The sequence below is a fragment of the Pimephales promelas genome, chromosome 25 (assembly GCF_988280905.1).
Source record: "Pimephales promelas chromosome 25, fPimPro1.hap1.1, whole genome shotgun sequence".
Classification (NCBI taxonomy): Eukaryota; Metazoa; Chordata; class Actinopteri; order Cypriniformes; family Leuciscidae; genus Pimephales; species Pimephales promelas.
The window spans coordinates 10722065-11009038 of record NC_142793.1 but is presented as its reverse complement, the minus strand read 5'-3'; the positions used below and the strand labels follow the sequence as shown (position 1 = coordinate 11009038).

The window sequence follows — 286974 nt, the reverse complement described above, 5'->3', positions numbered from 1 at the left end:
TCAATGCCATTAGATCTTTATTATATGGTACAGCATTAGTAAAAACGAATACGCATTATCTAATCAAAAAAAATTGTGGCAACAGATTACAAGCAATATTATTAATTACATTTAACAAATTAGAATTGAGTATTAATGAATGAAATGAATTCCTTAAAAGTTAAAATGAGTAAAACTTACAACAACAACAAACAAAATACTTAAGTCACCATTATGGTGATCGGTGTTTGTTTTAGGATTGTTTTAAAATTACGGTTTTCTCCTTCAGTAATTCTGCTTGTTAACATCAGGTGTCTTCAATGTTGTAATAAAATATAAATAGTTCTTAATCAATCTTTGACGTTTGTCTGTTATTCAGATATTTATGTTAAATATTTGGGTGTAAACTTTACTCATTTTAAATGGTTAACTTTTAAGGAATTAATTTGATTAATTATTACTCAATTGTAATTTGTTCAATTTGCTTGTAATCTGTTGCCACAATTTTTATTTGATTAGATAAAGCGTATTAATTTTTACAGTGTATGTATATATATATGTACTGATGTTAAAACTGTAAATATTCCATATAGTCTCTGTTAATTATTTAAAATACATTAAAATGAATATATCCATCATGTTATTTTGTCTTTCAATAGACTACATCTTCAGTCACTACACTATTGGTGATCAGCTGGGGAAAGGTGGTTTTGGTGTGGTGTATGAAGGGAGACGTCTGGAGGATGATCTTAAAGTGAGTCAAAATAAATTAAACATGATCTTGTGAATTATCTTCTGATATATCACTCTAAGCCTTCTTAGTGTATCTTATGGCTTTTGCACACAAATTAATTGTTTGTTTTGTTCATCAGGTGGCCGTGAAATACGTCACAAAGACGGAACACACTGAATGTATATTCATTGTAAGTAGGCTGCACAATATAAAACATCTCAAATTAAAATTAACCACAGACAGATATTTGATTGTTTATTCAATTACCAAACTGGTCCAAGACTGAGCTAAATCTTTATTTCCAAACCAAATTCTTCTAGCCTGATCATCCAAAGCCCCTTCCTAAAGAGGTCGCCCTCACCATCCTGGCCAGTAAAGGTCCCCGTGTGCCTGAGATCATCCGGCTGCTGGACTGGCAGGACCGCCCTGACCACTTCGTCATGGTCCTCGAATGTCCCTCTCCATGTGAGGATCTGATCCGGTTCATGAAGCGTCACGGTGGAAGACTCGATGAGGAAAAGGTACGGCACATCATGAGGCAGACGGTTCACGCTGCCAACGTGTGCTGCGATCGCAGAGTTCTCCACCGTGACATCAAACTGGAAAATCTCCTCATCAACATGGAGACATCTGAAGTCAAGCTGATAGACTTCGGGTGTGGGGACATTCTGAGGAGTTCGGTGTACAGGTCATACTCCGGTATGTATTGTAACTCAAAGCTGCACTCAAAGATGTGGGAACGCATTACAAATTTACATCTCACACAAAATCTTTCCTCAGGCACATCAGCGTACTGTCCTCCCGAGTACCGTGCCAAGGGGAAGTACCACGGCAGGCAGGCGACGGCATGGTCACTAGGGATTCTGATGTTCGCCATGTTATGTGGACATTTCCCTAGTGACTATGACCTGATGCTCCTGAAACAGAAGCTCTGGTGCAAACCCGACCTGTCTCCAGGTGAGATCTAGAATTAATAGTTCACTATCATACAAAACATGATGTAAAGTTTGAGGTAATAATCAGACGTCTTCCTGCACAGAATGCTGTCGCCTCCTCGGGTCTTTGCTAAAGGAGAAGCCGAGCCAGCGACTCAGTCTGGGGATGATTCTGTCCCACAACTGGTTTAAGGTAGTGAAACTAAGATCGGCTAAAAATCATTTGATTTTCTCATAGGAAGAATTCGCTAAGTCAAATCTGTTCTTTTTTCTGTGTTGTTTCAGGTCGCCACATAAGAGCCCCTTTTTGTTTTCATTCCAATTGCAGGGCCTCGAAAGAGACCTTCATTGTTATTTTTCATCACTACCTCTCCGTGTCGGAAATGGGTAATTTGCGTGCCTGCTGCCTTCCTTGGATGTGGTAGCCGTTTCTCAGGCTCCCTCTCCGGAATCGAACCCTGAATGTACCATCGAAAGTTGATAGGGCAGACATTCGAATGAGTCGTCGCCGCCGCCGCCGCGGAGGGCGCGCGATAAGAGGTTTCATCATGGCTTCTCAATGCCAGAGCTTTCTGCCTCTCCGATGACAGAGCTCCCTCTCCTGGTCACAGCCGGTAACAAGGGTCCTGATACGACGGATCTATGATATATGTGACTGCCTCCTCAATACCAGTGCTCCCAGTCATGGCTGCCCCAGTGATTCCTGCCACAGGCACACCAGAGATTCCTGTTCTTGTCACAAGGTCAGCACTTATGATGACCATCTCAGCCACAACAGTATCCAAGCTCCTCGTTATTTCCGTCCGGTCCACCCTGTCCCAGAAGTTCCCATCATTAGTGCCTCACAGTCAGTTAATAATTCTCGCCACTGCCGGCCCAGAGGTTTGTGTGACGGGGTGCTGAATGATGGCACAATGGATAAGACACATGCCTTTGGTGTGAGAGACCCGTGTTGGAATCCACTGTGAGGCACCAATGTGAGTAAGACACTTAACCCTAGTTGCTCCAGAGCTGTGCGACCTCTGATATACAGTATATAGCAATTGTAAGTCGCTTTGAATAAAAGCGTCAGCTAAATGAATAAATGTAAATTATGTCTCTCTGTTTCAGTTTAAAGCTTCCTACCCTGTCTGTCCCGGACCAGTGGTTCCCGTCATGGCTGTTTGCTCCTAGAAGTTCTTGCCATGGACACTTCAGAGGTTCAAATGCCAGAAGTCATCCACCAGTGGCGCTTCCTGACGCCATTAAAACACTCTGGATGATGTTAATAAAAATAACTGTTTAATAACTGTATATGATCAGTGTGATTTATAATATTATTCTCAGACTCATGAGGAAGCAGGCTTATATCAAAGTCCATTCTGATGCTGTTGTTTGTCTTTTTCTTCACTGTATGAACGGCACGTGGATGTTGAATTACCGCCCCCTACAGGATTATACATTTAATAATAATCTGATAAACGGGTTCAAAAAGACATTTACCTTTAAAAACGGTGATTTACAAATATTTAAGTTATAGACAAACTGCTCTGTATGCTACACTTAAAATGATCTACCTGTGCATATCCGTCCGTATCTTTCTTACTGACCATTTGATTTGTTTTTTTTTGTTTTTGTAACTTGAGCAAGTCCAAAAACAAGTACTGTTTTAAATGTCAGCCTTGTATGGTTTTTATATTCACCAAATTTGGGTGTTTCTGCAACTGCGGCCACTTTTGATGGTGTGAGCTTTTCGAAAATGAACTCTCTTAAATGTACACTTTCAATAGTAACATTTGTTTACTAACAGTATCCGACAAAGTAGATGGATGCATCAAATGAAAAATTAATCAACTAAAATGTCACAACTTCCAACGCATCTCAAATCACGTGAATTTGAACAGTAACAATAATATGAAGGCAAAGTAAAAATAGGTTTCCAATGCTGTTTTTAATGCACATTATTTAATTTACACTCATATAACACTGTCACATGGCACCCGTTTATAGTCAGATAGACACTAGAGGACCTGAATGGCAAGACACAATGCAAGATCCTTTTTTCTGAAGACAGAAAAGCAGAAAGTAGGCTACCTATAATCTACAGCAGTCAACATTTGAAGTGGATCAAAACCTTTCATCAAATTTATACGTTAAATTTTTGAACAATACCCATTCTTGTCTTAGGATAACTTTGATTAACTTTTGAATTTGATTAACAGGCTGAATTTGAAGGCATTTAGTACTGTATATGTGCTGCTGTTTTAGGTGGTGGATGGCAGGATCAGGTCGGCGGGCTGTTTGGAGGAGTGAAGCTGGCTGGATCTGCCGCTCAGTTACCGCTGAGAGTGGAAGTAGAACAGCTCTCTCTTCCTCAACACTTCCTGTCTGTCCTGCAGCAGCATCTTCTTCTGGTTTACACTGGAAAGACGCGTTTAGCACGGAACCTTCTGCAGGTACGAGCGGCTGATGGTGACGCTCAGACTTCATGAACGCGGTGTAGTGTGTCACTGGATCTCTGCGTGTGTGTGTAGGACGTGGTGCGGAGCTGGTATGCGCGTTTACCCTCCATCGTACGGAACGCAGAGCAGCTGGTGACCAATGCAGAGGAGTGTGCTGAAGCCTGCAGAGAGGGTGAGACACACACACACACACACACACACACACACACACACACACACCAGATCCAGATGGAGGCTTTGATCTCTTTCTCTCAGGATCTCTCCTCAGGTTGGGGGAGTGTATGGACACATACTGGCAGCAGAAGAAGCTGATGGCTCCAGGCTGTGAGCCGGCGGCAGTGAGATCCATGATGAACGCTCTTCGGCCGCTGAGTTTAGGACAGAGTCTGGCAGGAGCAGGAGGAGGAGGATTCCTGTTCTTACTCACCCGTGAGCCTCAGCAGAAGACACCAGTGACCGAGATTCTCACAAACATACAGGTGAGCCTGAGAAACTGGTTCAACCACTACAGAATGAGAACATGTCAAGGGGAATGGTTGTTTTAACCCTTTCTAAACTGATATGTTTAGAAGCACTTCTCTCAGAATGATGTGCAATTTAAACTGGTTTTAGTGTCCTAGTAAAAACAGAAATGGTGAAAGTAAAATGTATTTTCTCAATAGTGTTGGTCCTGCTGTTGTTTTGACAGGGCATTAATTCCTTCAGTGTTCATTCAGTGGAGCTGGACATGGACGGGATCTCAGTCATTCAGAAGAGCTCTGAACATCCTGAACAACAGCAGACGACTTACATCTGACTGCCTAATAACAATTAAACTGATATTATTTATGTAAATATAACATTTATAAACATTTGTTTCATAAACACTCACCTAAAGGATTATTAGGAACACCTGTTGTTTTTAATTTCTCATTAATGTAATTATCTAATCAACCAATCACATGGCAGTTGCTTCAATGTATTTAGTGGTGTGGTCCTGGTCAAGACAATCTCCTGAACTCCAAACTGAATGTCAGAATAGGAAAGAAAGGTGATTTAAGCAATTTTGAGCGTGGCATGGTTGTTGGTGCCAGACGGGCCGGTCTGAGTATTTCACAATCTGCTCAGTTACTGGGATTCTCACAACAGCCATTTCTAGGGTTTATAAAGAATGGAGTGAAAAGGGAAAAACATCCAGTATGTGGCAGTCCTGTGGGCGAAAATGCCTTGATGATGCTAGAGGTCAGAGGAGAATGGGCCGACTGATTCAAGCTGATAGAAGAGCAACTTTGACTGAAATAACCACTCGTTACAACCGAGGTATGCAGCAAAGCATTTGTGAAGCCACAATGCGCACAACCTTGAGGCGGATGGGCTACAACAGGAGAAGACCCCACCGGGTACCACTCATCTCCACTACAAATAGGAAAAAGAGACTACAATTTGCAAGAGCTCACCAAAATTGGACAGTTGAAGACTGGAAACATGTTGCCTGGTCTGACGAGTCTCGATTTCTGTTGAGACATTCAGATGGTAGAGTCAATTTGGCGTAAACAGAATGAGAACATGGATCCATCATGCCTTGTTACCACTGTGCAGGCTGCTGGTGGTGGTGTAATGGTGTGCGGGATGTTTTCTTGGCACACTTTAGGCCTCTTAGTGCCAATTGGGCATCGTTTAAATGCCACGGCCTACCTGAGCATTGTTTCTGACCATGTCCATCCCTTTATGGCCACCATGTACACATCCTCTGATGGCTACTTCGAGCAGGATAATGCACCATGTCACAAAGCTCGAATCATTTCAAATTGGTTTCTTGAACATGTCAATGAGTTCACTGTACTAAAATGGCCCCACAGTCACCAGATCTCAACCCAATAGAGCATCTTTGGGATGTGGTGGAACGGGAGCTTCGTGTCCTGGATGTTCATCCCACAAATCTCCATCAACTGCAAGATGCTATCCTATCAATATGGGCCAACATTTCTAAAGAATGCTGTTGAATCAATGCCACGTAGAATTAAGGCAGTTCTGAAGGCGAAAGGGGGTCAAACACAGTATTAGTATGGTGTTCCTAATAATCCTTTAGGTGAGTGTGTGTGTATATATATATATATATATATATATATATATATATATGTAGTCTTAGTCTAATAAAATTAGGACATTTTTAAAATATATAGCACAGCTGTTTAATGAGGCAGCAATATATGATCGATGAGAATAAAAAAGGCTATTGATAATCTTTCATTGCGCAAAAGTATTATGATATGATGACGCTGAATGGAGAATGACAGCTGCAGCGGAGGGAAAAGTTTATGTGAACTTAAAGTAAAAATATATATATGTACGCACGTCAGCAAGATGTCCTCATATCCTTAGCTCTGATGATTCAGAATGTTTCAGGCAACCCACTGTAATTCTGTACATCCCAGGCACTTGGACATCTAACCAGTAGTTCAGATGCATGTTGTTACAGCGCTGACTGTAGATGTATATTGAAGTCCTATATGATGCTACTTCAACAGTAACAGCAGAGTGTCCTATAGTAGACAGACATGGTCAAAAACTTAAACTCAACATGATTCTATGGACTTAATTAATGCACATACCAGGGGCCTCATTTCTAAAGACGTGGATAGATTGATCCTCTAAATACATTCAGTATGATAGTTTCCAAAATCCTCAGTGTTGTTACGTGGTGCACACAGTAAAAATGATACGCCAATACACACTTCCTACAGACTTATATTTGGACTCAGGGATTCTCTGTCTTGCACCTCTGCCACAATCTCCTGCTCTCCGATCTTGGCACTGAAGTGGCAGACAGCAGCATCAGCCAATGAACAAGGCCTCCAGGTGGCGCTCTTCCTCATTCACATACAGCAGAGTGGAGGAGACTGTGGAGACATGATCCTGAACACGGACCTCCACTGAGATGCTCTTCAGAGGCACTGAGTCACACAAACCAACAGAACAAGAACAACATCACAAAACGTCCATTAGACTCTCTATATTAGCATCAGGCGCGTCGTTAGACATGGGCGTTCGGGGCTTCAGCCCCGGATGTTTTTTTATAGCCCCGGATCTCAAATAAATAAATGAATAAATAAATAAATAAATATATATATATATATATATTGATCATTATTATTAAATTGTAATAATTTTGTATTTATTTTTTTTAAAAATTAGCCGGTATTTTAATCTATCCTTGGGAATAATGTATTAAAGACGTTCAAGCAGATCAAATTTACTATGGTTACGGTTACACAGTACGCTTGAGTTTAGATTGCGCACCAGAGGAGAGAGAGAGTGCCTGAAAGAGCAATCGGTTAACTTACAGCTTTAGGGCTTGACTGCAATTGTTGTTTGTGCCTTCATTAGACACTTTTTAAAAAGTCAAATAAGGAGTCATGAAGAACGATACGAGGCCGATGAGGGGCAAGAAGAGTTATCTAATTTACTGGCGCCGTTCCCTCATCAAAGCTCAGGTCGGTGAACAAAACCATAAATAGGGCTATACTGCCTTCTTGTGTCAAATTATATTTCTAGATTAATTTTTCCAACAAATAAAACCAAACCCGCAATAAAAACCCATCCAATACACCTTTGAACTCAACAGACTCAGTGGCTCAGTTGATAAAGCATTGGGCTTTAATCAAGAAGACCTGAGTTCAAATCCCATTCTTGCTTACGTTAAATTGTTGTGATTATATCAAACAAAGTGGCCAAAACAACATTTCTCCAACCTGGTATCACGACAAGACGTGTAGATGTCACGGTTTAACCCCTTCAAACGTGAAACTTACACTAAACTGAAACTTAAACTTATCATAACGACCTATTGGTTTTCATTAAACCGAGAAAAATGGGATTTTGTTTTATTAACGATCACTGAGAAATGGTCTATTATTTAAAATGCAAAAAACATTTATTATTTTCAAGGTGAAAAGGATTAATTTGCCTCGATCCACGCAGAAAAAAAAGTCTAAATGTCACGTTTTTAATGAAGAAGCCTAAATGGTCCACTTTGGAAAACGTGTAGATGTCACGGTTTAACCCCCTCAAATGTGAAACTTACACGTTTGCCTTAACACGCTCCAGTGGAGAGATACCCATGTTGACCTATTCTACACGCAATCGCCTCTGCCATAACGACCTATTGGTTTTCATTAAACCAAGAAAAATGGAATTTTGTTTTATTTACGATCACTGAGAAATGTTCTATTATCCCTGCTGAAAAAAACAACAGAAACCATTACAGAAATGCACATTTTCCAAAGTGGACCAGCGTGATTAATTCACGTCTTGTCGTGATACCGGGTTGGAGAAATTTTGTTTTTGCCACTTTGTTTGATATAATCACAACAATTTAACGTAAGCAAGAATGGGATTTGAACTCAGGTCTCCTTGATTAAAGCCCAACGCTTTATCGCCACTGAGTCTTTTGAGTTCAAGAGTGTTTTGGATGGGTTTTTATTGCAGGTTTGGTTTTATTTGTTGGAAAAATAAATCTGGAAATATAATTTGACACAAGAGGGCAGTATAGCCCTATTTATGGTTTTGAGTTTAAACTATCACAATCAGTTAAACCGTGACATCTAGCCTACACGTTTTCCAAAGTGGACCATTTAGGCTGCTTCATTAAAAACGTGACATTTAGACGTTTTTTTTCGGCGTGGATCGAGGCAAATGAGTCCTTTTCACCTTGAAAATAATAATTTTGCATTTAAAAAAATAGACCATTTCTCAGTGATCGTCAAGAAAACAAAATCCCATTTTTCTCGGTTTAATGAAAACCAATAGGTCATTATGGTAAGTTTAAGGGGGGGAAGAGAAATTCAAGAAGTCATAGGTTCGAATCCACACGTCACATACAATTTCTTTTTCCGATTGTTTCGGTTCTAAGTTTGATTTAGAAAGTAGTGTGTGTGGATTTTTAGCGGTCGTTTTATTTCTGAGTTTATTTTTTCTTTTTAGAGTAAACCATTTGAATTCATTATAAAATTTCATCCATAATACTAAGATTTATTAAGTTAATGATTTCCTATATGGGCAAAATAACCCCCTTATTACTGCATTCACACTAGGCTATATTAATATACTATTTCATTGAGAGTGAAAAGGAACAGCAACTTGACACTGAATTTCATTAGATGCAATAAAACAAATAAATACAACACACCAGTATTCATAGAGAAACAAATTTATTAACTATATGAATATTAGAAAAATGTGGAAAAGTACTGAATTCACCATATGGAAAATAAGAACACAAACATAAAAATAAGTTTAAAACGAATATAATATTTCCATATGTGTTATTGTGTAAGTATACATCCTCATACATACCCACACATTTTTGTATTTTACATAATATTGTTTTCATAATAATAATAAAAATACAAGATAAAAAAGTGCACAGTATAATACTTTAAAATTAAATATGGCTGAAAGATAAAAAACAGAGCAGAGCCAACCAAAAGAGCAAAATGAATGAATCACACAGGCACACAAGCGTTATTTTCTTATATTTTGTAACCACTGCTCCTTAGTGATTGTTTCTTTATTCTATTAAGAATTTTATTTTCTGCCCTGACACCTAGGATAAAGAATCCAGTGTCCAAAAATGCTGGTACTGTTCTTTTTCTCTGATTTGTCAAAAATTACTTTATTTTTGTCCAGAAGCCTTGTAATTTTACCAAAAACATTGTGAACTGCATTCATCAAAATATATTTACCTGTGTATACTGCAGGTGGAGTGAAGCTAGGGATTAATTTCCTTCCATACAACTTATTGGGGTTCTCATTGACAGAGTAAACCAGCTCCCCTGTGTAAGTACGCAGGGTTGAACTTCCACCTGCAACAGCAGCTGCAGCCCGGTCCTGATTCCAGCGTAATAAACCTTCCAGGAGGTAAATCTGGAAGTTCAGGCTGTTTGTGCGGTTCCCTAGAAAAGGAAATAGAAACCCAAACATTGTTTTGAGAAACTTCAAAAGAGAAAATATTATCTGTTAACTGTAAATATCTAAATCAACAGGAATTAGTTACAAGATGTGGTATATTCTGTCAAGACAAACCTGGAATAAATCTGTTTAGGTGGCAGTGAAATGATTCCAGGGATGTGGACCCTCTGGCACACTGGTACGTTTTTAGAACCATCCCACCCTTGTTTATGGTTCCTGTTTCTGTGTAGAGTGGCACATCTGGAGGGTCCCGGATACAGGTGACGTGCCGTCTCTGGACACGCCAGATGTGTTCCATCCTTCCTCACACTGTCAAGGAGAGGAACACCAAGGGCATCATTCCCCTTGCCACCCATGAGCTCTCTGATGAGCGTATCAAGGAGACGGATAGTGGTTTCCTCTCCTCGTGTTCTCCTCCTGCAGTGTTGGGCACTCATCTTTGCTTATATGACGGTCAAGCTCTGCCACCGTCATTGCAGGCCAGCCCTGTTGGGTGAGTTGCTCCCTCTTGGCCCTTCTCAGCAGAGTGAGATCCCCTGCGTGCCACTCAAAAATACAGGATGACAACCTAGACATAAAAGTAGGGTACAACTGGTGGGCATCAGTGGTGCACCCTCCTGCCAGACGTCGCATAAAATGCCAAATGTCTAGGCGGACAATGACATTGGGCCAGCTGCAGAACCGCCTCTTCAGTTTAGTCTCTCCCACTTCCTTGCAACAGTCACAGTCCACATACAGGATAGTGGGAGGATCAGCACCCAGCCCCTTCATTCGCAGTCAGGACACTCATCAGCACCTGACCTACCTCATTGCCTACTGAGGTAAGCCACTGTGCTGTGCCTTTCGCAGGCCCACTCAACTTCTGATCTAAAAGAAAAAAAATAAACATAGCAAAAAATGCAACATACATCCAAATCAGTAACATCTAAAAAATAAAGCTATTTTGGTCTAACAATTCATTATAGATAGGAGTGCAGTCATTAAAGCAGCTCCTCTAACCTTCTTAATTGAATCCATTTTTAAAAAATTTATTTTTAAAACCTTGACTTTTCAAACTGAAAAGTTTTGTCATAGTCAGTGATAGCAAAACGTGCAACACTATAGGAAAATGTTGAGATGTTTCAATGTCTGCAGTGATACCTGCAGAAAGGTCTGCTTACCATTGACAATGTCAGTTTGGCTTTCTTTGCAGGATGTGAGACATCACTGATGGAGGGTGTGCTTTGGGCAGGGGTGCGCTGTGATGCGTACACTGTGACTGGTGGATTAACCTGTGATACATGCATTAAGATATATCAGACAAATGATATTATACACTCCTTAAAATGCCTAATTTTAGATATAAAGACACATTGATATTGCAAACACGTCTATCTAGTTATGCAACTTAAACTAGGCTAATTGTTTAAAAGTTACCTTGTGAAATCCACAAATACAGTTCTGAGCTTCCTTCAGAAGGGTGGTCTGGCCCCTCATTTGCAGAGGGCATTTTTCTATCTGTGAACATAAAGTGTAGCAATGACACTGTAGTCCATGTTATCTCAAAACAGGCATACGTCATCTTAATTATATCAATATTACAATGTATTTAGAACAACAAAAAACAGTGTTACCCCTTTCGTTTTTTTCCATTTTTGCACTCAAAAAACACTGGTAACACTGTCGTTTTTTTTTTTCGGGTCGAAATTTTGAATTTCGATATCTCAGCTCTGGAAGGGTCTAGAGCCTCCATTTTTGCACTCAGGTCAAAGTCTCGTGGCCCTTTATCAGAATCCAGAGTTTTAAGAAGATTGGAGAAACTTAATTTTTCGCCCAAAAATGAAAAAAAACGAAAGGGGTAACACTGTGGTTTTTTTTTTTCGGGTCGAAATTTTGAATTTCGATATCTCAGCTCTGGAAGGGTCTAGAGCCTCCATTTTTGCGCTCAGGTCAAAGTTTCGTGGCCCTTTATCAGAATCCAGAGTTTTAAGAAGATTGGAGAAACTTAATTTTTCACCCAAAAATGAAAAAAAAAAAACGAAAGGGGTAACACTGTTGTTTTTTTTCGGGTCGAAATTTTGAATTTCGATATCTCAGCTCTGGAAGGGTCTAGAGCCTCCATTTTTGCACTCAAGTCAAAGTCTCGTGGCCCTCTATCAGAATCCAGAGTTTTAAGAAGATTGGAGAAACTTAATTTTTCGCCCAAAAATGAAAAAAAAAAAAACGAAAGGGGTAACACTGTCGTTTTTTTTCGGGTCGAAATTTTGAATTTCGATATCTCAGCTCTGGAAGGGTCTAGAGCCTCAATTTTTGCACTCAGGTCAAAGTCGCGTGGCCCTTTATCAGAATCCAGAGTTTTAAGTAGATTGGAGAAACTTAATTTTTCACCCAAAAATGAAAAAAAAAAAAACGAAAGGGGTAACACTGTCGTTTTTTTTTTCGGGTCGAAATTTTGAATTTCGATATCTCAGCTCTGGAAGGGTCTAGAGCCTCCATTTTTGCACTCAAGTCAAAGTCTCGTGGCCCTCTATCAGAATCCAGAGTTTTAAGAAGATTGGAGAAACTTAATTTTTCGCCCAAAAATGAAAAAAAAAAAACGAAAGGGGTAACACTGTCGTTTTTTTTCGGGTCGAAATTTTGAATTTCGATATCTCAACTCTGGAAGGGTCTAGAGCCTCAATTTTTGTACTCAGGTCAAAGTCGCGTGGCCCTTTATCAGAATCCAGAGTTTTAAGTAGATTGGAGAAACTTAATTTTTCACCCAAAAATGAAAAAAAAAAAAAACGAAAGGGGTAACACTGTCGTTTTTTTTTTCGGGTCGAAATTTTGAATTTCGATATCTCAGCTCTGGAAGGGTCTAGAGCCTCCATTTTTGCACTCAGGTCAAAGTCTCGTGGCCCTTTATCAGAATCCAGAGTTTTGAGAAGATTGGAGAAACTTAATTTTTCGCCCAAAAATGAAAAAAAAAAAAACGAAAGGGGTAACACTGTCGTTTTTTTTCGGGTCGAAATTTTGAATTTCGATATCTCAGCTCTGGAAGGGTCTAGAGCCTCAATTTTTGCACTCAGGTCAAAGTCACGTGGCCCTTTATCAGAATCCAGAGTTTTAAGTAGATTGGAGAAACTTAATTTTTCACCCAAAAATGAAAAAAAAAAAACGAAAGGGGTAACACTGTCGTTTTTTTTTTCGGGTCGAAATTTTGAATTTCGATATCTCAGCTCTGGAAGGGTCTAGAGCCTCCATTTTTGCACTCAGGTCAAAGTCTCGTGGCCCTTTATCAGAATCCAGAGTTTTAAGAAGATTGGAGAAACTTAATTTTTCACCCAAAAATGAAAAAAAAACGAAAGGGGTAACACTGTCGTTTTTTTTTTTCGGGTCGAAATTTTGAATTTCGATATCTCAGCTCTGGAAGGGTCTAGAGCCTCCATTTTTGCACTCAGGTCAAAGTCTCGTGGCCCTTTATCAGAATCCAGAGTTTTAAGAAGATTGGAGAAACTTAATTTTTCACCCAAAAATGAAAAAAAAAAACGAAAGGGGTAACACTGTCGTTTTTTTTTTCGGGTCGAAATTTTGAATTTCGATATCTCAGCTCTGGAAGGGTCTAGAGCCTCCATTTTTGCACTCAGGTCAAAGTCTCGTGGCCCTCTATCAGAATCCAGAGTTTTAAGAAGATTGGAGAAACTTAATTTTTCGCCCAAAAATGAAAAAAAAAAAAAAAACGAAAGGGGTAACACTATCGTTTTTTTTCGGGTCGAAATTTTGAATTTCGATATCTCAGCTCTGGAAGGGTCTAGAGCCTCAATTTTTGCACTCAGGTCAAAGTCGCGTGGCCCTTTATCAGAATCCAGAGTTTTAAGTAGATTGGAGAAACTTAATTTTTCACCCAAAAATGAAAAAAAAAAGCGAAAGGGGTAACACTGTCGATTTTTTTTCGGGTCGAAATTTTGAATTTCGATATCTCAGCTCTGGAAGGGTCTAGAGCCTCCATTTTTGCACTCAGGTCAAAGTCTCGTGGCCCTTTATCAGAATCCAGAGTTTTAAGAAGATTGGAGAAACTTAATTTTTCACCCAAAAATGAAAAAAAAAACGAAAGGGGTAACACTGTCGTTTTTTTTTTTCGGGTCGAAATTTTGAATTTCGATATCTCAGCTCTGGAAGGGTCTAGAGCCTCCATTTTTGCACTCAGGTCAAAGTCTCGTGGCCCTTTATCAGAATCCAGAGTTTTAAGAAGATTGGAGAAACTTAATTTTTCACCCAAAAATGAAAAAAAAAACGAAAGGGGTAACACTGTCGTTTTTTTTTTCGGGTCGAAATTTTGAATTTCGATATCTCAGCTCTGGAAGGGTCTAGAGCCTCCATTTTTGCACTCAGGTCAAAGTCTCGTGGCCCTTTATCAGAATCCAGAGTTTTAAGAAGAATGGAGAAACTTAATTTTTCACCCAAAAATGAAAAAAAACCGAAAGGGGTAACACTGTCGTTTTTTTTTTTCGGGTCGAAATTTTGAATTTTGATATCTCAGCTCTGGAAGGGTCTAGAGCCTCCATTTTTGCACTCAGGTCAAAGTCTCGTGGCCCTTTATCAGAATCCAGAGTTTTAAGAAGATTGGAGAAACTTAATTTTTCGCCCAAAAATGAAAAAAAAACGAAAGGGGTAACACTGTCGTTTTTTTTTTCGGGTCGAAATTTTGAATTTCGATATCTCAGCTCTGGAAGGGTCTAGAGCCTCCATTTTTGCGCTCAGGTCAAAGTTTCGTGGCCTCTATCAGAATCCAGAGTTTTAAGAAGATTGGAGAAACTTAATTTTTCGCCCAAAAATGAAAAAAAACAAAAGGGGTAACACTGTCGTTTTTTTTTTCTGGTCGAAATTTTGAATTTCGATATCTCAGCTCTGGAAGGGTCTAGAGCCTCCATTTTTGCACTCAGGTCAAAGTCTCGTGGCCCTTTATCAGAATCTAGAGTTTTAAGAAGATTGGAGAAACTTAATTTTTCGCCCAAAAATGAAAAAAAACAAAAGGGGTAACACTGTCGTTTTTTTTTTTCGGGTCGAAAGTTTGAATTTCGATATCTCAGCTCTGGAAGGGTCTAGAGCCTCCATTTTTGCACTCAGGTCAAAGTCTCGTGGCCCTTTATCAGAATCCAGAGTTTTGAGAAGATTGGAGAAACTTACTTTTTCGCCCAAAAATGAAAAAAAACGAAAGGTGTAACACTGTCGTTTTTTTTTCGGGTCGAAATTTTGAATTTCGATTTCTCAGCTCTGGAAGGGTCTAGAGCCTCCATTTTTGCACTCACGTCAAAGTCTCGTGGCCCTTTATCAGAATCCAGAGTTTTAAGAAGATTGGAGAAACTTAATTTTTCGCCCAAAAATGAAAAAAAACAAAAGGGGTAACACTGTCGTTTTTTTTTTCGGGTCGAAATTTTAAATTTCGATATCTCAGCTCTGGAAGGGTCTAGAGCCTCCATTTTTGCACTCAGGTCAAAGTCTCGTGGCCCTTTATTAGAATCCAGAGTTTTGAGAAGATTGGAGAAACTTAATTTTTCGCCCAAAAATGAAAAAAAACGAAAGGGGTAACACTGTCGTTTTTTTTTCGGGTCGAAATTTTGAATTTCGATTTCTCAGCTCTGGAAGGGTCTAGAGCCTCCATTTTTGCACTCAGGTCAAAGTCTCGTGGCCCTTTATCAGAATCCAGAGTTTTAAGAAGATTGGAGAAACTTAATTTTTCGCCCAAAAATGAAAAAAAACGAAAGGGGTAACACTGTCGTTTTTTTTTTCGGGTCGAAATTTTGAATTTCGATATCTCAGCTCTGGAAGGGTCTAGAGCCTCCATTTTTGCACTCAGGTCAAAGTCTCGTGGCCCTTTATCAGAATCCAGAGTTTTAAGAAGATTGGAGAAACTTAATTTTTCGCCCAAAAATGAAAAAAAACGAAAGGGGTAACACTGTCGTTTTTTTTTTCTGGTCGAAATTTTGAATTTCGATATCTCAGCTCTGGAAGGGTCTAGAGCCTCCATTTTTGCACTCAGGTCAAAGTCTCGTGGCCCTTTATCAGAATCCAGAGTTTTAAGAAGATTGGAGAAACTTAATTTTTCGCCCAAAAATGAAAAAAAACAAAAGGGGTAACACTGTCGTTTTTTTTTTTCGGGTCGAAATTTTGAATTTCGATATCTCAGCTCTGGAAGGGTCTAGAGCCTCCATTTTTGCACTCAGGTCAAAGTCTCGTGGCCCTTTATCAGAATCCAGAGTTTTGAGAAGATTGGAGAAACTTAATTTTTAGCCCAAAAATGAAAAAAAACAAAAGGGGTAACACTGTCGTTTTTTTTTTCGGGTCGAAATTTTGAATTTCGATATCTCAGCTCTGGAAGGGTCTAGAGCCTCCATTTTTGCACTCAGGTCAAAGTCTCGTGGCCCTTTATCAGAATTCAGAGTTTTGAGAAGATTGGAGAAACTTAATTTTTCGCCCAAAAATGAAAAAAAACGAAAGGGGTAACACTGTCGTTTTTTTTTCGGGTCGAAATTTTGAATTTCGATTTCTCAGCTCTGGAAGGGTTTAGAGCCTCCATTTTTGCACTCAGGTCAAAGTCTCGTGGCCCTTTATCAGAATCCAGAGTTTTAAGAAGATTGGAGAAACTTAATTTTTCGCCCAAAAATGAAAAAAAAACGAAAGGGGTAACACTGTCGTTTTTTTTTCGGGTCGAAATTTTGAATTTCGATATCTCAGCTCTGGAAGGGTCTAGAGCCTCCATTTTTGCACTCAGGTCAAAGTCTCGTGGCCCTTTATCAGAATCCAGAGTTTTAAGAAGATTGGAGAAACTTAATTTTTCGCCCAAAAATGAAAAAAAACGAAAGGGGTAACACTGTCGTTTTTTTTTTCTGGTCGAAATTTTGAATTTCGATATCTCAGCTCTGGAAGGGTCTAGAGCCTCCATTTTTGCACTCAGGTCAAAGTCTCGTGGCCTTTATCAGAATCCAGAGTTTTAAGAAGATTGGAGAAACTTAATTTTTCGCCCAAAAATGAAAAAAAACGAAAGGGGTAACACTGTCGTTTTTTTTTTTCTGGTCGAAATTTTGAATTTCGATATCTCAGCTCTGGAAGGGTCTAGAGCCTCCATTTTTGCACTCAGGTCAAAGTCTCGTGGCCCTTTATCAGAATCCAGAGTTTTAAGAAGATTGGAGAAACTTAATTTTTCGCCCAAAAATGAAAAAAAAACAAAAGGGGTAACACTGTCGTTTTTTTTTTCTGGTCGAAATTTTGAATTTCGATATCTCAGCTCTGGAAGGGTCTAGAGCCTCCATTTTTGCACTCAGGTCAAAGTCTCTTGGCCCTTTATCAGAATCCAGAGTTTTAAGAAGATTGGAGAAACTTAATTTTTCGCCCAAAAATGAAAAAAAAAGAAAGGGGTAACACTGTCGTTTTTTTTTTTCGGGTCGAAATTTTCGAAATTTTGACAGTGTTACCCCTTTTGTTTTTTTTCATTTTTGGGCGAAAAATTAAGTTTCTCCAATCTTCTTAAAACTCTGGATTCTGATAAAGGGCCACGAGACTTTGACCTGAGTGCAAAAATGGAGGCTCTAGACCCTTCCAGAGCTGAGATATCGAAATTCAAAATTTCGACCAGAAAAAAAAAAACGACAGTGTTACCCCTTTTGTTTTTTTCATTTTTGGGCGAAAAATTAAGTTTCTCCAATCTTCTTAAAACTCTGGATTCTGATAAAGGGCCACGAGACTTTGACCTGAGTGCAAAAATGGAGGCTCTAGACCCTTCCAGAGCTGAGATATCGAAATTCAAAATTTCGACCCGAAAAAAAAAACGACAGTGTTACCCCTTTCGTTTTTTTTTTCATTTTTGGGTGAAAAATTAAGTTTCTCCAATCTTCTTAAAACTCTGGATTCTGATAAAGGCCACGAGACTTTGACCTGAGTGCAAAAATGGAGGCTCTAGACCCTTCCAGAGCTGAGATATCGAAATTCAAAATTTCGACCCGAAAAAAAAAAAAACGACAGTCTTACCCCTTTCGTTTTTTTTCATTTTTGGGCGAAAAATTAAGTTTCTCCAATCTTCTTAAAACTCTGGATTCTGATAAAGGGCCACGAGACTTTGATCTGAGTGCAAAAATGGAGGCTCTAGACCCTTCCAGAGCTGAGATATCGAAATTCAAAATTTCGACCAGAAAAAAAAAACGACAGTGTTACCCCTTTTGTTTTTTTTCATTTTTGGGCGAAAAATTAAGTTTCTCCAATCTTCTTAAAACTCTGGATTCTGATAAAGGGCCACGAGACTTTGACCTGAGTGCAAAAATGGAGGCTCTAGACCCTTCCAGAGCTGAGATATCGAAATTCAAAATTTCGACCAGAAAAAAAAAAACGACAGTGTTACCCCTTTTGTTTTTTTTCATTTTTGGGCGAAAAATTAAGTTTCTCCAATCTTCTTAAAACTCTGGATTCTGATAAAGGGCCACGAGACTTTGACCTGAGTGCAAAAATGGAGGCTCTAGACCCTTCCAGAGCTGAGATATCGAAATTCAAAATTTCGACCAGAAAAAAAAACGACAGTGTTACCCCTTTCGTTTTTTTTCATTTTTGGGTGAAAAATTAAGTTTCTCCAATCTTCTTAAAACTCTGGATTCTGATAAAGGCCACGAGACTTTGACCTGAGTGCAAAAATGGAGGCTCTAGACCCTTCCAGAGCTGAGATATCGAAATTCAAAATTTCGACCCGAAAAAAAAAAACGACAGTGTTACCCCTTTCGTTTTTTTTCATTTTTGGGCGAAAAATTAAGTTTCTCCAATCTTCTTAAAACTCTGGATTCTGATAAAGGGCCACGAGACTTTGACCTGAGTGCAAAAATGGAGGCTCTAGACCCTTCCAGAGCTGAGATATCGAAATTCAAAATTTCGACCCGAAAAAAAAACGACAGTGTTACCCCTTTCGTTTTTTTTCATTTTTGGGCGAAAAATTAAGTTTCTCCAATCTTCTTAAAACTCTGGATTCTGATAAAGGGCCACGAGACTTTGACCTGAGTGCAAAAATGGAGGCTCTAGACCCTTCCAGAGCTGAGAAATCGAAATTCAAAATTTCGACCCGAAAAAAAAACGACAGTGTTACCCCTTTCGTTTTTTTTCATTTTTGGGCGAAAAATTAAGTTTCTCCAATCTTCTCAAAACTCTGAATTCTGATAAAGGGCCACGAGACTTTGACCTGAGTGCAAAAATGGAGGCTCTAGACCCTTCCAGAGCTGAGATATCGAAATTCAAAATTTCGACCCGAAAAAAAAAACGACAGTGTTACCCCTTTTGTTTTTTTTCATTTTTGGGCTAAAAATTAAGTTTCTCCAATCTTCTCAAAACTCTGGATTCTGATAAAGGGCCACGAGACTTTGACCTGAGTGCAAAAATGGAGGCTCTAGACCCTTCCAGAGCTGAGATATCGAAATTCAAAATTTCGACCCGAAAAAAAAACCCGACAGTGTTACCCCTTTTGTTTTTTTTCATTTTTGGGCGAAAAATTAAGTTTCTCCAATCTTCTTAAAACTCTGGATTCTGATAAAGGGCCACGAGACTTTGACCTAAGTGCAAAAATGGAGGCTCTAGACCCTTCCAGAGCTGAGATATCGAAATTCAAAATTTCGACCAGAAAAAAAAAACGACAGTGTTACCCCTTTCATTTTTTTCATTTTTGGGCGAAAAATTAAGTTTCTCCAATCTTCTTAAAACTCTGGATTCTGATAAAGGGCCACGAGACTTTGACCTGAGTGCAAAAATGGAGGCTCTAGACCCTTCCAGAGCTGAGATATCGAAATTCAAAATTTCGACCCGAAAAAAAAACGACAGTGTTACCCCTTTCGTTTTTTTTTCATTTTTGGGCGAAAAATTAAGTTTCTCCAATCTTCTTAAAACTCTGGATTCTGATAAAGGGCCACGAGACTTTGACCTGAGTGCAAAAATGGAGGCTCTAGACCCTTCCAGAGCTGAGAAATCGAAATTCAAAATTTCGACCCGAAAAAAAAACGACAGTGTTACCCCTTTCGTTTTTTTTTCATTTTTGGGCGAAAAATTAAGTTTCTCCAATCTTCTCAAAACTCTGGATTCTGATAAAGGGCCACGAGACTTTGACCTGAGTGCAAAAATGGAGGCTCTAGACCCTTCCAGAGCTGAGATATCGAAATTCAAAATTTCGACCAGAAAAAAAAACGACAGTGTTACCCCTTTCGTTTTTTTTCATTTTTGGGTGAAAAATTAAGTTTCTCCAATCTTCTTAAAACTCTGGATTCTGATAAAGGCCACGAGACTTTGACCTGAGTGCAAAAATGGAGGCTCTAGACCCTTCCAGAGCTGAGATATCGAAATTCAAAATTTCGACCCGAAAAAAAAAAACGACAGTGTTACCCCTTTCGTTTTTTTTCATTTTTGGGCGAAAAATTAAGTTTCTCCAATCTTCTTAAAACTCTGGATTCTGATAAAGGGCCACGAGACTTTGACCTGAGTGCAAAAATGGAGGCTCTAGACCCTTCCAGAGCTGAGATATCGAAATTCAAAATTTCGACCCGAAAAAAAAACGACAGTGTTACCCCTTTCGTTTTTTTTCATTTTTGGGCGAAAAATTAAGTTTCTCCAATCTTCTTAAAACTCTGGATTCTGATAAAGGGCCACGAGACTTTGACCTGAGTGCAAAAATGGAGGCTCTAGACCCTTCCAGAGCTGAGAAATCGAAATTCAAAATTTCGACCCGAAAAAAAAACGACAGTGTTACCCCTTTCGTTTTTTTTCATTTTTGGGCGAAAAATTAAGTTTCTCCAATCTTCTCAAAACTCTGAATTCTGATAAAGGGCCACGAGACTTTGACCTGAGTGCAAAAATGGAGGCTCTAGACCCTTCCAGAGCTGAGATATCGAAATTCAAAATTTCGACCCGAAAAAAAAAACGACAGTGTTACCCCTTTTGTTTTTTTTCATTTTTGGGCTAAAAATTAAGTTTCTCCAATCTTCTCAAAACTCTGGATTCTGATAAAGGGCCACGAGACTTTGACCTGAGTGCAAAAATGGAGGCTCTAGACCCTTCCAGAGCTGAGATATCGAAATTCAAAATTTCGACCCGAAAAAAAAAAAACGACAGTGTTACCCCTTTTGTTTTTTTTCATTTTTGGGCGAAAAATTAAGTTTCTCCAATCTTCTTAAAACTCTGGATTCTGATAAAGGGCCACGAGACTTTGACCTAAGTGCAAAAATGGAGGCTCTAGACCCTTCCAGAGCTGAGATATCGAAATTCAAAATTTCGACCAGAAAAAAAAAACGACAGTGTTACCCCTTTCATTTTTTTCATTTTTGGGCGAAAAATTAAGTTTCTCCAATCTTCTTAAAACTCTGGATTCTGATAAAGGGCCACGAGACTTTGACCTGAGTGCAAAAATGGAGGCTCTAGACCCTTCCAGAGCTGAGATATCGAAATTCAAAATTTCGACCCGAAAAAAAAACGACAGTGTTACCCCTTTCGTTTTTTTTTCATTTTTGGGCGAAAAATTAAGTTTCTCCAATCTTCTTAAAACTCTGGATTCTGATAAAGGGCCACGAGACTTTGACCTGAGTGCAAAAATGGAGGCTCTAGACCCTTCCAGAGCTGAGAAATCGAAATTCTAAATTTCGACCCGAAAAAAAAACGACAGTGTTACCCCTTTCGTTTTTTTTTCATTTTTGGGCGAAAAATTAAGTTTCTCCAATCTTCTCAAAACTCTGGATTCTGATAAAGGGCCACGAGACTTTGACCTGAGTGCAAAAATGGAGGCTCTAGACCCTTCCAGAGCTGAGATATCGAAATTTAAAATTTCGACCCGAAAAAAAAAACGACAGTGTTACCCCTTTTGTTTTTTTTCATTTTTGGGCGAAAAATTAAGTTTCTCCAATCTTCTTAAAACTCTGGATTCTGATAAAGGGCCACGAGACTTTGACCTGAGTGCAAAAATGGAGGCTCTAGACCCTTCCAGAGCTGAGAAATCGAAATTCAAAATTTCGACCCGAAAAAAAACGACAGTGTTACCCCTTTCGTTTTTTTTCATTTTTGGGCGAAAAAGTAAGTTTCTCCAATCTTCTCAAAACTCTGGATTCTGATAAAGGGCCACGAGACTTTGACCTGAGTGCAAAAATGGAGGCTCTAGACCCTTCCAGAGCTGAGATATCGAAATTCAAACTTTCGACCCGAAAAAAAAAACGACAGTGTTACCCCTTTTGTTTTTTTTCATTTTTGGGCGAAAAATTAAGTTTCTCCAATCTTCTTAAAACTCTGGATTCTGATAAAGGAACACGAGACTTTGACCTGAGTGCAAAAATGGAGGCTCTAGACCCTTCCAGAGCTGAGATATCGAAATTCAAAATTTCGACCAGAAAAAAAAAAACGACAGTGTTACCCCTTTTGTTTTTTTTCATTTTTGGGCGAAAAATTAAGTTTCTCCAATCTTCTTAAAACTCTGGATTCTGATAAAGGGCCACGAGACTTTGACCTGAGTGCAAAAATGGAGGCTCTAGACCCTTCCAGAGCTGAGATATCGAAATTCAAAATTTCGACCCGAAAAAAAAACGACAGTGTTACCCCTTTCATTTTTTTTTCATTTTTGGGTGAAAAATTAAGTTTCTCCAATCTTCTTAAAACTCTGGATTCTGATAAAGGCCACGAGACTTTGACCTGAGTGCAAAAATGGAGGCTCTAGACCCTTCCAGAGCTGAGATATCGAAATTCAAAATTTCGACCCGAAAAAAAAAACGACAGTGTTACCCCTTTTGTTTTTTTTAATTTTTGGGCGAAAAATTAAGTTTCTCCAATCTTCTTAAAACTCTGGATTCTGATAAAGGGCCACGAGACTTTGACCTGAGTGCAAAAATGGAGGCTCTAGACCCTTCCAGAGCTGAGATATCGAAATTCAAAATTTCGACCAGAAAAAAAAAACGACAGTGTTACCCCTTTTGTTTTTTTTCATTTTTGGGCGAAAAATTAAGTTTCTCCAATCTTCTTAAAACTCTGGATTCTGATAAAGGGCCACGAGACTTTGACCTGAGTGCAAAAATGGAGGCTCTAGACCCTTCCAGAGCTGAGATATCGAAATTCAAAATTTCGACCAGAAAAAAAAAACGACAGTGTTACCCCTTTTGTTTTTTTTCATTTTTGGGCGAAAAATTAAGTTTCTCCAATCTTCTTAAAACTCTGGATTCTGATAAAGGGCCACAAGACTTTGACCTGAGTGCAAAAATTGAGGCTCTAGACCCTTCCAGAGCTGAGATATCGAAATTCAAAATTTCGACCCGAAAAAAAAACGACAGTGTTACCCCTTTCGTTTTTTTTCATTTTTGGGTGAAAAATTAAGTTTCTCCAATCTTCTTAAAACTCTGGATTCTGATAAAGGCCACGAGACTTTGACCTGAGTGCAAAAATGGAGACTCTAGACCCTTCCAGAGCTGAGATATCGAAATTCAAAATTTCGACCCGAAAAAAAAAAACGACAGTGTTACCCCTTTCGTTTTTTTTCATTTTTGGGCGAAAAATTAAGTTTCTCCAATCTTCTTAAAACTCTGGATTCTGATAAAGGGCCACGAGACTTTGACCTGAGTGCAAAAATGGAGGCTCTAGACCCTTCCAGAGCTGAGATATCGAAATTCAAAATTTCGACCAGAAAAAAAAAACGACAGTGTTACCCCTTTTGTTTTTTTTCATTTTTGGGCGAAAAATTAAGTTTCTCCAATCTTCTTAAAACTCTGGATTCTGATAAAGGGCCACGAGACTTTGACCTGAGTGCAAAAATGGAGGCTCTAGACCCTTCCAGAGCTGAGATATCGAAATTCAAAATTTCGACCAGAAAAAAAAAACGACAGTGTTACCCCTTTTGTTTTTTTTCATTTTTGGGCGAAAAATTAAGTTTCTCCAATCTTCTTAAAACTCTGGATTCTGATAAAGGGCCACAAGACTTTGACCTGAGTGCAAAAATTGAGGCTCTAGACCCTTCCAGAGCTGAGATATCGAAATTCAAAATTTCGACCCGAAAAAAAAACGACAGTGTTACCCCTTTCGTTTTTTTTCATTTTTGGGTGAAAAATTAAGTTTCTCCAATCTTCTTAAAACTCTGGATTCTGATAAAGGCCACGAGACTTTGACCTGAGTGCAAAAATGGAGACTCTAGACCCTTCCAGAGCTGAGATATCGAAATTCAAAATTTCGACCCGAAAAAAAAAAACGACAGTGTTACCCCTTTCGTTTTTTTTCATTTTTGGGCGAAAAATTAAGTTTCTCCAATCTTCTTAAAACTCTGGATTCTGATAAAGGGCCACGAGACTTTGACCTGAGTGCAAAAATGGAGGCTCTAGACCCTTCCAGAGCTGAGATATCGAAATTCAAAATTTCGACCCGAAAAAAAAACGACAGTGTTACCCCTTTCGTTTTTTTTCATTTTTGGGCGAAAAATTAAGTTTCTCCAATCTTCTTAAAACTCTGGATTCTGATAAAGGGCCACGAGACTTTGACCTGAGTGCAAAAATGGAGGCTCTAGACCCTTCCAGAGCTGAGAAATCGAAATTCAAAATTTCGACCCGAAAAAAAAACGACAGTGTTACCCCTTTCGTTTTTTTTCATTTTTGGGCGAAAAATTAAGTTTCTCCAATCTTCTCAAAACTCTGAATTCTGATAAAGGGCCACGAGACTTTGACCTGAGTGCAAAAATGGAGGCTCTAGACCCTTCCAGAGCTGAGATATCGAAATTCAAAATTTCGACCCGAAAAAAAAAAACGACAGTGTTACCCCTTTTGTTTTTTTTCATTTTTGGGCTAAAAATTAAGTTTCTCCAATCTTCTTAAAACTCTGGATTCTGATAAAGGGCCACGAGACTTTGACCTAAGTGCAAAAATGGAGGCTCTAGACCCTTCCAGAGCTGAGATATCGAAATTCAAAATTTCGACCAGAAAAAAAAAACGACAGTGTTACCCCTTTCATTTTTTTCATTTTTGGGCGAAAAATTAAGTTTCTCCAATCTTCTTAAAACTCTGGATTCTGATAAAGGGCCACGAGACTTTGACCTGAGTGCAAAAATGGAGGCTCTAGACCCTTCCAGAGCTGAGATATCGAAATTCAAAATTTCGACCCGAAAAAAAAACGACAGTGTTACCCCTTTCGTTTTTTTTTCATTTTTGGGCGAAAAATTAAGTTTCTCCAATCTTCTTAAAACTCTGGATTCTGATAAAGGGCCACGAGACTTTGACCTGAGTGCAAAAATGGAGGCTCTAGACCCTTCCAGAGCTGAGAAATCGAAATTCAAAATTTCGACCCGAAAAAAAAACGACAGTGTTACCCCTTTCGTTTTTTTTTCATTTTTGGGCGAAAAATTAAGTTTCTCCAATCTTCTCAAAACTCTGGATTCTGATAAAGGGCCACGAGACTTTGACCTGAGTGCAAAAATGGAGGCTCTAGACCCTTCCAGAGCTGAGATATCGAAATTTAAAATTTCGACCCGAAAAAAAAAACGACAGTGTTACCCCTTTTGTTTTTTTTCATTTTTGGGCGAAAAATTAAGTTTCTCCAATCTTCTTAAAACTCTGGATTCTGATAAAGGGCCACGAGACTTTGACCTGAGTGCAAAAATGGAGGCTCTAGACCCTTCCAGAGCTGAGAAATCGAAATTCAAAATTTCGACCCGAAAAAAAAAACGACAGTGTTACCCCTTTCGTTTTTTTTCATTTTTGGGCGAAAAAGTAAGTTTCTCCAATCTTCTCAAAACTCTGGATTCTGATAAAGGGCCACGAGACTTTGACCTGAGTGCAAAAATGGAGGCTCTAGACCCTTCCAGAGCTGAGATATCGAAATTCAAACTTTCGACCCGAAAAAAAAAACGACAGTGTTACCCCTTTTGTTTTTTTTTCATTTTTGGGCGAAAAATTAAGTTTCTCCAATCTTCTTAAAACTCTGGATTCTGATAAAGGAACACGAGACTTTGACCTGAGTGCAAAAATGGAGGCTCTAGACCCTTCCAGAGCTGAGATATCGAAATTCAAAATTTCGACCAGAAAAAAAAAAACGACAGTGTTACCCCTTTTGTTTTTTTTCATTTTTGGGCGAAAAATTAAGTTTCTCCAATCTTCTTAAAACTCTGGATTCTGATAAAGGGCCACGAGACTTTGACCTGAGTGCAAAAATGGAGGCTCTAGACCCTTCCAGAGCTGAGATATCGAAATTCAAAATTTCGACCCGAAAAAAAAAACGACAGTGTTACCCCTTTCATTTTTTTTTCATTTTTGGGTGAAAAATTAAGTTTCTCCAATCTTCTTAAAACTCTGGATTCTGATAAAGGCCACGAGACTTTGACCTGAGTGCAAAAATGGAGGCTCTAGACCCTTCCAGAGCTGAGATATCGAAATTCAAAATTTCGACCCGAAAAAAAAAACGACAGTGTTACCCCTTTTGTTTTTTTTAATTTTTGGGCGAAAAATTAAGTTTCTCCAATCTTCTTAAAACTCTGGATTCTGATAAAGGGCCACGAGACTTTGACCTGAGTGCAAAAATGGAGGCTCTAGACCCTTCCAGAGCTGAGATATCGAAATTCAAAATTTCGACCAGAAAAAAAAAACGACAGTGTTACCCCTTTTGTTTTTTTTCATTTTTGGGCGAAAAATTAAGTTTCTCCAATCTTCTTAAAACTCTGGATTCTGATAAAGGGCCACGAGACTTTGACCTGAGTGCAAAAATGGAGGCTCTAGACCCTTCCAGAGCTGAGATATCGAAATTCAAAATTTCGACCAGAAAAAAAAAAACGACAGTGTTACCCCTTTTGTTTTTTTTCATTTTTGGGCGAAAAATTAAGTTTCTCCAATCTTCTTAAAACTCTGGATTCTGATAAAGGGCCACGAGACTTTGACCTGAGTGCAAAAATGGAGGCTCTAGACCCTTCCAGAGCTGAGATATCGAAATTCAAAATTTCGACCAGAAAAAAAAACGACAGTGTTACCCCTTTCGTTTTTTTTCATTTTTGGGTGAAAAATTAAGTTTCTCCAATCTTCTTAAAACTCTGGATTCTGATAAAGGCCACGAGACTTTGACCTGAGTGCAAAAATGGAGGCTCTAGACCCTTCCAGAGCTGAGATATCGAAATTCAAAATTTCGACCCGAAAAAAAAAAAACGACAGTGTTACCCCTTTCGTTTTTTTTCATTTTTGGGCGAAAAATTAAGTTTCTCCAATCTTCTTAAAACTCTGGATTCTGATAAAGGGCCACGAGACTTTGACCTGAGTGCAAAAATGGAGGCTCTAGACCCTTCCAGAGCTGAGATATCGAAATTCAAAATTTCGACCCGAAAAAAAAACGACAGTGTTACCCCTTTCGTTTTTTTTCATTTTTGGGCGAAAAATTAAGTTTCTCCAATCTTCTTAAAACTCTGGATTCTGATAAAGGGCCACGAGACTTTGACCTGAGTGCAAAAATGGAGGCTCTAGACCCTTCCAGAGCTGAGAAATCGAAATTCAAAATTTCGACCCGAAAAAAAAACGACAGTGTTACCCCTTTCGTTTTTTTTCATTTTTGGGCGAAAAATTAAGTTTCTCCAATCTTCTCAAAACTCTGAATTCTGATAAAGGGCCACGAGACTTTGACCTGAGTGCAAAAATGGAGGCTCTAGACCCTTCCAGAGCTGAGATATCGAAATTCAAAATTTCGACCCGAAAAAAAAAAACGACAGTGTTACCCCTTTTGTTTTTTTTCATTTTTGGGCTAAAAATTAAGTTTCTCCAATCTTCTCAAAACTCTGGATTCTGATAAAGGGCCACGAGACTTTGACCTGAGTGCAAAAATGGAGGCTCTAGACCCTTCCAGAGCTGAGATATCGAAATTCAAAATTTCGACCCGAAAAAAAAAAAACGACAGTGTTACCCCTTTTGTTTTTTTTCATTTTTGGGCGAAAAATTAAGTTTCTCCAATCTTCTTAAAACTCTGGATTCTGATAAAGGGCCACGAGACTTTGACCTGAGTGCAAAAATGGAGGCTCTAGACCCTTCCAGAGCTGAGATATCGAAATTCAAAATTTCGACCCGAAAAAAAAACGACAGTGTTACCCCTTTCCTTTTTTTTTCATTTTGGGCGAAAAATTAAGTTTCTCCAATCTTCTCAAAACTCTGGATTCTGATAAAGGGCCACGAGACTTTGACCTGAGTGCAAAAATGGAGGCTCTAGACCCTTCCAGAGCTGAGATATCGAAATTTAAAATTTCGACCCGAAAAAAAAAACGACAGTGTTACCCCTTTTGTTTTTTTTCATTTTTGGGCGAAAAATTAAGTTTCTCCAATCTTCTTAAAACTCTGGATTCTGATAAAGGGCCACGAGACTTTGACCTGAGTGCAAAAATGGAGGCTCTAGACCCTTCCAGAGCTGAGAAATCGAAATTCAAAATTTCGACCCGAAAAAAAAACGACAGTGTTACCCCTTTCGTTTTTTTTCATTTTTGGGCGAAAAAGTAAGTTTCTCCAATCTTCTCAAAACTCTGGATTCTGATAAAGGGCCACGAGACTTTGACCTGAGTGCAAAAATGGAGGCTCTAGACCCTTCCAGAGCTGAGATATCGAAATTCAAACTTTCGACCCGAAAAAAAAAACGACAGTGTTACCCCTTTTGTTTTTTTTCATTTTTGGGCGAAAAATTAAGTTTCTCCAATCTTCTTAAAACTCTGGATTCTGATAAAGGGCCACGAGACTTTGACCTGAGTGCAAAAATGGAGGCTCTAGACCCTTCCAGAGCTGAAATATCGAAATTCAAAATTTCGACCCGAAAAAAAACCGACAGTGTTACCCCTTTCGTTTTTTTTTCATTTTTGGGTGAAAAATTAAGTTTCTCCAATCTTTTTAAAACTCTGGATTCTGATAAAGGCCACGAGACTTTGACCTGAGTGCAAAAATGGAGGCTCTAGACCCTTCCAGAGCTGAGATATCGAAATTCAAAATTTCGACCCGAAAAAAAAAAAAACGACAGTCTTACCCCTTTCGTTTTTTTTCATTTTTGGGCGAAAAATTAAGTTTCTCCAATCTTCTTAAAACTCTGGATTCTGATAAAGGGCCACGAGACTTTGATCTGAGTGCAAAAATGGAGGCTCTAGACCCTTCCAGAGCTGAGATATCGAAATTCAAAATTTCGACCAGAAAAAAAAAACGACAGTGTTACCCCTTTTGTTTTTTTTCATTTTTGGGCGAAAAATTAAGTTTCTCCAATCTTCTTAAAACTCTGGATTCTGATAAAGGGCCACGAGACTTTGACCTGAGTGCAAAAATGGAGGCTCTAGACCCTTCCAGAGCTGAGATATCGAAATTCAAAATTTCGACCCGAAAAAAAAACGACAGTGTTACCCCTTTCGTTTTTTTTCATTTTTGGGCGAAAAATTAAGTTTCTCCAATCTTCTCAAAACTCTGGATTCTGATAAAGGGCCACGAGACTTTGACCTGAGTGCAAAAATGGAGGCTCTAGACCCTTCCAGAGCTGAGATATCGAAATTCAAAATTTCGACCCGAAAAAAAAAAAACGACAGTGTTACCCCTTTTGTTTTTTTTCATTTTTGGGCGAAAAATTAAGTTTCTCCAATCTTCTTAAAACTCTGGATTCTGATAAAGGGCCACGAGACTTTGACCTGAGTGCAAAAATGGAGGCTCTAGACCCTTCCAGAGCTGAGATATCGAAATTCAAAATTTCGACCAGAAAAAAAAAACGACAGTGTTACCCCTTTTGTTTTTTTTCATTTTTGGGCGAAAAATTAAGTTTCTCCAATCTTCTTAAAACTCTGGATTCTGATAAAGGGCCACGAGACTTTGACCTGAGTGCAAAAATGGAGGCTCTAGACCCTTCCAGAGCTGAGATATCGAAATTCAAAGTTTCGACCCGAAAAAAAACGACAGTGTTACCCCTTTCGTTTTTTTTCCATTTTTGGGTGAAAAATTAAGTTTCTCCAATCTTCTTAAAACTCTGGATTCTGATAAAGGCCACGAGACTTTGACCTGAGTGCAAAAATGGAGGCTCTAGACCCTTCCAGAGCTGAGATATCGAAATTCAAAATTTCGACCCGAAAAAAAAAAACGACAGTGTTACCCCTTTCGTTTTTTTCATTTTTGGGCGAAAAATTAAGTTTCTCCAATCTTCTTAAAACTCTGGATTCTGATAAAGGGCCACGAGACTTTGACCTGAGTGCAAAAATGGAGGCTCTAGACCCTTCCAGAGCTGAGATATCGAAATTCCAAATTTTGACCAGAAAAAAAAAACGACAGTGTTACCCTTTTGTTTTTTTTTCATTTTTGGGCGAAAAATTAAGTTTCTCCAATCTTCTTAAAACTCTGGATTCTGATAAAGGGCCACGAGACTTTGACCTGAGTGCAAAAATGGAGGCTCTAGACCCTTCCAGAGATGAGATATCGAAATTCAAAATTTCGACCAGAAAAAAAAAACGACAGTGTTACCCCTTTTGTTTTTTTTCATTTTTGGGCGAAAAATTAAGTTTCTCCAATCTTCTTAAAACTCTGGATTCTGATAAAGGGCCACGAGACTTTGACCTGAGTGCAAAAATGGAGGCTCTAGACCCTTCCAGAGCTGAGATATCGAAATTCAAAATTTCGACCCGAAAAAAAAACGACAGTGTTACCCCTTTCGTTTTTTTTCATTTTTGGGTGAAAAAGTAAGTTTCTCCAATCTTTTTAAAACTCTGGATTCTGATAAAGGCCACGAGACTTTGACCTGAGTGCAAAAATGGAGGCTCTAGACCCTTCCAGAGCTGAGATATCGAAATTCAAAATTTCGACCTGAAAAAAAAAAAACGACAGTGTTACCCCTTTCGTTTTTTTTCATTTTTGGGCGAAAAATTAAGTTTCTCCAATATTCTTAAAACTCTGGATTCTGATAAAGGGCCACGAGACTTTGACCTGAGTGCAAAAATTGAGGCTCTAGACCCTTCCAGAGCTGAGATATCGAAATTCAAAATTTCGACCCGAAAAAAAAAACGACAGTGTTACCCCTTTTGTTTTTTTTCATTTTTGGGCGAAAAATTAAGTTTCTCCAATCTTCTTAAAACTCTGGATTCTGATAAAGGGCCACGAGACTTTGACCTGAGTGCAAAAATGGAGGCTCTAGACCCTTCCAGAGCTGAGATATCGAAATTCAAAATTTCGACCAGAAACAAAACGACAGTGTTACCCCTTTTGTTTTTTTTTCATTTTTGGGCGAAAAATTAAGTTTCTCCAATCTTCTTAAAACTCTGGATTCTGATAAAGGGCCACGAGACTTTGACCTGAGTGCAAAAATGGAGGCTCTAGACCCTTCCAGAGCTGAGATATCGAAATTCAAAATTTCGACCCGAAAAAAAAACGACAGTGTTACCCCTTTCGTTTTTTTTCCATTTTTGGGCGAAAAATTAAGTTTCTCCAATCTTCTCAAAACTCTGGATTCTGATAAAGGGCCACGAGACTTTGACCTGAGTGCAAAAATGGAGGCTCTAGACCCTTCCAGAGATGAGATATCGAAATTCAAAATTTCGACCCGAAAAAAAAAAACGACAGTGTTACCCCTTTTGTTTTTTTTCATTTTTGGGCGAAAAATTAAGTTTCTCCAATCTTCTTAAAACTCTGGATTCTGATAAAGGGCCACGAGACTTTGACCTGAGTGCAAAAATGGAGGCTCTAGACCCTTCCAGAGCTGAGAAATCGAAATTCAAAATTTCGACCCGAAAAAAAAAACGACAGTGTTACCCCTTTCGTTTTTTTTCATTTTTGGGCGAAAAATTAAGTTTCTCCAATCTTCTCAAAACTCTGGATTCTGATAAAGGGCCACGAGACTTTGACCTGAGTGCAAAAATGGAGGCTCTAGACCCTTCCAGAGCTGAGATATCGAAATTCTAAATTTCGACCCGAAAAAAAAAACGACAGTGTTACCCCTTTTGTTTTTTTTCATTTTTGGGCGAAAAATTAAGTTTCTCCAATCTTCTTAAAACTCTGGATTCTGATAAAGGGCCACGAGACTTTGACCTGAGTGCAAAAATGGAGGCTCTAGACCCTTCCAGAGCTGAGATATCGAAATTCAAAATTTCGACCAGAAAAAAAAAAACGACAGTGTTACCCCTTTTGTTTTTTTTCATTTTTGGGCGAAAAATTAAGTTTCTCCAATCTTCTTAAAACTCTGGATTCTGATAAAGGGCCACGAGACTTTGACCTGAGTGCAAAAATTTAGGCTCTAGACCCTTCCAGAGCTGAGATATCGAAATTCAAAATTTCGACCCGAAAAAAAAACGACAGTGTTACCCCTTTCGTTTTTTTTTCATTTTTGGGTGAAAAATTAAGTTTCTCCAATCTTCTTAAAACTCTGGATTCTGATAAAGGGCCATGAGACTTTGACCTGAGTGCAAAAATGGAGGCTCTAGACCCTTCCAGAGCTGAGATATCGAAATTCAAAATTTCGACCCGAAAAAAAAAAAACGACAGTGTTACCCCTTTCGTTTTTTTTCATTTTTGGGCAAAAAATTAAGTTTCTCCAATCTTCTTAAAACTCTGGATTCTGATAAAGGGCAACAAGACTTTGACCTGAGTGCAAAAATGGAGGCTCTAGACCCTTCCAGAGCTGAGATATCGAAATTCAAAATTTCGACCCGAAAAAAAACGACAGTGTTACCCCTTTCGTTTTTTTTCATTTTTGGGTGAAAAATTAAGTTTCTCCAATCTTCTTAAAACTCTGGATTCTGATAAAGGCCACGAGACTTTGACCTGAGTGCAAAAATGGAGGCTCTAGACCCTTCCAAAGCTGAGATATCGAAATTCAAAATTTCGACCCGAAAAAAAAAAACGACAGTGTTACCCCTTTCGTTTTTTTTCATTTTTGGGTGAAAAATTAAGTTTCTCCAATCTTCTTAAAACTCTGGATTCTGATAAAGGCCACGAGACTTTGACCTGAGTGCAAAAATGGAGGCTCTAGACCCTTCCAGAGCTGAGATATCGAAATTCAAAATTTCGACCCGAAAAAAAAAAAACGACAGTGTTACCCCTTTTGTTTTTTTTCATTTTTGGGCGAAAAATTAAGTTTCTCCAATCTTATTAAAACTCTGGAATCTGATAAAGGGCCACGAGACTTTGACCTGAGTGCAAAAATGGAGGCTCTAGACCCTTCCAGAGCTGAGATGTCGAAATTCAAAATTTCGACCCGAAAAAAAAACGACAGTGTTACCCCTTTCGTTTTTTTTCATTTTTGGGTGAAAAATTAAGTTTCTCCAATCTTCTTAAAACTCTGGATTCTGATAAAGGGCCACGAGACTTTGACCTGAGTGCAAAAATGGAGGCTCTAGACCCTTCCAGAGCGGAGATATCGAAATTCAAAATTTCGACCCGAAAAAAAAACCCGACAGTGTTACCCCTTTGTTTTTTTTTTCATTTTTGGGCGAAAAATTAAGTTTCTCCAATCTTCTTAAAACTCTGGATTCTGATAAAGGGCCACGAGACTTTGACCTGAGTGCAAAAATGGAGGCTCTAGACCCTTCCAGAGCTGAGATATCGAAATTCAAAATTTCGACCCGAAAAAAAAACGACAGTGTTACCCCTTTTGTTTTTTTTCATTTTTGGGCGAAAAATTAAGTTTCTCCAATCTTCTTAAAACTCTGGATTCTGATAAAGGGCCACGAGACTTTGACCTGAGTGCAAAAATGGAGGCTCTAGACCCTTCCAGAGCTGAGATATCGAAATTCAAAATTTCGACCCGAAAAAAAAACGACAGTGTTACCCCTTTCGTTTTTTTTCATTTTTGGGCGAAAAATTAAGTTTCTCCAATCTTCTTAAAACTCTGGATTCTGATAAAGGGCCACGAGACTTTGACCTGAGTGCAAAAATGGAGGCTCTAGACCCTTCCAGAGCTGAGATATCGAAATTCAAAATTTCGACCCGAAAAAAAAACGACAGTGTTACCCCTTTCGTTTTTTTTCATTTTTGGGCGAAAAATTAAGTTTCTCCAATCTTCTCAAAACTCTGGATTCTGATAAAGGGCCACGAGACTTTGACCTGAGTGCAAAAATGGAGGCTCTAGACCCTTCCAGAGCTGAGATATCGAAATTCAAAATTTCGACCCGAAAAAAAAAAAACGACAGTGTTACCCCTTTTGTTTTTTTTCATTTTTGGGCGAAAAATTAAGTTTCTCCAATCTTCTTAAAACTCTGGATTCTGATAAAGGGCCACGAGACTTTGACCTGAGTGCAAAAATGGAGGCTCTAGACCCTTCCAGAGCTGAGATATCGAAATTCAAAATTTCGACCAGAAAAAAAAAACGACAGTGTTACCCCTTTTGTTTTTTTTCATTTTTGGGCGAAAAATTAAGTTTCTCCAATCTTCTTAAAACTCTGGATTCTGATAAAGGGCCACGAGACTTTGACCTGAGTGCAAAAATGGAGGCTCTAGACCCTTCCAGAGCTGAGATATCGAAATTCAAAGTTTCGACCCGAAAAAAAAGGACAGTGTTACCCCTTTCGTTTTTTTTCCATTTTTGGGTGAAAAATTAAGTTTCTCCAATCTTCTTAAAACTCTGGATTCTGATAAAGGCCACGAGACTTTGACCTGAGTGCAAAAATGGAGGCTCTAGACCCTTCCAGAGCTGAGATATCGAAATTCAAAATTTCGACCCGAAAAAAAAAAACGACAGTGTTACCCCTTTCGTTTTTTTCATTTTTGGGCGAAAAATTAAGTTTCTCCAATCTTCTTAAAACTCTGGATTCTGATAAAGGGCCACGAGACTTTGACCTGAGTGCAAAAATGGAGGCTCTAGACCCTTCCAGAGCTGAGATATCGAAATTCCAAATTTTGACCAGAAAAAAAAAACGACAGTGTTACCCTTTTGTTTTTTTTTCATTTTTGGGCGAAAAATTAAGTTTCTCCAATCTTCTTAAAACTCTGGATTCTGATAAAGGGCCACGAGACTTTGACCTGAGTGCAAAAATGGAGGCTCTAGACCCTTCCAGAGATGAGATATCGAAATTCAAAATTTCGACCAGAAAAAAAAAAACGACAGTGTTACCCCTTTTGTTTTTTTTCATTTTTGGGCGAAAAATTAAGTTTCTCCAATCTTCTTAAAACTCTGGATTCTGATAAAGGGCCACGAGACTTTGACCTGAGTGCAAAAATGGAGGCTCTAGACCCTTCCAGAGCTGAGATATCGAAATTCAAAATTTCGACCAGAAACAAAACGACAGTGTTACCCCTTTTGTTTTTTTTTCATTTTTGGGCGAAAAATTAAGTTTCTCCAATCTTCTTAAAACTCTGGATTCTGATAAAGGGCCACGAGACTTTGACCTGAGTGCAAAAATGGAGGCTCTAGACCCTTCCAGAGCTGAAATATCGAAATTCAAAATTTCGACCCGAAAAAAAACCGACAGTGTTACCCCTTTCGTTTTTTTTCCATTTTTGGGCGAAAAATTAAGTTTCTCCAATCTTCTCAAAACTCTGGATTCTGATAAAGGGCCACGAGACTTTGACCTGAGTGCAAAAATGGAGGCTCTAGACCCTTCCAGAGATGAGATATCGAAATTCAAAATTTCGACCCGAAAAAAAAAAACGACAGTGTTACCCCTTTTGTTTTTTTTCATTTTTGGGCGAAAAATTAAGTTTCTCCAATCTTCTTAAAACTCTGGATTCTGATAAAGGGCCACGAGACTTTGACCTGAGTGCAAAAATGGAGGCTCTAGACCCTTCCAGAGCTGAGAAATCGAAATTCAAAATTTCGACCCGAAAAAAAAAACGACAGTGTTACCCCTTTCGTTTTTTTTCATTTTTGGGCGAAAAATTAAGTTTCTCCAATCTTCTCAAAACTCTGGATTCTGATAAAGGGCCACGAGACTTTGACCTGAGTGCAAAAATGGAGGCTCTAGACCCTTCCAGAGCTGAGATATCGAAATTCAAAATTTCGACCCGAAAAAAAAAACGACAGTGTTACCCCTTTTGTTTTTTTTCATTTTTGGGCGAAAAATTAAGTTTCTCCAATCTTCTTAAAACTCTGGATTCTGATAAAGGGCCACGAGACTTTGACCTGAGTGCAAAAATGGAGGCTCTAGACCCTTCCAGAGCTGAGATATCGAAATTCAAAATTTCGACCAGAAAAAAAAAAACGACAGTGTTACCCCTTTTGTTTTTTTTTCATTTTTGGGCGAAAAATTAAGTTTCTCCAATCTTCTTAAAACTCTGGATTCTGATAAAGGGCCACGAGACTTTGACCTGAGTGCAAAAATGGAGGCTCTAGACCCTTCCAGAGCTGAGATATCGAAATTCAAAATTTCGACCCGAAAAAAAAACGACAGTGTTACCCCTTTCGTTTTTTTTTCATTTTTGGGTGAAAAATTAAGTTTCTCCAATCTTCTTAAAACTCTGGATTCTGATAAAGGGCCATGAGACTTTGACCTGAGTGCAAAAATGGAGGCTCTAGACCCTTCCAGAGCTGAGATATCGAAATTCAAAATTTCGACCCGAAAAAAAAAAAACGACAGTGTTACCCCTTTCGTTTTTTTTCATTTTTGGGCAAAAAATTAAGTTTCTCCAATCTTCTTAAAACTCTGGATTCTGATAAAGGGCCACAAGACTTTGACCTGAGTGCAAAAATGGAGGCTCTAGACCCTTCCAGAGCTGAGATATCGAAATTCAAAATTTCGACCCGAAAAAAAACGACAGTGTTACCCCTTTCGTTTTTTTTCATTTTTGGGTGAAAAATTAAGTTTCTCCAATCTTCTTAAAACTCTGGATTCTGATAAAGGCCACGAGACTTTGACCTGAGTGCAAAAATGGAGGCTCTAGACCCTTCCAAAGCTGAGATATCGAAATTCAAAATTTCGACCCGAAAAAAAAAAACGACAGTGTTACCCCTTTCGTTTTTTTTCATTTTTGGGTGAAAAATTAAGTTTCTCCAATCTTCTTAAAACTCTGGATTCTGATAAAGGCCACGAGACTTTGACCTGAGTGCAAAAATGGAGGCTCTAGACCCTTCCAGAGCTGAGATATCGAAATTCAAAATTTCGACCCGAAAAAAAAAAAACGACAGTGTTACCCCTTTTGTTTTTTTTCATTTTTGGGCGAAAAATTAAGTTTCTCCAATCTTATTAAAACTCTGGAATCTGATAAAGGGCCACGAGACTTTGACCTGAGTGCAAAAATGGAGGCTCTAGACCCTTCCAGAGCTGAGATGTCGAAATTCAAAATTTCGACCCGAAAAAAAAACGACAGTGTTACCCCTTTCGTTTTTTTTCATTTTTGGGTGAAAAATTAAGTTTCTCCAATCTTCTTAAAACTCTGGATTCTGATAAAGGGCCACGAGACTTTGACCTGAGTGCAAAAATGGAGGCTCTAGACCCTTCCAGAGCGGAGATATCGAAATTCAAAATTTCGACCCGAAAAAAAAACCCGACAGTGTTACCCCTTTGTTTTTTTTTTCATTTTTGGGTGAAAAATTAAGTTTCTCCAATCTTCTTAAAACTCTGGATTCTGATAAAGGGCCACGAGACTTTGACCTGAGTGCAAAAATGGAGGCTCTAGACCCTTCCAGAGCTGAGATATCGAAATTCAAAATTTCGACCCGAAAAAAAAACGACAGTGTTACCCCTTTTGTTTTTTTTCATTTTTGGGCGAAAAATTAAGTTTCTCCAATCTTCTTAAAACTCTGGATTCTGATAAAGGGCCACGAGACTTTGACCTGAGTGCAAAAATGGAGGCTCTAGACCCTTCCAGAGCTGAGATATCGAAATTCAAAATTTCGACCCGAAAAAAAAACGACAGTGTTACCCCTTTCGTTTTTTTTCATTTTTGGGCGAAAAATTAAGTTTCTCCAATCTTCTTAAAACTCTGGATTCTGATAAAGGGCCACGAGACTTTGACCTGAGTGCAAAAATGGAGGCTCTAGACCCTTCCAGAGCTGAGATATCGAAATTCAAAATTTCGACCCGAAAAAAAAACGACAGTGTTACCCCTTTCGTTTTTTTTCATTTTTGGGCGAAAAATTAAGTTTCTCCAATCTTCTCAAAACTCTGGATTCTGATAAAGGGCCACGAGACTTTGACCTGAGTGCAAAAATGGAGGCTCTAGACCCTTCCAGAGCTGAGATATCGAAATTCAAAATTTCGACCCGAAAAAAAAAAACGACAGTGTTACCCCTTTTGTTTTTTTTCATTTTTGGGCGAAAAATTAAGTTTCTCCAATCTTCTTAAAACTCTGGATTCTGATAAAGGGCCACGAGACTTTGACCTGAGTGCAAAAATGGAGGCTCTAGACCCTTCCAGAGCTGAGATATCGAAATTCAAAATTTCGACCAGAAAAAAAAAAACGACAGTGTTACCCCTTTTGTTTTTTTTCATTTTTGGGCGAAAAATTAAGTTTCTCCAATCTTCTTAAAACTCTGGATTCTGATAAAGGGCCACGAGACTTTGACCTGAGTGCAAAAATGGAGGCTCTAGACCCTTCCAGAGCTGAGATATCGAAATTCAAAGTTTCGACCCGAAAAAAAACGACAGTGTTACCCCTTTCGTTTTTTTTCCATTTTTGGGTGAAAAATTAAGTTTCTCCATTCTTCTTAAAACTCTGGATTCTGATAAAGGCCACGAGACTTTGACCTGAGTGCAAAAATGGAGGCTCTAGACCCTTCCAGAGCTGAGATATCGAAATTCAAAATTTCGACCCGAAAAAAAAAAACGACAGTGTTACCCCTTTCGTTTTTTTCATTTTTGGGCGAAAAATTAAGTTTCTCCAATCTTCTTAAAACTCTGGATTCTGATAAAGGGCCACGAGACTTTGACCTGAGTGCAAAAATGGAGGCTCTAGACCCTTCCAGAGCTGAGATATCGAAATTCCAAATTTTGACCAGAAAAAAAAAACGACAGTGTTACCCTTTTGTTTTTTTTTCATTTTTGGGCGAAAAATTAAGTTTCTCCAATCTTCTTAAAACTCTGGATTCTGATAAAGGGCCACGAGACTTTGACCTGAGTGCAAAAATGGAGGCTCTAGACCCTTCCAGTGATGAGATATCGAAATTCAAAATTTCGACCAGAAAAAAAAAAACGACAGTGTTACCCCTTTTGTTTTTTTTCATTTTTGGGCGAAAAATTAAGTTTCTCCAATCTTCTTAAAACTCTGGATTCTGATAAAGGGCCACGAGACTTTGACCTGAGTGCAAAAATGGAGGCTCTAGACCCTTCCAGAGCTGAGATATCGAAATTCAAAATTTCGACCCGAAAAAAAACCGACAGTGTTACCCCTTTCGTTTTTTTTCATTTTTGGGTGAAAAATTAAGTTTCTCCAATCTTCTTAAAACTCTGGATTCTGATAAAGGCCACGAGACTTTGACCTGAGTGCAAAAATGGAGGCTCTAGACCCTTCCAGAGCTGAGATATCGAAATTCAAAACTTCGACCTGAAAAAAAAAAAACGACAGTGTTACCCCTTTCGTTTTTTTTCATTTTTGGGCGAAAAATTAAGTTTCTCCAATATTCTTAAAACTCTGGATTCTGATAAAGGGCCACGAGACTTTGACCTGAGTGCAAAAATGGAGGCTCTAGACCCTTCCAGAGCTGAGATATCGAAATTCAAAATTTCGACCCGAAAAAAAAAAACGACAGTGTTACCCCTTTTGTTTTTTTCATTTTTGGGCGAAAAATTAAGTTTCTCCAATCTTCTTAAAACTCTGGATTCTGATAAAGGGCCACGAGACTTTGACCTGAGTGCAAAAATGGAGGCTCTAGACCCTTCCAGAGCTGAGATATCGAAATTCAAAATTTCGACCAGAAACAAAACGACAGTGTTACCCCTTTTGTTTTTTTTCATTTTTGGGCGAAAAATTAAGTTTCTCCAATCTTCTTAAAACTCTGGATTCTGATAAAGGGCCACGAGACTTTGACCTGAGTGCAAAAATGGAGGCTCTAGACCCTTCCAGAGCTGAGATATCGAAATTCAAAATTTCGACCCGAAAAAAAAACGACAGTGTTACCCCTTTCGTTTTTTTTCATTTTTGGGTGAAAAATTAAGTTTCTCCAATCTTCTTAAAACTCTGGATTCTGATAAAGGCCACGAGACTTTGACCTGAGTGCAAAAATGGAGGCTCTAGACCCTTCCAGAGCTGAGATATCGAAATTCAAAATTTCGACCCGAAAAAAAAAAACGACAGTGTTACCCCTTTCGTTTTTTTTTCATTTTTGGGCGAAAAATTAAGTTTCTCCAATCTTCTTAAAACTCTGGATTCTGATAAAGGGCCACGAGACTTTGACCTGAGTGCAAAAATGGAGGCTCTAGACCCTTCCAGAGCTGCGATATCGAAATTCAAAATTTCGACCCGAAAAAAAAAAACGACAGTGTTACCCCTTTTGTTTTTTTTCATTTTTGGGCGAAAAATTAAGTTTCTCCAATCTTCTTAAAACTCTGGATTCTGATAAAGGGCCACGAGACTTTGACCTGAGTGCAAAAATGGAGGCTCTAGACCCTTCCAGAGCGGAGATATCGAAATTCAAAATTTCGACCCGAAAAAAAAAACGACAGTGTTACCCCTTTTGTTTTTTTTCATTTTTGGGCGAAAAATTTAGTTTCTCCAATCTTCTTAAAACCCTGGATTCTGATAAAGGGCCACGAGACTTTGACCTGAGTGCAAAAATGGAGGCTCTAGACCCTTCCAGAGCTGAGATATCGAAATTCAAAATTTCGACCCGAAAAAAAAACGACAGTGTTACCCCTTTCGTTTTTTTTCATTTTTGGGTGAAAAATTAAGTTTCTCCAATCTTCTTAAAACTCTGGATTCTGATAAAGGCCACGAGACTTTGACCTGAGTGCAAAAATGGAGGCTCTAGACCCTTCCAGAGCTGAGATATCGAAATTCAAAATTTTGACCCGAAAAAAAACAAACGACAGTGTTACCCCTTTCGTTTTTTTTTTCATTTTTGGGCGAAAAATTAAGTTTCTCCAATCTTCTTAAAACTCTGGATTCTGATAAAGGGCCACGAGACTTTGACCTGAGTGCAAAAATGGAGGCTCTAGACCCTTCCAGAGCTGCGATATCGAAATTCAAAATTTCGACCCGAAAAAAAAAAAACGACAGTGTTACCCCTTTTGTTTTTTTTCATTTTTGGGCGAAAAATTAAGTTTCTCCAATCTTCTTAAAACTCTGGATTCTGATAAAGGGCCACGAGACTTTGACCTGAGTGCAAAAATGGAGGCTCTAGACCCTTCCAGAGCGGAGATATCGAAATTCAAAATTTCGACCCGAAAAAAAAACCCGACAGTGTTACCCCTTTGGTTTTTTTTTCATTTTTGGGCGAAAAATTAAGTTTCTCCAATCTTCTTAAAACTCTGGATTCTGATAAAGGGCCACGAGACTTTGACCTGAGTGCAAAAATGGAGGCTCTAGACCCTTCCAGAGCTGAGATATCGAAATTCAAAATTTCGACCCGAAAAAAAAATGACAGTGTTACCCCTTTTCTTTTTTTTTTTATTTTTGGGCGAAAAATTAAGTTTCTCCAATCTTCTTAAAACTCTGGATTCTGATAAAGGGCCACGAGACTTTGACCTGAGTGCAAAAAAGGAGGCTCTAGACCCTTCCAGAGCTGAGATATCGAAATTCAAAATTTCGACCCGAAAAAAAAACGACAGTGTTACCCCTTTCGTTTTTTTTCATTTTTGGGTGAAAAATTAACTTTCTCCAATCTTCTTAAAACTCTGGATTCTGATAAAGGCCACGAGACTTTGACCTGAGTGCAAAAAAGGAGGCTCTAGACCCTTCCAGAGCTGAGATATCGAAATTCAAAATTTCGACCCGAGAAAAAAACGACAGTGTTACCCCTTTCGTTTTTTTTCATTTTTGGGCGAAAAATTAAGTTTCTCCAATCTTCTCAAAACTCTGGATTCTGATAAAGGGCCACGAGACTTTGACCTGAGTGCAAAAATGGAGGCTCTAGACCCTTCCAGAGCTGAGATATCGAAATTCAAAATTTCGACCCGAAAAAAAAAAACGACAGTGTTACCCCTTTTGTTTTTTTTCATTTTTGGGCGAAAAATTAAGTTTCTCCAATCTTCTTAAAACTCTGGATTCTGATAAAGGGCCACGAGACTTTGACCTGAGTGCAAAAATGGAGGCTCTAGACCCTTCCAGAGCTGAGAAATCGAAATTCTAAATTTCGACCCGAAAAAAAAACGACAGTGTTACCCCTTTCGTTTTTTTTCATTTTTGGGCGAAAAATTAAGTTTCTCCAATCTTCTCAAAACTCTGGATTCTGATAAAGGGCCACGAGACTTTGACCTGAGTGCAAAAATGGAGGCTCTAGACCCTTTCAGAGCTGAGATATCGAAATTCAAAATTTCGACCCGAAAAAAAAAACGACAGTGTTACCCCTTTTGTTTTTTTTGATTTTTCGGCGAAAAATTAAGTTTCTCCAATCTTCTTAAAACTCTGGATTCTGATAAAGGGCCACGAGACTTTGACCTGAGTGCAAAAATGGAGGCTCTAGACCCTTCCAGAGCTGAGATATCGAAATTCAAAATTTCGACCAGAAAAAAAAAACGACAGTGTTACCCCTTTTGTTTTTTTTCATTTTTGGGCGAAAAATTAAGTTTCTCCAATCTTCTTAAAACTCTGGATTCTGATAAAGGGCCACGAGACTTTGACCTGAGTGCAAAAATGGAGGCTCTAGACCCTTCCAGAGCTGAGATATCGAAATTCAAAATTTCGACCCGAAAAAAAAACGACAGTGTTACCCCTTTCGTTTTTTTTTCATTTTTGGGTGAAAAATTAAGTTTCTCCAATCTTCTTAAAACTCTGGATTCTGATAAAGGCCACGAGACTTTGACCTGAGTGCAAAAATGGAGGCTCTAGACCCTTCCAGAGCTGAGATATCGAAATTCAAAATTTCGACCCGAAAAAAAAAAAAACGACAGTGTTACCCCATTCGTTTTTTTCATTTTTGGGCGAAAAATTAAGTTTCTCCAATCTTCTTAAAACTCTGGATTCTGATAAAGGGCCACGAGACTTTGACCTGAGTGCAAAAATGGAGGCTCTAGACCCTTCCAGAGCTGAGATATCGAAATTCAAAATTTCGACCAGAAAAAAAAAACGACAGTGTTACCCCTTTTGTTTTTTTTCATTTTGGGCGAAAAATTAAGTTTCTCCAATCTTCTTAAAACTCTGGATTCTGATAAAGGGCCACGAGACTTTGACCTGAGTGCAAAAATGGAGGCTCTAGACCCTTCCAGAGCTGAGATATCGAAATTCAAAATTTCGACCCGAAAAAAAAACGACAGTGTTACCCCTTTCGTTTTTTTTCATTTTTGGGTGAAAAATTAAGTTTCTCCAATCTTCTTAAAACTCTGGATTCTGATAAAGGGCCACGAGACTTTGACCTGAGTGCAAAAATGGAGGCTCTAGACCCTTCCAGAGCTGAGATATCGAAATTCAAAATTTCGACCCGAAAAAAAAAACGACAGTGTTACCCCTTTTGTTTTTTTTCATTTTTGGGCGAAAAATTAAGTTTCTCCAATCTGCTTAAAACTCTGGATTCTGATAAAGGGCCACGAGACTTTGACCTGAGTGCAAAAATGGAGGCTCTAGACCCTTCCAGAGCGGAGATATCGAAATTCAAAATTTCGACCCGAAAAAAAACCCCGACAGTGTTACCCCTTTGGTTTTTTTTTCATTTTTGGGCGAAAAATTAAGTTTCTCCAATCTTCTTAAAACTCTGGATTCTGATAAAGGGCCACGAGACTTTGACCTGAGTGCAAAAATGGAGGCTCTAGACCCTTCCAGAGCTGAGATATCGAAATTCAAAATTTCGACCCGAAAAAAAAACGACAGTGTTACCCCTTTCGTTTTTTTTTTCATTTTTGGGCGAAAAATTAAGTTTCTCCAATCTACTTAAAACTCTGGATTCTGATAAAGGGCCACGAGACTTTGACCTGAGTGCAAAAATGGAGGCTCTAGACCCTTCCAGAGCTGAGATATCGAAATTCAAAATTTCGACCCGAAAAAAAAACGACAGTGTTACCCCTTTTGTTTTTTTTCATTTTTAGGCGAAAAATTAAGTTTCTCCAATCTTCTTAAAACTCTGGATTCTGATAAAGGGCCACGAGACTTTGACCTGAGTGCAAAAATGGAGGCTCTAGACCCTTCCAGAGCTGAGATATCGAAATTAACAATTTCGACCCGAAAAAAAAACGACAGTGTTACCCCTTTCGTTTTTTTTCATTTTTGGGCGAAAAATTAAGTTTCTCCAATCTTCTTAAAACTCTGGATTCTGATAAAGGGCCACGAGACTTTGACCTGAGTGCAAAAATGGAGGCTCTAGACCCTTCCAGAGCTGAGATATCGAAATTCAAAATTTCGACCCGAAAAAAAAAACGACAGTGTTACCCCTTTTGTTTTTTTTCATTTTTAGGCGAAAAATTAAGTTTCTCCAATCTTCTTAAAACTCTGGATTCTGATAAAGGGCCACGAGACTTTGACCTGAGTGCAAAAATGGAGGCTCTAGACCCTTCCAGAGCTGAGATATCGAAATTCAAAATTTCGACCCGAAAAAAAAACGACAGTGTTACCCCTTTCGTTTTTTTTCATTTTTGGGCGAAAAATTAAGTTTCTCCAATCTTCTTAAAACTCTGGATTCTGATAAAGGGCCACGAGACTTTGACCTGAGTGCAAAAATGGAGGCTCTAGACCCTTCCAGAGCTGAGAAATCGAAATTCAAAATTTCGACCCGAAAAAAAAACGACAGTGTTACCCCTTTCGTTTTTTTTTCATTTTTGGGCGAAAAATTAAGTTTCTCCAATCTTCTCAAAACTCTGGATTCTGATAAAGGGCCACGAGACTTTGACCTGAGTGCAAAAATGGAGGCTCTAGACCCTTCCAGAGCTGAGATATCGAAATTCAAAATTTCGACCCGAAAAAAAAAACGACAGTGTTACCCCTTTTGTTTTTTTTCATTTTTGGGCTAAAAATTAAGTTTCTCCAATCTTCTTAAAACTCTGGATTCTGATAAAGGGCCATGAGACTTTGACCTGAGTGCAAAAATGGAGGCTCTAGACCCTTCCAGAGCTGAGATATCGAAATTCAAAATTTCGACCAGAAAAAAAAAAACGACGGTGTTACCCCTTTTGTTTTTTTTCATTTTTGGGCGAAAAATTAAGTTTCTCCAATCTTCTTAAAACTCTGGATTCTGATAAAGGGCCACGAGACTTTGACCTGAGTGCAAAAATGGAGGCTCTAGACCCTTCCAGAGCTGAGATATCGAAATTCAAAATTTCGACCCGAAAAAAAAAACGACAGTGTTACCCCTTTTGTTTTTTTTCATTTTTGGGCGAAAAATTAAGTTTCTCCAATCTTCTTAAAACTCTGGATTCTGATAAAGGGCCACGAGACTTTGACCTGAGTGCAAAAATGGAGGCTCTAGACCCTTCCAGAGCTGAGATATCGAAATTCAAAATTTCGACCCGAAAAAAAAACGACAGTGTTACCCCTTTTGTTTTTTTTCATTTTTGGGCGAAAAATTAAGTTTCTCCAATCTTCTTAAAACTCTGGATTCTGATAAAGGGCCATGAGACTTTGACCTGAGTGCAAAAATGGAGGCTCTAGACCCTTCCAGAGCTGAGATATCGAAATTCAAAATTTCGACCAGAAAAAAAAAAACGACAGTGTTACCCCTTTTGTTTTTTTTCATTTTTGGGCGAAAAATTAAGTTTCTCCAATCTTCTTAAAACTCTGGATTCTGATAAAGGGCCACGAGACTTTGACCTGAGTGCAAAAATGGAGGCTCTAGACCCTTCCAGAGCTGAGATATCGAAATTCAAAATTTCGACCCGAAAAAAAAATGACAGTGTTACCCCTTTTGTTTTTTTTCATTTTGGGCGAAAAATTAAGTTTCTCCAATCTTCTTAAAACTCTGGATTCTGATAAAGGGCCACGAGACTTTGACTTGAGTGCAAAAATAGAGGCTCTAGACCCTTCCAGAGCTGAGATATCGAAATTCAAAATTTCGACCCGAAAAAAAAACGACAGTGTTACCCCTTTCGTTTTTTTTTCATTTTTGGGCGAAAAATTAAGTTTCTCCAATCTTCTTAAAACTCTGGATTCTGATAAAGGGCCACGAGACTTTGACCTGAGTGCAAAAATGGAGGCTCTAGACCCTTCCAGAGCTGAGATATCGATATTCAAAATTTCGACCAGAAAAAAAAAAACGACAGTGTTACCCCTTTTGTTTTTTTTCATTTTTGGGCGAAAAATTAAGTTTCTCCAATCTTCTTAAAAATCTGGATTCTGATAAAGGGCCATGAGACTTTGACCTGAGTGCAAAAATGGAGGCTCTAGACCCTTCCAGAGCTGAGATATCGAAATTCAAAATTTTCGACCCAAAAAAAAAACGACAGTGTTACCCCTTTCGTTTTTTTTCATTTTTGGGTGAAAAATTAAGTTTCTCCAATCTTCATAAAACTCTGGATTCTGATAAAGGGCCACGAGACTTTGACTTGAGTGCAAAAATGGAGGCTCTAGACCCTTCCAGAGCGGAGATATCGAAATTCAAAATTTCGACCCAAAAAAAAAACGACAGTGTTACCCCTTTCGTTTTTTTTAATTTTTGGGTGAAAAATTAAGTTTCTCCAATCTTCATAAAACTCTGGATTCTGATAAAGGGCCACGAGACTTTGACTTGAGTGCAAAAATGGAGGCTCTAGACCCTTCCAGAGCTGAGATATCGAAATTCAAAATTTCGACCCGAAAAAAAAACGACAGTGTTACCCCTTTCGTTTTTTTTTCATTTTTGGGTGAAAAATTAAGTTTCTCCAATCTTCTTAAAACTCTGGATTCTGATAAAGGCCACGAGACTTTGACCTGAGTGCAAAAATGGAGGCTCTAGACCCTTCCAGAGCTGAGATATCGAAATTCAAAATTTCGACCCGAAAAAAAAAAACGACAGTGTTACCCCTTTCGTTTTTTTTTCATTTTTGGGCGAAAAATTAAGTTTCTCCAATCTTCTTAAAACTCTGGATTCTGATAAAGGGCCACGAGACTTTGACCTGAGTGCAAAAATGGAGGCTCTAGACCCTTCCAGAGCTGAGATATCGAAATTCAAAATTTCGACCAGAAAAAAAAAACGACAGTGTTACCCCTTTTGTTTTTTTTCATTTTTGGGCGAAAAATTAAGTTTCTCCAATCTTCTTAAAAATCTGGATTCTGATAAAGGGCCACGAGACTTTGACCTGAGTGCAAAAACGGAGGCTCTAGACCCTTCCAGAGCTGAGATATCGAAATTCAAAATTTCGACCCAAAAAAAAAAAAAACGACAGTGTTACCCCTTTCGTTTTTTTCATTTTTGGGTGAAAAATTAAGTTTCTCCAATCTTCTTAAAACTCTGGATTCTGATAAAGGGCCACGAGACTTTGACTTGAGTGCAAAAATGGAGGCTCTAGACCCTTCCAGAGCGGAGATATCGAAATTCAAAATTTCGACCCAAAAAAACCCAGACAGTGTTACCCCTTTGGTTTTTTTTTCATTTTTGGGCGAAAAATTAAGTTTCTCCAATCTTCTTAAAACTCTGGATTCTGATAAAGGGCCACGAGACTTTGACTTGAGTGCAAAAATGGAGGCTCTAGACCCTTCCAGAGCTGAGATATCGAAATTCAAAATTTCGACCCGAAAAAAAAAACGACAGTGTTACCCCTTTCGTTTTTTTTTTCATTTTTGGGTGAAAAATTAAGTTTCTCCAATCTTCTTAAAACTCTGGATTCTGATAAAGGCCACGAGACTTTGACCTGAGTGCAAAAATGGAGGCTCTAGACCCTTCCAGAGCTGAGATATCGAAATTCAAAATTTCGACCCGAAAAAAAAAAAACGACAGTGTTACCCCTTTCGTTTTTTTTCCATTTTTGGGCGAAAAATTAAGTTTCTCCAATCTTCTTAAAACTCTGGATTCTGATAAAGGGCCACGAGACTTTGACCTGAGTGCAAAAATGGAGGCTCTAGACCCTTCCAGAGCTGAGATATCGATATTCAAAATTTCGACCAGAAAAAAAAAACGACAGTGTTACCCCTTTTGTTTTTTTTCATTTTTGGGCGAAAAATTAAGTTTCTCCAATCTTCTTAAAAATCTGGATTCTGATAAAGGGCCATGAGACTTTGACCTGAGTGCAAAAATGGAGGCTCTAGACCCTTCCAGAGCTGAGATATCGAAATTCAAAATTTCGACCCAAAAAAAAAAAACGACAGTGTTACCCCTTTCGTTTTTTTTCATTTTTGGGTGAAAAATTAAGTTTCTCCAATCTTCTTAAAACTCTGGATTCTGATAAAGGGCCACGAGACTTTGACTTGAGTGCAAAAATGGAGGCTCTAGACCCTTCCAGAGCGGAGATATCGAAATTCAAAATTTCGACCCAAAAAAACCCCGACAGTGTTACCCCTTTGTTTTTTTTTTCATTTTTGGGCGAAAAATTAAGTTTCTCCAATCTTCTTAAAACTCTGGATTCTGATAAAGGGCCACGAGACTTTGACCTGAGTGCAAAAATGGAGGCTCTAGACCCTTCCAGAGCTGAGATATCGAAATTCAAAATTTCGACCCGAAAAAAAAAACGACAGTGTTACCCCTTTCGTTTTTTTTCATTTTTGGGTGAAAAATTAAGTTTCTCCAATCTTCTTAAAACTCTGGATTCTGATAAAGGCCACGAGACTTTGACCTGAGTGCAAAAATGGAGGCTCTAGACCCTTCCAGAGCTGAGATATCGAAATTCAAAATTTCGACCCGAAAAAAAAAAAACGACAGTGTTACCCCTTTCGTTTTTTTTAATTTTTGGGCGAAAAATTAAGTTTCTCCAATATTCTTAAAACTCTGGATTCTGATAAAGGGCCACGAGACTTTGACCTGAGTGCAAAAATGGAGGCTCTAGACCCTTCCAGAGCTGAGATATCGAAATTCAAAATTTCGACCCGAAAAAAAAATGACAGTGTTACCCCTTTCGTTTTTTTTTCATTTTTGGGCGAAAAATTAAGTTTCTCCAATCTTCTTAAAACTCTGGATTCTGATAAAGGGCCACGAGACTTTGACCTGAGTGCAAAAATGGAGGCTCTAGACCCTTCCAGAGCTGAGAAATCGAAATTCAAAATTTCGACCCGAAAAAAAAACGACAGTGTTACCCCTTTCGTTTTTTTTTCATTTTTGGGCGAAAAATTAAGTTTCTCCAATCTTCTCAAAACTCTGGATTCTGATAAAGGGCCACGAGACTTTGACCTGAGTGCAAAAATGGAGGCTCTAGACCCTTCCAGAGCTGAGATATCGAAATTCAAAATTTCGACCCGAAAAAAAAAATGACAGTGTTACCCCTTTTGTTTTTTTTCATTTTTGGGCTAAAAATTAAGTTTCTCCAATCTTCTTAAAACTCTGGATTCTGATAAAGGGCCATGAGACTTTGACCTGAGTGCAAAAATGGAGGCTCTAGACCCTTCCAGAGCTGAGATATCGAAATTCAAAATTTCGACCAGAAAAAAAAAAACGACAGTGTTACCCCTTTTGTTTTTTTTCATTTTTGGGCGAAAAATTAAGTTTCTCCAATCTTCTTAAAACTCTGGATTCTGATAAAGGGCCACAAGACTTTGACCTGAGTGCAAAAATGGAGGCTCTAGACCCTTCCAGAGCTGAGATATCGAAATTCAAAATTTCGACCCGAAAAAAAAAAACAAGAGTGTTACCCCTTTTGTTTTTTTTTCATTTTTGGGCGAAAAATTAAGTTTCTCCAATCTTCTTAAAACTCTGGATTCTGATAAAGGGCCACGAGACTTTGACCTGAGTGCAAAAATGGAGGCTCTAGACCCTTCCAGAGCTGAGATATCGAAATTCAAAATTTCGACCCGAAAAAAAAAACGACAGTGTTACCCCTTTTGTTTTTATTCATTTTTGGGCGAAAAATTAAGTTTCTCCAATCTTCTTAAAACTCTGGATTCTGATAAAGGGCCACAAGACTTTGACCTGAGTGCAAAAATGGAGGCTCTAGACCCTTCCAGAGCTGAGATATCGAAATTCAAAATTTCGACCCGAAAAAAAAACGACAGTGTTACCCCTTTCGTTTTTTTTCATTTTTGGGCGAAAAATTAAGTTTCTCCAATCTTCTTAAAACTCTGGATTCTGATAAAGGGCCACGAGACTTTGACCTGAGTGCAAAAATGGAGGCTCTAGACCCTTCCAGAGCTGAGAAATCGAAATTCAAAATTTCGACCCGAAAAAAAACGACAGTGTTACCCCTTTCGTTTTTTTTTCATTTTTGGGCGAAAAATTAAGTTTCTCCAATCTTCTCGAAAATCTGGATTCTGATAAAGGGCCACGAGACTTTGACCTGAGTGCAAAAATGGAGGCTCTAGACCCTTCCAGAGCTGAGATATCGAAATTCAAAATTTCGACCCGAAAAAAAAAAAACGACAGTATTACCCCTTTTGTTTTTTTTTCATTTTTGGGCGAAAAATTAAGTTTCTCCAATCTTCTTAAAAATCTGGATTCTGATAAAGGGCCACGAGACTTTGACCTGAGTGCAAAAATGGAGGCTCTAGACCCTTCCAGAGCTGAGATATCGAAATTCAAAATTTCGACCCAAAAAAAAAAAAACGACAGTGTTACCCCTTTCGTTTTTTTCATTTTTGGGTGAAAAATTAAGTTTCTCCAATCTTCTTAAAACTCTGGATTCTGATAAAGGGCCACGAGACTTTGACTTGAGTGCAAAAATGGAGGCTCTAGACCCTTCCAGAGCGGAGATATCGAAATTCAAAATTTCGACCCAAAAAAACCCCGACAGTGTAACCCCTTTGGTTTTTTTTTCATTTTTGGGCGAAAAATTAAGTTTCTCCAATCTTCTTAAAACTCTGGATTCTGATAAAGGGCCACGAGACTTTGACCTGAGTGCAAAAATGGAGGCTCTAGACCCTTCCAGAGCTGAGATATCGAAATTCAAAATTTCGACCCGAAAAAAAAAACGACAGTGTTACCCCTTTCGTTTTTTTTCATTTTTGGGTGAAAAATTAAGTTTCTCCAATCTTCTTAAAACTCTGGATTCTGATAAAGGGCCACGAGACTTTGACCTGAGTGCAAAAATGGAGGCTCTAGACCCTTCCAGAGCTGAGATATCGAAATTCAAAATTTCGACCCAAAAAAAAAAAACGACAGTATTACCCCTTTTGTTTTTTTTTCATTTTTGGGCGAAAAATTAAGTTTCTCCAATCTTCTTAAAACTCTGGATTCTGATAAAGGGCCACGAGACTTTGACCTGAGTGCAAAAATGGAGGCTCTAGACCCTTCCAGAGCTGAGATATCGAAATTCAAAATTTCGACCCAAAAAAAAAAAAACGACAGTGTTACCCCTTTCGTTTTTTTTCATTTTTGGGTGAAAAATTAAGTTTCTCCAATCTTCTTAAAACTCTGGATTCTGATAAAGGGCCACGAGACTTTGACTTGAGTGCAAAAATGGAGGCACTAGACCCTTCCAGAGCGGAGATATCGAAATTCAAAATTTCGACCCAAAAAAACCCCGACAGTGTTACCCCTTTGGTTTTTTTTTCATTTTTGGGCGAAAAATTAAGTTTCTCCAATCTTCTTAAAACTCTGGATTCTGATAAAGGGCCACGAGACTTTGACCTGAGTGCAAAAATGGAGGCTCTAGACCCTTCCAGAGCTGAGATATCGAAATTCAAAATTTCGACCCGAAAAAAAAAAACGACAGTGTTACCCCTTTCGTTTTTTTTCATTTTTGGGTGAAAAATTAAGTTTCTCCAATCTTCTTAAAACTCTGGATTCTGATAAAGGCCACGAGACTTTGACCTGAGTGCAAAAATGGAGGCTCTAGACCCTTCCAGAGCTGAGATATCGAAATTCAAAATTTCGACCCGAAAAAAAAAAAACGACAGTGTTACCCCTTTCGTTTTTTTTCATTTTTGGGCGAAAAATTAAGTTTCTCCAATATTCTTAAAACTCTGGATTCTGATAAAGGGCCACGAGACTTTGACCTGAGTGCAAAAATGGAGGCTCTAGACCCTTCCAGAGCTGAGATATCGAAATTCAAAATTTCGACCCGAAAAAAAAATGACAGTGTTACCCCTTTCGTTTTTTTTCATTTTTGGGCGAAAAATTAAGTTTCTCCAATCTTCTTAAAACTCTGGATTCTGATAAAGGGCCACGAGACTTTGACCTGAGTGCAAAAATGGAGGCTCTAGACCCTTCCAGAGCTGAGATATCGAAATTCAAAATTTCGACCCGAAAAAAAAACGACAGTGTTACCCCTTTCGTTTTTTTTCATTTTTGGGTGAAAAATTAAGTTTCTCCAATCTTCTTAAAACTCTGGATTCTGATAAAGGGCCACAAGACTTTGACTTGAGTGCAAAAATGGAGGCTCTAGACCCTTCCAGAGCGGAGATATCGAAATTCAAAATTTCGACCCAAAAAAACCCAGACAGTGTTACCCCTTTGGTTTTTTTTTCATTTTTGGGCGAAAAATTAAGTTTCTCCAATCTTCTTAAAACTCTGGATTCTGATAAAGGGCCACGAGACTTTGACCTGAGTGCAAAAATGGAGGCTCTAGACCCTTCCAGAGCTGAAATATCGAAATTCAAAATTTCGACCAGAAAAAAAAAAACGACAGTGTTACCCCTTTTGTTTTTTTTCATTTTTGGGCGAAAAATTAAGTTTCTCCAATCTTCTTAAAACTCTGGATTCTGATAAAGGGCCACGAGACTTTGACCTGAGTGCAAAAATGGAGGCTCTAGACCCTTCCAGAGCTGAGATATCGAAATTCAAAATTTCGACCCGAAAAAAAAAACGACAGTGTTACCCCTTTTGTTTTTTTTCATTTTTGGGCGAAAAATTAAGTTTCTCCAATCTTCTTAAAACTCTGGATTCTGATAAAGGGCCACGAGACTTTGACCTGAGTGCAAAAATGGAGGCTCTAGACCCTTCCAGAGCTGAGATATCGAAATTCAAAATTTCGACCCGAAAAAAAAACGACAGTGTTACCCCTTTCGTTTTTTTTCATTTTTGGGCGAAAAATTAAGTTTCTCCAATCTTCTTAAAACTCTGGATTCTGATAAAGGGCCACGAGACTTTGACCTGAGTGCAAAAATGGAGGCTCTAGACCCTTCCAGAGCTGAGAAATCGAAATTCAAAATTTCGACCCGAAAAAAAAACGACAGTGTTACCCCTTTCGTTTTTTTTTCATTTTTGGGCGAAAAATTAAGTTTCTCCAATCTTCTCGAAACTCTGGATTCTGATAAAGGGTCACGAGACTTTGACCTGAGTGCAAAAATGGAGGCTCTAGACCCTTCCAGAGCTGAGATATCGAAATTCAAAATTTCGACCCGAAAAAAAAAAAACGACAGTATTACCCCTTTTGTTTTTTTTTCATTTTTGGGCGAAAAATTAAGTTTCTCCAATCTTCTTAAAACTCTGGATTCTGATAAAGGGCCACGAGACTTTGACTTGAGTGCAAAAATGGAGGCTCTAGACCCTTCCAGAGCTGAGATATCGAAATTCAAAATTTCGAACCGAAAAAAAAACGACAGTGTTACCCCTTTCGTTTTTTTTTTCATTTTTGGGTGAAAAATTAAGTTTCTCCAATCTTCTTAAAACTCTGGATTCTGATAAAGGCCACGAGACTTTGACCTGAGTGCAAAAATGGAGGCTCTAGACCCTTCCAGAGCTGAGATATCGAAATTCAAAATTTCGACCCGAAAAAAAAAAACGACAGTGTTACCCCTTTCGTTTTTTTTTCATTTTTGGGCGAAAAATTAAGTTTCTCCAATCTTCTTAAAACTCTGGATTCTGATAAAGGGCCACGAGACTTTGACCTGAGTGCAAAAATGGAGGCTCTAGACCCTTCCAGAGCTGAGATATCGAAATTCTAAATTTCGACCAGAAAAAAAAAACGACAGTGTTACCCCTTTTGTTTTTTTTTTCATTTTTGGGCGAAAAATTAAGTTTCTCCAATCTTCTTAAAAATCTGGATTCTGATAAAGGGCCACGAGACTTTGACCTGAGTGCAAAAATGGAGGCTCTAGACCCTTCCAGAGCTGAGATATCGAAATTCAAAATTTCGACCCAAAAAAAAAAAAACGACAGTGTTACCCCTTTCGTTTTTTTTCATTTTTGGGTGAAAAATTAAGTTTCTCCAATCTTCTTAAAACTCTGGATTCTGATAAAGGGCCACGAGACTTTGACTTGAGTGCAAAAATGGAGGCTCTAGACCCTTCCAGAGCGGAGATATCGAAATTCAAAATTTCGACCCAAAAAAACCCAGACAGTGTTACCCCTTTGGTTTTTTTTTCATTTTTGGGCGAAAAATTAAGTTTCTCCAATCTTCTTAAAACTCTGGATTCTGATAAAGGGCCACGAGACTTTGACCTGAGTGCAAAAATGGAGGCTCTAGACCCTTCCAGAGCTGAGAAATCGAAATTCAAAATTTCGACCCGAAAAAAAAAACGACAGTGTTACCCCTTTCGTTTTTTTTCATTTTTGGGCGAAAAATTAAGTTTCTCCAATCTTCTCAAAACTCTGGATTCTGATAAAGGGCCACGAGACTTTGACCTGAGTGCAAAAATGGAGGCTCTAGACCCTTCCAGAGCTGAGATATCGAAATTCAAAATTTCGACCCGAAAAAAAAAAACGACAGTGTTACCCCTTTTGTTTTTTTTCATTTTTGGGCTAAAAATTAAGTTTCTCCAATCTTCTTAAAACTCTGGATTCTGATAAAGGGCCACGAGACTTTGACCTGAGTGCAAAAATGGAGGCTCTAGACCCTTCCAGAGCTGAGATATCGAAATTCAAAATTTCGACCCGAAAAAAAAAACGACAGTGTTACCCCTTTTGTTTTTTTTCATTTTTGGGCGAAAAATTAAGTTTCTCCAATCTTCTTAAAACTCTGGATTCTGATAAAGGGCCACGAGACTTTGACCTGAGTGCAAAAATGGAGGCTCTAGACCCTTCCAGAGCTGAGATATCGAAATTCAAAATTTCGACCAGAAAAAAAAAACGACAGTGTTACCCCTTTTGTTTTTTTTTCATTTTTGGGCGAAAAATTAAGTTTCTCCAATCTTCTTAAAACTCTGGATTCTGATAAAGGCCACGAGACTTTGACCTGAGTGCAAAAATGGAGGCTCTAGACCCTTCCAGAGCTGAGATATCGAAATTCAAAATTTCGACCCGAAAAAAAAAAACGACAGTGTTACCCCTTTCGGTTTTTTTTCATTTTTGGGCGAAAAATTAAGTTTCTCCAATCTTCTTAAAACTCTGGATTCTGATAAAGGGCCACAAGACTTTGACCTGAGTGCAAAAATGGAGGCTCTAGACCCTTCCAGAGCTGAGATATCGAAATTCAAAATTTCGACCCGAAAAAAAAAACAACAGTGTTACCCCTTTCGTTTTTTTTCATTTTTGGGCGAAAAATTAAGTTTCTCCAATCTTCTTAAAACTCTGGATTCTGATAAAGGGCCACGAGACTTTGACCTGAGTGCAAAAATGGAGGCTCTAGACCCTTCCAGAGCTGAGAAATCGAAATTCAAAATATCGACCCGAAAAAAAAACGACAGTGTTACCCCTTTCGGTTTTTTTTCATTTTTGGGCGAAAAATTAAGTTTCTCCAATCTTCTCAAAACTCTGGATTCTGATAAAGGGCCACGATACTTTGACCTGAGTGCAAAAATGGAGGCTCTAGACCCTTCCAGAGCTGAGATATCGAAATTCAAAATTTCGACCCGAAAAAAAAAAACGACAGTGTTACCCCTTTTGTTTTTTTTCATTTTTGGGCTAAAAATTAAGTTTCTCCAATCTTCTTAAAACTCTGGATTCTGATAAAGGGCCATGAGACTTTGACCTGAGTGCAAAAATGGAGGCTCTAGACCCTTCCAGAGCTGAGATATCGAAATTCAAAATTTCGACCAGAAAAAAAAAACGACAGTGTTACCCCTTTTGTTTTTTTTCATTTTTGGGCGAAAAATTAAGTTTCTCCAATCTTCTTAAAACTCTGGATTCTGATAAAGGGCCACAAGACTTTGACCTGAGTGCAAAAATGGAGGCTCTAGACCCTTCCAGAGCTGAGATATTGAAATTCAAAATTTTGACCCGGAAAAAAAAAACAACAGTGTTACCCCTTTTGTTTTGTTTTCATTTTTGGGCGAAAAATTAAGTTTCTCCAATCTTCTTAAAACTCTGGATTCTGATAAAGGGCCACGAGACTTTGACCTGAGTGCAAAAATGGAGGCTCTAGACCCTTCCAGAGCTGAGATATCGAAATTCAAAATTTCGACCAGAAAAAAAAAACGACAGTGTTACCCCTTTTGTTTTTTTTTCATTTTTGGGCGAAAAATTAAGTTTCTCCAATCTTCTTAAAACTCTGGATTCTGATAAAGGGCCACGAGACTTTGACCTGAGTGCAAAAATGGAGGCTCTAGACCCTTCCAGAGCTGAGATATCGAAATTCAAAATTTCGACCCGAAAAAAAACGACAGTGTTACCCCTTTTGTTTTTTTTCATTTTTGGGCGAAAAATTAAGTTTCTCCAATCTTCTTAAAACTCTGGATTCTGATAAAGGGCCATGAGACTTTGACCTGAGTGCAAAAATGGAGGCTCTAGACCCTTCCAGAGCTGAGATATCGAAATTCAAAATTTCGACCAGAAAAAAAAAACGACAGTGTTACCCCTTTTGTTTTTTTTCATTTTTGGGCGAAAAATTAAGTTTCTCCAATCTTCTTAAAACTCTGGATTCTGATAAAGGGCCACGAGACTTTGACCTGAGTGCAAAAATGGAGGCTCTAGACCCTTCCAGAGCTGAGATATCGAAATTCAAAATTTTGACCCGAAAAAAAAACGACAGTGTTACCCCTTTCATTTTTTTTTCATTTTGGGCGAAAAATTAAGTTTCTCCAATCTTCTTAAAACTCTGGATTCTGATAAAGGGCCACGAGACTTTGACCTGAGTGCAAAAATGGAGGCTCTAGACCTTTCCAGAGCTGAGATATCGAAATTCAAAATTTTAACCCGAAAAAAAAAACGACAGTGTTACCCCTTTCGTTTTTTTTCATTTTTGGGCGAAAAATTAAGTTTCTCCAATCTTCTTAAAACTCTGGATTCTGATAAAGGGCCACGAGACTTTGACTTGAGTGCAAAAATGGAGGCTCTAGACCCTTCCAGAGCTGAGATATCGAAATTCAAAATTTCGACCCGAAAAAAAAAACGACAGTGTTACCCCTTTCGTTTTTTTTTCATTTTTGGGTGAAAAATTAAGTTTCTCCAATCTTCTTAAAACTCTGGATTCTGATAAAGGGCCACGAGACTTTGACCTGAGTGCAAAAATGGAGGCTCTAGACCCTTCCAGAGCTGAGATATCGAAATTCAAAATTTCGACCAGAAAAAAAAAAACGACAGTGTTACCCCTTTTGTTTTTTTTCATTTTTGGGCGAAAAATTAAGTTTCTCCAATCTTCTTAAAAATCTGGATTCTGATAAAGGGCCACGAGACTTTGACCTGAGTGCAAAAATGGAGGCTCTAGACCCTTCCAGAGCTGAGATATCGAAATTCAAAATTTCGACCAGAAAAAAAAAAACGACAGTGTTACCCCTTTTGTTTTTTTTCATTTTTGGGCGAAAAATTAAGTTTCTCCAATCTTCTTAAAAATCTGGATTCTGATAAAGGGCCACGAGACTTTGACCTGAGTGCAAAAACGGAGGCTCTAGACCCTTCCAGAGCTGAGATATCGAAATTCAAAATTTCGACCCAAAAAAAAAAAAAAACGACAGTGTTACCCCTTTCGTTTTTTTTCATTTTTGGGTGAAAAATTAAGTTTCTCCAATCTTCTTAAAACTCTGGATTCTGATAAAGGGCCACGAGACTTTGACTTGAGTGCAAAAATGGAGGCTCTAGACCCTTCCAGAGCGGAGATATCGAAATTCAAAATTTCGACCCAAAAAAACCCAGACAGTGTTACCCCTTTGGTTTTTTTTTCATTTTTGGGCGAAAAATTAAGTTTCTCCAATCTTCTTAAAACTCTGGATTCTGATAAAGGGCCACGAGACTTTGACCTGAGTGCAAAAATGGAGGCTCTAGACCCTTCCAGAGCTGAAATATCGAAATTCAAAATTTCGACCAGAAAAAAAAAACGACAGTGTTACCCCTTTTGTTTTTTTTCATTTTTGGGCGAAAAATTAAGTTTCTCCAATCTTCTTAAAACTCTGGATTCTGATAAAGGGCCACGAGACTTTGACCTGAGTGCAAAAATGGAGGCTCTAGACCCTTCCAGAGCTGAGATATCGAAATTCAAAATTTCGACCCGAAAAAAAAAACGACAGTGTTACCCCTTTTGTTTTTTTTCATTTTTGGGCGAAAAATTAAGTTTCTCCAATCTTCTTAAAACTCTGGATTCTGATAAAGGGCCACGAGACTTTGACCTGAGTGCAAAAATGGAGGCTCTAGACCCTTCCAGAGCGGAGATATCGAAATTCAAAATTTCGACCCAAAAAAACCCAGACAGTGTTACCCCTTTGGTTTTTTTTTCATTTTTGGGCGAAAAATTAAGTTTCTCCAATCTTCTTAAAACTCTGGATTCTGATAAAGGGCCACGAGACTTTGACCTGAGTGCAAAAATGGAGGCTCTAGACCCTTCCAGAGCTGAGAAATCGAAATTCAAAATTTCGACCCGAAAAAAAAAACGACAGTGTTACCCCTTTCGTTTTTTTTCATTTTTGGGCGAAAAATTAAGTTTCTCCAATCTTCTCAAAACTCTGGATTCTGATAAAGGGCCACGAGACTTTGACCTGAGTGCAAAAATGGAGGCTCTAGACCCTTCCAGAGCTGAGATATCGAAATTCAAAATTTCGACCCGAAAAAAAAAACGACAGTGTTACCCCTTTTGTTTTTTTTCATTTTTGGGCTAAAAATTAAGTTTCTCCAATCTTCTTAAAACTCTGGATTCTGATAAAGGGCCACGAGACTTTGACCTGAGTGCAAAAATGGAGGCTCTAGACCCTTCCAGAGCTGAGATATCGAAATTCAAAATTTCGACCCGAAAAAAAAAACGACAGTGTTACCCCTTTTGTTTTTTTTCATTTTTGGGCGAAAAATTAAGTTTCTCCAATCTTCTTAAAACTCTGGATTCTGATAAAGGGCCACGAGACTTTGACCTGAGTGCAAAAATGGAGGCTCTAGACCCTTCCAGAGCTGAGATATCGAAATTCAAAATTTCGACCAGAAAAAAAAAACGACAGTGTTACCCCTTTTGTTTTTTTTTCATTTTTGGGCGAAAAATTAAGTTTCTCCAATCTTCTTAAAACTCTGGATTCTGATAAAGGCCACGAGACTTTGACCTGAGTGCAAAAATGGAGGCTCTAGACCCTTCCAGAGCTGAGATATCGAAATTCAAAATTTCGACCCGAAAAAAAAAAACGACAGTGTTACCCCTTTCGTTTTTTTTTCATTTTTGGGCGAAAAATTAAGTTTCTCCAATCTTCTTAAAACTCTGGATTCTGATAAAGGGCCACAAGACTTTGACCTGAGTGCAAAAATGGAGGCTCTAGACCCTTCCAGAGCTGAGATATCGAAATTCAAAATTTCGACCCGAAAAAAACAACAACAGTGTTACCCCTTTCGTTTTTTTTCATTTTTGGGCGAAAAATTAAGTTTCTCCAATCTTCTTAAAACTCTGGATTCTGATAAAGGGCCACGAGACTTTGACCTGAGTGCAAAAATGGAGGCTCTAGACCCTTCCAGAGCTGAGAAATCGAAATTCAAAATATCGACCCGAAAAAAAAACGACAGTGTTACCCCTTTCGGTTTTTTTTCATTTTTGGGCGAAAAATTAAGTTTCTCCAATCTTCTCAAAACTCTGGATTCTGATAAAGGGCCACGATACTTTGACCTGAGTGCAAAAATGGAGGCTCTAGACCCTTCCAGAGCTGAGATATCGAAATTCAAAATTTCGACCCGAAAAAAAAAACGACAGTGTTACCCCTTTTGTTTTTTTTCATTTTTGGGCTAAAAATTAAGTTTCTCCAATCTTCTTAAAACTCTGGATTCTGATAAAGGGCCATGAGACTTTGACCTGAGTGCAAAAATGGAGGCTCTAGACCCTTCCAGAGCTGAGATATCGAAATTCAAAATTTCGACCAGAAAAAAAAAACGACAGTGTTACCCCTTTTGTTTTTTTTCATTTTTGGGCGAAAAATTAAGTTTCTCCAATCTTCTTAAAACTCTGGATTCTGATAAAGGGCCACAAGACTTTGACCTGAGTGCAAAAATGGAGGCTCTAGACCCTTCCAGAGCTGAGATATCGAAATTCAAAATTTTGACCCGGAAAAAAAAAACAACAGTGTTACCCCTTTTGTTTTTTTTTCATTTTTGGGCGAAAAATTAAGTTTCTCCAATCTTCTTAAAACTCTGGATTCTGATAAAGGGCCACGAGACTTTGACCTGAGTGCAAAAATGGAGGCTCTAGACCCTTCCAGAGCTGAGATATCGAAATTCAAAATTTCGACCAGAAAAAAAAAACGACAGTGTTACCCCTTTTGTTTTTTTTTCATTTTTGGGCGAAAAATTAAGTTTCTCCAATCTTCTTAAAACTCTGGATTCTGATAAAGGGCCACGAGACTTTGACCTGAGTGCAAAAATGGAGGCTCTAGACCCTTCCAGAGCTGAGATATCGAAATTCAAAATTTCGACCCGAAAAAAAACGACAGTGTTACCCCTTTTGTTTTTTTTCATTTTTGGGCGAAAAATTAAGTTTCTCCAATCTTCTTAAAACTCTGGATTCTGATAAAGGGCCATGAGACTTTGACCTGAGTGCAAAAATGGAGGCTCTAGACCCTTCCAGAGCTGAGATATCGAAATTCAAAATTTCGACCAGAAAAAAAAAACGACAGTGTTACCCCTTTTGTTTTTTTTCATTTTTGGGCGAAAAATTAAGTTTCTCCAATCTTCTTAAAACTCTGGATTCTGATAAAGGGCCACGAGACTTTGACCTGAGTGCAAAAATGGAGGCTCTAGACCCTTCCAGAGCTGAGATATCGAAATTCAAAATTTTGACCCGAAAAAAAAACGACAGTGTTACCCCTTTCATTTTTTTTTCATTTTGGGCGAAAAATTAAGTTTCTCCAATCTTCTTAAAACTCTGGATTCTGATAAAGGGCCACGAGACTTTGACCTGAGTGCAAAAATGGAGGCTCTAGACCTTTCCAGAGCTGAGATATCGAAATTCAAAATTTTAACCCGAAAAAAAAAACGACAGTGTTACCCCTTTCGTTTTTTTTCATTTTTGGGCGAAAAATTAAGTTTCTCCAATCTTCTTAAAACTCTGGATTCTGATAAAGGGCCACGAGACTTTGACTTGAGTGCAAAAATGGAGGCTCTAGACCCTTCCAGAGCTGAGATATCGAAATTCAAAATTTCGACCCGAAAAAAAAAACGACAGTGTTACCCCTTTCGTTTTTTTTTCATTTTTGGGCGAAAAATTAAGTTTCTCCAATCTTCTTAAAACTCTGGATTCTGATAAAGGGCCACGAGACTTTGACCTGAGTGCAAAAATGGAGGCTCTAGACCCTTCCAGAGCTGAGATATCGAAATTCAAAATTTCGACCAGAAAAAAAAAAACGACAGTGTTACCCCTTTTGTTTTTTTTCATTTTTGGGCGAAAAATTAAGTTTCTCCAATCTTCTTAAAAATCTGGATTCTGATAAAGGGCCACGAGACTTTGACCTGAGTGCAAAAATGGAGGCTCTAGACCCTTCCAGAGCTGAGATATCGAAATTCAAAATTTCGACCAGAAAAAAAAAACGACAGTGTTACCCCTTTTGTTTTTTTTCATTTTTGGGCGAAAAATTAAGTTTCTCCAATCTTCTTAAAAATCTGGATTCTGATAAAGGGCCACGAGACTTTGACCTGAGTGCAAAAACGGAGGCTCTAGACCCTTCCAGAGCTGAGATATCGAAATTCAAAATTTCGACCCAAAAAAAAAAAAACGACAGTGTTACCCCTTTCGTTTTTTTTCATTTTTGGGTGAAAAATTAAGTTTCTCCAATCTTCTTAAAACTCTGGATTCTGATAAAGGGCCACGAGACTTTGACTTGAGTGCAAAAATGGAGGCTCTAGACCCTTCCAGAGCGGAGATATCGAAATTCAAAATTTCGACCCAAAAAAACCCAGACAGTGTTACCCCTTTGGTTTTTTTTTCATTTTTGGGCGAAAAATTAAGTTTCTCCAATCGTCTTAAAACTCTGGATTCTGATAAAGGGCCACGAGACTTTGACCTGAGTGCAAAAATGGAGGCTCTAGACCCTTCCAGAGCTGAAATATCGAAATTCAAAATTTCGACCAGAAAAAAAAAACGACAGTGTTACCCCTTTTGTTTTTTTTCATTTTTGGGCGAAAAATTAAGTTTCTCCAATCTTCTTAAAACTCTGGATTCTGATAAAGGGCCACGAGACTTTGACCTGAGTGCAAAAATGGAGGCTCTAGACCCTTCCAGAGCTGAGATATCGAAATTCAAAATTTCGACCCGAAAAAAAAAACGACAGTGTTACCCCTTTTGTTTTTTTTCATTTTTGGGCGAAAAATTAAGTTTCTCCAATCTTCTTAAAACTCTGGATTCTGATAAAGGGCCACGAGACTTTGACCTGAGTGCAAAAATGGAGGCTCTAGACCCTTCCAGAGCTGAGATATCGAAATTCAAAATTTCGACCCGAAAAAAAAACGACAGTGTTACCCCTTTCGTTTTTTTTCATTTTTGGGCGAAAAATTAAGTTTCTCCAATCTTCTTAAAACTCTGGATTCTGATAAAGGGCCACGAGACTTTGACCTGAGTGCAAAAATGGAGGCTCTAGACCCTTCCAGAGCTGAGAAATCGAAATTCAAAATTTCGACCCGAAAAAAAAACGACAGTGTTACCCCTTTCGTTTTTTTTTTCATTTTTGGGCGAAAAATTAAGTTTCTCCAATCTTCTCGAAACTCTGGATTCTGATAAAGGGCCACAAGACTTTGACCTGAGTGCAAAAATGGAGGCTCTAGACCCTTCCAGAGCTGAGATATCGAAATTCAAAATTTCGACCCGAAAAAAAAAAACGACAGTATTACCCCTTTTGTTTTTTTTTCATTTTTGGGCGAAAAATTAAGTTTCTCCAATCTTCTTAAAACTCTGGATTCTGATAAAGGGCCACGAGACTTTGACTTGAGTGCAAAAATGGAGGCTCTAGACCCTTCCAGAGCTGAGATATCGAAATTCAAAATTTCGAACCGAAAAAAAAACGACAGTGTTACCCCTTTCGTTTTTTTTTTCATTTTTGGGTGAAAAATTAAGTTTCTCCAATCTTCTTAAAACTCTGGATTCTGATAAAGGCCACGAGACTTTGACCTGAGTGCAAAAATGGAGGCTCTAGACCCTTCCAGAGCTGAGATATCGAAATTCAAAATTTCGACCCGAAAAAAAAAACGACAGTGTTACCCCTTTCGTTTTTTTTTCATTTTTGGGCGAAAAATTAAGTTTCTCCAATCTTCTTAAAACTCTGGATTCTGATAAAGGGCCACGAGACTTTGACCTGAGTGCAAAAATGGAGGCTCTAGACCCTTCCAGAGCTGAGATATCGAAATTCTAAATTTCGACCAGAAAAAAAAAACGACAGTGTTACCCCTTTTGTTTTTTTTTCATTTTTGGGCGAAAAATTAAGTTTCTCCAATCTTCTTAAAAATCTGGATTCTGATAAAGGGCCACGAGACTTTGACCTGAGTGCAAAAACGGAGGCTCTAGACCCTTCCAGAGCTGAGATATCGAAATTCAAAATTTCGACCCAAAAAAAAAAAAAACGACAGTGTTACCCCTTTCGTTTTTTTTCATTTTTGGGTGAAAAATTAAGTTTCTCCAATCTTCTTAAAACTCTGGATTCTGATAAAGGGCCACGAGACTTTGACTTGAGTGCAAAAATGGAGGCTCTAGACCCTTCCAGAGCGGAGATATCGAAATTCAAAATTTCGACCCAAAAAAACCCAGACAGTGTTACCCCTTTGGTTTTTTTTTTCATTTTTGGGCGAAAAATTAAGTTTCTCCAATCTTCTTAAAACTCTGGATTCTGATAAAGGGCCACGAGACTTTGACCTGAGTGCAAAAATGGAGGCTCTAGACCCTTCCAGAGCTGAAATATCGAAATTCAAAATTTCGACCAGAAAAAAAAAACGACAGTGTTACCCCTTTTGTTTTTTTTCATTTTTGGGCGAAAAATTAAGTTTCTCCAATCTTCTTAAAACTCTGGATTCTGATAAAGGGCCACGAGACTTTGACCTGAGTGCAAAAATGGAGGCTCTAGACCCTTCCAGAGCTGAGATATCGAAATTCAAAATTTCGACCCGAAAAAAAAAACGACAGTGTTACCCCTTTTGTTTTTTTTCATTTTTGGGCGAAAAATTAAGTTTCTCCAATCTTCTTAAAACTCTGGATTCTGATAAAGGGCCACGAGACTTTGACCTGAGTGCAAAAATGGAGGCTCTAGACCCTTCCAGAGCTGAGATATCGAAATTCAAAATTTCGACCCGAAAAAAAAACGACAGTGTTACCCCTTTCGTTTTTTTTCATTTTTGGGCGAAAAATTAAGTTTCTCCAATCTTCTTAAAACTCTGGATTCTGATAAAGGGCCACGAGACTTTGACCTGAGTGCAAAAATGGAGGCTCTAGACCCTTCCAGAGCTGAGAAATCGAAATTCAAAATTTCGACCCGAAAAAAAAACGACAGTGTTACCCCTTTCGTTTTTTTTTCATTTTTGGGCGAAAAATTAAGTTTCTCCAATCTTCTCGAAACTCTGGATTCTGATAAAGGGCCACAAGACTTTGACCTGAGTGCAAAAATGGAGGCTCTAGACCCTTCCAGAGCTGAGATATCGAAATTCAAAATTTCGACCCGAAAAAAAAAAACGACAGTGTTACCCCTTTCGTTTTTTTTTCATTTTTGGGCGAAAAATTAAGTTTCTCCAATCTTCTTAAAACTCTGGATTCTGATAAAGGGCCACGAGACTTTGACCTGAGTGCAAAAATGGAGGCTCTAGACCCTTCCAGAGCTGAGATATCGAAATTCTAAATTTCGACCAGAAAAAAAAAACGACAGTGTTACCCCTTTTGTTTTTTTTTCATTTTTGGGCGAAAAATTAAGTTTCTCCAATCTTCTTAAAAATCTGGATTCTGATAAAGGGCCACGAGACTTTGACCTGAGTGCAAAAATGGAGGCTCTAGACCCTTCCAGAGCTGAGATATCGAAATTCAAAATTTCGACCCAAAAAAAAAAAAACGACAGTGTTACCCCTTTCGTTTTTTTTTCATTTTTGGGTGAAAAATTAAGTTTCTCCAATCTTCTTAAAACTCTGGATTCTGATAAAGGGCCACGAGACTTTGACTTGAGTGCAAAAATGGAGGCTCTAGACCCTTCCAGAGCGGAGATATCGAAATTCAAAATTTCGACCCAAAAAAACCCAGACAGTGTTACCCCTTTGGTTTTTTTTTCATTTTTGGGCGAAAAATTAAGTTTCTCCAATCTTCTTAAAACTCTGGATTCTGATAAAGGGCCACGAGACTTTGACCTGAGTGCAAAAATGGAGGCTCTAGACCCTTCCAGAGCTGAGAAATCGAAATTCAAAATTTCGACCCGAAAAAAAAAACGACAGTGTTACCCCTTTCGTTTTTTTTCATTTTTGGGCGAAAAATTAAGTTTCTCCAATCTTCTCAAAACTCTGGATTCTGATAAAGGGCCACGAGACTTTGACCTGAGTGCAAAAATGGAGGCTCTAGACCCTTCCAGAGCTGAGAAATCGAAATTCAAAATTTCGACCCGAAAAAAAAACGATAGTGTTACCCCTTTCGTTTTTTTTTTCATTTTTGGGCGAAAAATTAAGTTTCTCCAATATTCTCGAAACTCTGGATTCTGATAAAGGGCCACGAGACTTTGACCTGAGTGCAAAAATGGAGGCTCTAGACCCTTCCAGAGCTGAGATATCGAAATTCAAAATTTCGACCCGAAAAAAAAAAAACGACAGTATTACCCCTTTTGTTTTTTTTCATTTTTGGGCGAAAAATTAAGTTTCTCCAATCTTCTTAAAACTCTGGATTCTGATAAAGGGCCACGAGACTTTGACTTGAGTGCAAAAATGGAGGCTCTAGACCCTTCCAGAGCTGAGATATCGAAATTCAAAATTTCGAACCGAAAAAAAAACGACAGTGTTACCCCTTTCGTTTTTTTTTTCATTTTTGGGTGAAAAATTAAGTTTCTCCAATCTTCTTAAAACTCTGGATTCTGATAAAGGCCACGAGACTTTGACCTGAGTGCAAAAATGGAGGCTCTAGACCCTTCCAGAGCTGAGATATCGAAATTCAAAATTTCGACCCGAAAAAAAAAAACGACAGTGTTACCCCTTTCGTTTTTTTTTCATTTTTGGGCGAAAAATTAAGTTTCTCCAATCTTCTTAAAACTCTGGATTCTGATAAAGGGCCACGAGACTTTGACCTGAGTGCAAAAATGGAGGCTCTAGACCCTTCCAGAGCTGAGATATCGAAATTCTAAATTTCGACCAGAAAAAAAAAACGACAGTGTTACCCCTTTTGTTTTTTTTTCATTTTTGGGCGAAAAATTAAGTTTCTCCAATCTTCTTAAAAATCTGGATTCTGATAAAGGGCCACGAGACTTTGACCTGAGTGCAAAAATGGAGGCTCTAGACCCTTCCAGAGCTGAGATATCGAAATTCAAAATTTCGACCCAAAAAAAAAAAAACGACAGTGTTACCCCTTTCGTTTTTTTTCATTTTTGGGTGAAAAATTAAGTTTCTCCAATCTTCTTAAAACTCTGGATTCTGATAAAGGGCCACGAGACTTTGACCTGAGTGCAAAAATGGAGGCTCTAGACCCTTCCAGAGCTGAGATATCGAAATTCTAAATTTCGACCAGAAAAAAAAAACGACAGTGTTACCCCTTTTGTTTTTTTTTCATTTTTGGGCGAAAAATTAAGTTTCTCCAATCTTCTTAAAAATCTGGATTCTGATAAAGGGCCACGAGACTTTGACCTGAGTGCAAAAATGGAGGCTCTAGACCCTTCCAGAGCTGAGATATCGAAATTCAAAATTTCGACCCAAAAAAAAAAAAAACGACAGTGTTACCCCTTTCGTTTTTTTTCATTTTTGGGTGAAAAATTAAGTTTCTCCAATCTTCTTAAAACTCTGGATTCTGATAAAGGGCCACGAGACTTTGACTTGAGTGCAAAAATGGAGGCTCTAGACCCTTCCAGAGCTGAGAAATCGAAATTCAAAATTTCGACCCGAAAAAAAAAACGACAGTGTTACCCCTTTCGTTTTTTTTCATTTTTGGGCGAAAAATTAAGTTTCTCCAATCTTCTCAAAACTCTGGATTCTGATAAAGGGCCACGAGACTTTGACCTGAGTGCAAAAATGGAGGCTCTAGACCCTTCCAGAGCTGAGATATCGAAATTCAAAATTTCGACCCGAAAAAAAAAAACGACAGTGTTACCCCTTTTGTTTTTTTTCATTTTTGGGCTAAAAATTAAGTTTCTCCAATCTTCTTAAAACTCTGGATTCTGATAAAGGGCCACGAGACTTTGACCTGAGTGCAAAAATGGAGGCTCTAGACCCTTCCAGAGCTGAGATATCGAAATTCAAAATTTCGACCCGAAAAAAAAAAAGACAGTGTTACCCCTTTTGTTTTTTTTCATTTTTGGGCGAAAAATTAGGTTTCTCCAATCTTCTTAAAACTCTGGATTCTGATAAAGGGCCACGAGACTTTGACCTGAGTGCAAAAATGGAGGCTCTAGACCCTTCCAGAGCTGAGATATCGAAATTCAAAATTTCGACCAGAAAAAAAAAACGACAGTGTTACCCCTTTTGTTTTTTTTCATTTTTGGGCGAAAAATTAAGTTTCTCCAATCTTCTTAAAACTCTGGATTCTGATAAAGGCCACGAGACTTTGACCTGAGTGCAAAAATGGAGGCTCTAGACCCTTCCAGAGCTGAGATATCGAAATTCAAAATTTCGACCCGAAAAAAAAAAACGACAGTGTTACCCCTTTCGTTTTTTTTTCATTTTTGGGCGAAAAATTAAGTTTCTCCAATCTTCTTAAAACTCTGGATTCTGATAAAGGGCCACAAGACTTTGACCTGAGTGCAAAAATGGAGGCTCTAGACCCTTCCAGAGCTGAGATATCGAAATTCAAAATTTCGACCCGAAAAAAAAAAACAGTGTTACCCCTTTCGTTTTTTTTCATTTTTGGGCGAAAAATTAAGTTTCTCCAATCTTCTTAAAACTCTGGATTCTGATAAAGGGCCACGAGACTTTGACCTGAGTGCAAAAATGGAGGCTCTAGACCCTTCCAGAGCTGAGAAATCGAAATTCAAAATATCGACCCGAAAAAAAAACGACAGTGTTACCCCTTTCGGTTTTTTTTCATTTTTGGGCGAAAAATTAAGTTTCTCCAATCTTCTCAAAACTCTGGATTCTGATAAAGGGCCACGATACTTTGACCTGAGTGCAAAAATGGAGGCTCTAGACCCTTCCAGAGCTGAGATATCGAAATTCAAAATTTCGACCAGAAAAAAAAAACGACAGTGTTACCCCTTTTGTTTTTTTTCATTTTTGGGCGAAAAATTAAGTTTCTCCAATCTTCTTAAAACTCTGGATTCTGATAAAGGGCCACAAGACTTTGACCTGAGTGCAAAAATGGAGGCTCTAGACCCTTCCAGAGCTGAGATATCGAAATTCAAAATTTTGACCCGGAAAAAAACAACAACAGTGTTACCCCTTTTGTTTTTTTTTCATTTTTGGGCGAAAAATTAAGTTTCTCCAATCTTCTTAAAACTCTGGATTCTGATAAAGGGCCACGAGACTTTGACCTGAGTGCAAAAATGGAGGCTCTAGACCCTTCCAGAGCTGAGATATCGAAATTCAAAATTTCGACCAGAAAAAAAAAACGACAGTGTTACCCCTTTTGTTTTTTTTTCATTTTTGGGCGAAAAATTAAGTTTCTCCAATCTTCTTAAAACTCTGGATTCTGATAAAGGGCCACGAGACTTTGACCTGAGTGCAAAAATGGAGGCTCTAGACCCTTCCAGAGCTGAGATATCGAAATTCAAAATTTCGACCCGAAAAAAAACGACAGTGTTACCCCTTTTGTTTTTTTTCATTTTTGGGCGAAAAATTAAGTTTCTCCAATCTTCTTAAAACTCTGGATTCTGATAAAGGGCCATGAGACTTTGACCTGAGTGCAAAAATGGAGGCTCTAGACCCTTCCAGAGCTGAGATATCGAAATTCAAAATTTCGACCAGAAAAAAAAAACGACAGTGTTACCCCTTTTGTTTTTTTTCATTTTTGGGCGAAAAATTAAGTTTCTCCAATCTTCTTAAAACTCTGGATTCTGATAAAGGGCCACGAGACTTTGACCTGAGTGCAAAAATGGAGGCTCTAGACCCTTCCAGAGCTGAGATATCGAAATTCAAAATTTTGACCCGAAAAAAAAACGACAGTGTTACCCCTTTCATTTTTTTTTCATTTTGGGCGAAAAATTAAGTTTCTCCAATCTTCTTAAAACTCTGGATTCTGATAAAGGGCCACGAGACTTTGACCTGAGTGCAAAAATGGAGGCTCTAGACCTTTCCAGAGCTGAGATATCGAAATTCAAAATTTTAACCCGAAAAAAAAAACGACAGTGTTACCCCTTTCGTTTTTTTTCATTTTTGGGCGAAAAATTAAGTTTCTCCAATCTTCTTAAAACTCTGGATTCTGATAAAGGGCCACGAGACTTTGACTTGAGTGCAAAAATGGAGGCTCTAGACCCTTCCAGAGCTGAGATATCGAAATTCAAAATTTCGACCCGAAAAAAAAAACGACAGTGTTACCCCTTTCGTTTTTTTTTCATTTTTGGGCGAAAAATTAAGTTTCTCCAATCTTCTTAAAACTCTGGATTCTGATAAAGGGCCACGAGACTTTGACCTGAGTGCAAAAATGGAGGCTCTAGACCCTTCCAGAGCTGAGATATCGAAATTCAAAATTTCGACCAGAAAAAAAAAAACGACAGTGTTACCCCTTTTGTTTTTTTTCATTTTTGGGCGAAAAATTAAGTTTCTCCAATCTTCTTAAAAATCTGGATTCTGATAAAGGGCCACGAGACTTTGACCTGAGTGCAAAAATGGAGGCTCTAGACCCTTCCAGAGCTGAGATATCGAAATTCAAAATTTCGACCAGAAAAAAAAAAACGACAGTGTTACCCCTTTTGTTTTTTTTCATTTTTGGGCGAAAAATTAAGTTTCTCCAATCTTCTTAAAAATCTGGATTCTGATAAAGGGCCACGAGACTTTGACCTGAGTGCAAAAACGGAGGCTCTAGACCCTTCCAGAGCTGAGATATCGAAATTCAAAATTTCGACCCAAAAAAAAAAAAAACGACAGTGTTACCCCTTTCGTTTTTTTTCATTTTTGGGTGAAAAATTAAGTTTCTCCAATCTTCTTAAAACTCTGGATTCTGATAAAGGGCCACGAGACTTTGACTTGAGTGCAAAAATGGAGGCTCTAGACCCTTCCAGAGCGGAGATATCGAAATTCAAAATTTCGACCCAAAAAAACCCAGACAGTGTTACCCCTTTGGTTTTTTTTTCATTTTTGGGCGAAAAATTAAGTTTCTCCAATCTTCTTAAAACTCTGGATTCTGATAAAGGGCCACGAGACTTTGACCTGAGTGCAAAAATGGAGGCTCTAGACCCTTCCAGAGCTGAAATATCGAAATTCAAAATTTCGACCAGAAAAAAAAACGACAGTGTTACCCCTTTTGTTTTTTTTCATTTTTGGGCGAAAAATTAAGTTTCTCCAATCTTCTTAAAACTCTGGATTCTGATAAAGGGCCACGAGACTTTGACCTGAGTGCAAAAATGGAGGCTCTAGACCCTTCCAGAGCTGAGATATCGAAATTCAAAATTTCGACCCGAAAAAAAAACGACAGTGTTACCCCTTTTGTTTTTTTTCATTTTTGGGCGAAAAATTAAGTTTCTCCAATCTTCTTAAAACTCTGGATTCTGATAAAGGGCCACGAGACTTTGACCTGAGTGCAAAAATGGAGGCTCTAGACCCTTCCAGAGCTGAGATATCGAAATTCAAAATTTCGACCCGAAAAAAAAACGACAGTGTTACCCCTTTCGTTTTTTTTCATTTTTGGGCGAAAAATTAAGTTTCTCCAATCTTCTTAAAACTCTGGATTCTGATAAAGGGCCACGAGACTTTGACCTGAGTGCAAAAATGGAGGCTCTAGACCCTTCCAGAGCTGAGAAATCGAAATTCAAAATTTCGACCCGAAAAAAAAACGACAGTGTTACCCCTTTCGTTTTTTTTTCATTTTTGGGCGAAAAATTAAGTTTCTCCAATCTTCTCGAAACTCTGGATTCTGATAAAGGGCCACAAGACTTTGACCTGAGTGCAAAAATGGAGGCTCTAGACCCTTCCAGAGCTGAGATATCGAAATTCAAAATTTCGACCCGAAAAAAAAAAACCACAGTATTACCCCTTTTGTTTTTTTTTCATTTTTGGGCGAAAAATTAAGTTTCTCCAATCTTCTTAAAACTCTGGATTCTGATAAAGGGCCACGAGACTTTGACTTGAGTGCAAAAATGGAGGCTCTAGACCCTTCCAGAGCTGAGATATCGAAATTCAAAATTTCGAACCGAAAAAAAAACGACAGTGTTACCCCTTTCGTTTTTTTTTTCATTTTTGGGTGAAAAATTAAGTTTCTCCAATCTTCTTAAAACTCTGGATTCTGATAAAGGCCACGAGACTTTGACCTGAGTGCAAAAATGGAGGCTCTAGACCCTTCCAGAGCTGAGATATCGAAATTCAAAATTTCGACCCGAAAAAAAAAAACGACAGTGTTACCCCTTTCGTTTTTTTTTCATTTTTGGGCGAAAAATTAAGTTTCTCCAATCTTCTTAAAACTCTGGATTCTGATAAAGGGCCACGAGACTTTGACCTGAGTGCAAAAATGGAGGCGCTAGACCCTTCCAGAGCTGAGATATCGAAATTCTAAATTTCGACCAGAAAAAAAAAACGACAGTGTTACCCCTTTTGTTTTTTTTTTGTTTTTGGGCGAAAAATTAAGTTTCTCCAATCTTCTTAAAAATCTGGATTCTGATAAAGGGCCACGAGACTTTGACCTGAGTGCAAAAATGGAGGCTCTAGACCCTTCCAGAGCTGAGATATCGAAATTCAAAATTTCGACCCAAAAAAAAAAAAAACGACAGTGTTACCCCTTTCGTTTTTTTTCATTTTTGGGTGAAAAATTAAGTTTCTCCAATCTTCTTAAAACTCTGGATTCTGATAAAGGGCCACGAGACTTTGACTTGAGTGCAAAAATGGAGGCTCTAGACCCTTCCAGAGCGGAGATATCGAAATTCAAAATTTCGACCCAAAAAAACCCAGACAGTGTTACCCCTTTGGTTTTTTTTTCATTTTTGGGCGAAAAATTAAGTTTCTCCAATCTTCTTAAAACTCTGGATTCTGATAAAGGGCCACGAGACTTTGACCTGAGTGCAAAAATGGAGGCTCTAGACCCTTCCAGAGCTGAGAAATCGAAATTCAAAATTTCGACCCGAAAAAAAAAACGACAGTGTTACCCCTTTCGTTTTTTTTTCATTTTTGGGCGAAAAATTAAGTTTCTCCAATCTTCTCAAAACTCTGGATTCTGATAAAGGGCCACGAGACTTTGACCTGAGTGCAAAAATGGAGGCTCTAGACCCTTCCAGAGCTGAGATATCGAAATTCAAAATTTCGACCCGAAAAAAAAAAACGACAGTGTTACCCCCTTTTGTTTTTTTTCATTTTTGGGCTAAAAATTAAGTTTCTCCAATCTTCTTAAAACTCTGGATTCTGATAAAGGGCCACGAGACTTTGACCTGAGTGCAAAAATGGAGGCTCTAGACCCTTCCAGAGCTGAGATATCGAAATTCAAAATTTCGACCCGAAAAAAAAAACGACAGTGTTACCCCTTTTGTTTTTTTTTGTTTTTGGGCGAAAAATTAAGTTTCTCCAATCTTCTTAAAACTCTGGATTCTGATAAAGGGCCACGAGACTTTGACCTGAGTGCAAAAATGGAGGCTCTAGACCCTTCCAGAGCTGAGATATCGAAATTCAAAATTTCGACCAGAAAAAAAAAACGACAGTGTTACCCCTTTTGTTTTTTTTCATTTTTGGGCGAAAAATTAAGTTTCTCCAATCTTCTTAAAACTCTGGATTCTGATAAAGGGCCACGAGACTTTGACCTGAGTGCAAAAATGGAGGCTCTAGACCCTTCCAGAGCTGAGAAATCGAAATTCAAAATTTCGACCCGAAAAAAAAACGATAGTGTTACCCCTTTCGTTTTTTTTTCATTTTTGGGCGAAAAATTAAGTTTCTCCAATATTCTCGAAACTCTGGATTCTGATAAAGGGCCACGAGACTTTGACCTGAGTGCAAAAATGGAGGCTCTAGACCCTTCCAGAGCTGAGATATCGAAATTCAAAATTTCGACCCGAAAAAAAAAAAACGACAGTATTACCCCTTTTGTTTTTTTTTCATTTTTGGGCGAAAAATTAAGTTTCTCCAATCTTCTTAAAACTCTGGATTCTGATAAAGGGCCACGAGACTTTGACTTGAGTGCAAAAATGGAGGCTCTAGACCCTTCCAGAGCTGAGATATCGAAATTCAAAATTTCGAACCGAAAAAAAAAACGACAGTGTTACCCCTTTCGTTTTTTTTTTCATTTTTGGGTGAAAAATTAAGTTTCTCCAATCTTCTTAAAACTCTGGATTCTGATAAAGGCCACGAGACTTTGACCTGAGTGCAAAAATGGAGGCTCTAGACCCTTCCAGAGCTGAGATATCGAAATTCAAAATTTCGACCCGAAAAAAAAAAACGACAGTGTTACCCCTTTCGTTTTTTTTTTCATTTTTGGGCGAAAAATTAAGTTTCTCCAATCTTCTTAAAACTCTGGATTCTGATAAAGGGCCACGAGACTTTGACCTGAGTGCAAAAATGGAGGCTCTAGACCCTTCCAGAGCTGAGATATCGAAATTCTAAATTTCGACCAGAAAAAAAAAACGACAGTGTTACCCCTTTTGTTTTTTTTTCATTTTTGGGCGAAAAATTAAGTTTCTCCAATCTTCTTAAAAATCTGGATTCTGATAAAGGGCCACGAGACTTTGACCTGAGTGCAAAAATGGAGGCTCTAGACCCTTCCAGAGCTGAGATATCGAAATTCAAAATTTCGACCCAAAAAAAAAAAAACGACAGTGTTACCCCTTTCGTTTTTTTTCATTTTTGGGTGAAAAATTAAGTTTCTCCAATCTTCTTAAAACTCTGGATTCTGATAAAGGGCCACGAGACTTTGACTTGAGTGCAAAAATGGAGGCTCTAGACCCTTCCAGAGCGGAGATATCGAAATTCAAAATTTCGACCCAAAAAAACCCAGACAGTGTTACCCCTTTGGTTTTTTTTTCATTTTTGGGCGAAAAATTAAGTTTCTCCAATCTTCTTAAAACTCTGGATTCTGATAAAGGGCCATGAGACTTTGACCTGAGTGCAAAAATGGAGGCTCTAGACCCTTCCAGAGCTGAGAAATCGAAATTCAAAATTTCGACCCGAAAAAAAAAACGACAGTGTTACCCCTTTCGTTTTTTTTCATTTTTGGGCGAAAAATTAAGTTTCTCCAATCTTCTCAAAACTCTGGATTCTGATAAAGGGCCACGAGACTTTGACCTGAGTGCAAAAATGGAGGCTCTAGACCCTTCCAGAGCTGAGATATCGAAATTCAAAATTTCGACCCGAAAAAAAAAACGACAGTGTTACCCCTTTTGTTTTTTTTCATTTTTGGGCTAAAAATTAAGTTTCTCCAATCTTCTTAAAACTCTGGATTCTGATAAAGGGCCACGAGACTTTGACCTGAGTGCAAAAATGGAGGCTCTAGACCCTTCCAGAGCTGAGATATCGAAATTCAAAATTTCGACCCGAAAAAAAAAACGACAGTGTTACCCCTTTTGTTTTTTTTCATTTTTGGGCGAAAAATTAAGTTTCTCCAATCTTCTTAAAACTCTGGATTCTGATAAAGGGCCACGAGACTTTGACCTGAGTGCAAAAATGGAGGCTCTAGACCCTTCCAGAGCTGAGATATCGAAATTCAAAATTTCGACCAGAAAAAAAAAACGACAGTGTTACCCCTTTTGTTTTTTTTCATTTTTGGGCGAAAAATTAAGTTTCTCCAATCTTCTTAAAACTCTGGATTCTGATAAAGGGCCACGAGACTTTGACCTGAGTGCAAAAATGGAGGCTCTAGACCCTTCCAGAGCTGAGATATCGAAATTCAAAATTTCGACCCGAAAAAAAAAACGACAGTGTTACCCCTTTTGTTTTTTTTCATTTTTGGGCGAAAAATTAAGTTTCTCCAATCTTCTTAAAACTCTGGATTCTGATAAAGGGCCACGAGACTTTGACCTGAGTGCAAAAATGGAGGCTCTAGACCCTTCCAGAGCTGAGATATCGAAATTCAAAATTTCGATCCGAAAAAAAACGACAGTGTTACCCCTTTCGTTTTTTTTTCATTTTTGGGCGAAAAATTAAGTTTCTCCAATCTTCTTAAAACTCTGGATTCTGATAAAGGGCCACGAGACTTTGACCTGAGTGCAAGAATGGAGGCTCTAGACCCTTCCAGAGCTGAGAAATCGAAATTCAAAATTTCGACCCGAAAAAAAAACGACAGTGTTACCCCTTTCGTTTTTTTTCATTTTTGGGCGAAAAATTAAGTTTCTCCAATCTTCTCGAAACTCTGGATTCTGATAAAGGGCCACGAGACTTTGACCTGAGTGCAAAAATGGAGGCTCTAGACCCTTCCAGAGCTGAGATATCGAAATTCAAAATTTCGACCCGAAAAAAAAAAAACGACAGTATTACCCCTTTTGTTTTTTTTTCATTTTTGGGCGAAAAATTAAGTTTCTCCAATCTTCTTAAAACTCTGGATTCTGATAAAGGGCCACGAGACTTTGACCTGAGTGCAAAAATGGAGGCTCTAGACCCTTCCAGAGCTGAGATATCGAAATTCAAAATTTCGACCCGAAAAAAAAACGACAGTGTTACCCCTTTTGTTTTTTTTCATTTTTGGGCGAAAAATTAAGTTTCTCCAATCTTCTTAAAACTCTGGATTCTGATAAAGGGCCACGAGACTTTGACCTGAGTGCAAAAATGGAGGCTCTAGACCCTTCCAGAGCTGAGATATCGAAATTCAAAATTTCGACCCGAAAAAAAAACGACAGTGTTACCCCTTTCGTTTTTTTTCATTTTTGGGCGAAAAATTAAGTTTCTCCAATCTTCTTAAAACTCTGGATTCTGATAAAGGGCCACGAGACTTTGACCTGAGTGCAAAAATGGAGGCTCTAGACCCTTCCAGAGCTGAGAAATCGAAATTCAAAATTTCGACCCGAAAAAAAAACGACAGTGTTACCCCTTTCGTTTTTTTTTCATTTTTGGGCGAAAAATTAAGATTCTCCAATCTTCTCGAAACTCTGGATTCTGATAAAGGGCCACAAGACTTTGACCTGAGTGCAAAAATGGAGGCTCTAGACCCTTCCAGAGCTGAGATATCGAAATTCAAAATTTCGACCCGAAAAAAAAAAACCACAGTATTACCCCTTTTGTTTTTTTTTCATTTTTGGGCGAAAAATTAAGTTTCTCCAATCTTCTTAAAACTCTGGATTCTGATAAAGGGCCACGAGACTTTGACTTGAGTGCAAAAATGGAGGCTCTAGACCCTTCCAGAGCTGAGATATCGAAATTCAAAATTTCGAACCGAAAAAAAAACGACAGTGTTACCCCTTTCGTTTTTTTTTTCATTTTTGGGTGAAAAATTAAGTTTCTCCAATCTTCTTAAAACTCTGGATTCTGATAAAGGCCACGAGACTTTGACCTGAGTGCAAAAATGGAGGCTCTAGACCCTTCCAGAGCTGAGATATCGAAATTCAAAATTTCGACCCGAAAAAAAAAAACGACAGTGTTACCCCTTTCGTTTTTTTTTCATTTTTGGGCGAAAAATTAAGTTTCTCCAATCTTCTTAAAACTCTGGATTCTGATAAAGGGCCACGAGACTTTGACCTGAGTGCAAAAATGGAGGCGCTAGACCCTTCCAGAGCTGAGATATCGAAATTCTAAATTTCGACCAGAAAAAAAAAACGACAGTGTTACCCCTTTTGTTTTTTTTTTGTTTTTGGGCGAAAAATTAAGTTTCTCCAATCTTCTTAAAAATCTGGATTCTGATAAAGGGCCACGAGACTTTGACCTGAGTGCAAAAATGGAGGCTCTAGACCCTTCCAGAGCTGAGATATCGAAATTCAAAATTTCGACCCAAAAAAAAAAAAAACGACAGTGTTACCCCTTTCGTTTTTTTTCATTTTTGGGTGAAAAATTAAGTTTCTCCAATCTTCTTAAAACTCTGGATTCTGATAAAGGGCCACGAGACTTTGACTTGAGTGCAAAAATGGAGGCTCTAGACCCTTCCAGAGCGGAGATATCGAAATTCAAAATTTCGACCCAAAAAAACCCAGACAGTGTTACCCCTTTGGTTTTTTTTTCATTTTTGGGCGAAAAATTAAGTTTCTCCAATCTTCTTAAAACTCTGGATTCTGATAAAGGGCCACGAGACTTTGACCTGAGTGCAAAAATGGAGGCTCTAGACCCTTCCAGAGCTGAGAAATCGAAATTCAAAATTTCGACCCGAAAAAAAAAACGACAGTGTTACCCCTTTCGTTTTTTTTCATTTTTGGGCGAAAAATTAAGTTTCTCCAATCTTCTCAAAACTCTGGATTCTGATAAAGGGCCACGAGACTTTGACCTGAGTGCAAAAATGGAGGCTCTAGACCCTTCCAGAGCTGAGATATCGAAATTCAAAATTTCGACCCGAAAAAAAAAACGACAGTGTTACCCCCTTTTGTTTTTTTTCATTTTTGGGCTAAAAATTAAGTTTCTCCAATCTTCTTAAAACTCTGGATTCTGATAAAGGGCCACGAGACTTTGACCTGAGTGCAAAAATGGAGGCTCTAGACCCTTCCAGAGCTGAGATATCGAAATTCAAAATTTCGACCCGAAAAAAAAAACGACAGTGTTACCCCTTTTGTTTTTTTTTGTTTTTGGGCGAAAAATTAAGTTTCTCCAATCTTCTTAAAACTCTGGATTCTGATAAAGGGCCACGAGACTTTGACCTGAGTGCAAAAATGGAGGCTCTAGACCCTTCCAGAGCTGAGATATCGAAATTCAAAATTTCGACCAGAAAAAAAAAACGACAGTGTTACCCCTTTTGTTTTTTTTCATTTTTGGGCGAAAAATTAAGTTTCTCCAATCTTCTTAAAACTCTGGATTCTGATAAAGGGCCACGAGACTTTGACCTGAGTGCAAAAATGGAGGCTCTAGACCCTTCCAGAGCTGAGAAATCGAAATTCAAAATTTCGACCCGAAAAAAAAACGATAGTGTTACCCCTTTCGTTTTTTTTTCATTTTTGGGCGAAAAATTAAGTTTCTCCAATATTCTCGAAACTCTGGATTCTGATAAAGGGCCACGAGACTTTGACCTGAGTGCAAAAATGGAGGCTCTAGACCCTTCCAGAGCTGAGATATCGAAATTCAAAATTTCGACCCGAAAAAAAAAAAACGACAGTATTACCCCTTTTGTTTTTTTTTCATTTTTGGGCGAAAAATTAAGTTTCTCCAATCTTCTTAAAACTCTGGATTCTGATAAAGGGCCACGAGACTTTGACTTGAGTGCAAAAATGGAGGCTCTAGACCCTTCCAGAGCTGAGATATCGAAATTCAAAATTTCGAACCGAAAAAAAAAACGACAGTGTTACCCCTTTCGTTTTTTTTTTCATTTTTGGGTGAAAAATTAAGTTTCTCCAATCTTCTTAAAACTCTGGATTCTGATAAAGGCCACGAGACTTTGACCTGAGTGCAAAAATGGAGGCTCTAGACCCTTCCAGAGCTGAGATATCGAAATTCAAAATTTCGACCCGAAAAAAAAAAACGACAGTGTTACCCCTTTCGTTTTTTTTTTCATTTTTGGGCGAAAAATTAAGTTTCTCCAATCTTCTTAAAACTCTGGATTCTGATAAAGGGCCACGAGACTTTGACCTGAGTGCAAAAATGGAGGCTCTAGACCCTTCCAGAGCTGAGATATCGAAATTCTAAATTTCGACCAGAAAAAAAAAACGACAGTGTTACCCCTTTTGTTTTTTTTTCATTTTTGGGCGAAAAATTAAGTTTCTCCAATCTTCTTAAAAATCTGGATTCTGATAAAGGGCCACGAGACTTTGACCTGAGTGCAAAAATGGAGGCTCTAGACCCTTCCAGAGCTGAGATATCGAAATTCAAAATTTCGACCCAAAAAAAAAAAAAACGACAGTGTTACCCCTTTCGTTTTTTTTCATTTTTGGGTGAAAAATTAAGTTTCTCCAATCTTCTTAAAACTCTGGATTCTGATAAAGGGCCACGAGACTTTGACTTGAGTGCAAAAATGGAGGCTCTAGACCCTTCCAGAGCGGAGATATCGAAATTCAAAATTTCGACCCAAAAAAACCCAGACAGTGTTACCCCTTTGGTTATTTTTTCATTTTTGGGCGAAAAATTAAGTTTCTCCAATCTTCTTAAAACTCTGGATTCTGATAAAGGGCCATGAGACTTTGACCTGAGTGCAAAAATGGAGGCTCTAGACCCTTCCAGAGCTGAGAAATCGAAATTCAAAATTTCGACCCGAAAAAAAAAACGACAGTGTTACCCCTTTCGTTTTTTTTCATTTTTGGGCGAAAAATTAAGTTTCTCCAATCTTCTCAAAACTCTGGATTCTGATAAAGGGCCACGAGACTTTGACCTGAGTGCAAAAATGGAGGCTCTAGACCCTTCCAGAGCTGAGATATCGAAATTCAAAATTTCGACCCGAAAAAAAAAACGACAGTGTTACCCCTTTTGTTTTTTTTCATTTTTGGGCTAAAAATTAAGTTTCTCCAATCTTCTTAAAACTCTGGATTCTGATAAAGGGCCACGAGACTTTGACCTGAGTGCAAAAATGGAGGCTCTAGACCCTTCCAGAGCTGAGATATCGAAATTCAAAATTTCGACCCGAAAAAAAAAACGACAGTGTTACCCCTTTTGTTTTTTTTCATTTTTGGGCGAAAAATTAAGTTTCTCCAATCTTCTTAAAACTCTGGATTCTGATAAAGGGCCACGAGACTTTGACCTGAGTGCAAAAATGGAGGCTCTAGACCCTTCCAGAGCTGAGATATCGAAATTCAAAATTTCGACCAGAAAAAAAAAACGACAGTGTTACCCCTTTTGTTTTTTTTCATTTTTGGGCGAAAAATTAAGTTTCTCCAATCTTCTTAAAACTCTGGATTCTGATAAAGGGCCACGAGACTTTGACCTGAGTGCAAAAATGGAGGCTCTAGACCCTTCCAGAGCTGAGATATCGAAATTCAAAATTTCGACCCGAAAAAAAAAACGACAGTGTTACCCCTTTTGTTTTTTTTCATTTTTGGGCGAAAAATTAAGTTTCTCCAATCTTCTTAAAACTCTGGATTCTGATAAAGGGCCACGAGACTTTGACCTGAGTGCAAAAATGGAGGCTCTAGACCCTTCCAGAGCTGAGATATCGAAATTCAAAATTTCGATCCGAAAAAAAACGACAGTGTTACCCCTTTCGTTTTTTTTTCATTTTTGGGCGAAAAATTAAGTTTCTCCAATCTTCTTAAAACTCTGGATTCTGATAAAGGGCCACGAGACTTTGACCTGAGTGCAAGAATGGAGGCTCTAGACCCTTCCAGAGCTGAGAAATCGAAATTCAAAATTTCGACCCGAAAAAAAAACGACAGTGTTACCCCTTTCGTTTTTTTTCATTTTTGGGCGAAAAATTAAGTTTCTCCAATCTTCTCGAAACTCTGGATTCTGATAAAGGGCCACGAGACTTTGACCTGAGTGCAAAAATGGAGGCTCTAGACCCTTCCAGAGCTGAGATATCGAAATTCAAAATTTCGACCCGAAAAAAAAAAACGACAGTATTACCCCTTTTGTTTTTTTTTCATTTTTGGGCGAAAAATTAAGTTTCTCCAATCTTCTTAAAACTCTGGATTCTGATAAAGGGCCACGAGACTTTGACCTGAGTGCAAAAATGGAGGCTCTAGACCCTTCCAGAGCTGAGAAATCGAAATTCAAAATTTCGACCCGAAAAAAAAACGACAGTGTTACCCCTTTCGTTTTTTTTCATTTTTGGGCGAAAAATTAAGTTTCTCCAATCTTCTCAAAACTCTGGATTCTGATAAAGGGCCACGAGACTTTGACCTGAGTGCAAAAATGGAGGCTCTAGACCCTTCCAGAGCTGAGATATCGAAATTCAAAATTTCGACCCGAAAAAAAAAACGACAGTGTTACCCCTTTTGTTTTTTTTTCATTTTTGGGCGAAAAATTAAGTTTCTCCAATCTTCTTAAAACTCTGGATTCTGATAAAGGGCCACGAGACTTTGACCTGAGTGCAAAAATGGAGGCTCTAGACCCTTCCAGAGCTGAGATATCGAAATTCAAAATTTCGACCAGAAAAAAAAAAACGACAGTGTTACCCCTTTTGTTTTTTTTCATTTTTGGGCGAAAAATTAAGTTTCTCCAATCTTCTTAAAACTCTGGATTCTGATAAAGGGCCACGAGACTTTGACCTGAGTGCAAAAATGGAGGCTCTAGACCCTTCCAGAGCTGAGATATCGAAATTCAAAATTTCGATCCGAAAAAAAAACGACAGTGTTACCCCTTTCGTTTTTTTTTTCATTTTTGGGCGAAAAATTAAGTTTCTCCAATCTTCTTAAAACTCTGGATTCTGATAAAGGGCCACGAGACTTTGACCTGAGTGCAAGAATGGAGGCTCTAGACCCTTCCAGAGCTGAGAAATCGAAATTCAAAATTTCGACCCGAAAAAAAAACGACAGTGTTACCCCTTTCGTTTTTTTTTCATTTTTGGGCGAAAAATTAAGTTTCTCCAATCTTCTCGAAACTCTGGATTCTGATAAAGGGCCACGAGACTTTGACCTGAGTGCAAAAATGGAGGCTCTAGACCCTTCCAGAGCTGAGATATCGAAATTCAAAATTTCGACCCGAAAAAAAAAAAACGACAGTATTACCCCTTTTGTTTTTTTTTCATTTTTGGGCGAAAAATTAAGTTTCTCCAATCTTCTTAAAACTCTGGATTCTGATAAAGGGCCACGAGACTTTGACCTGAGTGCAAAAATGGAGGCTCTAGACCCTTCCAGAGCTGAGAAATCGAAATTCAAAATTTCGACCCGAAAAAAAAACGACAGTGTTACCCCTTTCGTTTTTTTTCATTTTTGGGCGAAAAATTAAGTTTCTCCAATCTTCTCAAAACTCTGGATTCTGATAAAGGGCCACGAGACTTTGACCTGAGTGCAAAAATGGAGGCTCTAGACCCTTCCAGAGCTGAGATATCGAAATTCAAAATTTCGACCCGAAAAAAAAAACGACAGTGTTACCCCTTTTGTTTTTTTTTCATTTTTGGGCGAAAAATTAAGTTTCTCCAATCTTCTTAAAACTCTGGATTCTGATAAAGGGCCACGAGACTTTGACCTGAGTGCAAAAATGGAGGCTCTAGACCCTTCCAGAGCTGAGATATCGAAATTCAAAATTTCGACCAGAAAAAAAAAAACGACAGTGTTACCCCTTTTGTTTTTTTTTCATTTTTGGGCGAAAAATTAAGTTTCTCCAATCTTCTTAAAACTCTGGATTCTGATAAAGGGCCACGAGACTTTGACCTGAGTGCAAAAATGGAGGCTCTAGACCCTTCCAGAGCTGAGATATCGAAATTCAAAATTTCGACCAGAAAAAAAAAAACGACAGTGTTACCCCTTTTGTTTTTTTTCATTTTTGGGCTAAAAATTAAGTTTCTCCAATCTTCTTAAAACTCTGGATTCTGATAAAGGGCCACGAGACTTTGACCTGAGTGCAAAAATGGAGGCTCTAGACCCTTCCAGAGCTGAGATATCGAAATTCAAAATTTCGACCCGAAAAAAAAAACGACAGTGTTACCCCTTTTGGTTTTTTTCATTTTTGGGCGAAAAATTAAGTTTCTCCAATCTTCTTAAAACTCTGGATTCTGATAAAGGGCCACGAGACTTTGACCTGAGTGCAAAAATGGAGGCTCTAGACCCTTCCAGAGCTGAGATATCGAAATTCAAAATTTCTACCAGAAAAAAAAACGACAGTGTTACCCCTTTTGTTTTTTTTCATTTTTGGGCGAAAAATTAAGTTTCTCCAATCTTCTTAAAACTCTGGATTCTGATAAAGGGCCACGAGACTTTGACCTGAGTGCAAAAATGGAGGCTCTAGACCCTTCCAGAGCTGAGATATCGAAATTCAAAATTTCGACCCGAAAAAAAAAACGACAGTGTTACCCCTTTTGTTTTTTTTCATTTTTGGGCGAAAAATTAAGTTTCTCCAATCTTCTTAAAACTCTGGATTCTGATAAAGGGCCACGAGACTTTGACCTGAGTGCAAAAATGGAGGCTCTAGACCCTTCCAGAGCTGAGATATCGAAATTCAAAATTTCGACCCGAAAAAAAAACGACAGTGTTACCCCTTTCGTTTTTTTTCATTTTTGGGCGAAAAATTAAGTTTCTCCAATCTTCTTAAAACTCTGGATTCTGATAAAGGGCCACGAGACTTTGACCTGAGTGCAAAAATGGAGGCTCTAGACCCTTCCAGAGCTGAGAAATCGAAATTCAAAATTTCGACCCGAAAAAAAAACGACAGTGTTACCCCTTTCGTTTTTTTTCATTTTTGGGCGAAAAATTAAGTTTCTCCAATCTTCTCAAAACTCTGGATTCTGATAAAGGGCCACGAGACTTTGACCTGAGTGCAAAAATGGAGGCTCTAGACCCTTCCAGAGCTGAGATATCGAAATTCAAAATTTCGACCCGAAAAAAAAAACGACAGTATTACCCCTTTTGTTTTTTTTTTTCATTTTTGGGCGAAAAATTAAGTTTCTCCAATCTTCTTAAAACTCTGGATTCTGATAAAGGGCCACGAGACTTTGACCTGAGTGCAAAAATGGAGGCTCTAGACCCTTCCAAAGCTGAGAAATCGAAATTCAAAATTTCGACCCGAAAAAAAAACGACAGTGTTACCCCTTTCGTTTTTTTTCATTTTTGGGCGAAAAATTAAGTTTCTCCAATCTTCTCAAAACTCTGGATTCTGATAAAGGGCAACGAAACTTTGACCTGAGTGCAAAAATGGAGGCTCTAGACCCTTCCAGAGCTGAGATATCGAAATTCAAAATTTCGACCCGAAAAAAAAAAACGACAGTGTTACCCCTTTTGTTTTTTTTCATTTTTGGGCGAAAAATTAAGTTTATCCAATCTTCTTAAAACTCTGGATTCTGATAAAGGGCCACGAGACTTTGACCTGAGTGCAAAAATGGAGGCTCTAGACCCTTCCAGAGCTGAGATATCGAAATTCAAAATTTCGACCAGAAAAAAAAAAAACGACAGTGTTACCCCTTTTGTTTTTTTTCATTTTTGGGCGAAAAATTAAGTTTCTCCAATCTTCTTAAAACTCTGGATTCTGATAAAGGGCCACGAGACTTTGACCTGAGTGCAAAAATGGAGGCTCTAGACCCTTCCAGAGCTGAGATATCGAAATTCAAAATTTCGACCCGAAAAAAAAAAACGACAGTGTTACCCCTTTCGTTTTTTTTCAGTTTTGGGCGAAAAATTAAGTTTCTCCAATCTTCTTAAAACTCTGGATTCTGATAAAGGGCCACGAGACTTTGACCTGAGTGCAAAAATGGAGGCTCTAGACCCTTCCAGAGCTGAGATATCGAAATTCAAAATTTCGACCAGAAAAAAAAAACGACAGTGTTACCCCTTTTGTTTTTTTTCATTTTTGGGCGAAAAATTAAGTTTCTCCAATCTTCTTAAAACTCTGGATTCTGATAAAGGGCCACGAGACTTTGACCTGAGTGCAAAAATGGAGGCTCTAGACCCTTCCAGAGCTGAGATATCGAAATTCAAAATTTCGACCAGAAAAAAAAAAACGACAGTGTTACCCCTTTTGTTTTTTTTCATTTTTGGGCGAAAAATTAAGTTTCTCCAATCGTCTTAAAACTCTGGATTCTGATAAAGGGCCACGAGACTTTGACCTGAGTGCAAAAATGGAGGCTCTAGACCCTTCCAGAGCTGAGATATCGAAATTCAAAATTTCGACCCGAAAAAAAAACGACAGTGTTACCCCTTTCGTTTTTTTTCATTTTTGGGTGAAAAATTAAGTTTCTCCAATCTTCTTAAAACTCTGGATTCTGATAAAGGCCACGAGACTTTGACCTGAGTGCAAAAATGGAGGCTCTAGACCCTTCCAGAGCTGAGATATCGAAATTCAAAATTTCGACCCGAAAAAAAAAAACGACAGTGTTACCCCTTTTGTTTTTTTTCATTTTTGGGCTAAAAATTAAGTTTCTCCAATCTTCTTAAAACTCTGGATTCTGATAAAGGGCCACAAAACTTTGACCTGAGTGCAAAAATGGAGGCTCTAGACCCTTCCAGAGCTGAGATATCGAAATTCAAAATTTCGACCCGAAAAAAAAAAACGACAGTGTTACCCCTTTTGTTTTTTTTCATTTTTGGGCGAAAAATTAAGTTTCTCCAATCTTCTTAAAACTCTGGATTCTGATAGAGGGCCACGAGACTTTGACCTGAGTGCAAAAAGGGAGGCTCTAGACCCTTCCAGAGCTGAGATATCGAAATTCAAAATTTCGACCCGAAAAAAAAAAACCGACAGTGTTACCCCTTTTGTTTTTTTTTCATTTTTGGGCGAAAAATTAAGTTTCTCCAATCTTATTAAAACTCTGGAAAAAATGGGGGCTCTAGACCCTCCCAGAGCTGAGATATCGAAACTCAAAATTTCGACCCGAAAAAAAACGACAGTGGTACCCCTTTCGTTTTCGTTTTTTTTTTTTTTTTGGGCGAAAAATTAAGTTTCTCCAATCTTCTCAAAACTCTGGATTCTGATAGAGGGCAATGAGACTTAAACCTGAGTGCAAAAATGGAGGCTCTAGACCCTTCCAGAGCTGAGATATCGAAACTCAAAAATTCGACCCGAAAAAAAACGACAGTGGTACCCCTTTGTTTTGTTTTTTTTGTTTTTTTTGGGCGAAAAATTAAGTTTCTCCAATCTTCTCAAAATTCTGGATTCTGATAGAGGGCCATGAGACTTAAACCTGAGTGCAAAAATGGAGGCTCTAGACCCTTCCAGCGCTGAGATATTTTCGTTTTTTTTTTTTTTGAGGGGCGAAAAATTAAGTTTCTCCAATCTTCTCAAAACTCTGGATTCTGATAGAGGGCAATGAGACTTAAACCTGAGTGCAAAAATTGAGGCTCTAGACCTTTCCAGAGCTGAGATATCGAAACTCAAAAATTCGACCCGAAAAAAAAAACGACACTGGTACCCCTTTCGTTTTCGTTTTTTGTTTTTTTTTGGGCGAAAAATTAAGTTTCTCCAATCTTCTCAAAACTCTGGATTCTTATAGAGGGCCATGAGACTTAAACCTGAGTGCAAAAATGGAGGCTCTAGAGTCTAGTCCCTTCCAGAGCTGAGATATTGAAACTCAAAAATTCGACCAAAAAAAAAAAACGACAGTGGTACCCCTTTCGTTTTTTTTTTCGGGCGAAAAATTAAGTTTCTCCAATCTTCTCAAAACTCTGGATTCTGATAGAGGGCCATGAGACTTAAACCTGAGTGCAAAAATGGAGGCTGTAGACCCTTCCAGAGCTAAGATATCGAAACTCAAAATTTCGACCCGAAAGTTTCTCCAATCTTCTCAAAACTCTGGATTCTGATAGAGTGCCATGAGACTTAGACTTGGGTGCAAAAATGGGCGCTCTAGACCAGAGGTCTCACACTTGCGGCCAGCGGGGTGATATTTTGTGGCCCCCCCACTTGACATTAAAGTTTAATATGAGTGCGGCCCGCCGTTGCGTTTGCCGCGTTTCGTGAACTGAACGTAGCCTACTGTATTACTGCCTGATGAACGTTACAGTGAACTCGTTCATTCTAGTGTCTGTGAACCGAGGAGCGAGGAGGCGTCGTAAGATCATTTAAAAGGGTTTTATGAGGTCGGTGAGGATGTGAAAATCTTACATGTCTGTGCAAACTCTGCCCGTCGACAAAATAATTATTATCTGTGGTTGTATATGGGCTGTGGCAATAATAATAGCCTACTAATAAAAAAGAAGTTTCTCCAATCTTCTCAAAACTCTGGATTCTGATAGAGGGCCATGAGACTTAAACCTGAGTGCAAAAATGGAGGCTTTAGACCCTTCCAGAGCTGAGATATCGAAACTCGAAATTTCGACCCGAAAAAAAAACGACAGTGGTACCCCTTTCGGTTTTTTTTCGAGCGAAAAATGAAGTTTCTCCAATCTTCTCAAAACTCTGGATTCTGATAGAGGGCCATGAGACTTAAACCTGAGTGCAAAAATGGAGGCTCTAGACCCTTCCAGAGCTGAGATATCGAAACTCAAAATTTCGACCCGAAAAAAAAAAAACGACAGTGGTACCCCTTTCGCTTTCGTTTTTTTTTTTTGGGGCGAAGAATTACGTTTCTCCAATCTTCTCAAAACTCTGGATTCTGATAGAGGGCCATGAGACTTAAACCTGAGTGCAAAAATGGAGGCTCTTGACCCTTCCAGAGCTGAGATATCGAAACTCAAAGTTTCGACCCGAAAAAAAAAACGACAGTGGTACCCCTTTCGTTTTTTTTTTTCGGGCGAAAAATGAAGTTTCTCCAATCTTCTCAAAACTCTGGATTCTGATAGAGGGCCATGAGATTTAAACCTGAGTGCAAAAATGGAGGCTCTAGACCCTTCCAGAGCTGAGATATCGAAACTCAAAAATTCGACCCCAAAAAAAAACGACAGTGGTACCCCTTTCGTTTTTGTTTTTTTTTCGGGTGAAAAATTGAGTTTCTCCAATCTTCTCAAAACTCTGGATTCTGATAGAGGGCCATGAGACTTAAACCTGAGTGCAAAAATGGAGGCTGTAGACCCTTCCAGAGCTAAGATATCGAAACTCAAAATTTCGAGCCGAAAAAAAACAACACCCCTTTCGCAAAAATGGAGGCTCTAGACCCTTCCAGAGCTGAGATATCGAAACTCAAAATTTCGACCCGAAAAAAAAAACGACAGTGGTACCCCTTTCGGTTTTTTTTCGAGCGAAAAATGAAGTTTCTCCAATCTTCTCAAAACTCTGGATTCTGATAGAGGGCCATGAGACTTAAACCTGAGTGCAAAAATGGAGGCTCTAGACCCTTCCAGAGCTGAGATATCGAAACTCAAAATTTCGACCCGAAAAAAAAAAACGACAGTGGTACCCCTTTCGTTTTCGTTTTTTTTTTTGGGGCGAAGAATTACGTTTCTCCAATCTTCTCAAAACTCTGGATTCTGATAGAGGGCCATGAGACTTAAACCTGAGTGCAAAAATGGAGGCTCTAGACCCTTCCAGAGCTGAGATATCGAAACTCAAAGTTTCGACCCGAAAAAAAAAAACGACATTGGTACCCCTTTAGTTTTTTTTTTTTCGGGCGAAAAATGAAGTTTCTCCAATCTTCTCAAAACTCTGGATTCTGATAGAGGGCCATGAGATTTAAACCTGAGTGCAAAAATGGAGGCTCTAGACCCTTCCAGAGCTGAGATATCGAAACTCAAAAATTCGACCCCAAAAAAAAAACGACAGTGGTACCCCTTTCGTTTTTTTTTTTTTTCGGGTGAAAAATTGAGTTTCTCCAATCTTCTCAAAACTCTGGATTCTGATAGAGGGCCATGAGACTTAAACCTGAGTGCAAAAATGGAGGCTGTAGACCCTTCCAGAGCTAAGATATCGAAACTCAAAATTTCGAGCCGAAAAAAAACAACACCCCTTTCGCAAAAATGGAGGCTCTAGACCCTTCCAGAGCTGAGATATCGAAACTCAAAATTTCGACCTGAAAAAAAAAAACGACAGTGGTACCCCTTTCGGGTTTTTTTCGAGCGAAAAATGAAGTTTCTCCAATCTTCTCAAAACTCTGGATTCTGATAGAGGGCCATGAGACTTAAACCTGAGTGCAAAAATTGAGGCTCTAGACCCTTCCAGAGCTGAGATATCGAAACTCAAAATTTCGACCCGAAAAAAAAAAACGACAGTGGTACCCCTTTCGTTTTCGTTTTTTTTTTTTGGGCGAAGAATTACGTTTCTCCAATCTTCTCAAAACTCTGGATTCTGATAGAGGGCCATGAGATTTAAACCTGAGTGCAAAAATGGAGGCTCTAGACCCTTCCAGAGCTGAGATATCGAAACTCAAAAATTCGACCCCCAAAAAAAACGACAGTGGTACCCCTTTCGTTTTTTTTTTTTCGGGCGAAAAATTGAGTTTCTCCAATCTTCTCAAAACTCTGGATTCTGATAGAGTGCCATGAGACTTAGACTTGAGTGCAAAAATGGGCGCTCTAGACCAGAGGTCTCACACTTGCGGCCAGCGGGGTGATATTTTGTGGCCCCCCCACTTGACATTAAAGTTTAATATGAGTGCGGCCCGCCGTTGCGTTTGCCGCGTTTCGTGAACTTAACGTAGCCTACTGTATTACTGCCTGATGAATGTTACAGTGAACTCGTTCATTCTAGTGTCTGTGAACCGAGGAGCGAGGAGGCGTCGTAAGATCATTTAAAAGGGTTTTATGAGGTCGGTGAGGATGGGAAAATCTTACATGTCTGTGCAAACTCTGCCCGTCGACAAAATAATTATTATCTGTGGTTGTATATGGGCTGTGGCAATAATAATAGCCTACTAATAAAAAAGAAGCTCCAGGCAACATATGGAAAAAAATAAATATGAACTAGTTAATTTTTTGAAGTATGAAATATGAAGTGAACTAGTTCATTTTAAAATTTGTGAACTGAACTTTGATCCAACAGGTTGATTAGAAGTTTTGCTTTGATATGTGCAAAGTCAGTAATTTGTCTGAGACACTATACATGTGTAGAAAGAATTATTTGTATTTTAAAAGCAATAATTGTTTTTCTAAGTATAATAAAAAAATGCCTTCCGAAAAAAGAAAAAAAAACATTCAATATAATAGTGTTGTATAAAGAAAATAAAAAGCAAATATGACTATCACAAAGATGTTGTGTATAAGAAAAAGACAAAGAACGTTTGTAAAATTAACTTCAACTGTCAGAAGGACAGCTCATGAAGAACCAATCATGTACAGAAAGGAATGATCAAATTCAGAGGAACAGTTCAGAAGAAACGTTAATAATAAAGAATGAGAAGAATGGAACATTTTTGGAATACTTAAATACATTTTTTTTTTTGAATACTTGATGCGGCCCGGCCTGACCCAGACTCTATCTCCAGCTGCCCCCAGTTAATTTGAGTTTGAGTCCCCTGCTCTAAACCCTTCCAGAGCTGAGATATTGAGATATTTATAATGGCATTTAAATGCTATGTGGGATCTCAATATCTCAGCTCTGGAATGGTCTAGAGCTTCCATTTTTGCACTCAGGTCTAAGTCTCATGGCCCTCTATCAGAATCCAGAGTTTCAAGAAGATCAGAGAAACTCAATATTTCGACCCCCCCCCCCCCCCCAAAAAAAAAACGACAGTGGTACCCCTTTCGTTTTTTTTTCGGGCGAAAAATTAAGTTTCTCCAATCTTCTTGAAACTCTGGATTCTGATAGAGGGCCATGAGACTTTGACCTGAGTGCAAAAATGGAGGCCCTAGACCCTTCCAGAGCTGAGATATTTATATATTTATATTTATATATTCCAGTAACATTTATAAACACATGGTATATGATGTTAACTAATTTCCAATTGCCTAATGAATGTATCAACTAGCCGGTTGTTTGTCTGTGTGTGTGTTTGTGTGTGTCAGGAATTGAGGACTCCAAAAACTGGCTCAGGGACAGACCCGGGTGAGGTCAGTGTTGCTACATGGCAGTACTATGGCAGTACATGCACAAGGTTTTGGGTGGCCGGCCTGCGATGGACCCCCCTGTGGTGGTGGTGGCATCATTCCAACCAGAAGCAGAGGATCACATGACAATCCTCATGGTGAGGCTAATCATTTATGTAATTAAGCACTTTCATGAATTCCACTAACATCAAATTCGTAAACATTCTTTTTAAATTTCTTGAGGAGATATTTGCAGAAAGTTTCTAAAATGTAACATTTACCTTGTTTTTTTTAGGATATTGTGGAGCCCTCCACCTCAGAGGCATCCTGGACACCTGACACAGGAACCAGTAGAATGCTAACCAGTACCCCAGTAGCAACAAGTGGCATCACATCTAGGAGGAGGTCCAATCCTATTATGGAGTTCCTGATCGAGGACAACGCATTCTCACCCCAAGGCGTCACCTTTGACCATGCTTCAATATTTGACGTTTTAGGCGCCCTTTAGCGTCACTTACATGACGCGATCCTACGGCGTCATCTAACTGACGCTAAAGGAAAGCGTCAGTTAGAGAACGCGGTTAGGTTTAGGTGTGGGGTGGGGGTAGGGTACACGCGATCCTAGGGCGTCATCTAACTGACGCTAAAGGGCGCCTAAAGCGTCAGATATTGAAGCATGTCCAAATTCTTCCCAAGGCGTCAGTTGAGTGACGCCTTGGGGGTGAGAATGGGCTGTCGAGGAAGCCCTTCAGGAGCAAAGGCGACATGAAGAGAGTGGACCTCTTTGAAAGAATGATTGATAAGATGTGAAAATAATTACCCGTTAAATTGCAAAAACTGTTTACATATTAATTAAATATATTTGTTTTTAGAGTTTATATGGTTTACGTTTGAATATGTATTATTGTTCTAAAAATGACCTGTTCAATTGCACAACTGTTGACATAGGCCCGAATAATTTCATATATTCATGTTTTAAGAGTTTATATAATTTATATTTGAATATGTATTATTGCTATATTTAAATGTTGTAATATTTACTGCTGTTGAGCAATAACTGTGGTTCTTATAAAAAGGCTTTTCTAGATGTGGATTTATTTTACAGTAATACGAAGCATAGTCACCATATGTAGTGTTTTTTAAAAGATTTATTGCAAACGATTGTAGAAATCCCACTACACCCCACTCCACTCCACTCCTGGAACAATTTTTTTTTTTTTTACCAAGGTAAGAACATGCCTAAAAACTTCGCTTCTTAGTACTCAGGCTATTGTTTAAAAAAAAGTGCAAAAAAAAATGTAACAATAACACTCATACGATAACACAAACACATGAATGCTAAGACAGAAGAACAATATTAAAATACTATGAAATTCTTAAATATATCACATTACACATATACAATTCTCATGAAAATCAACAGTGCAACATGTCTGTTCATGTGGCCTGCACACATCCCCGGAAACTTGGGCAGCCAGTGGGTGTCATGCAGCATTCCCTGAGGCTTCGTTGAATGCCATTGGTTCATGGGGAGGATGGGGGTCAAGATCGTCCCTGGCAATATCCTCATGACGATCCAGTGTGTCCCCATTGTCCAAGCACACATTGTGTAAGAATGCACATAAAGCGATAACCTGAGGTGCAAAGGTAGGTTTGACTTCCAGTGACCTCCACCTTGGTTTCATTACTCCAAAGGCGCACTCAATTATGCTGCATGCCTTTGATTGGCGGTAATTGAAGCATTGCTGCACTCGTCCACGTACTGGCTCTTTGTATGGTGTGAGCAGGCATATTGGGGTCTGGAGGCACGGGTACCCACCATCACCCAGAATAATGTATCCTGGTGGGGGGTAATGTTCTGATGTGTAAAAGGAGCTGTTTTTCATCACACACGTGTCATGAACTGACCCTGGGTAACCCACGAAGATGTCCAGGAACCTTCCGTCTGCATCACATATGGCCTGCATACTGATGGAGTAAAAGCCTTTGTAGTTAAAGGTCCCCTGATATGTTTTTTTATTATTATTTTATAATGTTTTCTGGGTTGCCCTTATAATGTTAGTATGTTTTTTAGATCAAAAATAGTCATAATTTAGAAATAAAAGGCATTTTTCCTAGCCTGATTTTTGCCTCTGCTTAGAACGCTCTGTTTGAAGGGGCGTGTCTGCTGTAGGATTCAATGTAACCGCCCTCTGCTGTGATTGGCTGACATGCTTGCATATGAAATAGCTACATATTACATGTGACACTCTCTTGAATACGTACTACAGCTATTATACGTTTTTAATATTACAGATAACGAGATTTTTGAAGTATTTACAGTAGACTCTCATCACATAAAATGTTGCTGTGATGAGCAGAGGATGACAGTCTGTCGATCGCGAGGATGAAGATTGCATAACGCAGTTTCTGCACTCTCTGCTTTCACCAATGCAGACACGATGATGTACATACAGTAAGAGCTTCGTATAATGGCAAAAATGCTACGTGGGATCTCAATATCTCAGCTCTGGAAGGGGCTAGAGTCTCCATTTTTGCACTCAGGTCTAAGTCTCATGGCCCTCTATCAGAATCCAGAGTTTCAAGTGTTACCCCTGTCGTTTTATATTTGGGGCGAAAAAAAATAAGTTTCTCCAATCTTCTTGAAACTCTGGACTCTGATAGAGGGCCACGAGACTTAGACCTGAGTGCAAAAATGGAGGCTCTAAACCCTTCCAGAGCTGAGATATTGAGATATTTATAATGGCATAAATGCTAAGTGGGATCTCAATATCTCAGCTCTGGAAGGGTCTAGAGCCTCCATTTTTGCACTCAGGTCTAAATCTCATGGCCCTCTATCAGAATCCAGAGTTTCAAGAAGATCAGAGCAACTCAAAATTTCGACCCCCCAAAAAAACGACAGTGTTACCCCTGTCTTTTTTTTTGGGGGGGGGGGGGGGGGATAAGTTTTTCGCCCCCCAAAAAAAAAAAAACGAGACCTTTCGGCGAGGCCTGGGGGTGCCGTCTGCCGGTCCCCCAAAAATTTCGGGGGGCCGGCACGTTCGTCCGCCAACCCACGTCCGTTTGCCTACAGCCCAAGGACAGAATGGACCTTTTTTTCGGCCTTGGACTAGCTAGAGTTACTGGAAATCAAAATACAGTGACTTGCTGGCAACCGTCCTGCCAGTACTGTAAAAATACAAGAAAACACAGGATGCACACAGGAAATGACTCTAACAGGAATGCATTGATTGATTTCTTGGTTTATTTTGTTATGAATAAACAAATGTGCAATATAAAGAAAAACCATACGATTGAAGTTGTAATGTTATAATGTTCAAGTTTTTGTTCTAAATAAAGAAAGATGCACACAGAAAATGACTCTAATATGACCAGATTGATTGATTCGAAGATATTTAGTTTGTTACAAACAATGTGCAATCTGTAAAACAAAAACCTCAAAATTATAGTTGAAATGGTATACTGCTGGAATTTTTTTGACCTTGAGAAAAAGCTTAAGACCAAAAAGTATAGACCAACAAATTTTATGTTTATTAATTTATTTCATGTTGGTACATTTTTGGGAAGTACACCTGTTTTGAGCTGATGTCCATTGGAATGGACAAAAAAAAATTACAATGAAAGCAATTATATAATTTTTTTTTCATTTGTTTTCATTTATAGAAACCTCATGAGCTGGGAAAATGTAGGCTACTTTTATATTTTTCAGAAACTTGAAACATAATTCAGGTCTGAGGGGGTTAAGCAAAAGGTACGCTACAACAACGTATTACATCGACGTTAAACCACATTAACCATAACCTTTTAAATACTCGACCTAGTTCCGTTGCTTAGCAACGGGAAGAAACTCCTGTAACTTCAGTGCCCAACCCGGTATCACGACAAGACGTGAAATAATCACTTTGGTCCACTTTGGAAAACGTGTAGATGTCACGGTTTAACCCCCTCAGACGTGAAACTTACACTGAAACTTAACTTTGTTTTATTGACGATCCCTGAGAAATGTTCTATTATTTAGAAAAAAAAAACAAACAAAAAAACATTTATTATTTTCAAGGTGAAAAGGATTCATTTGCCTCGATCCACGCCGAAAAAAAAAAACGTCTAAATGTCACGTTTTTAATGAAGCAGCCTAAATGGTCCAATTTGGAAAACGTGTAGATGTCACGGTTTAACCCAGAAGCGCAGCCATCTGCGCTCTCTGCCTCGGACTGGAGCACGCAGAGCTCGCCCTCGCCAACGGAGGATGCGACCACTGCGAGGACCTGCCTTTGTCTTCCCTGTGGGCACGACTTCAGGCTGTCAAGACCGCTCCCGCGCCGCCTCTCACTTCGCCACGGAAGAAAAAACGCTGCTCCCAGAGGCCGCCGGAGCCCCCTGCGGATCTATGCGGGCCGCCGTTGCCGCCCACCGACTGCTCTCCCTCTCTGCCCCAGCCGGACATGCAGTTGCCGCCGAGTGGCCGCTCTGACGCCTCCGACGACACCGCGGAAAAGAAGGACTCTTGTTCGCTGCACGCTTCTGATAGCGAGGAATGGTCTTCAATTGGTTCTTCAGCGAGAGAGTCTGCAGGGACCCGCGCTGGGATTGAGGAGGAATTAATGCGTCTCCTCTCACAGCCTCCCCCCGAGCAACCACCGAACCGCATGGATGGAAAATTCCTGCACCGGCGCCCGGCCCCCGCCTGTCAGAGCTTCATAATGTGCTGATGAAGTCCTGGAATGCCCCCTTTCGGCGCAAAACCGCTCCGACGTGTCCGCCTCGCTGCGCTCGGTGGACGGAGCCGCCGAGAGAGGATATACAGCTATGCCGCCCGTCGAGGACCTGGTGGCCGCTCACCTTTGCCCGCCCTCTGCTAGATGGCGTTCTTCCCCTACGCTTCCTTCGAAAGCGTGCAGAGCGACCTCCACTTTTCACACTCGCGCTTACGCCGCCGCCGGACAGGCCGCCTCAGCGCTGCACTCCATGTCTGTCCTCCAAGTGCTACAGAGCGACATCTTGTGCGAGATGGCGAAGAGCGGTAGGAACCCGCCCAGCTTCTCGGATTTAAGGAGCGCAACGGACCTCTCCCTTCGCGCTACCAAAGCCGCCGCACAAGCCCTGGGGAGATGTATGGCCGCCCTCTGTGTTGCTGAGAGACACTTATGGCTCACGCTCGCCGACATGGGAGACTCAGAACGCGCCGCTTTCCTCAACGCGCCTATCTCCCCGACCGGCCTCTTCGGATCTGCCGGCAGCTTCTCCGAGGTACAGAAAGCCACCCAGGCCATGAACTTGTTCCTGCCCCGCCGCGATCAGGGCAATATTGCTATCCAGCCGCTAGTCACATGCTTCAAAGCGTGGGAAGCCTACCACGGCATTTCCCCGTGGGTTCTAAGCATCATAAAGAACTTTCTAATAGCATCCTCAATTAACGAGTAAATACGTGTTTCTGGGAGTTTCTAGCACGCCCGAAAGTTTGGAGAATGTATTGTTCAGGCAACAATAATAAAGATAAGAGAAATGACTGGTACAGGCGTCTTTATTCCACGTTGTTGTACACACAGCATATCTCCATTACCACACCACTCTTTAGCCTATGCACTTCATCTTATATAAACACATTACTGCCATCTGCTGGAATCAATCATATACAGCTGTACTCATTACATCTCTTCTTTCTTTTCTTTTTTTTTATGTTACATGTTACATGAACTTTCACATAATTACCAACACTTAACTATATAACACTCAATTCATTTTTTACCAATTACAAGTCCATTCGAACAAGTGGTTTTCGAACTCGATTAGATCTCCGTAAGACAGGAATGTCAGTTTTTGGTACAGATGAATCAAGTTCAGAGTCAGGATCAAGCTGCTGATCAACAGAGGGCATTGAGGGCATTTCACAAGACTGCATTTCAGGGGACATCAGCTCCACAGTTGGCTCATCCAAAGGACATTTCTCTGCAGTCTTAAGCAAACTCTGTCGATTTCTCCGTAAGGTCTGCCCATCTTCTGTATGAACAAGATATGATCTCGGGTTTATCTCTTTTAGGACTGTAGCTTTCTTTCTCCATCCTGTAGGCTCCGCAACTCTAACGACATCTCGTTCAGAAAGAGGTTTTAGTTGCCGACTTCCCTTGTCATAATATTCTTTCTGCTTCTCTTTTATATGTTGCATCTGTTTCAATGACAAATCGTTGATTTCTTTTTTCAGAGATAATTTTGAGACAGATTTTCATCCGAATTACTTGCCGCTGCTTTTTTCAAAAGTCTTTTTACCCCTTTTTCTGCTTTACCATTTGCCTTTGGATAAAGAGGGCTTGAAGTAGTATGCTTAAAGCCATACTGCTCTGCAAACAGCCTGAATTCATGACTATTATACTGGGGACCATTGTCACTTTGCACACAATGAGGAATTCCATGCCTTGCAAAAATGCATTTCATGCGTTGAATCATCTCGTTCGATGTTGTGTGACGGAGCTGTTCAACTTCAGGATAATTGGAATAGTAATCAATAACCACCAAATAATCCTTACCATTCAACTGGAAAAGATCAGTGCCTACTTTTTGCCACGGCTCAGTAGGAAGAGCAGCTATCATCATGGGTTCTTTAGCCAGTTTATAATGATGAATCAAACAGACCGCACACTGACTGATGAATTTCTCAATGTGCACGTTAATTCCTGGCCAAAAACAGCTTGTCTAGCTCTTCTCTTGCATTTTTCAATGCCAAGATGCCCTTCATGGATTCGACGAAGCATGTCTTGGCGCATTGATACTGGAATGACAATTCTGTTATTTCTCATCAGCATGCCCTCAACCACACTCAATTCTGCCCTTAATGGAAAATACTGTGGACACTTGCCTTTGGGCCATCCATGATGAAGATGTGCAATAACCCTCTGCAGTTCAGAATCTTTGCAGTTTCCTCCGCAATGAGTCTTAACATCTCATCTGAGACTGGTAGAGATGAAACCACCATACTCACATGTCTCTCAACTTCGTCCATATTGCTGATCTCTGAGGCGGCTGGTGCTCGAGACAGTGCATCAGCTACAATGATATACTTTCCAGGGGTATAAACTAAATTCAGATCATATCTTTGTAACTTCATCATCATGCGTTGAATTCTAGGTGACATGTCATTTAAGTTCTTTTGAATGATCGATATTAATGGTTTATGATCCGTCTCTACTGTAAAAGTAGGTAATCCATAAACAAATCCATGGAATTTATCACAGCCAAATACTAACCACAAGGTCTCTTTTTCTATTTGAGAATAGCATCTTTCAGTCTCTGTCAGAGATCGAGAAGCATAGGCCACAGGTCTCCAGGAATCCCCAATGGCCTGAAGAAGCACCGCCCCCAATCCATCCTGAGAGGCATCTGTAGAGATCTTAGTTGGACGTGTGTGATAAAAAAAAACAAGGACACGTTCAGTGGTAAGAATCCCCTTTAACCTCTTCCATTCTTGATCATGAACTGATGACCACACAAACTCTTGATCATTTTGTAACAACTTTCTCATATGTGTGGTTCTCGCTGAAAGATTTGGCAGAAATTAATTTTCCAAGGAAGTTTACCATTCCCAAAGCACGCAGAATTCCCTTCTTGTCACTAGGTGGAGGCATATCAAGGAGGGCTTGTACTTTTGCTGGGTGTGGCTCCACACCTTTTGCTGACAGCTTGTCACCCAAGAATGTTATCTCTGTGACTCCAAATTGACACTTTTTCTGATTGAGCTTTAAATCATGTGCACAAACTCTTTCCATCACTTTTACCAGTCGTTGATTATGCTGTCTCTTCACGGGTGGGAATCTGGTAATGTTCTCTTTTGATACAATCATTGAGATCTTTAGGGTCTAAGCATACTCTCAACTCACCATTTGGCTTTTTCACACAAGTTATGGAATTCACCCAATCTGTAGGTTGTTCAATCCGCTGTATAACTCCTGATTGAGTCATGCGATCCAATTCCTGCTTCAAGAGATCTCGCAGAGGTGCAGGAACCCGCCGAGGAGCATGTATGACTGGTGTGGCATCATCTTTCAGTTGTATTTTATAGGTAAATGGCAATGTGCCTTGACCTTCAAAAACATCTGGAAATTGTTTGACAATGTCAGTTACATCATCACAGACAGTCTGTAAGACTACAGTTTCCCTGTTGACTTGATACACTCTTTTAACCAAATGAAGGTCTTCACAAGCTTTATCTCCTAGAAGAGATTCATGGCCGTTGGGAACTACAATAAACATCAAACTTTGCATCTTTCCTTTGACTTGTAATGTTAATCGACATACTCCTTTTGTTTCAATTGGTTGTCCATTATAAGCTTTAAGGGGAACTGTACGTTTTTTAATGAGAGGTTTTTCTTTCAATGCTTTCACATCTCTAATGTTAATCAAATTAACTTTTGCACCCGTGTCTCATTTAAAAGGCACAATGGTCCCATTAACCACAAGAGGAACAATCCATTTCGAAGACGAAAACTTCACTGAATCCTCTCTGGATACACATGTTGCAGCATCCTGATTTATATTCTCTTCGGAAACCATGTTGACATAAAACGAATCACTCAAGGAGTCACTGTCATCTGCCTCCTCCACAACATGCACTTTATTTTCCCTCTTCATGTCTTTTGAAAAACACATTTTTGCAAAGTGGTTCAGGCTATTACATTTCGAACATCTTTTTCCGAAAGCCGGACACTGTCTGAACTTATGTTTGGTCCCACAGCGCTCACAAGAGAAAGTTTCATTGTCTTTTTCTCTAAAATTTCTTGAGTTTCCTCTTTTCCTCTCTCTGTATGATATGGCATCTACTGCTGCGCTCTGAAATGACATCGCTGACGAATTAGCCCCATCAAATTGCTTCACTTGTTGTCTTGCTACTTCACTGGACTGGCACAATTGAACAGCATAATCCAAGGTGAGCTCTGATTCTCGTAACAATCTTTCTCTCAGTTTCTTATCATAGATACCGAAAACAATCTGATCACGAATCATTGAATCTCTCAATTCTTTAAAATTACAAGTCTTTGCCTTTATTTTGAGGTCTGTAAGAAAGTAATCAAAAGCCTCTCCTTCATGCTGCATTCGCGTTCTGAATACATATCGTTCATATGTCTCGTTCCTCTTTGACAAACTTGAGCATCAAATTTTTCCAATACCTTATCCAGTTTCTTCTTGTTTGCCTCTTCCTCAAATTGAAAGGTGTTATAGACCTCCACGGCATCAGCTCCAGCAATGGTAACAGAGCAATCTTTCTTTCGTCCACAGCAGCTGCTTGTCCAATAGCGACTTCATTCAACTCGAACTGTTGTTTGAAAGTCCTCCAATTTGCATCCACATTTCTACACGACTTCAACGGCCCCGGTGGTTTAATGGCATCCATTGCTCTTTTCTACTGACCCCACTCCTGGTAGGGGAGAGCGGGGCAATGTGAGACATCGGGTAATGTGAGACACCCCCTGTATCTAGTCAACAAAACACATTTGTGGTTGTGTGACCATTATGTTTTTAAGCCCATTCCATTTCCCCTTGGCCATAAAGGAGAGGAGCTCATGGTGCTGTTATAAACATGTTTTTTTCACAAAAATATGTTTTTTGCATGTAAAAGTAAATTTTCTTGCTGTCAACTTAATCAACTGTTGTGGTAAAGCAAATTGATTCAGGTAGAAAAATGTATATCATACATGTTGATGAACTATTAACATATGAATCCATGTGATGATGATAGCTGAAGAGTATCCTGAATTACTAAGAGAGATCGTTTTTTGCTAAAATGTGGCAGTGGGGTAAAGTGAGACAAATACTATGGGGTAAAGTGAGACATGAGGCACAAGTTAAGTTTAGTCTTAAAAATATTTTAATGTAATATTACATTACATATGTTTTATTTTTTAATGTCATTGACATTGTAGAAAAGCCATCATGCCAAGATAATACACCAGGAAGACAACCTGGGGCAAAACACCCCTTGAGGAGATGGAGAGTGCAGCCGCTGAGGTCAAGGAAGGAAATATGTCTATAAGAGCAGCTGCAAGGGACAGAATTATTGACAAGCCTGACAAGATATTGAGAAGAGGAGGTCTGTTTTAAAAATGTGGAGTATTGAAGCCAAAATCGTTCAAACGCTGAGCAGCTGTAGCAGACACAGATGAACGGCTAGTGCGGACATTGGATGTGCTGTGGCAACTTGCATGAACCTGTGGAGAGGCGGCTCAGACGAAAGAACCAATCAGGCTGCTTCGTGCCTTGGCATATCAGAGCCATCCAAAATGGGTGTGGCCTAAGCCTTTTTATTGGCCAGTTCAGCCAAAGGTAGTCAGGTTAAGTCGACTGAAGCGATCCCCTGATCAAAGCCACATACATTTTGAATGTGGAGGGGGTACGACCCACGTCCATACTCCCTTGTAAGAAGGCGAGTATACTCGATACTTCGCACAAATAGGGGTCCAGGCTCCGTGCAGCGCACCAGCCAGAAATTACCACCCATTTCTGAGCGTAGAGGCATCTAGTTGATAGCGCTCTTGCCTCATGGGGATGGCAAATTAATCGGTTTGCCTGCATGAGGAGGTTTCTCCTCAGCACCACCGCAGCTGTACCAGCATGGAGAACCATAACTGGGTCTTCTAGAGAGGGGTTATTAGTAGCACTACACACTTGCTCTCCCTGATCCATTCGATGACCTGTGGTAACATCGTGACTGGAAGGAATGCATTCAGTGGACGGCTCGGCCAATCATGGGCAAGCACACCCCTGCTCTTCTGAGGCGAAGAGGTCTACCTCTTCCTCGCCGAAGATGCTCTATATTAGCTGAACCATCTGTTGGGTGAAGAGACCATTCTCCTGGGGGAACATTGTCTCTAGATAACATATCCGCACCCTGGTTCAGGATGCATGGCACATGCTCCGCCCTTAGGGAGCACAGGTTGTGCTGAGCCCATAAAATTCGTTTTTTGGCCATGGTGTGCAGGTTGCTTGACCTGAGAATGCCCTGGTGATTTATATAGGACACCACTGCCATGCTGTCTGTCCGGACCAGGACATGGTGGCCTTTCAAGTCCGAGAGAAAGGCTTTCAGCGATAGAGCGACTGCTCTCATCTCTAGACAGTTTATATGTAGCCGTTTCTCCAGGCTTTACTATGAGACGAGCCTGCCCTCGTAAAGGGCCCTCCAACCTAGGCTGGATGTATTTGTCAAGATCACTTTTCTCCTTTTAAACACACCCATACTCACTCCTGACTGATACCAGTCGTCCACTTTCCAGGGAGCTAGGGCTCTGATAAAAAGTAAGTGGATCAGTTTACCCCCAGCTGGTTCACTTTACCCCCTTGATTTCTCTGGTCTGTCTCAGTTTACCCCTGGGCTGGGGTAAAGTGAGACACAAGACCACTTTTTTAAAAACAATCATATTTTCACTGCCCTTCGTCCTGAATACATTCAGATAATTTCCATTGGTAGAAAACATCCTGAATTAATGGGAAATGTATAAATCTTACTAATATATCATTTTAGCTCACTTAGAGGAGAGCAAATGTAAAAAATGTCTCACTTTACCCCACTCTCCCCTACCATGTATTGTTCAGGCAACAATAATAAAGATAGAGAAATGACTGGTACAGGCGTCTTTATTCCACGTTGTTGTACACACAGCATATCTCCATTACCACACCACTCTTTAGCCAATGCACTTCATCTTATACAACACATTACTGCCATCTGCTGGAATCAATCATATACAGCTGTACTCATTACAGAGAAGACAAGAGATGATTTCTGGAAGTCGTTGAAACGATCCGTAGTTTCAGTCAGAGTCAGAAGACCGTTAAAGACCATTAAACTGCGCTGAGATCAGAGATCCTGCTATTTAAACTGAGGCGTGGGTTTGGCTCATGAATATTAATTTACTGCAGAAGAGACGTAAAGCTGAGATTTTTTTATTCCAAACGAATTTTCTTTACAGTTTATAAACATATGGCTGATTCTTATACATCAGGGGAGATAATCACAGATACTTTAATAACTTTTTACTCATTTAAGAGTTTCTTCCGCACGCGAAGTGGAGATTTACGATTGAAAGCTTCTTCAACTTCCAAGAAAAATCTACATTAGTTAGGCTAGACGTCATTTTCTTGTTGGCAATATTTTGTAACAACCCCATGTAGGAATATCACAGCAAACATATTTATTGAATTAGCCTATTAGTTTCAACAGACAAAAACAACAGCTATCAATACTAAAAATATCACATACATGTCACATCATGTACAATAGTCTGTATTAGAGAGATGTTTAGAAAAATACAAATTGCTTATATTTTAAAGTTATTAAAAAAGAAAGCATTTAGATAAAGCAGATCTCAGATTAGCTTCATTGTGTTAGTGTATGTTTGACTCATGACGTCATAAAGAAAGTTAGTAGAATCGAACGAATGGAACGCGTGGGTTTACTATATAAGCGCTTCACAGCTTGACACAATTTGTGGATTTGTTGTAGTGGTCGAGAGAGAGTGACAGTGGTTTTTCACAGCGATGGGTCAGCGAGTTAGTAAAGTGAGTCCGATGATTGGCGAGGTGTGCGATCAACATCAAAGCACACCCCCAAAACCCAGCATTAACACGGCGGTTCAGCATCCTCGTCCTCGCGATGAGACTGAGACTCCTGTTGATGCTGCTGGTGTGGGAAAGAGCCAAGAGAGGAGAGGAGGAGGAGGAGGAGGAGGAGGAGGAGGAGAAGGAGGAGGAGGAGAGGAAGAAAGTGAGGTGAAGTTGAGGAGGTTGATGGAGAGAGGAGAAGGAGACGGAGGCGAGGAGAGGAAGGAGTCAGGGAGAGTGCTGAAGAGAAGAAAGAGGAAGTGGTGGAGGAGGATGGTCTCTTTCTTCAGAGCTGACAGTAAACAGGGAGAGGAGAAGCAGAGGGATGAGGGAGAGGAGAGGAAGGTAGCATGGGCAGGAAGAAGTAGTGATGGTAAATTTCACCAAATATCTTATGAGAATATAAATGACTAGATCTCTGATTTGACCTCGTAAAAACTTATACTGTATCACACACAATGAAAAAATCAAATACACATCAGTGCAAATTATACCAAAATACACATCAATGCCATTAGATCTTTATTATATGGTACAGCATTAGTAAAAACGAATACGCATTATCTAATCAAAAAAAATTGTGGCAACAGATTACAAGCAATATTATTAATTACATTTAACAAATTAGAATTGAGTAATAATGAATGAAATGAATTCCTTAAAAGTTAACCATTTAAAATGAGTAAAACTTACAACATCAAACAAAATACTTAAGTCACCATTATGGTGATCGGTGTTTGTTTTAGGATTGTTTTAAAATTACGGTTTTCTCCTTCAGTAATTCTGCTTGTTAACATCAGGTGTCTTCAATGTTGTAATAAAATATAAATAGTTCTTAATCAATCTTTGACGTTTGTCTGTTATTCAGATATGTATGTTAAATATTTGGGTGTAAACTTTACTCATTTTAAATGGTTAACTTTTAAGGATTTAATTTGATTAATTATTACTCAATTCTAATTTGTTCAATTTAATTAATAATATTGCTTGTAATCTGTTGCCACATTTTTTTTTGATTAGATAAAGCGTATTAATTTTTACAGTGTATGTATATATACATGTACTGATGTTAAAACTGTAAATATTCCATATAGTCTCTGTTAATTATTTAAAATACATTAAAATGAATATATCCATCATGTTGTTTTGTCTTTTAATAGACTACATCTTTAGTCACTACACTATTGGTGATCAGCTGGGGAAAGGTGGTTTTGGTGTGGTGTATGAAGGGAGACGTCTGGAGGATGATCTTAAAGTGAGTCAAAATAAATTAAACATGATCTTGTGAATTATCTTCTGATATATGATATCACTCTAAGCCTTCTTAGTGTATCTTATGGCTTTTGCACACAAATTAATTGTTTGTTTTGTTCATCAGGTGGCCGTGAAATACGTCACAAAGACGGAAAAGACTGAATGTATATTCATTGTAAGTAGGCTGCACAATATAAAACATCTCATATTAAAATTAACCACAGACAGATATTTGATTGTTTATTCAATTAACAAACTGATCCAAGACTGAGCTAAATCTTTATTTCCAAACCAAATTCTTCTAGCCTGATCATCCAAAGCCTCTTCCTAAAGAGGTCGCCCTCACCATCCTGGCCAGTAAAGGTCCCCGTGTGCCTGAGATCATCCGGCTGCTGGACTGGCAGGACCGCCCTGACCACTTCGTCATGGTCCTCGAATGTCCCTCTCCATGTGAGGATCTGATCCGGTTCATGAAGCGTCACGGTGGAAGACTCGATGAGGAAAAGGTACGGCACATCATGAGGCAGACGGTTCACGCTGCCAACGTGTGCTGCGATCGCAGAGTTCTCCACCGTGACATCAAACTGGAAAATCTCCTCATCAACATGGAGACGTCTGAAGTCAAGCTGATAGACTTCGGGTGTGGGGACATTCTGAGGAGTTCGGTGTACAGGTCATACTCCGGTATGTATTGTAACTCAAAGCTGCACTCAAAGATGTGGAACACATTACAAATTTACATCTCACACAAAATCTTTCCTCAGGCACATCAGCGTACTGTCCTCCCGAGTACCGTGCCAAGGGGAAGTACCACGGCAGGCAGGCGACGGCATGGTCACTAGGGATTCTGATGTTCGCCATGTTATGTGGACATTTCCCTAGTGACTATGATCTGATGCTCCTGAAACAGAAGCTCTGGTGCAAACCCAACCTGTCTCCAGGTGAGATCTAGAATTAATAGTTCACTATCATACAAAACATGATGTAAAGTTTGAGGTAATAATCAGACGTCTTCCTGCACAGAATGCTGTCGCCTCCTCGGGTCTTTGCTAAAGGAGAAGCCGAGCCAGCGACTCAGTCTGGGGATGATTCTGTCCCACAACTGGTTTAAGGTAGTGAAACTAAGATCGGCTAAAAATCATTTGATTTTCTCATAGGAAGAATTCGCTCAGTCAAATCTGTTCTTTTTTCTGTGTTGTTTCAGGTCGCCACATAAGAGCCCCTTTTTGTTTTCAATCCAATTGCAGGGCCTCGAAAGAGACCTTCATTGTTATTTTTCGTCACTACCTCTCCGTGTCGGAAATGGGTAATTTGCGCACCTGCTGCCTTCCTTGGATGTGGTAGCCGTTTCTCAGGCTCCCTCTCCGGAATCGAACCCTGATTCCCCGTTACCCGTGGTCACCATGGTAGGCGCCGAATGTACCATCGAAAGTTGATAGGGCAGACATTCGAATGAGTCGTCGCCGCCGCTGCCGCAGAGGGCGCGCGATAAGAGGTTTCATCATGGCTTCTGAATGCCAGAGCTTTCTGCCTCTCCGATGACAGAGCTCCCTCTCCTGGTCACAGCCGGTAACAAGGGTCCTGATACGACTGATCTATGATATATGTGACTGCCTCCTCAATACCAGTGCTCCCAGTCATGGCTGCCCCAGTGATTCCTGCCACAGGCACACCAGAGATTCCTGTTCTTGTCACAAGGTCAGCACTCATGATGACCATCTCAGCCACAACAGTATCCAAGCTCCTCGTTATTTCCGTCCGGTCCACCCTGTCCCAGAAGTTCCCATCATTAGCGCCTCACAGTCAGTTAATAAATCTTGCCACTGCCGGGCCCGGGGGTTTGTGTGACGGGGTGCTGAATGATGGCACAATGGATAGGACACATGCCTTTGGTGTGAGAGACCCGTGTTGGAATCCACTGTGAGGCACCAATGTGAGTAAGACACTTAACCCCTAGTTGCTCCAGAGGTGTGCGACCTCTGATATACAGTATATAGCAATTGTAAGTCGCTTTGAATAAAAGCGTCAGCTAAATGAATAAATGTAAATTATGTCTCTCTGTTTCAGTTTAAAGCTTCCTACCCTGTCTGTCCCGGACCAGGGGTTCCCGTCATGGCTGTTTGGTCCTAGAAGTTCTTGCTCAGAGGTTCAAATGCCAGAAGTCATCCACCAGTGGCGCTTCCTGACACCATTAAAACGCTCTGGATGATGTTAATAAAAATAACTGTTTAATAACTGTATATGATCAGTGTGATTTATAATATTATTCTCAGACTCATGAGGAAGCAGGCGTACTTATATCAAAGTCCATTCTGATGCTGTTGTGTCTTTTTCTTCACTGTATGAACGGCACGTGGATGTTGAATTACCGCCCCCTACAGGATTATACATTTAATAATAATCTGATAAACGGGTTCAAAAAGACATTTACCTTTAAAAACAGTGATTTACAAATATTTAAGTTATAGACAAACTGCTCTGTATGTTACACTTAAAATGATCTACCTGTGCATATCCGTCCGTATCTTTCTTACTGACCATTTGATTTGGGTTTTTTTTGTAACTTGAGCAAGTCCAAAAACAAGGCTACTGTTTTAAATGTCAGCCTTGTATGGTTTTTATATTCACTAAATTTGGGTGTTTCTGCAACTGCGGCCACTTTTGATGGTGTGAGCTTTTCGAAAATGAACTCTCTTAAATGTACACTTTCAATAGTAACATTTGTTTATTAACAGTATCCGACAAAGTAGATGGATGCATCAAATGAAAAATTAATCAACTAAAATGTCACAACTTCCAACGCATCTCAAATCAATTTGAACAGTAACAATAATATGAAGGCAAAGTACAGATAGGTTTCCAATGCTGTTTTTAATGCACATTATTTAATTAACACTCATATAATACTGTCACATGACACCCGTTACATTTATAGTCAGATAGACACTAGAGGACCTGAATGGCAAGACACAATGCAAGATCCTTTTTTTCTGAAGACAGAAAAGCAGAAAGTACCTATAATCTACAGCAGTCAACATTTGAAGTGGATCAAAACCTTTCATCAAATTTATACGTTAAATTTTTGAACAATACCCATTCTTGTCTTAGGATAACTTTGATTAACTTTTTTAATCCACTTCAAATGTTGACTACTGTATGTATACACACACACGCACACACTAAAACAGTTTGATTTAGTCGACAAAGTAGAGATAAGTACAGGTAAGTGCAAATGTATAGTATTAGTAACAACGATTAATAACAGGATGTTTAAAATAAAGATGATCACAAATGCAAAAAGTGCAATACGTGATAATTGATGCAATAATAAAGTGCAAAAATCTCCATTAAGGCCATTTTTAAATCATTTTGGTTGATTTAGCTGCATTTTACATTCATTTATCGGATCATAAATATTTAAAGCTATTACACTGATGAATCTATGCTGTCAACTTGTTAGTTGTCTTACTGTTAGTTAGTGTTAGTTTTGTTTTTTAGCACAGGAAGTAGAAACACTGACATCTTCAGATTCCCATAGTCTCTTTGGTCACCTGACATCCGAGCAGGGCATTACCCACACACACACACTCAGACAGATCGCCCACTGAAACACACACACTCGAATCATCAAGAACTGCAGATATTTGATGAACGCTGACTGAGTGAATGTGGTCTGGAATGGAGATCTCACCTTTCTGAGAGCCGATCCATGACGCTGCCTTCATGGCCACAAACTGCCACTCGACCCGCTGGTCTATTTTACAGCCGTATAACCAGATTAGAGCCAGGAGAGTGGCCCATACTGACCCCTCCACCTGTGTACAAACATCATACACTGCATTAGTTACTGGACACAATCATCTCTGTCTTATTATTCATCATCTCTCACCTGTGCTGGTTTCTGATTGGTCAGCTCATCCTCCGTCTTCCTAAACGCATCAGCCAGTGTGACATCCAGATCCCAGCAGCCTGACGCCTTTTGGAGAGAAACCAGCTGGAGTAACGGGTCTGCAGTTGTAGTTGCAGTTATATGTGCATTCAGTAACAAGTCTTTCTGGGGATCAGGAGCAGATGAACACAAAATTATATTGTTGATAATATGTGCATAAAGTATTTTTAAATAAATCAAATAAAATCTAATGAATTTTTTAATGAATAAAATCTACATTTGTCAAAATGTTCATTATAAAACAGAGCACACGTGCAATGTTGTATCATGCAATGTGTTCCATACCATTTCCACTGACATTTGTGAGTGTGAGTGTGTGTGTGTGTGTGTGTACTGTATATACCATGACTTTGCGAGTCAGTCAGGGCGGCTGCAGACTTCGAACCATGGCGGAAGAAATTCCGAACCTCTGCAAATGACAAACAATGATCATTTACCATAAGGTGACGCTGCATTTTTGTTTCACATTTAGTGACACTGTGCGTTCATGGTATTACTTGTCAAAAATCCTTTTGCAAGTTTGTTTGCAGACCCTGAAAAAAAGAGAACAAGAACTTTTTACCCTCAAGTGAAGAACCAAAAAGAACTTTCCCATGAGTGCATTGGGGCTTTTACCTGTTGATATGTCACGGTGAGAGACCTCCATTATGCCTGACACACAACCTAAATCAGGGTGATAAGCGCCAAAAAAGAACAGACAACACACACAAATTTATGATATATTATTAAATGATTTGTTTAAATAAAATCTCATTCTTTATTTGGGCTGGGTGCGATTACCTTTTATTGCAATTCCAAAACCGGAATCTGAAAAACAGTTGATTTTGCATATTATTGAATCTCAAAAATAAATTTTATGATAATAATATTTCTTTACCAAATTAAAACGTGACAAATTCAGTCAAGTGCGGTTAAAGTTCAAGTTTAGTCAACTTTTCATTACATGCAAATGAAACTCTGAAATGGTAAAGTTACAGTAAAAGCGATTTATACACACACAATAGCTGTTTCCACTGACACTTCCAGGGCTTGATTGGGCCAACGGCTTGGCGAATACCTTGTCCAAAACGGGCCAACTGGGGTTTGAGGAGCGATCATGAATAAAGTTTATTTGAGTCAGGTGACGGTCAACACCGCTGCTCATTTCTCATTTTATTATATCAGGCAACCAGCTAACTTCAACATTTAAGACAGTTTGAAATCTTTTCAGCTCAAAACTCACTTTCAGACACCAACGAGTGTTTGAAATGACTTACGATCTGATGGGGATTCATGCTTTATTTGAATCTTCCCTGTGCCTTGTTGATACTGGAATAAAATTTCTTAAAGGGCACCTATTATGCCCCTTTTTACAAGATGTATTATTGATCTCGGGTGTCCCCAGAATGTACTTGTGAAGTTTCAGCTCAAAATACCCCACAGTTAATTTATTATAACCATTTGAAAATGTCATTTATGGGGCCTGTTTTAAAATGAGCTGTTTTGATGTATACGACCTTAAATGCAAATGAGCTGCATATGCCCGCCCTGCCTTTGGATGCGGGAGTCACTTGCATACTTATGGCAGTCGGTAAGCAGACGGGCTGAGAGAGTGAGAGACCCATTCAGCCGTAACGTTACATGTTTGAATCGGAATATATAAATAGTCTCTGATCAGACCCAGATGACGAAGAGACTCCGGCAGAATAAACACAAATGAGAATGGACCAGTACGTCTCGGTATGGTTATTTGATACATTTATGTACTTACAGAGTTGTAATCGCGCCCCCTTTGCAATTATGGATGTGCAACACACACACACACACAAACACTAACATACACAAATGTGTATGAAGATGAATGTGAGAAGATGGCTAACGTCCTCGGGTTACGACTGTAACCCTTGTTCCCTGAGAAGGGAACGAGAACTGCGTCAAAGGACACTTTGGGGGAACGCCCGTCAGCGTAGCGCCTCCGAAGCATGAATGAAACTAAGCCAATCTCCGATTGGATCAACGTGATGACGTGATGTGTGACGACACATAGGCGGAAGCATATATAAGGAACCGGCACACAAAACATGTCAGCTTCTGTGATGAAGCAAGCGCTCCCAGGCAGGGGAAGGCATGGCCACGAGACGCAGTTCTCGTTCCCTTCTCAGGGAACAAGGGTTACAGTCATAACCCGAGGACGTTCCCTATCGAGGGAACTCAAACTGCGTCAAATGACACTTTGGGGGAACGAGTACCCTCTACGACACAACGCGCCCTGCCTGTCCTGGTGTGAAGCTGCTCACAGGCACACTCAGGACGCGAGCACAAGAGAGCCTGGTGTCGACGGAATGTCTAAGCTATAAAATCTAATGAAGGTATGTGGGGTGGCCCATCCAGCTGCATCGCAGACTTCCTGGATGGGTGCCCCTGCGAGAAGGGCCCTAGAGGACGCTATGCCTCTAGTGGAATGAGCCCTCACAGCCAAAGGTGAAGGCATACCATGCACCTGATAAGCTGTGGAAATCACATTGACAATCCAGCTGATGGTTTGCTGATGGTTTGTTTTGAGGCCGGAAGCCCCTTTTTGGGCGACCCGAAACACACCAGCAACTGGTCTGCCTTCCGCCATGAAGAGGACCTCTGAATATATATTCTTAGTGCTCTGACAGGGCAGAGCCTATGAAGTCTCTCCTCATCCGTCGTCAGGTGAGGTGGAGAATGAAATGCCTGCAGAACCATAGGCAGTGCCGCATTAGACGGCACCTTAGGCAGATAGCCAGGCCTAGGGTGAAGGATAGCGTTAATGTCGCCTGGAGCAAACTCCAGGCACTCGTTTGATAGAGAGAGTGCCTGAAGATGTCCCACCCTCCTCAGAGAAGTGATGGCTAACAGAAAAGCGACCTTCAGCGTTAGGTGCTTGGCCTCAGCCGACTCCAGTGGCTCGAAGGGGGCCTCAGCCAACCCTTTGAGAACTACTGCCAGGTCCCATGAGGGAACCCTGGTAGGAGCTGCAGGCCTCATCCTCCAAGCCCCACGGAGGAAACGTATGATCAATTGGTGTCTCCCCAGAGGCCCATCACTCAACGGAGCGTGGAAAGCCGCAATGGCAGCCACTTATACCATGAGCGTGGACGGGGTAAGATTAGAGGAGAAGCGATCTTGGAGGAACTCCAGCACTGAAGCCACTGGGCAGTTAACTGGGTCAACCTCACGCCCCCTACACCAATTAATAAATACATTCCACTTTAAGCCATACAGTTTCCTTGTGGAGAGAGCTCTAGAGCTGAGTATGGTCTCCACTACTCCAGCTGATAGGCCGGCCTCTAGGTACTGTGCCCCCTCAGGGGCCAGACCCACAGTTTCCATAGCTCTGGCCGAGGGTGAAATATTGAGCTGTCCTCCTGTGTCAGCAGGTCCCTCCTGAGGGGAATCTCCCACCGAGGGCTGTCTAGGAGCAATATTATGTCTGAGAACCATACTCGGGCCGGCCACAATGGGGCTACCTGCAGTAAACTGATCCCGTCGTGACGGACCCTCTCTAGAACTCCCGGGAGCAGAGTGTTCGGGGGAAATGCATACAGACGCAGCCTCGGCCACGTCTGTACCATAGCATCCAGCCCCAGCGGGGCTGGAGGGGTGAGGGAAAACCACAGTGGACAGTGGGTCGTCTCTCGAGACGCAAACAGGTCAACTTCCACTGGGCCCAACCTCTGACATGTTGACTCGACCACCTCGGGGTGAAGTCTCCATTCCCGGGCCTCAGCCCCTCTCTCGACAGGATGTCTGCTCCCTGATTTAGACTTCCTGGGATGTATGTTGCTCTCAGAGACAACAATTTCCCCTGGGACCACAGGAGGATCTGATGCGCCAGTCTGCATAGAGGGCGAGACCTCAGGTCCCCCTGATGGTTTATATAGGCCACGACTGACATGCTTTCTGAGAGAGCTAGGCCGAACGGAAGAACCCGATATTGGTACGCTTCGCCCCCGAAAGCGAACCTCAGGAACCTTCTGTGGGATGGAAGGATGGATATATGGAAGTATACGTCCTTTAGATCTATCGTGACGAACCAATCCTCGGATTGAATCTGACTCACGATCATGGGAATAGTGAGCATCTCCTCAGAGAGCGGTTCAGATATCTGAGATCTATGATCGGACGCAACCCCCCATCTTTTTTTGGGAACTATAAAGTAGCGGCTGTAAAACCCGGACTCCCTGTCTAGTGGAGGAATATGTTCTATAGCCCCCTTTGCCAGCAGGGAGTTTACTTCCTGTTCCAATACCCGACCCTGCGCCAGTTCGACTACAGTCCAGACCACCCCGTTGAATCTGGGAGGGTGAAACCCGAACTGCAGCATGTACCCATACTGTATCGTACGCAGTGCCCACGGGGAAATATTTGCTCGATTTTTCCATGTATCGAAATGTTTTACCAAGGGAACCACCTCGAGCCTGGTTTAGGGTATAAATCGGGATTCGTTCTCGACCTCCTGAAACGGATTTCCGGCAGGACAGGACCGAAAACGATTCTCGATGGGCGAACGCAATCGCTGCCCGGCCGCAGGCTCGTGGGGCGGACAAAGCAGCTTGCGATCGCTGGAAACCGATGTGTCCTGAAACGTACTCGACGGTGGGAGAACAGCATCGATTTCTTGCGGGCTCTGCGAGGGAGACGACCTCCGTCATGGGTGGGGCTGCCCGCAGAGATCCTAGCACAGCTAGGACCTCTTAGAGGTTTTCTTAGCCTGCCGGACGGCCCTCAGGTCGCCCTGCTTGGCTTGTGGTTTAGATTGAGAGCGCCGTCTATGCCCCCAAGCTCCTTGAGGGGGGGCTCTAGACGCGACGCTCTCTCTCTGAACCTGCCTGTAAGTGGAGGAGCTGGTAGGTGGCTGAGGTTTCGGCTGCCCACTGGGGGCAGACTTCTTGGACACTGAGCTGCAAGGGAGAAATTTTTTGAAGGCCGCTGATTGTTTTTTCGCCTCCTGAAACCTGTCGACAACGGTATTAACGGCGTCGCCGAACAGGCCAGAAGGCGAAATCGGGGCATCAAGGAGGAAAGCCCTGTCTTTCTCCTTGATGCCCGTCAGATTTAACCATAAATGTTTCTCCGAGACCACCATTGCCGCCATGGAGCGACCGACAGCGCTCATATTACTGTACGCTCCTAAGATCACAGAAACTGTTTTCAGTAACGTTTATGTTTCAGCGTCGAATGAAGTTAAGCTTCTTTTCTAATAACTGTTTGTGTATGCTCAATAGTGTCGTAATTTAATTATTACCTCGTTTGTAAATGAGCCAACAGCCAAATAGTTTTGTTTTAATTACTTGTTTTGCTTTGATCTTTTAAAATGTAATTTGATACATTTCTTGAATGTATTTGTGGTGGCATAATAAAGTTTCAGTGGGGATTATTTTGTCATTCCCCATTTGGTAGGCCGGAGTAACTTCAACCAGACATTACTATTATATCACAATGAGAAATGTTTGTCTTTGACATGCATGAATTATTTTATGTAAACCTTCATCTTTTTCCGCAAAACACACAATTCTCTGTATGGCTGGAAACATGGGGATTTGATGAAATAAGCAACTCTGCAGCATCTTTACAAGTTTACCACGAATACTAAAATGTTAAAACCGAATTACAAGTGGTTAAATCGAACAACATGCAAACGAGTAAAACTGAAAATATCAGTGCATGCTCCTCAAATCGCAACTGTTTGATGGATTATTTTGAAATGGTAATAAAAGTGTCAATGTTAAGCGTAAGCAGCAACCTTTTATATGTTTAAAACAATGCATTGTTTGTGTTATATGATAAATAGTCTCTTCTGTTTTGCCTGATTACAGGCATTCAGATAAATAAATAACAGCAGAGTAAACATGAGCAATAAACCTATGCTATTACTACACTATTACTTGGCTAATACACTAAGAGTGTTGAAATGATGAAAACCAAACAGAACCAACAGGACTCGTCTTTTTTAAACACTTTTTTTAATCTGATTCAAATAATTTTCAAATTCAAAACCGCAAAAACACAGAACAGAACAGTTTTTATGTGTGACCTGATCCATTTAAATGATTGTATCTTGGGGGGAAAATTATATAAGAAAGCCAAAACTCCTTTTACTTCGGTAAATAAAACTCAAATGATCTTGCAGGTCACTCACATATTTTTACAAATCGGTGTTGATTTGAACAAATTAAACTGATTAAACCTTAAAGAAACAAGTAAAGGAAAAACAGTAAATGAAACTGTAACAGTTGTTTCGTCTTCTGACGGCACAGGAAGTAGAAACACTGATGTCTTTAGATTCCCATAGTCTCTTTGGTCACCTGACATCCGAGCAGGACATTACCCACACACACACACTCAGACAGATCGCCCACTGAAACACACACACTCGAATCATCAAGAACTGCAGATATTTGAGGAACGCTGACTGAGTGAATGTGGTCTGGAATGGAGATCTCACCTTTCTGAGAGCCGATCCATGACGCTGCCTTCATGGCCACAAACTGCCACTCGACCCGCTGGTCTATTTTACAGCCGTATAACCAGATCAGAGCCAGGAGAGTGGCCCATACTGACCCCTCCATCTGTGTACAAACATCATACACTGCATTAGTTACTGGACACAATCATCTCTGTCTTATTATTCATCACATCTCACCTGTGCTGATTTCTGATTGGTCAGCTCATCCTCCGTCTTCCCAAACGCATCAGCCAGTGTGACGTCCAGATCCCAGCAGCCTGACGCCTTTTGGAGAGAAACCAGCTGGAGTAACGGGTCTGCAGTTCAACACACATTTAAAGAAAGAGAAGTTATATGTCCATTCAGTAACAAGTCCTTCTGGGGATCAGGGTCTAATAAATTAATAAAATTAATATATAAATTATACAAATATTTATATAAAACACACGTTCTTACCCAAGTTGTGAGACCAACGTCGCTTCCCTAAAAGACAACACATTTCAAGATGCATATACTGAATATATACGACGGAAACATTCTGACATTATAATTTTAATAAGTTTATATTACATGTTCTAAACTAATGTAAGTGCTGCTTGGCATGAAAATGTGTAGCCACAATGCTAACATACTGTGGGTGGTTTCTTACCAGCTCCCAGACGAACACCCTACATCTGATAGCTTAGAAAATAACAGCACACCTCACCTCAACAAGCCACATGAGTTTAAAGGTCCCGTTCGTCATGCTTTTTTGAAGCTTTGATTGTGTTTACAGTGTGCAAAATAACATGTTTCACGTGTAAAAAAAACAGTATTTTTCACACAATTTACTTGTCTGTAAACGGCTGTTTTCACTGTCCAAAAAAACAGCCCGATGACTTCCTTGTTCTATGAGGTCCCATCCTTCAGAAATATGTAACGAGTTCTGATTGTGCCAGCGGTTCCTGTGTTGTGATTGGACAGCAGCTTATTGCACGTTGCCCGGAAAGGTCACGCCTCTTACCATAAATTGGAGATGCATGCGCATCTGAAGTGCTTCTTCTCCGTGGGAGCGCAACAAGACCATGCCCCCTTTTAATGCATATTCCACAGGGAGGAGATTAGTCAAAAAACTGTTCTAGTTACGACATTAAAAAAGGAAGTAGAGGGATGTAGTCCAAACAGGCCGATCGCTGTATGCTTTGAAGGGGGACTTCTGTTAAATATCGCAGTAGGCATTGAACTTTGAGCTTTATAATTTTACAGGTATTATTTATGTACTGACAGCAACATTACACACAAACTAAAGTCTGAAAAATGGAATCGCGAAGAATGGGACCTTTAAGGGTTCATACCTGTGGCACAAATGGTTCGACACTAGCTTTACTACGTCAGAATTCGTACTTCTGCTCTATTTATTTTTGCTTCTGTATAGAGTCTGAGACAGCGACATGTCTCTTTGTTTTCCTCCGGCCTGAAAACAGCCGGCCAATCAGCGAACAGAGGGCGGGCTGAGAGCTGTGACGTAGACGCTAAGCGGCGAGTTTAAGATTGGGGAAATCGAAAACGACCGCGGATATGGAGACACGGGATGCAATTCGCTCTGTTGTGGAGAATATTCCCGGCATTTGCAAACTGGAGCCCGACCAAGAAGAGTGTTTGTTAAACATTTTGAACGTGATGTGGCTCTACTCCTGACAGAGAGAGTATCTTGGTCTCTTTTATCTGTTGTGCTCAAACTAGCTCCCTTTTGACAGGTCAGTGTCTCCTTTCTTTTCCAGTTCATAAATATTCCCATGTCATGCTGTAATCTTACAATTAAGTTGCAGCATTTCCGACAGACTCGAAATGAACAAAGAGCTGTGTTTAACAGAACTAATCCTAACTTTAACAGTTGGCTACAAATATTTTCCTGTTTCCCTCTACTGTCAAATATTAGTTAAGAGGCCCCGATTGTGCCGTGGATGCGCAGATGTACTTCACATAATCTACAAAAGACGTTCACAGCCATGTGCACTTCGGTATTTCGCTCGATGGTTTCGTTTTCGCATCACATAACTTATGTGTTTACAGGTTTAGTTCGATCGCATAACCAAAGCACCCCCTCGCGATAAAGAAAACACTTTTCAATGATGCCACTCCAGACTCTGTCTACGAAGCAAAGCCAAGTAGCGGAGTTTGGTATTACCAGGCCAGTTCGACACAAGCGTTCTGTGCTCTTGTTGAGTGTGCTTCAATCTCGTTCTTCTATTCACTGTGTCTCATTAGGTATTTTTAATAAATTAACATATTAAATGTACAGTCTTGATAATTTGAAGAACTAAATTACTCAAATAAAATAATTCAATTAAATAAAGCAATAATTAAATAAAAGATTTCACAAAACTAATACGACATTGGGGTGCCATTTACCCAGCAGTGACGTAGACTTGACCCGTGACTGTGCGTCTGCTGGAAGAGAAACCAAAAGTCAGAACAGATTCAGATCTGGAGAAACATCTAAGAACAGACACATACCAAAGTACTAACAAACAAGAAAAGCCTTCGCAATAGGGATGGATTGATATGGTCATTTTGACTGAAATGTTTCTTAGTATAATCCTAAAGGCCGAGGTCAGTATTTGTTTTCAAATGTCAATGAATCCATAAAAAAGCTGTTTTCACACTTCCGTCATTTACGGTAAATGTTACAAAATGGATGCAAGTAGGGCTGCACGATATTGGTAAAAAATGGCATTGCGATATTTTATATTTCCGCGATATATATTGCGATATTACAACACTTTCCCCAGATGACTTGAATAGCTCTATTTGGAAAGAATGAATCATTCTAGAATGACTGGGGTGGTTTTGTCATGGAGTAAATCAGCATAGAAACTAATATTAATTGAATGTTTACTAATGTTGTTAATGTTATGTTAACAGGATGCAGCACATTAGTGGTGGTTGAGGAGAGTCCCCTTCCCCCTTTATAAAGCACTTTGAGTGCAGAGAAAAGTGCTATATAAATGTAATGAATTATTATTATTAATGTAGTTTACTAGACTTTAATAAATGGAACCTTAAGTGTTCCCGATTTATGTATCTTGAGTTCAGTGTCGAATAGATCAGTTGTTTTAACCATTCATTAAAGTGAATCGGTTCAAATGAGTCATTAGTTCGCGAATCAGACGTGTCATTAACGGACCACGCCACACGTTGTGTGATTATCCAGGCAGGTTAGAACATCACACAAGATTTGTGTCAACACAGAAAACATTTCATCACTCGATAGCATTTTTTTAAATCAAAGTGTGGTTTATGTAATGTCATCTGAATGTGTGGAACGGCAATTCACAACCAGCGGTAGTTTAGAAAAAAGAAAAAACATGTCTTCTGACCTTTTACCGTCATGTATTCTCAAAGATATTCAGTCAACTCAAATCATTGATTTGCGCGAGGGCGGGAGAGAGATCAAGACAGTTTGAAGACGGTGACGCTGCCTTCACACTGGCAGTTGAAATCAGCTCCGTAATACGCAATACGTTCCCAACGGACGTCGTACTACACAGTGAAAAGCGTCGGACGCGGGTAGAACAAAAATGGCGGGGAGATTAAAGTTTGATTCTGTCAGTTCTGTATGATCTCTCTGATGAGGGTTATGCTGCGTGAGGAAAGTTGCTCAGGACGTTGACATGTCAGGTCGGCTAAAAAATGTGATATAGTGGTCAATAGTTCAATGTCTACCTTCAATTTAATTGTATTAACTGCCCTTATAAACGTTAGAAAGTCATGAAAATAAAAAATGACATCACAACTTATCGTTATAAAATCAATATTTATTTTATTAAAAGTTAATAATTCAGGTTTGTTTATCAGTACCATAGCAACGGTCAACTTCCGCTGGAATTGTCGGATAGGAACCGTCCGTAGCTTTTCGCAAGAGTTCAAATTTTTGAACGCATCCGGATGACCAACGGACACGATTTTCTTCGCACCGCACTCGGTCGGACCCGTTTCGGACCCATTCGCATGCGGTCTGCGAATCTCCATAGGAAATGAATGACTTCCGGTCGTTTCGCAGCCGCATCGGAGCTGATTTCAACTGCCAGTGTGAAGGCGGCGTGAGACTGCACGCGCGACCGGGACATTCACTCTCTCATTTAAACGAGCGCAGAAGTCAATCATCGTCATCTGCATCACACATCTACATCATTCACCGGTCAAGCTTTGGCGGGACAAAAATGCGCTTTAGTAAGACTGACAGAAAACAGCGCGCAAGCTCCAGTCTTCTTGCACTTGATGTTTAAACTGACAGGACTTGCAAATTGATAAACTCTCACACTATGATGGTTAAACTTTGCATTTAATCTGTGAATCACAAGCCTTACGGGGCAGGGAGCTGCTGGCACGTAGCCTACTGATCACGAATCACAGATTAAAGGCCATTGCACACCGAGTCCGAAATTCGCATCCGAAATTTTCGCACGTTAAAAAAAAAATTCGACCTCACGTTATGTCAGTCACGCTTGCACACCGCCTCCGAAACTTTCGTCCGTCATAAAATTAATCGGATCGGGTTCGATTTTCTGCGTTTTTCACATCCAGAGCCAGCATTTTGAGAGGTCTTTTGACAATTCAGGGCCGGGGGGAGCTCGTCCTCAAATCATTGCACATATGCACCGTGCTTTCAGTTTCGGTTTTCAATTCGATCAAGTGTTTATGTTCTCTTCTCTATATTGGATTATGAAATTAATAAACCTCCCCTTTCAATCCGATTGAAATTTAGGATCGAATAAGGTGTGATTGAGCAGCCTATTCGATAACTAATGTATTATTTGGGCACAATATACACAATAACAGCCTAGCTGTTCTGTCTGCCCAGCGCTTCCACCGGGCCGCGCGCGGGTGTGTGTGTGTCCATACCTGGTCCATTTCAGACACACTGCCAGTCTCCGTTCAGAATCGATTGGTTCACGGAAATTGGTGGTCTTGTTTTTAATATGTGGCTCCAGAATCGCTAGCAAAGCATCAAACTGTCCCACTGACATTATGAGGTAATAATTTTGAATCGCTCAGGATAAATTCGCAACTCCTTGATAAGGAACTCTCCTTCCTCTCGGCGCAATTTCAGGATTGGATGGACACAATATTTTCTCTTTCTTCCCTTTTCAATAAGAGAGAGGGCAAAAATCATCCTCACTGCTTGACGAATCCATTTGGTATTTTTGCGTTTTTTCCCGCAAAGGTTTAAGAAATACGCAACGGACTCGGTGTGCAAGGTTTCTATGCGTGACGAATTTTTAAGCTGACGAACACGAAAATACGCATACGAATATTTCGTGCTCGGTGTGCAATGGCCTTAACTACGATCCCTATAGTGACATCGCACATCCTTGCGATGTGACTATCGTGGATTCGCACATCGCAATATCGATGTTAAAGTGATACATCGTGCAGCCCTAGATGCAAGTAGAAAGTTGTGACTCTTGTTTTAGCACACAACACAAATACATTCTTACAGGCACAAAAAGATTGAAGAGAATCACTTACCGCATCCTCCCTAAAACAGAAAAATAAAAATAAAATACATTTTACATTGCAAACTGAGAATTGAAAAGTTTTTAAAATCCTTGCTGTCATTCAAACACACACACACACAAAAAAAGACCAATACACATTCAGAGCAGAAAACCATGAGATATGATTTATCTTACCACGGAAGGCTCCTCGTCGTATTCCTAATAAACACATTTATTTCACATATTTAAGGCAAAATTGAACTTTCTAAATACATTTCCAAAACTTAATTTGACATTAATAAAGAAGAAACATCACATGTACTATAGTAAATAGTCAACAGGCTGTAAAAATGATTCATACTCACACAATCAGAGCCGGGACCTCCGCCTCTTAACAATGGTCTGTTTGGAAAATGTCGAAACCCTAAAACAGAAATTGATTGTGATTATCATATGAAATGTATAAGGGAACATTGGATTTACAGACACAGACATTCTCACATGTTCGGACTAACCGTATGTCAGCACTCTTCTCTTTAACAGGGGTCCTTTCACAGTCTCTCTGCTGTCTTTATTAACGGCAATGAAGGATGTATGAACACTGCTCACTCCTGCCTGAACACTGAGCTCCACTATCTTTCTCCTGATGCTATTTAGCCTCGCACTACTATCCCTTTCTTTCTGCTCCAGAATACGGATCCGGGTCTGAGCCGCCAGCCGGTGGACGGCCAACCTGCAACAACATGGAGGAAATTTGTTAGATTTGAAAAGCAAAGTGTATGTCAGTCCAATTGAATGGGCTGCTATGCATGTTTGTGTGTGTTACCCAGTTTCCTCAGTTGGTTTGAGGCAGAAGCGGAGCTGGTTTGTAACCGGTCGATCTTTAAGCCTGTATTTGACTGTCACCATTCCCTCAGAGCCTCCTGAACTCTATGAGACAGTAAAAGTATAAAGATTGATTAATAGCAAATAAAGCTCTAAAATATATGAGCTTTCTGGCTTCTTTTCTAAGTATTTAAGTTAGAGCCCGACTGATAAAGGATTTTGAAGGCCGATACCGATACAAATATTTGTTGGTTTTAAAATCCGATATTCCGATATATCGGCCGATATTTTTTTTATTCAGAAACAAAACATTAACAGATTTCCCTAACATTAGTTATTTGTAGTTAATCATGAGTTTTAACTAAAATAATATGATAATGCATTTTAAAAAGAAACTTGTTTCTTTTATTGTCACAACAGAACAGACTGATGATAGTGACATTAGCTAGCTTTGTGGTCAGCTAGTCTATGATGAGCCATAATTTAGCAATGGATAACGTCATACTAGTGTTGCACGGTGCACCGATACTTCAAAAGTATCGCGATACTCGGAAATTAAAAACCTCACGATACTTAAATTTATTAGTATCGATACTTTTCTGAATGACCGCGACCCAGATTTGTAAGAGACGTATTTCATGTTGGTGTGTGCAACGCACGCTTCCAGTCTCTCCCTATAAACGTCTGTGTTTTTCCTCACGCACGCAGCAAAGAAGCTGCAGCTGTCATGAGACAAAAGGTGTGTTCGACATTGCCTGCGGCTGGATGCAACCGATCGGCGAGAAAAGCCGCGTGCAGGCGGGGAGGAGCTGCAAACGGAGACGTGAAGTCGGACAATTTCTGGTTCCCGTAGTGACGGCTCACGTGGTGTTTGCATGCTTATACCACAGCCGAAGTGAAATAAACGCAACATTTGCCAAATAAACAGATATTTCAGACACATTTTCATTCAATACTTTACTGCTTCATACAGCATCTGTTTGAACTAGAATAAAGTTCAAAATAAGCCTATAATCAATGACGTGGAATCCACGTTTTTTTAATCAGTTTTATTTTGATAAACATGACACAATATAACATCGAAACTACATGAAAAGACTATTAACTGTTATAGAAAACTGATTTGTGAGCTTTAGTGGAAATAAATGTGCGAGAACAAACACGAAACGCACATGATCGTTGTCATGCATTGAATCCGGCGAATCGTGGAACAGCTGTGACATCATCAGAGCTCGTGCAGCCGCTCTTGAGAAGCTGCGCTGGCTGAGTCCTGCGGCTCGTATCGCTCTCGCGGTACTTTGATGGCATACGTCACAGTCACGTGGAGTCAGTGCTGCATCAAGTCGGACAACATTTCTAACCGGCATGCACTGTTTCAAGTCAGCCGCTGATCGGTCTGCGCAGAGCTGCATGAAGTCGAACAAGCCTAATCACTACCGCGAGACGGCTGCACGCGCGAGCACACGTGATACAGTGGCCGCCTGTCAGTAGCGGAGTGGCAATCAGGAGAGTCGGATCTTTTCCCGGTGGGCCGGTGGTGTTTCGAGGCCGCGAGGGCCGGTCTGATAGTTATACAGTACATTGCAAGTTATTAGCAACACAATCCAGAGGTCTCTGCAAGGGCGATAGTTTGAAGCGCGCGTCCATGTGAAGACGGTGCGCGACTGCGCGAGCCGCAAAAGACACTGTATCCAACTGAGAGCAGCGAAAAAGAGCGGTGCTTGATTTAAAAAAAACAACAACAACAACAACAGATTTTAGCGCTAGATCTCTTATTTAATAGCGAACCAAATGAATTATCTGCTAGTTAACTGGAGATGTTTCATTTATTTTTGTATTAGGTGTACAACTTTCCCCCCAACTTTCATAGATAGCATAAATAATTTGCAAGCTGCTAAAATAAAGGATACAAAACATCAGCAAAATGATCTATCGGCTATATGATTATAATCAGAGCATGTGCATGTCAGTGATTTATTTATATTAGGTTATTACAGCATTAAAGAGCACAGACCCATGCAAAGGAAGTGCATATGAAACGCCTTGTAAGAAATACTTTCCTTTTCAGGAAAAGACAAGTATCGAAAAAGTATCGAAATCGCAATACTTGACTTGGTATCGGTATTGAAACAATAATTTTGGTATCATGACAACACTACGTCATACTGCAAACTGTAAAACATACATTTTCAATATAACAGGCCAAGGAGAGATGATCCGTCTCATTGCTATAACTGTCACGCGCTATTAAAGAAATACTTTAAAGATAGAAATGCTTTCGATACCGATAGTTTGGAAAATGCCTAATATCGGCCTGCCGATATATCAGTCTGGCTCTAATTTAAGTATAATAGGTAGTTAAACCTTCAGGCTTTAAAAAGGATCACAAAAGCACTATAAACACACCGTGGTTGAAAAGACTCATGAACTGTATTATAGGTCTCCTCTAGGGTTGGGTTTGGTTTGAACTATAACAAATCCAATTCTGCTTATCGATTTTCCTAATTTTGGTTCCAAAAAGGTTATAAAAAAACCTTGGATGTCATTCACATTAATTCTTATTAAGTCTTATTGCAAAACCTTTCATTGTCGCTGAATACCATTAACAAAAATTAACAAGCTAATAATAATACAAGGAACTATTGCCTATGGTTTAAAAATATCACAGCAAAAAAAAAAAAAATGGCCTAACTAATATAAATTTCAAGCAATTTTAAAGACAAGTAAACACTCAGTAATTAAAAAAGCACAAATAAAACAAATTAGCAATCACACAAATAAAAACAACTGAACCAAGATAAAACTGAAGAAAAAAAACTGTAAAATAACTTTGCATATATAAAATATACATTAAAAATATAGTTACAAAAGTTATTCATTCAAGAACAGTGAGTGCATTTTCACTCTCTTTTGTTGTATGATTAATGCCATTATAGAGATGGCAGCAAGAATTTTAGGCTGCTGTCCCTTTAAAAGCTGGACAAAGCCAACATATTAATTAATAGGTTATTGAGTATTGAGACAAATTTCACAATTCGATTCGTTTTCGATTCACAAGCTTGCAATTCGATTCGATTTCGATTACGATTCGATTCAATATCGATTATTTGGGATATCAGTTACAATAAATGGCCATTTTTCTCAAGGGAATCAAATCTCTTAAATGCTGTAAACTATGGGAGTCTAGTTGTAGCCTACAGACTTCATTAGCCTAATATGAAGGTAATAATGTAGCTATACAAACACTTAATTACACTTTTATTTATTTTTATAAGAAGAAGATTATATGAAATACAAACATTTAAATGGTGGCTGTCATAAAAACTTGCCAGATTTATTCAAATATGCATTAAATATTGAAGAACATTAAGATTATAATGCATGTAATATGGTGTTTATATTTAGCAAAATGCTCCTCTCTGGAGTTATTTTTTTCTAGCTGACTAACGAGTTTATGTGAGTCTTCTGAGGTAAATATGACGTTACATGACATTGATTACAAGCTGTTTAACTGACATCTTTCCACGGTTGAAACGCTGATTGAGCGAATCAATGTAACATGATACAAATTTCGATAAGTTGTACTCTATCTTTTAACACACTTTCAGATGCTCATTCATGTTTATTTCCCGCTGTAACTGGTATTATTAAGCCGGAAGAGAGATCAGCGCTGCTGCTTCTCTAGAGCTGCGCCAGAGCGATCTCACGCCACAGCGCCAAAACGTTATTTATGTTTTTGAATTTCTAAAGAAAATGGACGTAATTTGAAATTTGAGACTTTGTTTCATATCAATAGTAACAAAGGACAAAGATTATTGCGATTTTTTTGGATGCGCGCAGCCGCAATACAATGTTCCATTCATTCAAATGAAACAGGATGACTAATCGATTCTTGAGATTTAAGAATCGATATCGGTTCGTAAAAATGAGAATCGATTTATATCGAGAAATCGATATTTATTACCCAGACCTATTAATGAACATGTTTTATTGTAATATTTTGTGTGTATTTATCCATTCAAATTTAAAAAGACGTGGAAGGAACTCATGCAACATTCAGTGAGAGAGGCGGCTTCTATGCGCACACTTTGGATAAACAGTGCACGGGTCTTCTTGCAATTCAATCACATTAAAATGCTCACAAAGGAACCGATAAGCAGAATTAAAATGCATTCTTATCGAATGTAAATTTAAAACCGGTTCTCCATACCCATCCCTTGTCTCAAGTTGAAAAATAGCTTTGTTTGTGAAAAAGACTAATGTTTACGTTCTTTCTTATTCTTGTTAGTCTGCCACAACACCAATTAATCAGTAAAAAATAAGCATATGATTAATTCAGAAATGATTCTAATTCATTCATTCTAATTCATGTATATTTGTAATTAATACATGAAAAATACATGCAATGCCATCCTACCTCTCCTTTAAGTTGTGCGTAAATAAGCGCCCGTTGACCCTGGAAGAGCACTTTGATGGGTTGAGACAGTTTTTCAACCTTAACGCCATCTGGAAGGGTCCAGCGCATAGACATTTTAAACACAGGGGGCTGCAGCGCAAACCTGAGGGACTGCATCACCTGATATAGTTTGAAGAGAAAGAAAAAAACATTGAGACATTTGACTAGGGAACATTTGTGGCTGTGAAATCCAGTGGAGAGCTTTACTTTGGGCTGCATGCGGTCGGTGCCTGTGATGAACTGAGCGTGACCAGATCCTTCCCTGGCCATTCCTGTGATGAGGGCGCTACTTGCACCCTCACCAATCCCGAATGAGAAACACCTGAACACACAATAAACTCTGTTACAGTAAATGATGAAGAGATGAATGATGGGAAGATGAAACCCAGCAGACCTTTACCTGTGAGAGTGAACATGATGTTTGACCAGGTCCAGCACCTCTTTAGTGTTTCCCACCTCTCCATCAGTGAAGATGAACAGCTGATGAGAGAACAAATTATATCAGACATGGAAAATCCTTTGGCAGCACCTTTGGACAAAATTTGCAAAGCAGAAAAAATGTTAACCAATATCTTGTAATAGCAGCTCATTGGGGAGGTTAGGAAGGCACAGCTTAATTAAAATCGAGGAGAACAATCAAACAATTTACTGTTAATAAAATCCACAGTAATTAATTTCATGACTTCAGTGTATTTCACGATTGTACTCCATGAAATACTACAGTCATCAGAAGCCCCAGTGGTAATGCAGCTCATCCGTGTAAACGTGCCGAATGTGTTATGTATACATGTAATGTGATATAATTTTTCCTCTCAAAAAAGCAATTTTATATGGTTATATAACCTATTTTTTTAAGTATACAGCAAACATTTAAAAAAATATTTCCGTTGAATATATTTGGACATCTTGGTATACAAGCTGATGTTGTATTGACTATGACTAGATGGTAAAAACAAGAACCTCTTCATGTTTTTTATTTGCCCCCGTTTTAACATAATTTTGTACCCTAGTCAGTGTCTTAAAAACAGCAATGTTACATTGCAAAATACAGTTTGAATAATTATGACAATTATCCTACCGAAAAAATCTTATAGTTCAAAAATATTACTTTCTAGCTTAGTGTTATAGCTAAGTGTTATAATATATCAATTTAAAAAGAAAAAACTCTGGATCTTTATGAAGGCTTACATTTGTAAATTGTCTCAGAGGGGTTAAATAAAGTGTCCATGACAGATTTAATATAAAATTACTGCACTTCCTTTATCTGTCACTACATCTTTTTAACACATACAATGGAGCATTGATATTCAAAGGAAGAAAATCCTTTTAAATTTTGAGCTGTATCACTTCAAAACTCATAAATGTACATACAGTGATTTTATCAATTCATTCACTCATGCATGTTGAGGTGTTGCTGTACCTGTCTGGGGTGGTTGGGCTTACAGCGCTGACTGTAGATGTATTTTAGAGGCTGTAAAATCTCTGTGCCGCCCAGGTCTGCTTTCATTCTCCTCACACTCCTCATCGCCCGATCCATTGTGTCCTGATTGTACTCGACACTCTCACTGCAGTGAAACACACACACATCTCATCTCCTGGCAGTTTTAAAAACTGAATATCTGAATATATATATGAATGGAGATATAGTTACTAGAGAGAGAAGGCCTCAAAACGAGAGCCAAATCCAAAGATATTGAAATAACATCCCATGGGCAGACTCTTCAACAGTAACAGCAGAGTGTCCTATAATAGAGAGACATGGAAAGGCTTTCTAGTGTGTCTCATCTGAATACGTGTCAACACACCCAAATGCACATTTAAATCTTACCTTTGCACTTTCTATGCGCGTCTGTGCTCCTTTCCCATGATGCATCACATCACTCATACTGCCCGATCTGTCCATCACGAAAATAAACTCTCCTTGTGTTGCCAGTGATGACATCACTTCCTCTAGGAATTCTGGGTACAAACTTATCATGACCACTGGGTCCCTCATCAGAGAGCCTGAAAGAGAGAGAGAGAGTCAGTGAAACCTTGATCACTCAATCCCATAATGCCAGTGATCTGCAGGTCCGACCTGATGGGGCAGTGGCCACTCCTGCCTCCACTACAGCAGAGGGCTGATGGGTATCCTGATAGTACAGAAACAGCTCAACGTCCTTATCAAACATGTGACCAGGACTCAGATTCACCTACACACATAAAAACACATGAATAACACTACTGTGCTCACACATCCAGATAAACACATGAAGACACACACAGTACCGTAGCCTGAGTGTGATCCGAGCGGAGGAACACTAGAGGATCCAGAGTGCAGTTGGACTCTAGTTTGGAGATGGGCTTTGGAGAGCTCACATGGACACTGAGTGTCAGCGTGTAGGGAGCAGCTGCACATACTGATGAAATCTCTGAGACTATACCAGCTCCTGAACCTGACACACACACACACACACACACACACACAGAGATAGAGAGTGAGTGGTCTGAAACTAATAAAGTGTGTGTCAGACGTTATCGGTTCTGCTGTCGGTACTGGAGAAATTAAGAAAATACACGTAGGCTACTATTTATTATTCCTATAAAGACGTTATCTTGAACAGGTTTATCTCGCCAGACATTTCTATATATAAACTATATTTTAATTAAACCATTTATCTGTGTGGCAAATTTGCTATTCGCAGTTCAGAAGAGAGAGAGAGATCTCTCACGCGGAGCCACAGCACGCACAACACGACAGCTTGCTTAATGAGTGACAATGAGGACAGAACTAAACATTCAAACGTGGTTACACTTTAGATCTGGGATATTATTCTAATTTTATTTTAGATTTCGGCTTCCAAAGATTGTAAAAAGAAGATATTTGAGATAAAACCGTTAAAAACGAGACGCATGATCTATCCAGCGCAAGTCCCTTCACTTCACAGCGCTTTCAGTTCTTCCTAAAACCCAAACGTACCGTCAGAATCAGCACGATAGGCGATTGTTGAAAAATGCTGTCTCTACTGTTGCTAGTTAAAAAAAGGCTATTAAAAACACAAAAACTTGCGCAAAGACATGCTGTTCACAGGCGGTGCCCGCGCTCCAAAACAGACTGCAATGAGACAAGAAAAGTATAGCCTACTTTGGGCTTTGTGAGTCCTAAACTGTCAAATATACATAAAAATGACAAAATGACCAGCTCTGAGACTTACTAAACACAGTTTATTCACTTAAACACAATTATGTCTTAAATGGACGTAAATAGTAGGGAGAAAATCAGTCACCTATAATAGATCTGCACTCGGTCTTAAAGGGGCAGTAGACTAATAAACCTGCTGACGATTGAGCCATTAATGCAAATCAAACAACAAAAGGTAGAGAAAATCACTCTCAGCTCTTGAATGAGTAATTTTAGATTTAATAAGCATTAATCTATCCATGATAAACTATCCAGTGCTATTTTACATTTGATCACTAAATTAGTTTTTTCTTCATTTTGTTAAAGTATTGCTTTTTCTATTTTACATTTCAAAATATAAAGTTAATTATGTTCTTAATAGACCCCTTTTCAGTTGGTAAACATGGTGACGTTTTTATGTGGGCGGAGCTTAGGTGGAGGCAGAGCGATCCCTCTGGCCACTTCACTAACGCTAGTTAGCAAGTTTTATTAGCTTGTTTTTTAACAATGACTGGAGAAAACCAGATTTTATCTTAATGTGTAAGGACACTTACTGTCCAGGATCGCGATTGTTATTTCCAAAAGTTATTTTTAACGGACAGAACCAGATTGGCCGACCCGTAGCCGCCTACACACTCACTCAATGCATGGACGATCTGACAGGATTAACGTTACGTTACCTAGGCTGAGTGGCCTGACTTCTACACCTACCTTATAGAGAAACAGATCGTAAAGAGGAACTGAGGGCATATAAATCTTTAGATGCCTATAACTATGTGCTGAATGGACCTGTACAAGACTTGTGTGTATGATCCGTAGTTCTGCAGAGCCAGCGCCGAGATGACGACAATGTAAAGAGTGACATTACGGTGCGATTTTAATCATGTGAATATTTTCTAGAAATAAAAAATCCAGATACAGCATATTCATTTTTCATTGATACTTGCACCAAACAACACAATAAGATGACATTTAAAAATAATAAGTAATTTAAGCTCTTTATTATGTAGGCCGCCTCCAGTTTTCACTTTGTTTTGCCTCCAGCTAGCGCCGTGACGTAACTGTGACGTTGGCGCAAAAGGGGTCTATTCTTAAAAAAAAAAAGTACCGTTAAAGTACCGGATCGATAAGCAGTATCGGTAAGAGTAGTAATACCGATAAAACCTTAAAGATACCCATCCCTAGTGTCTGCAGCTGCTGTACCTGCTGGTGTGTATCGGGGGTTGAGCACAGCCGGCAGACAGAAGCGCAGCGAGTGGTCGGCCTGCACATCGAGCTCGGTGATGTAGATGATGGTGACGGCAGCGTTCTGACCCGGCAACAGACACCCGACACTCAGTCCGAACACATCAGGACTCTCTGCGCTCTCTTCCAGCAGAAACGCCTGCTGACCCGAACTCAAAGCGTCATCATACCGATCCCTCGCCTGCAAGACACAAATATATTACGTGCTGCACACAGTGAAAAATACGCTTCCTACAGACTTATAATTGGACTCACGGTTTCTCTCTCTTGCACCTCTCCCACAATCTCCTGCTCTCCGATCTTGGCACTGAAGTGGCAGACAGCAGCATCAGCGGGCAGAGGGAACACGAACAAGGCCTCCAGGGGGCGCTCTTCCTCATTCACATACAGCAGAGTGGAGGAGACTGTGGAGACATGATCCTGAACACAGACCTCCACTGAGATGCTCTTCAGAGGCACTGAGTCACACAAACCAACAGAACAACACAAATAACGTTACACCTTATACAGCTCTCTAAGAGATAATGAAAAATGTATATATTGAACATTAGCTAATAGAAATGAGAACGCAACATGTGACAACAGGCAGGCCCCAGGCAGTAGCTACCATTTTGAACTTGTCCCAGTTGACCGTTATATATATAACGTTATATCTGTCGGGTTTAAATCTAAAAATGCATCCAATATTATAGTAACACTTAACGTTAAATAAGTTACACAGTAAACAGAATTCATAACTTAACGTACCTGGCACATTTTTCTGAGTCACAAGACCGCAGTTCACCATTTCGACGCTCCGTTTTACTTCAAATCGAAGGAGAAACTCAAACACCTACTTTTAAATGTGCCTGAAATCGTCATAGATCTACTCATTCAATGAGTAAATCTGTGGTTCTGAACGTTTCTAAAGCGGCCAAACTTTTTGGGGAAAGTGAATTGATTTCACAGACTAACCGCTGTTTTGCTCATGAATATTAATTAGGCACGTCGTTGGGAGGCAGAAGTGATATCACGTGCCCGTTTAACTCTCCTCGGGTCATTTTGACCCGAAACTCAATTTTATTTTATCTTTAAAATGAGTTCATGGGAGTGCTTGGCACTTTTGTCACACTTGAACTTGAAAACGTTTTTCACAAATAATGCAGACCACAGAGATATGAAATGGTAGACACATAAATGCAAAATAAATGGTAAAGTTATAACATAGACAGTATAAGAGTTATAACAGCAGATTAAAATCATCATTTTCAAATAAATATTCTTCAAAGTTGTACTTTAAGCATTAATAACTTGAAGTATTACAATATTTGGCACTTCATTATAAACAGAAAAAACACTAGAAAAAAACAACAGCAAAAATTGCTCAAAATTAAAACTTTAAAAGCTAAAACGTTACCAAAAACAATATGTTATAATGTCTATAGACCTGAAGAACTACCTGAAGAAATACTGAAGAGAAAAGTAGTAACTGACTTTAAGCCCCAAAGGAACAGTTCATTAGTAGGCTATTTGCTCCATCTCATGGCAAGAGGAAATATCATTCATGTTATATATATTTTTTTCCTCATACGAGGTCTGCAGAGATAAGATATTGAGCTGATATAACAGAGGAATGCATGTATTGGGAACATCATTTTGTATTTATGTTGAAAGAATTTGCTTAAATTATATTAGTTATTGATAAAATCTAGTAATTTTAAGGTAAACAAAATAAACTTACAAAAAAATCTCCAAAGAATTGCATTAAAAATTGCTCATCATGAATATTATTTAGGTTGTATTCAAAAACGCCTCCCCCTCAAACTTCTGAGCCAAGTGGAAGGGTGATTTATCAGTTATTTGTACTTTACAAATACAATTTGTCCTTTAGAATTTTTTTTAATTGTAGCCCTTTAGCTTTTCGTAATTTTAGGGGTGTTTTCATTTTAATTAAAGTTTAATTAAAAATTAATAATTTTATAAAGACAGTTTTGGTTATAGAATGCAATTGTGACTATTTGTCTTAACCAATTTGTGTTTAAACATAATAAGTCTGTTGCTGTGTGAAAGTATCCTCAGTGATTGAGGTCTGGTCCAACGGCTTTAGTCAATCACTGACAGACCTTTTGATCAGATGTCCATTTAAATGATTGTATATTGAAAAGATAATTATATTATTAAAAACCTGAGGCTTTATGTTTTATTATCAAACTAAAAATGTGTTTCTAAGGCCAAAGTGACTCAAAAATATAGCGCAGGTCACATGGTCACAGTTTGTTTATTAAGTGTATGGGGTAACCACCCAGTAGAGCATTACAATAATCTAGCTTTGAGCTCATGAACGCATGAAATAACTTTTCTGCATTTGTCATTGAGAGCATGTCGTAATTTAGATATATTTTTAAGATGGAAAAATAGGTCAGCCATACCTGGCTGATTTATCTGAGCCACGAGAACTTATCAAGCTCTTTTAAAGGAAATGACATTTTACTGTGAGGGTTTGTGCTGTTGACACATTTACAGTCGCTGTATCAAGTTACATAAGCAATACATTGACAACTAATAACAAATAATAAACTATGGACAGGGGGGGGGGGGGGGGCTGTGAAATGACATCAAATGTATCAGAATTACTTCCAATTCTTATATTTACTTGCATAGTGAGATTGATAGTCAAGATGGAGTCAAAAAAGCCTTTTGGTCGTCCTCAATAGTAGTGTTTTGTGATTCATCTCAGTCAGTCAAATGATTTTAATCTGTTTATTAAAAATAATCATTAATGTTCTTTCAGTAGTTAATTTTGTCAATAACTTTTGTCAAAGTGTGTACGAGGCAACAACACTAGCCTAAATAAATGACAGTTCTGATGTCACAGCTCCATTTGTTTCATTCTGGGTGCCCATCCAGCCAGTGAAAGCAAATCTGAATTAAAAATAAAGTCTGAAATCAATAATTACATTTAGTAATTTATCAGATGCTTTAATCCAAAGATAGAAGTAGTAACTTCTATGTAAGTACATAGTACCAAAGATAGAAGTAGTAACTTCTATGTAAGTACATAGTACTTAAAGTCACTTAATATAAAGTGGGACCAAATAAATTATTTATTGAAGTGACTTTGTATCTTATTGTGAAGAAACCACCAGATGCTGCTCGCTCATGAACCATCGAGGACTGGAGAGAACATTATATCAAATTTGTGCTCTACAAGCTGTGAAATGAAATGTATGTTGAAATGAAGGGACTTCATGTGTGGAATTCAAACATAGTAACGTATTAAATGGCTTCAATGAACTGTATGAACTATTTCATGGTGTTTTTTTACTTTCATTACATGAAAAAGAATGACAGGTATTATTAAAATATTGTATTACTTTAATAGTATTCTTTGCTGCCATAATACAACATTAACATGTTTGTGTGAACATAATCATTTTAGTACCTAAACACGATTCTGTTGCTTTGTATATACTCATTGATTGAGGACTCATCCAATGAATCTGATTAAAATTATATTCAATTTCAAAACAGTAAAAACATTATCATGAGAGTTTTAAAACATTTCACATAAAAATATGCTGTTGATTTAAGCGAAGAACTAAATTCTAATGAAACACTAACATAAAGAGTAAATTAAACTGTAACAGTTGTTTCGTCTTCTGACGGCACAGGAAGTAGAAACACTGACGTCTTCAGATTCCCATAGTCTCTTTGGTCACCTGACATCCGAGCAGGGCATTACCCACACACACACACTCAGACAGATCGCCCACTGAAACACACACTCGAATCATCAAGAACTGCAGATATTTGATGAACGCTGACTGAGTGAATGTGGTCTGGAATGGAGATCTCACCTTTCTGAGAGCCGATCCATGACGCTGCCTTCATGGCCACAAACTGCCACTCGACCCGCTGGTCTATTTTACAGCCGTATAACCAGATCAGAGCCAGGAGAGTGGCCCATACTGACCCCTCCACCTGTGTACAAACATCATACACTGCATTAGTTACTGGACACAATCATCTCTGTCTTATTATTCATCATCTCTCACCTGTGCTGGTTTCTGATTGGTCAGCTCATCCTCCGTCTTCCCAAACGCATCAGCCAGTGTGACGTCCAGATCCCAGCAGCCTGACGCCTTTTGGAGAGAAACCAGCTGGAGTAACGGGTCTGCAGTTCAACACGCATTTAGAGAAAGAGAGAAAAAGAAGTTATTTGTGCAATCATGGAAAATCTGTTCAACAAAAATCTGGAAGTTTCTTGCCTCTTTGTCCTTGTTGGTTGTTTTGGCCTCCATATTGGACTATGTTAGGAATTACATAATAGCATAACATTCTTGATCGGTTGTTTGACTCGTTTAATCATACTAACAAAAGTTGAGGCCATTATAGACAAACTTGAAGAAGGGAAAATAAAATTTATTTCCAAGATTATAAAAAGACTCATCTCTTGTTTCATCTATATGTATAGAAATCTTCATTTCAATGCTATATTTTATTCTATATATTTTTTTTTTGCTATATTGTCATTTGTTAATAAACAAGTATTCATTACTCATTGTTTCTGCATTAAATTTTACATTGTTTAAATTAATTAATTTTTTGCTAACTGTGACTTTGTGTATGTACATTTCTGAAATGCATAACTTAGACGTAGATTTGTGTAAATCTGCTTTGAAATCATGTGTATTGTGAAAAGTGCTGTGGATATAAACGTAAACTGAATTGAACTGTTTAGCAGTTAGTGTGTGGTAAACCCAAAAAAGGGGACCAAATGTCACAGTAACCTTTTTTATAGTCCTTTTTGACATTGTGGGGACACACTTTTAGGTCCCCATGAGAAAACAATCTTATATATATATATACCATAAAAATAAATATTTTTTTCTGTTATGGTTGCGTTTAGGGGTGTAGAATTTATTGTTCTGCAGTATAAATATAATTATATCTATGGAAAGTCCCCATAAAACATCAAACCCCAATGTGTGTGTGTGTGTGTGTGTTAGTATACCACTTTGTTTGCCAAGAGAGTCGAAAAGAAAACTGCACCTGACAACAACAATAAATGACCATAAGGAGACTTTGCATTAGAGGTTCACATAAAGTTTGAAATAAACTCACATACACATATCACAAAAACATGTTAATCACTGTGGATTCATTGTCTTACTTTTCAAAAGACAGAGGTATCATCTCTGAAAAGAAAGAAAACAAGATAATTAATGTCATTAGTAAATCGGAAGAAATATTTTTTCACTAACAATTAACAAGTTCTCTAAAATGACTGTGTGTTTCTCTCGTTTCAGCAGAAAATTCAAAGTAACAGATTAAAAAATGAGGCATGAACACATTTATGATCAGCACAAATTCAACACATTTGTTTAGTAATCTCTAAATGATAAATGATGATGTACATCACAATGTCTGAGCCCTGACAGAAGTTTGTGAAATGGCCTTTGATGTGTGTGTTCACTTACTAGTAGAAATTAGTGAAGAACAAATCAGTCTCTCCTTTAACAGTATTTCCGGCTGGGAATCTGCTATGCCAACACATTCAAACGAAGGCGAACACCTCGGTGAAACACCTCGACGAGGTGAACAACGACTGCCAGTGCTATGCATCCGTAACTGTCTTTCCTGCCGGGAATCTGCCAACACATTCAGACAAATGTGAACAACCAGGAACAATAAATAAAGATTTATTTTTCTTGCAGAACCACATTAGGATCTGGCCATCTCTATAGAAAAACAAACATGCACAAACACCATATGTAAAGCTATTTATTTGAATGAATGCAACGCTAATATCTTGGTCTAACACTCTGCGTGAGCCACCTCAACAAAAACAAGTCAAAACTGAATCAGCAATAATAATAAAAATCTGTCCTCAGATGCAGTCTTATGTACAAACATATAGGCCTCTAACTGTGTTTGCATCAACAAATTTTACACTGTTAAAATAGATGCATTTAGAGGTTTACTTTAATAGCCCAAATATTTATATACTAGTCAAAAGTTTGAACATCTCCTCATTCTTTATTATGACTATTTACACAATTGAGATTAATAGTAAAGTCATCAGGCCATGGCGTGACTAGTGATGAGCAACAACTGTGTGTGTGTGTGTGTGTGTTTGTTATAAAGCACCATTCTTACCATAAACATACTGTATATATTTATGTAAAGCTGTATAACAAATACAGAAAACACCTAAACCCAAAACCACGAGAGAAGATTAGTCAAATATGATTTTTCTTACCATTTCTTTCAAACGCGTCTTTAGGAGCTGGAAAACAAATTAATTTTACACGTTATTAACTGTTAAGTGACGGGGAATCATTTAGTGCTCTCTGTTTAGTGCTGTGGTTTGGTGAGGCTTATAACCCAATCATTTGAATGCAAGTTTCTTTAAACATTGCATACTCCACTCTATCATAAAAATAATATCACAGTAAAGTGCATTTACCCCGCAGTATCTTAGACTTAGGCCGAGCAAGTTGTTTACCTACAGGCAGAGAAAACAAAGGTCAGAACAGATTCAGATCTGGAGAAACATCTAAGAACAGACACATCCAAACGAACTAACGAACAAGAAAAGATGTGATATAGGGATAGATTGATTTGGACATTTCTAGCCCAAAATAATCTTGCAATAACCCTTTGTATTGTTTTGTTTGTCAATGAACCCATAAAAACAGGTACAATACAAGAGCCATTTTTTTTGCACTCATCATTTCCAGAGAATGTTTGTCTTAGCACATACCACAAACACATTCTTGCAACCACAAGAAACACACACACTTAAAAAGAACCACTGATACAGATCTAAAACAGAACATTTTATATCTTGAGTAAACTCAACTGCTCAAATGTATTGAACTGTGAAGGGACAAAAAAAACAAAAACATATGAAATCCTTGCTGTCAGGGAAACATAAAACACACACATCCATATAGACAAAATCAGAGCTTTTAAAGGATAATTCCGGTATTTAACACCTTGAGTCTATTTTGTAGTTTGTTTTGAATGAAATAGAGTGGTGGACTTAGAAATTTTGACAATGGGTCCTGTCTCGACTTTTTGACTTTTTTAGAATCGCCTGTGACAGCTTTAGACTGGCTGTCTATGGGCATGCACAAACATGTCCTTAAAACAACCCTTAACGTTCATTTTCAAAACTGTGCAACTCACCGAGTGGTTGGTGGTGTTTGTTGATGATTAAAAACAAATATATCGGTGCAATGTATGCTTTCAATCCGTGTTGTTTGCTATTGAGAATGAGGAGTCACGTGCCTATTTGGGAGGGGTCTGAGCCATTCGGCCATGATGGTAGGTGACGCTATCGGTTACCAGGGTTTTTATCGGTTTTTAACGCAGCGGTTACTTTCAGGCATGGTAAAACAGTGCGGTATTGCGAGAAACTCCTCTACTACAGAGCTAAAAACACACGTAATCAATACTGTTTTGTCGTGGGAAACCTACCAACATGGCGGAAAGGGGAGGGGCACTGTAAAATGACGTCAACTCATTCTCAATAGTGGAACTATTTATTCAGATACCTCCCAACCGCGTATAAACTTCCGCTCGATATTTGAGTCTGAAGCGTTAGCACACTCCCAACCACTTGATGGCGACAACCAGGACGCTGTACAGAACACGGTGTCTAGCGCACCGTAAAAAAAGTCCGGGAGCACAGTTGCTCTGCTCACGCTAGCCTTCTGAGAGACGGAGAACCGAGCGAAAAGACTACAACCAAATGTAAACAGACCCCTTTCCTTTTCCGGTAGCTAGCGCAGTAATATCAACGAGCACTGAGTCCTCCAGACGACATCAATGCGATTTAAAAAATGACAAATAAAACACGACAGAAACGGTATTTCGCTACGCTACTTGTTTCAGAACATCAACGAACACCACCAACCACTCGGTGAGTTGCACAGTTTTGAAAATGAACGTTAAGGGTTGTTCCCGTTCAGGGAACTCGAGCTGCGTGTAATCGCAATGGGGGAACGCCTCTGCGTGTGTGCGTATGAAGCACGTATGAAATCAGTCCAATGGCGAGACGGAACGTCATAGGCGGGGTGACGTATCGACCAGGAACCTATAAAGCACACCAAAAACACAAGCGCGACAGCTTCTGAAGTCTTCAGCAAGAGCTCTCTGTGTGAATATATGTCAGTCTGTGTCTCAAGTGTGTTTTTGTCTATCCTTAGTATCTGCTAGGCATGAGTTTCACATATTTAAAAAAAAAAAAAACTGGAAAGAGATATTATGGCGAGTGAACAGCAATTCAGAAAGTGTGTTCATCCCTGCCCTCGCTACATCACGGGTGGGGATACACACGATCTGTGTGTTGTTTGCATGGGAGCGCAGCATGCTCAGTCAGCCCTCGAGGGGGCTGGATGTGAGCACTGCGAGCGTCTGCCCATGAAGACACTCCGCTCCCGCCGTGCCCTCTTTGAGGAGAGTGGCGCGGTTCGCGCTCCCCGCGGTTCGGGTCCCGCCGTTGCCGAGGCACGGCGAAGGCTTGCATCGTGGGGATCGCAAATGGACCTATCAGCGGGGATGGAGACGGGTTCCGATGGAACCCTTTCTCTGCCCTTACCTGATGGATCCAGTGCCTCTGATCGAGCGGGGGTCCGCGTTGCGGTTTCTCCCGTTCGTGATGAGGCGCCGTCTCTTCAGCTATCCAGTTCCGAGGAACTGGATGTTGAGAGTATTGATGTTGATATTGTGGAGACTGGGGACTCGCCAGCCCAGTCTCCCGCACAGCAAGAGCTTATGGAGGTATTGACTCGTGCTGTACAAAAATTAAGCATTGACTGGCCCTTAGAGAAAAAAGAGTCTAGGGTGAAAAGTAAACTCGATGAAAGATTTCTGCCTTCGCACTCTCTACCTCCGCGCCGGTTTCTGCCGTTCTTTCCCGATCTCCACACCGAGGTGGCGAGATCGTGGAATAAACCTGTTTCGGCCAGAATTTTTACCCATCAGACTTCTATGTACTCAAACATTGCGGGGTCTAAAAGTCATGGTTATGGGGCGATGCCGAAGATGGAGGAAGTTTTGGCGAGCCATCTTTCTCCTGATACGGCATCGTCCTTTAAGACACCGGCGTTGCCCACCAGGCCACTCAGAAATACATCGGCTTTGGTGGGCAAAGCTTACTCGGCGGCGGGACAAGCAGCTTCGTGTTTACACACTATGTCCATTCTCCAAGCCTATCAGGCAGATTTGTTGAAAGATGTCAGTGAGGGGGATATTGTGGGCGCTGATACGATTAAAGAGCTGCGTCAGGCGGCAGATATTTCTCTCCGTGCCACCAAGGAGACGGCCAGAGCAGTTGGCCGTTCTGTGGCAGCCCTGGTGGCCACGGAGAGACATCTCTGGTTAAATCTATCCAATATGAAGGAGAAGGATAAAGCATTCCTGTTGGATGCGCCGCTGTCGACAGTTGGGCTTTTCGGTGATTCGGTAAACTCTGTCATCGAAAAGTTCCAGGAAGAGAAAAAGCAAGCAGCGGCGCTCCACAAATATCTCCTCATTAAAGTGCATGTCCCCGGGGCTGCTGGGCGGGAGCAGCCCCGCCCGTCGGGTAGCTCATCACACAGGGCGCAGCAGAAAAAGAGCGTCGCGTCTCGCGCTCCTCCCCAGCAAAACCGGGCTGAGACGCGGCGCTCTCAGGCGAGGTCTTCCCGGGACAAAACTGATCTGAGGACGGTTATTGTCGCCAGGAAGGCCTCGTCGAAGAGGCCCTGACGCCGAGGGTGTCAGGGCGCTGAGGGTGGTCCCCACCGAGAGAGGAAGGTGCTCACCGCTGTATACGGTGCCCGCTCTGTCTCGGTCCCCTCAGCGGCTCAGCCTATTATCCCAGCCTGCGGGTCGGGACATAGGCGGTGCCAGCGAGTGTTTTCCCGAGGGACGCTCGCTGGCACGGAGGAGCGATATACAGTCAGAACAGTTGTCCCCTGTCGTTGCGCTATTACAGGGCACTGTGTCTGTCTCTCAAAGTATTCCAGAGGCCAGTCTCGAGAGACTGGTACCCTTAGTAGAATTTTTGGTGGAATGGAAAAATCTTCCAAATGTATCTCAATGGGTCCTGCAGAATATCGAGCTCGGGTACGCGATCCAGTTCAGGTCACGCCCGCCTCGTTTTCGGGGGATTTTACCCACTACGGTGGCCCCCGAGCAGGCTCTGGTCATGGAACAGGAGGTGAAAACGTTGCTGCTGAAGGGGGCGATAGAACGAGTTCTTCCTCCCGACAGAGAGTCAGGTTATTACAGCCGATATTTCATCGTTCCAAAAAAAGATGGGGGGTTACGTCCGATTTTAGATCTGCGCCTGTTAAATCGTTCTGTGGGGAAACTCAAGTTCAAAATGCTCACTCTCAAGCAGATCGTGTCGCAAATCAGGTCCGAGGACTGGTTTGTCACGATAGATCTAAAGGACGCGTATTTCCACATTTCCATCCTTCCACAAGATCGGAAGTTCCTGAGGTTCGTTTTTGGGGGCGAAGCGTACCAATATCGGGTTCTTCCGTTTGGCCAAGCGCTGTCTCCTCGAACCTTCACGAAATGCATGGACGCGGCTCTGGCTCCGCTGCGGCTCCAGGGCATTCGCATCCTGAATTACATCGACGATTGGTTGATTCTGGCTCAATCGGAGCATCAGGCGGTTCGGCATCGAGATGTCGTCCTCGCCCACATAAGGAGGTTGGGGCTGAGACTCAATGCCAAGAAAAGTGTGCTTTCTCCAGTACAGAGGACCACTTTTTTGGGTGTTGTATGGGACTTGACGACGATGCAGGCTCGTCTGTCTCCTGCCCGTATAGCGGCGATTCTCGCAGTTGTCAGGCAAGCGAAGCTAGGCCATTCACTCACTTTGTCAAGGATTTTCAGAGAATTCTGGGTCTACTGGCGGCAGCGTCCAACGTCATTCCCTGCGGCCTGCTGCACATGAGACCGCTACAGTGGTGGCTCAGAACCAAGGGGTTCTCCCCGAGGGGAAACCCGTTTCTCACAATCAGGGTCACGCGACGTTGTCTCCGTGCCCTGGCCATGTGGAAAGAAACTTGGTTCCTATCCATGGGACCCACACTGGGAGCTCCGTGCCGCCGTGTTACCATAACGACGGATGCCTCCCTCACAGGCTGGGGGGCGATCATGAGTGGTCGCTCAGCCCAGGGTCGGTGGCAGGTCCATCATCGTCATCTGCACATAAACTGTTTAGAGATGTTGGCAGTGTTTCAGGCTCTGAAACACTTCCTGTCAGACCTAAGGGGCCACCATGTGCTAGTCAGGTCAGACAACACATCGGTGGTCTCTTACATAAACCATCAAGGGGGCGTGCGCTCTCGTCTTCTGTACAAACTGACTCGCCAGATCCTTCTGTGGGCCCAAGGGAAACTCCTTTCCTTGAGGGCGATTTATATCCCGGGATATTTGAATCGGGGAGCAGACATCCTGTCAAGGCAGGGGCCGAGGCCCGGGGAGTGGAGACTCCACCCCGAGGTGGTGGAGCTCCTGTGGGAACATTTCGGTCGTGCCGAGGTAGACCTATTTGCATCCAGCGAAACATCACATTGCCCGCTGTGGTTCGCTCTAAGTCCACCAACCCCCATTGGGGGTGGATGCGATGGTGCAGGAGTGGCCGAGGTCACCCCTGTACGCTTTTCCCCCGATTGCTCTGCTCCCAGGAGTTCTGGAGAGGGTTCGCCGGGATGGGGTCAGTCTGCTGCTGATAGCCCCGTACTGGCCGGCCCGAGTATGGTTCTCGGACCTGGTTTCTCTCCTGGACGGGTCTCCGTTGGAGATCCCGGTCAGGGGAGATCTTCTGTCACAGGCATGCGGGTCGATCCTTCACCCCCGCCCAGATCTCTGGAGGCTGTGGGCTTGGCCTCTGAGGGGGCCCAGCTCATAGAATCGGGTCTCTCGACCGTGGTCGTGGAGACCATCCTCCAATCCAGAGCTCCGTCCACGAGGAAGCTATATGCCTTGAGGTGGAAGATTTTCACCTCTTGGTGTGGAGAGCACCAGTTGGATCCAGTTAACTGCCCGGTGCTGGAGTTCCTTCAGGAGCGTTTCTCCACAGGGTTATCCCACTCCACACTGAAGGTGTACGTGGCGGCGTTGTCAGCTTACCATGTCCCTTTGAGTGGAGCCTCTCTCGGGAGACACCCACTGGTGATTCGTTTCCTACGTGGCATTTTGAGGCTGAGGCCAGCAGTGCGCACGAGGGTACCGTCCTGGGACCTTGCGGTTGTCCTGGAGGGGCTCTGCCGAGCCCCGTTTGAACCCATAGAAGAGGTCTCTGAAAAGTTTGTCACCCTAAAGACTATCTTCCTTCTAGCCATTTCTTCCCTGAAGAGAATTGGGGATATTCAGGCTCTGTCGGTTTCTCCCTCGTGCCTTGAGTTTGCGCCTGGTATGGCGAAGGCGTTTCTCCTCCCCAGACCAGGTTATGTCCCTAAGGTTCCGACAAACATTGTCAGGCCTATTGTTCTGCAGGCCTTCTGTCCTCCTCCTTTCCGGACTTCAGACCAGGTGAAGTTAAATCTGCTTTGCCCTGTGAGGGCCTTAGATGCTTACGTCCACAGAACTGCCCTGTGGAGGAAATCTGAGCAGTTGTTCGTCTGCTATGGCCCTCCTAATAGAGGTTCTCCGGCATCCAAGCAGAGATTGAGTAAGTGGGTGGTCGAGGCCATCTCGCTTGCTTATGAATCGGCGGGACAGCCTTCCCCTCTGGCTGTCCGTGCTCATTCGACTCAGGGTATGGCTGGTAAGGCATTTGTGTCAGGAGTTCCTATCAGTGACATTTGTGATGCAGCAGGATGGTCTTCCCCGCATACATTTGTGAAATTCTACCATCTTGATTTTAGCTCCACGCCAGGGGCGCAGGTGCTTTCGTCAGAATGTTCTCTCTGATTTCACACAACAGACACTGGCTCGCATGGCGGCGTTGGTATTAGCGTTCCCATTGCGATTACACGCAGCTTGAGTTCCCTGAACGGGAACGTCTCTGGTTACGTATGTAACCTTAGTTCCCTGAAGGGAACGAGACGCTGCGTGTCTACGTCATACTCCCGGCATGCCCGTGAGCACTTGCTTCAGTCTTGTCAGAAGCTGTCGCGCTTGTGTTTTTGGTGTGCTTTATAGGTTCCTGGTCGATACGTCACCCCGCCTATGACGTTCCGTCTCGCCATTGGACTGATTTCATACGTGCTTCATACGCACACACGCAGAGGCGTTCCCCCATTGCGATTACACGCAGCGTCTCGTTCCCTTCAGGGAACTAAGGTTACATACGTAACCAGAGACGTTTTATGGACATGTTTGTGCATGCCCATAGACAGCCAGTCTAGAGCTGTCAAAGGCGATTCTAAAAAAGTCAAAAAGTCGAGACAGGACCCATCAGAGCCCACTGCCTATTGGTTTCATAGACTCAGGAAGTCAACCGGTCGTTCAAATGACAGAGGAGAGCACGGCTTACAATAAAGGTGAAATTTATGAAAAATAAGACTTCTAAAAAAAAGAAAACCACGAATACATGTTATATTGCACCCCATAAACAAAATCATGCAAAGAAAAAAAGCAGTAAACCCCCCCCCTTTAAATCACAATTTTAACTAGAAAAATGTGAGTGGAGCTTAGCATTTATTTTAAAAAGTTGAGATTTTTGACTAATTCATTCGTACTGACAAAGGATGAGACATTTTTTACATTAAAAAAGCCAAACTAATATTTTTGGTTCCAATATGGTAACTACACGCCCTTCACATGCAGCCTGAGGAAAAGTTATATACAGGGTACATGCAGATACAGTTCTGACATACCGTGACTGTGTGTTTGCACTCTTCTCTGCAGCAGGGGTCCTTTCACGGTCTGTCTGCTGTCTCTATTAACAGCAATGAAGGCTGTATGAACACTGCTCACTCCTGCCTGAACACTGAGCTCCACTATCTTTCTCCTGATGCCCTTAACATCCGCACCACGTGACCTTCCCTCTTGCTCCAGAGAACGGATCCGGGTCCGAGCCGCCAGCCGGTGGACGGACAACCTGCAAAAACATGAAGGAAATTTGTTGGATTTAAAAAGCTGAGTTTATGTCATCCAATTCAATGTCTTTCTGCGTGTTTGTGTGTGTTACCCTGTTTCCCCAGCTGGTTTGAGGCAAAAGTGGAGCTGGTTTGTAACTGGATGATCTTTAAGCCTGTATTTGACTGTCACTTTTCCCTCAAAACCTCCTGAACTCTATAAAAGAGGGGCAGATATTTTATCATCTAAACAAATGAGAGACACCGGTTTCCTATTCTCATTAAAGAAACACATGCTAAATCATCCCACCTCTCCTTTAAGTTGTGCATAAATGAGTGCCCTTTGACCCTGGAAGAGCACTTTGATGGGTTGAGACAGTGTGTCAACAGTAACGCCATCTGGAAGGGTCCAATCCACAGAGATATTAAACACATGGGGCTGCAGCGCAAACCTGAGGGACTGCATCACCTGATATAGTTTGAAGAGAAAGATAAAAACATTGAGACATTTGACTAGGAAACATTTGTGGCTGTGAAATCCAGTGGAGAGCTTTACTTTGGGCTGCATGCGGTCGGTGCCTGTGATGAACTGAGCGTGACCTGATCCTTCCTTGGCCATTCCTGTGATGAGGGCGCTACTTGCACCCTCACCAATCCCGAATGAGAAACACCTGAACACAATAAACTCTGTTACAGTAAGTGATGAAGAGATGAATGATGGGAAGATGAAACCCAGCAGACGTTTACCTGTGAGAGTGAACATGATGTTTGACCAGGTCCAGCACCTCTTTAGTGTTTCCCACCTCTCCATCAGTGAAGATGAACAGCTGAAAAGAGAAAAACATCTTAGTATTAAAGGGGGAGTTCACGCGAAAATTATTTGTTTATATTTGAAGCACAAAATGAAAGTATTTTTTATGAAATTTGAAATTATGAAAAAGTAGATTTATGTAAAATTTTGACACTTAAAAAAGTTCATAAAACATAAGTATGTGTAATCCATATGAATCGAGCAGTTTAATCCAAGTCTTCTGAAGAGACACGATTGCTGTGTATTATAAACAGATTCAATTTAGGATTTGATCTAAACTTGGTAAACACAGAGATTCAAAGGTGTGTGCTTAATACCAATGAGGTTTGTTCTGCTGCTGTCATGAGCTGGGTTTGTTCTCACTCTCTCTTTATCTTTGTCTCTCTCTTTGTCTTTTTTTCTCTCTCGCTCTGGCCCTGTCTGTTTATTTTTCCAACTGTTCATCTTTGCTATTGACCTTTGCCCTGCTTCTCTGTGACACCTGTTCTCATTTTAGTCTCAATACTTCCTCTCTACCTCTAGCGATTGTTCCTCTTGTGAGTGAGTCATGCCTGTGTGATACAGTATGTTATCGCCATGAAGATTTACCTTTTATTATCTTGTCTAACTGTTTTGCTGCCCCGTGAATTAACAGCTCTGCAAACTATTACAAAGAATGGAGTCTTTTATTTTTGCTGATCTTCTGTAAAGAACACTATCTTTAAAGTTTATTCCAGTTCTGTGTCATTGCTCGACAGACCGTCCAATTAAAATCAAGGTTAGGACGTTTGGTGTACGTTTGAATTCTGTACACAATTATGCTATGTAACTATGTAGCTGACTCACAGCATTGCTCTGATTAGTTGCAGGTCTATCCAATTGAGTGTAGAGGTTTTTTTTTTCCTGGTTCGGTTAAGACATGCCTCATAATCAAAGCCCTATGGAGCAGTATCAGACTCACATTTTGACTAGAATATGAGTATGATGAAGTCAGGCTACAATCAAAGCGTTAAATAGAGATAAAATACTGTGAATTGCCATTGTGTCATTACATGTATTTTAACTGTGTTTTGTATCATTTCACGTGTTTCTATGGACGCTACGAGTTGTTTATGGAGGAGATGATCAAGATCTTCGATCATTCTGTGCTGCACCAGGGAGAGAGATCTGTTTCAGGTCTCGCAATCGAGTTCTGGACTCTGGCTACCACTTGTGAGTTCAACATGTGCGTCGCGTGCAGCAACGTTTGTTAAGGCTGAGAAGTGTACGTTCCACTCCACATGACTGGTAACCTTCCTCGAATCTGTTGTGTTGGCAGATGGGATCAGCATAGACCCCGACAAGGTTTGTGTGGTCATAGAATGGTCCGCTCTGGACTCTCGCGTTGCACTCCAACAATTTTTGGGGGTTCACTGATTTATACCGTCAGTTTATCCGCAATTTTAGCCAGGTTGCCACCCCGCTGACAGCGCACACCTCGACCAGGTCTCACTTTACCTGGTTCGAGGTGGTTCAGAATGCGTTCGATCCCCTCAAGAGCTTGTTAACCTCCCTTTTGAAGCCTCCCTCTTAACCTCCCTAAGCTCCCTTTTAAATCTTCCGGATCCCACGAGAGATCATTGTCTAGGTCGATGCCTCTGAAGTAGGGGTGGGGGCAATACTTTTCCCAACACTCCTCGCGGGATGACAAGGTTCATCCATGTGGGGTTTTTCCATATTGCCTCTTTTCTCATCAAACTTCGATCCGTTTAGCTTTGGGGGAGTGGTGTAACTGGTTGGAGGGTGCCAGTGTTCCCTTCATTGTTTGGCGCGATCACCATAATTTAGAGTACATAATAATAATAATTCATTACATTTATTTAGCGCTTTTCTCGGCACTCAAATCGCTTTACATAGAGAGGGGAATCTCCTCAACCACCAGTGTGCAGCATCCACCTGGATGATGCGACGGCAGCCATAGTGCGCCAGAACGCTCACCACACACCAGCTTACTGGTGGAGAGGAGATGGTGATGAAGCCAATTTGTATGTATATATGGGGATGATTAGGAGGTCATGATGGACAGAGGCCACTGGGCAAATTTGGCCAGGATGACGGGGTTACACCCCTACTCTTTCGAAAGACATCCTGGGATTTTTAATGACCGCAGAGAGTCAGGACCTCGGTTTAAAGTCTTGTCTGAAGGACGGTGCTCTTTGACAGTATAGTATCTCCATCACTATACTGGGGCGTTAAAACCCACACAGACTACAGGGTGAGCACCCCTTGCTGGCCTCACTAACACCTCTTCCAGCAGCAACCTGGTTTTCTCAGGTCTCCCATTCAGGTACTAACCAGGCTCAGCCCTGCTTAGCTTCAGTGGGCAACCAGTCTTGGGCTACAGGGTGATATGGCTGCTGACATTCGTTCTGCAAAGAGGTTGAACGCTCGACAAGCCCGCTGGGTGCTATTCTTTGGTTGATTCAAGTTCTCCATCTTCTACAAACCCGGTTCAAAGAATAGTAAGCCTGATGCTCTGTCATGTCAGTTTGGCTCATCTGAAGAGGCTTCTTCCAAGGAGGGTATCTAATGGCGCTTTTCCATTACCAGTACCAGCTCGACTCGACTCGTCTCAACTCGGCTTGCTTTTCTCTCCATTTTTCATTGCAGACAGTACCGCCACAAATAGTACCCGGGCATCATAGCGACCCCTTTCATTCCTCGTTGCCCCATCAAGCTCTCGCTGGATCCTCTCTTCGGCAACCAAACAAAGGGAAGTCTGCACCTCCTCGTTTGACCACGGCGTATTCTTCCGAGTTGCCATAATAATAATAGTAGTAAGTTTAGTATCTCTGGCCAAACTATTTAAAAATAGCGGGATATTCTGGATACTCCATCTGGCGCGTGCAATGATGACGCAGTGAATGGTGACGATTCTCTCTGACCAATCAGCAGTCGGCATTGTTTTCACTTCACATTTTAGAACCGGCTTAGCTCGTCTTAGGTGATATTAAAAAAAGTACCCGAAAGCAGCTACAGGTACAACTTTTACACAGTGGAAAACCGAACAAAGGTGAGCCGAGCCGAGTCGAGCTGGTACTGTGTATTGGAAAAGCGCCGTGACACACCATTATGTGGTCGGGGCTGCTGTCTGGGGAGTCAAACAGACTGTGAAAAGAGCTCTTTCACACATCACAAGATCACCTGAAGTTCCTGAGGGAGCTTTATTTGATTCCGGAAGCCGCTTGTTCGGCCCTTCTCCGGTGGGATCATTCCTCCAAATTAGCCGTCAATCCCGGTGTAAGAGGAACGCTGGCCATTCGCCAAAGATTTTGATGGTCTACTAGAGAGCACGACATAAGTCATTTTGTAGATTCATGTCCTGTCTGAGCCCAGACTAAGAAGATTAATTTTCCACCCGTGGGTCTCCTTAGACCACTTCCCATTCCTTCTCGTCCGTGGTCGCACATCGCTCTGGACTTTGTAATGGGTCTTCCTCCGTCAGCGGGGAACACGGTAATCTTGACAGTGGTAGATCAATTTTCTAAGGCGGCTCATTTTATCTCGCTTCCCAAATTACCGTCAGGTGAAGGTCAAACACGTTTTTAAAGATCCATGGGCTTCCGACAGACATCATTTCGAAAGGGCCACAGTTTGCCTCCCAATTCTGGGGGGAATTCCGTCAACTGATTTGGACGTCCTCCAGTATGTGGTCAGGGCTCCTTCCCCAGACCAACGGGCAAGCTGAGCATACCAACCAGATTCTTGGTCGCATGTTACTTAGTCTGACTTCTCACGAGTCCTGCTTCCTGGTGCAACCAAATTTCCTAGGCTGAATATGCTAACAATTCGTTACCGTTGTCCGCCACGGGATTATCCCCATTCCATGCTTGCCTCAGTTACCAGTTCCCGTTATTCACTTCCCAAGAGTCCGAGTCCTCCTTAAGTGTTATTTTATGTTTTTCAGTAAAGGGAAATAGCTCAGTCAGTTGTGTTTTTTTCACCTTGATGCAAGTTAATGTGTTTAATGATTCGAAATCACATTTTTGAACTAATTGAAGTAGGTTATTATTACAATAACAAAATTAGAACTTTGGTAGAATCAGGTGGAAATACATCATTAAAGCAACAACTGAAAATGTTCACTTTTAGAGTGTATGTCTGTTTATAAGTTTGAAAAAATCTTTTGAAATTTTAGATTTAACTGCTTGATTCACATGTATCATGTTCACTTTTTGAATTTTTTGAAGCATCAAAGTATTAGGTGAATGGACTTACAATGGAGGAACAGAAACTTCTCAGATTTCATTAAAAAAAAGTCTTATGGGTTTGGAACGACATGAGGGTGAGAAATAAAAGTGGCAGAAACGTAATTTTTTTGGTGAACTTTTTTAGCCTTGTTGACACTTTCACATGACTGTCAGTTTGTCAATCAGATGCATGTTGAAGTGTTGTTGTACCTGTCTGGGATGGTCAGGGTTGCAGGGCTGGCTGTAGATGTGTTTTAGAGGCTGTAAAATCTCTGTGCCGCCCAGGTCTGCTTTCATTTCCTTCACTCTTTTTAGAGCCTGATCCATCGTGTCCTGACTGTACTCGACACTCTGACTGCAAAGGCACACAAAAACATCTCATCTCCTCTCTGACAGATTTCAAAACTGAATATCAATGAATGAAGATCTAGTTACTAACGGGAAGAAAGACTCAAAACGAGAGCCAAATCCATAGATATTGAAGTAGCATCCCATTGGCAGACTCTTCAACAGTAACAGCAGAGTGTCCTATAGTAGAGAGACATGGACAGATATTTAAACTCAACATGACATCAAAACTGATTCTATTTGTGATGCGCACCATCAGAATGAGCAGAAATCAAAATGAGCAGTTTTTGGAAAAACATAAATTTTGGTCAAACACTGAAATGTTTTAAAATATTGTAAAAGTCCAACTAAAAATTCAGAAAATTTAACAAATCAGTGTATTTTGAACAAAGAGTTCTTGTTCACTTTCATATACTGACTGTTATTTATTGTACACTGAAGTACCTCTGTTTTGAAATCAGGAGAGAGAAAATCTGTTTTGAACCGTGCGGTGTGATTATAGCCAACTGTATTCGAGTGGGTTGTGAAGGAGCATTCGACCTACTGAACCCCTTTCCTGAACGAGAGTCATTGATTTGAGTCTGAACAAGAGACAATCTGTTCATGAATCGAATTATTGAACAAAATGAGGGATTTTTCATCAAAGCGACTGCAATGCAAAAAAAGTGTAGCAATATTATAACTACTGTATGCACAAAATGTACAAATTAAATTTGACCTCCACTTAAAAAGCAAAATCTTAAATCTTACCTTTGCTCTTTCTATGGGCATCCCATCCATACTGCCAGATCTGTCCATCACAAAAATAAACTCTCCTCGTGTTGCCAGTGATGACATCACTTCTTCTGGGAATTCTGGGTACAAACTTATCATGACCACTGGGTCCCTCATCAAAGAGCCTGAAAGAGAGAGAGAGAGTCAGTGAAACCTTGATCACTCAATCCCATAATGCCAGTGATCTGCAGGTCCGACCTGATGGGGCAGTGGCCACTCCTGCCTCCACTACAGCAGAGGGCTGATGGGTATCCTGATAGTACAGAAACAGCTCAACGTCCTTATCAAACATGTGACCAGGACTCAGATTCACCTACACACATAAAAACACATGAATAACACTACTGTGCTCACACATCCAGATAAACACATGAAGACACACACAGTACCGTAGCCTGAGTGTGATCCGAGCGGAGGAACACTAGAGGATCCAGAGTGCAGTTGGACTCTAGTTTGGAGATGGGCTTTGGAGAGCTCACATGGACACTGAGTGTCAGCGTGTAGGGAGCAGCTGCACATACTGATGAAATCTCTGAGACTATACCAGCTCCTGAACCTGACACACACACACACACACACACACACACACACACACACACACACACACAGAGAGAGAGAGAGTGTGTTAGAATCACCTTGTCTCCACTAATAAAGTGTGTGTCAGCAGCTGCTGTACCTGCTGGTGTGTATCGGGGGTTGAGCACAGCCGGCAGACAGAAGCGCAGCGAGTGGTCGGCCTGCACATCGAGCTCGGTGACGTAGATGATGGTGACGGCAGCGTTCTGACCCGGCGACAGACACCCGACACTCAGTCTGAACACATCAGGACTCTCTGCGCTCTCTTCCAGCAGAAACGCCTGCTGACCCGAACTCACAGCATCATCATACCGATCCCTCGCCTGCAAAACACAAATATATTACGTGCTGCACACAGTAAAAAATAGGCATCCTACAGACTTATATTTGGACTCACGGTTTCTCTCTCTTGCACCTCTGCCACAATCTCCTGCTCTCCGATCTTGGCACTGAAGTGGCAGACAGCAGCATCAGCGGGCAGAGGGAACACGAACAAGGCCTCCAGGGGGCGCTCTTCCTCATTCACATACAGCAGAGTGGAGGAGACTGTGGAGACATGATCCTGAACACGGACCTCCACTGAGATGCTCTTCAGAGGCACTGAGTCACACAAACCAACAGAACAAGAACAACATCACAAAACGTCTATTAGACTCTCTATAAAAACAAACGAAAAAATAGTTCAGTTAAATTCTACCTTCAGTATAAATAAAATAATACTAGCAAGCAACTTTATTTATATAGCACATTTTTAAACAACAGACGTTGCCCCAAAGTGCTTTACAAAAATTATAACATTAAAATCGTGCAACAAAACAAAACATAACTTATTCAAAAGCTAAAGAAAATAAATGTGTTTTTTAAATAAGAATTAAAAGTGGCAATTGATGGAGCTGACCTCACGTGGAATGGTAAATTATTGCAAAGTTCGGGACCTACCACAGAAAAAGCACAATCTCCTTTTGATTTTAAATGACAACGAGGGATCTTTATAGCATTTTTTTGTTCGGAGAACGTATGAACTCTAGAAGGAGAGTAGGGAATAATAAGATCACTGATGTTCGAGGCCAAGGCCTGATAGGCAGACAAGAGGACTTTAAAATCAATCCTGAATTTAACCGGAAGCCAATGTAAGGATTGAGTAATACAGTCTCTTCATCACGCCTGTTAAAAGCCTTGCCACTGCATTTTGCACTAACTGTAGGCGGACTAGCATAGTCTAGGGAGACCAATAAAGAATTGCAATAGTCAAACTTTGATGAAATAAAAGAGTGCACCACAATCCAAATGCTTTACTTTAGCAATTGATCGCAGCTTAAAAAAGCTACCTTTAACGATCTGTCCATGATCACCCCTAAACTCTTTACATGATCTTCAATCTTTAGGTAGGTGAGATGAGATGGGAGAGCCTACAGTTTTACTCTCATTTAATTGGAGAAAGTTGCTAGAAAGCCACAGTTTTATGTCGCTGTAACATTCTTGTGCTTTGTCCAGTGAACATGTTTTATTTAAGCTCACAGGAAAGTAAAACTGGAGATCGTCGGCATAACAGTATGATATAGCCTACAATACTTCTGAAAAATAGTGCTAAGAGGAAGTAACTTTAGCTGCTACAGAGAGAACAGCAATAGTCCCAAAGTCCACACTGAGATAAAGCCCTCCTCGCGACAAACTTCATTGATTGAAAAACACACAAACTCTAAATATTAATGATAGGCTAAATACATTTAGAAACTGTAAAGTAAACAGGTGAATTCATACCCAGATCATTTTTCTCAGTCACAAGACCGCAGTTCATCATTCTCACGCTGCGTTTAGGAAATAAGATGACCTACTTTAAAAGTGAGCGAAAGTGAAAATCAAAAACTGAAAATACGCCTTTTAAATGTGCCTAAATCCTTACAGAAGACTCAGTTAATAAAAATAGTAAATAACGTTACGTGTTTAGAGTTTATAGCGTGACCGAGTGTTTTGGAGAAGAAGAGATGATTTCTGGAAGTCGTTGAAACGCTCCGTAGTTTCAGTCAGAGTCAGAAGACCGTTAAAGACCATTAAACTGCGCTGAGATCAGAGATCCGGCTATTTAAACTGAGGCGTGGGTTTGGCTCATGAATATTAATTTACTGCAGAAGAGACGTAAACGTGAGATTTTTATTCCAAACGAATTTTCTATAGAGGAGTTTATAAACATATGGCTGAGAGGAAACAATAGTTTGTAGAATTTAATGTTTTACTCTGTACAATGTAAGATCTGTTATGTCTTTTCTCCATTATGTGTCTTATATATTTGTTGTAAAATGTCATTAAAAGTTGAATAAAAAACAAACAAACAAACAAAAACATATGGCTGAGTATTATACATCAGGGATGATATTACAGATACTTTAATAACTTTTTTCCTAATTTAAGAGTCCGCTTCTTCAACTACCAAGAAACTGCTATCAAATCTGAACATATTACACATTAGTTAGGCTAGACGTCATCTATTTCTTGTTGACAATATTTTGTAACAACCCCATGTAGGAATATCACTGCAAACATAATAGATTTGGCCTTAGTTTCAACAGACAAAAACAACAGATTTCAATACTAAAAATATCACATACAGCAATTCATGTAAAATAGTCTGTATTAGAGAGATGTTTAGAAAAATACAAATTTGCTTATATTTTAAAGTTATTAAAAAAAGAAAGCATTTAGATAAAGCAGATCTCAGATCTCAGATTAGCTTCATTGTGTTAGTGTATGTTTGACTCATGACGTCATAAAGAAAGTTAGTAGAATCGAACGAATGGAACGCGTGGGTTTACTATATAAGCGCTTCACAGCCTGACACAATTTGTGGGTTTGTTGTAGTGGTCGAGAGAGAGTGACAGTGGTTTTTCACAGCGATGGGTCAGCGAGTTAGTAAAGTGAGTCCGATGATTGGCGAGGTGTGCGATCAACATCAAAGCACACCCCCAAAACCCAGCATTAACACGGCGGTTCAGCATCCTCGTCCTCGCGATGAGACTGAGACTCCTGTTGATGCTGCTGGTGTGGGAAAGAGCCAAGAGAGGAGAGGAGGAGGAGGAGGAGGAGGAGGAGAAGGAGGAGGAGGAGGAGGAGGAGGAGGAGAGGAAAGTGAGGTGAAGTTGAGGAGGTTCATGGAGAGAGGAGAAGGAGACGGAGGCGAGGAGAGGAAGGAGTCAGGGAGAGTGCTGAAGAGAAGAAAGAGGAAGTGGTGGAGGAGGATGGTCTCTTTCTTCAGAGCTGACAGTAAACAGGGAGAGGAGAAGCAGAGGGATGAGGGAGAGGAGAGGAAGGTAGCATGGGCAGGAAGAAGTAGTGATGGTAAATTTCACCAGATATCTTATGAGAATATAAATGACTAGATCTCTGATTTGACCTCGTAAAAACTCATACTGTATCACACACAATGACAATATCAAATACACATCAGTGCAAATTATACCAACACATCAATGCCATTAGATCTTTATTATATGGTACAACATTAGTAAAAACGAATACGCATTATCTAATCAAAAAAAATTGTGGCAACAGATTACAAGCAATATTATTAATTAAATTTAACAAATTAGAATTGAGTAATAATGAATGAAATTAATTCCTTAAAAGTTAACCACTTAAAATGAGTAAAACTTACAACAACAACAAACAAAATACTTAAGTCACCATTATGGTGATCAGTGTTTGTTTTAGGATTGTTTTAAAATTACGGTTTTCTCCTTCAGTAATTCTGCTTGTTAACATCAGGTGTCTTCAATGTTGTAATAAAATATAAATAGTTCTTAATCAATCTTTGACGTTTGTCTGTTATTCAGATATTTATGTTAAATATTTGGGTGTAAACTTTACTTATTTTAAATGGTTAACTTTTAAGGAATAAATTAATTTGATTAATTATTACTCAATTCTAATTTGTTCAATTTAATTAATAATATTGCTTGTAATCTGTTGCCACATTTTTTTGATTAGATAAAGCGTATTAATTTTTACAGTGTATGTCAGCCCATTCTCACCCCCAAGGCGTCACTTAACATTTGGACATGCTTCAATATCTGACGCTTTAGGCGCCCTTTAGCGTCAGTTAGATGACGTCCGGATCGCGTGTACCCTACCCCACACCTAAACCTAACCGCGTCCTCTAACTGACGCTTTCCTTTAGCGTCAGTAAGATGACGCCGTAGGATCGCGTCATGTAGGTGACGCTAAAGGGCGCCTAAAACGTCAAATATTGAAGCATGGTCAAAGGTGACGCCTTGGGGTGAGAATGCGTTGTGTATGTATATATATGTACTGATGTTAAAACTGTAAATATTCCATATAGTCTCTGTTAATTATTTAAAAAACATTAAAATAAATATATCCATCATGTTATTTTGTCTTTTAATAGACTACATCTTCAGTCACTACACTATTGGTGATCAGCTGGGGAAAGGTGGTTTTGGTGTGGTGTATGAAGGGAGACGTCTGGAGGATGATCTTAAAGTGAGTCAAAATAAATTAAACATGATCTTGTGAATTATCTTCTGATGTATCACTCTAAGCCTTCTTAGTGTATCTTATGGCTTTTGCACACAAATTAATTGTTTGTTTTGTTCATCAGGTGGCCGTGAAATACGTCACAAAGACGGAACACACTGAATGTATATTGATTGTAAGTAGGCTGCACAATATAAAACATCTCATATTAAAATTAACCACAGACAGATATTTGATTGTTTATTCAATTAACAAACTGATCCAAGACTGAGCTAAATCTTTATTTCCAAACCAAATTCTTCTAGCCTGATCATCCAAAGCCCCTTCCTAAAGAGGTCGCCCTCACCATCCTGGCCAGTAAAGGTCCCCGTGTGCCTGAGATCATCCGGCTGCTGGACTGGCAGGACCGCCCTGACCACTTCGTCATGGTCCTCGAATGTCCCTCTCCATGTGAGGATCTGATCCGGTTCATGAAGCGTCACGGTGGAAGACTCAATGAGGAAAAGGTACGGCACATCATGAGGCAGACGGTTCACGCTGCCAACGTGTGCTGCGATCGCAGAGTTCTCCACCGTGACATCAAACTGGAAAATCTCCTCATCAACATGGAGACGTCTGAAGTCAAGCTGATAGACTTCGGGTGTGGGGACATTCTGAGGAGTTCGGTGTACAGGTCATACTCCGGTATGTATTGTAACTCAAAGCTGCACTCAAAGATGTGGGAACGCATTACAAATTTACATCTCACACAAAATCTTTCCTCAGGCACATCAGCGTACTGTCCTCCCGAGTACCGTGCCAAGGGGAAGTACCACGGCAGGCAGGCGACGGCATGGTCACTAGGGATTCTGATGTTCGCCATGTTATGTGGACATTTCCCTAGTGACTATGACCTGATGCTCCTGAAACAGAAGCTCTGGTGCAAACCCAACCTGTCTCCAGGTGAGATCTAGAATTAATAATTCACAATCATACAAAACATGATGTAAAGTTTGAGGTAATAATCAGACGTCTTCCTTCACAGAATGCTGTCGCCTCCTCGGGTCTTTGCTAAAGGAGAAGCCGAGCCAGCGACTCAGTCTGGGGATGATTCTGTCCCACAACTGGTTTAAGGTAGTGAAACTAAGATCGGCTAAAAATCATTTGATTTTCTCATAGGAAGAATTCGCTAAGTCAAATCTGTTCTTTTTTCTGTGTTGTTTCAGGTCGCCACATAAGAGCCCCTTTTTATTTTCAATCCAATTGCAGGGCCTCGAAAGAGACCTTCATTGTTATTTTTCATCACTACCTCTCCGTGTCGGAAATGGGTAATTTGCGCGCCTGCTGCCTTCCTTGGATGTGGTAGCCGTTTCTCAGGCTCCCTCTCCGGAATCGAACCCTGATTCCCCGTTACCCGTGGTCACCATGGTAGGCGCCGAATGTACCATCGAAAGTTGATAGGGCAGACATTCGAATGAGTCGTCGTCGCCGCCGCCGCGAAGGGGCACGCGATAAAAGGTTTCATCATGGCTTCTGAATGCCAGAGCTTTCTGCCTCTCCGATGACAGAGCTCCCTCTCCTGGTCACAGCCGGTAACAAGGGTCCTGATACGACTGATCTATGATATATGTGACTGCCTCCTCAATACCAGTGCTCCCAGTCATGGCTGCCCCAGTGATTCCTGCCACAGGCACACCAGAGATTCCTGTTCTTGTCACAAGGTCAGCACTTATGATGACCATCTCAGCCACAACAGTATCCAAGCTCCTCGTTATTTCCGTCCGGTCCACCCTGTCCCAGAAGTTCCCATCATTAGCGCCTCACAGTCAGTTAATAAATCTCGCCACTGCCGGCCCGGAGGTTTGTGTGACGGGGTGGTGAATGATGGCACAATGGATAAGACACATGCCTTTGGTGTGAGAGACCCGTGTTGGAATCCACTGTGAGGCACCAATGTGAGTAAGACACTTAACCCTAGTTGCTCCAGAGGTGTGCGACCTCTGATATACAGTATATAGCAATTGTAAGTCGCTTTGAATAAAAGCGTCAGCTAAATGAATAAATGTAAATTATGTCTCTCTGTTTCAGTTTAAAGCTTCCTACCCTGTCTGTCCCGGACCAGTGGTTCCCGTCATGGCTGTTTGGTCCTAGAAGTTCTTGCCATGGACGCCTCAGAGGTTCAAATGCCAGAAGTCATCCACCAGTGGCGCTTCCTGACGGCATTAAAACGCTCTGGATGATGTTAATAAAAATAACTGTTTAATAACTGTATATGATCAGTGTGATTTATAATATTATTCTCAGACTCATGAGGAGGCAGGCGTACTTATATCAAAGTCCATTCTGATGCTGTTGTTTGTCTTTTTCTTCACTGTATGAACGGCACGTGGATGTTGAATTACCGCCCCCTACAGGATTATACATTTAATAATAATCTGATAAAGGGTTCAAAAAGACAATTACCTTTAAAAACGGTGATTTACAAATATTTAAGTTATAGACAAACTGCTCTGTATGTTACACTTAAAATGATCTACATGTGCATATCCGTCCGTATCTTTCTTACTGACCATTTGATTTGGTTTTTTTGTAACTACTTGAGCAAGTCCAAAAACAAGTACTGTTTTAAATGTCAGCCTTGTGTGGTTTTTATATTCACCAAATTTCTGCAACTGCGGCCACTTTTGATGGTGTGAGCTTTTCGAAAATGAACTCTCTTAAATGAACACTTTCAATGGTAACATTTGTTTATTAACAGTATCCGACAAAGTAGATGGATGCATCAAATGAAAAATTAATCAACTAAAATGTCACAACTTCCAACGCATCTCAAATCACGTGAATTTGAACAGTAACAATAATATGAAGGCAAAGTAAAAATAGGTTTCCAATGCTGTTTTTAATGCACATTATTTAATTAACACTCATATAATACTGTCACATGGCACCCGTTTATAGTCAGATAGACACTAGAGGACCTGAATGGCAAGACACAATGCAAGATCCTTTTTTCTGAAGACAGAAAAGCAGAAAGTACCTATAATCTACAGCAGTCAACATTTGAAGTGGATCAAAACCTTTCATCAAATTTATACGAAAATTTTTTGAACAATACCCGTTCTTGTCTTAGGATAACTTTGATTAACTTTTTTAATCCACTTCAAATGTTGACTACTGTATGTACACACACACACACACACACACACACACACACACACACACACACACAAAGAGAGAGAGTGTGTTAGAATCAGCTTGTCTCCACTAATAAAGTGTGTCTGCAGCTGCTGTACCTGCTGGTGTGTATCGGGGGTTGAGCACAGCCGGCAGACAGAAGCGCAGCGAGTGGTCGGCCTGCACATCGAGCTCGGTGACGTAGATGATGGTGACGGCAGCGTTCTGACCCGGCGACCGACACCCGACACTCAGTCTGAACACATCAGGACTCTCTGCGCTCTCTTCCAGCAGAAACGCCTGCTGACCCGAACTCACAGCATCATCATACCGATCCCTCGCCTGCAAGACACAAATATATTACGTGCTGCACACAGTAAAAAATACGCGTCCTACAGACTTATATTTGGACTCACGGTTTCTCTCTCTTGCACCTCTGCCACAATCTCCTGCTCTCTGATCTTGGCACTGAAGTGGCAGACAGCAGCATCAGCGAGCAGAGGGAAGACGAATCCGACGAGCGTACTTGTGTAGGCTGCCATCTTGTGGCGACGCCATTACTGAGCTGTTACACCGGCATAGACATATGCACCGTATGTAAACAAACCTCGGAGATAAGGTGATATCGCACCCTTGATGACAGCTACAGCCAGGCAGACTTGATGGGTTGATGATGTTAGACATTGGCCTCCAGTCACAGATGAAGGTACAAACGATCTTACAGATTATTTATGAAAATAGCTTGGCAAGCTAGCTAGGCTAACGTTTGCTACCGAGGAAACTAAAAAAAGATCTGTCCATTTGGCAACAATAAATAAATAAATGAAATCAAATAAACAATTTCATGTTTTTCATTTGTGTCCATTATTTATCTCATTTTTACATTGCAACGGGCATGGGTAAGGTAACGTTACAGCTAGAAAGTATACATAATATCGACCAACTACTGTTTTTAAACCATGGAAAGAGGTCAATATAACAGCAGGAGAACAATTATGTCACATAACATTGACATAACGTTACATTCAGCTCAGGAAAGCCATTTAATGACCATAGCATGTAAATTGAACAGAAAAAATAACAAGAGAGGAGATTTTGCTGATCACTATATCACACATTTATTATATTTTTTTACTTATGTCATTAAATAATTGTTATTATACGCGAATGTCCGCGTCTTGTACTCGCCCAGGAAATCTTTGTAAACCGTACGGCTCCAGACAGGGGCAGTCGACCCGGGGTATTCACAATGTTTTCTCTTCAAAATTGAAATTTTACTGCCACCATTAAAACAATTTATAACGGAAACTGTTTACCCACTCGACATTATACAAGGGGTAGCGTTGTAACGTTAGTGACAGTCGTAAATCGCGAGCTGTTTATTCCAGTGGACGCAAGTTGCAACTAAAACAATAGAAGGCAATGGCGCAACGCTACCCAGCAACAGCTCAGTAATGGCGCCCGCTTACTTCCGGTAGTTTCGCCGGATTCGTCTATAGTAGAGGGAACACGAACAAGGCCTCCAGGGGGCGCTCTTCCTCATTCACATACAGCAGTGGAGGAGACTGTGGAGACATGATCCTGAACACGGACCTCCACTGAGATGATCGGAGGCACTGAGTCACACCAACAGAACAACAACACAAATACAACAGAGCATCACAAATACACCTCAAATTCAGCAGAACAACATCACAAATAAACATTTGAAGCAGAACATAAATCTAAAATAAAACAGAGCATCTCAAATAAACCTAAAACATCGTCACATCTCTCTGAAAGATAAACATAATATGTCTGTCTTTGATATTTGTGAAAGATTGAAATCTTGACCGTTTGATTTGTGTTTTTTTTTTTTTTTTCCACAGCAAAGCTTTTGTCCGTTAAACCCACTAACGTTTTAGTCAGGATTCAGGGAAAAAAAAGGCGTTTTTTCATTTGCATAATTTAACTCCAATACACACGCAGACCGCGTTAAAACAAAAACCACAGCAACATAACGTTAAGTGTAATGTTAGGAAACATTTAGCAGTAAAAAAAGTAAACAGGTGAATTAATTCACAAGACCGCAGTTCACCATTCTCACGCTGGGTTAGAGAGGAAATGACGATTTTACTTCCAATGGAAAGTGAAACTAAAACAATGAACCTAATGCTTTTAAATCTTCACAGACCGACTTATTTATGAGTAAATCTGTTTTTGAACGTTTCCAATGACGCCAAATCTGTTCGTGGATGGGTCGAGACAGCGAACTGATCCGACTGTAAACAAGTTGGACGACTTCGCCCTTTTCCATCGGAGAGAACTGAAGTCGTCACCAATGTCCCGATATGGCGCTGACCATAGACTAAAAAAAAGGACATGATCACACAGCGAGATGGGCCAAGCTGACATCCAACCATAGCATGCAACCATTGAAACAATGTTGAGTCAGTGTTGATGAGTCAATGCTGAATACATTGAAATATGACGTTAGAAAGTGATGTTGATGAATTAGCATCACTCTTGCACCCTTAGTTAATATTGAAATAATGTTCAGATTTCAACCACAAATCAATAGAGTAGGCTATTAATATTGCTTCAACATTACAAATTCATATTGTTGCAACGTCACTTGCACGACCGGTTAATGGTGAAGCAATGTTGAGATTTCAACCAAAAATCAACAGTAGCCCAATTGTATTGAATTAACATTACAAAGTGATATTTAATCAACATCATTTTTGCACCCTCAGTTAATGGTGAAACTATGTTGAAAAAAACAACAAAAAAATAACAACAACAACAACAACAACAACAAAACAATGGTAATGCTATTGAATCAATGTTACAATATGATTGATTCTACATCACTAATGCTGAATCAATATTGAAATTAACAAAAATAATCAATAGTAATATTGTTCAATCAACATTACACTATGATGTTAAATCTACATCACTGCTGTTGAATCAGTTCTTAAATTAACAAGAAATATTTTTTGGTAATGGTTTGATCAATGTTACAATGTCAATTTATTTTATTCAATCAATGACAAAAATATATTAAAAGATTATTATTTAAAAAAAGAAAGCAGTAGAAATAGGACAACATCTCAGTTCATTTTCTGTCAAAATACTTTTCAAGTAACAAGTTTATCTTGTAGAATAAAAGAGCTTAGGTTTTTTCAATGAACATTTCTTTAAAGGGATAGTTCAGCCCTTAATGAACATTCTGCCATAATTTTCTCACCCTTGTGGATTTAATGGATTATTTTGAAATGGTAATAAAAGTGTCAATGTTAAGCATAAACAGCAACCGTTTAGATGTTTAAAACAATGCATTGTTTGTGTTATATGATAAATAGTCTCTTCTGTTTTGCCTGATTACAGGCATTCAGATAAATAAATAACAGCAAAGCAAACATGAGCAAATAACCTATGCTATTACTACACTATTACTTGGCTAATACACTAAGAGAGTTGAAATGATCATACAGAACCAACAGGACTCGTCTTTTTAAAACACTTTTTTAAATCTGATTCAAATTATTTTCATTTTCAAAACCGCAAAAACACAGAACAGAACCGTTTTTATGTGTGACCTGATTAGGGTTGCCAACTTAAAAAGAAAAATGCGAGACAATCGTGGTTCTTTACAGGAAAATAAGGGACACTCAAAATATTTGTAGGCCACTGAAGCCTATCACACAGTATGTCATTTCAGGTTGTGCTTAAAAGGTTCTCAGTTCTCGCTTGCTTAAACTATTTATGTACAATTTAATTCTAAAACTAATTTTAAGGTCACACAAAAAAGTCACATTAGACACAAAAAATAGTTCAAAATAATAGCATTTGTCAGAAATGGAAATCTTTTGAAACATTATACATGCACTACATACAAAGAAATTAAAGAAAGTAATAGCCTACTTTTATTCAGCAAGGACACATTAAAGTAGCTAGCCTAATTAAAAAGTGACAGTAAAGACATTTATAATGTTACAAAAGTGTTTTTTATTGTTTTTTTTTTATTTTGGGTAAATTTACTCTGAACCTTCTATTCATCATAGAATTTAAAAAACAAACAACAAAAAAAAACAAACATTAATAATATTCAGAAATGTTTAATGGGCAGCAAATCACATCAGCATATTATTTCCTCAGGAAGATTTCATGTTTTCTTGCATGGCTGGATGTTGAACTCATGAACAATAATCACGTTGTCTGATTTCACCAAAACTGATTTGAAATCAAAACCCAGCCGAATAGTAGAAGGGATTTGCCGTTAACGTGAGTCCGGATTGAACCGGGAGCGACTAGACAGCAGATGCTTCTGTTCGCAAATCAAACAATGATTTGTCCCACAAGAATAATTAATTCTCAATTTAGAGTTTGATATTATTTGTTTGGTCTGAAGCGCGTGAGAGTGGCCTGTGATTGGATGATAAATGGAGTCGTAATCATTCTCAAGTGCCGTGTTGCTGTTGTATCAGTCAGTGGTTAGATCAGCGTAGCAGTCTATTTAATCGGGGTCCCATACAAGACAAATAAATTAGGCCCAAAACACGGTACGCCTAATTCGGGACAGTAGGTAACCCTAGACCTGATCCATTTAAATGACTGTATCTTGGGGGGAAAATTATATAAGAAAGCCACAACTACTTTTACTTTGGTACATAAAACTCAAGCAGGTCACTCACATATTTTTACAAATCGGTGTTGATTTGAACAAATTAAATTGATTAAACCTTAAAGAAACAAGTAAAGGAAAAACAGTAAATGAAACTGTAACAGTTGTTTCGTCTACTGACGGCACAGGAAGTAGAAACACTGATGTCTTTAGATTCCCAGAGTCTCTTTGGTCACCTGACATCCGAGCAGGGCATTACCCACACACACACACTCAGACAGATCGCCCACTGAAACACACACACACTCGAATCATCAAGAACTGCAGATATTTGATGAACGCTGACTGAGTGAATGTGGTCTGGAATGGAGATCTCACCTTTCTGAGAGCCGATCCATGACGCTGCCTTCATGGCCACAAACTGCCACTCGACCCGCTGGTCTATTTTACAGCCGTATAACCAGATCAGAGCCAGGAGAGTGGCCCATACTGACCCCTCCACCTGTGTACAAACCATCATACACTGCATTAGTTACTGGACACAATCATCTCTGTCTTATTATTCATCATCTCTCACCTGTGCTGGTTTCTGATTGGTCAGCTCATCCTCCGTCTTCCCAAACGCATCAGCCAGTGTGACGTCCAGATCCCAGCAGCCTGACGCCTTTTGGAGAGAAACCAGCTGGAGTAACGGGTCTGCAGTTGTAGTTGCAGTTGTATGTGCATTCAGTAACAAGTCTTTCTGGGGATCAGGAGCAGCTGAACACACAAAATTATATTGTTGATAATATGTGCATACATTTTTTTTTAAATAAATCAAATAAAATCTAATGAATTTTATTACGTACTACATTTGTCAAAATGTTCATTATAAAACAGAGCACACGTGCAATGGTGTATCATGCAATGTGTTCCATTCCATTTGCACTGACATTTGTGAGTGTGTGTGTGTGTGTGTGTACTGTATATACCATGACTTTGCGAGTCAGTCAGGGCGGCTGCAGACTTCGAACCATGGCGGAAGAAATTCCGAACCTCTGCAAATGACAAACAATGATCATTTACCATAAGGTGACGCTGCATTTTTGTTTCACATTTAGTGACACTGTGCGTTCATGGTATTACTTGTCAAAAATCCTTTTGCAGGTGTGTTTTCAGTCACTGAAAAAAAAAAACAAGAACTTTTTAACCTCAAGTGAAGAACCAAAAAGAACTTTGCCATGAGTGCATTGGGGCTTTTACCTGTTGATATGTCACGGTGAGAGAAGTCGTCCAGCAACGCACAAGCTAAATCAGTGTAATTCGCACCCAAAAAGAACAGACAAAACACACAAATTATGATATATTATAAATGATTTGTTTTGAAAAAATTGTATACTTTAGTTTGGGTTGGGTGGGTCTGCAGTTCAACACACATCTAGAGAAAGAAAAGTTATATGTGCAATCTGGAAGTTTCTTGCCTCTTTGTCCTTGTTGGTTGTTTTGGCCTCCATATTGGACTATGTTAGGAATTACATAATAGCTTAACATTCTTGATCGGTTCTTTGACTCGTTTAATCATACTAACAAAAGTTGAGGCCATTATAGACAAACTTGAAGAGGCAAAAAAAGGGAAAATAACATTTATTTCCAAGATGATAAAGAGACTCGTTTAGCAGTTAAGCCCGTAAAGGGGACTTTATTTTTAATAGTCATTATTTACCTTGTTGGGGCATTTTTATCTCTCCAAGAAGAACAGTGCCTATAAATCATAGTAAATGAAGTTTTCTGTGATGGTTACATTTAGGGGATAGAATAGATATAGTTTTTGCAGTATAAATATCATTATGTCTATGGAAAGACCCCATAAACCATCAAAACTGTGTGTGTGTGTGTGTTTGTATACCCCTTATTTTGCCAAGAGATTTTTCTTGATGAGACAGTGGAATATGATCTCTGTAACAACAACAATAATCGACCATAAGGAGACTTTGCATTAGAGTTTCACATGTAGTTTGAAATAAACTCACACACACTCATATCACAAAAACATGTCAATCACTGTGGATTCATTGTCTTACGTTTTGTTATGCCGAAGTGTTCCTGTTCAAATGGAAAATTCATGTCTTTAGTAAATCTGAAGAAACATTTTTTCACTAACAATCAACAAGTTCTCTAAAATGACTGTGTGTTTCTCTCGTTTCAGCAGAAAATTCAAAGTAAAAGACTAAAAAAATTAAGAAGTTTGTGAAATGGCCTTCGATGTATGTGTTCACTTACTCGTAGAAAGTGTTGAATATAAATCGCCCATCCTCTCTAAGGATTGAAACATCTGGGAATCTTCTACAACTGTCAATATGCCAGCACATTCAGATAATAAATAAAAGTGAACAAACGAAACGGGAATATGTAAACATTGATTTTTCTTGCAGAAACACAAAAGGACACAAAACCAACATGCACAAACACCATATGTGAAGCTATATATTTGAATGAATGCAACGCAAATTTCTTGGTCTAACACACACACACACACCATCACAAAAATCAACTCTTAAAAAAAAAAAAAAAAACTGCATCAGCAATAATTAAAAATATTTCCTCACATTCAGTCTCATGTACTGTACAAACATGTTAAACAGTTTAATCGCATGAATTAAATGTTTCATTTGACAGCCCAAATATTTATACACTCTTAGTTACCAGTTTGAACATCTCCTCATTCTTTATTATGACTATTTTACACGATTGAGATTAATAGTAAAGTAATTAGGTAGCTGGTGTGATTACTGATTGGGGATGCACACCAGTCTCTCATCTCTCACAGAGGAGCTTCGGAAGCATAAAAGGAGGAGTGACGACAGTAAAAGACGAGAGGGAAATAAGTAAATATGTTATAAAATAAGTATAACAACACTTAATGTTGAGACGTGTGTGTGTACGTGTCTGTGCGTGTGTGTGTGTGCCTCCTTGGGGCCCTAAGCAAAATTAAAGGGTTAGTTCACCCAAAAATGAAAATTAAGTAATTAATTACTCACCCCCATGCTGTTCCAACCCCGTAAGACCTTCGTTCATCTTCGGAACACAAATAAAGATATTTTTGATTGAATCTGAGAGCTGGATCAGTCCTGCATAGACTGCCTAAGGGACTGGCTCTTGACGGCCCATAAAGTCATTAAAGAAAAGGTTTAAATATTCCATGTGCCTACAGCGGCTCAATTATAAGTTTATCAAGCGACGAGACTACTTTTTGTGAGAAAAAAACATAAATAACGACTTTATTCCACTATTCTATTACTTCCTTATGGGCGCATGCGCGAGAACTGAGACGAGGACGTTCTCATTCGTCTACTTCTTGTTACCGGCTGCTCACCGCTTAGGAGTTTTACCGCCACCTACCGTATAAGATGATGATCCATATATAAGGCGCTCCGGATTATAAGGAACACTGTCGTTTTTTGAGAAGATTAAAGGCTTTTAAGTGCACCTTATAGTGCGGAAAATACGCTAATTGAAAAGCGTTTGTACAGCGCGCGTCTTCCTCTGCTTGTAAACAGAAAGTTTTGCGCTTCCAGCTATATCAGCACATCATCTTATACGGTAGGGGGCGGTAAAACTCCTAAGCGGAGCAGCCGGTAACAAGAAGTAGACGAATGAGAACGTCCTCGTCTCAGTTCTCGCGCATGCGGCCATAAGGAAGTAATAGAATAGTCGAATAAAGTCGTTATTTATTATTTTGCATTAGAATTTATTAAAAAATTTATTATTTTTTTCTCACAAAAAGTAGTCTCGTCGCTTGATAAACTTATAATTGAGCCACTGTAGGCACATGGAATATTTAAACATTTTCTTTAATGACTTTATGGGCCGTCAAGAGCCAGTCCCTTAGGCAGTCTATGTAGGACTGATCCAGCTCTCAGATTCAATCAAAAATATCTTTATTTGTGTTCCGAAGATGAACGAAGGTCTTACGGGGTTGGAACAGCATGGGGGTGAGTAATTAATGACTTAATTTTCATTTTTGGGTGAACTAACCCTTTAAGGGCTCTAAGCCCTGACCCATGAGCCATGTAAACCATTTGCCATTGCCACAGTCACACCTGACTCCTTCCTTCTTTAACTAGTACTAAAGAAAATGTAAATCTCTGACATCAGAAATAAACATTGTTACTAGAAAAAGTGCATAATTCCTAACAACAATTCACATTTTAAATGGTAAAAATGTAATTATCGATATCACAAATGCATCCTGTGAATGAACATAAGCTAAAATGGCTTGCCATAGCATGTCACTGTGTTTAAATGATATAAGCAATACTTGATACTTAATGGTTATTATTTACTGAGGGATGTGCATATTGACCAATATGTTAGCCAATCAACATTTTAAATGCAATATAGCCTATAAATCAATAGTCAATTTCAATATATTGCTTTCCATCTTGCTTTAGAGTTGACACTAAACTGACTTAGAGAGAAAAGATAATCATTGTCTTGTTTTAAAAGTATGTGCGCCCATATTGTACTGGTCCCCACAGAAGTTTCTGCTGGAAAGTGAAAAGTTTTATTTTGTGCACGGGCATATAAATGCATGTAAACGCACGGTTATCTTTTCTGAGATGAAGTTTATAAACAAACACTGTTGCATTTGTCGTTTATCAAACGTTATAAATGGTTGTATTTCACTCAAACTTTTTTTTTGTCAGGCACAAAGTCACACAGTCCTGGAAGTGACCGCCATTAGCAAAGACACAGAAAAACCAAAAGATGCACTTCCCAGCTAGGTTAGACAGACAGACAGACAGACAGACTAGAGAGAGATGCACATCAACTTAACTGTACTGTTCTTGCTGACATCAAACTTGGAAAGGAGAGAACACAAGTCTGCCTGATTGCTGTTGCCACAATTCTCATTTTGTGACCAGAAGGATAGATCCGCCTAATGTTGTAAACTTTGATTGACATGCTTTGAAACGAGGGAGGGGCGGGGGGTAACAGTGCTGAGCGTCTCTGTGTATGTGTGTGTGTTTGCGTTTGAGTGTGTGTCTGTGTGTACTGTGGCACCATTCTTCCCATAAAACATGATTTTTTTTTTTAAATGTTCACATGCAAACCCGCATAACAAAAAACACCTAACCCCTAACCATAAAACCACAACAGAAGATTACCGGTAGTCAATGTGATTTATCTTACCTTGATTTTTAAACAGGTTGTGCGATGGTCTCCCTGAAAACAAATTAATTTTACATCTTGGTAACTGTTATGTGACAGGGAATCATTTAGTGCTCTCCTTTTTGTGGTGTGGTTTGGTGAGGCTTATAAACCAGTGATTAAATGCAACGGTTTCTTCAATATTTCTTCCGTAAAATTTTCATTGAAGTGCACTTACCCAGCCGTGACTTAGGAGGCCCACATTCAAAGGTCCGTGACTGAGCACGGTTAGCTACAGGCAGCGAAAACTTCATATCTGGAAGAAACAGCCAAAAACAGGACTAACAAACAAGAAAAGCGTTGGAATAGGGATTGAATTAGACATTTCTGGCCCAAAACAATTTTGCAATTACCCTTTGCGTTGTTTTGTTTGTCAATGAACCCATAAAAACAGGTACAAGAGCGATTTTTTAGCACTCAGTCTTTTGATGTTATGTTGGGAAGGTTGTCTTAGCAAATACCACAAACACATTCTTGCAAGTACAAGAAACCCCCACAGACTGAAAAGAACCACTGACCACATCCTCCCTAAAACTGTACATTTTATATCTTATAATTTGAAGAAAATATGATTTGTGCTTTCCATGCAAAAGCCACTGTCACATACTGGCATCCTGGGACTTTCTATATGCAGTACATTTCTAAAACATTTGTTTTCACATCCTAATGAGATTAACACATCAAAATGTACTTTAGTATGTAGTCAAGTCACTTTTACACATACAATCAAAGCAGTTTGATTTGACATTCAGTATTGGCCATAAATTCCACTCCTGTGACCCTAAAATAGCATTTGATTTCAATTACTTTAACACACCAAATGTAAAATATGTAACAAGAACATGATTTTTGTTAATAGTAATAAAAGATTCACAAACATCCTTCACAATCGTCGCACTAACCGTATGTCTGCACTCTTCTCTGCAGCAGGGGTCCTTTCACAGTCTTTCTGCTGTTTTTATTAACAGCAATGAAGGCTGTATGAACACTGCTCACTCCTGCCTGAACACTGAGCTCCACTATCTTTCTCCTGATGCCCTTAACATCTGCACCACGTGTCCTTTCCTCTTGCTCCAGAGAACGGATCCGGGTCCGAGCTGCCAGCCGGTGGATGGCCAACCTGCAAAAACATGAAGGAAATTTGTTGGATTTAAAAAGCTGAGTTTATGTCATCCAATTCAATGTCTTTCTGCGTGTTTGTGTGTGTTACCCTGTTTCCCCAGCTGGTTTGAGGCAAAAGTGGAGCTGGTTTGTAACTGGATGATCTTTAAGCCTGTATTTGACTGTCACGTTTCCCTCGAAACCTCCTGAACTCTATAAAAGAGGGGCAGATATTTTATCATCTAAACAAATGAGAGACACCGGTCTCCTATTCTCTTTAAAGAAACACATGCTAAATCATCCTACCTTTCCTTTAAGTTGTGCGTAAATGAGTGCCCTTTGACCCTGGAAGAGGACGTTGATGGGTTGAGACAGTGTGTCAACAGTAACGCCATCTGGAAGGGTCCAATCCACAGAGATATTAAACACATGGGGCTGCAGCGCAAACCTGAGGGACTGCATCACCTGATATAGTTTGAAGAGAAAGAAAAAAACATTGAGACATTTGACTAGGAAACATTTGTGGCTGTGAAATCCAGTGGAGAGCTTTACTTTGGGCTGCATGCGGTCGGTGCCTGTGATGAACTGAGCGTGACCAGATCCTTCCCTGGCCATTCCTGTGATGAGGGCGCTACTTGCACCCTCACCAATCCCGAATGAGAAACACCTGAACACACAATAAACTCTGTTACAGTAAGTGATGAAGAGAATAATGATGGGAAGATGAAACCCAGCAGACGTTTACCTGTGAGAGTGAACATGATGTTTGACCAGGTCCAGCACCTCTTTAGTGTTTCCCACCTCTCCATCAGTGAAGATGAACAGCTGAAGAGAGAAAAACATCTTAGTATTAAAGGGGGAGTTCACGCAAAAATGATTTGTTTATCTTTGATGAAAAAAATGAAAATATGAATTGAGCAGTTTAAAAAATTGAAGGGTTAGTTAGAGAAAGGAGACAGCTGAGGATGCAAAGGAAAAGAGCAGAACAAAGTCAGAAGGAGGGACTCAATCTCTTACAAAGGGCCATAAAATTTAAGAGTTGAGCGCCTACGGACACGCTACAAAAAGAAGGAACGTGCGAGGGCTAATTTCTATAAAGACCCAAGTTATTCACCAGGGAGAAGAATGGCACTTTAAAAGCATCTAGGGTTGAGCTAGAGAGATATTTGGAGGAAACGCATACAGATGCAAAAAGGCTTGTGTCAATTCCATCAGACATCCCACCTATCAATCCACCAGAACACCAAATGGAGGTCTGTGCAACCAAAGTGGAAAGAGGTAAAGCAGCTGTGAGAAAGGCAAGGGCTTCATCATCTCCAGGGCCTAATGGAGTTCCGTACAGAGTGTACAAGAGTGCTTCAGGAGTTCTGCGAATTCTGTGGAAATTGATAAAAGTGGCATGGGAAAAACAGGTTGTGCCTAGAGCATGGCGCTAGTCTTTATTCCTAAAGAAAGAGATGCTACAAGGATCAGTCAGTTTCGTCCTATTTCAGTATTAAATGTTGAAGGTAAGATTTTCTTCAGCATTATTGCCCTGAGATTGTCCACCTACCTATTAAAGAATGGCTTCATTGACACTTCAGTTCACTTCAGCGGGCATTCCAGGGTTCTCATGATGCTTAGAGCATATCAATGTTATCTGGCAACAAATTCAGTCAGCTAAAAAGGAGAGGAAGGAGCTCCATGTGACATTCCTCGATTTGGCTAATGCGTATGGTTCAGTGCCACATGAGCTTCTTTTGGCAGCATTCGATTTTTTCAGTACCAATGTCAATAACAAATTTAGTGAAAGCCTATTTTGGAGATTTGCATTTTAGTTTCTCAACTCCAAAATTCAGCACTGCATGGCAATGCTTAGAGGATGGAATAATGGCAGGATGCACCATTTCTCCACTGGCTTTTACCATAATGGAAGTAATCATTAGGTCATCAAGATGGGTAGTAGGAGGAGAGCGCTTGGCTTCTGGTATGCTACTATCACCAATCAGAGCATACATGGATGACATGACAACCATGACTACAACAGTAGCCTGCACTATCCGGTTATTGGGGAAGTTAACAGATAATATTGAATGGGCACGAATGCAATTTAAGCCCTCTAAATCAAGGAGTATCTCGATAGTTAAAGGAAAGGTAGTAGATAAAACATTCTTCATTAATGGTGAGGTAATACCAACAGTTTCTGAGAAGCCAGTGAAGAGTCTTGGGAGATGGTATGATGGACTTTATAGTAAAGGAATATTGCAGCTGCCAGTCTCTGCTTTAACCGAAGAGTTTAAGTGTGCCAAGGTCAGGCTGGAAATGACCTTAGTAGAGTCACACAACAAATGTGTGAGGGAGGCAGCCTCTGTGTTAAAAACTGTTAGGAAGTGGTCAGCAAAGAAATCTGTAGTAGAGACAAAGGCTGCCCTTCAAATTGGGGATATTGTGGGACAGGTAAAGCATGGAAGAGGGGGTTTTTGGCTTAGTTTAGCTCCTCCTAAATAGCACAAGGCAGGCCCAGCTCAAATTAAGAAGCTGGTAGTCAAGGAGGTGCGAAAGCAGGAGGAGAGGATGAGGTGTATAAAGGCCATTTCCCAGGCCAAGCAGGGAGAGTGGATGAGATGGGAGAGTGTGGAACAATGCAAGTTGGGCTTTAGCATTGGAGGGCAAGCGTAGTACAGTATGACCAATAAATTGCCGCCTGCAAAACATTCCACGCAGAAGACAATATTCCTCCGCCCAAGAAAACCACCAAGAAAAGGTGTTAACACCAATTCTTGCCCAGGACAACTGGAAGTTGCTAGGGACTGGAAGATGCTGGCTGATATTGATCAACGGCTTATTTTTTTCACCTGAGATTGCCACCACTAACTTATGGCCAGATATTGTTTTGTGGTCTGGATCAGCACGCATTGTTCAGCTGATAGAGCTAACAGTGCCATGGGAGGATGAGGTAGATGAGGCATATGAGAGGAAGAAACTGCGGTATGCTTATCTGGCCACTGACGCAGAACAGCGAGGATGGAGAGTCCAGGTTTATCCAGTGGAAGTGGGTTGTCGAGGATTTGTGGCACACTCTACAACCCGGTTCCTCAGCTGGCCATTCGCCAAAGATTTTGGTGGTCTAATAGAGAGTGCGACACGAGTCATTTTGTAGATTCATGTCCTGTCTGAGCCCAAACTAAGAAGATTAATTTTCCATCCGTGGGTCTCCTTAGACCACTTCCCATTCCTTCTCGTCCGTGGTCGCACAAACCTCTGGACTTTGTAATGGGTCTTCCTCCGTCAGCGGGGAACACGGTAATCTTGACAGTGGTAGATCAATTTTCTAATTTTCCCAGCTAGAAAAACCGCACAGGTGAAGGTCAAACACGTTTTTAAAGATTCATGGGCTTCCGACAGACTTTTCCGTCTGTCTAAGTGCACGATGTAACTTTAGAAGAGTCAAGTTTTAAATAGGAAAAATATCGAAACACTTTGGTAATTTTTTTAAGAGAAATGCTACTGGTCTTGTGCACTTCAGTGATGTATGCTAAGCTATGCTAAAAGTGGTACCGCCAGAACCGGAGATCGGCTGAATGGATTCAAAAAAGGTAAAACTCAACAGTTTAACTCTGGGGGAGTTGTAAAATGAGCGTATTTCCAAAAAAAAGTGGAGTATCCCTTTAAAGCAACAACTGAAAATGTTCACTTTTAGAGTGTATGTCTGTTTGAAGAAATCTTTTGAAATTTTAGATTAAACTGCTTGATTCACATGTATCATGTTCAATGAAAGCTTTAGCTTAAAGTTCTGTCAGGAAGACTCAATCAGCGCGTCATGTATTACCTTCATTCCTATCCAATCAGGTGTTAACAATCACAGTAAAAAAGATTGGTACTTACACTTGTCTGAGTTCGCAGATGCTGACGCTGCCATTCACCTCCATCCTCCCCAACCACCACCAAGATGGTACCTTCCCCTCCATCCTCCCCACCACCACCACCACCACCACCACCAGGATGGTCCCTTCCTTACCTCCAGGGGGTCGGCTGTGCCCCCGCCTTCATCTCAGGCGGGACATGCAGATTCGGCTAACCTCGCTATGCTCGCTAAGGACGGAGCCTACGCCAAAGAACTCATAAATTTATGCTTGCTGAGCTGTCAATAAATGTATACTGCTTTTCAATTTATCTCCCGAGTCTTTCTGGTAGAACTTGTGTTCTATAAACTTTTTGAAGCATCAAAGTATTAGGCGAATGGACTTAAAATGGAGGAACAGAAACCTCTCAGATTTCATTAAAAAAGTCTTATGGGTTTGGAACGACATGAGGTTGAGAAAAAAATGTAATTTTTTGGTGAACTAACTTTTTTAGCCTTGTTGACACTTTCACATGACTGTCAGTCTGTCATTCAGTTGCATGTTGAAGTGTTGTTGTACCTGTCTGGGATGGTCAGGGTTGCAGGGCTGGCTGTAGATGTGTTTTAGAGGCTGTAAAATCTCTGTGCCGCCCAGGTCTGCTTTCATTTCCTTCACTCTTTTTAGAGCCTGATCCATCGTGTCCTGACTGTACTCGACACTCTGACTGCAAAGGCACACAAAAACATCTCATCTCCTCTCTGACAGATTTCAAAACTGAATATCAATGAATGAAGATCTAGTTACTAACGGGAAGAAAGACTTAAAACGAGAGCCAAATCCATAGATATTGAAGTAGCATCCCATGGGCAGACTCTTCAACAGTAACAGCAGAGTGTCCTATAGTAGAGAGACATGGACAGATATTTAAACTCAACATGACATCAAAACTGATTCTATTTGTGATGCGCACCATCAGAATGAGCAGAAATCAAAATGAGCAGTTTTTGGAAAAACATAAATTTTGGTCAAACACTGAAATGTTTTAAAATGTTGTAAAATTCCAACTAAAAATTCTGAAAATTTAACAAATCAGTGTATTTTGAACAAAGAGTTCTTGTTCACTTTCATATACTGACTGTTATTTATTGTACACTGAAGTACCTCTGTTTTGAAATCAGGAGAGAAAAAATCTGTTTTGAACCGTGCGGTGTGATTATAGCCAACTGTATTCGAGTGGGTTGTGAAGGAGCATTCGACCTACTGAACCCCTTTACTGAACGAGAGTCATTGATTTGAGTCTGAACAAGAGACAATCTGTTCATGAATCCAATTATTGAACAAAATGAGGGATTTTTCATCAAAGCGACTGCAATGCAAAAAAAGTGTAGCAATATTATAACTACTGTATGCACAAAATGTACTAATTAAATTTGACCTCCACTTAAAAAGCAAAATCTTAAATCTTACCTTTGCTCTTTCTATGGGCATCCCATCCATACTGCCTGATCTGTCCATCACAAAAATAAACTCTCCTTGTGTTGCCAGTGATGACATCACTTCTTCTGGGAATTCTGGGTACAAACTTATCATGATCACTGGGTCCCTCATCAAAGAGCCTGAAATAGAGAGAGAGAGTCAGTGAAACCTTGATCACTCAATCCCATAATGCCAGTGATCTGCAGGTCCGACCTGATGGGGCAGTGGCCACTCCTGCCTCCACTACAGCAGAGGGCTGATGGGTATCCTGATAGTACAGAAACAGCTCAACGTCCTTATCAAACATGTGACCAGGACTCAGATTCACCTACACACATAAAAACACATGAATAACACTACTGTGCTCACACATCCAGATAAACACATGAAGACACACACAGTACCGTAGCCTGAGTGTGATCCGAGCGGAGGAACACTAGAGGATCCAGAGTGCAGTTGGACTCTAGTTTGGAGATGGGCTTTGGAGAGCTCACATGGACACTGAGTGTCAGCGTGTAGGGAGCAGCTCCACACACTGATGAAATCTCTGAGACTATACCAGCTCCTGAACCTGACACACACACACACACACACACACAGAGAGAGAGTGTGTTAGAATCAGCTTGTCTCCACTAATAAAGTGTGTCTGCAGCTGCTGTACCTGCTGGTGTGTATCGGGGGTTGAGCACAGCCGGCAAACAGAAGCGCAGCGAGTGGTCGGCCTGCACATCGAGCTCGGTGACGTAGATGATGGTGACGGCAGCGTTCTGACCCGGCGACAGACACCCGACACTCAGTCTGAACACATCAGGACTCTCTGCGCTCTCTTCCAGCAGAAACGCCTGCTGACCCGAACTCAAAGCGTCATCGTACCGATCCCTCGCCTACAAGACACAAATATATTACGTGCTGCACACAGTGAAAAATACGCGTCCTACAGACTTATATTTGGACTCACGGTTTCTCTGTCTTGCACCTCTGCCACAATCTCCTGCTCTCCGATCTTGGCACTGAAGTGGCAGACAGCAGCATCAGCGGGCAGAGGGAACACGAACAAGGCCTCCAGGGGGCGCTCTTCCTCATTCACATACAGCAGAGTGGAGGAGACTGTGGAGACATGATCCTGAACACGGACCTCCACTGAGATGCTCTTCAGAGGCACTGAGTCACACAAACCAACAGAACAAGAACAACATCACAAAACGTCTATTAGACTCTCTATGAAAACAAACGAAAAAATAGTTCAGTTAAATTCTACCTTCAGTATAAATAAAATAATACTAGCAAGCAACTTTATTTATATAGCACATTTTTAAACAACAGACGTTGCCCCAAAGTGCTTTACAAAAATTATAACATTAAAATCGTGCAACAAAACAAAACATAACTTATTCAAAAGCTAAAGAAAATAAATGTGTTTTTTTAAATAAGAACTAAAAGTGGCAATTGATGGAGCTGACCTCACGTGGAATGGTAAATTATTGCAAAGTTTGGGACCCACCACAGAAAAAGCACAATCTCCTTTTTATTTTAAATGACAAGGACCTTTAAAGCCTTTGATCGGAGAACCAGAAGGAGAGTAGGGAATAATAAGATCACTGATGTACTGGGGCCAAGGCCTGATAGGCAGACAAGAGGACTTTAAAATCAATCCTGAATTTAACCGGAAGCCAATGTAAGGATTGCAATGTAATACTCTCATTTAATTGGAGAAAGTTGCTAGAAAGCCACAGTTTTATGTCGCTGTAACATTCTTGTGCTTTGTCCAGTGAACATGTTTTATTTAAGCTCACAGGAAAGTAAAACTGGAGATCGTCGGCATAACAGTATGATATAGCCTACAATACTTCTGAAAAATAGTGCTAAGAGGAAGTACAGAGAGAACAGCAATACTCCCAAAGTCCACACTGAGATAAAGCCCTCCTCGCGACAAACTTCATTGTTTGAAAAACACACAAACTCTACATATTAATGATAGGCTAAATACATTTAGAAACTGTAAAGTAAACAGATGAATTCATACCCAGATCATTTTTCTCAGTCACAAGACCGCAGTTCATCATTCTCACGCTGCGTTTAGGAAATAAGATGACCTACTTTAAAAGTGAGCGAAAGTGAAAATCAAAAACTGAAAATACGCCTTTTAAATGTGCCTTAAATCCTTACAGAAGACTCAGTTAATAAAAATAGTAAATAACGTTACGTGTTTAGAGTTTATAGCGTGACCGAGTGTTTTGGAGAAGAAGAGATTTCTGGAAGTCGTTGAAACGCTCCGTAGTTTCAGTCAGAGTCAGAAGACCGTTAAAGACCATTAAACTGCGCTGAGATCAGAGATCCTGCTATTTAAACTGAGGCGTGGGTTTGGCTCATGAATATTAATTTACTGCAGAAGAGACGTAAACGTGAGATTTTTATTCCAAACGAATTTTCTACAGAGGAGTTTATAAACATATGGCTGAGAGGAAAAAATAGTTTGTAGAATTTAATGTTTTACTCTGTACAATGTAAGATCTGTTATGTGTTTTCTCCATTATGTGTCTTATTTGTTGTAAAATGTCATTATAAGCTTGTAAAAGTTGAATAAAAAACAAACAAAAACATATGGCTGAGTCTTATACATCAGGGATGATATTACAGATACTTTAATAACTTTTTTCCTAATTTAAGAGTCCGCACGTTTCTTCAACTACCAAGAAACTGCTATCAAATCTGAACATATTACACATTAGTTAGGCTAGACGTCATCTATTTCTTGTTGACAATATTTTGTAACAACCCCATGTAGGAATATCACTGCAAACATATTTATAGATTTGGCCTTAGTTTCAACAGACAAAAACATATTTCAATACTAAAAATATCACATACAGCAATTCATGTACAATAGTCTGTATTAGAGAGATGTTTAGAAAAATACAAATTTTTTCTTATATTTTAAAGTTATTAAAAAAAGAAAGCATTTAGATAAAGCAGATCTCAGATTAGCTTCATTGTGTTAGTGTATGTTTGACTCATGACGTCATAAAGAAAGTTAGTAGAATCGAACGAATGGAACGCGTGGGTTTACTATATAAGCGCTTCACAGCCTGACACAATTTGTGGGTTTGTTGTAGTGGTCGAGAGAGAGTGACAGTGGTTTTTCACAGCGATGGGTCAGCGAGTTAGTAAAGTGAGTCCGATGATTGGCGAGGTGTGCGATCAACATCAAAGCACACCCCCAAAACCCAGCATTAACACGGCGGTTCAGCATCCTCGTCCTCGCGATGAGACTGAGACTCCTGTTGATGCTGCTGGTGTGGGAAAGAGCCAAGAGAGGAGAGGAGGAGGAGGAGGAGGAGGAGGAGGAGGAGAAGGATTAGGAGGAGGAGGAGGAGAAGGAGGAGGAGGAGAGGAAGAAAGTGAGGTGAAGTTGAGGAGGTTGATGGAGAGAGGAGAAGGAGACGGAGGCGAGGAGAGGAAGGAGTCAGGGAGAGTGCTGAAGAGAAGAAAGAGGAAGTGGTGGAGGAGGATGGTCTCTTTCTTCAGAGCTGACAGTAAACAGGGAGAGGAGAAGCAGAGGGATGAGGGAGAGGAGAGGAAGGTAGCATGGGCAGGAAGAAGTAGTGATGGTAAATTTCACCAGATATCTTATGAGAATATAAATGACTAGATCTCTGATTTGACCTTGTAAAAACTTATACTGTATCACACAATGACAATATCAAATACACATCAGTGCAAATTTACCAAAATACACATCAATGCCATTAGATCTTTATTATATGGTACAACATTAAATATATATATATATATATATATATATATATATATATATATATATATATATATATATGTACTGATGTTAAAACTGTAAATATTCCATATAGTCTCTGTTAATTATTTAAAATACATTAAAATAAATATATCCATCATGTTATTTTGTCTTTTAATAGACTACATCTTCAGTCACTACACTATTGGTGATCAGCTGGGGAAAGGTGGTTTTGGTGTGGTGTATGAAGGGAGACGTCTGGAGGATGATCTTAAAGTGAGTCGAAATAAATTAAACATGATCTTGTGAATTATCTTCTGATATATCACTCTAAGCCTTCTTAGTGTATCTTATGGCTTTTGCACACATTAATTGTTTGTTTTGTTTATCAGGTGGCCGTGAAATACGTCACAAAGACGGAAAAGACTGAATGTATATTCATTGTAAGTAGGCTGTACAATATAAAACATCTCATATTAAAATTAACCACAGACAGATATTTGATTGTTTATTCAATTAACAAACTGGTCCAAGACTGAGCTAAATCTTTATTTCCAAACCAAATTCTTCTAGCCTGATCATCCAAAGCCCCTTCCTAAAGAGGTCGCCCTCACCATCCTGGCCAGTAAAGGTCCCCGTGTGCCTGAGATCATCCGGCTGCTGGACTGGCAGGACCGCCCTGACCACTTCGTCATGGTCCTCGAATGTCCCTCTCCATGTGAGGATCTGATCCGGTTCATGAAGCGTCACGGTGGAAGACTCGATGAGGAAAAGGTACGGCACATCATGAGGCAGACGGTTCACGCTGCCAACGTGTGCTGCGATCGCAGAGTTCTCCACCGTGACATCAAACTGGAAAATCTCCTCATCAACATGGAGACATCTGAAGTCAAGCTGATAGACTTCGGGTGTGGGGACATTCTGAGGAGTTCGGTGTACAGGTCATACTCCGGTATGTATTGTAACTCAAAGCTGCACTCAAAGATGTGGGAACGCATTACAAATTTACATCTCACACAAAATCTTTCCTCAGGCACATCAGCGTACTGTCCTCCCGAGTACCGTGCCAAGGGGAAGTACCACGGCAGGCAGGCGACGGCATGGTCACTAGGGATTCTGATGTTCGCCATGTTATGTGGACATTTCCCTAGTGACTATGACCTGATGCTCCTGAAACAGAAGCTCTGGTGCAAACCCAACCTGTCTCCAGGTGAGATCTAGAATTAATAGTTCACTATCATACAAAACATGATGTAAAGTTTGAGGTAATAATCAGACGTCTTCCTTCACAGAATGCTGTCGCCTCCTCGGGTCTTTGCTAAAGGAGAAGCCGAGCCAGCGACTCAGTCTGGGGATGATTCTGTCCCACAACTGGTTTAAGGTAGTGAAACTAAGATCGGCTAAAAATCATTTGATTTTCTCATGGGAAGAATTCGCTAAGTCAAATCTGTTCTTTTTTCTGTGTTGTTTCAGGTCGTCACATAAGAGCCCCTTTTTGTTTTCAATCCAATTGCAGGGCCTCGAAAGAGACCTTCATTGTTATTTTTCATCACTACCTCTCCGTGTCGGAAATGGGTAATTTGCGCGCCTGCTGCCTTCCTTGGATGTGGTAGCCGTTTCTCAGGCTCCCTCTCCGGAATCGAACCCTGAATGTACCATCGAAAGTTGATAGGGCAGACATTCGAATGAGTCGTCGTCGCCGCCGCCGCGGAGGGCGCGTGATAAGAGGTTTCATCATGGCTTCTGAATGCCAGAGCTTTCTGCCTCTCCGATGACAGAGCTCCCTCTCCTGGTCACAGCCGGTAACAAGGGTCCTGATACGACTGATGTATGATATATGTGACTGCCTCCTCAATACCAGTGCTCCCAGTCATGGCTGCCCCAGTGATTCCTGCCACAGGCACACCAGAGATTCCTGTTCTTGTCACAAGGTCAGCACTTATGATGACCATCTCAGCCACAACAGTATCCAAGCTCCTCGTTATTTCCGTCCGGTCCACCCTGTCCCAGAAGTTCCCATCATTAGCGCCTCACAGTCAGTTAATAATTCTTGCCACTGCCGGCCCGGAGGTTTGTGGCGTTATGGAGAAAAGGGCGAAAACTAATGTGGAAATGGAAGATAAAAGAGAGCTAGAAACGGAAGTGAGGGGTGGAAAGAGAACGGAAGTGAGAGAACGGAAAAGAGGAAACACACGCGTAGGTGATTGAAGTGAGACACAAGCTACCTGAAGGACGTTGCTGTTATTGTCTGCTGGAAATTCTGTATATGCGCTGCTGGGTGTGACAGAGAAAAAGTGACGGAGAAATACCGCTCTTCCTGGTTCGTCGCGTTGCCTGGAGCAACACTATCCAGTTAGATTCACCTGCTTCAGGTACTGATCTTGGTCTCCATCACTTTTTAACCTCACGTCAAAGCCTTCGAATTCTCCTCCCCACTTATTAGCCTCACGTAAAAGTCAAAACTCTTTTCCTGGCCAAGGATTCCCAACCTATCCAGCATATATTTTGTTTTATCTTATTTGAAAACCCATTCTGGTTTGGTAAAGCCACCGTTACAGGTTTATGTCTCTCTGTTTCAGTTTAAAGCTCCCTACCCCGTCTGTCCCGGACCAGGGGTTCCTGTCATGGCTGTTTGGTCCTAGGACTTCTTGTCATGGACGCCTCAGAGGTTCAAATGCCAGACCTCATTCACCAGTGCCAGAGATGTCCTGGTCTTCAGACTTCCCATCATGTCTTCATTATGGGAGTCCATCCAGCCATTAAAGGGTAACTTAGTTTTTTAGTTAAGGATCTGTAAGACTGGGGCTGTTTTCAGTGATTCGAGTACAATTTTTTTTTTTATACATTTGGGTATAAAGTGTTTTAATTCTTCAATATATGGTGTAAAAACTAGTACTGCCCTCTTCAGGTTGAACGGTGGCTATGCTGCAGATTATTTTCCTATTGGATACTGCGTGACGAAAGCAGGCACCAGCTCACCACGCCCTTGAGAGAGTCGTTGAAGAGCCGTTGAAGTCGTTGACAGAGTCTCTCCTCCTACAGAGAGACGCGGGTCTCAGGTGCACCTCAAATATTGCCAGTGGGTGGAGTCCGGCTCTGACCATGGGTTGAGTTCCCTTTAAAAGCAAATCTGAAATTCAATAAAAAAAGTCTAAAATTAATATTTGCATTTAGTCATTTATCAGATGCTTTAACCAAAAAGCAACTCACTGTACAAATGGGGAAAATCACAAGCAATTTTTCCATACAACTCTCAATAATACTCTAAAAAGTATCACACAATTTCAAACTTTTGATGATCAGAGTAGATCATCATCATCAACATAATCATCATCATTCATCACCTTGAAATCAGAATATTTTTAAGGAAAGAAAACTACAATGTGCAAGTCAATGTATAATTTTTATAAGCATCAGCAATGTAATATGTGAAAATTCACTGCATGAAATTTACTGATTTTTGTCATCTTGTTTTTTACATTTCTTTTTAATTTGTAATGTTTGTTTTTACAGTTGTAATTAGTTTAGATTTTCAAATACCCTCCACACCCGGTGGTGCGTAATCAACGTCATCATCATCCATCAAACAGCAATACAATTCATTTTAAGGAAAGAAAACTAAATAAGTCATTGGCATATGATTTTGAGGGATCTGCAGTTTTTTTGGCGGATCCGACACATCAAAAAATGTAATTAACTGTAATGCTAATTGATAGGTTTCACACACAAAAAACAACAGACACTAACATGTTAATAAAACAACTTTCCTCATACATTTGGACACAATATAACATACGTATATGGATTCTTCCGCTTGTACTTGTATTAACAATTCTGTGAATATTTCTCCAAGTTACTTCACTGGTTTCTGATTCTTATTAAAGAAACACGTTAAATTATCCCACCTCTCCTTTAAGTTGTGTGTAAATGAGTGCCCTTTGACCCTGGAAGAGCACTTTGATGGGTTGAGACAGTGTGTCAACAACAGTAACGCCATCTGGAAGGGTCCAATCCACAGAGATATTAAACACAGGGGGCTGCAGCGCAAACCTGAGGGACTGCATCACCTGATATAGTTTGAAGAGAAAGAAAAAAACATTGAGACATTTGACTAGGGAACATGAAATCCAGTGGAGAGCTTTACTTTGGGCTGCATTTACTTTGAACTGAACAACATCACGACACGAATAGACCTCAAATATAGTAGCAGAACGTCACCTCTACATCCTCATAAAAAGAATAACGTTTAGGTGCAGTAGTTATATTTGTAATTTCGTTTATTTACTCTGTCCCTTCATCCCAATGGATCGCGATGGAAGAAGACCAAGTCAGTCGGCTTACGCATCATTTTCTACTTCTTCAAGCTGCTTCTCGGGGGGAGTTAAGGAGGGGCTAAAATTAAGATTTCCGAAATCAAGAAGAACAGAGGAGAATGGGACATGACACCTTGACCAAGATTTCGATTCAAATCTATCTTCATTACATAGGCTCTACTACTGTATAAGGCCCTCACGGCGACTTGAGTGAAAAACAGCTCTCCTACAAACTACAAATGTTTTAAGGAAACAGTGAACAGGTGAATTGGCTTTATGCACAGCTGCACTACTTCCTGAACTTAAGCCAGCTCCTTGTTTCCTGTCTGCCATTATTGGACAAATTGATTAGTTCAGGTGTGCCTGACCTCAGTAGTCACGGCAACAATAATCAGAGACACCTGAATTAATCAAGCTTGGCCAATCCACAAGTTTCCTACGCCCCATGAGGCCTTGCGTCAAAAGTGAGCTCGACTTCCGGTTGGAAGTAAACAAAGCGGGACTTGACATGCTTGACACTCATTCAAGAGTTGACAGTCATTCAAGTTATAGCGATCCAAACTAGCTAACGATGTGGGAACACAACCTCAACGAAATTCAAAAGGGTGAAATAACAGTACCTTTACCCTCCGCAGTAGTTGATTGGGAGTATTATAATAACATTATTAATAATCAATACTCATCAAGGCATGGTGACAGACAGTTGTGCGAGCTGACAAACAATTAAAATAAAAAATACACACTAGTCATTGTGCTTTGGAGTTCAAAATTATAAATGAATGTGCTACTTGAATACATTAACTGGCACATTTGGTATTCTGTCAACACAGGCTTTGATCCAGAGTTTAGGTGTAACATCAGTGGCGAACAGCCAATCACATGCTGAGAGAGTTTATAGAATATTAAGAATTTAAACAAATGTACACAGGAAGATTCGTCGTCTTTTGGGAGGTGATGGAAACTACAGTCGTTGGCAGGATCACTCTGATTTCGTTTTCAGCTTATGTTCATAACAATCCCGTTTAAGCCACTAAATTAGTTTAGTCCGGTTATACATACAACCGCGAACAGCACATGTTGTCCCTGAGCTCCGTAACGACATCTCTCATAAAGATTTGCGTCTTTAAAGGGTAACTAAACACCAAAACAACTTTTTTTAGTTAATGATCTGTAAGAATGGAGCTTCATAAATGCTGTTCATTGATTCGAGTACATTTTTTGACAATTGAGTATAAAGTGTTTTGATTTTCAAATATATGGTGTAAAAACGTCTGAGTGCTGCCCTCTTCAGGTTAAACGGAAAGCTCCTGCAGTAGGGGTACTTGCTGACGTAGTGAACTCTCAGACGCCACTCTGTCACGCCCTTGGTGCGAGCTCACCACGCCCTTGGCAGCCCCTGGTATAAAAGCATCTGGTTCCGTCAAAACTACTGTAGCGAGTCAGGAGTTGGATTTATGAGTATTGAAAACGATCAGGATAGCATATATTAGCATCTAGTTAGCATAGCATTTATATAGTTATTTATGAAAACAATCAGGATAGAGTATTGTTGCATCTATTTAGCATAGCATTATATAGATAATTTAGATTATTTTGTGTAGCTAGTAGCATAGTATGGTTAGGATAGCTTCAAGTTATTTATCAGTGTTTAGTACAGTGATCAGGATAGTAACAGAATAGAGGTGGACATGGGCTTCTCCACACGCAGTGCCAAACACTGCTCGTTCTGCATGGACTCCTCCACCGCAGCGGCGTCTTGATGTGAGTGATCATGGATATTTTAATCACAATTTATGGTTAGGATAAAGTTAATCCTCTGGGGTCGACAAACGAGCCGGTGCATTTTGCTGGATTTTTTCACATAGCGGCAGAATATAAATATGAATACATGCCCACAGAGCGTGCGTTATTGAGATCAACTCGACGACAAAACTCATCAGATGCCGGTCGCGATGCGGGAGTTAAGACCGCAGTTTGAGCCAGCGGCTCGAATGGATTTGGCCCTGTGTCTACATACAATTCACCCTCATCCACTTCAGGTGAAGGTGAAGGTGAGGGAGAAAAGTCCTCGACTTCAAATGGCCGCTCTGTTGCAAAGGCAGTTACTTGCGTCACTCCAGTCTCGCTCTATTTTAGAGTCTGACAGCAGCTCTCACTCACGGCGGGTCTCAGGTGCACGCCCCCTAGCCCCGCTGGGGTCTGCCCATTTTTTCAGCATTTTTCAAATATTGCTAGTGGGTGGAGTCAGGCTCTGACCAGGGGTTTAGTTACTCTTTAAATAGTAAAATAATTCTCTGAAAAACAGCTAGCCTCTTCGCTAACTAACACACAAAATACCATTGAAATGCTACTTCCGCCGCCTCACCAGAAGTTTCACCCACTTTATTTTTTACAGGAGCGCCCCTCGGAAACTTGTGGATAATGGCAGACAGGAAACAAGGAGCTGGCTTAAGTTCAGGAAGTAGTGCAGCTGTGCATAAAGTCAATTCATACCTGGCTCATTCTGACGCTCTATTAGACGAAAAAACTGTTTACTTCGAAAGTGAAACTGCAGCCTCATTTAATGAATAGGCTACATCAGTGGTTTCTATCAGATTTTGATCAGTGGTTTCTGATGCGGTCAAATATTTAGGGAAGTGCTGAGATGGTTTCCGAGGGCGTTGTATCACCACTGCTGGATGAGTCAGAAGAATAGCCTATAGATGTTGAAGTCATGGCTCATGAATATTAATTAGATGAAATTCAGTAATGTATTCAGTAATGTAATTTTATGTTTCCCCTGCCGTTAAAACCAACAATAATTTTTGTAGTTAATAATCCTATCCCTTAAAACTCTTTGATCACCAAAACATATTTAAACATTTTTTTTCCTGTGAATATATATATATATATATATATATATATATATATATATATATATATATATATGAAGAGTTGAGATGCAAAAGCCTCTAAATGCCATTTGAAATTTTCTTCTTTAATGATGATTTTTGTCAAACTTGTATATTTAAGTTCAGTAATTTCACTTAAATAACAATTAATAGGTAATTATCATTGCCATTTAAGTGAAATCACTGAACTTAAATATACAAGCTTGATAAAAATAATCATTCTAGAAGAAAATTTCAAATGGCACTTAGAGGCTTTTGCATCTGAACTCTTCATTTTTATGCCAGAAGCCATATATCACCCTGTAGCCCAAGACTTGTCACCCAATGAAGCAGCGAAGTAGGGCTGTGAGCGTACCTGGAGAGGGAGGGAGGAAAACAAGGTTACTGCTGGAAGAGGTGTTGAGGCCAGCAGGGGGCGCTCACGCTGTGGTCTGTGTGGGTCCTTACGCCCCAGTGTAGTGATGGGGACACATAACTGTCAAAGAGCACTGTCCTTTAGATGAGATGTTAAACTGAGGTCCTCTCTGTGGTCACAAAAAAAGATCCCAGGATGCCTTTAGAAAGAGTAGATTGGGGCGAGCCTTGGTGACAGTGTAGCCTAGACGTTGTAAGTACCATCCCTCAAAGTTTCAAGTCTCTACGACTTACAGTTTGGTCTGCCCGATCAATTTAAGGGGAGATTACTGATCCTTGGGAATTTAAACAATTACAATATTGTTTCTACCACTTCAACCCCTAAAAAATCGTTTGCTCAGGAGTTGCCTTGTTAAAAAAAAAAAAAAAAAAAAAAAGTTTAATTTAAATTCAATTTTGAATCAGGGTAACTGTATTGTTATTGTTTACAGATTTACACAGGACCAAAGCCGGTAACACTTTACAATAGGGGTGCACTAATAAGCATTAATTAATGCTTAACTTATGCACAGATAACACTGAATTAATGTGTAACTGATGATTATCTAAGCTATTCATTAATGATTACCACATTAGGAACTAGTAAGGTTAATGTATTAGTTCATAGATGAATTGTTTTTCATTAAATACGTGGATTAATTCCATAATAACTCATTTTTTTAACTAATAGTGTTAATTAATATGTTAATTACCAGAATGAGCCAAATTCTTATTTCAACTTCCAGATAATATGACAGGTACACTAATATGCATTAATACATAATTAATTACTTCATTGGTTGTGCAAATTCATGTGCAAATTACTACAATTACTACATGACTAATGATGTGCCCCAACAAGTTAAGTCATAACATAACCTTTGCAAATCATTAGCTAATGATTAATTAAAGCAGACAACTGGAAGTTTAAGTGCATAACTTTGACTAATTGTGGTAATTAACACATTAATTTACACTATTAGTTAATCAAATATGTTATTAAGGAATTAATACACAATGACACATTGAATTAATAGCAATTTGTGTATTACTTAATCTAGATATATATAATAATAGACTCTTTATTATTATTAATCAATAGACTCTTTATTAGTTGCTGATGCAGTTATCATTAATTAATGGTTTAGTATTAGTTATACATTAACTCATGATTATCTGTGCATTAGTTAAGCGTGAATTAATGCATATTAGTGCACCCATGTTACCCCAAAGCCTATATGCTTAAATCATTTCAGCTATTTTTTTTTAAATTGACAAACTATTTTTGTTTTAGTTGCCAACTACTAATTAATTATTTTTTAGATTATTAATTAGAATTTTTCTAGCACTATAAAGTCGAACTGGTATTACCTGATCTTACTCATCTGATCTCGATGATCAAATGCAACAGGTTTCACTTTTGACAGCATTGCATTTTATCTGCCATAACATGCTAAACAAATTGCCAAGACTTTCTATATATTGTCACAGTATGCATTGATTCCATATTAATTTGATAAACGTAGATTAAGAACAATGTTTGTGCTTCCCCAAAATGCAGTAGTAATAATAATAAATGAACACTGATTAACCTGATAATTTTGATCATTCCACTGTCTCGCTTTTGTATTTCAATCTGTCTGCACTAAGCCAAGAGAAAACTAGTCTTCGTGTCCAAACACCTGATCACATGTCTGCATACTTGTGCAGTCACTGATTGAGTGAGTGAGTAAGAGCAGTATCCTGTTCCTTTGGTGTCAAATCCTTGTTCAAATGAACACACCCCTACGGTAAGCACAGCGTCACGAGACTCGCTCGCGCGCAATAGTAAACAGTGAGTTCGCGAAACCCGAACCGCACTATGGAGAAGGATTATGTCATGAATATTAAATAGTTTTTTTTTACATATACAATAATATTTATATAAATATATGCTATTCCTAGTTATATTACAGGGCGTGCGCCACTGTGGTTTAACAACATTTCTATTTGTTTATTCACTAGTCTATATGTTTTCACCAGTAGTAGGCCCTATGTTATAATATTTTACCTACCTTATTTTATTGATTTTTAACTCTATTTTACTATGCAGTAATTAAATCTAAAGTGCAATCTCAGGATGTAGCTGTAGTAACACTTTAAGTTTATTTAGACAAATGAACGTATTTATGAACTTTTAAACTTTACGTTTCGAATTCATATGAAATGAATATTTATAACCGGTCTGTGCCTCTCATTAAGCAGCCCAAGCCTTCGCTATAGTAGGACTCGTAGTTTAGCCGGCGGTCGCAGGTGAGCGAGGAAGTTCCCCGCGTCATTTCCAGACTTTTAGCAGGTGTCATGACTAAAAAGTTAGTCGTATGAATATTAGTTTCACTTGTAATTTTAATCATGAGAAAGTGGTTTAATGTGAAATAAATCGGAAGAGACTCCTGTTGCCATGGCTCTGTCGGAGTTGTATACAAAGGTATGAGGAACAAATCACTTTTCAGAAGTGTTTAGTTTAGTAACATGATATTTTAGTCTAGCATGTGTGCATTTGAGAAGATAATGATCTTGTCAAAGACTTTATATACGAAATGATTGAGTCAAACTTTAAAAATTATAGTTGTGACATATGGTCAGTTGTTATTTTTGAAAGCGCACGCACACAAGCCATACAAAATCTCTACCAAAGCACAGTCTTATTAAATCGCCATGTAATGCGAGTTTTCTGTTGTAGTATAACAGGGTGTGGATCCCCGACCCTGAACATGTTTGGAAATCTGCGGAGATTCTGACAGATTTCAATCCTGGAGAAACTGAGCTGGAACTACAGCTGGAGGATGGGACGGTAAGACAAAAACTCTTTTCTAAAGCTTTAAATCTGAAAACTGAGCAGCTGTTTATATAATTATTTTCATAATTTAATAAATTAGCATTTACACCAATAATAGTTTGCACTGTAAAGGTTCTTAATGGGTTAGCACCTTCAATGTTCAAGAATAGAGTTTTTGAGTTTTCCTTATGGTTTTATGGATTTTTAAATTTTTTTAAGGTTAAAGAAAGGGTTAGTTCACCCCAAAAATTAAAATAATTTACTCACCCTCAAGTCATCCTGCGTTTATTTGAATTTCTTCTTTCAGCCAAACACAATCAGAGTTATATTAAAGCCGGGTATTAAAAGAAAATAATATTTTCCCCCTCTGTTTTTAATAATAACATCGTGCACACAACATTTACATCAGCCCGCATAAATACGCAGTCGAGCGCCAGTGTAGGGAGAAGGATAAAGCCATGCAAGCCACTCAGAATCCTCAGAATAGACAACAACGAATAACACTTCCTGTTCCTTTCAAAGTCCTTTCAGCTGTATTTGTAAATGCAAACAGGCCAAAAGTGTTAACAGCTTTAAAGGGTTAGTTCACCCAAAAATGAAAATTCTGTTAGTTACTCACCCTCATGTTGTTCCAACCCCGTAAGACCTTCGTTCATCTTCAAAACACAAATTAAGATATTTTTGATGAAATCTGAGAACTAGATCACTCCTCCATACTAGTCCATAGGCTTCTTGAGGAATTGAAACTTGCCGGCCTCGAAAAGTTATTAAAGACATCGTAAAAATAGTCCAAGTGACTACAGTGGCTCAATCTTAACTTAATCAAGCGACGAGAACACTTTTTGTGCGCAAAAAACAACAAAAATAACGACTTTATTTCAACTATTCACTTCCTTCTCTATGGGCCTCTAGTCAGTTAAACTAGTGTAATTGTGTAGAGCTACGTCACACGTAGGCTCACTATTGGCCAACGCTGGTCACGTGTGTGATGCGTGTGACGTACAACAACAGATCATACGCTGTTAAACTAGTAACCTGACTCGAGGCAGAGAGAGAAGTAAATGAATAGTAGAAATAAAGTCGTTATTTATGTTTGTTTTTGGGCACAAAAAGTGTTCTCGTCGCTTCATAAACTTAAGATTGACTATCAATTGGACTATTTTAACGATGTCTTTAATAACTTTTCGAGGCCGCCAAGTTTCAATCCCTCAAGAAGCCTATGGACTAGTATGGAGGACTGATCCAGCTCTCAGATTTCATCAAAAATATCTTAATTTGTGTTCCGAAGATGAACGAAGGTCTTACAGGGTTTGGAACAAAATGAGGGTGAGTAAATACTGACAGAATTTTCATTTTTGGGTGAACTAACCCTTTAACAGCATCCATGATCAGCAGCCAAACAAACTGTAAAAATTGGGCGCTCGCATGACGTTAAGCCTTTTCTGGCGCATAATGTGACGTTTGAGATCCTAAAACCCTGTTTACCAGTTGACACGGCAACACATAACCAGCGTTTTCAGAAATCTCCACTTTGAATGCAGCCGACAGAAATAATCGTTTTCTGTGATAAAAACGGGGTTTTCGTGTAAATGAGAGGCCAAACCGCAGGTTTTTACACGCTTCATGTAAACAGGCCATAAATCATATCCTGGTTCTTTCAAGCTTTTATAATGGGAGCAAATGGTACCTGAGGGTAAAAATTCTCCTTGATGTTCATAAAGAAGGTCTTTATAAATTTTTTGTTTAATCACCCTATTAGAAACTTTGACTTGTGAGTTGTGAATCTCTCTTGCAGGAGTTGCAGTATCCTCTGGAAGGCGGTGAGAAGTTGCCACCCCTACGTAACCCAGATATCCTGGTGGGAGAGAATGACCTCACAGCCCTCAGCTACCTTCACGAGCCGGCCGTGCTACACAACCTCAAAGTCCGATTCGTCGAGTCCAAAATCATCTATACGTACTGTGGTAGGTTGGCTGTAGAATGGCTTTCTTGATGTGAACCCTTTTCTTTAATGTGAGATCATCACCATGATTTTTACCATCTCAGGAATTATCCTGGTGGCAGTCAATCCATATAAACAGCTTCCCATCTATGGAGATGCAGTCATCCATGCGTACTCTGGCCAAAACATGGGTGACCTGGACCCTCATATATTTGCTGTGGCTGAAGAAGCCTACAAACAAATGGCCAGGTGAAGCGCCATGTCTTAAACTATCCCTTTAATCCGTGGTTGATTTAGGAAGACTTTGTGTTTTGGATTGTGCAGGTTTTACAGGTTGAACTCGAAATGAGATATTTTTTTCTTCAAACTGCAGGAATAACAAGAATCAGTCCATCATTGTGAGCGGTGAGTCCGGGGCCGGAAAGACCGTATCAGCTCGGTATGCTATGAGATACTTTGCTATGGTTAGCAAGTCTGGTAGTAAAACTCGGGTGGAAGACAAAGTTTTGGCATCCAACCCGATCACTGAGGTAAAACTGTGTTTTTTAACTAAACCAACACTTTTCTACGAGCAGGATCCGATCACAAAATAATCTGATGTGTCTACAGGCCATTGGAAATGCAAAAACAACCAGAAATGACAACAGCAGTCGATTCGGGAAGTACACTGAGATCAGCTTCGACAAAAGATACCAGATCATTGGTGCCAACATGAGGACGTACCTTCTGGAAAAGTCAAGGGTTGTGTTTCAGGTGAGAGGAGCTTTTCACTTCTGTGGACTTTTTAGCAACAGATTAACTAAATGATAAAGGCGCAAAACTCACAATGTGTCATTTGTCCCCCTTCAGTCAGAGAATGAGAGAAATTATCACATCTTCTACCAAATGTGTGCTTGTGCAAATCAACCGGAGTTCAAAGGCTTGAAACTCTGTGAGTGTTTCTGTACTTGTCATATGATTGTGATTGTGACAAAGACTATAATCATGATTGTACTATTTTTTGCGGTTTACGCAAATAGCATCTTATATACTCTTGACTTCAATGTCTGATTTTACTGCCAAAAAGTAAGATGTTTTTTTTTTCTTGTGTTGAACACAAAAGAAGGTATTTTGAAGAATCTGTTAATAATGTATCATATGTCTAGAATGTATAATCCATTAAAGTCCCAAAAAAAAGTCAGTGGGGTCCTTCAACTGTTTGGTTACCGACATTCCTCATAATTAGGGCTGTCAAATGATCACGATTAATCGCATCTAAAATAAAAGTTTGTGTTTACATAATATATGTGGGTGCACTGTATAATTATTTTGTATATATATACAGTATATAAATACACACACATGCATGTATATTTAAGAAAAAATATTATTTATATATAAAATATTAATATTTATTAAGGCTGTCAAACGATTAATCGCGATTAATCGCATCCAAAATAAGTTTGTGTTTGCATAATAAATGTGGGTGCACTGTGTATAATTAATATATATATATATATATATAAATACACACACATGCTTGTATATATTTAAGAAATATTTTCATGTATATACTGTATATAGATTTATATATAATTTATATTATAAATATAAATGTTTTATTTATAAATAATATTTTTTTCTTAAATATACATGCTTGTGTGTGTATTTATATATACAAAATAATTATACACACTGACCCCACATATATTATGTAAACACACACTTTTATTTTGAATGCGATTAATCGCGATTAATCGTTTGACAGCCCTACTCAAAGTATTTCTTTTGTGTAATAGAAAGTATCCTGTATTTGTAACTTGAGGGTGAGAATGGCAGAATTTTCATTTTTTGGGTGAACTATACCTTTAAGTTAATATTTTACTCTTTAAATATATGTAAAGGACAGCTTTCAGTTCTTATGCCAGGAATTTCCACTGTACATTATTAATCTCATTTTGCTTATGTTCTTCATCTGTTGATTTAGTGGGTGCAGAGAAGTTTAATTACACTCGTTTGGGTGGTGAGACTGAGATCGAAGGCGTGGACGACCGGGCTGAAATGGCAGAAACACTCAGAACCTTTAATCTACTGGGTATTTACAAAAACATCTAACATCTGATTCATTTCAGCAATTTATCAAGAACGTGGCTGTCAATCCATCTTATCTTCCTCTCCCTGCCTTGTTTCTCTACAGGGCTCAAGGACAGTTTTCAGGCGGATGTGTTTAAGGTGCTCGCTGCAATTCTGCATTTAGGAAACGTAGTCATCAAGGCGAACAGTCCTGAGAAATCATCCATCGGTGTAATAATCTTTTTTCTGTGGTATTAGACAATCTTTATGTTTTTCTTAATTGATAATTGCCATTTTGTGATACTTTCCGCTTTCTCTCCAGTCCAGAGACCCTCACTTGGCCATATTCTGTGACCTGATGAGCGTCAGCATGGACAATATGAGCCGCTGGCTGTGTCACAGACGGATAGTCTTGTCTGCAGAGACGGTGGTGAAACCGCAGCCCAAGGAACGTGCCGTCAACGCCCGCGATGCCCTGGCCAAACACATCTACGCCCATCTTTTCGACTTTGTCATCCACAAGATCAACCAGGCACTAATGGTCCCTGGGAAACAACATTCATTTATTGGGGTGTTGGATATTTATGGGTACGTTGAATTCACGATACCAGCTGCTCTTTTTCTCATCTCTCCGTCAGCGAGTGACACAAACCCGCCTCCTTTCACTCACTCGTTTCATTTGCTCCGGATGAATATTGTTGGTGTTGAATTTCAGCGTGGGATTGCATTGCACATACTGCACATGATCTTACTCATCATTTTGTGTTCACACCCAAAGTGTGGCACATAAAGCACTAAATTGAGTTCTTTTTTGCTGCTTATTGCACTTAAACAGTCAAATACACACAAAATAATGTCAAAACACAGTCAGTTAATGTGTTTTAAGTGAACGTAAACAATTGAGAGACAACTTTTACACATGTAACAGTATAATGGACCTGTGCCTCAGATGTTAGAGGGTTAGTTCACCCAGTCATTAATTACTCACCCCCATGCTGTACCAACCCCGTAAGACCTTCGTTCGTCTTCGGAACACAAATGAAGATATTTTTTATTAAATTTGAGAGCTGTATAACTACCACATTGGCTGCCTAAGGGACTGCCTCTTGACGGCCCAGAAAGTCAATGAAGAAAATGTTTAAATATCCCAAGTGACTACCGTGGCTCAACTATAAGTTTATCAAGCGACGAGAATACTTTTTGTACGAAAAAACAAACAAAAATAACGACTTTATTCGACTATTCCTTTTCTTCCTTGCTGGCCTGAAACGAGACTTCCATAGATTTCCACGACGCATGCGCGAGATTTGCGATCTTCTTCAACTACTTCAGTTCAGTTCTCGCGCATGCGTCGTGGAAATCGTACTGAAGTCTCGTTTCAGGCCAACAAGGAAGAAAAGGAATAGTCGAATAAAGTCGTTATTTTTGTTTGTTTTTTCGCACAAAAAGTATTCTCGTCGCTTGATAAAATTATAGTTGAGCCACGGTAGTCACTTGGGATATTTAAACATTTTCTTCATTTACTTTCTGGGCCGTCAAGAGCCAGTCCCTTAGGCAGTCAATGTGGTAGTTATACAGCTCTCAAATTTAATCAAAAATATCGTGTTCCGAAGATGAACGAAGGTCTTACGGGGTTGGAACAGCATGGGGGTGAGTAATTAATGACTTAATTTTCATTTTTGGGTGAACTAACCCTTTAAAGTGACAGCAGCCTAATATACCTGCTGCATCTATGAAATAATATTAAAATCTAGAAACTAGAAATCTAGAAACTTTGGAAAACTACTGGCTACAGTGACTGGTGAGCAAAAAATGTCAAGTCTTATTGCATTTCTATGATTTTACAAAAGAGGAAATGAAGTCTGGAGAGTTTCAGATGTTGGTCAGAAAAAGTGAAAGGTGTTAAATTCATGAGATGATGTCACTCGCATAGCAGTAGTCCTGTAATTTAAATTTGGCATGAAACAGTGTGACGTATATCTGTGTAAAACGGTTTCTTGAACAAGAAAATGCAGTATGTAGGGCGGGACTTGATTTTATCCACGGGGAATTGATCGAATGGTTGTGGTACGAGAGACACGTTGCCCCGGCCTCATGACAGTAAACGCATCATCATAGAAGAGGTGTCGCTAAAAAGGAGAGGGGAAGTTAGTTTGATTAAAGATTATGAGGCACATGATTTTCAAAAATACTGATATGCACAGATAAATCTTTTATAATGAATTATTGCAATTATTTATGCAATATTGATAATTTTATAATAATTTTTATTACAAAATACTTTGCTAAATTACAACGTTAATAACTTGAAATCTGTGTCATCACTGTCTGAAAACTAAGGGTCCATTAGTGTAGCTTTTTTCTAATGTTGTTCTGTCTTTCGGCCTGTAGATTTGAGACCTTTGAAGTGAACAGTTTCGAGCAGTTCTGCATCAACTACGCCAACGAGAAGCTGCAACAGCAGTTCAACCTGGTGCGTTCCTTTTTATTTATTTAGCAAGAAATCAGTTTGATTTGAAGTGGAACTATTGATAAAACACATCTCTGATGATCCCATCAGCACGTGTTTAAACTGGAGCAGGAGGAGTACATGAAAGAGGACATCCCGTGGACGCTGATCGATTTCTACGACAATCAGCCCGTTATTGATCTCATCGAGTCTAAGATGGGCATCCTGGACCTTTTGGATGAGGAGTGTCTGGTGAGAATAACACGGACGTGAACGTTTTACTGTCCTGACCAGCGTAAATAGCAGCATGCTACAAGAAAGTGTCCATTTTTATTTCTTATGCGGCTTGCTGTGGAGCGCCGCCCATACTGAAGTCTCATTGGTTGCACACAGCTGAATATTAAGCATGTGATGTGTTCTGATTGGCTGTTATTTTTATAGTATCAAGAACAGAAAAATAACCTGGGGCCTCATGCATAAAACTTTGCGTAGATTTCATCCTTAAAGTGCGTACGCACATAAGGCAGAATTTGCGTACGCACAAAAGTTTTCAGATTTATAAAACCGTTCGTACGCCAGAACCTGCGCAGAATTCACTTTATAAATCCCAGTCAGCGGGAGATTGTGTGCACGTGCGTCTCCTCCCCGAAATAACCATATATGGAGATTACAACGCCTAGTTTAAATATGCATATCCTAATCTGCATATCATTTGCATATGATTATTCATCCACGTGATAACAAGTTTAACGGTACAAGACGTTAGGAAAATATGAAATGCGGATGTGCACACATTATTACAAACATTATACAGTAGCCTATATATACAGATACAGTAGCCTATATCCTTGCCTTGTTTTTGAATGAATAAATCAAATAGTGTTAAATACATTTCAGAGAACGTTTTTCTCAATCTTGTCCACTGGCCAAATAGTATTTTTAATTGATTTATATTTTAATGGAAAGAGACAGACATGGTTGTGCATTATTTGCACGAAACAGTTTTCTCAGACAATCTCTAGTTAAAACATTAAAACACAGCATGCCAGAAGAAAAGTGTTCAAAAGCAATGCATCCACAACAAATAGGTCTATTTCTATTTATTGAATAAATATATATATATATATATATATATATATATATATATATATTGTAACTTCTCAGTAATGATTTCATGTAGTTTAAGAGTTTAACTCCATTAATGAGAATGGCATATTTAATCTAAATGTTTATATCAGAAGTAAAACATAGTTTAAATCATTCTCTTATTTATTTAAACTGTTATTGTGAATATGGACTGTATTTATGATTTGGACTCATAATGAAGATTTACGGTTTTACTCCATCTGCCGTTAGTTTATAGGCTATATGTGCGTCAGTTTCACCAAACGGCCCAACGCGCGTGCTGGCGCGGTCATTTAAGAAGGGATGGATGTTTGCTTCAAGTGATGATTTGTGAAATTATATGTGAATTATATTTCTGTAGATTTATAATTTTCTTTAGATTCTCTGTCTAATAGTAAGCAAAAAGACATTTGACTCCAGCTCACCATCGGTGTCGCCAAAACCCATACTCTTCTAAAAGAGTGCGTACGCACGGTCAAGAGCATCCTTACGGTGCGCACTTATTTACGGCAAGTTTATTTTTTATAAATCCCGATGTGCGCGTGGAAAAATGCGTACGCATATTTCTATGCCCATTTTGTGCGTACGCAACGTTTATACATGAGGCCCCTGGTTAGGACAAAAATTGTTAAAATGAAATTCCAATTCCAAGCTCGATTTGATCCAAAGTTTCCACTTGTTCTCTATTTTATGTCATTGATTTTTCAGAGAAGTATATATATATATTTATTCACTAACTGAATGATCTCCCACAGTTCCCACAGGGCACTGATAAAAACTGGCTGCAAAAGCTGTACAATTTTCTAGGTTCAAAGCCGCTGTTTGAGAAACCTCGCTTATCTAATGACTCGTTTATGATCCAGCATTTTGCTGATAAGGTGAGAGACCTTTTCTTCTCTGTAATAGTACAGTTGAAATGATACATACTGAACTGGAGCTGTTTTCCTTAGGTAGAATACCAGTGTAAAGGTTTTTTGGAGAAGAACAGAGACACGCTTTATGAAGAGCTAGTCGACATCCTGCGCACTAGTCAGGTATCGACCTAATGTTCTCCTTTATGGTCTTTGAATCGGTGTCTGTGAGTTTAATGTCATTATAATGTTGTTTATCTGTTTTCTATGCTGTTAGTTTGCTCTCTTGGCAGATTTTTTTAAAGAGGATGAACCAAATTCTGGCCACAAAATGATCAAAGTTAAACCAGCACAACCCCGAGTTAAAGCTTCAAACAAGCAGCTGAGAACCACTGTAGGAGACAAGGTACATCACAGACAATACTATACTAGTGGTAAGAATAATGACCGTTTGACCGATGAACTTGTTTTCAAAGATTTATATATATATATATATATACATATTAGTGCTGTCAAACGATTACAATATTTAATCATGAATAATCGCATTAATGTCATAGTTAACTCGCGAATCGTTAAATCACACATTTTAAATTGTTCTAAATGTCTCTGGATTTCTTTTTGTCCCATTATATTTTTTCTCAATTTAATGCTCTTATCAATAAAGTGGATGGTTTGCTTTGTGCAAATGTTTTTTATTGAAAACAATGTTGGCAGAATCTGTGTTCAATTTCACACTAACACTCTCACTTGGAGCAAATAATCTCTCACACAATGTTACACTGTCCATCAATAAAAGGGTGAAACAAATACTGACGAGGTCCTGATATTGACGAGGGGCGGAGAAGTCGCATTAGCTATGTGTGAGTGTGTGTGTGTGTGTGTTTGGCCATCATCAAGCGATATTTCAGACTGGACGTGCTGCGATGATGATAGCTCAGTTCACAACGACAAAACACACTTGTCACTTTGGTCCAGAGAAACCTGGACTTGAGTAAAAGTACAAGTGCTCTATCAAAAAAGTGACTTAAGTAGAAGTTGAAGTGCTCTTTAAGCACCACACTTAAGTAGAAGTACTAAAGTATTCAACATTTTTTGTACTTAAGGATTGCAAGTAGTTTATTTTAAAATTCACTACTTAAGTACTAAAAGTACAAGTACAAGTATTGTGTCATGTAATTATTAAAGAAAGCACTCAAAAGTTTGAACTAGCAATCAAATAAGGCGCTTTGGCGGGATACAAATTTGCTTTTGTGGCCGCCAAAAAAAAAAAATGTCATTGCAGGACAACCCCTGCATTAGTTGTCAATGTGTGTGTCAATCAATACCATTACCCTATAAAACTGCCGTGTGATTTAGGCAGCATGAAAGCCAACTTGCAACGAATGATTCGTAAAATTTTTATTATTGTAACGAGTAACTAGCAGAACATTAAAAAAATATCGAAGTAAAAGTATTAAATTAATCGAAAATATCTACTGAAGTAAAAGTAGAAGTATGAGAAAAAACAATACTCTAGTAGAGTACGGATACAGCATTTTAGTACTTAAGTAGTTCTACTTCGTTACTATACATCTCTGCTTTGGTCTTGTCAATGGAATTTGGCAACTTTTAAAAGTAAAATTTCCATTCAGAATCTTATTGGCATCCGTTTCGGCGCCTCGCGCTTGTAATCCAGTCAAAATGTAACGTTAACCAACTATCTGGCCGACTAACAGACCCAAACAAGTGTTTACGGCGTGCCTGTTGTTTTGTTTCCGGTCTAGCCAGATCCGCTTGCGCTTTGGTCGACGAAGCAACAAAATGTCCCCGCACGGCGCAAGCCATTGAAATGGATAGTTTTCATAGCGCAACGCCGCGTCTGGTTGCAAAAGCATGTGAAAAAAACTACAAAGTTTGCTAGGACAAAAAGACCGTTAATCGTGCGATAAAAAGATTTACGCCGTTAAAATGGGTTAGGGTTAGTTTAACTGACAGCCCTAATATATATATATATATATATATTGTTTTTACAAGTTACATAATTACACCAGTAGGTGGCAACAAGTGACTGTCTTTATGACTTCTTTATGACTATGACTTTTTTATACTGTTATACTCTATTGGCAACAAGTGACTTTTTTTACTTTTATACTCTATTAGTGAGTAGAAAAGTCATAAAGACAGTTACTTGTCGCCACCTACTGGTGTAATAGTGTAACTTGTGAAAAGAGTCCTGTGCTCAGCCATGTTTGTTTACATTGAAATACAGCATGTGAAAGCACCAAAGATCTTTCCAAAAAACCAGACCATCTGCTGTGTTTAGATCCAATCTAAAAAAAATGTTATCCTATTGATTATTTGAATGCTTGTAACTCAAATAATGATATTGAGTGGTTTAAAAAGACTTTGTGAAGCTCTTTGACGACAGCTCATTCCGGGTCAGCACGAACACGGTGTGATCATAAACTCGGCGTTGCGTTCTCAACAGGATGTGTATCATCTTTAACATCTTTATCTTCTGTCTGATCACAGTTTCGAAGTTCATTGTCCCTGTTAATGGAGACGCTGAACGCTACTACACCTCATTATGTGCGCTGTATTAAACCCAATGAGGAGAAAATGCCATTTGAGTAAGTGATAAGCCTGAATTATTTTATTTGGGACTTTCTGTTGGTTGTATAGAGTAAATGAAACGGTGTGTGTGTGTGTGTGTGTGTGTGTTTGCTCAGGTACGACCCAAAGCGTGTGGTGCAGCAGCTGAGGGCCTGTGGTGTGCTGGAGACCATCCGCATCAGTGCCCAGAGTTACCCATCCAGGTGAGCGGCATTAACTCAAGTTCAGGCCACAGCGCGCCGACAGACGGCAACTGACTCTTCGTCGAGTTTTGTCGGATCGGTGTGTCACTCCTCTGAGAAGTGACGTGCTGTAATCTGGTGACTGTCGGTGTTGGTCTGCGTCTGTCGGTTCAGTGTGAATTGGCAGAACTTATATGTGAAGTTCTCAGTAATCTTCTCCTATCTCACAAGTTTTAACTCTCAATGCACCATCAAAACCTCACTATGTGGCCTTTTTAACTTCATTTTGAACACTTCTGTGAAGACCTTTGTGATTTTCAAACTGTATGTGTGTTGTGTATGTTATCACATGACTGAATGACACAAAACAGAAATATTTAGGAAGGCACACTGTATCTATAGTGATGTATATTTAGGACAGAATATCAGTGTTTTCATATTCATCATTAATTAAAACTATAAAAGTATAAAAATTTAATTGAAATAAAGATCAAATTAAATAAAATGTTTCCTTGGCAGCTAACTGAAATTAAGTAGTTGTATTTTGAAGCTTAAATAAAATATTGTATATATATATATATATATATATATATATATTAAAAACTAATACTATATAAATATATATATATAAATATTTATATAATATTTTGTATTAGTTTTTTAATATTTATATCTAGTATTAGATATAATATTTATAATGAATGCTGAATATATAACAAATATAACAAAATCTAATAAATATAACAAAAAACACATAACAAAATGACTAAAACTAAATGAAATCAAAATATAAAAATGACAAATTTACTAAAATAAAAACTGAAATAAAAATTTGAAATGTAGTTTTTTATCAATTGAAACTACATAGAAATATAAAAAAACTAATTATGACAAAAGCACATAACAAAAAAACTAAAACTTGAACAAAAATTAAAATGAAAACATAAAAATAAAAACTAATTCAAAATATTAATAAATACTATATTCATTGTTTTTTTATACACATTTTTTTAAACCATATAATTTGAAAACCAATTATTGTAAGGTGAAAGAAATATATTTATGTAGTATTCTGAATTGTCACAGTGTCATCATTAGAATAATTTTCCTTAAAATCTATTTATTGTTTGTTTGTGTGTTTGTTTTTTATTATCTTTGTGTAAAATGTGATGTTTTTGTGAGAATTATGCATATTTTAATACAACAAAAATCCAAGCAAATCTCAAGACACATCAGAAGATCCAACCAAGGTCTCAATGGTCTCTCTCTTTTCTGTAACGCCTCATCCTCTCTGTCCATCCTTACAGGTGGACGTATATCGAGTTTTACAGCCGTTACAGTATCTTGATGAGCCAGTCAGAGCTGAAGCTGGGAGAGAAGAAGCAGACGTGCAGGACGGTCCTGCAGAAACTCATTCCTGTAAGAGAACTGCACTGTGGTTCATCTGAGAGCTCGTGATCTACAACCATGTTCTGAAAAGTGTCATCTTTGGTTCATTGCAGGATTCCAACCAGTACAAGTTTGGTCGGACGAAGATCTTCTTCCGGGCGGGACAGGTGGCGTACCTGGAGAAGCTGCGTTCGGATCATCTGCGTGCGGCGTGCGTGACCATTCAGAAGCACGTGAGGGGCTGGAGGCAGAGACGCAGGTTCCTGCACATGAGACAAGCGGCTATCACTATACAACAGTACGTGCGTGGAAAGAAACAGATCAGGTGAGTGTGAACAGAGCACTAGCGATCTTCTTAAATCTTTCTTGATAATACTGCAAAAATACAGTAATATTGTGAAATATTATTACAATTTAAAATAATTTTTCAAACTTGATTTATTCCTGTGATTCAAAGCTGAATTTACTCCAGTCTTCGGTGTCACATGATCCTTCAGAAATCATTCTAATATGATGATTTGCTGCTCAAGAAACATTTCTGATTATTATCAATGTTGATTTTCTTTGATGACTAGAAGGTTCAGAAGAACAGCATTTAATTGAAATAGAAATCGTTTGTAAAATTATTCATGCCTTTACTGTCACTTTTGATCAATTTAATTCACCCTTAATAAATTAAAGTATTAATTAAACATTACTGACCCTAAACATTTAAATGGTAATGTTAACGGATGGTTTTAAAACAGCTAGAAATTAGCACAACAGAATAAAGCAGAACACATGCATCTTGGGATGCTTAAAACCCTCGTGTCATTGCATTGCATGCACGCCAAACTCCAAAAAAGGACAAACAAATTCCGTAAAAGTATTGCATACAACTTTTACAATTTTATTTTAAAGATGCAGTAAGTGATTTCTGAGAAATACTTCATATATCAAATCAATCCAAACAAACACGCCCCTCCCTTCATTGCTCCGCCCCCAAAATGCTTGAAAAGGCTCACTCGCTCTCCTCCCCTATCATGAGTGGACACACCCCCTACTCCTGATTGGCTCACTCGCTCTCCTCCCCCATCATGAGTAGACATGCCCCCTTCTGCTGATTGGCTCACTCTCATCCCCTATCATGAGTGGACACACCCCCTACTCCTGATTGGTTCACTCGCTCTCATCCCCTATCATGAGTGGACACGCCCCCTACTGCTGATTGGCTCACTCGCTCTCCTCCCCCATCGTGAGTGGACACGCCCCCTACTGCTGATTGGCTCACTCCCCTCTCCCATCATAAGTGGACACACCACCTACTCCTGATTGGCTCACTCGCTCTCATCCCCTATCATGAGTGGACACGCCCCCTACTGCTGATTGGCTCACTCGCTCTCCTCCCCCGTCGTGAGTGGACACACCCCCTACTGTTAATTGGCTCACTCTCCTCCCCCAATATGAGTGGACACGCCCCCTTCTGCTGATTGGCTCACTCGCTCTCCTCCCCTAACATGAGTGGACACACCCCCTACTGCTGATTGGCTCACTCGCTCTCCTCCCCTATCATGAGTAGACACGCCCCCTTCTGCTGATTGGCTCACTCTCCTCCCCCAATATGAGTGGACACACCCCCTACTGCTGATTGGCTCACTCGCTCTCCTCCCCTATCATGAGTGGACACACCCCATACTGCTGATTGGCTCACTCTCCTCCCCCAATATGAGTGGACACGCCCCCTTCTGCTGATTGGCTCACTCGCTCTCATCCCCTATCATGAGTAGACACGCCCCCTACTGCTGATTGGCTCACTCGCTCTCATCCCCTATCATGAGTAGACACGCCCCCTACTGCTGATTGGCTCACTCGCTCTCCTCCCCTGTCATGAGTAGACACGCCCCCTACTGCTGATTGGCTCACTCGCTCTCCTCCCCTATCATGAGTAGACACACCCCCTACTGCAGATTGGCTAACTCACTCTCCTCCCCCAAAATGAGTGGACACGCCCCCTACTGCTGATTGGTCACAAGTGCGTTGTGCAGACCAAATCACTTTCAACAGTGTTTCTCAGAAATGGCTTACTGCTCCTTTAAACCGTTATTCACTTGTTCACACTTATTTTCAGTTCAAAAGGTGCTTGTCAAGACATGTCAAGCTGATGTGATTTATACGTAGCTGATGTGACACAACTGACATTGATCTGTTGCATTGTTTAATTGTCTATACATAGACAACTAAAAAAGAGCACAGACCTTTCCGTTATATGCTACTTTTGGAGAACATTACAGTTAGGATGATCACAGAAATGAATTTATCCTGAAAACCCTTGCTTTCCTGTCTCAGACGCACGGTGACGGCTCTGGCGCTGAAGCAGGGCTGGGCCGCTGTGGTGATTCAGAGACACTGCCGTGGGTATCTGGTGCGGAAGATTTACCAGCTCGTCCTGAGAGCTGCAGTCATCATACAGGCCTACACCAGAGGATGGATGGCCCGCAAACGCTACAGAAAGGCAAAGCAACCAGTCTCATCTTTTGTCCTTTTGTTGAAGCATTTTTGACCATGCAGTTCACAAGTTTGATCATGTCAATTCAATCGCTTGTGTGTGCTTATTATAGATGGTGGCGGAGCACAAGGCTCTGGTTCTGCAGAAGTACGCTCGAGCTTGGCTGGTGCGCCGGCGATTTCAAACAATGCGACGGCTCGTCATCAACGTTCAGCTTTCCTACAGAGTCCAGCAGCTGCGCAAGAAAGTGGAAGAGCAGGTACGATCAGACAACCTGGAAAAGGTTATTGATCGAGGATGTTCATCATATCTCAGGGAGATGTTTCTTAAAAAAATAGTTTCTACTGGTCAGTAGTTGATGTACAGTAAGTATATAGAGCTATAAAATGATTGTGGATCACTTGCTGAGAAGAGCTCATGTTGAGATCTCCAACTTTGGTATCTTGGCAAATTTGAGCAAAGTTTGATACACTGTTGTGACTTTTTTTCCTGGAGACTTCAACCAAAGTCTCTATTTGATCTCCATTTAATCATATTTCTATTGTGTCATAGGCTCAGCTAGTCGTGTTTGTGTATTTAGAGACTTATCCGGACTCTTTAACCCGGCCCGAACGGACCCGAAGAATTTAAATAATTTTTTTTTTAAAAATCACAGCTTCCTCGGAATGGTCCGAAATTTTGTGACTTTGTTGGTATTTGGTATTTGAACACCCCAAAAAAATGGGGACAGGATGTGAATAGTCTAAGTGGTTGTAAAAAAAATAGTCACACTTGGGGTGTTCGGGCATGGAAAATGAATGGGACATTGGCAAAAATGTGAAAATACTGAGTTTTTTTGTGCGTACAATCTACAAATCAGCCACGATCTTGAAAAATAAAAAAATATTTTTTTTTTAAATATATTTTTTCTATTATGTTCAATGGGGGGAAATTTTGTCATAATTATTGCATTAATACTAATTATAACTTTTTTTTATTTTTAAAATTTTCTCAAAACACCAAAAAAGAAAAGAAAAAATATTATAAAAAACGAGTAAAAAAAAGAAAATCATGATTTTTTTTTGGTTTAAATATGAATCCCGCCCTTTGGGTCCATTTGGACCCGAACACCCCGAGTGTGACTCTGAAACGAACAACCTCATAGGTTTAAATATGTCATTGTCTGTGGCATCTCTGAAAAACAAGCCCTTTCTCTCTTTTGCTCAAGAATAAAGAGAACCGTGGCCTCATGGAGAGACTCGCCAGTTTGTCTAATGCACGATCTCACGGACTAGAAAAGATCCAGGCTCTGGAGGCCGAGCTTGGAAAGCTAACCAATGAGATGACAGCTTTAGAGGAGAGAGCGAGAACACACTCAGAAGAGTCCAATCAGGTAATAGACACACTGATTTGTACAACATTGATACAGTATTGAATATAATTATGAGGTTGTTCACTTTGTTCTCTCCTCTAAGACGATCGCTCTGCTTCAGAATGATAAAGAGAAACTGGTTCAGGTGAATAAAGCTTTGCAGCAGAAACTGAAAGACACGATCCAGCAGATGCAAGGTGAAGAGTGAGCTGTTTTTAAAACCGTGATAATGAAGAGTATGTGACTGTAACTTACGAAACATTTGTTTTCCAGACCAATTTGAGGATGTGAAGAGAAAGCTGATGGAAGATCTGGAAAGAGAGGAGAGGTTTAGAAAGTAAGAGCGCGCTTTCGTCGAGTTCATTTCCTCAGTGAATCTCAAAAGTTGCTCACATACAAGTTCATAAAACACCATAAAAATGGCCCAAAAGTGGGCGTCTGAAGCTACACGATAACTTTGTGAGGAGCAGACCCAACTTTGAGTTGTTGGACATTTCCCGTTTCCTTTTGTTTGGCTATCAATCAGACCTTTGTCCAAACTTTTTTGTCCAAATCCGTGCTGTTCTGTCAGGGTGGCGGAGCACAACGGTGAACTCCAGAAGGAAGACTCGGATAAAGAGATCCAAGCACTGAAAGAGGAAAGCCGTAGATTGAGAGAGGAGCGAATCAGACTCCAGACGCAAGTGGAGGACGAACTGAAGGTCAACGCAGAACTGCAAGAACAACTGCTGCAGCTCACCAAACACGTCAAGGTGAATCACAACTCTGCCTTTCTCTTTTTTTCTTACATTTCCCCCCCCATTTTTTAAGAACAGGTACAAATGGCTGTTTTCTTACAGGGCTTCCAAGGCATTTACAGGAAACCGAAGCCTAATATTGACTCTTGACAATGAAACCTGCAAAAATAAATCAAATGTGCGTGGAAATATACAAATAATTGATTAAATTCCCAAATAATACAATATAAATTAATTGCGAAAAATTTTAACTTTGTATTTGTATATTAATTCAAATAATTATCTAATGTTCTTCATAGTGATTCTCCAATTTCTTTTATTATTATTTAATTCATTTGTATATCTCCCTATTTTTTGATATTGAATATTTTATTTTTTTTCAAATATTATGCAGTATACATTATTTACACGTGATTATTTATATATTTGAATGTGTGGTTCGTGCATATTTATTTTTTATTTTATTTTCATATTATTTATTATTTTGTCCTCTATAGCCTGAAACCTGAACTTCTCTAAAACTTTCTTTTCCTGATTTTGAAGCACTAGTTTTCCTTTCTGCAAATGCTAATCTAGTGTTCACAAAGGACGATATGGCCATAATATGTTATGTTTACCTGTTGTTGCCGAGCCCCGCCTTGATGCAGTGATTGACAGGCCAGGAGGGGGCGGGATCGGCTCAGAATGCATTTTCAATGTGCACATTGAATTTTGCTACATCCATTGCGGGACATTTCATGAAAATGCAATCGCGACTCACGAGTGTCTTGACTGCGAGAAATAACATTTAAATGATCATTTTGGCACAGTTTTTGCTTGAACATGTTACACATCTAATCATTTCTGTACTGCATTTTAATTTTAATTTTGCCACTTATAAAGCGTTTCAATATGCTTATTAAAACTAGTGTATGAAATGGCAAATGTAAATTATGTAATTTCATTTTCATTTTGCACCAAACGTTGCTAGAATGGTAATGTAAAATGTTAAAGGATTTAAGGGTTAAAGGGGTCACATAATGCCATTTTTGTACAAGTTAATATGAATCTTTAGGGTCTAAATGAATACTTTGTAATATACTTTTATTAAAAATTCTCATTAGTATTTTAAGAAAACACTAATTTTACCTGGTCAAAATCAGCTCTGTTTTCAGCACGCCGTTTCAGTGCATATGCCTTTAAAGGATAATGAGCTTTGGTCACCCCGCCCCTCTGCGTACACAGTTTTTAATAACACAATAACCATAGCGAGTTGTTCATTATAAACGTGGGATTATGAATAAATAGTAAAAAATATTGTGGAAAAGGTAGTAAATTCATCTCTATGATTCCTGTATATACCCTGGATAACCATAAAGTTTTTTCCCAGCTGCTGAATTATAAAAAACATTTACAGCCTATCAGAATCCACATCATTTTAGAAAGATAATATACTATAGTTGTCTTTATAGTTACTGTTCTTGGTGTAAACAGGCCTTTATACATTGGTTATTACAGTAATAATAGCTTTTTTGTGACATTTGAAGGTCATACCAGATTTACGGAAAGAAATCAACAGCCTGCAGATGCAACGAGCTGAAGCTGAAAAAACCAAGAGAGCTCAAAGTCTTCAAGCCAGAGGTATAAAACAGACTATGAAACAATGAACAATACATGTAAAACTATAAAACGCTGAGCTGTCTTTCTCCATCAGCTAAGATGAGTTTAATCGCGAGGCAGCTGCTCAGTCACACCGCAGAGGAAGATCTCATCCACAGGTGCGTCAGCATATTGGGATTCTCAGCGCTGATTTTTATCTGGATTAGCTTGATTCAGATTGTCTCTTTTACTCCAGGCTGAACGAAGAAGCCTCAGATAATGATGATGGAGCTGATCTTCTCACTGCTTTTGATGGCATGGAGAAAGCTGCGAAGTATGTATAATCCATAAGTTTGTTTTCTCATCAAAAAGAAAAAAAATTGCTTTAAGAAAAGGAAACGTGCTTTTGCAACTATTTCATTTTTATAAATAATATATATTATACATTAAAATAGATGATCATTTTACTGTCCTTCTTTCTCAGGGTGATAGAAACTCAGCAACGGGAGCTGAAAGAGGCTTATGAGAGTCAACTGGAAGCTCTGGTCTTCAAAAATGAACATTTAAACCGAGAGAACGAGCAGCATAAAGCTCTCTTTCAGGAGAAAAGTAGCGTCAACCAAAGCATCGGGCAGGAAGTGGCCCGCCTCGCTGCTGAGAGCATGGTAGGGTGTATTTATGTAGCTTCTATGTTTATTTAGAGTAGTTTAATCGTTAAAAATACCTATCGTTCTTAAAGAGATACTCCACTCAAAAAGGAAAATTCTGTCATCATTTACTCGCCCTCAAATTCGATCTTCCATAGTAGAAATAAAAAGTCAATGGTGCCAAAGTTCCAATCGTTCTTCAAAATATTTTCTTTAATGTTCATCAGAAGTATCCCTTTAAATGTTTAATAACTTTAATATCCGCTAATCCAATCTGTATGTTTTATAAAGAGGAGATTCTCTGCTTTTCTGTGGGATTGCGTTCGTCTCAGTTAGACATTCAGAGGCTCCGTAGTGAACGTGACTGCATCATCAAGTTTTAATCAGCATCGATTGTTTTAAAGAAACCCATGCGGTTTGTTCCTCTGAGCCAAACAGGAATGATTGTTGAAGCTTAGTCCCACCCCACTCCCCAATTGGTTAAAACTATCATCTACTCCACCAATAAACATAGTCACCTGGTGATGATGGTGACTTTCTGTGTGCAGGTGATTCCAGAGCTGAAGCAGCAGGTGTCGGAACTGAACCGCCACAAACACGAGCTGGAGACCCAGTTACAAGATCAGAGCGCTGAGATGAGTGGTAAGCCAAACACATTTTAAATACATTAGGTTTTATGCATGCGGAAAAATATTTTGGACAGATCTGGACTGCAGGATAGGATGTTATACAATTTTTTAAAGTGCCCCTATAATGCATTTTCGGATATTACTTTCAAGTAGTGTAATTGAATGTAAAAGGTCTGCAAAGTTTCAAAGATCAAAGTGCAGATAAATGGAGTTATTGTGTCCTGAAAGAAAGAACCGATTCTGAACTGCTTGAAACGAGTCGTCAGTGACTCCAGTCTTACTTCCTGCACAAACCTATGTTGGTTTGTAACAAATTTGCATAATGCCTGCAAACAACATCTACTTTGACCTGCCCTCAAACACTGTTGTAGAGTAGACAAATCACAACAGACTGAGACATCTGACCAATCAGAACAGAGTAGACCAATCACAACAGACTGAGACATCTGACCAATCAGAACAGAGTAGACCAATTACAACAGACTGAGACATCTGACCAATCAGAGCAGAGTAGACCAATCACAACAGACTGGGCCATCTGACCAATCAGAACAGAGTAGACCAATCAGAACAGAGTAGACCAATCACAACAGACTGGGCCATCTGACCAATCAGAGCAGAGTAGACCAATCAGAACAGAGTAGACCAATCACAACAGACTGGGCCATCTGACCAATCAGAGCAGAGTAGACCAATCACAACAGACTGGGCCATCTGACCAATCAGAGCAGAGTAGACCAATCACAACAGACTAAGACATTAGACCAATCAGAGCAGAGTAGACCAATTAAAACAGACTGAGGCGTCTGACCAATCAGAGCAGAGTAGACCAATCACAACAGACTGGGCCATCTTACCAATCAGAGCAGAGTAGACTAATCACTACAGACTGATCCATCTGACCAATCAGAACAGAGTAGACCAATCACTACAGACTGAGGCATCTGACCAATCAGAGCAGAGTAGACCAATCACAACAGACTGATCCATCTGACCAATCAGAGCAGAGTAGACCAATCACAACAGACTGAGACATCTGACCAATCAGAACAGAGTAGACCAATCACAACAGACTGAGACATCTGACCAATCAGACCAGAGTAGACCAATCACAACAGACTGGGCCATCTGACCAATCAGAGCAGAGTAGACCAATCACAACAGACTGAGACATTAGACCAATCAGAGCAGAGTAGACCAATTAAAACAGACTGGGCCATCTGACCAATCAGAACAGAGTAGACCAATCACAACAGACTGGGCCATCTGACCAATCAGAGCAGAGTAGACCAATCAGAACAGAGTAGACCAATCACAACAGACTGGGCCATCTGACCAATCAGAGCAGAGTAGACCAATCAGAACAGAGTAGACCAATCACAACAGACTGGGCCATCTGACCAATCAGAGCAGAGTAGACCAATCACAACAGACTGGGCCATCTGACCAATCAGAGCAGAGTAGACCAATCAGAACAGAGTAGACCAATCACAACAGACTAGGCCATCTGACCAATCAGAGCAGAGTAGACCAATCACAACAGACTGAGACATCTGACCAATCAGACCAGAGTAGACCAATCACAACAGACTGAGACATCTGACCAATCAGACCAGAGTAGACCAATCACAACAGACTGGGCCATCTGACCAATCAGAGCAGAGTAGACCAATCAGAACAGAGTAGACCAATCACAACAGACTGGGCCATCTGACCAATCAGAGCAGAGTAGACCAATCACAACAGACTGGGCCATCTGACCAATCAGAGCAGAGTAGACCAATCACAACAGACTGAGACATTAGACCAATCAGAGCAGAGTAGACCAATTAAAACAGACTGGGCCATCTGACCAATCAGAACAGAGTAGACCAATCACTACAGACTGGGCCATCTTACCAATCAGAGCAGAGTAGACCAATCACAACAGACTGGGCCATCTTACCAATCAGAGCAGAGTAGACCAATCACTACAGACTGATCCATCTGACCAATCAGAACAGAGTAGACCAATCACAACAGACTGGGCCATCTGACCAATCAGAACAGAGTAGACCAATCACTACAGACTGAGGCATCTGACCAATCAGAGCAGAGTAGACCAATCACAACAGACTGATCCATCTGACCAATCAGAGCAGAGTAGACCAATTAAAACAGACTGGGCCATCTGACCAATCAGAACAGAGTAGACCAATCACAACAGACTGATCCATCTGACCAATCAGAGCAGAGTAGACCAATTAAAACAGACTGGGCCATCTGACCAATCAGAACAGAGTAGACCAATCACAACAGACTGATCCATCTGACCAATCAGAGCAGAGTAGACCAATCACAACAGACTGAGACATTAGACCAATCAGAGCAGAGTAGACCAATCACAAGAGACTGATCCATCTGACCAATCAGAACAGAGTAGACCAATCACAACAGACAGATCCATCTGACCAATCAGAGCAGAGTAGACCAATCACTACAGACTGATCCATCTGACCAATCAGAGCAGAGTAGACCAATCACAACAGACTGATCCATCTGACCAATCAGAGCAGAGTAGACCAATTAAAACAGACTGGGCCATCTGACCAATCAGAACAGAGTAGACCAATCACAACAGACTGATCCATCTGACCAATCAGAGCAGAGTAGACCAATCACAACAGACTGAGACATTAGACCAATCAGAGCAGAGTAGACCAATCACAACAGACTGAGACATTAGACCAATCAGAGCAGAGTAGACCAATCACAACAGACTGAGGCATCTGACCAATCAGAACAGAGTAGACCAATCACAACAGACAGATCCATCTGACCAATCAGAGCAGAGTAGACCAATTAAAACAGACTGGGCCATCTGACCAATCAGAACAGAGTAGACCAATCACAACAGACTGATCCATCTGACCAATCAGAGCAGAGTAGACCAATCACAACAGACTGAGACATTAGACCAATCAGAGCAGAGTAGACCAATCACAAGAGACTGATCCATCTGACCAATCAGAACAGAGTAGACCAATCACAACAGACAGATCCATCTGACCAATCAGAGCAGAGTAGACCAATCACTACAGACTGATCCATCTGACCAATCAGAGCAGAGTAGACCAATCACAACAGACTGATCCATCTGACCAATCAGAGCAGAGTAGACCAATTAAAACAGACTGGGCCATCTGACCAATCAGAACAGAGTAGACCAATCACAACAGACTGATCCATCTGACCAATCAGAGCAGAGTAGACCAATCACAACAGACTGATCCATCTGACCAATCAGAGCAGAGTAGACCAATCACAAGAGACTGATCCATCTGTTTATTCAGTTGTGGTAGGCCTCAATATGAAAATGTCTTATCTGTTGGCACTTCTTTACAACTTAAATGTTGCAGCAAAAATAAAGGGGTTATCAAAAGAGATTCAGCACACTGTTGAAGAGGAGCAAGCACAACGCAGGTGAGGCGTTCATTACCCTCAAACTGTACATTACACTAGTATCACACTAGTATTTACACTACAGACCGTGGCACAAGGCTGAAGGAGCAGGTGATGTGCTTCTGTTCACAGGCACCTGGAGGAGAAGATTACAGAGAGCGAGAGAAGAAGAGAAGAGCTGGAGGGACAGATGGCTGACCTCCGGGAGGAGAACCAGCAGCTGCAGAAAGCTCATCTCTCAGAGAGCCAAGCCAAGAACAAACTCAGACAGGAGACGTCCCGCCTCACAGCTGAGAATATGGTGTGTGTGTGTGTGTGTGAAAGGTCACGCTCATGATTGCATTTGTGCTTGCATGCATTAATTTAGCTTTTTTTTCCCCAAAACATACATGCATAACAAATAAAAGCACCCCCTCGTAGCAAAAACAGTACAAAAATACAATATATACTAAATATATTTTATTAATGCATGAATGTGTCTATTTATTTAATCTATTTATTTATTTATTTATTTATGCATATTTTTAAAATTTAGACTCTTAGTACCACAAAAATCTGTCTTCCTGAAGGACATTTAGGTATTTTTCCAACCGAAAAAAGTCCATTTGTTAATCATATTGTAATGTTTCAGGACTTTGAGGAGCAGTCAGACATGAAGGACAGATTGATAAAACGACTTCAAGACCAAATCAAAGCTCTTCAAACACACGTGACATGTAAAACTCTCTTCATGTACCTGCTTTCGCATTTACTCTAGTCAATCCGGTCTCATCCTCTGCATGTTTCACATTCTCATCAGCCAATCAGAAAGCAGTACCGGCCGTGCCCAAAGAGTACTTGGGCATGTTGGAGTACAAGAAGGAGGATGAAAGCAAGCTGATCCGGGCGCTCATACTCGGTAAATCTATATTGTGAAGCCTGTGTAAGTTCTAATCGTACCTCATAACTTAGTCGGTGGTTTGTAATTCGCAGAGCTGAAACCTCGCGGTGTGGGTGTGCAAATGATCCCCGGTCTGGCTGCACATCTCCTCTTCATGTGTGTGAGGCACTCGGATTACCTCAACGATGGAAACAAGCTCAAGTCCCTCATGCACGGCATCATTACAGCCATTAAAGAGATCGTCTCAGTAAGGGACTTTTTCTCTGACATCTCGCTAGAGTTTCCTTAATGATGATGATTATGATGATGACTATGATTTTAGGGCCACCAGGAGAATTTTGAAGTTCTGTCCTTCTGGCTCTCCAACACGTATCACTTCCTCAACTGTCTCAAACAGTACAGCGGGGACGAGGTAAAGCCTTTTTTCTGTGTGTTTCTCCTTCACTGTTAAAGTACATTAATAGAACATTTTGAAAATAACCAATTGTGGAATCCTCAGCAGTTTGGGTTTAGACAAAAGTACAGCACAGAAACCACAGTGCTTTTTGAGCACAGCCTTGGTACCGCCAGAACCGGAGATCGGCTGAATGGATTCAAAAACGGTAAAACTCAACAGTTTAACTCTGGGGGAGTTGTAAAATGAGCGTATTTCCAAAAAAAAAAAAAAAAAGCGGAGTATCCCTTTAAAGGATTAGTTCACTTTTGAAAAAACTTTTGCTGATAATTTACTCACCCCCATGTCATCCAAGATGTCCATGTCTTTCTTTCCTCAGTCGAAAAGAAATTTAGGTTTTTGATGAAAACATTCCAGGATTTTTCTCCATATAATGGACTTCAATGGGAACCGGATGGTTCAGGTCCAAAAGACAGTTAATAACAGTTTCAGATGCAGCTTCAAATGTCTTTAAACGACACCAGACGATGAATAAGGGTCTTATCATGCGAAACGATCGGTTATTTCAATGCTTATTCCAAAAATGTAACTTTTCTAAGGACAAATGCTAGCCTTTCTCCATTCTGTGAGGCGCGTTTGCAACGTCACGTAGTACGTAATTACGTTCAAAAGGTCACGGGCGACGTAGCCAGAAGTACAGAGTCAGAGTGTTTACAAGTTGAACGCATAGGTTGAACGTGAAAACTAACTCAAACGCCGTTTACAAAAAAAGAATTAAAAGGTAAAACGACGATGTCGGACGATTTTGATTCTGTACTTCGGCTACGTCGCCCGTGACCTTTTGAACGTAATTACGTATTACGTGACGTTACAAACGCGCCTCACAGAATAGAGCTAGGCTAGCATTTGTCCTTAGAAAAGTTACAGTTTTGGAATAAGCTTTGAAATAACCGATCGTTTCGCATGATAAGACCCTTATTCATCGTCTGGTGTCGTTTAAAGACATTTGAAGCTGCATCTGAAACTGTTATTAACTGTCTTTTGGACCTGAACCATCCGGTTCCCATTGAAGTCCATTATATGGAGAAAAATCCTGGAATGTTTTCATCAAAAACCTAAATTTCTTTTCGACTGAGGAAAGAAAGACATGGACATCTTGAATGACATGGGGGTGAGGAAATTATCAGCAAAAGTTTTTTCAAAAGTGAACTAATCCTTTAAGGGAAAAAACGGTGGAGTATCCCTTTAAAGTGACAGCAGCCTAATAAACCTGCTGGAAAACAATAAGAGAATATAAAAATATCTAAATGGAAGTTTTTCCCCATGATATCGACGTCAAAATTATGGCCAGTGAAAATGCTGAGTGGCTAGAAACATTGGAAAAGCACTAGCAACAGTGAGTGAGCAAAAAAGTGAATAATGTCAAGCCCTAAATACAATGTATTATTATTAATACATCAACACATAATTTCAAAGGCTCTAAGTTATCTTATGTATATAATGCCTGAAACCAACCAATGAGATTCCTTAATTTCCCTCCATCAACAGGAGTTCATGAAGCACAACACGCCTCGTCAGAACAAGAACTGCCTGAAGAACTTCGACCTGTCAGAGCACCGGCAGATTCTCAGCGACCTCGCCATCAACATCTACCATCAGTTCATCAGCGTGATGGAGGACGCGCTCTTTCCCATGATCAGTATGCAAATGAAGTTGATACATTGGCGTTTACATGATAATGCATATATTTCTTGTAAAACAGTCCCTCTCTCTGTTCAGTCACGGGGATGCTGGAGCACGAAAGCCTGCAGGGAATCTCCAGCATGAAGCCCACCGGTGTCCGCAAGCGCTCGAACAGCGTGTACGAGGATGGCGGGGACCTCAGCGGGACCGAGGCGTTCAGCGTGAGCTCCATCCTGCAGCAGCTCGGCTCGTTCCACACCAGCATGGCTCAGCAGGGCATGGAGACGCAGCTGCAGGGTCAGGTCATACGACAGCTCTTCTACCTCATCGGATCCACCTCGGTGAACAGCATTCTGCTCCGGAAGGACCTGTGCTCCTGCCGTAAGGGCATGCAGATCAGGTGTGTGTGTGTGTGTGTGTGTGTGTGTAAGCGCTATTGTTATTCAGCGAGGATGTGTTACATTGATCAAAAGCGACACTAAAGACATCTCGAATGTTCTAGATTCAAATAAATGCTGCTCTTATGAACTTTGTTTCAGCAACTGTTTTCATCATTGATAATAATCAGAAATGTTTCTTGATCAGCAAATCGGTTTATTAGAATGATTTCTGAAGGATCATGTGACACTGAAGACTGGAGTTATAAGGGAAAATAAAAGGAAGGGTTATTATAGTTATTATAGTAAAAAAAAAAACATTTAAAAAAAAATTTAAGATTAAAAAATATCTTAAATATATATTAAATTAAATAATAACATTTATTTTTGCTAAATGTCAAGGTAAAATTTCTCATTTTAATGTAGTTTAACTTGATGTACTAAAACAGCGGTCGGGAAACCTACGGCTCGTTCCCTTGTAGCACAGTCTACCGAAGTTAAACGTTAAATGTTTATGATAATAATTATATTCATGTTGTACCGGCAAAAGTGCGTATTCAGTGCTGATCGTGCTATATATATTATATATTAAAAAAAATTATATATATACATAAAAAACTCTTAATAGTAGCTCACTGATACTAAAACAACACTGCTGAAAATTCAACTTTGATCACTGGAATAAATTACATTTTAAAATATATTCGAATAAAAAAAAATATTTTTATTTCACAATATTACTGTTTTTTACGGAAGCCCTGAACCGCAACATAAAAACAAAAAATTGTAAAAAAAAAAAAAATGATAATAAATAAATAAAAATCTAGCATTTCGAGATTAAAGTCGAAACGTTTCAACTTTTAATCTCGAAATGTTTTTTTTACAATGTTTTTTTTTTTTAGATTAAAGTCGAAACGTTTTGAGATTAAAGTCAAAACTTTACGATAAAACAAAAGTCGATAAAGTCTTCCATAGAAGTGTGTGTATTCATAACAGTGCGTGTAGCCTACACTGGCTCAGAGCGCGCGCACGTGTGTGTGTGTGTGTGTGTGTAAGAAATGCACTTGTGAAGTTGAAGTGCCATGATGGATCAACACAAAATAGTAGCTTTTTACTTTTAACCCGTGATTTTCCTCAGATTTAAAGGTATAGCGGAGGATCTTTCCGAATTTTAGAGAAGACCCGCCCTCTCCAATTTTTTTAAAAAAATGCACATGGACAAACACAACACTCCCGAGAGGAAACGTCTATTACGCCTTACACAATTATGTTGCAAATTCTAAACTAACTCAAAAACATTCATAAAAAAGACAACATGTCAAATGCCCTTCCGTGTTTTATTTACTTATTATACTGATCGATTGAGTGACCGAGGACTCAAGACATGGTATGTACAACCCTGTATCACACGAAATACGTTCTGAGTAAACTATTTTGCAAATCGCAAATACGTTACATGGCAACATATAAGCAGTGCTATTACGTTGGTCCTTAACCTAATATGTCTCATTGTCATTGTTAATAATACGTTATTTTTATACATGTAATGGAGAAGTAGCTTGTTGCATTTGTGTAATAATAAACACACAAGGTTTTAGAATATGAACACATGAACACACAAGGTTTTAGAATATTTCAGGGTGATACCATTTATCATTTGGTCAAAAGGCTACTTTAGACAAATTGAGATGTTTACCGTGTCTATGCGGTGCATGACTTGTGCCAGGGATGAGCACGTACGACGGCCTTACGTAAACATATCACCAGAATGATTGACACTTAGGTGGACCAATAGTATAGACTACCCACCCGGAAAAAGAAAATCCTCCGCTATACCTTTAATAATAACCGCTAATGGTGGTTGAGGAGAGATTATCTGATATGATTGTTGTAAAGTGCTTTGTCTAGGCCTAGTAGACATATGAAAGCGCTATATAAATGCCTCATTCATTTATTCATAAAGCTGGATATCTCCATCCAGTCCATCCAAAAGTGTTTTCCGGGTTGGTTTTCATAGGCTAAAGTGTATTCCGGCACAGTATATGTTATAACGTCCTATGCTGGTAGATTTGGCACCTGTTGAATTTCCTTTAAACATAACACACGCACAAACACACACGTACACACAGTGTGAAACATGCGCTATGCACCATTATGAATGCCTGTGCGTGCAGCAATGTGAAACAATGGCAAGCACACACGCAACTTCTACGGAAGACGCTCTCGTACTCTCGAAACATTTCGACTTTAATAAAAAAAAAAAAAAAATAAATAAATAAATCTAGGTTTTCGAGATTAAAGTCGAAACGTTTCAAGATTAAAATCGAAACGTTTCGACTTTAATCTCTAAATGCTAGATTATTATTATTTTTTGTTTTTTATGGTGCGGTTCAGGGCTTCTGTAGTTTTTACTGTATTTTTGACCAAATATATTTTATATATATATAATATTTATAATATAATGTTTATCATATTTATATATGTTTTATATATATAATATTTTATTTCATCTTTTAAAAATCTTTCCAACCCCTAATATTTGAACAGCAGTGAATACCGTACATTGCATACTGCACATGACCTCAATATGTTGCTTGTTATTTTTATTTTTATTAGTTTCCAAGAGGTTGCACGTTATTTAGTTTTTAATTAGAGTTTGCATTCAAATTTGGCAGACCAATCAAACAGTAAGTAAAGAAAGAGAAATCTTTTTCTGTTTGACATTATTCATCACAGAGGAAATGAAGTTGAGATCTAGTATATAGGTAGGATGGTAGTTTGCCTTTCTGAACGTCCTGAATGGACCTGTTTCTTTTCCAGGTGTAACATCAGTTACCTAGAGGAGTGGCTGCGAGAGAAGGGTCTGCAGAGCAGCTGTGCCATGGAAACACTCGGACCGCTGTCTCAGGTCGCCTGGCTTCTTCAGGTCAACAAGACCACCGATGAAGACGCAGCCGAGATCAAGCAGAGGTGCTCCGAGCTCTCGTCCGTGCAGGTGCCGCTTGAACACTTATTCATTTTAGAGGAACTTACAGGTAGGGTATGGGATTTCTAAAATGGCCGGCAGATTTTGAAAATACACAACTCAAAAGGTCCTACCTTCTTTCCTCCAACGCTGGCCCTGACTCCACCCACTCGAAGAACATGGACGCGCAATCATGCATCTGCAAAACTCAGATTTTTTTGTCTGTTACGATAGTCACTGTGTCAGATTACCCGATTTAAAAAATCTTAAAAATCCTAAAATCTTGTCGTGTCGTGGACGACACATGTCAGACTACACGTTACTTCCTGACCAGTCATCGCATTTAACGGCGCGCGTGATGTCATCGAAAAGGCGAAACTCGTAGCGAGTGAGTTCCTGGATTGCTCGGCATTGCCTTTTCAGCGTGAGAAATACACGGTGTGGCGTGTGAGTGTGTGAACTGGTTGAATTGCGTGTGTCTCACGGCCATTGCGTGAGACTTGAGAACCCTGCTCGAAGAGGACAGTATGGGCTGTCAATCCTCCAAAGAGAACTTGAGGTAAAATATTGTTTTCTTATATATTTTTACTTCTAGTTTTAACGTTAGCACCATCGTCTCTCTTTCGTTTTGTCTTTTTTGAAAGTTGTGTACGGAAAAGCTTGTGCTCTTATTGTGACGGAACCGTTAAAAAAATTAAACATGCTAGTCTTTTTGTCGTGATCTCGTGAAGCATCGCAGACGCGACGTAGGTTGTCACCGACTATGACACACTATACGAGATGATACGATCGAATTTTGCATCCCGACACCCGTTGTCGTTTACGAATCCCCACGACACCCTACGTCAAATGGATCGTGCCAAAATCGGGCTAAAATCGTGTAATCGGAACCAGGCATAAGACCTTCGTTCATCTTCGGAACACGAATTAAGATATTTTTGATGAAATCTGAGAGCTGGATCACTCCTCCACACTAGTCCATAGGCTTCTTGAGGGATTGAAACTTCCCGTCCTCGAAAAGTTATTAAATACATCGTTAAAATAGTTCAAGTGACTTCAGTGGCTCAATCTTAACTTTATCAAGCGACGAGAATACTTTTTGTGCGCAAAAAAACAAACAAAAATAACGACTTTATTTCAACTATTCACTTTCTTCTCTATGGGCCTCTGGTCAGTTAACGTAGTGTAATTGCGTAGAGCTACGTCACACGTAGGCTCACTATTGGCCGACACTGGTCATGTGTGCGATGCGTGTAACGTACAATAACAGATCATACACTGTTAAACTAGTAACCTGACCAGAGAGAGAAGTAAATGAATAGCTGAAATAAATCGTTAATTTTGTTGTTTTTTGCGCACAAAAAGTGTTCTCGTCGCTTAATAAAGTTAGGATTGACCCACTGTAGTCACTTGGACTATTTTAACGATGTCTTTAATACATTTTCGAGGACGTCAAGTTTCAATTCCTCAAGAAGCCTATGGACTAGTATGGAGGAGTGATCCAGCTCTCAGATTTCATCAAAAATATCTTAATTTCTGTTCCGAAGATGAACGAAGGTCTTACGGGGTTGGAACAACATGAGGGAGAGTAAATACTGACATAATTTTCATTTTTTGGGTGAAATATCCCTTTAAATTGCTTAATTTTCATTTCAGTGCTTCTAACTGAGTGGTTGTGAGTGGGTTAAGAATAGGATTTCAAGTAATTTTGTAAAAAAGGTCAAAAAAGAAAATCACATACCTCACCTTTAAATTGTGCCAACATGCGCGTAGAATGTCAATTCTTTGTCTTGATTTATAAAAGTTTGGTTGTTTTGTGGTTTTGTAGATTGTGAAGATCCTAAACTCCTACACACCCATTGATGATTTCGAAAAGCGAGTGGCTCCGTCCTTTGTCCGCAAAGTGCAGGTAAGATTTTTTTTCTTCTGTTTTTTAAGCAGGTATATTACCGTTTCAAAGTTTGGGATCGCTATCATTTTGTTTTAAAGGATTAAAAATAGAGAGAAAATTGTGCAATAATAGAACTGTTTTCTATTTGAATATATGTTAAATGTAATTTATTCCTGTGATCAAAACTGAATTTTCTCCAGTCTTCAGAGTCACATGATCCTTTAGAAATCATTCTAAAATGCTGATTCGCTGAGACATTTCTAATTGTTATCAATGTTGAAAATAGTTTTTGTGGAAACTATGATGCGTGCTTTCTTTGATGAAAACAAAGCAGCATTTATTTAAAATATAAATCATTTGTAATTTTGATTCTTTGCTGAATAAAAGTATTTTATTACAATTATATTATAGTATAATTTCTTCAATAAGCCGTTTTGAACAGTAATATAAATATAAATTATCACAAATCAATAGAGTGCAACAGTCAGGTTCAGGAAGTACAAAAACAAGGAAATTGATTTTGAAAGATAACTTCAAGGTTTTTTTAATATTTATTTCAGCCTATTTTTTTTAAATGATCATATTTAACAGCAGGATTAATATTTGTATATTGCAATTAACTTAAAATCTATGGTTTTATAGATAATCAACATTTGTGCATGAAAAGTTTAATATTTCTACATTGTTTTAAATTAGAGAATGCTGTTTGCAATGCTTCATGGGATTGTAGTTCTTTTCGCTCACTAAAGCCATTAAGTGCACAGTCTGGTCCTTTGTCATTTTGTCCACTTTTCAAATACTTTAGCTTTGAATCAATGTTTGTAATTCTGTGAATCACCTTGTAGCTGATTGGCTTGGTTCATGGCTTATAACACTTGGATAAAGATTTTTTTTTTTATCTCTCTGGGAAATAATACTTCCGGAACCAGCGCTGCTGAAAAAGGGGGCGTAACTAATGCACTCTATTGTAGTATTGAGCATCAAGCATCACCTAGGCTTCTGATTGGCCTTTGTTTTTGTCTCCATGGCAACAGGCATTGCTGCAGGAGCGCGAGGGCTCGTCTCAGCTCATGATGGATTCACAGTATCGTTTCCAGGTCACTTTTCCCTTTTGCCCCTCGCCACAAGCACTGGAACTCCTACAGGTGCCCAGCAGCCTCCGCCTGGACTTCGCCACTCGTATTTGACCTTTAACCTCTGACCTTAGTGATATCAGAACCAGTTCAGGCATCTACATTTTTTCTGTAAGACTTCATAACTTTTATTAAATAGTCAATTACATAAAAATATAGATTGGTATAATTTTATTAAATAGTGAATTACATAAAATGTAGATTGGTATAATTTTAACCTTTTAACAAAACTGCTAGTTGGTCAGACTAGTTCTTAAGACAGTTTTAGCTGTGTTTATGCTGACACCAGTACTTATGATCAGGATGTTTCTGCTGACCTTGAATGCATTATGAAATAACTGCTAACATTTGTATATTTTAGATTTATTTATAAATATTTTAATCAAATGTTCTCTAAATAGTATATTTTAGAATATTTTTTTTACAAGATCAACCATGAATAAACACTGTAACATAGATTTTAATAACCCAAACCAACCTGTTCTGCTCCATTTTGTAAATACCAAATAGTTACTGTCACAAATTGTTCTTCCGTTGAAATTTTTTTTTACACCAGAAATAAATCAATAAACACAACTGTCAAATGAGTCCTCCTTTCTTCTCTCTTAAGCTCTCATAATATGCAGTGGAAATGCAATATTTATGATGGTTAACTCTCTGAGGACTAGAGAAGGAAACCCCAAGAACTTATCTAGCAATTAGTAGACCTCAAAGGGTGCTTTTCATTGTGTGTGTGTGTGTGTATATATATGAAGAGTTCAGATGCAAAAGCCTCTAAATGCCATTTGAAATTTTCTTCTTTAATGATGATTTTTATCAAACTTGTATATTTAAGTTCAGTAATTTCACTTAAATAACAATTAATAGGTAATTATCATTGCCATTTAAGTGAAATCACTGAACTTAAATATACAAGCTTGATAAAAATCATCATTCTAGAAGAAAATTTCAAATGGCACTTAGAGGCTTTTGCATCTGAACTCTTCATATATACACACACACACACACACACACACACACACACACACATTTATATATCACACATATATAAACAAACTGTTTATGTTAGATGCAATTAATCGATTTTATAGCACCATAGGCCTATATATATATATATATATATATATATATTACAAAACATTAAGACTATATTTATGATATGCAGTTTTCTGTATATTCATTGCTGTAATTTTAATTTTCATTTAAATATTTAACATTTAAATTATACTTACGATATTGTCAAGTTAGTTTATTTAAGTTTAAAACTATGGAAATCCTGAGATTGTTAAATTGAAATAGTGAATTTATAGAGAATATATTTTCCAGTCTGGGATTTGAGAAGTCAAGATGTAGAAAGCGCAAATATTGATCATCTTCTTCAGGAGGATATAATATAACGCACATCCGAGACCGAGTGACTCTCTGGGGGTTCAGGCGGATGCGCGAGAGTGTGCGCGCGCCCCTCGTGACGTCACTCCAGCTGCATCATCCATCATCAACCGTGCGCTCCGTCTTCAGGCTCTCCTCCGTGTCCCTGCTCTTCTCTCCCCGACAAAACCTCCTCACCTCCGCGAAACTTGTGTTTTCTCGTGGTAATGGCCGAGCAGGAGGTGGTAGAGCAGCCTAGCGACACTCTGTCGACTCTCAAAACCGAATCTGAGACGCTGAAGACGAAGCTGGAGGATGAGAGAGCCAAACTGCACGATGTCGAGCGTAAGAACCGTTAAACCCCCGTATGTGTGTTTAATGAAGACGTATGGCAGGAGCGTAATGATCATATAATAGCTGCTATGTGTCTGGATGTGTTCCGTGAATCAGACTGAAGAGGAAATCAGAGCAATCAGTCATTTAGATAAAATGATTAGTGTTGAGAAAGGTGATGAGGATGATAATGGTGGAGGTGGCGAGGGAGCGCTTTATTTTCCGTTCAGCTTCACATTAGGATATCCAGAGAAAAACAGGCCAGTCATTACTAAGAAACCGTGTTGGTTTTATTATATAGTATACTTGTGGTAATATTTTGAATTAGCCTTTATTTTTATATATTTGGTTTAAGTTTTATTAATATGTGCTCTTTTATCCTTAGTAATTAGGTTTTGACGTTTTGTGATTAAATATTCTATTTAGCTTTCATTTACAGTATTTTTATTTTTTCCTAATTAAAACACGTATTAAAAAGTAAATAGTTGCAACATTTTTATTTCTAGTTAAGCTTTTAACCTAATATTTTCTTTTATTTAAGATTTATTTCAATGGCCACAAACGGTTTTATAGTTTGTTTATTACACAAGAACAACACTGCTAATAATTACTTTATTAGGAGAACTTTCATTTAGCTTTTAAGCTTTTAAAATTTATTTGTTTTTTTATTTAGTTAATTTGTCTTATATATGTATTATCTTATTTTATTTCTTTATACATTTTTATTTATGTATTACATTTCGTGCTGTCAAATCGATTTATCGTGATTAATCACATCTAACATAAGTTTGTAAATATATATATACATATGTGTGTGTGTGTGTGTGTGTGTGTGTATTTACACACACACACACACACACACACACACACGCACATATAAACTTTTATGTTGTAATTAATTGATTTGACTGTACTATTTACTCTATTTGTTTGTTCATTTATTATTATTTATTTTTTTTTTTTGTAAGGCTTGGTCACTAATGGTTTAATAAGAGGCAATTATTACTGCCAGCTATTTTTTTTTTTGTGATGCATGATTATCCAGGCATGTTCATTAATAATAAAAACAGGAAATAAACAACATGGCTTTAATATTGTGACTTTTTCAATCAGTACATCAAGTGGCAGAGAAGATTGAGGCTTTGGGTCAGTTTGTCATGAAAACCAGACGGACACTGAAAGGCCATGGAAATAAAGTCTTGTGTATGGACTGGTGTAAAGATAAGAGGAGAATCGTCAGCTCGTCTCAGGTCAGTCCGTGAACATAACAAATACATCAAGGAGGGCCTATTTTTACATGCAATTATATTTGAATATATTCTCATTATTTAATTTCCTCTTGTATTTTAGGATGGAAAGGTGATTGTGTGGGATGCGTTTACAACAAATAAGGTGAAAAGAGACTGCTAATGACTCATTTGTATTAAAAGGCTGGTCCAATTTTGAATATAATATTATTATAACTTCTGTTATTGCATTATTGTTTTTTAATGAGATATTTTACTGCTCCATTCTCATTCTTTCAAATGTTTTGACAGGAGCATGCAGTGACTATGCCCTGTACATGGGTCATGGCCTGCGCTTACGCCCCATCTGGATGTGCAGTGGCTTGTGGGTGAGCTTGACTGAATGATTGACTGACTAAGAAGTTAAGACAATGATTTGCTGCCAACTACTGGCGGTTTTGAGTATCATTTAATTCTAGCTGAGGGACGATTGAATACTGTTTTTTTTTTTCCGCCAGTGATTATTACAATAGTTCTGGTAAAAGATATCGACTATTCTAACACAGTAAAAATGACAGATAAAGTAATTGTATACAGTTAATTTCGATTCGATTCAATTCAATCCGATTTCGATTCACAAGCTTGCAATTCTATTCGATTTCGATTCCGATTCGATTCAATATTGATTATTTTGGATATCAGTTACACTAAATGGCAAATTTTCTCAAGGAAATCAAATCTCTTAACTAATACTGTAAACTATGGGAGTCTAGTTGTAGCCTACTAGGCTTCAAGGTAATAATGAACTGTTTTGTAGCTGTACAAATACTTAAATTACAATTTTATTTATTTTTATAATAAGAAGATTATATGAAATATAAACATTTAAATGGTGGCTGTCATAAAAAACTTGCCAGATTTATTCAAATATGCATTAAAAATGATTAAGCATTAAGATTATAATGCTTAATATGGTGTATATATTTAGCAAAATGCTCCTCTCTAGAGTTATTTTTTCTAGCTGACTAACGACTTTATGTGGGTTTTTTCTGAGGTAAATATGACGATACATGACATTGATTACAAGCTGTTTAACTGACGTCTTTCCACGGTTGAAACGCTGATTGAGCGAATCTACGTGTCATGATAAGGATTTCGATAAGTTTCTATCTATTAACACACTTTCAGATGCTCATTCATGTTTATTTCGCGCTGTGACTGGTATTAAGCCGGAAGAGAGATCAGCGCTGCTGCTTCTCTAGAGCTGCGCCAGAGCGATCTTACGCCACAGCGCCAAAACGTTATTTATGTTTTTGAATTTCTAAAGAAAATGGACGTAATTTGAAAATTGAGACTTTGTTTCATATCAATAGTAACAAAGCACATAGATTATTGCGATTTTTTTTTTTTGGATGCGCGCAGCCGCGATACAATGTCCCATTCATTCAAATGAAACAGGATGACTAATCGATTCTTGAGATTTAAGAATCGATATCGGTTCGTAAAAATGAGAATTGATTAATATCGAGAAATCGATATTTATTACCCAGCCCTACTAAACAATACTAAAATAACTCACACTGGAAAAAGAGGCTTTTAGGAAACATGTTTGGAAACAATATTTCATGCAGTTCCATTTGGTGCCACTAGTTGGCACAAATGTTACACACTTCTCTCTTTCTTTTTTTACACAATTTGAGTAAATACAAAATATCCTTGCTTGAAAAAAAAAACAATATGAAGTTATAATTGGTGGGAATTTGCTTGCTATCTTCAGCAGAATAATAGTTCAGTATTTTTACTAACTTATCTGTTGTTTTTCTCAGTGGGTTGGACAATAAGTGCTCTGTGTACCCTCTATCCCTGGACAAGAACGAAAACCTTGCCGCCAAGAAGAAATCAGTGGCCATGCACACCAACTATCTGTCTGCATGCTGCTTTACGAACTCAGATATGCAGGTATGCTTCAGTGAAGGATGAAATAATGAAACGGTGTCTTGCGTTGTGCCGACTGCCGTGTGTTTTGTGTTTGCGGTAGATCCTGACGTCCAGCGGCGACGGCACGTGTGCTCTCTGGGATGTTGAGAGCGGTCAGATGCTGCAGAGTTTCCATGGACACGCGGCTGATGTGCTGTGTCTGGACCTCGCCCCCTCTGAGACCGGAAACACGTTCGTGTCAGGGGTGAGAACCACACTGCTCATGCCAAACACTGGCCCTCGCCATGAATGTCACACGTTACCTAACATAATTTTGAAGACGTGAGATCAAGGCTTAAACCTAGTCCCAGACTAAAATGCATGTTTTATTCTGTCCTAACCGAAAGCAAGCTTGCATTGACACTTTTCTGATGTGCGTCTGTGAGCAACTTGTTTTGAAGCGGCTTCTTTAAATAAAAAGGAGATGTGTCATACCCCGCCCGCTCTCCAGGTCGCTGAGTTCACGGTCGGTTCAACTCCCCCCCGTTCAGCCATTTTTGTAGTTTGATTAGAGATATACGATTATATACTATAGCTTCAAAGAACATTTTTATTCACACGTTAAAAAAATGTCAGAAGACTTGTCCATCAAGCCTGACATATTCGAGCCAGAGCGAGTGATTTGAAAAAGCCTGCAGAACAATGTCTTCATATGGATATATTGCAGTGGTAATGTAAGTTAACTGTATTGTGTTATTAGTGAATAATACATTGTTAAAACAAGCAAACTGACAAGATAAATGACTACGGTTTAATCTTACCTCTAAAAATCTGTATTGACAATATGATACGTTTAGAAAAGCATCAGAAAACACAGCATTGACCACATGGCCATTGATGAAACTCAAGAACAATAATACTGCAGACGTCTAATGTTACTTCAAAACAAAAACAAAGAAAGACAAAGGGACTGCTAAACCATGACCACCATGTGTTTTAAGAAAGTAAAGTACTTTATTTTTATTAACAATATTTTACAGCTTATCGAAATGCTCTGTTCGTCGTCTCCAATGATAAAAGGAATTGACCCCTCATTCAGACGAAGTCGATCGGCAAACCCTTCTTTATACTGGCGGAGGTTGTTGAAGTGGGAATCCTTGAAGTGCTTCAGGTCACCACATCCTACAACCGAACATTTTGACTTGCCCTCTCGTAACTTCTGCATCATTGAGCTCGGACTACAAAATCGGAGCGAGAAATAAAAACGGATTGCTCGAAGTGTTGGACCGGTAGTCGATTCCGCTGCAAATACTCTGACGTAATTGTTCAAAAAACGTCATAGAGGAAAGAAAAATCTGAACAGGTTGAAAAATATGACCAAAACAGAATATAAAGATATAAACGAAGCACCTGAAGAGAATAATTTAGTCGTTTCTGTACTTATAAACACTCCAAATATACAACAAAATTGATTTAAGGGCTAAAAAGGTGGATTTTGCATGATATGTCCCCTTTAAGTGAACGTAAACAGTTGAGAGGGAATACGCATGTGTAACAGTGTAATGGATCAGTGCGTCAGGTCTTAAAGTGGCAGCAGCCTAATAAACCTGCTGGCATATTATAAGTTAATATTAAAAATATTTATACGTATGGCAGTTTTTCCCCATGGAATTCCCAATGTCAAAAATTGTGGCCAGTGAAAATGCTGAGTGGCTCGTAACTTTAAAAAAAAAAAGCTGGCAACAGTGGCTGGCGAGCAAAAAAGTCAAGCCTTGTCCACCAGTAATGTTTTTTCAAAGTCATGTTTATAAAAGTTCTTTAAATGTCCTAATTGAAAAGGCCTAATCCTGGCTTAATCTAAACCCTGACTGTGAAATCAGGCCTGGGTCTTTTTGAATTATTGGGTAGATGATTGGTATTTTTAAAACATAAACCAGACCTAAATTTAGTCTCTTTATTGACCTTTCTTTTTTGGGTCATCCCCTTGGGGAGGTTTTGTGGGGTCATCTGGAGACATTCTGGTGTAGCAGAACAAGCCCACACACAGCATTCATTCACACACACAGACACATGAGCACAATGGAGCTGTTAGCATGCCTGTGCAGTGACCTGTATGTTCTCGCTTCTCTCAGGGCTGCGATAAGAAGGCTTGCGTGTGGGACTTGCGCACGGGACAGTGTGTCCAGTCTTTTGAGACTCATGAATCAGACATCAACAGTGTGCGGTGAGTGTCCTCAGGCCTGTTTTCAGGTTTGTCATAGAGCATAAAGAACAAAGTAGACTCAGGCCTTTACAATGCTGGTCAATATTTATAGTCTGTATACCCTCAAAATGTTATGACCATGTAAAGGCAATGGCCGTCGACTGATCTGACTTGTCTTTGGCTGCACCTTCGAGTGTTGTTGAATGTTTATTGAGCGAGAGAGTCACGTGACTGCTCATATTTTATTATCACTGCAGGTACTATCCAAGCGGAGATGCTTTCGCTTCAGGCTCAGATGACGCTACTGTGAGTCTGTTCTCTCCTTTCGATTTTTCATACTTCCTGTGTTGAAATAATAAAAAAATGCATTCAATCTTGTCCTCACTGTATGTGTTCATAGTGTCGTCTCTATGACTTGAGGGCAGACAGAGAGGTGGCCATTTATTCCAAAGAGAGCATCATATTTGGAGCCTCTAGTGTGGATTTCTCTCTCAGCGGTGAGCAGTTATCATATTTAAAATATCATAATATAATATCACTGGTAATATTTGATGTAAACTGTATAAAAAGTTATAATTTTGATGATTATGGCTTACAGCTTATCCAAATTCAAAATCTCAGAAAATTAGAATATTACTTGAAATCAATTAAAAAAAGGATTTTATATGCAGAAATGTCGGTATAATCATGCATATGTATATAGTTATGTATATCCTAAATATATTAGTGTCACCTTTTAATTTGAATTGCTGAAATACATGTACTGTTGCACAATATTCAAATTGTTCGAGTTTCACCTGTACTCACAGAGCCTATTGCTTTAGGTTAGGTGCAGTGCTTATCCAGAACACACTGTAGTGTACCGTATCCCACAATTCAGTGCCCTCGACCTCCCTTTTTCAGTGTTATCAATGAAAGTAATCAACCACAATTTGTAATATCTCCTTCTCAACTCACTATTTGATTGGTCTGATAACAGTATTGCTACAGTATATATTAGGGTGACCAACAGTCCTGTTTTCCCAGGACATGTCCTGGTTTCACGTCCTGTCCTGTCTGTTTTTTATAAAGTGATTCAAATATAATGTTCATTGTTATTAATATTTATGATCTATTATATTTCGGGCTGTCAAACGATTAATCGCGATTAATCGCATCCAAAATAAAAGTTTGTGTTTACATAATATATGTGGGTGCACTGTGTATAATTATTTTGTATATATATATATATATATATATAAATATACACACATGCATGTATATTTAAGAAAAATATTATTTATATATAAAATATTTATAATTGTATATAAATCTATATACAGTATATACATGAAAATATTTCTTAAATATATACAAGCATGTGTGTGTATTTATATATAATATATATATATATATATAATTATACACAGTGCACCTACATATATTATGTAAGCACAAACTTTTATTTTGGATGCGATTAATCGCGATTAATCGTTTGACAGCCCTAATTATATTGACCATATTTTTCTACTATCATTAGATTTTTTTCTAACTTTCTTTTTGCAATATACTGCATATACACATACACATACATATAAATTATGCACACATTGAATAAGTACAAAAATATGTAAAAATATATTAATATTAGAGATAAAATGTTACATATTTTTTAATGGCTTATTATTTTTTCATAAATTGTGTTTATTTATTTGCTCCAGTTTGAAAACATGGTGTGTTCTTGTTCAGATTATATATTTAATATTTTTTAATTTGTATGCATTTACTGTAAAGTGCAAATATGCTGTTATTCCATTCCAAAACTGCCAAAATCTCATTTAGAAAAAAAGGTTTCTTTCCTTACACATAGTTGTTCTTATAAAGCTGCAGTCAACAAAAATATCACACAACAAAGCACATTTTATAAAGCAAACACATACATATTTATTAATGTCTCTAGCAAAATGACCAAGACTCATTTTCTTTTTGAAGGAGTTTATGCTATGCTAATATCTTTGTGCAGGGAGACTGCTGTTTGGTGGTTACAATGACTACACAATCAATGTATGGGACGTTTTAAAGGGCACCCGCGTGTCCATCTTGTTCGGACATGAAAACAGAGTTAGCACCCTCCGCGTCTCTCCGGACGGAACATCGTTCTGTTCGGGATCTTGGGATCACACATTACGGGTCAGTGGAAAACATTTCTTAATACAGCCAGTGTAAGTGTATTAAGCATTGTGATGAAAGTCTCAGAGTTTGTCTGTTTTCTTTCTTTAGATCTGGGCCTGAATGTTGCCTGAACCTCAGACTGGTTGTGTTTCACATTTCTCACTCTTTTATCAGGAATCAAGGATAACCGCAGACTCTAATAGTGTGTTGAGTGCAGTAGAGTAAATAATACAGACAGACTGTAGTGCATCCACTTCAACTCTAATCAACACAGTCCCTCCGTTCACACCACGCTTGATATTATGGGATGGCCTTGGATGGTTTCTATGGTAATGATGTTTTAGTTTGTGTGTATGAATGTAGGTGAACACATTCCAACTTTGATCCAAGAAATAATTGATCTTAAACATTAATAAAAAGAAATACAAATGTAATCTATGTTGTTTAGATCTGTGCATGAGGTTGAGGCTCAACAAAGATTATTTACCAGATTGATGACTTGAATTATTTTTTAGGAGTGAAACAGGAAATATTGTTTAGCTGATATGCAAGATAACAGATTTACCGTCCGGTAGTTATGATCTCTTACTCGTAATCGTCATGAGTCATTTATTATGCCACTATAATTGTTCTTTCTTACTGTAGCAAAGTGTATATACCATAATATATAGGTTGTCATATCGACACAGTTATCAATATACATAAAATAAATAAATGGATTTTAAACACTGAAAGCCATGTGGTGTCTTTTTAATTCATGTTTAATGTTCGTTTAATGAAGTGTCTGTTCTTGATATTAGATAAGTTTTATTTATTTTTTTAATTATTCTTTCAATAGAAATAGAAAGTAATTCATCTAAAAATGAAAAGTCTGTCATCAAATTAAAACCCATTATTTTTCCTTCCGTGGCACCCTAATAAGTTTGTTCATTCATTTTTCCATTATATAGCTTTAATAAATTATTATTATTTTTTTTTTACATTTACAAAATTTCATTATATTGTACGGAAGCCCTGAACCGCAAGGTGAGAAAAAAAAAGAAAACGTATCTCGTTATAACGATATATTATGTCGTTTTAACGACTTATTAAGTCGTTTTAACGACTTAGTATGTCGTTATAACGACATCATATTTCGTTATAACGTCATAATAAGTCGTTATTTCGACGTTAAAACGACTTAATATGTCGTTATAACGAGATAAGTTTTCTTTTCTTTTTTTTCTCACCTTGCGGTTCAGGGCTTCCGTAATATTGCTATTTCATTCTGCTTAAAAATCTGCATATAGTTTTGTAAAAAAAAAAAACAGTGAACAATTTAACAGTAAAAGTATTACAAAAAATTGTATTCATAATTTAATTTAAAAAGAATCACACTTACTAATATTATTAGTACTTTTATTATGGTGAAATATTCCTTTAACAGTAAAAGCTCTTGTGAGACTTTTATTATGAATAAATAGCAGCGCACTTCCTGTAGGCGGCGAGAAAGTCTAGTCATGATGGTTTGTGTTTGACACTGTGTGTTATGACCGTAGTGTAGGTATTGTATGGGCATTTCTCCTGCTGTAGTGCGCCTATCTTTATGTAGGGTCTTGGCTGTGTGTTATAATCTGATTGTCTTTTTTGTCGAGCTGAAATGAGTGATGTTGTGGAGAAAACTCTCTCTGCTCTGCCGGGTTTATTTGAGACTCAAACTGGAGCCGCAAAAATCACCAGCGGATTAAAACAACTCATCAGAAGCATCACAGAACTGACATCTAAACATGTGAGGAAAAATAAATACATATAACACACAAAAGCATCAATATAGATCCTGACATGTCATTTATTTGAGGGCATTTGACGTGTTAAGCAGTGACTGTAGTGTTCTGCAGTGTGATATTTATGTTATATCTAAAAAGTATAAACATTTTATAACTCTTTTAAAATGATTTAATGATCATATTTATTGATTTTTACTAATTGTTTATATTTTTACTGGTGTGTGTGTGTGTGTGTGTGTATATATATATGTATACTATTTAATTTATTAATATTTTGCTGATTAAAAAATGATTTACTAAGTAATAATATTATAGTTAATAATAAATAGTAAAAAAAAAAAAACAATCAATAGTAAAATATTTACAAAATAAATATTGTAAAACACTGTATTTTAAAACAATTGCAAAAATGTCACCAGGTTCAAAGAGATTAAAAATACCGTATACACATGCAATGCAGTGTTTTGTTACTGTAAAGCATGTTATTGGTGTGCATTTGTAGGAGGAGGAGAAGCTCATGAAACAGGAGCTGACTGCCATGAAAGAGCAAGTTGCATCTCCCAACACCAGCATGGTGAGCCATACAGACATCAGCGTCATCATCGCTGTCCCTCAGAAGCTGGTTATTTGAGCTCTGTGTGTGTGTGTGTGTGTGGTGCTTACAGAAGCAGATGAGAGAGGTCATGGTGCGAGCCATGTACTGTGAGATGTTGGGCTATGACGCCTCCTTCACATACATTCATGCCATCAAACTGGCCCAGCAGGGCAGCGTCCTGGAGAAGAGAGTGGGTACGGTCACTTCACCTTCAGTTCAGTCACTGGACAGTACTGCGTCCACAATTTGTCTCGATAATAATAATATTTATGAACTGTATAATACATTATATATATATATATATATATATATATAATGACATCCAAATTTTGTGTTTGCATAATATATGTGGGTGCACTGTGTATAATTATTTTATTTATATAAATTTAAGAAATATTTTCATGTATATACTGTATATAGATTTATATATAATTTATATTATATATAAATATTTATGTATAAAAAATTCAAGCATGTGTGTGTATTTATATACCCACATATAATATGTAAACACAAACTTTTATTTTGGATGCAATTAATCGCGATTAATCATTTGAAAGCCCTAATATATATATATATATATATATATATATATATACTGTATATATATATATATATATATACAGTATATAAAACACAATCTATACAGTAAAAACAGTAATATTGTGAAATATTATTACAATTTAAAATAAAGTGAATATTTGAATATAAATCAAAAATGATCAAAGCTGATTTTCAGCATCATTACTCCAGTCTTCTTTAGTGTCACATGATCCTTCAGAAATCACTCTAATATGATGATCTGATGCTCAAGAAATATTTGTTATTATTAATGTTGAAAACAGTTTTGCTGCTTCATATTGTCGTGGGAACCGTGATACACTATCATTCAGAAATTTGATGTAAGAAAGGTTTATTCAAGGATGCATTCAGTTGATCAGTAGTGACAGTAAAGACATTTATAATATTACAAAATATTAATATTTCAAATAAAGGCTGTTCTTTTATAAAGAATCCTGAAAAAATGTACCAGTTTCCACAAAAACACTAAGCAGCTCGACCGTTTTCAACATTGATAATAATCAGCACCAACTATTATAGATAATTGAGCACCAATAATAATTGAGCAGCAAATATTTAGCATATTAGAATGATTCTGAAGGATCATGTGACACTGAAGACTGTATAATGATGTACTTTTGATTACAGGAATAAATTACATTTTTAAAACATATTCAAATAGAAAACAGTTGTTTTAATTTGCAATAATATTTCACAATATTTCTTTTTTTTTTTTTTTTACTGTATTTATGATAAAATAAATTCAGCCTTAGTGAGCAGACTTCTTTTAAAAACATTTAAAAATCTGAATTACTCTAAACTTTTGAATGGCAGTGTATTAGAATATATATTAATATATTAATTATACAAATCTGCTATTATTAAAATTCCAGATCTCCATGTGGAGATTCATTATGGAAAAAAAATCATTTTTGGTCTCTGACTGTGTGTGATTTGAACCCTTATGTAGATGATGTTGTTGTACTCTCAGGGTATCTCGCAGTGTCTCTCTTCCTCAGTGAGGGCCATGAGTTGCTGTTGCTGCTGGTAAACACAGTATTAAAGGTGAGCTTGTGTCTTATTACTCTTGATTGAACATATTACTTGAAGTGTATGACTGAACGTGTCATACATATGTGGCAGGATCTTCAGAGCACTAACCTCATTGAAGTGTGCATGGCGTTGACTGTTGTAGCTCAGGTTTTCCCTAAAGACATGATTCCTGCCGTCCTTCCTCTGCTAGAAGACAAGCTGTCACATCCGAAGTAAGCCAGCGAGAGTCTCTCCTCTGAAATACACCAAGCTATTTCTTATTTGAACTCTGGAAGATATCTAAAAGCCATCAATAAGACTTTTAGATATATTATCAAATATGGCTGATGTTGTTCATTTAAAACTAGTGTAATTTTAGTATTGTTATACACTATTAAAATAGTTATTCATATTTTCAACTAGCTTTCATTTTTATATTTTTAGTTTTCGTTTTAATGGTAGTAATTTATGTGCTTTTTGTCATTTAGCTTTATTTCTGTTTTAGTTTAGCTTTTATATTTATATTTTTACTTTCATTTTAATTTTAGTAATATGTCATTTTATTGTCTTTTAAAAAAATCTATATAGCTTTAATATTTTTATTTCAGGTTTAGTTTATCTTTTATTTTTATATTTTAAAATTTTAGTAATTTTTTGTCATTTTTATGTTCATTTCGTTTATATATATATATATCATTGTCAATTAGTTATATATATATGAAGAGTTCAGATGCAAAAGCCTCTAAATGTCATTTGAAATTTTCTTCTAAAATGACCATTTTTTATCAAGCTTGTATATTTAAGTTCAGCAATTTCACTTAAATGACAATTAATGACCAAAATTTAAATAAAAGCTCAAATAAAACCGAATTAAAATAAAGCTGTATAGAAATATTTTCTTAAAAGACAATAAAATGACATAAAATTCCTAAAATTAAAACTAAAAATATTAATATAAAAGCTAAACTGAAACTGAAATAAAAATAAATTAAATCAATATATATATATATATATATATATATATATATAATTTTGGTTTCATTTTTAATAATTTAAAGCAACTTAAACTTGCCAAGGCAACATTACTAATTTAATAATTACATATTCTTGTCTTTCTTTCCTCTCCAAGGGAGATCATTCGGAGGAAAGCCGTCCTGGCGTTGTACAAGTTTTATCTTATCGCTCCGAATCAAGTCCAGCACATTCACGCCAAGTTTCGTAAAGCCCTGTGCGACAAAGATCCGGGCGTCATGACATCATCACTACACATTTACCTACAGCTGATCACGGTTGGTCTTTCAATTTCAGTATTTATGAAACCAAGCAAACATCTTTATCCATTATCATAAAGTCAATTCAAAGTAACATCCAATTCATAGTTAAATATTATTGCTTCCGTATTAATCAGAGGTTTTTCATAACCCAACCAGCTACAAAGTTTTGTTTCCGTCACAGAATAAGAAAAGAACACAGCTCTGACTTTTATATCTTAAAATTTGCAATTCTCGAAGTCAATTGCGAAATGTAAAGTCAGAATTGTGAGATATAAACCCAACTTCTGACGAGATCTTACAATCCTGACTTTCTCGCAATTGCGAATTTATATCTCGCTATTCTGACTATTTCACGCAATTGATTTTATATCTTGCAATTCTCACTTTATTTCTTGCAATTCTCTCTTTATTTCTGGAAAATTGTGAATTTATATCTCACAATTCTCAATTTATCTCTCAATATTGCAAGGTTATAGCTCACAATTCTGATTTTATTTCTCGCAGTTGTGTGAGATACAAAAATCACAATCACATTTTTTTTTTCATGACGGAAACAAGCTTCTGTATGTTTAATTGGCTTAAGCATCCAAATAGTTTTTCGGGTTGCTATATCTCTTCTTTAAATATTAAAAATGTTTTAATTGGCTGTAATTTTTGTCGCGTCATGCATAATCCCGCTCGTCGCGCACATCTGATGTTTTTCTCTTTATCAGGAGAGTCCCGACGGCTATAAAGATCTGACGGGCAGTTTCGTGGCCATCATGAAGCAGGTGGTGGGTGGGAAACTCCCGATGGACTTTTACTACCACAACGTTCCTGCGCCGTGGCTGCAGATCCAGCTGCTCCGGATCCTCTCGCTGCTCGGGAGAGAAGACCAAAGGTACCGCGACTATGCACTAAAAGTGTGTATTAAACCGGGAAAGTACATACTGAAATACGAATGTAAAATGTGTCTACATTTCCCAGCACCAGTGAGCTGATGTATGAAGTTCTAGATGAGTCTCTGCGCAGAGCGGAAATGAACCACAACATCACTTACGGTAAAATCATCTTTTCTAATGGGCCGAACAGTAATTCATCAGCAGATTGAGTGCAGCTGACACATAATGTGTGTTTCAGCAATCCTGTATGAGTGTGTGAAGGCCATCTACACCATACACCCCAAAGCTGAGCTGCTGGAAAAAGCAGCGAGATGCATCGGGAATTTTGTTCTGTCTCCAAAGATCAACCTCAAATATCTTGGTAAAATTCTTTCTTTTGATTGTCACTTGTCGGTTGACCTCTCCGCGCGTTAACTGCTCAGGTGTACTACACTGGTGTGTTTTCAGGTTTGAAAGCCTTGACGTACGTCGTCCAGCACGATGCCAAACTGGCCCTGCAGCATCAGATGACCATTATTGAGTGTTTGGATCACTCTGATTTCACTATTAAGAGAGAGGTAACAAACGGACCATTCTCGGACCCCAAAACATCAAACGTTTTGTTCATCTCTTCCGCTCTCCTCTCTCTCAGACTCTTGAATTGCTGTTCAGGATCACAAACGCTCAGAACGTGACCGTGATCGTTGAGAAGATGCTGGACTTCCTGCGCGGCTGCGACGACGAGCACACCATCATCCATCTGGTTGGAAAAGTCGCAGAGCTCGCCGAAAAATATCCTTTTAATTAAAGTCACCGTGAAATCACAATTGACAGTTATTGGTTTGTTTAATGGAATATTGTTTGCATTTATTATAAATTATTTATCCGTTCCCATCATTATGTTTTTTAATCATGTGCCACATGATCTTTAATCAACCTGTCACTCACATGAAATTGATAAATAATAGCAAACACAACCATCCAATCATTTCCAGATAGACCAAATCAAGCCCCGCCCCACATTTGTTCTTGTTTGAGAAGCGGTTTCACTCGAATATGAATCACAATTGAGAAGAAAAGACTATTTAACTTGAATTTATAAAAAAAATTAGGGTTAAACGTGTTATTAACGGCGTCAATTTTTTAATTGCGTGATTAACGGTCTTTTTGTCATTGCAAACTTTGTAGTTTTCTTTCACATGCTTTTGCAAATGGACGTGGCATGCGAGCGCTGCGCTATGAAACCCATTCGTTTCAATGGCTTGTGCTGCGCTAGGACGTTTTGTTGCTTCGTCAACCAAAGCGCAAGCGGATCGAGCTATACCGTAAACAAAAAGAAATCAAGAGTCATTTGGAATAGATGAAAATGTGCGATTAATTGCAATTAATCGCGAGTTAACTATGACATTAATACGATTAATCGCGATTAAACATTTTAATCGTTTGACGGCACTAAAAAAAATGCTAGTTTCTATGAAATTAACTCAAATTTGTTGTATGTCAGCTTTTATATCTCGTCTTATGTTCCTATAAAAAGCCCTACGTTTGCTCCAGATAACTCGTGGTTCATTCAGACTATGAATGATGTTTTTTCCATCGGTGGAGATTCGTTGCAAGAGGACGTCCCAAACAACTTCCTGCGACTGCTGGCGGAGGGTAAACGAGAAGTATAGGCAATCTGAAGAGCTCTGAACTGTCGTAGAAGGTGCCTTGTTTCATACCCCTGCTGGGTTTTATGTGTTTTCTCCTCAGGCTCAGAGTGTAAAGAGGAAGATGATGAGTTACGGCTGTTTGCTGTCGACTCGTATCTGACTGTGATGAAGGGAGACGCTTCACATCTGCCCCAACACTTCCTTCAGGTCATGAGCTGGGTGTGTACACTTTAAGAAAGAAGGTTACTCTTCATTTTAAGGTGTCCGTGTTACAGTGTAATTATACATTGAAGTACTGGGTAATATTCATTTACTACATGTACTTATATTACTATAGGGTTAGGATTAGGTTTGGTTTAGGGTTAGTTGCATGAAATTATGCATCATTTATAGTTATTACTGTAGTTACTACATGTCACATGTAACAAGGACACTGTAAAATAATAAAGCATTACCAGAAAGAATATTCCAAAAAATAAATTGACTTAAATATAATAAATTATAATAACATATAATAAATATTATACAATTAAATATAATAAATCACAATTATAAATAATACAATTAATTAAATAAATACATTCATGTATAAAATGTAATAAAAAAAATCATATTTGGAGGATGAAAAAAGATTAGAGTTAAACCTCTGAAGGTGAATTTTCTGATAAAGTGTAAGACTTACAGATGGATTATACAGTTTGCTGTATTATTTACCAACAAAATCCTGTTTGTACTATAATTTGGTGCTTAATAAGTGTTATTTGTGGACATTTTTCTCACTTATTTAATATTAAACAATTAGGATTGTACAAAAAATATTTTAGTGCTGTCAAATAGATTAATCCCATCTAACATGAAAGTTTGTTTATATAATATCAATTTATTTATATTGCACCTTATTAAAATGTAACAATGGATTTATTCACTTTTTTAACAATTTAGCACCAATTCATATTAACTAAATAATTGAATGTTGCAAACATAATATATAAGATTATTTTAATGCTATTATAGATATTAGATATCTAAAAGAATGTCTTCATAAATATATATATTATATATAGGAACTTCAGGTGTCAGTTTTTTTTGAATGAATGATAAAAGATGAATCCGTGTTCTTCTGGAAACTCACACGATGGTTTGTGCGTGTGCGTGTGTGTCTGTATTCAGGTTCTTGGAGAATACTCTCACCTCCAGGAGTGTGTGGACCAGCGCGAGGTCATCCGACTCCTGGCGAAGCTGCTGGATGAGAGAAGCGTGAGCTCAGAGACGCGGGTCTGGATTCTTTCTGCCCTGACCAAGATCTCCGAGGGCCAGACAGACCTGATCCTGGAGCTGTCCGAGAGCCTTTCGTCCTCGCAGGACACGGTGCTCCGTCAGCAGGCGCAGGAGCTGCGTCACTTCAGCCAGGACTCACAGCTCCAGGAGTGTGTGCTGCCCCGAGGAGCGCCCTGGGACGGCATGGAGGTAACAGACATTATGACACGTTCCTCTTGTTGAAGGAGTAGTTCACTTTTTAAAAAACTTTTGCTAATAATTTACTCACCCCCATGTCATCCAAGATGTCCATGTCTTTCTTTCTTCAGTCGAAAAGAAATTAAGGTTTTTGATGAAAACATTCCAGGATTTTTCTCCATATAATGGACTTCAGTGGGAACCAAACGGTTCACGGTCCAAAAGACAGTTTCAGTGCAAACTGCAAACTGTTCAAAGGACTTTAAGCGATTCCAGATGATGAATAAGGGTCTTATCAAGCAAAACGATCACTCATTTAAAAAAAAAAATAACAAAGTTTAAGTTTTATGAAGTTTTAAAAATCTTTTTCCGAGTCATTTGGTTCATTCAACGAACGAATTGACTCGTAAAAAGATTTGTTCATTTTGACGAACGCGTTCAAACAGGAGAGTCACGAACGCGCGTCACAGAACAGAGCAAGGCGAGAATTTGAGCTTATTAAACTTAAACTTTGTTATTTATTTATTAAATGAGCGATGGTTTTACTCGATAAGACCCTTATTCATTGTCTGGAATCATTTAAAGCCCTTTGAACAGTTTGCACTGAAACTGTCTTTTGGACCTTGAACCGTTTGGTCCCCAATGAAGTCCATTATATGGAGAAAATGCTGCATTGTTTCAATCAAAAACCTTAATTTCTTTCTGACTGAAGATTATTTTTGTTGAGGATCAGAGTTTTTTGGAAATAGAAATCTTTTGTAACAATAATGTCAATTTGTTTTTTTTAATAAAAAATAAATAAGAAGTGATACTGACCCGAAACTTTTGAAGGGCAGTTTTTGTTCAGAAGGCACATTTTGAGCATTCACGTTTCTACACAGGTGGACTCTTCTCTGTCATTTCTGGATGGTTTCGTGTCGGAGGCTTTGGCCGCAGGAGCCGCACCTTATAAACCTCCTCATCAGAGACAAGAAGAGCTTTCTGAGGAGAGAGGTACAGACATTACTAACCTATAGGAAACTCTATACTTGTTTGTTTATCCTGCCCTTAAAGGGATAGTTCACCCAAGAATTCACTTTTTTTTTGTCATTTACTCATCCTTCTGTCATCCCAAACTTGTATGACTGACCTTTTTTTCAGCACTGAATCTGGAGCCGTACAGTTTTTCTCTGCCTGTAAGTTTATCATCATGTAGCATCACTGATAGACAGTCTCCACCGCTACTGTCCGTCAGTTCAGGACTTTCGGGCAACAGCATTGAACTCTCTCAGAAGGAAGGGTGGGTATCTGAGTGGCACGCTGTCTTTGGTTGTTCACAACTGCTAAAAAGTATGGAGACAGTACAATTTTATGGTTAAAGGGGTGTGCATGAGACTGACATGACACCTTCATAACCATGACATATGCCTTGAATATGAAGGAGGGTTTATGCATGTTTGTGACAACTGTCACTAAGTGTCTTTCGCTCAATAATGGCATTTTAAATGCAAATATGACATCTTGACATAAACCAATACATCATAACCTGTCAGTGTCTTTGTTCTAAGTTAAACTGTCATGTGGTTGGTTTTTACATTGGCGGTCATGAGGCATTATAACTGTGTTATGAATATTTTTCGTGACCTCAACTACAGTGGTACTAATTGAATTTGTCATTAAAGAGTTATAATGGCTTCATGACAGCCAATGTCAAAACCAACCACCAGACAGTTTAATGTAATGTTAACCAATAAAGCTAGGTGGTTTCTTAAGTTTGATCATTAATCTGCTATGTCATGTTTATGACAGGTCGTGTTGTCCTAGTAAGGTCAAGTTGTCGTGACAAAGACACTGAGAGGTTATGATGTATTGGTTTTTGTCAAATTGTCATAACAAAGACAATGTCATATTTCCATAATGTCATAACTGAGCGAATGACACTTAATGACAGTTGTCACTAACATGCATAAAACTTCCTTCATATTCATAACATATGTCATGATTATGAAGGTGTCATGTTAGTCTTATGCACACCCCTTCAAGTGTTACCAATTTTATTTAATTTTTTATAAAAGAGTATGCATCAGAGAATCCTGAAATATCACTGTTTCCACAAAAATATGAAGCAGGAACTGTTTTGATAAGATTCCTGAGCAGAAATTCATCATATTTGAGTGATTTCTGAAGGATCATGTGACACTGAAGACTGGAGTAATGATGCTGAAAATAACAGGAATGAATTACATTTTACAATATATTCCAGTAGAAAACGGTTATTTTAAACTGTAATAATATCTCATAATATTACGGTTTGATTCAGTTCCAGCGCTCTGATTCTTGAGGGAGTGAAGAGAGTTTGGGGGAAAGATGGGTATCTCCCACAAAAAGAAACCGCAGCAACAGCACCTCCAGTGGACGAACCCAGCATTGCAGTCCAGCAGGAGGCAGCAGAGCGAATAGAGCCGCAATCGGAGCCGTCAGCGCAAAACCAGTACAAAAACCAGCTGGCTTCCTCTTTGTTTGTTGGTTTGGGAACCCAAAGCTCCATATCTCTGGTGAGAAAATGATTTTACGACAGATTTCATCTTGTAATACAAACGCAGGTCTAATTCAACTCAAACCACATTCAGAAGTAGTCAGAAATGCTAATTGTTCCGTTTCCTCTCAGCTGGGAAAATCCGAAGCTCCGCCCCCTCGCTTTCGGAAAAAGCCCCGCCCACACGAGTCATCATCCTCATCATCGTCATCAGGCGCCAGCGAGAGATCTTCAGACGACTCCTCCCGCTCCTCGCATAACAAGACGGACAGCTTCTTGAATGGCAGTTTGCTGGAGGAGGAGCCTGTCACATCCACATCCACAACAACCAATGGCCTGAGTCGGAACACACACACGGAAGGAGAGCGGCGCGCAAACACGTCTCAGATACTGGGCAGCGATATGGTTGTAGTGCGGCCCAACACGATACAGGACAGACATCCTCCGTCTGTGTCTTCAGATCTGACCGCGCTGTTACCCTCTGAAATCAAAGACCTACCTCACTCTGATGTCATCAGCCTGACCTCTGACCCCAGCCTGTCTCTGGCCTCCTGCCGTATGTTCAGAGACGAAGCTTTGCTGCTCGTCATCTTCATATGTAACTGCACGGAAACTGTAATAAAAGATGTTGCCGTGCAGCTGACCTGTGAGGAGCTGGAGGTGTGTAAAGTATGTGTGTGTGTGTGTGTGTGTGTATATATAATGAAAAAAAAAAAAAAACATTTGCTGATAATTTACTCACCCCCATGTCATCCAGGATGTCCATGTCATTCTTTCTTCAGTCGAAAAGAAATTAAGGTTTTTGATTAGGGTTGGGTATCGTTTGAATTTGAACGATTCTGATTCCGATTCCTTGTTTCGATTCCGGTTCCTAACGATTCTCGATTCCGATTCTTTTAAGAGGCAGGGTCAAAAAAGTTTAGCTAACCTTGCTAACCAACGGTCTTTCTGAAGGAAATACTCCTTCTGTCACAAATACTTGTCACAAATTTAGCATTTTGCAGAGATTTCGTTAATTTTTAGAAAAATAAAGCCACACTTTGGACCACCGACGTAAGCTACTCATGTTCGACTCGCGCGGTTATGCCAACACTTCCGGTAGACGGAAGACCCTTGATAAGACCCTTATTCATCGTCTGGAATCGTTTAAAGCCCTTTCAACAGTTTGCGCTGAAACTGTCTTTTGGACCTTGAACCGTTTGGTTCCCATTGAAGTCCATTATATGGAGAAAAATCTTGGAATATTTTCATCAAAAACCTTAATTTCTTTTCGACTGAAGAAAGAATGACATGGACATCTTTGATGACATGGGGGCGAGTAAATTATCAGCAAAAGTTTTTTTTTTAATACAAAATGTCAATCTTCTGTCCTAGACGGCTAGTTTGAGAGGGAATGTCGTAGACTGTCTGGAGGGCAAGAGTACGTCTGTGTGTCATTACGCTCTGCTGATGGACGAGCCTCACACACACGTGTCCTTTACCGGGACCGTCTCTTATCAAACACAGCCAGGACACACAAACACACTCCCTTTCTCTGGGACACTGTCCACAACGGACTTTATCAGGTAACGTGTATCTGAAAATACATAACTTACTGTAGTTTACTTTTTTCTGTGCACTAAATATAAAATGAAAGTGAAACACAAATGACATCATGTGTATTTAGTAGAGCCAGACCGATATATCAGCAAGTCGATATTAGGCATTTTCCAAACTATCGGTATCGCAGTTATAATTGCCGATAAATGAATATTTCAAAAATAAAATAAAAATGGACTAAACACACTTGAACAATGTCATGAGTGTTGGAGTTGTATAGTTTGTCCACCAGAGGGCACTCTACACCGTCCCTGTTAGCAACACTCGTTGAGTTGGCCACGAGACGTACATTGCTTGAATAACAATTAAAAGAACATCTCCATCAGTTCTCTTAACTCAAATAAGCAACAAAATTCGTGACTATCAAGTCCAGTTTTGCTGCTGTTAAATAAGCCGAGAGTGAAGTTGTATTAGCTAGTAATAATTACGTTACGTTGTTACAGTGTAGTTGACTGACTGTCCTTTTAACTTTTGACAATGTGACTGAAGTATTTCTTTAATAGCGCGTGACAGTTATAGCAATGAGACGGATCTCTCTTTGGCCTGAAAATGTATGTTTTACACTTTGCAGTATTATGTAATCCATTGCTAAATTATGGCTCATAGACTAGCTAACCACAAAGCTAGCTAATGCCACTATCATCAGTCTGTTCTGTTGTGACAATAAAAGAAACAAGTTTCTTTTTAAAATGCATTATCATATTATTTTAGTTAAAACTCATAAATAACTACAAGTAACTAATGTTACGGAAATCTGTTAATGTTTGTTGCGCGTTTCTGAAAAAATAAATAAATCGGCCAATATATCGGAATATCGGATTTTAAAACCAACAAATATTTGTATCGGTATCGGCCTTCAAAATCCTTTATCAGTCGGGCTCTAGTATTTAATTTTGTTTGCAGCTTGTGTTTGTTTGTGGCTGTGACTTGTTTTCTCTCTGCCACACACAGGCCTTTGGTTGTAACCACAGAGGAATATGGGAAACTCTGGCTGTCTCTGTCTCATGACGTCAAACAGAATCTGAAACTGCTCACTGATGCTGGTGGTGACCCGCTCAAAACCACCCTGAACGCTCTCAAAGACGCCCTACAGCTACATGTAGTGGACATCATCGGTAAACACAACAATAGCTTCCATTCTTCAGTTATTTTTCAACATGCACCATAATTGACTGTGATTTAATTGCGTGTGGCTCTTTCAGGCTCCGAGGGAATCGTAGCGTGCCGTCTGCTCAGTGGCGCCCCCTGTCTCCTGCACTGCAGAGTGAACGGCTCGGCTATGGCCATGTGGCTGCGCTCTCCTCATCCTTCTCTCCCAGACTGCATCATGTACCACTGCCAGAGAGCTCTCGCAGAACACTAACACCGAAACACCCGGCCAAACGTCCAGGGAAGCTCCCGGACTAAATGTTTTCAGAAGTCGTGACTGTTCGAAAGCAATACCTGTGTATTGCGTGTCTTATGCTCTGACTAATCATTTTAATGATATATATATATTTTTTTGTACACACTTACAAGTACATATAGTAAAAGGTATTTATTGATTTGAAACATTTCCAGCCTGTGGTTTGGTCTGTTATGGTTGGTGTACTCATTCTTCAGTGTTTATTTGTTCAAGGGGAAAAAAGAAATATGGCTTTCAAATTGTTTTCAAAGTCATTTTATTGACTTGACAATTTGTTAGAGCAGAAAAATGAGTTATTTTTTATAAAACAATATGAAATAAAAATGGTCCATTTACGTATTTTAAATGGTTAATTGAACATTATTTCGAAAGTCATCATAATCTTTCATAAAACCTTTCTTTTGGATTGACATTACCAAGCCCTCATTTTCAGCCCCTTACTCTGTTCTTTTATCTAACGTCCACTCTTCACCATCCAATCAGTTGCTTTTCTCATTGAATCTGCTATTTAACTCAGAAATGGTAAAATAGGATGTGATTGCCATTTAATGTGGACCTTTTACATGTTTAGCTTGGATGCAGCATTGCAGATGTATACAGACTATAAATTCACTACAGTAAATAAGGTACTAGAACTATTTCCTATAATCACTTAAGTTAACACACATGTTGTGTACAGTAGATTAGTATAATGTAAAGATCAGTACTCATGATAAAACAGATCATTCAAATGGTTTTGTTGTCTTTGCCATTGTCGGTCAACAAGCTACTTTTCTTGCACAATTGTTGACATCCATATATTACCTGTGTGTGCCTTTACCACAGGCCTACTTGTTTGTGACGTTAAGTTTGAGGTAAGTTTAACTGAAGCTTGTGTTTATTAAGTCAAATTGCCCCCCCCCCCCCCCCCCCAAAAAAAAAAAAAAAATATATATATAGTATTGTGATCTTAATGTGTCAACCCAGTGTAAAGCTTTTAGGTAAAAGGAAATTACTTTTTTTTCTTCGGTATATCAAAATAGTGAATGGCAAAAATTGCGTCAGTCGCTTTCAGGTTTGGCTGTCCGTTGTTTCTCCGCTGATGTTCTTCTGAGCTCGTGGGATGAAGCGCATGGCCAGGCAGTCGGGATCCTCTTCTACGGGCTGCATGGAGAGGTTGTTGGTCTGTTTGATGGTGCTGACGGTGCAGCCGTGACGAGGACAAACCGTGAACCTCGACAACAGAGTCACCAGGATGGCCTTCGTCATAGCCATGGCTATGTGCTTCCCAACGCAGGCCCGTGGGCCGCAGCCGAACGGCTGGAAATAACGACTGGGAACCTGAGAGAGAAGTAATGGTACCATAGTAAAGTTAATGGTATTATATGGTAATAACCATTTTCTTGTACAAAGGTATTTACTTTAAGGAAAACTGTAACGTATCACCATAGTACATATTTAAAAAAAAAAAAATATATATATATATATATATAATGACTGCATTCATATTTAAGGCCATTTACATGGTGTCAAAAGATACATAATTCAAATAATACCATATTATTGCCATGGTTATTAACATTAACGAAAAAAATACTTAAAATAAAATATTTTTTAACTGAAGTAAAATAAATTATAAAGCAACTTAAAGTTTCATTTGAGCTAGTTGACAAGGCAAAACTAAAAAGATAGATAGATAGATAGATAGATAGATAGATAGATAGATAGATAGATAGATAGATAGATAGATAGATAGATAGATAGATAGATAGATAGATAGATAGATAGATGGATAGATAGATGGATGGATAGATGAATGGATGGACGGATAGATGGACGGATAGAGAGAGAGAGAGATGGATGGATGGATGGATAGATGGACGAGTAGATAGATAGATAGATAGATAGATAGATAGATAGATAGATAGATAGATAGATAGATAGATAGATAGATAGATAGATAGATAGATAGATGGATGGATGGCCAGATAGATAGATAGATAGATAGATAGATAGATAGATAGATAGATAGATAGATAGATAGATAGATAGATAGATAGATAGATAGATAGATAGATAGATAGATAGATAGATAGATGGATAGATAGATGGATGGATAGATGAATGGATGGACGGATAGATGGACGGATAGAGAGAGAGAGATGGATGGATGGATAGATGGACGAGTAGATAGATAGATAGATAGATAGATAGATAGATAGATAGATAGATAGATAGATAGATAGATAGATAGATAGATAGATAGATAGATAGATGGCCAGATAGATAGATGGATGGATAGATGAATGAATGGATGGATGGATAGATAAATGGACTGATGGATGGATGGATACTTTTTGGAAGGATATTTGAGATTTCACTTATATTTTCAATTTCCCTCCAGAATGTTTTTTTCCTAGGTTTTACAGATCAGTAGTTCACTCTGTTATTGGAAAAATGTACAGCATATTTGGATAATAGTGAAAGAATATGAATAATTGGTATAAAATCTACAAATGCACCAATTTGTGCATAAAAAAACCCTTTATGTGTGATCTTATTTGATCTTAAAACTTTGATTCTCCCAGTACTTACGCTGCCCTCAAAGTTCTCCAAGTTGAATTCATTGGGTTTTTTGAAGAACTCGGACTTGTGCATGCGTCCGATGTTCAGGATGAGGTTTGTCCCCTTTGCCACCCGGTAGCCATCGATGTGGTCATCCTCCAGAGCCCGTCTCATGATGAAGTCCACCACCGGATGGAACCTCAGAGACTCCTTGATGAAGCGCTCCAGTATGTTGAGGTTCTGCAGGTCGGCTGACTGTACGTCCCGCTCTCCTGAGAGGGCAAGAAAGACGAGTCATAGTGATGTACATCTTTTATCATGCACAAAGTATCACTTCTTACTGGTCCAATTGGTCTAGATTGGACCACTAGCTGTTGGGGCCAAGACGGACCTGGTAGACCATCTTGGGCCTACTGTAGCTACCATGTTCCAATCCCCATGTTGTACCCATGTTTACTGTACCTATCTGAGACCGTATCTCCTGTACTATCTGCTCTTCCACGGCAGAGTTCTGCTTAAGTAGCAGAAGCATGAAGAACAGACTGATGGAGAGCGTGTCTGGAGCGGCGATCACCATCTCCAGCACACACTGCCTCACGTCATCCGCACACAGCTCGCCGTGATTCTACAGACACAGTTAACACGTTCTGTTGCTTCAATGTAAGAGATGGTACATAAATGTAGAGTTTGTGTTTGTGAACACACCTGAGCAAATATAACCTCCGTTGCGAAGTCCGTCTCATCCAGCTTCTCCGTGTTGTTGATGGCCTGTCGCTTCTGCTCCACAAGTTTTTCCATTTCATCCTGCAGCTCTTTTCTGCAAGAAAATACTTCTTAAAGGGGATGCATGAAAATAAATCTAGATATTTTTTAAAATAAATGTACTGCATAAAGATAACATGGTGCTTTAAAGGATTTCTGCCACACAATCCTTTCTATCACATGCCCTTTTTCAAAATGGCCTCCAAATCATTTTCAAAAGTGTGAAATGCTTGATAAAATGACTTTTTCGCTTTTACCAGAATACATGCAAAAATTGCTCACAGGACCTTCAACTGTAAGTATTCACTTGTCGAAAATTACCATTTGTTCAAACTACGATCTACAGCAGGGGTTCTCAAATCTGGTTCTCGAGGTCCACTTTCCTGCTGAGTTTAGCACTAACCTTGATCTAGTAATGCTGAAGACATTGATTAGCTTGTTAAGGTAGTTTGTTTACTTTTTTGTATGAAAGCTTGTTTCCGCCTCTGAATAAAAAATAAATAATTCTGACTTTTTATCTCGCAATTCTGACTTTATTTCTCAGAATTGCGAGATATAAAGTCAGATTTGCATGATAAAGTCGCAATTGCGTGATATACTGTAAAGTCAGAATTGCAAGATATAAAGTCAGATTGCATGATAAAGTCGCAATTGCGAGATATAAAGTCAGAATTGCGTGATATGAAGTCGCAATTGTGTGTTATAAAGTCAGAATTGTGAGATATAAAGTCAGAATTGCGAGATATAAAGTCAGAATTATGAGATATAAAGTCGCAATTGCGTGTTATAAAGTCAGAATTGTGAGATAAAGTCAGAATTGCATGATATAAAGTCAGAATTGCGTGATATAAAGTCAGAATAGCGGGATATAATGTCGCAATTCTGAGAAAAAAAGAAGTGCGACTTTTTATCTCACAATTCTGACTTTTTTTCTCACAATTGCAAGATGTAAAACTCTGACTTCATAACACATAATTGCGAGTTTATATGTCGAAATTCTGACATCTTTTCTCGGAATTGTGAGATATAGTCACAATTGTGAGATATCAGGCTAATTCTAAGGGGAAAAAACTTTTTCCCCCTCAGAATAGTTTAAATCTCACAATTCTGACTTCATATCATGCATTTCTGACTTTATATCATGCATTTCTGACTTTATAACACGCAATTGCGACTTTAAATCACACAATTCTGACTTTATATCTCGCAATTCTGACTTTATATCTCATAATTCTGACTTTATATCTCGCAATTGCGACTTTATATCACGCAATTCTGACTTTATATCTCGCAATTCTGACTTTATATCTCGCAATTCTGACTTTATATCTCACAATTCTGACTTTATTTCTCGTAATTCTGACTTTATATCTTACAATTGCGACTTTATAACACGCAATTCTGACTTTCCATCTCGCAATTCTGAGAAATAATGTCAGAATTGTGAGATGTAAACTCGCAATTACATTTATATATATTTATATATATATAAAAAAAAGTCGCAATTACATTTATATATTTTTCATTCTATGGCGGAAACAAGCTTCCATACGTTTGGGCCAAAACTCAAGGGCCAGAGTTAAAAAAGAACTCAGGCTCTGATCTACAAAAATCTGAGCAGTGCCAATATTGATCCAACAGCAAAAACACAAGCTGTAAGTAATCGTTTTTGCTTTAGAAAGATCTTCACCAATCAAAGTAGAGATCATTTGCATAATCCTTAAAGGTGCAGTAGCATACATGGATGCATTCAGTTGAGTCACAGGATAGCATGCAGTAGCATACATGGATACATTCAGTTGAGTCGGTGGACTCACGCTGCCAGGTGGTGTTTTTTGTACACAAAGTCCAGTCTGAAGAAGACATCTGGCTGAATGAGAACTGTCTGCCAGGTACTGAAATAGCGATGGATCTTTATCAGCAAGTCTTTCTCTGCATTGAACACGTACAAAGAGAGAAGTCAGCGATCTTACATTCTTTAAATAATGCTTCCAAAAGGTTGTTTTTTTCTCTCAGTGATGCCATAAAATAACAATTTTTGTTTCCCCAAAGAACCATTCAATGGACGTTCTTAAAAGAAGCGTCTTTCCTTAGTGTGCACTGTAAAAAATAATCGCGATTTTAACGGTAAAAGACTGCTAAAAAATGCTACAGTGCAAAACTTTTAATTGGTTAACAGAAAGTTTCCGTACTATATACGGTAAATAACTGTGATATAATTTTACTGTTAAATTTACAGTGAAAGTGAAAAAAAGCAAACTCATTGTATAATTTACAGTGAAAAAACGTAAATTGACATTCGCATAATTCCCTGTGACACTTCACATTTTATGTTTTTTTTAGTTCCTCATTGTTTTCTTCTTGTTTTTTTTCTAATCGGTTATATACATTAAGGTTTTATATGTTACATTTAATGTTGTTAAATTAATGTTTATAGCATTTTTTTATTTCTTTAATTGTGTGCTACCATGATGTGTTTAAAATTGGTGTGAATGATTGCTCATGTGACTGATTGAGGGTTGTCAGTGTATTACAATGGTACAAAACAAATATCAATTTTTCAAAAGGTTGTTATGTCAACATTCATCAGAAAATGAAATACAGTTTATTACTGTAAATTTTAAGCTAAGTCTGTAAAACCATTAACTTTCCTACCGTATTTTTAACGGTAAAGTTCTGGCAACCACATTTGCCGTTTTTTTACTGTAAATATTACGGTTTTATTTTTTACAGTGCAATTTAATACTCCAAAGAACCTTTTTCCACTATAAAGAATCTTTTGAGGAATGGAAAGATTTGATAGATGTTAAAGGCTTTTAATGGAACCAAAGGTGCTAATAAAAAAAACAAAACATTTTTTACAGCCTTCTCCTCTGGTAATAGATATATAATAGACCAATCAGATTGAAATAATATTAATAATGAAATGCTTTTATTGCAGGCTGACCGCTCAGTGGGATTTTTAGGAAGAGTCTATTGGAAACGTCCACCACAATACAGCGCAGAAGATTGAGCACGTCCACGTGTCCTGAGCAGTCCGTGAACTCCTGCAGGACGTCAAGCTGTTTGTTGGTGGCGCTGACACACACATCTACTGACTTCTGGAGACCTGGACCAGTAAGAGCTACACAAATACATAAACAATATATTATTTTGCATGATTCTCTGAAGGAACTAATCTGAGACCAGTGAATAACACCCACCTTTGGTGAAATATGTTCTCACTTTCTTCCACAGTGTGATGTTGCTGTTGAAGATGATGCCTTGTTGAAACATGCCAATGCACTGCAGACCTTTTGTACTGGCAAACCTCCCGACGTAATTATTGCTCTTCAGAACATGATACACGGCGGAGGACCTGAAAGAGTTTTAGGGTTTTTTTACACTAAAATTTGACCCCATCCAAAATTGTGCCCTCATGCATCGCACTCCTCATTTGAGTCAACACTTAGTGACATAATTGGGCAATAAGGACTGGAGTAGCAGACTGTGTTACAGCGACTGTACCAGAAAACAATTTTTCTGCCCCATAGAGTGTGCTATTGAGCAATTTTTGTTTCAATTTTGAAATGAACCACAAATTTTATGACCAGACAGCAACTCTGTTCATTAAAAACAGTCAAAATCTAACGCAAAATATAGGCTATATAATATATGAATATGAAGGGAGTTTAAATCTGCAATCATTTGTTAGATGAGATTTTCAGAACTTGCTTGCTGAGTATAACAGTCTCTTCTCCGTTGATCCAAACCCGAGCAATGCTGCCATATTTTTCGTTGTAGTAGTTGCATGCAGTGCCAATTCCCATCCACAGGAACCTACTGTAGCTCAGAACTGGGCCGAGACCCAACCACCAGCCAGGACCTAACAAACACCAAGTAAGGCTACGTTTACACAAAGCCGGGTATTTAGCAAAACGAATATTTTCCCCCTCTCCGTTTTCAAAAATAACATCGTTTACACACCCGCGTAAATACGCCGTTGAGCGCCATCATAACTATGCCAAACCTATTGGCGGCAGTGTAGGGGTTAAGGATAAAGCCATTCAAGCCATTCAGAAATGACAAGAGAGAACCTAAAACGCCGTTTCCGACAACACATAACCGGCGTTTTCAGAAATTTCCACTTTGGCCGGAGTTTTTAGAAATAATCGTTTTCAGTGATAAAAACGGCGTTTTCGTGTAAAAGAGAAATATCTGCGTTTTCCCATCGTTAGCTAGTTCCCAACCCAGTTAGGTTGCTCCCATGTGAATCTAATTGGTTTGAACTCACCTGGGACTGCTGATTGGTTCTTCCAGTTCTTGGCTCTAAATATTCTGTGCAGCAGAATCAGCAGTAACGTTCCCGTCAGCACCAGTAGCGTTCCCTGCACCGCAGAGGTGATGTTTACCGTACCCTCCATGACCTGCTCCATCATCAAGTCATCTACAGGTGCACCTAAACATATAAGTATCTTATTGGAAAATATTGAAAACCGCACTTTATACATTACACTAGTTTGCTGTTAGCATGTTGCTAAGCTGATGATGTAATAGTCCTACCTATAGTCTTACAAATCACTGGGCAGGAAATTAGCAAGAATTGCACAAATACTGTAGATAAAGTAACTTTAGCACTGAATAGACTTCCCCTTTGTTTTCTTTAAATGTTAAAGCCGTGTGGGTAAAATTGCAGACAGCAGACAGAGAAGAGTCAGTGTTGTTCCACTCGATGTTAATGGCTTCAAACAGTTAATGAGTTGCTGAAGAATGTCTCCCCGTTCGTTTGAGATTAATGTGAGACCATTCTCTACCTTTCTCACACAGAACAACCTCCTGGATTGAGAAAAAAAACGGCCTCTCAACTGAGACTGCCCTACTCTCGGTTACTGAAGCTCTGAGACTGACAAGAGCAACTTCCAAATCCACAGTACTTAACCACAAGATCCTTTTGTAAAACCCTAATGACAAAGGGCATCTTCAAAACCACACTCCAGTGGTTCAAGCCTTACTTCTCAGGTCCTTTAGGGTGTCTTGAGAGGTGAGATGTCTAAGTCGAAATATATCTAGCTACTTGGGTGCCTCAGGGCTCAGTGCTTGGACCACTTCTCTTCTCCATCTGCATGTCATCACTTGGATCTGTCATTCTCAAACATGGTTTTTCCTATCACTGTAAAGCCCCTTTCACACAGTGCGTTGATCCCGAGAAATTGCCGGGAAATTGCCAGGAAATTGCCTGAACGCCTTCTGTGTGAACGCAAACACGACTCGGGATTGATACTGGCATCGATGCCGGGTTGGGGGCCTTCGAACATTGCCGGAATCAGTCCAGAATCAGTGAACAAAAGCCAGGACCAATGCCATAAGGGGTATGTCATAGTGATGACGCTCGTGCCATTGCGCGACTCTGTTGCTCTTAGAAGAAAGTTTGTGTTCGTCATCAACAAAGAAAGGACGAACAAATGTCTGCAAACTGGAATGAAGCAGAGACCAGGAGCTGGTGTGAATGAACTGAAATCAAACATACTTGGGACAAATGCTGGGTCACATTATCCATGTATTTTCCGGAATATCTGTGTGAAAGGGGCTTAAAGAGATACTCCACTTTTTTTCCTGCAGAGTTAAACAGTTGAATTTTACCGTTTTCGAATCCATTCAGCCGCAGATTTTCTGAAATTTAGAAGAATATCAGTAACCAGACAGTTTCTGGTCTCATTGACTTCCATAGTATATATTTTTTCCTACTATGGAAGTCAATGGAACCAGAAACTGTCTGGTTAGTGATATTCTTCTAAATTTCAGGAAATCGCTTGAATGGATTCGAAAACGGTAAAACTGTTTCACTCTGGAGGAGTTGTAAAATGAGCCTATTTCCCAAAAAAAGTGGAGTATCCCTTTAATGCTGACGACAGACAACTCCACCTTTCATTCTAGCCAGAGGATCCGACAGTAGGTGCTAACACAGTCTCATCCCAAGACGTCAGCTAACTGATGCTTTTGACCATACCTCAACATCCGACATTTTAGGGTACCGTTTAACGTCAGTTAGATGATGATCCTGTGGCATCATCCAACTGACACTTTACCTTTAACGTCAGTTAGATGACGCCAATCCAACACTTCATCACAACTTCTTATTGCTAGAGTTGCCCTGTTCTATTGAGTCTTGCATTGTCAATATCTTGACCAAAATTTGATGCTCCTCTTGATGGAAATAACAATAATGAGCATTTGCCTATTTAAATCCAAACAGTGACTTTTTTTTTTTTGGCCGGTGTATATCTACAGAAGAAAGGACAAATTTTATAAGCTGAAAAATGTAATAAATCATTCTTCATGTAATTGAATTGGTTTCAAAAGTCATTATATGCAACTGCTTTAATGTGTCCTGTACTTCAATAAACCATATGAAAACTAGATTTGATTTCAGAGAAGCCATCAGTCCAGCAGAGAAATTCCAGCTCTCCCTATTAAATTAGCATCAACTGAATAAATTGAGTTTCATTGGAGTAATATAACAAACACACTCACCTCTTTAGATCTGCACCCGTTTCATTTCTAAATGTGCCGTTCAGTAGCTCAGTCTTGCCGTCTGCATGCTCCCATCATTCCGAAGTTCAGTAGCTTTACCCCAATATATAGTCTTTCCCCAAGTTTTAAAGCTGTTTTAAATCCACAGTTGCCAGGATACACCCTTGATTTTGCTTGTGAAGTGCCATTGAAAGCCCAAAGCAGTCCACCGGACATGTCCAGACCCGAACAATGAAACAATTATGGAGCCTTTCTTACTCTCCAGAATAAAACCGCATCAAATGGGCAATGTTAGATCTTTCATGCCAAACACACATCTTTTCCCCCAGCTTGTTATTTTTTTCAGAGGTTTATTGACCCTTTTGTCTTGATTCCAAATCCGCTGTCATTCACTCTGAAGGGCCTTTATTAAAAGCAGGTCAGATTGACCCAGAACTCCAGGAGTGAATGAGCTTTTATCTACCAAAGATGTGAAACATTGTTCCCTAAGAAAAGTGAGCGCTCATTCAGCTTCTTAAAGTTCGTAAGAATACATTTTATAATGTGAACCTCACAAACTTGCATCCATTTAAACTGGAATCTAATAGAGATCTTTTTTGAGTTCACAACAAGACATGCTGTCTACTTTAAAGTTCATTGAAATCTCTTATGTAATGGTCTGAAAAATTAAATGTCTCTCTGGAATATCAATTTTGATTGGTCACATTTTGTATATTTCACTGGTGCTTGTGGAAACGTATATTCTCAGCAGTCTATTCTTGTAAGTTGTGGCTTCTCTCTTTTCATAGAAACACAAGAAAAACCTACAGTGACAAAAAATAATCTCAGAGAATTTTGATATTCATTTTTGGTAAAGCTTCCTGTGACTCTGGAGTCCTTAAACCAGTAAGAGAATATATAAATTAAAATTGTTTATTGCATTTGACTGGATTTTATTCACACGCATCACACACATGACCACTGACCAGGATCGGCCAATAGTGAGCCTACTTTCTGACGTACAACACAGAAGCGCTGCGCTGTTACACTAACTTACATGAACTCACTAAGAAAATGAATAGTTGAATAAAGTCGTTATTTTAAGCACAAAAGTATTCTCGTTGCTTGATAAACTTATGGTTGAGCCACTGTAGTCACTTGGACTATTCGACAATGTTTGTGCTAACTTTTCTGGGCCTGCAAGTTTCAATAAAATATGGAGGAGTGATCCAGCTAGCTCTCAGATTTAATCAAACATTTCTTAATATGTCTTACGAGGAGGATCGAAAGTCTTACTGGCTTGGAACAACATGGGGGTGAGTACTGACAGAATTTTCATTTTTGGGTGAACTAATGTTTCTTTAAATTGTTTGATTGAAACGTCCAATGATGCTGACTTTCTTGTGCACAACTGCGGATGACTTGAGACTATAACGTTTGCGGCGCGCAAATGCAGCAGGACCCACGTCAGATGTGATATGGTTCAGTTTGCATATAAGAGCCTCACAGAATTCGTGTGCAGTAATGTTATGTTTAAACAGCATGCAGCACTGACTGATTGTATTAATTTTAAGTCATAATTGTAATAAAATTACCTTTACACCACTATGTGGCCTTTTTACCATTACAGTGTACATGATTCCATCGTATATTTGGTTTACTGTTTGAGTATGGTGCCAATTTTATTGTTACCACCAAATATTTTACATGTTCTTAAAGATATCTTTAAGTCTGGTTTCAGACCCAACCTTAGGTTATCCAGCCACTCTGGTCTCGATTCGGACTCGACCCTCTTTGGTCTCGGTCTTGACTTGGACTCGACTATCTTTGGTCTCTGTCTCGACTCAGATTCGACTCTCTATGGTCTCGGTCTCGACTCAGATTCGACTCTCTTTGGTCTCGGTCTCGGTCTCGACTCGGACTTGACTCTCTTTGGTCTTGGTCTCGACTCAGACTCGACTCTCTTTGGTCTCGGTCTCGACTCAGATTCGACTCTCTTTGGTCTCGGACTCGACTCAGATTCAACTCTCTATGGTCTCGGTCTCGACTCGGACTCGACTCTCTTTGGTCTTGGTCTCGACTTGGACTCGACTCTCTTTGGTCTCGGTCTCAACTCCGATTCGACTCTCTTTGGTCTCAGTCTCGACTCTCTTTGGTCTCGGTCTCGACTTGGACTCGACTCTCTTTGGTCTCGGTCTCGACCCTCTTTGGTCTCGGTCTCGACTCGGACTCGACTCTCTTTGGTCTCGGTCTCAACTCCGATTCCACTCTCTTTGGTCTCAGTCTCGACTCTCTTTGGTCTCGGTCTCGACTCTCTTTGGTCTCGGTCTCGACTTGGACTCGACTCTCTTTGGTCTCGGTCTCGACTTGGACTCGACTCTCTTTGGTCTCGGTCTCGACTCCGATTCGACTCTCTTTGGTCTCAGTCTCGACTCTCTTTGGTCTCGGTCTCGACTCGGACTCGACTCTCTTTGGTCTCGGTCTCGACCCTCTTTGGTCTCGTTCTCGACTCTCTTTGGTCTCGGTCTCAACTCCGATTCCACTCTCTTTGGTCTTGGTCTCGACTCGGACTTGACTCTCTTTGGTCTCGGTCTCGACTCGGACTCGACTCTCTTTGCTCTCGGTCTCGACTTGGACTCGACTCTCTTTGGTCTCGGTCTCGACCCTTTTTGGTCTCGGTCTCGACCCTTTTTGGTCTCGGTCTCACCTCGGACTCGACTCTCTTTGGTCTAGGTCTCGACTTGGACTCGACTCTCTTTGGTCTCGGTCTCGACTCGGACTCGACTCTCTTTGGTCTCGGTCTTGACTCTCTTTGGTCTCGGTCTCGACTCTCTTTGGTCTCGGACTCGACCCTCTATGGTCTCGGATTCAACTCTCTTTGGTCTCGGTCTCGACTCGGACTCAACTTTCTTTGGTCTCGGTCTCGACTCAGACTCGACTCTCTTTGGTCTCGGTCTTGCTCGGATTCGACTCTCTTTGGTCTCGGTCTCGACTTGGACTCGACTCTCTTTGGCCTCGGTCTCGACCCTTTTTGGTCTCGGTCTCACCTCGGACTCGACTCTCTTTGGTCTCGGTCTCGACTTGGACTCGACTCTCTTTGGTCTCGGTCTCGACTCGAACTCGACTCTCTTTGGTCTCGGTCTCGACTCTCTTTGGTCTCGGTCTCGACTCTCTTTGGTCTCGGACTCGACCCTCTATGGTCTCGGATTCAACTCTCTTTGGTCTCGGTCTCGACTCGGACTCAACTTTCTTTGGTCTCAGTCTCGACTCTTTTGTCTCGGTCTCGACTCAGACTCGACTCTCTTTGGTCTCGGTCTTGCTCGGATTCGACTCTCTTTGGTCTCGGTCTCGACTCTCTTTGGTCTTGGTTTCGACTCAGACTCGACTCTCTTTGGTCTCGGTCTCGACTCGGATTTGACTCTCTTTGGTCTCGGTCTCGACTCGGACTCGACTCCCTTTGGTCTCGGTCTCAACTCGGACTCGAGTGAGCTGGTCTCGACTACAACACTGCTAATTAAACCCTTGCGCATTCTTACTGTCAAGGCAATTTAATTAGTGCACTTCGTTCTTGAAGTTTTTTCTTTCTCATCACCTTTTTTTATTAGATGAGGTTTTTGTTCTTCTTGAGACAGTTGTCCCTGAAGATGGATCTGATCTCCATTACAAAAACCTACAGTACTATGACTTGATACCATCCCAGATAGCAAACTGACATTAAATCAATGTGGAAACGACGTTTCTCATGACATCGAAACAATGTTGATCTGGAATTGTTTTGCATTGAATTAAATTGAAACGTCAGACGCGCCATTCTGCCATAAAGATCTGTTTCAGTGTGTTTGTTTGACGTATACAGTAGATTACATAACGGCATGCAAACTAACAATACAGCATTTGGCACCAGCTGTGACAGTTCTCAAGTTAATCATTAAAGCTTATCTAAGTTATTATAAAACATAATTTATGATCAGTGTTATGTGAAAGGGCAGCAGTCCACTGCAATGTCACAAACACACAAATAAAAAAGTTTACATCAAAATGTTGATAACAACTGTCTCACAGATTTGATTATCAGTGTAGTGAATTCATAAATGCTTTCGCCAGTGCATCAACTCAATATTTGGCATTTGGTAATACCTGTGGTGTAAAAATGACTGGCTGTAAGTAAACATTGTAGTTTATTCTTCTTTTTTTCATGTTTTGAAAGCAATTTCTAAAAAGAACTAACATCAAACAATTTACAGAAAAAGAAAAAAAATAGTATACATTCTATTAATTATAATAACTTTGCGTTACAATGTCAGCTAGAGTATTAGTAGACAGTCTGCTTTATATCTGCTAACACTTTATTATGATGCTCCATAACAAACCTTCCACTGACTATAACTAACTTTACAAACCTGAAGTCTACTAATACTCTAATGAGACTTGACATGAGTACATGAAACGGTTCACACCCCATTTTACTTCCATAATTCAATGTATTTCTGATTGATATGAAGTTATTATTTTCTTCAGAATAATGTGCACTGATGAATCATTCACAAAAAAAAACAGGACCATATAGTGCTGTCATATCGATGAATCTTACATAAAAGTTTGAAAATATACAATATATGTGTGTAAATATAAAGCAAACAGGATCTGTTTTGATTTCATGTTGGCCTCGTTTTGCTAGATACTGAAAATTATGTTCATTTTGTGAATGTGAAGCATATTTACAGACTTATTAACAGAAAGGAATATGAAAAAGGGAAGCATCCATGTCAAATTTCGTCATCTTCAGAATCCATGTCAGTCCTCAGGTTGTCCTCATCCTCGCTGTCGTCATCTTCCTCCTGGTCTCCCTCTGGCTCACCGGTGTCGGGAATGATGACCACGTCCTCTTTGGTGTTGGGGTCGATGTCTTGCTTAAACCACACCGCTTTGTAGCCCTCCTCACCGCGCCGCTCTTTGGTCAGGATTGGTTTGACTTCCTTCTCGCCGTCGACGGTTTCTGAATCAGCCAGGCTGCTGGAGTCTGGAGGAGTACTGGTGCTGGTGTGGGGAGCGGCGGCGCTGCGGGTCCTGTTCTCCAGCGGTGGCCCGCTTTTCAGCCCAGACTCCAGTTTATTCTCCAGGTCTGCAGCTAACTTCGAGTTCACACTTCCAGAATCCCCGTCATGCTGGAAGCCCTCGTTGCTGTACTGCATACCCTCCTTGGGACCACCTGAACCCCCACCAAGCTGTGAAAACAAAACATACTAGAATAAATATGCTCTAAAAGTAGGCTACTATCATCCCAGCAAACACAGAACGTTCCCATATAATGCTCCCGAATGGTGCCATGAGGTTTTTTTTTGGGAACCAAACAAGAACGTAATAGGAACGTTTTTCCTATTTTTTCTGGAAACGTTCCAATAGCCTTAAGGGAAAGTTCTTGGAACGTTCTGGGAACCAAAAAATAACGTTCCCAGAACCTATTAACATTTAGACTCTTATTACAAATATATTTACATTTGAATATGCGGTTCATATTGGAATTTAAGCCGGTTCAAACTGGTCTAAACCAGCTAGTAAAAATTGTCATAAAGCTTGATGTAATGCAATTGCAGTTTTTTGAGCGGTGAAGGTGAGAATTTAATTGATTAGATTATTTTTGCAATTCAATCTGAAAATGTAAGGATAGGTTTGTGAATGATATTTAATTTGATAATTAACGTGAAACATCGAACATGTGTCGATTAACTATTAAAGTCAATCTGAAATTTAAATTACGTAAAAAATAAATTACGAGAATATGCTTTTATAAGCTATTCAATTACATCTGAAAATTAACATAAGAGCATTTTTATGAACATTTAAATAATAAAAATTCTTGTTAAAAGGGTTTTAAAACCGATTTGATTTGTACAGTAGTAATCTACGAAGAATACTTTTATGAACTATTCAATTCAATCAGAAAGTATTTTTAGAAACATTGAATGTGACAGTTTATGTGAGAATACCTTTAGGAACGGAAAATTTTACACAAGAATGGTTTTATGAACATTGAATGTAACCAATTATTTTAGAATTTGATTCAGTTTCTATTTACATCCATACATTTATGCATGGTTTTAAAAACAATTGGACATTTCAGTTTGTCTAAAAGGGTTTTACAACGGATTTGATTCAATGTGGCGGGGGGGGAAAAGTTGCTGCCTTAAATTAAGCACAATTTAACTTAAATTACATTAAACTGACTTTAAAAAAATTTAGTTGAACCTTGTTTGACTTTAAACAACTTATTCTGATGAGTTAAAACAATGTAAAAACATATGTTGTCATAACTTATTGATCATATATTTTTTACTGTATAGAATGCTTTTATGAACTATTCAATTCGATCTGAAAAACGAATGTTATAACATCTTTATGAATGTTTTGCTTGTTTCAGTGTGACGGTTTATGCTTTTACGAACTAACTAAAAAGTACGACATTTTACGTAAGACGGGTGTAACAGATGTTTCAATTCAATGCAAATATATTTGATTTTACTATTCAATCATACGCTCTCTCACGACCAATTCGTACGAATTCGACGAATGATTAAAAAGTGTCTAATTCGTACTAATTTGTACGACCTCACTCGTACGAATTCGTTCGAATTGTCTAAACCCACGTGATGGGTAGGTTTAGGGGCGGGGTAAGGGGTAGGTCATTCGTACTAATTCATATGAATTGGCCAATTCGTAAAATATGTACGATTTAGCAAAATCGTACCAATTTGTACTAGTGAGGTCGTATGAATTGTTACGAATTAGCCACTTTTTAATCACACGTCGAATTCGTACGATTTGGTCGTGAAATCGGGTTGTTCAATCTGACAATTCAGTACGACAATTTACATTAATGGAATGACATTAATCAACATTCATTCTAAACAGAACATTCCTGAAATTGCTTTGTGTTTTGATGAAAGAGAATGGAAACTCACTGAGCTACGGAAGATGCTAGCCTCGGAAAGCTTCTTCCAGTTTGCGTTATGGCCCTTGATGCGGTGCGCCATCACTGCAATGCCAACCAAGCAGAGAACGAGAACCACAGCCAAACTCGCCCCTACAGCCGCCATTTCCCCAGCACTGTACTCTCCTGCTTTCCCCTGCTGTCCTCCTGAGCACAGAAACACTGCTTGTGGCATGTTTGTGCTTGAAACACTGCTTGTGACACTACACAAACTGGTTTAGCTTCATTTTGATGGAATTTCACAATTTCAATCATTTTGAATTACATGTTTTATGTGTTTTTTTCGCACACTCTTCAAGGGATAGTTCACTTTGAAATTAATTTTTGAAATATTTTAGCTTACCTCAAGGGCATCCAAGATGTTGGTGTCTTTGTTTCGACAGTATTTTCAATTTGTATATTTTTAGGTTAAACCGTTCTTGTCTGTCAGTCATATAATGGAGGTCTATGGTCACCACCTCAAAGAGCATGCACAGAGAAGTCCAAAATAAACATGATTTAATGACCCGTAAGTACACATTGATGGCCTAAGACAGTGTGTTCCTGGCGGCACACCAACACTGCGTGTATTCTTTGTAACCCTTATCAAACACACCTGACTCAACCCATCAGCTCATAATCAGGTGGGTTAATGAGCTGATGAGTTGAATCGGGTGTGTTTGATTAGGGAGACAAAGAAAACACGCAGTGTTGGTGTGCCGCCAGGAACAGGGTTGGGAAACACTGGCCTAAGACACGAAACGAGCGGTTTGTATGAGAAAACGAACAGTATTTATATCGTTTTTACCTCTTGTAATCACAGCCACGTCCAAGTGATCTGAAAGCGCGGGCGCTTTGGTCTGCGCAAGCGTCGGAAAGCGCCGGAAGTGATCTCTTGCTATATCTCTGTTGATAAATCGAAATCGTCTTCCATTGCAATTTCCTGTATATCTAAATATGTTTAGATCTTCACAGTGAAGGATAAGACTTCGTAAATCTCTGTGTAAATAATGAGTGATGTACACGCGCGAGAGATCACTTCCGGCGCTTTCCAGCGCTTGCGCACACAGGTTACAAGAGGTAAAAACGATATAAATACTGTTCGTTTTCTCACACAAACCGCTTGTTTCGTGTCTTAGGCCATCAATGTGAACTTTCATTTATGAGTCATTAAACGTACAGTATGCGATTTTTGGCCAACAGGGGTCACTCGTTTAAAATAATAACAAAAGACGTACTTTGATGACGTCGGGAAAGAACGTGGGCTCACGGGAGTTGCTGTCAATGACAACCAGCTCAGCTCATGACATGACATCATCGTTTCACAAAATATACGGATATACGGCATCTCTCTGTAGATTTAGCTTGTCAAGAAGCTTTAAATGCAACGCCAATGTTTACCTGTGTCATGCTTCTCCTGTCCAAAACCCTTCTCGGGTTATATTTTTCACCCGTACGTTTGAGCTTTAGCTAATGAGCTGGCTGTAGCAGCAGAACGTGCAGGCAAAGCGTAATCGTGGTCCATAACAACAATACAGACGAATATAAATATTTATATAACACTCCTTCAATGAATGACCTATTTTAGAACATTTTTCATATATAGAGCGCACCGGATTATAAAGCACATAAGATACTGCAGTCAAACGTTTGACTGGGTTTGCGTTATGCATCCACTACGTGCTAAAGGCTAAAGAGAATGTAGCGAGTGCGCGGCGGCGCCGGAGGTGAGGCGTTTATTTAGTAAGCATGAGCGCGCTGAAGCGGGCACGTCCATTCGCAGCCTGACTCATAATGAGTATTCAATGTGCGAGGCTCGCTAACAGCAACAGTTGGCTGTTTTGAATGAGACGACACGGTTACTGTGAACAGGGAGCGCTTTATGCGTGAGCAGCACCGGGGACAACGTGTCTGTTAAGAGTGAGCGCTCGTGAGCGGGCACGTGATTTACACACATAAAAATACGTACTTTTTTTTCTTCGTCATTTTCTTTGCTTTATTGGCGGTAGTCCAGTGTTCCCCCTTTGTGTTTGGCGGTTTCGCCGGATTCCGCAAGGAAGTTAGAGAAAATAGAGGAGTCAAAGGTTATATGACACCATACACGGACGACAAAACGGAAATAAAGAAACGTCCCGTGTCTTCGAATTAAACTATAAGTTTCTCCGTATTTGAAAGTTGGTGGAAACTGTCGGGATAATGTAAGTACACATCTAATAGAAATATATAACATAGCTATACAGTTATTTTTGCTATTTTTAAAGCAGAAAAATTACATATTGTGGCTTTAAATCCCGTTTAATTTGGACTTCTCTGTGCATGCTCTTTGAGGTGGTGACCATAAGACCTCCATTATATGACTGACAGACATGAATGGTTTGACCTAAAAATATAAAAATTGAAAACTACTGTGGAAACAAAGACACCTACATCTTGGATGCCCTTGAGGTAAGATAAAACATATCAAAAATTAATTTCAAAGTGAACTATCCCTGTGTATCCATCCATGTGTCCAACAGCATAAAACATGCAAACTTGATTCAGTACATTTCATTTGATTTGCACCGGCATACATTCATGAATATTTTAAATCAGTTTTATTATGTGCAAATATGATGGCACCAGTGGATAAAATGCTTCTAGAATTCTTACAAGTTAGTCATCACATTTTTTTTAAGATTGTAAAAAAAACAATCTTCTAAGAACAATAAGATTGTTCTTATTTAATATTTTTACGTCAGTTACATAAAAAAGTAAACAGCCTAGGCCTAATTTCAATTTCAAAAATAAGACTAGTTCGAACAAATGCTATTTTAACACCATGTCGTAATAACATCTACTGAGTAAATGTATGTTTTTTTTTTCAGATCAATCTTTCAATCTAATGAAAAAAAAAGCTTGTTTTAACACACAAAGAGCATCAGCTTTGGTTTCTGCTCGGACAGACACAAGACCAGCCGAACGCTGTGAGTGTGTTAGAAATCGGGAATGGAGAGAGAAAACGTCTCAGGTTACGTATGTAACCCTGGTTCCCTGAGAGGGAACGAGAGCTGCGTTGTCAAACGTGATGGGAACGCTCTGCGTGATTGCGTCGTGAAGCGTCTGTACAATCAGTCCAATGAGAGAGTAGGACATCAGGTGACATCAGACCGCGACAGCTTCTGTGAAAGGCCTGAAGCAAGTCGATCAGGGCATGCAGGAAGTATGGCAGGCGAGCGCAGCTCTCGTTCCCTCTCAGGGAACCAGGGTTACATACGTAACCTGAGACGTTTCCTTTCAAGGGAACTTCGAGCTGCGTTGTCAAACGCGATGGGAACCCCATACCCACTATGCCATGCTGAGAAATGCCTGTTCTGTGTGAAGTCCAATGCGCACACTAAGAAGCGAGCAACCTAGCCCCGGGAGTGGAAAGGTCTAGGTCATAAAACCTGACAAATGTATGCAGTGAGGACCACCCTGTTAATTAAAGCCTTAGAGGCAGCCATACTCCTAGTAGAATGGGTGCGGACCTCCATAGGTGAGGGACGTCCGACCGCATTATAAGCAATAGAGATAGCGTCAACTATCCACTTGCTCATACTAGTCTCGATGCCGGGCAACCTTTCTTAGTCAAACCCAAGCAGACGAATAATTGCTCTGACTTACGCCACAGGGTTGTGAACATAAGCATCCAATGCCCGACTTGGACATAACAGATTGAGACTTTCCTGATCTGGGGTTTCAAAGGGTGGAGGACAGAAGGCCTGCAGCACAATAGGACCCATCACATTAGTAGGGACCTTAGGAATATAACCCGGCCTAGGGTATAGAAATGCTTTAACCATACCAGGTGCGAATTCCAAACATGAAGGAGCAACCGAAAGAGCTTGCAGATCTCCAATTCTCTTAATAGAAGAAATTGCGAGAAGAAACAAAGCTTTTAAAGTGAGGAATTTTTCTGAAAACTCTTCGATAGGCTCGAAGGGAGCCAAAGCCAGACCCTCGAGTACAATGGCCAGGTCCCAAGCCGGTGCTCTGGAGTGCAAGGCAGGCCTCAGCCTCAATGTTCCACAGAGAAAACGAGTTATTAGAGGACCTCTCCCCAGAGAAGAAGCCTCCGCAGGGGATCTAAAGGCAGATATAGCCGCAACATACACCTTCAAGGTGGAGGGAGTTAGTCCAGCAGAGAAACGGTCTTGCAAGAAATCGAGAACTGTACCAACCGGGCAGTCAACAGGATTAAAAGCACGTTCTCTGCACCATGTAGAGAACAATTTCCGTTTGAAATAATAAAGTTTTCTTGTGGAGGGAGCTCTGGATTGAAGAATGGTCTCCACGACCTCAGTCGAGAACCAGCATTTATAAATTGGACCCCCTCACAGACCAAGCCCATAGTTTCCACAACTTGGGGCGAGGGTGAAATATTGTGCCCCCCGCCCGTGAAAGCAGGTCCGCAAACCATATTCTGGTCGGCCAGTGCTGGGCTACTAACATGAGCCCCTTCCTGGCGAACTCTTTCCAGAACTCCCAGGAGCATTGATATCGGGGGAAATGCATACAGGTGTAGCCTTGGCCACACATGCGCCATCGCATTCAGTCCGAGAGGAGCTGGATGCATGAGAGAGAACCATAACGGACAGTGAGTTGTCTCCTGAGTTGCAAATAGATCGACCTGGGTCTGACCAAAGTTCTCCCATAGGAGCTTCACCACCTCGGGGTGGAGTTTCCACTCCCCGGGCCTCAGCCCCTGCCTCGACTGAATATCGACCCTGGAATTAATATTGCCCTCAGTGACAACAATTTCCCCTGGGTCCATAGGAGAAAACCCCTTGGTCCTGAGCCACCACTGCAGGGGTCTCATGTACAGAAGGCCAAAAGTGATTACGATGGACGCAGCTGCCATGAGCCCCAACAGTCTCTGAAACTGTTCCACAGTGAGTGACTGGCCTAGTTTCATACCTAGGCCGCCGGATAGGATATTGGTAAGCTATGCCCCCGAAAGCAAACCTCAGGACACCTCCTGTGATGGATAGATGGATATGTGAAAATAAGCGTCCTTCAAGTCTATCGTGGCAAACCAGTCCTCAGACTAAAACTGTGACACGATCTGTTTGAGTGTAAGCATTCTGAACTTGAGCTTTTGAACTCTGCTGTTTAGCTGACACAGATCTAGAATAGGACGTAACCCACCATCTTTCTTTGGAACGATGAAGTATCGACTGTAAAACCCTGACTCTGTGCTGGTAGGAGGAACCCTTTCATAGCCCCTTTTTGCAAAAGCGTCATCACTTCCTGTTCCATAACCCGAGCCTGCTCGGGGACTACCATGGTGGGAAGGACCCCTAGAAATCTTGGTGAACGAGAACAGTTTCTTTTCTTTTAACTGAATTCTGTAACCCTTTTCTATCACATGCAGGACCCATTGAGGAATATCCGGCCGTAGTTTCCACGCTGAATGCCATGAATTCCACTAAGGGGACCAGTCTCTCGAGACTGGCCTCGGGATTTTGTTGAACGGACATTTCGGTGCCCAGAAACGGCGAACCAACCGGGAACAACCGAACTGACCACTCTACGAACCTCCTCGTAGGACCGTATGAGGACGCTGACACCTCGGCGCCCTGAAACGGCGAGCCGACAGGGAAAAACCGATGTGGCCGTGCTGCGATGTTCCTCATAGCATCACCCCCCAGAGGGCTTTCTTAGAGATGGCAGTCCTCAGATCTTGCCTACCCTCGCAATTTTGTTGAACGGACATTTCGGTGCCCAGAAACGGCGAACCGACCGGGAACAACCGAACTGACCATTCTACGGCCCTCCTCGTAGGACCGTATGGGGACACTGACACCTCAGCGCCCTGAAACGGCGAACCGACAGGGAACAACCGATGTGGCAGTGCTGCAATGCTCCTCATAGCATCGCCCCCCAGAGGGCTTTCTTAGAGATGGCAGTCCTCAGATCTTGCCTACCCTCGGAATTTTATTGAAGCTCTTTTTAGAGATAAAACAGTCCTCAGATCAGATCCTCATATCTCTAACTGGCTAGATTTTGTTCTGTTTTGCACCTTGTGCCGCGAGGAGCTTAATAGGCCGAGACTGCTCTCGTCCAGCAGTCTCAGGAACATTGGTGAGGAAGAAACCAGCTGGAACACCGCTGAATGGATCATTTCATAGTTTTCTTGAAAGCGGAGCATCCAGAAGAACATACATATTCATATCTTTATTTTCCCATTATCTTTATATCGGAAAAACATATATGTACATATAATTCAGTGGCCACCAGCGCGAACAACCGAACTGGTAGCGCTGCGACCCTCCTCAGAGAGTCGCTCACACTCATTCCATACCCACCAGGGCTGCCTAATAAAAATGTATTCATTATTTATGATGGCTGGTGGGTAACGTCGGGGTTAAAAACGATGACACTAGCTGTGTCTGAAATCGCTCCCTATCCACTATATAGTGCACTATATCGGGTGTCGGCCATTTTGTTGTGGTGTCCGAATTCTGAGTGAACGACATCATTCCCTACATTCATTCACTACTTTTACCCACAATCCTCTCTGAATTCGAGTGTACATTCGATGTACACTCGCTGAAGCCCTATTTCCCACAATCCAATGCGGAGAGAACTGAGCGCGCATGAAAGTTCGGCGCGAGCAAGTTTAAACCAGAGATTACATTACATCAGAGAATCCAGTGGAGGATTTGAAAAATATCCGTTAATCATCGTTTTGAACATAATAACGGTCGCCGGAGGGCGCTCGACGACACGTCATCTGTGAACGTGAGTTTGATGTACAATTTCAGTCGATGAAACTACAAAGCTGGCACAGAGGTATAATTACAAAATAAAGTCATTATGATTGTTATTGGTGTTAATATTATTTTATAAAGTAGGTAATGTAAGATAAAAGGAGTTTTATCAGTACGCGTGACAAAGCCTTTTCTGCGACAGCTCTCCGACGCACAGTGTAAACGTCAGCGTCCGAATTCACTCACTTCATCTCGTTCACTCCTTGCAGATATAGTGCACTCAAATGCCATACACTATATAGGGATTAGTGAATGAGTGAACGAGTGAGCGGTTTCAGACACAGCTACTGACTCAGGAGAGAGAAAGCTTGCAAGCGTCTCTTTAACCCGAGGCACTGAAATGCCTAAAGATTGCTATAATTAGACATCTGGCGATTAAACACATAAAATATAAACCCCGACGAGGAGGAGATACAGAGTTTTCTAGGTTTTAAGATAAATAAGATAAAAAATATTTATTTTTCAATCTCATAATATTCAGCTAGCAAGTAAAATTTTAACTGGCAAAAGCATAAATAAAACCTCCTTTTAAAAGCTCCTCTTTATTCAGCAGATGTGAGCTGACTTATTTATTAATTCATTTAAAAGTCAAACATCTGCCTTTCTCTTAACATTTTTATTTGTTTTGTACTGTTTCTTTTTAAAACAAAACACTAACGATACCAATTCTTCGGAACTGGAAATCGCAGTACACTAGATCTGGCATGTGAAAGCTGAGATAGAGCTGAGCTCGTCCCAACCCCCGCTTTCAGATCCATTCGCGAACCCCGAAATGCGAGTCGTCTCCGTGCCTCGGCAACAGAGAGACCCGCGCGGGGAACGCGAACCGAACCGTCCTCCTCGGAAAAACGCCCGGCGGGAGCGGAGCGTCCTCGCGGACAGCTTCTCGCAATGCCCACAGTCAGCTCCCTCGAGAACTGATTGCTGGCATGCTCCACTCCCAAACAAATAGCTGATGTGTGTTCCCTTCCCACCCGTGATGTAACGAGGGCAGGGAACCACACAGCGTCTATAATCTTGCTAGCCATAAATATAGATAGTGATATATATTTATTTTCTTGGCTTTGACAAACAACAATAAATAGACAAGGACAGAGTACAGAGATCGCTTGCTGAAGGCTACAGAAGCTGTCGCGGTCTGATCTCAAGGGTGCTTTATAGTTTCCTGGTCAGTGACGTCACCTGACGTCCTACTCTCTCATTGGACTGATTGTACAGACGCTTCACGACGCAATCACGCAGAGCGTTCCCATCGCGTTTGACAACATAGATATCATATAGAGACTAGATACCCTATTGGCCAAGAACGAGAAATAATAACAAGAAATCCGGCCGCCATCTTGAACCGGTCGTATTCCTAGTTTCGTTGCGTGGCAGCAGATAAGATGCCAGAGCACTGTGGAGCATTTTCCTGTTCTAATCGCCGTACCACCGAAAATAGGGCTTTTCTCAAGTAAGTCTTAACATTACCGTACTATTGGTTGTATTTTGTGAATAGAATATTACCAGATAATCGAGAAGGAGCAAGGATATTTGCTATTAGCTACTGTAGGCCTACTGAAATCGTTGTGAAATGCTGTTTGCATCAGCCGGTGTTCACCCGGCATGGAGAGGTGGGGTAACTGTTAAAGTAATAATTACAAAAGCTTCTAGGTTGTCAGATAAGCATTCAACTGCCCTGTTCTGTATAGGTTATTTGTGTTTGCGCACATCAGGAAGAAACGTAATATACGCATGACAGCGATGCGCAAATTGAGTTACCTCTCCAACTTTTAGTTTTATTGATAACCTATATCTTACCACATGCGATTTGGCTATTGATATTACAGAAGTCCTGTGGTAAAATTACATTAACTTACTCCATCTACCCTTGTAAAGTTAATCCGAATATGGCTTTAGTCTCGACATTTTCCCCTCCTACATCCACATACAATAAAATAAGGTATAGCCTTAATGTTGTCCGAATTTAATTTTTAGAAATTAACGTTACTGATGCAAGCATGCTGAAAAGCTTCTTCTCAATTTTTATTACGGGTGGCTGCGTTCGGTGGATTCGGTGGCTGCGTTCTGTGTGTGTGAAAGTGTGTGTGTGCGTGTGTGAGAGAGAGAGAGAGAGAGAGAGACAACTTATTAAAATATCTTACTTTACTGCTACTATCTGTTTCTGCTTCTTTATTATATTTATAGTGTGTGATTTATAAAATACACTATATCCTTCATCACATATATTGTGTCTGTTACTGTTAACCTACAATGGATATTAAAATACGCCGAACCATGTGTCCTGTATCATAGCTACATGAATGACCTTTGCAGCAAAAAAAAAAAAAACAGCGTGAAAATCAGTTAAGTATTCAGTGAGATATGATTAATTTAATGCGCTGACAGCTCATTTCACCTGCCATTCAGAATACACTGAGCGGAGCGGATGACCGGTTTAAGATGGCGGCTCCAATTCTCGTCCGTGCCAATAGGCAGTAGCGGTCGATAGGGCGTCTACCTATATGATGTCTATGTTTGACAACGCAGCTCGAAGTTCCCGTGAAAGGGAACATTGCGCTTGGTACGTTTTACGTCTTGGTAAGGTTAAATTCCGTCTGGCTCAAGCTCTTCCCATAATGTTTACTTATCAGAAAAGTAGACAGAGATAAGATGGTCTTTTGTGGCTGTTTGAACACATTCGACCACATGAGCGTTTACACTACGAAAGCTTTCCGGTTTAATGCGTTTTCAACTACTACCCCTGAAAGTGGTCAAAAATGGACAAGCTCAAAATATTGTAACTCTACAAATTGCAATTACGAGTTGTAAGAGGACGTGAACGCTTGTAATTGAGGTAAGTCTGACATGGAGTAAACTATTTTAAGTTTATAGCCATAGAAGATTTAGCAAAGCTTGTTAGATTAGCATATTGTGTACCTGTGCTGGGGGGCAAAGATGTTTTAGAACCAGAGGTGGAGGGGAGGGCTGTTAGCTGTGTGTCAGTGCTCTGATCTGTTGTTATGATGGACGAAGTCATGATAGTAGTGACCGGTGTGGTAGTGGGAACCCCTGCAGAAAAAAGAGTGTCCAATGATTGATTTGGTCCAATTTATGGACCAAATCAATCGCATTAAACTATTTATTGATGTTTCTCTTCAACGGATTGAGCTGAACTCTAGAAAGAGATATCCACACAAGCCAGCAGCTCCAGAAAGCACCATGATTAGCCCACACCCTGCCAGCCACTTATAATGAGGTGTTGTCTTGATAACATGCTGGTCTTACCTTCTGTGACCTCAACCGTAAGAGAACCAGTGCTGGATTCATCATTGTTCGTGTCAAACACCCTCATCTGAGTCACATTGAATCATAGTCATATATGTTACAAATCTCACACAAACGATTAGCAAATGTCAATTGTATGAAATATTAAGTTCCTACTTGTAAGTTCACGGTGCCAGGGGTAACTGTCTTCGCCATCAGTATGAAACCCTCTGGTGTAATTGAAAATTCAGTACCGTCTAAAACCTCAAATTTGATGTCAGGATTATAGCCCTACAAAGACAGAAATCCAGCTGTTTACACCAGAAACATGACCACACTGGCCATTATTTATAAAACCTGAGAAGAAAACGTGTATAAATCAATCGAAAACCAATCTTAAGGAAATTTTAACATCGAATTGAATGCAAATCAAGCATTCAAGTGTGGTTTTGGGATTTCATGAATCAAGAATTTATGTAATAATGGTTTTACAAGCATTTAAAATAATGCAACTTTATTTCGATAGTCCACTTTAGACAATCTACTGACTATAAGTAACTTTGCAACTATATGTCAACTTATTCTACTAACCCGAAACCTAACACCTAACCATAACCTAACAGTCTACTATACTAATACTCTAATGAGAGTTAGTTGACATGTAGCTGCAAAGTTACGTATAGTTAGTAGAATATCTAAAGTGGACTATCGAAAAAAAGTGGAACCAACAGTAATGAGACAGTTTTACAAACAATGCAACAATTATTTGATAGAATTGTTTTAGAAACTTTCCAGTTCAGTCTAAGAATATAGAACAGTGTTATTTAGAACTGAATGAGACGATTCAATAAAATGCTGCTTTTCTGGTCAACATGACAATGATTCAATGAAACGTGTTTTGAAATGTATGTAACTTTGTTTTTACAAACTATCAAATGCAATCCAAGAGTTTTCATAAGAATTGTTTTATGAATACCAATGTATATGATTTACAAGAATGAATTATTCTCATGTTTTAATATTGATAATCTGTGTTTTCTATTACGTAGACAAGAGGTTCCCAATCCTGCTCCAGCCGATCGAATGTCCTGGGGTGCGTTTCCCGAAAGCATCGTTAGCCAACTATGGTCACAAGTTGGTCGCAATTTCCATTGAACTCAATTGGTAACGACGAAACTTGCGACCATAGTTGGCTAACGATGCTTTCTAGGAAACGCACCCTTGCACAGTTCATCTCCAACCCTAATCAAACACACCTGCCTTTAATTTCCAAGTGATCCTGGAGACCTTAATTGGTTGCTCCAGGTGTGTTTGATTAGGGTTGGAGATGAACTGGAGCAGGATTGGGCACCCCCGATCTGGACTAACTTCCCAATCACACGCTCAGACCTGAATGCCGTTTGCCTCTGAGATCTTACATTAGAAAAGTCTTCATCGGTAGCCTGGACTCGGAGGGGTCTGTTGGATGTTTTGCTCTCCAGAACAAGGCTGTCCACACCTGCGTCCTCTGAGATAAAGCCTTCGTAACTTGGCTTCACGAATTTCGGAGGGTGATTGCTGGATATCACCACCTTCAGGATGACTGTGGTGGTGGCAAACTGATCAGGGTTCTCCTTCTGATATGCCTAAGGAAACCAGGGAAATTTAGTTTGGGAAGCAACTGCAATCTTAAAAATAAAAGCTTCCAAAAGGGTTTTTTCCCAGTGATTCCATTGAAGAACCATTTTGGTTCCCCAAATAACATTTCAGTGAACCTTTTTTTTCTCTCTTAAGCCTAGTTCACACTACATGATGAACTTGCTCTCTGTGAAATCAGGAGTGTTCAAGTTGTTGAGCTGTTCACACCACACAACACAACGTGATTGATCCGCAACAGGAGGTAGAGAACTACACGAGTTGACAACTCTGTCACCCAACGATTCTTTCTTGTCTACAAACCACATTTTGTCATGACAACTCACGCAATAAACAGCATGCGCGCGAATACCCAGCGAAGAAGACGAAGAACACAACGTGCAAATATGGACGTCAGACAGAAACTAGTGCTGCTCTGAGGAAAAAATGCAACAAAAAAAAAATATAAGATTTACCCGGTGACCTCAACCCATCCCTTGCTCTGATTGGCTGTAGCTCATGACATCACTGAGGTTGAGTCGTGCGACAGCTATGGATATCTAGCATGCTAGATATTTTTCTGGGCTCGACGATGTTTCTGCGAGCGTCTTTGATGGGTTGTTGGCTCTTTCATAGTAAACATATTGGCGAGCGTTCATCACCTGCTAATCCCCCACGATTTGCACGCGATAACACCCAGACCAGTCGGCGAGCTCAACGATTTGCAAATCGGGCTTAAAATCATGTAGTGTGAACTAGGCTTTAGTGTGAAGAACATTTTAATAATCTAGAGGAACTTTCCCAGACAGCAAACTGACATTGAATCAACGTGGAAACGACGTCTCTCATGACATTGAAACAACGTTGATTTTGCTCATCGAATTAACGTTGAACCAACGTCAGACGCGGCATTCTTCAAAGCTAAATGAAAATCGAAAATTGGTTTGCTTTCATAACATTGAAACAACGCGTTGATTTCAAGTTGATTTTCCGTTAGTTTTGAAAGAATGACGCGTCTGACGTTGGTTCAACGTTAATTCGATGAGCAAAACAATGTCAGATCAACGTTGTTTCGATGTCATATTTCCACGTTGATTCAATGTCAGTTTGCTATCTGGGTTTTTAACTATGGAAAAAGGTTAAAGGTTCTTCATGGAACCATTAATGCCAATAAAGAACCGAGTGTACAGAAGATATACGGTGGTTCCTAAATTAAGTTTTTGATTGCATGTAACATACAAAACACCATTTTTTTTAATCTCACCATGACTGTAAGAACAATCGGTCCTGCCTCCCCAACTGGCTTCAGCATCGTGATGCTCCCGGTGTCAATGTTGATTTGAAATATAGGATCAGCAGTGTCTGAACAATGAAAACTCACTGATTAAAACCTGTCGACTCTTCCCGGAGTGACATTTTCAACCCATGAGGACTTAAAACTCACCTTCAAGAAATGTGTATTGAATGGCCTCGTTTATGCCATTGTCTCCATCAATGGCGTTGACTGGACCTGGCTTCAAGGACAAAGGACCTGCCTGTGGTGTACAAAAACATCCATATGCTGATCTGTAACTCAAGATCAGTCCACCACTTTAGGCTAAATCACACTGTCCCAATGAATATTGACTTTTTTTGTATAAAGTTTCCAAGTGTGAAGTGTTGGTGTTTGTTGGCCTTCAAACTCACTGATACCCACCGCTTGCTCATTTAAGTTGACCGTCCCTTCATAACCAGAGTTCATGCACACTTTGCTTGTGGCAAATTCTATTTCCGTACAGGGCTGGAACCACGGCGGACGATTGTCAATGTCTGCGATATTGACCTCAATGGTGCTTGAGGCGGTGTAGGAGACTGCTGCTGTAGATCCGATCTGCGTGTCCTGAAATATCATCAAATGAAAGTTGTTTACACAAAAACAAGCATCTTTGGAAATCAAACCTAGGTCAAACCAACTCACCTGTGCATAAAGCGTCATCGTGATTTTTTTGACTTTGTCGTAATCCAGAGGTTTTTTCACCAGAATGTTGGGATTGAAATCAGCCTGGAGGGCGAATTCTCCCTGAGAGAGAACAAAGGCCTTGTTTCAGAGACAATCGCTCGGTTTTCTGACTAGACGGATTTGACCGTGAAAAGGAATTTCAATAATAATAAATGCAATCTATACAAACTCTATACACATTCTTTGGGATTTTTGTTGCATACCCCAGGACAATCCAGACGGTAGTAAAGTCTATCAGTTTTATCAGGATCGGTTGCTTCGATACGGCCAACACTGGTTTCCAATTTTGTTAGCTACAAAAAATCATTAAAAGCTTTCAGATTTTGAAAATGGTCATGAGATAAAAGCAGATGAATAAACAGGATTAAAGTAAATTGTACAACAAAGGCAGCATTAAAAGTTCATCAGCAAAGGATGTTTAACAGGATGGTGATGTACCTCATTGACATTTAGTGAAAACTGACTCTCTGCAAACGCCGGTGGATTATCATTCAAATCCAGAATGGCTATGTTCAGAGTCAGTGAAACCTACAAAATACAGATTTGACATGCAGGAGTTTACTTCAAGAGCAAACATTTAAAAGAAGAAGAAGAAGGTTAATTTGAATAAAACAACATTACTTACAGGCGGAGAATCAACTTTTGTACACTCAACACGCACCTCATGAGGTTTCGCTTCGTTAAATGTCTATGAAAATCACATAACATAAAAGGTTTGTTAATTTGAGTATTTTAAGCAAATTGGTTCCTTTTACAGTAAATGTCATACATACGTAAATGAGGACACAGGTAGCACAATGCCTGAGAATATTAATTTATGAGAAAATGAAGCTGTTTTTTTTTTACTTTTGATGGATGAAAACCTGTTGTAGGAGACTCCAAAACAAAATTAGGAAACTTCAAAATAGGGGGCACTTTAAGTGAGAAAGCAACCTAAACACAACAGTTTAGATCAGAGACTCTGGTTCCGGTGAGTGCAAAGACATTTCTTCATGAGTACATTTTTAAATGGAAAGTTTCACTGGCTGTTAAAAAGGTATAAAAGTTTTTGAGGGTAACACTTTATTTTATGACCCGCAAACAACTGCGTATGTTTCTGTTATTATAATGTAGGTATAATAATGTAATTATTTTAACAGGTACCTATCTTGTTAATATATTCCAGGCAAAAATTGTACGTCTGTTGTACACAAAAGTTATCATCACATTTCTGGCAAAATATGTTCTTGTGCAATTTTACATTTAATTTTGCCATCTGTGGGTTGATTTAACATTAATTAATGTAGTAAGAAAAGCCAGTAAATTAATTTTTTTCAGCCATATATATATACAGCATATATACACACAAGTTTAATTTTCAACCCACAGATGTCAAAATTACCCTGTAAAATTGCACAAGAACATATTTTGCCAGAAATGTGAGGATAACTTTTATATAGGACGTAGGCTACAATATTTGCCTGGAATGTATTAACATTATAGGTACCTGTTAGTTTTAAAATAATTACATTGTAAATAATTTGCTTATATATCTGCTTCTTAGCCGTTTTGCTTAGCATATTGTTCCCTTGTACCTACACGGAGGTACACATATAATTACAGAAACGCACACCGTCATTTCGGTTTACGAAGTTATTTACAGATTGTATATCTGCTTGTTACCCCTTTATTACCCAAAACTTAACATATTGTTCCCTTATACCTACACTGGGCAGGTTTCACTTACAGTACGCTATAAACGTACACCGTAATTTCGGTGTAGGCCTACTCACACAGTTGTTTGCGGGTTGTAAAATAAAGTGTTACCGTTTTTAGTAGTAAGCCTACATAATTTTGTACTTTACAAAATGATACATTTAGAGTATATAATGGTGGAACAGACTCTTCATATTAACCTCAAAGTCCATCACAGTAAGAGCAATGAGATTGTTTCCGTCAAGGCTGAAGAGACCCTCTGGAACTTGACTAGTGATTCTGAGCGCCACACCATCCTCAACGGTGATTGTTGTAACTACGGCATTAACAGGGTTGTTTTCCTCTATTTGACTTATTGGTGATGCCGAGCAAAGGCCTATACCATTCAGAGAAAAGGAAATTCAGAATTAATAGTCATGAATAGCCTAGTGAAAAATAAATAGGCCTATACTAAAATGCATTTAAAATACATTTACTTTACGTAGGCTATACTACAAATACATATTTATGTATACTTAATATAAATAACCTGGAATTGTACTTTTGGTATACTAAGTCCAACTAAAGATACACTTAAGTGTTTTTGATTGTGCTAAAGTGGAACTAGTAGGCTATGCACTTTAGATATCTTGCATTTTAAAGACTGATATTATACAGAAATCATACTGTCCTTACTAATAGTGATATTAAAACACACTTTAGGCTTACTACAGTATTAAGAAATGTGTATTGTGCAATAAATAAGTACTCCAATTAAAGTTTAATTCTAATATTTATATCAGTAAATCTCAAGTGATGCCCGTAAATGAATTTGTAGTAGCCTACTTAGTATGAAATAACTTTTGTCTATGTATAATACGAGACTAAGTTGGAATGGGCTACTGTTTGAATTTGAAGAATTTGCAAAGCATTTTTAAATGTATCGTAGTAACACATATGCAGATAAAACATCATTACTGTTAAAATGTGTAAAAGATGTATGATTGATGCTATAAGTTGATCACTCAGTATGATTGTAAAGTGTTATTATAACATCAACAAATTTCCTGAATCAAGCCTTTAAAAAACAAACTTGCCTTGATGTTCAATTAACCATAAAATAGCACAGCTTGAAACTAATTCTTACAACTTGAAATATTAGCCTAACAATAACAGTTCATTCCAGTTTTGGAAATAATCTTCATATCTTAGTATTGTTAGTAAAAAATGTTCATCACTTACTTTGCACTTCACTGAACTTGCTGAGTGTGAAAATAACCAGGAGAAAGAAAACAGCAGAAGATTCTTTAGGCCTAAAATCCATTTTTTTTTTTTGTTAGATGATGGATCAATAAAGGAATATCGAAGACGACTCCCTTTGTTCTGACTGAATCAAATTCCCATCAGGCATTAGTGAGCGATAGCTAATGTGTGATAGACTTCAATCTTAACCTTTGAGTCGGACGCTTATCTCATGCAGTTTTATTGGCTATAAAGATGAGCACAGGTGGACTTTTGCCTCATAGAAATTCATACTGCTTCATATGTGGATGTACTACTTCATAAACCATGAACACGAGGATGTTTACAAAATAATATGGTTACCATCATCAGCTCGCTTTCCAAAATGTTACACAATTTCAAATGTGAAATTATCCCATCCGTTGTAAAAATACAACTTAAATTAAAAGTATGAACAATTGTAGTGGAAATTTTTGACGATGAATGTTGAAGATGTTTTTAACTCAAATGTTATTCAGGAACTACTATTCCTTAATGAAAATGTGCCATAATTATTGAAAACCTAATCGATCCGCGCTAGAAAACAAATTCAAGTGCGCAATGCATGATTGAAACAGCGTGACGATAGTGTCATCAATGGGCAGGTTTCACTTAAGGTAATATTCCAGCAATCTCGCCCTCACATTTACTGTGATATGTACTATCTTGTTATATTATTGCTCACAACATGCACGATAAGGAAGAGAAATGATTTGCTTGACAGCCTTAGCTTTATTTTTCTTCTTTCAAAAACGCATGACCACCGCTCACATTAGCATAACGAACAACATCGTGTGCGTATTACTCTACGAAAAGTTTGAGGGTAATTAAACCCAATTAATGCTTTGAAAGGTGGTTTTCACTAACAATTTATTTGCTTGCAATAATTGTAATGGTCTCAGACGATAGGCTATATACTGACCTCACTTTGATAGCATATCCATGTAAAGTTACCATTAACAGCTTCTTAATTTAAGAATGTTTTTTTATGAGTAGGCCTACTTCAGTTAAATTTGAAAAATTGTAATGTTTTTTATTTACTATGAGTACTTCAGTTAAATATGAAAAAAAAATTGTAATGTTTTTTTATTTACTATGAGTACTTCAGTTAAATATCACCACACCTCATGCAATTACCAGCCTGTGATTGGTGGTATTATGGCTGTATTAATAATAAATTATATGATCTTGTGAGTCACATGTGAAAGCTCTACATAAAGCTCTTATGAAAGGTCATTTAGTTATTGTCTAGTGTTAAATTCATACGGTAGAGCTAAAGGTGTGGTTTAATAAACAAGACATGAAGCGGTTCTCAAATCCAGAGTTTAATTTGTAATCTGAAAAGTCATTGGGTTTTATGACTACATTTCAATCTGTAGTTTTTGTGACACATTTGAAGGGGGAAAATGCATTATTTATTCAAATATATACAAACAGTTTGTTTCAAACATTTTAAAACTGATTCAGACATGGTGAACTTTTTGTCTTCATTTCTTTGGACATGATGCCGCAGTCTTCACTGGTACAGGTTTGGACATGAATACTGTCTCATCAGGAAAATCAATCTGTCTGAATCTCCACCGACGCCGCTGCAAAGACAGAGAACATGCATCATCAACAATATACGTTTAAGCTTGAAATTGAAATATTTCATTTGAGTTGAGTGCATTTTAGCTTAATGTTCAAAGAAAAATATAGATGGATATAACATGGCGTGTTGAATCTGTAGATATATCTATGCATTTTGCATCAACATTAAAATGCACATACCAATAACTGAGTTTTTTAAAAGAGAAAATTGTACATATTTACCTTTTCTTGCTGCTCTGCATACGTTTCAGGAAGGCACAGATGGATGTGATTTTAGCTTTAGATTTTAAGAGTTCAGCATATCTGTTTGTGAACTCAATGTCGCCCAACTGCCTCGTCTGAAGCCCAGATCTCCTGGAGATACAGGTCAGATTCAATGTCAAAGTGTTTACAAATGACTTAAGTACATCTGTTTCTTTCAGAAAAGGCTCTAGTATTTAATTTCAAACGTGTTTATCAATTGATACTCCATTTCAAAATAAGCTGTCTGAGAAGAACTCCACTAGAGGGCGGCCTGCACTTAAAGGAGTAGTTCACTTTTAAAAAAACTTTTGCTGATAAATTACTCACTCCCATGTCATCCAAGATGTCCATGTCATTCTTTCTTCAGTCGAAAAGAAATTGAGGTTTTTGATGAAAACATTCCAGCATTTTTCTCCAAATAATGGACTTTACTGGTAACCAAACGGTCCAAAAGACAGTTTCAGTGCAAACGCAAAATGTTCAAAGGGCTTTAAACGATTCCAGACGATGAATAAGGGTCTTATCAAGCGAAATGATCAGTCATTTAAAAAAAAAAAAATTACAACGTTTTATAAGCTCACATGGTCGCCTTGCTCTGTTCTGTGATGCGCGTTTGTGACTCTCCTTTTCGAACTCGTTCATCAAAATGAACAAATCTTTTCCCGAGTCAATTTGTTCATTTCGTTCGTTGAATGAACCAAATGACACAAAAAAAGAACGAGTTCGAACAGGAGAGTCACGGACACGCATCACAGAACAGAGCAAGGCGAGCATTTGTGCTTTTAAAACTTAAACTTTGTTTTTGTTTTTTTAAATGAGTGATCGTTTTGCTTGATAAGACCCTTATTCATCGTCTGGAATCGTTTAAACCTTTTAGACTGAAGAAAGAATGACATGGACATCTTGGATGACATGGGGGTGAGTAAATTATCAGCAAAAGTTTAACTACACATGACAAGACCACAAAATGAACTTATTTATTAACAATCAAAGTTTATGACACCCACCCGCCTTGGAGTGCAACAAACATATCTGCATCGTCTCTGGGAAACAACACCTTTATGGGAGAAAAGATGTCTGTACTTGAGATGCCGTCCTCTTCTCCGAGATTCCTGCGATGATAGAACAGAAATGAGTCGATACATCAACTGAATCTTTAGCAGTTTTATGAACGCACACAAGCTTATTTGGTTCGTGTGTTTGAGGAAATCTTATCAGCTCCAGACAGAATTGCAGAGAGTGGGACGAAGAAGCAAGAAGAAGATCAACCAAGGACAAAGAGATGCACATCTAACAAGAGTCGACAGGTCTACAAATACAGTTATGAACCTGGCTTTCATTTTTTATTTTCACTAATAAAAGATCAGAGGTTGAATATTCAGCAAGTTTTTGTAGTTGAGCGTAACCTGACCTGCCCAGAACTGGAAGGCTGGTTGCGCACTGAAAGAGAAATATCGCAAGGATGGACACCTGCGTCAGACTTGTGAGAACAGACATTTCCACACCTTAAAAAGACACAAATGAGGATTTTTAGGGTGAAAGACAGACCAGGGGCTTCAGATGAACATTAGCCTGTATGACTAAATCTGGCATTTACATAATGTGCATTGTCACTATTAAAATAAATTAAAGAATAAAGCTTGGTCAGAAAGTTGACTCACCCTCGGTTTGAAGCTCTGGTGGCGGTCTAGCAGTCGTCCAACGGTTCTTGTCTGTTTTTTTTATTCCCATCCTTTTTGTACCCCCAAAATCATTGATCATGAAACGTCACCACTCATAAAGTCAGTTTTATTGGCATTACTATTTGCTTTTTCATTAGTTATTTGCCAAGGTTTCCTACACTTGATGTGACACATGTGCACTCATGCTAAAATATATAAATATGATTAACAGTGTTGACTTCCTAAATTGGTGGTAAGCCGGTTGATTTTAGTTTACTCACTTGTTTGATATTGTTGCGATAGCTAATAAATCAATGAGGAAGGAAAGAGTGTGTGTCAAAGGGAAAGGAGATTATGGGTGGTCATACAAACACAAGCATGAATGACAGTAGTAAATATCATGATTATGGTTTCTATGGACTATTTAGTAACTAAGAATTAGCCAAACTCTTTTCTAACACACACACCACAAACATCGCTTTTGCTCACACACTTAAATAAGGATTTAAACAACCCCACATTTAATACTGGCACAAAACCAATCCAACCATTTGTGCTACGAGTACTTTAAATCAAGAGGTCTGCTATTACTCAAAGCAAGTTTAATTTTTTCATGGCGGATGTTAAAACTGGACCTGAAAGGCCTAGAGTCATATATGAGAGACGTAGCTACCACATTGCAACACATTCAAAATAATACTAGTACAGCAATAAACATCTTCAAATAAGAAAAATTAGTGTAGAAAGACTATGGTAAAAGTTCACCCAAAAATTAAGTTCTGGCATAATCTACTCAATCTTATATTGTTCAAGACATGTGATGTTATTTTGTCTGTGGAAAACAAAAGGATGAGGACGTTAGCTTGGTAAACCTGGTGTTTTCCATGCAATGGAAGTGTCACTGTCACGTAGTGTCGTGGTTTAAGTGTTATAAAAAGTGATCCATATAACTCTTGCAGTATATTGCAGTAGCACCTCATTGCAGTACACGAGATCCAGGGGGTGGAGTTGGATCCAGATTTTAGGGGTGGAGATGGGTAGGATTAGGGGTGGTGTTAGGGATCAAGGGGCAGAGATGGGTAGGGTTAGGGGTGGGGTTAGGCATCAGTGGGTGGAGATGGGTAGGATTAGGGGAGGGGTTAGGCATCAGTGGGTGGAGATGGGTAGGATTAGGGGTGGGGTTAGGCATCAGTGGGTGGAGATGGGTAGGATTTGGGGTGGGGTTAGGGATCAGGGGGTGGAGATGCATAGGATTAGGGGTGGGTTTAGGGATCGGGGGGTGGAGATGGGTAGGATTAGGGGTGGGTTTAGGGATCAGGGGGTGGAGATGGGTTGGATTAGGGGTGGGGTTAGGGATCAGGGGGTGGAGATGCATAGGATTAGGGGTGGGTTTAGGGATCGGGGGGTGGAGATGGGTAGGATTAGGGGTGGGGTTAGGGATCAGGGGGTGGAGATGGGTAGGATTAGGGGTGGGTTTAGGGATCAGGGGGTGGAGATGGGTTGGATTAGGGGTGGGGTTAGGGATCAGGGGGTGGAGATGCATAGGATTAGGGGTGGGTTTAGGGATCGGGGGGTGGAGATGGGTAGGATTAGGGGTGGGGTTAGGGATCAGGGGGTGGAGATGCATAGGATTAGGGGTGGGTTTAGGGATCGGGGGGCGGAGATGGGTAGGATTAGGGGTGGGTTTAGGGATCAGGGGGTGGAGATGGGTTGGATTAGGGGTGGGGTTAGGGATCAGGGGGTGGAGATGCATAGGATTAGGGGTGGGTTTAGGGATCAGGGGGTGGAGATGGGTAGGATTAGGGGTGTGGTTAGGGATCAGGGGGTGGAGATGCATAGGATTAGGGGTGGGGTTAGGCATCAGTGGGTGAAGAGGGGTAGAATTAGGGGTGGGGTTAGGGATCAGGGGGTGGAGATGGGTAAAATTAGGGGTGGGGTTAGGGATTAAGGGGAGCGGAGATGGGTAAGTTTAGGTATGTAAGGTGGGAGAAACCGTATAACAGTTTTTTGTGAGAAACCGAAAAATTGAATGATTTTGGATTTCACATGTTTCCAGTGTTGTAGTCGAGACCACCTCACTCGAGTCCGAGTCGACACCGAGACCAGAGAGAGTCGAGTCCGAGTCAAGACCGAGTCCATAGAGAGTCGAGTCCGAGACCAGAGACGGTCGAGTCCGAGTCGAGACCGAGACCAGTGAGGGTTGATCACCTAATTTACTTTTATTTACTTAGAGAAATCCTTTTTTTTTTTACTGAATTTACTTAGAGTTTAAAAAATATGATCAGTTTAGGGTAAAAAGGCCACATAGTAGGTGGTGTTAAAAGTAATTTTATTACAATTTGTCATGCGCAGTTGCGCACTAGAAAATCACCAATCACTGGGCGTGTCAATCAATTTAAAGAATTATTTTATTAACATACATTATTAATCATGAAAAATATTTTTAATTGAACTCGAGTGGACTCTGGAATAATTCCGAGTCCTAAAAGAAAAAATGTTCGAGTACGAGTCAATTCCGAGTCCAAATGCACACGAGTCCATGACAAGACCAAGACCATTAAAATATGGTCTCGAGACCGAGTCCGAGACGAGTCCGAGTCTCGAGTACTACAACACTGCACGTTTCCACATAAGCCGGGTCCTACTGGGGTTTTCAATCTTTTAGATCCAACCCCCCAAAATGATCGTCCTGGTTCAAGGCGGCCCATCCTAAAAGAGATTTTTAGCCTACTGTTAAAATATTGCATAAAATTGTTTTAGGAAAATATTTAGTTTTATTAAACAAAGTCTACTGACTTCAGTTCTGTATGCATTATTTATTTAGATATAGACTACTAAAATTTTGTCATCTATTTAAATTTTTTTCATCTATCATAGATTTTAATCAATGTATTAATCTTTTTTTTTTTTCATTTTATTTATTTAGTTTAATCTTATTTATTGCGGGTTTTTTTCTTTTTTCTTTAGGCGTTTCCATGCAGCCGAATAAGAGTCCCGGACCCCAGTTTGAAAAACCCAAATAAAACCTCTCAATAAAGCCTGTAATGCCAAAGTGTATGCCTAATGACGTGTATGCACATTAAAAAGTGTCTTTTTAATCGTCCATGAGTAGTTTAGTGTGAAGATGAGTAGATTCAGGAACAGAGGATTCAAATCATGCTCTCGTTTCTCTTTTACAGACATGACTTCTCCCCAACTGCAGTGAATCAGAGCCACATGCTGTTTCCAAGCATCACGATTGACTCTAATTTGAGGGTTTATACGTTTACTAGTTTTTTTATGAGGGAATAATGAGAGCTAAAGCTTTCTGAGAGGTTATTGAACACATTCGTTTCTGTTAAGGATAAGATGGTGAAGAGCAGAGACAGCTGCACGACCTCTTTTTATAGATCTTTAGACATATTTTATAATAATACACAATTAAGTGGAGATAAAATGTGGTTAGTGAACCGGGGAAGACTGCGGTAATTACAACACTGGCATGATTGGAATTGCCACGTAGTATATCCGAGGGTTTAAATGACACATGGGTTGATGACCGATGTTGGTGACTGACTGAGATGTTGATTACTGAGCGTCGTGAGAGATGAAATGGAAAGGGCAGTCACTTTGAAAGGACATCTAGAGCCTATATGTGATAGATATTCAGATTAATTGTTGAATTTAATTTTGTGATGTCTTTAAAATAAATTATATATCCTACCGGCTGAGCTCAGTTCATTTAGATTAAATTAAGATTTTGCTGAAGTTACATAATACGTATGGGATATTAAAGGGATAGTTCACCCAAAAATGAAACTCATGAACTCTCATGTCGTTTCAAACCCGTAAAACTTTCGTTCATCTTCAAAACAACAAATGATGGTATTTTTGATGAAATCTGAGAGGTTTCTGTCCCTCCATTGACAGCTACGCAACCATTGCTATGACGCTTCAAAAAGTTCATAAATAGATTATAAAACTAAACCATATGAATTGAGTGAGTTAAACCAAATTTTCTGAAGAGACTCGATCACTTTACATGATGAACATTGAAATTAAGCTTTTATTCACATATAAACATTCATCAACTCTCACATTGTGGTCAACAGAAACTCTTCGCGTTATGCAGCAAACTTTTATGTTTATGTTAGACGCAATTCATCGATTTGACACCACTGGCTTTTATGTAAATGACTAGTTATGATCAGTCTTAGATGACCCCAGTTATCTCACATGTGTCTCCTCTCCTGGAGATCTCAACAATGTCTCAAACTGTGCTCAGATTTGCCCAAATAGTGCGTAAAA

The 286974-nt window shown here is 39.4% G+C and overlaps 15 protein-coding genes across 23 annotated transcripts in view; 9 read left to right on the top strand and 6 right to left on the bottom strand.

The window, feature by feature from the left end:
• fcsk (fucose kinase) overlaps positions 1-731 on the top strand; it is a 19108-nt gene extending 18377 nt beyond the window's left edge. The window contains exon 23 of the mRNA XM_089127852.1: positions 639-731. The gene's annotated coding sequence lies outside the window, so the exon portion shown is untranslated. The remainder of the gene's footprint in view (positions 1-638) is intronic.
• LOC120477589 (serine/threonine-protein kinase pim-3) lies at positions 617-1885 on the top strand. Its single transcript, XM_039669232.2, has 5 exons — positions 617-733; positions 852-902; positions 1033-1411; positions 1493-1669; positions 1752-1885. The coding sequence occupies exons 1-5, from the start codon at positions 617-619 to the stop codon at positions 1883-1885; spliced, it is 858 nt and encodes a 285-aa protein (XP_039525166.2).
• A 1775-nt stretch (positions 1886-3660) lies between these two features.
• LOC120477777 (L-fucose kinase) lies at positions 3661-6816 on the top strand. The gene is made up of 5 exons (XM_039669593.2): positions 3661-3711; positions 3870-4082; positions 4161-4260; positions 4344-4567; positions 4777-6816. Exons 1-5 carry the CDS (start codon positions 3661-3663, stop codon positions 4882-4884), a joined length of 696 nt encoding a protein of 231 aa, XP_039525527.2. The 3' UTR covers positions 4885-6816.
• A 97904-nt stretch (positions 6817-104720) lies between these two features.
• LOC120460057 (serine/threonine-protein kinase pim-3) lies at positions 104721-105993 on the top strand. Its single transcript, XM_089127854.1, has 5 exons — positions 104721-104837; positions 104961-105011; positions 105142-105520; positions 105601-105777; positions 105860-105993. The coding sequence occupies exons 1-5, from the start codon at positions 104721-104723 to the stop codon at positions 105991-105993; spliced, it is 858 nt and encodes a 285-aa protein (XP_088983980.1).
• Positions 105994-107714: 1721 nt separating this feature from the next.
• LOC148965042 (von Willebrand factor A domain-containing protein 5A-like) lies at positions 107715-131195 on the bottom strand. The gene is made up of 26 exons (XM_089127378.1): positions 131153-131195; positions 130661-130863; positions 130364-130586; positions 128269-128435; positions 128078-128192; positions 127829-128004; positions 127652-127743; positions 127421-127565; positions 126401-126480; positions 126208-126322; positions 125962-126120; positions 121546-121649; positions 121235-121452; positions 121085-121143; positions 120915-120938; positions 120751-120760; positions 115696-115722; positions 115438-115556; positions 115240-115363; positions 109566-109592; positions 109401-109448; positions 109283-109318; positions 109129-109194; positions 108726-108886; positions 108528-108651; positions 107715-108440 (listed from the first exon to the last, which is right to left on the bottom strand). The coding sequence occupies exons 1-26, from the start codon at positions 131190-131192 to the stop codon at positions 108361-108363; spliced, it is 2742 nt and encodes a 913-aa protein (XP_088983504.1). The 5' UTR covers positions 131193-131195; the 3' UTR covers positions 107715-108360.
• A 2378-nt stretch (positions 131196-133573) lies between these two features.
• On the bottom strand, positions 133574-159385 carry LOC120477769 (von Willebrand factor A domain-containing protein 5A). Of its 4 annotated transcripts, none has more exons than XM_089127672.1 (22): positions 159192-159385; positions 158895-159117; positions 151532-151734; positions 151235-151457; positions 150948-151114; positions 150757-150871; positions 150535-150683; positions 149876-149964; positions 149647-149791; positions 145165-145244; positions 144974-145088; positions 144728-144886; positions 144531-144634; positions 144217-144440; positions 136854-136892; positions 136647-136673; positions 135865-136035; positions 135558-135582; positions 135399-135436; positions 134440-134558; positions 134242-134365; positions 133574-134156 (listed from the first exon to the last, which is right to left on the bottom strand). In XM_089127672.1, the coding sequence occupies exons 1-22, from the start codon at positions 159315-159317 to the stop codon at positions 134077-134079; spliced, it is 2745 nt and encodes a 914-aa protein (XP_088983798.1). In that variant the 5' UTR covers positions 159318-159385; the 3' UTR covers positions 133574-134076. The 4 variants fall into 4 exon arrangements, with proteins under 4 accessions (XP_088983798.1, XP_088983799.1, XP_088983800.1 ...); XM_089127673.1 differs by lacking the exons at positions 158895-159117; positions 159192-159385 and adding exons at positions 152896-152968; positions 153075-153199 and having other exon boundaries at positions 133578-134156; XM_089127674.1 differs by lacking the exons at positions 158895-159117; positions 159192-159385 and adding exons at positions 152896-152965; positions 153075-153191 and having other exon boundaries at positions 133578-134156.
• Positions 155264-158145, top strand: LOC120477775 (serine/threonine-protein kinase pim-3). Its single transcript, XM_089127677.1, has 6 exons — positions 155264-155628; positions 155747-155797; positions 155928-156306; positions 156388-156564; positions 156647-157556; positions 157690-158145. The coding sequence occupies exons 1-5, from the start codon at positions 155512-155514 to the stop codon at positions 156778-156780; spliced, it is 858 nt and encodes a 285-aa protein (XP_088983803.1). The 5' UTR covers positions 155264-155511; the 3' UTR covers positions 156781-157556; positions 157690-158145.
• A 3477-nt stretch (positions 159386-162862) lies between the features above and the next one.
• Positions 162863-177293, bottom strand: LOC120477767 (von Willebrand factor A domain-containing protein 5A). Of its 4 annotated transcripts, none has more exons than XM_039669575.2 (26): positions 177176-177293; positions 176996-177068; positions 175931-176133; positions 175634-175856; positions 175377-175543; positions 175186-175300; positions 174964-175112; positions 174305-174393; positions 174076-174220; positions 170421-170500; positions 170228-170342; positions 169982-170140; positions 169785-169888; positions 169477-169694; positions 168753-168830; positions 168557-168589; positions 165644-165712; positions 165445-165466; positions 165270-165319; positions 165087-165125; positions 164627-164671; positions 164510-164545; positions 164356-164421; positions 163962-164143; positions 163763-163886; positions 162863-163673 (listed from the first exon to the last, which is right to left on the bottom strand). In XM_039669575.2, the coding sequence occupies exons 2-26, from the start codon at positions 177033-177035 to the stop codon at positions 163594-163596; spliced, it is 2631 nt and encodes an 876-aa protein (XP_039525509.2). In that variant the 5' UTR covers positions 177036-177068; positions 177176-177293; the 3' UTR covers positions 162863-163593. The 4 variants fall into 4 exon arrangements, with proteins under 4 accessions (XP_039525509.2, XP_088983802.1, XP_039525508.2 ...); XM_089127676.1 differs by having other exon boundaries at positions 176996-177065; positions 177176-177275; XM_039669574.2 differs by having other exon boundaries at positions 176996-177287.
• A 1100-nt stretch (positions 177294-178393) lies between these two features.
• LOC120477774 (serine/threonine-protein kinase pim-1) lies at positions 178394-181713 on the top strand. The gene is made up of 8 exons (XM_089127376.1): positions 178394-178580; positions 178905-178999; positions 179116-179166; positions 179297-179675; positions 179757-179933; positions 180016-180163; positions 180585-180758; positions 181632-181713. Exons 1-8 carry the CDS (start codon positions 178394-178396, stop codon positions 181711-181713), a joined length of 1293 nt encoding a protein of 430 aa, XP_088983502.1.
• Positions 181714-188611: 6898 nt separating this feature from the next.
• On the top strand, positions 188612-222489 carry myo5c (myosin VC). The gene is made up of 41 exons (XM_089127563.1): positions 188612-188787; positions 189043-189153; positions 190934-191102; positions 191185-191329; positions 191454-191610; positions 191690-191833; positions 191930-192011; positions 193047-193154; positions 193257-193363; positions 193455-193720; positions 195524-195605; positions 195693-195833; positions 197462-197584; positions 197657-197740; positions 197835-197963; positions 200072-200169; positions 200269-200355; positions 201642-201753; positions 201837-202048; positions 204049-204214; positions 204321-204467; positions 205416-205580; positions 205663-205756; positions 205833-205896; positions 206131-206311; positions 207823-207916; positions 207990-208053; positions 208131-208208; positions 208359-208539; positions 209070-209163; positions 212549-212612; positions 212724-212892; positions 213223-213307; positions 213391-213489; positions 213564-213718; positions 213794-213883; positions 215414-215564; positions 215645-215948; positions 218746-218920; positions 220719-220799; positions 221816-222489. The coding sequence occupies exons 1-41, from the start codon at positions 188761-188763 to the stop codon at positions 221966-221968; spliced, it is 5238 nt and encodes a 1745-aa protein (XP_088983689.1). The 5' UTR covers positions 188612-188760; the 3' UTR covers positions 221969-222489.
• A 904-nt stretch (positions 222490-223393) lies between these two features.
• gnb5a (guanine nucleotide binding protein (G protein), beta 5a) lies at positions 223394-231846 on the top strand. The gene is made up of 11 exons (XM_039669588.2): positions 223394-223627; positions 224729-224865; positions 224966-225007; positions 225154-225230; positions 226668-226800; positions 226880-227023; positions 228891-228982; positions 229219-229267; positions 229362-229458; positions 230964-231130; positions 231221-231846. The coding sequence occupies exons 1-11, from the start codon at positions 223510-223512 to the stop codon at positions 231230-231232; spliced, it is 1068 nt and encodes a 355-aa protein (XP_039525522.1). The 5' UTR covers positions 223394-223509; the 3' UTR covers positions 231233-231846.
• A 736-nt stretch (positions 231847-232582) lies between these two features.
• Positions 232583-246720, top strand: ap4e1 (adaptor related protein complex 4 subunit epsilon 1). 2 transcript variants are annotated; one of them, XM_039669572.2, is made up of 21 exons: positions 232583-232880; positions 233381-233452; positions 233544-233667; positions 235026-235099; positions 235178-235299; positions 236196-236355; positions 237054-237220; positions 237307-237380; positions 237460-237582; positions 237669-237778; positions 237853-237992; positions 238744-238856; positions 238953-239071; positions 240023-240319; positions 241189-241300; positions 241448-241586; positions 242607-242841; positions 242955-243482; positions 244197-244387; positions 245373-245536; positions 245624-246720. In XM_039669572.2, exons 1-21 carry the CDS (start codon positions 232752-232754, stop codon positions 245782-245784), a joined length of 3354 nt encoding a protein of 1117 aa, XP_039525506.2. In that variant the 5' UTR covers positions 232583-232751; the 3' UTR covers positions 245785-246720. The 2 variants fall into 2 exon arrangements, with proteins under 2 accessions (XP_039525506.2, XP_088983698.1); XM_089127572.1 differs by having other exon boundaries at positions 235005-235099.
• Positions 246721-246768: 48 nt separating this feature from the next.
• Positions 246769-255958, bottom strand: cyp19a1b (cytochrome P450 family 19 subfamily A member 1b). The gene is made up of 10 exons (XM_039669586.2): positions 255643-255958; positions 253406-253570; positions 252847-252997; positions 252336-252490; positions 252080-252256; positions 250950-251064; positions 249076-249187; positions 248833-248995; positions 248401-248642; positions 246769-247146 (listed from the first exon to the last, which is right to left on the bottom strand). The coding sequence occupies exons 2-10, from the start codon at positions 253548-253550 to the stop codon at positions 246877-246879; spliced, it is 1530 nt and encodes a 509-aa protein (XP_039525520.2). The 5' UTR covers positions 253551-253570; positions 255643-255958; the 3' UTR covers positions 246769-246876.
• Positions 255959-259780: 3822 nt separating this feature from the next.
• On the bottom strand, positions 259781-279344 carry cdhr5b (cadherin related family member 5b). 2 transcript variants are annotated; one of them, XM_039669584.2, is made up of 15 exons: positions 279155-279344; positions 278134-278309; positions 276864-276926; positions 276677-276766; positions 276442-276531; positions 276197-276298; positions 275936-276118; positions 275684-275774; positions 275504-275601; positions 274044-274250; positions 272803-272916; positions 272647-272713; positions 272299-272430; positions 262581-262756; positions 259781-260846 (listed from the first exon to the last, which is right to left on the bottom strand). In XM_039669584.2, the coding sequence occupies exons 1-15, from the start codon at positions 279234-279236 to the stop codon at positions 260388-260390; spliced, it is 2130 nt and encodes a 709-aa protein (XP_039525518.2). In that variant the 5' UTR covers positions 279237-279344; the 3' UTR covers positions 259781-260387. The 2 variants fall into 2 exon arrangements, with proteins under 2 accessions (XP_039525518.2, XP_039525519.2); XM_039669585.2 differs by lacking the exon at positions 272299-272430.
• A 1011-nt stretch (positions 279345-280355) lies between these two features.
• LOC148965041 (uncharacterized) lies at positions 280356-283771 on the bottom strand. The gene is made up of 5 exons (XM_089127590.1): positions 282688-283771; positions 282438-282531; positions 282034-282138; positions 281006-281137; positions 280356-280782 (listed from the first exon to the last, which is right to left on the bottom strand). Exons 1-5 carry the CDS (start codon positions 282785-282787, stop codon positions 280710-280712), a joined length of 504 nt encoding a protein of 167 aa, XP_088983716.1. The 5' UTR covers positions 282788-283771; the 3' UTR covers positions 280356-280709.
• Between the last annotated feature and the right edge of the window lie 3203 nt (positions 283772-286974).

Coding starts and splice junctions, on each gene's coding strand:
- LOC120477589 (XM_039669232.2), top strand. CDS start 617: ATGTTATTTTGTCTTTCAATAGACTACATCTTCAGTCACTACACTATT. Junction 734..851: donor GTCTGGAGGATGATCTTAAA/GTGAGTCAAAAT, acceptor TTTGTTCATCAG/GTGGCCGTGAAATACGTCAC. Junction 1,670..1,751: donor CAAACCCGACCTGTCTCCAG/GTGAGATCTAGA, acceptor CTTCCTGCACAG/AATGCTGTCGCCTCCTCGGG.
- LOC120477777 (XM_039669593.2), top strand. CDS start 3,661: ATGGCAAGACACAATGCAAGATCCTTTTTTCTGAAGACAGAAAAGCAG. Junction 4,083..4,160: donor TAGCACGGAACCTTCTGCAG/GTACGAGCGGCT, acceptor GTGTGTGTGTAG/GACGTGGTGCGGAGCTGGTA. Junction 4,261..4,343: donor TGCTGAAGCCTGCAGAGAGG/GTGAGACACACA, acceptor TCTTTCTCTCAG/GATCTCTCCTCAGGTTGGGG.
- LOC120460057 (XM_089127854.1), top strand. CDS start 104,721: ATGTTGTTTTGTCTTTTAATAGACTACATCTTTAGTCACTACACTATT. Junction 104,838..104,960: donor GTCTGGAGGATGATCTTAAA/GTGAGTCAAAAT, acceptor TTTGTTCATCAG/GTGGCCGTGAAATACGTCAC. Junction 105,521..105,600: donor GGTGTACAGGTCATACTCCG/GTATGTATTGTA, acceptor ATCTTTCCTCAG/GCACATCAGCGTACTGTCCT.
- LOC148965042 (XM_089127378.1), bottom strand. CDS start 131,192: ATGGTGAACTGCGGTCTTGTGACTCAGAAAAATGTGCCAG. Junction 128,005..128,077: donor AGTGGCCACTGCCCCATCAG/GTCGGACCTGCA, acceptor TCTCTCTTTCAG/GCTCTCTGATGAGGGACCCA. Junction 109,195..109,282: donor TGCAAAAGGATTTTTGACAA/GTAATACCATGA, acceptor TGTCATTTGCAG/AGGTTCGGAATTTCTTCCGC.
- LOC120477775 (XM_089127677.1), top strand. CDS start 155,512: ATGTTATTTTGTCTTTTAATAGACTACATCTTCAGTCACTACACTATT. Junction 155,798..155,927: donor ACACTGAATGTATATTGATT/GTAAGTAGGCTG, acceptor AAATTCTTCTAG/CCTGATCATCCAAAGCCCCT. Junction 156,565..156,646: donor CAAACCCAACCTGTCTCCAG/GTGAGATCTAGA, acceptor CTTCCTTCACAG/AATGCTGTCGCCTCCTCGGG.
- LOC120477769 (XM_089127672.1), bottom strand. CDS start 159,317: ATGGCAGCCTACACAAGTACGCTCGTCGGATTCGTCTTCCCTCTGCTC. Junction 144,441..144,530: donor AAACCAGCTGGGGAAACAGG/GTAACACACACA, acceptor ATGTTTTTGCAG/GTTGTCCGTCCACCGGCTGG. Junction 134,366..134,439: donor CCAATCAGAAACCAGCACAG/GTGAGAGATGAT, acceptor GTTTGTACACAG/GTGGAGGGGTCAGTATGGGC.
- LOC120477767 (XM_039669575.2), bottom strand. CDS start 177,035: ATGATGAACTGCGGTCTTGTGACTGAGAAAAATGATCTGG. Junction 175,544..175,633: donor CCCCCGATACACACCAGCAG/GTACAGCAGCTG, acceptor TGTGTGTGTCAG/GTTCAGGAGCTGGTATAGTC. Junction 165,467..165,643: donor ATATTCAACACTTTCTACGA/GTAAGTGAACAC, acceptor CCATTTGAACAG/GAACACTTCGGCATAACAAA.
- LOC120477774 (XM_089127376.1), top strand. CDS start 178,394: ATGGAGAGAGGAGAAGGAGACGGAGGCGAGGAGAGGAAGGAGTCAGGG. Junction 179,167..179,296: donor AGACTGAATGTATATTCATT/GTAAGTAGGCTG, acceptor AAATTCTTCTAG/CCTGATCATCCAAAGCCCCT. Junction 179,934..180,015: donor CAAACCCAACCTGTCTCCAG/GTGAGATCTAGA, acceptor CTTCCTTCACAG/AATGCTGTCGCCTCCTCGGG.
- myo5c (XM_089127563.1), top strand. CDS start 188,761: ATGGCTCTGTCGGAGTTGTATACAAAG. Junction 195,606..195,692: donor TGCAACAGCAGTTCAACCTG/GTGCGTTCCTTT, acceptor TGATCCCATCAG/CACGTGTTTAAACTGGAGCA. Junction 212,613..212,723: donor GAGGAGCAAGCACAACGCAG/GTGAGGCGTTCA, acceptor TTCTGTTCACAG/GCACCTGGAGGAGAAGATTA.
- gnb5a (XM_039669588.2), top strand. CDS start 223,510: ATGGCCGAGCAGGAGGTGGTAGAGCAGCCTAGCGACACTCTGTCGACT. Junction 225,231..226,667: donor GGATGTGCAGTGGCTTGTGG/GTGAGCTTGACT, acceptor TGTTTTTCTCAG/TGGGTTGGACAATAAGTGCT. Junction 229,459..230,963: donor TGTGGATTTCTCTCTCAGCG/GTGAGCAGTTAT, acceptor ATCTTTGTGCAG/GGAGACTGCTGTTTGGTGGT.
- ap4e1 (XM_089127572.1), top strand. CDS start 232,752: ATGAGTGATGTTGTGGAGAAAACTCTCTCTGCTCTGCCGGGTTTATTT. Junction 235,300..236,195: donor GACAAGCTGTCACATCCGAA/GTAAGCCAGCGA, acceptor TTCCTCTCCAAG/GGAGATCATTCGGAGGAAAG. Junction 242,842..242,954: donor CCCAAAGCTCCATATCTCTG/GTGAGAAAATGA, acceptor GTTTCCTCTCAG/CTGGGAAAATCCGAAGCTCC.
- cyp19a1b (XM_039669586.2), bottom strand. CDS start 253,550: ATGATGGAGCAGGTCATGGAGGGTACGGTAAACATCACCTCTGCGGTG. Junction 252,998..253,405: donor GAACCAATCAGCAGTCCCAG/GTGAGTTCAAAC, acceptor GGTGTTTGTTAG/GTCCTGGCTGGTGGTTGGGT. Junction 248,996..249,075: donor CGGAGGTTATATTTGCTCAG/GTGTGTTCACAA, acceptor CTGTGTCTGTAG/AATCACGGCGAGCTGTGTGC.
- cdhr5b (XM_039669584.2), bottom strand. CDS start 279,236: ATGGATTTTAGGCCTAAAGAATCTTCTGCTGTTTTCTTTCTCCTGGTT. Junction 276,767..276,863: donor CAAAAGTTGATTCTCCGCCT/GTAAGTAATGTT, acceptor TGTATTTTGTAG/GTTTCACTGACTCTGAACAT. Junction 276,532..276,676: donor TTTCACTAAATGTCAATGAG/GTACATCACCAT, acceptor GATTTTTTGTAG/CTAACAAAATTGGAAACCAG.
- LOC148965041 (XM_089127590.1), bottom strand. CDS start 282,787: ATGATCAATGATTTTGGGGGTACAAAAAGGATGGGAATAAAAAAAACA. Junction 282,532..282,687: donor ACCAGAGCTTCAAACCGAGG/GTGAGTCAACTT, acceptor TGTCTTTTTAAG/GTGTGGAAATGTCTGTTCTC. Junction 281,138..282,033: donor TTTGTTGCACTCCAAGGCGG/GTGGGTGTCATA, acceptor CTGTATCTCCAG/GAGATCTGGGCTTCAGACGA.